This window comes from Nematostella vectensis, chromosome 7, assembly GCF_932526225.1.
Source record: "Nematostella vectensis chromosome 7, jaNemVect1.1, whole genome shotgun sequence".
NCBI classification, from domain to species: Eukaryota; Metazoa; Cnidaria; class Anthozoa; order Actiniaria; family Edwardsiidae; genus Nematostella; species Nematostella vectensis.
The window spans coordinates 10,339,806-10,583,598 of record NC_064040.1 but is presented as its reverse complement, the minus strand read 5'-3'; the positions used below and the strand labels follow the sequence as shown (position 1 = coordinate 10,583,598).

General features: G+C 41.1%; 25 protein-coding genes and 7 long non-coding RNA genes across 46 annotated transcripts in view; 15 read left to right on the top strand and 17 right to left on the bottom strand.

Annotated features, from left to right (window-relative positions):
• Nucleotides 1–1,059: 1,059 nt before the first annotated feature.
• LOC116602321 lies at nucleotides 1,060–6,826 on the bottom strand. 2 transcript variants are annotated; one of them, XM_032363720.2, is made up of 6 exons: nucleotides 6,538–6,826; nucleotides 5,313–5,935; nucleotides 4,738–4,875; nucleotides 3,872–3,982; nucleotides 2,975–3,504; nucleotides 1,060–1,933 (listed from the first exon to the last, which is right to left on the bottom strand). In XM_032363720.2, the coding sequence occupies exons 2-6, from the start codon at nucleotides 5,926–5,928 to the stop codon at nucleotides 1,742–1,744; spliced, it is 1,587 nt and encodes a 528-aa protein (XP_032219611.1). In that variant the 5' UTR covers nucleotides 5,929–5,935; nucleotides 6,538–6,826; the 3' UTR covers nucleotides 1,060–1,741. The 2 variants fall into 2 exon arrangements, with proteins under 2 accessions (XP_032219611.1, XP_032219610.1); XM_032363719.2 differs by having other exon boundaries at nucleotides 5,313–5,972; nucleotides 6,538–6,825.
• Nucleotides 6,827–7,405: 579 nt separating this feature from the next.
• Nucleotides 7,406–11,546, top strand: LOC5518910. 2 transcript variants are annotated; one of them, XM_001638781.3, is made up of 2 exons: nucleotides 7,406–7,542; nucleotides 8,935–11,546. In XM_001638781.3, the coding sequence occupies exon 2, from the start codon at nucleotides 8,936–8,938 to the stop codon at nucleotides 10,865–10,867; it is 1,932 nt and encodes a 643-aa protein (XP_001638831.2). In that variant the 5' UTR covers nucleotides 7,406–7,542; nucleotide 8,935; the 3' UTR covers nucleotides 10,868–11,546. The 2 variants fall into 2 exon arrangements, with proteins under 2 accessions (XP_001638831.2, XP_032219609.2); XM_032363718.2 differs by having other exon boundaries at nucleotides 7,426–7,542; nucleotides 9,105–11,546.
• On the bottom strand, nucleotides 11,211–14,013 carry LOC116602322 (cytochrome c oxidase assembly protein COX16 homolog, mitochondrial). The gene is made up of 4 exons (XM_032363723.2): nucleotides 13,871–14,013; nucleotides 12,930–13,010; nucleotides 12,548–12,619; nucleotides 11,211–12,246 (listed from the first exon to the last, which is right to left on the bottom strand). Exons 1-4 carry the CDS (start codon nucleotides 13,940–13,942, stop codon nucleotides 12,172–12,174), a joined length of 300 nt encoding a protein of 99 aa, XP_032219614.1. The 5' UTR covers nucleotides 13,943–14,013; the 3' UTR covers nucleotides 11,211–12,171.
• Nucleotides 14,014–14,187: 174 nt separating this feature from the next.
• On the top strand, nucleotides 14,188–26,297 carry LOC5518911 (28S ribosomal protein S5, mitochondrial). Of its 5 annotated transcripts, none has more exons than XM_048730589.1 (10): nucleotides 14,188–14,360; nucleotides 14,465–14,533; nucleotides 16,143–16,439; nucleotides 16,877–16,911; nucleotides 17,566–17,653; nucleotides 18,364–18,410; nucleotides 18,549–18,606; nucleotides 20,253–20,315; nucleotides 21,064–21,200; nucleotides 21,700–23,016. In XM_048730589.1, exons 1-10 carry the CDS (start codon nucleotides 14,219–14,221, stop codon nucleotides 21,769–21,771), a joined length of 1,008 nt encoding a protein of 335 aa, XP_048586546.1. In that variant the 5' UTR covers nucleotides 14,188–14,218; the 3' UTR covers nucleotides 21,772–23,016. The 5 variants fall into 5 exon arrangements, with proteins under 5 accessions (XP_048586546.1, XP_048586547.1, XP_048586545.1 ...); XM_048730590.1 differs by having other exon boundaries at nucleotides 14,189–14,360; nucleotides 21,371–21,786; XM_048730588.1 differs by lacking the exon at nucleotides 21,700–23,016 and adding an exon at nucleotides 25,962–26,297 and having other exon boundaries at nucleotides 14,190–14,360; nucleotides 20,253–20,303.
• Nucleotides 23,687–25,150, top strand: LOC116602323. The gene is made up of 2 exons (XR_007312326.1): nucleotides 23,687–24,274; nucleotides 24,333–25,150. It is a non-coding gene; the product is annotated as an uncharacterized LOC116602323 (long non-coding RNA).
• A 3-nt stretch (nucleotides 26,298–26,300) lies between the features above and the next one.
• LOC5518913 (DNA mismatch repair protein Mlh3) lies at nucleotides 26,301–34,963 on the bottom strand. 4 transcript variants are annotated; one of them, XM_032363716.2, is made up of 10 exons: nucleotides 32,677–34,963; nucleotides 32,201–32,265; nucleotides 31,686–31,863; nucleotides 30,650–30,733; nucleotides 30,060–30,331; nucleotides 29,444–29,467; nucleotides 28,728–28,806; nucleotides 27,287–27,386; nucleotides 26,999–27,044; nucleotides 26,301–26,439 (listed from the first exon to the last, which is right to left on the bottom strand). In XM_032363716.2, exons 1-10 carry the CDS (start codon nucleotides 34,961–34,963, stop codon nucleotides 26,368–26,370), a joined length of 3,207 nt encoding a protein of 1,068 aa, XP_032219607.2. In that variant the 3' UTR covers nucleotides 26,301–26,367. The 4 variants fall into 4 exon arrangements, 3 of the variants coding, with proteins under 3 accessions (XP_032219607.2, XP_032219608.2, XP_048586542.1); XM_032363717.2 differs by having other exon boundaries at nucleotides 26,301–26,436; XR_007312325.1 differs by lacking the exons at nucleotides 26,301–26,439; nucleotides 26,999–27,044; nucleotides 27,287–27,386 and having other exon boundaries at nucleotides 28,754–28,806; nucleotides 29,444–29,524.
• A 108-nt stretch (nucleotides 34,964–35,071) lies between these two features.
• LOC5518914 lies at nucleotides 35,072–38,765 on the top strand. Its single transcript, XR_004290378.2, has 4 exons — nucleotides 35,072–35,200; nucleotides 35,383–35,401; nucleotides 36,561–36,667; nucleotides 37,339–38,765. It is a non-coding gene; the product is annotated as an uncharacterized LOC5518914 (long non-coding RNA).
• Nucleotides 38,766–41,910: 3,145 nt separating this feature from the next.
• On the top strand, nucleotides 41,911–53,180 carry LOC5518962 (ribokinase). The gene is made up of 8 exons (XM_001638785.3): nucleotides 41,911–42,071; nucleotides 42,161–42,293; nucleotides 48,510–48,573; nucleotides 49,133–49,195; nucleotides 49,391–49,555; nucleotides 50,307–50,398; nucleotides 50,760–50,948; nucleotides 51,493–53,180. Exons 1-8 carry the CDS (start codon nucleotides 42,007–42,009, stop codon nucleotides 51,700–51,702), a joined length of 981 nt encoding a protein of 326 aa, XP_001638835.1. The 5' UTR covers nucleotides 41,911–42,006; the 3' UTR covers nucleotides 51,703–53,180.
• A 1,305-nt stretch (nucleotides 53,181–54,485) lies between these two features.
• Nucleotides 54,486–60,471, bottom strand: LOC5518915. Its single transcript, XM_048730584.1, has 6 exons — nucleotides 59,833–60,471; nucleotides 58,937–59,126; nucleotides 57,760–57,956; nucleotides 57,354–57,513; nucleotides 56,720–56,865; nucleotides 54,486–55,014 (listed from the first exon to the last, which is right to left on the bottom strand). Exons 1-6 carry the CDS (start codon nucleotides 60,342–60,344, stop codon nucleotides 54,897–54,899), a joined length of 1,323 nt encoding a protein of 440 aa, XP_048586541.1. The 5' UTR covers nucleotides 60,345–60,471; the 3' UTR covers nucleotides 54,486–54,896.
• Nucleotides 60,472–60,780: 309 nt separating this feature from the next.
• Nucleotides 60,781–62,534, bottom strand: LOC5518963. The gene has a single exon (XM_001638846.3). The coding sequence runs from the start codon at nucleotides 62,380–62,382 to the stop codon at nucleotides 61,321–61,323; it is 1,062 nt and encodes a 353-aa protein (XP_001638896.1). The 5' UTR covers nucleotides 62,383–62,534; the 3' UTR covers nucleotides 60,781–61,320.
• A 381-nt stretch (nucleotides 62,535–62,915) lies between these two features.
• Nucleotides 62,916–107,751, top strand: LOC5518917 (baculoviral IAP repeat-containing protein 6). Of its 3 annotated transcripts, none has more exons than XM_048730066.1 (48): nucleotides 62,916–63,114; nucleotides 63,959–64,152; nucleotides 64,405–64,647; nucleotides 65,486–65,736; nucleotides 66,776–66,821; nucleotides 69,307–69,389; nucleotides 71,260–71,333; nucleotides 71,409–71,461; nucleotides 71,865–71,960; nucleotides 74,570–74,891; nucleotides 75,400–76,533; nucleotides 77,036–77,264; nucleotides 78,544–79,125; nucleotides 79,839–79,958; nucleotides 80,292–80,558; nucleotides 80,715–80,926; nucleotides 81,144–81,409; nucleotides 81,837–82,175; nucleotides 82,951–83,208; nucleotides 83,479–84,128; nucleotides 84,782–84,999; nucleotides 85,388–85,650; nucleotides 86,785–87,015; nucleotides 87,356–87,515; nucleotides 87,885–88,111; nucleotides 88,515–88,691; nucleotides 89,218–89,849; nucleotides 90,227–90,633; nucleotides 90,774–91,610; nucleotides 91,978–92,175; nucleotides 92,510–92,710; nucleotides 93,247–93,374; nucleotides 93,753–93,889; nucleotides 94,337–94,468; nucleotides 95,075–95,266; nucleotides 95,883–96,056; nucleotides 96,786–98,479; nucleotides 99,398–99,641; nucleotides 100,854–101,010; nucleotides 101,443–101,614; nucleotides 101,937–102,132; nucleotides 102,574–102,881; nucleotides 103,128–103,351; nucleotides 103,961–104,122; nucleotides 105,341–105,418; nucleotides 105,611–105,799; nucleotides 106,479–106,698; nucleotides 107,098–107,751. In XM_048730066.1, the coding sequence occupies exons 1-47, from the start codon at nucleotides 62,940–62,942 to the stop codon at nucleotides 106,692–106,694; spliced, it is 13,548 nt and encodes a 4,515-aa protein (XP_048586023.1). In that variant the 5' UTR covers nucleotides 62,916–62,939; the 3' UTR covers nucleotides 106,695–106,698; nucleotides 107,098–107,751. The 3 variants fall into 3 exon arrangements, with proteins under 3 accessions (XP_048586023.1, XP_032219521.2, XP_048586024.1); XM_032363630.2 differs by having other exon boundaries at nucleotides 81,822–82,175; XM_048730067.1 differs by lacking the exons at nucleotides 101,443–101,614; nucleotides 101,937–102,132; nucleotides 102,574–102,881; ... (4 more) ...; nucleotides 106,479–106,698; nucleotides 107,098–107,751 and having other exon boundaries at nucleotides 81,822–82,175; nucleotides 99,398–99,645; nucleotides 100,854–100,964.
• Nucleotides 107,752–110,425: 2,674 nt separating this feature from the next.
• Nucleotides 110,426–112,224, bottom strand: LOC5518964 (B9 domain-containing protein 2). The gene is made up of 2 exons (XM_001638847.3): nucleotides 112,206–112,224; nucleotides 110,426–111,826 (listed from the first exon to the last, which is right to left on the bottom strand). The coding sequence occupies exon 2, from the start codon at nucleotides 111,821–111,823 to the stop codon at nucleotides 111,296–111,298; it is 528 nt and encodes a 175-aa protein (XP_001638897.1). The 5' UTR covers nucleotides 111,824–111,826; nucleotides 112,206–112,224; the 3' UTR covers nucleotides 110,426–111,295.
• LOC5518965 (tyrosyl-DNA phosphodiesterase 1) lies at nucleotides 111,957–136,974 on the top strand. Of its 2 annotated transcripts, XM_032363652.2 has the most exons (16): nucleotides 111,957–112,177; nucleotides 123,581–123,618; nucleotides 123,713–123,768; nucleotides 125,071–125,167; nucleotides 126,342–126,373; nucleotides 126,729–126,821; nucleotides 126,984–127,095; nucleotides 128,253–128,332; nucleotides 129,047–129,125; nucleotides 132,202–132,381; nucleotides 133,107–133,155; nucleotides 133,545–133,611; nucleotides 133,913–134,020; nucleotides 134,642–134,744; nucleotides 136,169–136,280; nucleotides 136,528–136,974. In XM_032363652.2, exons 1-16 carry the CDS (start codon nucleotides 112,066–112,068, stop codon nucleotides 136,599–136,601), a joined length of 1,392 nt encoding a protein of 463 aa, XP_032219543.2. In that variant the 5' UTR covers nucleotides 111,957–112,065; the 3' UTR covers nucleotides 136,602–136,974. The 2 variants fall into 2 exon arrangements, with proteins under 2 accessions (XP_032219543.2, XP_032219544.2); XM_032363653.2 differs by lacking the exons at nucleotides 123,581–123,618; nucleotides 123,713–123,768; nucleotides 125,071–125,167; ... (10 more) ...; nucleotides 136,169–136,280; nucleotides 136,528–136,974 and adding an exon at nucleotides 117,049–119,326 and having other exon boundaries at nucleotides 112,048–112,177.
• LOC125568434 (serine/threonine-protein kinase Nek7-like) lies at nucleotides 136,853–146,427 on the bottom strand. The gene is made up of 4 exons (XM_048730772.1): nucleotides 146,000–146,427; nucleotides 138,418–138,628; nucleotides 137,888–138,040; nucleotides 136,853–137,381 (listed from the first exon to the last, which is right to left on the bottom strand). The coding sequence occupies exons 1-4, from the start codon at nucleotides 146,425–146,427 to the stop codon at nucleotides 137,100–137,102; spliced, it is 1,074 nt and encodes a 357-aa protein (XP_048586729.1). The 3' UTR covers nucleotides 136,853–137,099.
• LOC125568433 lies at nucleotides 138,919–143,847 on the bottom strand. Its single transcript, XM_048730771.1, has 2 exons — nucleotides 139,091–143,847; nucleotides 138,919–139,019 (listed from the first exon to the last, which is right to left on the bottom strand). The coding sequence occupies exon 1, from the start codon at nucleotides 143,845–143,847 to the stop codon at nucleotides 139,396–139,398; it is 4,452 nt and encodes a 1,483-aa protein (XP_048586728.1). The 3' UTR covers nucleotides 138,919–139,019; nucleotides 139,091–139,395.
• Nucleotides 146,428–147,490: 1,063 nt separating the features above from the next.
• LOC125568304 lies at nucleotides 147,491–149,624 on the top strand. Its single transcript, XM_048730253.1, has 3 exons — nucleotides 147,491–148,103; nucleotides 148,332–148,861; nucleotides 149,202–149,624. The coding sequence occupies exons 1-3, from the start codon at nucleotides 147,491–147,493 to the stop codon at nucleotides 149,622–149,624; spliced, it is 1,566 nt and encodes a 521-aa protein (XP_048586210.1).
• Nucleotides 149,625–157,776: 8,152 nt separating this feature from the next.
• On the bottom strand, nucleotides 157,777–159,693 carry LOC125568435. 2 transcript variants are annotated; one of them, XR_007312365.1, is made up of 2 exons: nucleotides 158,820–159,038; nucleotides 157,777–158,352 (listed from the first exon to the last, which is right to left on the bottom strand). XR_007312365.1 is itself a non-coding variant. In XM_048730773.1 (2 exons), exons 1-2 carry the CDS (start codon nucleotides 159,276–159,278, stop codon nucleotides 158,170–158,172), a joined length of 411 nt encoding a protein of 136 aa, XP_048586730.1. In that variant the 5' UTR covers nucleotides 159,279–159,693; the 3' UTR covers nucleotides 157,777–158,169. The 2 variants fall into 2 exon arrangements, 1 of the variants encoding a protein (XP_048586730.1); XM_048730773.1 differs by lacking the exon at nucleotides 158,820–159,038 and adding an exon at nucleotides 159,051–159,693.
• A 3,903-nt stretch (nucleotides 159,694–163,596) lies between these two features.
• On the top strand, nucleotides 163,597–165,556 carry LOC116616791. The gene is made up of 4 exons (XM_048730248.1): nucleotides 163,597–163,648; nucleotides 163,775–164,058; nucleotides 164,177–164,656; nucleotides 164,702–165,556. Exons 2-4 carry the CDS (start codon nucleotides 163,945–163,947, stop codon nucleotides 165,554–165,556), a joined length of 1,449 nt encoding a protein of 482 aa, XP_048586205.1. The 5' UTR covers nucleotides 163,597–163,648; nucleotides 163,775–163,944.
• A 17,319-nt stretch (nucleotides 165,557–182,875) lies between these two features.
• Nucleotides 182,876–186,178, top strand: LOC125568436 (tyrosyl-DNA phosphodiesterase 1-like). Its single transcript, XM_048730774.1, has 5 exons — nucleotides 182,876–182,889; nucleotides 183,191–183,298; nucleotides 183,909–184,011; nucleotides 185,408–185,519; nucleotides 185,734–186,178. The coding sequence occupies exons 2-5, from the start codon at nucleotides 183,249–183,251 to the stop codon at nucleotides 185,805–185,807; spliced, it is 339 nt and encodes a 112-aa protein (XP_048586731.1). The 5' UTR covers nucleotides 182,876–182,889; nucleotides 183,191–183,248; the 3' UTR covers nucleotides 185,808–186,178.
• On the bottom strand, nucleotides 186,059–188,968 carry LOC5518966 (serine/threonine-protein kinase Nek7). Its single transcript, XM_032363660.2, has 4 exons — nucleotides 188,422–188,968; nucleotides 187,622–187,832; nucleotides 187,093–187,245; nucleotides 186,059–186,587 (listed from the first exon to the last, which is right to left on the bottom strand). The coding sequence occupies exons 1-4, from the start codon at nucleotides 188,847–188,849 to the stop codon at nucleotides 186,306–186,308; spliced, it is 1,074 nt and encodes a 357-aa protein (XP_032219551.1). The 5' UTR covers nucleotides 188,850–188,968; the 3' UTR covers nucleotides 186,059–186,305.
• Nucleotides 188,969–192,342: 3,374 nt separating this feature from the next.
• On the bottom strand, nucleotides 192,343–198,275 carry LOC5518919. Of its 2 annotated transcripts, XM_032363658.2 has the most exons (3): nucleotides 198,104–198,275; nucleotides 197,909–198,002; nucleotides 192,343–194,519 (listed from the first exon to the last, which is right to left on the bottom strand). In XM_032363658.2, the coding sequence occupies exon 3, from the start codon at nucleotides 194,486–194,488 to the stop codon at nucleotides 192,884–192,886; it is 1,605 nt and encodes a 534-aa protein (XP_032219549.2). In that variant the 5' UTR covers nucleotides 194,489–194,519; nucleotides 197,909–198,002; nucleotides 198,104–198,275; the 3' UTR covers nucleotides 192,343–192,883. The 2 variants fall into 2 exon arrangements, with proteins under 2 accessions (XP_032219549.2, XP_001638899.2); XM_001638849.3 differs by lacking the exon at nucleotides 197,909–198,002.
• On the top strand, nucleotides 197,164–198,586 carry LOC116602296. The gene is made up of 2 exons (XR_004290365.2): nucleotides 197,164–197,799; nucleotides 197,874–198,586. It is a non-coding gene; the product is annotated as an uncharacterized LOC116602296 (long non-coding RNA).
• Nucleotides 198,587–199,521: 935 nt separating this feature from the next.
• Nucleotides 199,522–200,855, bottom strand: LOC125556661 (TRAF-type zinc finger domain-containing protein 1-like). Its single transcript, XM_048730105.1, has one exon. It carries the CDS (start codon nucleotides 200,752–200,754, stop codon nucleotides 199,744–199,746), a length of 1,011 nt encoding a protein of 336 aa, XP_048586062.1. The 5' UTR covers nucleotides 200,755–200,855; the 3' UTR covers nucleotides 199,522–199,743.
• A 439-nt stretch (nucleotides 200,856–201,294) lies between these two features.
• LOC116602300 (apoptosis regulatory protein Siva) lies at nucleotides 201,295–202,795 on the bottom strand. Its single transcript, XM_032363674.2, has 3 exons — nucleotides 202,659–202,795; nucleotides 202,355–202,577; nucleotides 201,295–201,774 (listed from the first exon to the last, which is right to left on the bottom strand). Exons 1-3 carry the CDS (start codon nucleotides 202,762–202,764, stop codon nucleotides 201,723–201,725), a joined length of 381 nt encoding a protein of 126 aa, XP_032219565.2. The 5' UTR covers nucleotides 202,765–202,795; the 3' UTR covers nucleotides 201,295–201,722.
• A 147-nt stretch (nucleotides 202,796–202,942) lies between these two features.
• LOC5518920 (codanin-1) lies at nucleotides 202,943–224,428 on the top strand. The gene is made up of 35 exons (XM_001638789.3): nucleotides 202,943–203,052; nucleotides 203,311–203,753; nucleotides 203,989–204,587; nucleotides 204,879–204,959; nucleotides 205,230–205,314; nucleotides 205,816–205,870; nucleotides 205,961–206,029; nucleotides 206,553–206,665; nucleotides 207,226–207,315; nucleotides 207,768–207,843; nucleotides 208,117–208,190; nucleotides 208,602–208,709; nucleotides 208,879–208,930; nucleotides 209,117–209,188; nucleotides 209,285–209,431; nucleotides 209,919–210,085; nucleotides 210,691–210,760; nucleotides 211,322–211,411; nucleotides 211,965–212,019; nucleotides 212,769–212,822; nucleotides 213,305–213,378; nucleotides 214,068–214,141; nucleotides 215,063–215,195; nucleotides 215,896–215,975; nucleotides 216,359–216,422; nucleotides 216,873–216,951; nucleotides 217,528–217,718; nucleotides 219,215–219,263; nucleotides 219,414–219,475; nucleotides 220,452–220,512; nucleotides 221,589–221,675; nucleotides 222,572–222,651; nucleotides 222,737–222,850; nucleotides 223,338–223,395; nucleotides 223,490–224,428. The coding sequence occupies exons 1-35, from the start codon at nucleotides 202,966–202,968 to the stop codon at nucleotides 223,627–223,629; spliced, it is 3,933 nt and encodes a 1,310-aa protein (XP_001638839.3). The 5' UTR covers nucleotides 202,943–202,965; the 3' UTR covers nucleotides 223,630–224,428.
• On the bottom strand, nucleotides 207,341–208,693 carry LOC116602302. The gene is made up of 2 exons (XR_004290369.2): nucleotides 208,588–208,693; nucleotides 207,341–207,978 (listed from the first exon to the last, which is right to left on the bottom strand). It is a non-coding gene; the product is annotated as an uncharacterized LOC116602302 (long non-coding RNA).
• Nucleotides 222,148–223,534, bottom strand: LOC116602301. Its single transcript, XR_004290367.2, has 2 exons — nucleotides 223,450–223,534; nucleotides 222,148–222,891 (listed from the first exon to the last, which is right to left on the bottom strand). It is a non-coding gene; the product is annotated as an uncharacterized LOC116602301 (long non-coding RNA).
• A 572-nt stretch (nucleotides 224,429–225,000) lies between the features above and the next one.
• Nucleotides 225,001–231,294, top strand: LOC5518968 (neurocan core protein). Its single transcript, XM_048730106.1, has 6 exons — nucleotides 225,001–226,598; nucleotides 227,210–227,246; nucleotides 228,865–229,002; nucleotides 229,557–229,679; nucleotides 230,201–230,380; nucleotides 231,046–231,294. The coding sequence occupies exons 1-6, from the start codon at nucleotides 226,305–226,307 to the stop codon at nucleotides 231,267–231,269; spliced, it is 996 nt and encodes a 331-aa protein (XP_048586063.1). The 5' UTR covers nucleotides 225,001–226,304; the 3' UTR covers nucleotides 231,270–231,294.
• A 9-nt stretch (nucleotides 231,295–231,303) lies between these two features.
• Nucleotides 231,304–240,739, bottom strand: LOC125568267. The gene is made up of 2 exons (XR_007312215.1): nucleotides 240,263–240,739; nucleotides 231,304–231,950 (listed from the first exon to the last, which is right to left on the bottom strand). It is a non-coding gene; the product is annotated as an uncharacterized LOC125568267 (long non-coding RNA).
• Nucleotides 234,799–236,161, bottom strand: LOC125568266. Its single transcript, XM_048730107.1, has 2 exons — nucleotides 235,640–236,161; nucleotides 234,799–235,532 (listed from the first exon to the last, which is right to left on the bottom strand). The coding sequence occupies exons 1-2, from the start codon at nucleotides 235,753–235,755 to the stop codon at nucleotides 235,178–235,180; spliced, it is 471 nt and encodes a 156-aa protein (XP_048586064.1). The 5' UTR covers nucleotides 235,756–236,161; the 3' UTR covers nucleotides 234,799–235,177.
• Nucleotides 240,740–241,041: 302 nt separating the features above from the next.
• On the top strand, nucleotides 241,042–241,331 carry LOC125568348. Its single transcript, XR_007312271.1, has 2 exons — nucleotides 241,042–241,075; nucleotides 241,198–241,331. It is a non-coding gene; the product is annotated as an uncharacterized LOC125568348 (long non-coding RNA).
• A 387-nt stretch (nucleotides 241,332–241,718) lies between these two features.
• The window catches only part of LOC116612537 (neurocan core protein-like), a 5,608-nt gene continuing 3,533 nt past the window's right edge, over nucleotides 241,719–243,793 (top strand). Inside the window, exons 1-3 of the mRNA XM_048730247.1 lie at nucleotides 241,719–242,012; nucleotides 242,633–242,669; nucleotides 243,651–243,788. Of these exons, the coding sequence (XP_048586204.1) occupies nucleotides 241,719–242,012; nucleotides 242,633–242,669; nucleotides 243,651–243,788 (469 nt within the window). The remainder of the gene's footprint in view (nucleotides 242,013–242,632; nucleotides 242,670–243,650; nucleotides 243,789–243,793) is intronic.

Below are 243,793 nucleotides of genomic sequence, written 5' to 3'. Positions count from 1 at the left end.
TCCCCCATCTCGTCATGTCAGCGCCCCCATAAATATCGTGATGTTCCCTCTTGCCGTGTGCGACCCTCACGGCGAGCTACCACCCCCCCCCCCCCCACCCCCCCGTGAATAAGCCGATGGCTCAGTGTTGCTACAGGGCAGTGGTAAATCATCGTTATAAGCCCGAGTTTCTATACAATCAAGGTGAGCTCAAGTTTAGATGTCCGACTTAGCGTCAAAGTGAGCCCTACCATGTGGTCCAACAATCTCGCTCCGTCGCCGAACAAAGAACTTTTTCCACTGGCTAAAAAGATCGTAGGCTTTGGGAATATGCATTCTTATCTCAGTTTGTTAGCTACCGATAAAGCTTGTGTGGGAGGCAAAGTGAGGCAAAGTGTGTGTATTATTATTAAAGGATTGGTTCTCATTAGAGCACGTGCGCGACAATCGTGTAAGAGATCACTTGACTTTAATGCGCTTAAACGATTCTCACTTGCGCTGTGCTTGTATCTAAGTAACAAATAATCATCAGCACTCCCGCTGAGAGTGGTCCAGCCTCACGGTTTATTAGGTTTCCCTTGTTCCATACGTTTCCCTTGAGGAGCCATCTTTTCAAACTGCCCTATGCTAAACTAGTTGGGAATGTAATAAAGCAGTAGCCCCCTCCCCCTCTTAAGTCAGAGCACAGAGTCGCCCCAAGGGAAGATATGGGTTTTGATAGTCTGGATGACACGGAAGCCATTTAGTAGTAATAAAAAAAGGTAGGCACAGTACCCAATAAACTGATATTAACCCAACTAATATTAAACCAATAAACTAATATTAACCCAACTAATATTAAACCAATAAACTGATATTAAAAGCGCCAGGATTGATTATTTGAGGGCAATATTGAGTCATGATAAAGAGATTAACGTTTTCAAAAAAGCGATTACATGAAAACGCGACGACGATTGCAAGTTACAAAACGCTGGGACTGCAGCGTTTGGACAATGCGAAAGATGTGTGTGTGTGTGTATAGCCGACGCGCAAGTAAAGCGAGAAGAGACCATAGATGAAAAAGGTACGCTTTGCATCATCTTTTTTTTCAGTCTTTTATTTTGTAATTTATTGTAGAAAACACACAATTGGCAACAAAATATCGTGCGTAGAGGGACAGACAGGATCAACTTTATGGAAAACGAGCTATATTGAAGTTGACGGTCGCTATCGGTCTAAAAAGTTCATTCCAACGCGATTCTCGCGGCCGAAAGAGAGAGCACACACAAGCTTTTAAAAAGTTTTAGCGTCCTTTGTACTTCTTTACTTATCTAAACAACGTCTTCCCAGTCTTTCTTAACATTCTCGGGCACATAGAAATTCCCATTGTTATATTTTACAGACATTGCTATTAAGCACATAAAAAATGCGTTTCTGGTCGCTGCCCGCGTCCAGAATTTGTGCTGCGTGCAACTTTTCCCTGTAAAACCTCTAGACTCATGCGAGTTTCGACAATTAGAAAAGGCGAAAGACATCCAATCACGCCATACATTGAGAGTTGTGTTCGGGAAACCCTTTCACCGCTGCATCAAAAAGTGTCACAATAGTGACAATGATAGAAGGAATAATTTCTCTCCACGTGAAAAGCCTAATTTTGGGATTAGCTGATTAGAGGATAATAGAAATGAAAAAAACGCCTGCCTGCCAACATGTCCCGAGGCATCTTAACCAGAAACGAACGATTTGTTTTATGTGGCCTTTAAAGGTTTTATCATCCAATGATCTAACTAAAATATTTGTAGAGTACGTCAGAGGCACGTGTAAAGGTACCAGCTGGGTAGTGCACTGCGTCAAACCGCTTGTGTGGGAGGCCTGTGCCGTTTGGGTGCGCATTGCTCATCGGGAAGACATCAAGTATGTCGATACCGGCGTTGCACATGGCGTTTGTGGCATAGGCATTGTACAGAAGAACTCTCTGAGGTGAAAAATAACATATTTTTGTATTAAGATTTACCTAAGGGCTCGAGTGACTGATGTCGATGAGACTGAGTTCTAGATCCATTGTTTCTAGCGAGCTTGTAAAAAAAGAGAAGATACCAGACGATAACAATAGATAGCAAGTGCGTGTCCAGAGGGGTGGGGTGGGAAGGAGGTGGGGGGGGGGAGGGGGGCCAAGGGATCCTACCCCCACATTACTCATTGCAGACGTGGGTACCCGACGAATAATAGATTGAGTTGACTTCTTGAATTGTTAAGGTGATCAAGTTATGATTTTTTCTGTATTTGAAAAGAGAAAGCTTGGATCTAGATGGGTCTCTATTTATCGGGGCTCAGGAATGGCTCAGAATGCGAGAAAATTAATTGCCATTTTCAAGCAATTCTGAGGTCAGTGAATTACTGCGGCTGGACCTCACACTATACATTTTATCTGGACACGCCTCTGGGAATAATAACAACGGATGGCTTCCTGTATCACAGGGTGTCCAATTATGACATGCGATTGTAGGATAATATAATGAGCAGAGCAAAACGAAATGTGGTCTGGTCACCGCCGTAAGATTAGAATTTGAATTTCCCTTTTATCGTTGTTAATAAACATTAAAATATCATTTTCTTACCGCGGGGTAATACGAATGGGACTAGGAATTGTTCTTAATAGGGAAAAAGAAGTCTAACAATTCTTATAAAAAGGTCTTTACATTTAAGTGACAGGCGCGTACCAAGGATTGAGGTGGGGGGGGGGGGGGTGTGCAGTCATAGGTATCATATGGAAAAAGCATAGTATTTCAAGATTCCTTAACAAGAAATGGCCCACGTTTTGGCCGCCAAAGAGAGAGGGGGGGATGCGCAGGGGAAATGGTGCGCAGTCATAGGTATCATATGGAAAAATCATAGTATTTGAAGATTCCTCAATAAGAAATGACCCACGTTTTTGCCGCCAAAGAGAGGGGGAGGGGATGGCCGCGCGCACCCTGCGCACTCCCTTTGTATGCGCCTGCAGAGTCGTTGGCCTCACCTGATAGGTCAGGAAGCGGATGACTTTAGCGTGGATGGCTCCTTTACGGGGGTCACCATACCTCTCCCTGTTGATCGCAGTCGTCGTCTTCCATACCACCTGACCACGGAAACCCCTCCCCACCTCCCCTACCTCTCCCGTCTCCTCCCCCCTGAGTAACCCTATGACTCTGTCAATCATCTCCTGGTATTTGGTGAAGTTGATGTTCTGCACGTAGTGCAGACCGAGGTTAAGGACGAGTACGCTGTGGGGGTTATCCCGCATTTGAGTCGAGTTCAACACCAGGCTTATCTCGTGGAGAATTCGATCGATGCTAAAGTCGAGGTTATCGTTGAGGATTTTCCCGATTGTCTGATTGGCTCCTGGGAGGTTGTAGACCCAGTTATATGTACGGTTACAGTGCTTGAAGAGTTTAGTGCACAATGGGTGACGTAAGATGGACCGGTGGAAGAAATCCCCCACAGAGTCACCATAGATCCATAGTGTGCCTTTGCTCGCATCAAAGTCTTGACGCTGTCGCTCCAGGACACCTGTAATGACAACCAAGTATGTTGATAATTATGATGATGATTATTACGATGATGATGATGATGATAATTATAATGATGATGATGACGGTTATTGTGGTGGTGGTCTCGCTGCTGCTGATAATGATGGCGACGGTGGTGTTGATGATGATGATGATGATGATGATGATGATGATGACGATGATGATGATGATGATGTTGATGATGATGATGATGACGATGATGATGATGATGATGATGATGATGATGATGTTGATGATGATGATGATGATGATGACGATGATGATGATGATGACGGCGGTATTGGTGGTGGTTATGATGTTGCTATTGCTGCTTATGGTGATTCATTGTTCTATCAGGGCCAACTCACCATTAGTGTAGGGCTGCCACTTGAGCCTCATCCAGGCACCCTCCCCTTCCCAAAGAAACCGACACTTGATACTGCAGACGTGGTTAAGGAATTGGAAATGATATCCAAGCTCTAGAACAAACGAGAAGCCAACATAAATTACGTTTTGTGCCCTAGGGAAAATTTCTTTAAGCAATAAAAAGTTTGCATGATGAACGGTCCCATAAGACATTGCGCTTTCCCTGATTCACAAAAGATATTTGGGAAAAGGGGAAGGGGATGGGGGATACCTTAAAACAAACCAAGCGCACTTTTAAGAACGGAACAAGGGCTGAAGATCCCCCTCCCCCCTAAACTACCAAATTATTTGTTTCTTACCAAGGACGTTTTCTATTTGAATAAGGAAAAAAAAACGCTTCCAGTTCAGACGAATGACAACAAAGTGGCTGAAACTAAACCTGCTGGCTATACAGCATCATCTTCTAGGGTTGTTTGAATGTTTAGTTTGATTGAATGAGGCATTATTTTCAAGTGATTTAAAATGGAACTAGGGAAAAGCGCGAAACGACGTCGACTAAGAAAATGTCCTAAACAAGATATATTCTTGGTTCTACCACGCTACGACCCCTCAGTCGTTTTGTGGGCACAGCCTTTATCCCCCCCCCCCCCCCTCATGCAACAATTAGGGAAGCATTGCCCCCGGTTCTGCCGCTAGCATAAATAGCACCTATATACCATCTGCACGGGTAATACACTGTGCTAGCGTCCCGTCTTGGACCGACTGGTCCCAAGGTGTATGCTAGTGTGCTTTTAAAGTTTACTTATTATTAAAAAAAAAAAAGGATTTGCTGTTTTTCTGAACATCCAAGGGCTTTCCAGGCACTCACTGTCGATAAGAGGTTTCCCGCGTCCGACGGGCGGAATCTTGATCTTGAACGGTTTGGATCCCCACAGGGGGAGGAGTAGGAACGGTTTCTCGTACCCAGGCAGCGCGTCCAAAGGCTGGTACTTCCCTTGTGCATTACCTTGAAAGGCAAGACCACATTGAGAAGAAAGATATTTTCTAACGTTATGTATTGAATATATATATACGGAAATTGTGACAAGGTGAACACCTTTTGAAATAGGGGAGGGGGGGGGGAGGGTGGAGTTACATGAATCCAAGGGATCAAAGGTATCACGTGACTAAAACTTAGATTTTTAACTTGTGGTAATAGAATAAATTTTTCGTAGCCCGTTGTTGCATCATGGTTGTATAAGTAAATCCAAGTGGAAGTTTAGGGGCGTATATATATATATAACAATGGTACATATAACAATGGTATATATATATAACAATGGTACATTTTTTCTAACCGGTGCATTTGTTTTTTTGCTCATGTAATTGATACCCAAAGCAATGCGGGCTAGGACTCTCAGGGCAACCCTTCAAGCTAGGCAGTCTCTAGAAGGAGGATCTTACCTTTTATAAACCAATCTATAGGCGGGTCCTTATACCCATCACACAAGGTGTATTCCAGGACAGCCTGTACTGTGTAAATACCAGGAAGTTTGACCAGGAAAAGTATCTCATACGTCCCATTAAGGTGGTCTAATACCAAAGGCGACACAGAAGACGGGCCACGGATGTTCACTCTCCATGAATCACCGCCAAATAATTTCCTCACACCGTCTATATCGACCGTCTGTATAGCCAATCTGCTAAACTCTCCAGCGGGCCGTAAATCATACAAAGCCAAGTAGCTCTTTTTGACATCTGTTCTATTGCGCTGCGTCAAAGAATTCCAACCAGGTCTCCACGCCATTTCATTAACACAGGGCTCCTGGGCTCGTATCCAGTCTATTTTAGCACGAGTTTGAGCACACCATGACGTCATAAAGTCTGCAAACAGCGAGAGTTCTTCTACTGCGAAGGGGAATATCGGGTAGCGCGGGAACTCGGACGCGGTCTTTGCCTGGTGACTAACATAACTGTATACTATGTAGACGTAGAGTATCGTACACAGAAGAACAATAAACCCACAGTGTCTTTGTGATTGGCTGATAATGTGCGACCGCCATGCTGACTGGGTTCCCATTGGTTACCTGTGTATTAAGTATTCTCAATGTCCCCTCAGAATATCTAGAAAAAAGATGGCAAGCGTGACCGTGGCTAGACATTTTGTAGGGTTTGTGGTTCGCTCAGTTATTCGGGGGAGGGAGCAGAGGCCATTTCCTTTTGTAATTCCTTGTAAAATGGTTTAATTTACTAATTATATCCCAGTGATAAATTTTCACGCGCGCTCATTGGTCAATACGGATCACGTGCATATTTTCACAGGACAAATATCAGTCGATAACGTGGATAGGCATTGAGAAAAATCGAAATAACGACAATTGATAAGGTAAAGTGAGGCAAGGGAAATAAAGAAAAATAGTTTAAAGAGTTAACAGGGAGCTACAGCAACCAAGTTCGAATTAGCGGAGTTCTAATATGCATTTCGTGGAGTATTTCTCGTTATTAATAGCCACTCGATTAAGTCCAGCATTTAGAGTACACTAAGCTGATAAACTCAAATCCAATAGAATTCATTAAAAATCAGCGAGAGAAACAATAGAGAAGCAAAGAAGCAAACGAAAATCTTTTTAGTATATGTCCATTTGGTTCTTCTATTTGTATTTTCACGGAACTGGACGCTTTCCTTTACCTGCTCGACCACATGTACTGGTTGACGCTGCTTTGTTTGCAACAAAAATAAATTTGATTTATAGTTCTCCAAACGGTCCATTAGCCAATTACAGATTATCGACGTCTTCGGTGCGTTGGTGTATTTCCCTTTTTGTCAATCCTCGTCGGTTTTTGCACTTTTCTAGCTGCCAGATGTCAAACGGGAACTCGCCACTTGTATGGTCACGTATGACCACCGGTTTTTTACTGGTTGCTTGTTCGAGGCGTATGTCAACAGATCATTAAAGGTTCCTTAACTCTAATTAAATAACAAAGTCAGAGTTTTTTTTTACCAAAGGTCTTGCGTCATGTTGCCGTCTTTCCTTCTATGAAAACCATATTTTTTTTCTGCTTTTATTTGAAATAATGAAAATCACACATTGAAGAATACTGGAATAAAATTTTTTAAACAAGATTCAAGCATAAATGACCATTTAAAAAAAAAAAAGAAAAAAGGATAATGACCCCTCAAACATCCTTTTTTCCCCGGTAAAATAAATTTAATAAAAATTGATATCAATTTGCTAAATGTTTTTTTAATTATTATTAGCGATTGATAACATTTGATAATTGATACTCACTCGAAATTTTCCCGTTATCAATTGATATAATTTTTTATCAATTTTTTCGGCGCATTCCAGCTTATCAATTATCATCAATTAAATTATGGTATCAATTTCTATCAAATAATATCAATTTTTATCATTTAGACTGAGCCGAATTTTGATTATGAATATTTATCAATTTTTAAATATAAATTGATAATAATTTAGTAAATTGATATCAATTAAAATAAAATGATGCCAATTATCAATTCTTACGCCCGGGTACATAGCGTCTCAGCCCCCTCGCCCAGGTAACCCAGTCCCTCTCGTCCTTCACATCCAATAGTTTCCTTGTTGTTTCCACGAAACGAAAGTGTTACAAATTGTGACAAGCGCAAGCAAACACAACAGAAAAAGACGAATTTACGCAAGCATTTAAGGTATAAATTAATTGTGCATCCGCTGATATATCTTGATTTTTAATTGATTTTTCGATAAAAGCTGTCAAGAAGTTGTTGTATCTCGCTCTGGCCCTCTCTTTCTTTACTTCTTGTTGAGTAGTTGTGGGCGTAGATGTAGAAAAACACGCAAATTTATAAACGGAATATAAGTCTAATTCTGGAATTTTGATCTTACATAGAAATTTGACTTTTCGACCGAAACCAGCAGTCTTCATCAGTGACTTAGACACGCAAATTTGCTTTGTAGGTTTTGAATGATGGTTGTTTAGGGGCACAAGGGGTAAATTGTGATAAAACGATGTAGTGTTAGCAGGAAAATAGTCTCAGAGCTATCTTGTGGACGGTATTTGGCTTGATTCAAGTGGGTAACTCAGTGATTTAGACCAATTTGATAATTTATCAGTTTTACAGTATCAAGGCAGTGCATTGTTTAAATACACTCTTTTTTAATAAGAACGTCTTATTTTCAGTTGAGGCTGGGTCGTTCTTATTTTTGGGACATTTTTAGGCTAAATATATGTTCTTAACGATGTTCTTAAATTTTAGTGTATATAAGAATATAATATTCAATGTATTACTAGGAAGAGAATAACACTAATGATCAATAGCAATAATAATGTTATAACTATGAGCACAACTTGATTCTGCATTTTAGAACCCATCAGGACTAAAAAATATTTTTTTTCTGCTACCTGAGCCTCAGCATGTTCTTAGCATGTTCTTAAAATTTTATGAAATCTCAGGCTGGAGTTCTTATAAAAAGGTTCTTATAAAAAAAGAGTTTATCAGGCCAGTACCCAGGATTTTTCTTGGGGTGTGCGAAATCCGAAAAAAAAGTGGGCCTAATCTTTCTGTGGCTGCGGAAAGGGGGGGGGGGGGGGGATGGAATGAGTTCTCTAATAAAAATCTGACAACCCCAAAAAAACAAAAAGGAATTTTTTTTATATTTTTTATGCCTTTGCAGTATCTCCACGGGACGTTTATTGTCAGATTTGACTACATGCCAGAGTGATCTGGCTTATGCTTTATAGTTTTGTCTACAAATAGCATGTCTATTGAGAACCGAGAGCGGACCTTAGGCCATTGTGGGGGGTGCGTTTGTACCCCCTGCACCCCCCCCCCCTGGGTACGGGCCTGTTTATCAGCTACATTATATCATACTACGGAACAATCAATCAATGAACCAATCTTGGCAGCAATTTCACCCACTTTACTTCTTATATAAAAAAGAGTGTATCAGCACACATTTAGCTATATATCATACTATGGAACAATCATTCAATGAAACAATCAAACAATCTTGGCATCCATTTCACCCATTTTACTCCACAATTTATTGTTTCCTAAGATTGTGTTTTTTTTTCTTACAAGAATGGATAATACCTTTGATGAAAGATCTGAAGTATGGATTGAACCTTTCTCTGAATTACTCAACTGCCTTTTCCCCATGGAATGGGTGTTCGGGGACTGGTATTGGTGGTTGGCATACTCCAATGCAAGGCACTCTGACCCAGAATGCTTTTTTTTGTCAAATAATCTAGATGCTGGCAGCCGAGTCGAAGGTTTCTGCATTCCGCGATGCTTTGTTGCAGATTCAGAAGATTCCTTACTTGAAAACCTAGATAAGAAATCTTATTGGGAACCAGATCTGGATCACATGCGCATTACTGAAAATACTTTCAAAACTGAGTCAGGGAAAACTGCTCCAATATTCACTGTGAAGCACTTGCCTGAAGATCCAAGATATACTAGGCTGTTGCTAACACAAGAGTGGAAAGATGATAAACCGCACTACAAGGATGCCACATATCTTTGTCATTCCTATATTCTCCCACTCCCATATGAGGATAAACTTCTCTCAGATCATGATAGTAATGATATTCATGGTCCTGTCCGGAAGCTTCACAAACATGGGTTCCCAGGGTATGAAGAGGACTATGCAGCTGTTTTTAAGTATCCTACACCATGGCCTGAGCAAGCAATGGAGTGGCTTGAGCGTGTGCGCCCAAATGGATGGCCATCTCCTGAAATTGTGAAGGAGATTTTTGAGCAAGGCTGTCACCTTGCCCCCGTGGGTAGGGGAAAACATTTAACACAACCAGAGGATGCTTTACAATATATAAAGCACCCGGGGATAACGGAAGCTCAATCAAGTGCTATCGCAGCCACAGAGGGAGGAGCAAGGAAAGAAGATGGAAATCAAATGGACGAGAGAGAGTGGAGGCTGTCATTCTCAGTAGCAGAGAATATACTTGGACAGAATATATCCCCTTTGCAGCGGTACCTCATTGTGTTGATGAAAATGCTGAAGAAACATTACCTTCCTGATGTTATCTGCTCGTACCATTTGAAAAACCTGCTCTTTTGGGAATGTGAAAATATGGAGGAGATTTTTTGGAGAGAGAGCACCTCGGCCAAATGTCTACTGCATCTACTGGATCGCCTTGAGGAGTGTCTGAAACAAGGGCATCTTCCACAGTACATGATGCCAGAGAGCAATCTCTTCAAGGATGAAGACCCAGCAAGACTTGCTGAAGCAGCTTCTGTGGTAGCTGATCTTAGGAGAAACATTGTTTCAAGAACAGTGGGCTTCCTGAAGCGTATTGTCTCATTTGTGCAGCTTTCAAGTTTCTTTTACCAGGGTCTTGATCTGAGCAAGCTGTTGAAGCCCATGCAAGATAAGGGAATCAGTAGTGATGATATCAGGGAGCTGTTAAGATCGCTCTATGATCTTTTCATTGGGAAGTATAACAACATGATTTCAAGGTCAGGCAAGAATGAACAAGATGATGATGATACACAGAATGCAAAGAGGATTCCTTTCAATGCTTATCAGTCTGTTCTTGCAAGAACCTTGGTGAAGAAATGGCTCTTGGATCAACAAAGCTCACCAGAAGAAGAGTTCATTGCATTTGTAAGAAAAAGCACAAATGTGGATATCCTTGATAAAGATTTCATTCATGACACCACACAGTTTCTGTCCATAATGCAGCAAGAAGAAGAACCCACAGTTTATGTCCCATATTCAAGTTTTATGCAACACACTAAGGAAATGCAAGAGATCATTGCAATAAAATCACTTCAAGAAACACTGGAGCCAGTTAAGGATGTTTTGAGTCTAGTAAAAACCAGTGATTTAAAAGCAATGATTGACTCAATAGCTGAGAGTTTTCATGGGAAAATCGCAACCCTTTCCATGAGTGATCTTGAAAAAGCTGTCTTTGCGAAGATTGGTGAGCTTGCAGAAAAAAGAGCCAAGGCAGATGCTGACATTGCAAAACTCTTTAATAACCCAAAGCAGTAGATCTCAGTGGTGGAACCAGGAAAGGGGTTGTTAGGGCTACAATGTTGTGGCTTAATGCATTTTGAGAGTGAAATTATACCACCTTTGTACTGCAACCCCAACCCCACTGCCACTCTCAGATCCTGGATCTGTCCATGTATCTATGTGTTTTTCTCCTTTTCACCACCCTGGTATTGGGGTGTTTAGCTAAAATGCCATAGGGTATTTGAGAGAGCATTTACAATATTGTACACCAAAAATTCTAAGAGAAGAAATGTTTAACAAAAAATGTACCTACCCCTCCCTTCCCTTCCCCCCCACCCACCCTGGTCTACTCCCTGCCATTTAATACCCTAAGCCTGACTTTCTATCAACCGTCAAGGAACATGTTTTAATTGTTCTTGTTTTGATATCTCAAGTAGTCCAAAGTGACATAGGTTACACACTATGTAATAGTTTCTTAAAGCATGAAGGCTATTTTGTGCCCTCAGTTTATACAGTTTACATGGAATTATATAAATACAAACAGTACGTAGTATCTAAATGTCAAGACAATAATGTTTACTGGATTTAGTGAGACTTGTATTATTATACTTTTATTACAATGTAATTGGTAAAACTTCATAAAAACTAATAATTGGTAAAAATGAATGATAATGGATAAAGAATTATTACAATAAATAACCATTTTTTGTGAGTATAAGTTGCTACCAATATTTTATATCAATTATCTTTAAACATCTGTTAATCAATTATCTCCTTGATGTTCAACTCAGTCGAAAGTTTTTATACTAAGCTGTTTAGCTACTTTCAATTCTTCCGTCACGCTTCATATGTCACACCACCTTGTCCCTTTAGTGCACTGGATCTACACAGAAAGACTAAGTAAAATTAAACTACTGTAGGAACAAAATATCTATAAAACATGATTTTTGACTACTTTACACAACTTTCATTACGAAGGAATCTTTAAAAAAATCCCTGTATTGTTCATACATAGTTTAAATTGTATTAAAAATATTTTTATTTTCAAAGTTACTCTTTATTTCCATTTAATAACATTTTATACTGTACCTCAAGGTATTCAACTCAAGAAGTTCAAAATTATCGCTCCAAATGCCTTTTTCAGATACTAGCTCTTCATCATGTCACATACTTCTAGTACCTCAAGTGCCATTACTGTTTTATGGCTGTGTTACTTTGCCTGCAATCAGCTCTTCCTAAACACCAGCTCAGAAATAGGGCCAGAAAGCTGAATTACTATAGTACTTTATGTTGCCTGTCATCAAGGCCTGCAGCTATACATCCAAGAGTATAAGTTGTTGTTATTTGCTTTCCTCCCAGGGTCTTGGTCCCCGTTTGTTCTCCCACCGATCAATGTCAACCTCTTTGGCTATTTCCTAAAAGTAGAGTGATTTATTTAAATGTGTTTACACAATCTGTTTTAACGTATTTTACAGATCAAAGTGGTGCCATGAAAATTTTAAGCTATGATTCAATAAAAGTTACAAAGCACATGAAATATTTTGTTTGATTGCTGGTTTAACAGCAAAACATGTTGCTCAATACAAACACTTCCAAATTAATTGCTATGTTCTTTGAGTGGGTAAATGTACAAACATGTTTCAATGTTTGGTCAGGCCTTCATGAAGAAAGAAAGAGACAGACTGATGGACAGACGTACGGACGGAAGTCACTTACTGTGTAGGCATCTTCAAGAGTAATTTGCTTCTCTCGCTTTGGTAAAACCTTCAGTGCCTCCTCCTTTGTGAGCTGAGAAATGAAATCACAAGACTGTGTAACATCTGCATTTTTATCTTAAAATCTGTATAAAACATGCATTGTCTTGTGAATTTTTGCCAAACAGATCTAAGTTTGTTTATTCTTTTTCTAGATCTACCCAGCACGCTTTCAGTACTCGCTCAATTTTCTCTTCAAATCTAGAATCTTGGTGATAGTTAGACCTACACCTGCTTATCTGTAACCTCCCTCCCCCCACTTAGAAGAAGAATTACTTTATAATGCTATAGCACTATGTAAATAATTTGTGTATTTTTTTTGACAACAGACAATCTATTTTTACCTTTTGGAACTTTGTGTCTCTCCTTTTTATTTTGATATCTGTGAATTCCTTTAGCCCAAGAGATCCACCAACTACAAGAACCTAGGAAACACATGGTTTTAGAATGCACTGTATGCAAATGATTGCATTGTGGAGGGCACTTTGGAAAAGGGTTTAAAACATACAGAACTTAAACTTTTTTTTAATTCCAGCAATTTCTTTTAACCCCACTTTATCCCATTTGGTATTAGCCTGTGAAGCATGCAATTTTATCATTTTAAATCGAAAACCCAGTTTTTTAATCTCATAGCTTGGTCAAACATTTTTTTATCTTTCACCTTTTATTAAAATTTTTCCCATTTATTTATTCATTTTCTAACTAAATAACTATGTTGTATCGGGACTCTCCGCAATTAGCGGTAGCTATTTGAGGCAGGCAGAAATTCCCCCCAACACTCAAGTGCAGCCTAGCTTGATTATCTAGGGTACCCGCACCAAACAATTTGCCCCCATTATTGGTATGCAACATTAGTTTTTTTCTTTTTGTAAAATAAGTCTAAAAATAAAATTATAATATTATCTTATGTAAATGTAAGTTTTTTATATGTTAAAAAAACCTATGTTGAACTTAATTACTGCGTGCAAATAAAAATTCATTTTTTTTTTTTTGTTATTATCATAGGAACCTAATATGCTCAGTTTGTCATCAGAAAATCATTTGCATATCAATCTATTTCATGAAGAAATCATACAAGTCAGTTGGTTGTAAACACATGCTGAGCTCTGACAGGGCAAATGCGAGAAATATAAGTAAATACTAACTTAAGTAAGTATAAATGATGACTTTGTATGACTAAGCATTTTTAAAATTTGAGTTAACAAGCTTCTGTAACAGCAAAACTTTCTCCACTATAGCTGGAAAAAATATAATATAGCTCACCACAATACACATTATTACTAACCAGCATTGGCACGCCAAACCGAAGAAATCGTCGTTGTGTTCTGCTCAAAGAAGAAAGAAATCCTGCCGCCATTTTGAAATTTGACTTTTATGCCTTACCCTCCCTCCCCCCAAAAATAAGGAATACTACCACAGGAAACCTGTTCTTACCAAATCGTTATTATTTTTTAAGTATAACATTCCCTTTCTTGTTTCCTTTTTAATACTTATAGATAAGTACAGTTATTTTTGGCTGTAATATTGGACACAAAACAAATAAAATCTGCTGAATTTTAATTTTAATTCACCTACTTGAGTTTTCTGCATTTCTGCTGACAAGACTGATCGCGGATTCACATCCAAATTCAACATGGCCGCTGCATACATGCTTCTCCGAAGAGCGTGTTCTAGCAGTGGTTTTAGGCTGATTTCACCGTTGTATGCAGCTCAAGCGTCTGCAAAGGCGTCCAGTTTAGCTCCAAGTTTCACCGTGCTATCTTCTCTGACCAGAGGTATTCGACAATTGTTACTATTTGCTTTTCTACTGTGTGGACATAGATGTATTAACGTAACTTTTCCTTCTATTAGAAAACTAAACCAGCTCTTTTATTTTAAGCTATTGCCATACGTGGATCTGTTGCCGGACCCCAGCTGAACATTCAAAGAAATTTGGCAAGCAACAAAGGTAACAGACCTGTACCCAGGGGGGGTTCGCGGGGTACTTTCGCCCCCCCCCCCAACATTTGGTTCGCAGTAAACGTGCTATTTGTAGATAAAACTATAAGCAGAAGCAAATAGATAAAAAAAGGCATTCTAGATCACTCTGGTATGTCATAAATCCAAGTTAAACTTTTTTTGTAGCCAAATCCGATGATTCCCCCCCAAAAAATAGTCTACTTTTTCAGATTTTGCCCCCCTTCCCCAAGAACAATCCTTGGTATGGGCCTGGGTAACACTTTTTTGAAAACTTGGTTATCAGGCACTTAACCCATTGACTCCTGGCTATTTTTGAGCTGAATTTACAAAAAAAACAGACTAAAAACAGATACCTCTCCCCCTATTCTGAGTTTTATACAGCCGGTCAAAGTCAAACACAGCTGCACCTAGTCAGCAGTATCCAAGCTTTCCAACAGTGCTTTGCGGTCCCCACTTTTGATCCCTCGTCTAACTAACACAAGTTGATGGTTGCTTGTATTTTTTTATCAAAAATACAGCTATGAGCATATTAGGAGTGTCTCAGGACGTCATGAAGTGTATTGGGGCATAATTGAGTGCTTTGCTTATGGATATTTGCAAGCAAAGGTGGATTCATGGTGATTTTTTCTTGTTTGGCTTTGCCTGGATGAGAAAATAATTTTCTAATGAATCACCACAGCTCTCCTAAATGCTGTCTTTTCTGAAACCAAATTGATTCCAAAATTGTTTAGACTGCTATTCTGGGGCTGTATGACCTGGAATTGATTTGTTTGGCTTCGAGGTGAAAAGACTTATAAAAAACCATCTGACTTTGGGGAGAGGAGTGTTGACTGGCCCTCCCCTCGTTAATAATCCAGGGAAAAATTAACGAGGGGAGGGCCAGTCAACACTCCTCTAAGTGGTTTTACAAGCCTTCAAGGAGTGGACATTGTGTTTTAAGGCCATTGAAATAAACCTGGAAGATCAGAATAAAGCTATCTATTTGTGTCTTGAGCTGTGTTTGCTGATCTCTCTCCCTTGTGTGGTATTTTGAGCGTTTTATTGAGAGGGGTGATTCTGCTTTTCTTTCCTTGTTCGATTAGAAATTTGTCAAAGAACCTGTGCTATTATTTAGCTTAAGAGTAGTTGCCAACACCTTGGTTGGATGCATATCTTCAAGACCATTTATCCCTTAGACTGATGCCTGAGTATCTTCATCTTGTTGTGTTTATTTCGCATTTATGAATTTTTTGGATTGTGGGTACTTCTCAAAGCTGGTACAGACCGGTTGAGGGGTCAATGTGTTAAAGTACCTAATAGATTTCAGCCACTAGTCAACACCAATATACATATTCCAAAGAGAATCAGCCATTTCAGCTAACATGTGTGTGCACTTGACATGGAAACCTACCTTGACTACTGTCATGCAGCACCCGCTTCGTTTGGTGCAAGCTTAAAAAAGCCATGTACTACATTTTGGTAGTTGATGTATGTTTTTATTGTGATGCACCCCGCAAGCTTATATAATTTGAATGGCCTATTGGTTTTAAGAATTAAGAAAGTTGATAATTGAGTGAAATAAAGCCAGGTTTGATAATGTTACCTGATTACTTTTTCAGAGGAGTATGACAAACTCTGGGCTGCAGCGACAGGGGGGAGAGGAACAGGGCGTGGCAGGAAAAAGAAAGTCAAGAAAGGTGTCGACCCAGAAAAGCTCAAATTTGCCAGGGGTGGGACCCAGTGGGAGGGGTTCAACGCGCCTGTCATCCTTGAAGGGGACGTGGTAGAGAAAGGGCGACTTCCTGGTAAAGAGGATGACCAAGAGTTCAGGAGACCTGGCCAGTGGTTTGAAAGGGGATGGAGTGGAACGACATGGCCAGGAAGAAAAGCTGGTAACCCTCAGAGATCTGATCGAGGTACATTTTTTGTTCTTGTCTTTTGTATATACTGTAATACTGTTGGGATTGTTGTTGTGCATGTGTAGCTCATAGCTTTGCAATTAATGGTTTATCAAACCTTTAATGCCAAGTTTTGCTTTTTAGGTTTTTTTAAAATAGTCTAGTTAAAACTAGTGGAGTCTCAAGATTTTTTACCCCTTCTCACTCTCTCCCACGTGGAACACCAAATCTCCCAATTTTTATATACATTTTTCTATTATTCAATTTCCACTCATCAAACACGCATGTGAAATCTATATTATGTGGGAGAGCTTTCTGAACGGCAAACATGTGAGTGTTATTCTGTCTGGTTCTACATAACATGTACAGGCTGCAATATGAATGAGATCCACTACTTCCTGTGTGAATTGAGAAGTTGTAAAATAACATTGATTTTTGTTGGGTATATTTTTCAGAGGTTCTCAAGAATTTTGATTCAGTAGTGGTTGAGGTATGTCAAAAATGTATTATTGTTGATTCTACTTGTGTGGCACATGGTTTTGTAGATTATATATGAAACCAAACCCCCAAAAATGTTAACCATTCCACAAAGCAAATGGCTCAATCAAATTTCTATTTATCATCATTCTAATGGGAAAGGGGTGGTTAATAATGGTGGTTTATTACAGTATCTTGTGTCCAAAAAAGATCCATGACTCCTGATTAAAGATTTCAATAAATAGGGCCTGATTCTTAGGATATCTCACAATCTGATTACCACATCAAATATTTAAAAAAATGTTGTCATAAACAGCAAATGGGGATTGGCATATTGCAAATCTATGACCAAACGGACCTATGGATCAGGATTTAAGGACCAATTTATTTGTTCCAAATTCAGAAAAATATGTATTAAACATACAAACTATCAATTAAAGGTATTTAATATATGGTTTTTACATTGCTTGAATTTATTTGCCACCTTTGTTTTTGGACTTCCCTTTGCCAATTGCCTTTACACTGACAACCTTTTTTTAAAAAAGTGTATATATTCTATAATGCAATAGTAGGGCAAAAACCCTTCACTTCAAATATGTCATAGAGAATGTTTGTGCCTATAATTCTTCTTTCATACAAGTAACTTAAATTGATTGTTTGTCAACAGCTACGCCGGGTCAGTAATGTGACATCTGGTGGGAAAAAGAGATCCTTGCGGGCGCTTGTCGTAGTGGGTAACAGGAATGGTGCTGCAGGTATAATTCATAATATTGTTACTCAATTTTTTTTATTTGTACTTCATATCTTTAACTTGATAAAAATCTCTTCTTTGTTATTCACAACAGCAATGCTGTCAGACATTCTTAAGGACTTGACTTGTTCTTTTTTACCCCTTGTTTTGCATTTCCACATTCAAGGAAGTATGAATAATGACTTTTGTCGTTTTATAGTCCATTTTTATTTAATGCTCCATACTATTTTCATAGACAGGGTGGAGGATAGGTGGCAATTTTTCTCTTAGTGTAAACAACAAAAGTTAAGATCCAAGTTAGGCTCCACAAAGGTTAGGCTAAATTTTAGGCTACTGAAATCTTTGGATTTGTGTAAATAAGCCAACGGGCTGGGGAGGGGGAGTCTGGAAATGAATAAAATCAAGCTGCCCACAAATTTGCCAGATTTGGTAGAGGAGTTGTGTAGGGGTGTTTTCATGGTGTAAACTTGGGGCTGAGAAACCAACTGGGGGAGCCCAGGACCCAAAAGAAGCTGCTAGTTTGCCACCCATGTGATCTCTTAGCGCAAGTCCCCTATTGATAAATATTTAGGGAATACTGTAGCAAAGACTCAGTTCAACTTTGATTAAGTTACTTTCAACCACATAATTCCCAATTGATTTTTTATTAGTTATAATTGGCCCCAAAAAGGATGTTTCATTGCACTCAAAATTTTTTTAATAACCTTGTTCCAGGATTTGGGGTTGGCAAAGGAAGGACACCCATCAGTGCCATAAGAAAAGTAAGTAGCAAACAAGTAAGACCGTTTTAAATGCTTAAATTATTATAAGTATATTTTGATTCACTTTTTTTTCTTTATTTTCGAAAGTGCTACAACATCATACGGAATTGTAATGTCCTGACACTATTCTTATTGCAGGCAAGAAATAAGGCTGTTAATTATCTGTATTTTGTCGAGCGCTGTGACAACAGAACAAGTGAGTAAAAGGAGAGTCATTGTATGGCTATCAGCCGCTGGTGTTACTTGACCAAGTTACCTCAAAACACACAGCTAGATGGCTATGCAAAGTAGGCACATACTCGGGGACAAGCATGAAGGGGGACATTGATATATAATAATAATAAATAGATAAAACATATGGTAGTAGTTTAAACAGTGGTCCCCCGTGGTCAGCTTTCATGCCACTGGGTGGATTGATTTTGGAAATCAGACTAGATAATTTAGGGAAAGTTCATTTATTATCCCGAGAGGTGTGTGTGAGGAAACCCGGGGGAGAGGGGGTGCTCAATAAATTGCCGAGGTCTAAAGGGGGCGTCGAATGTGTTTGGATTTTTAAAGTGGGGTCTCTGATTTTTTGGGTGTTGTCTCTACTATATATTTTGACGTGTCAAATCAGACTTCTTGGTTCAACTTGTTTCGGTTTGGTGTCATTCACAGTCCAGACAAGAATATGTATTAAGCCACATTTTATCTATGCAATGCAAACCTGTATACACCCTAAATACATCTTTTTATGGTTTCCCCTATATAATATTATAAAGTGCTTATAGTCAATATCTAAAATATATACAAATCCGACTAGTGACAAACGGCTTAAAAAGTAACTGACTACCAACAAAACATGAAAAAAAACTAGTGACAAGCGACAAAAAAAATTTGCTGACTACCGACATTTTATTATTTCCGGTATTTTTACTTTTTACTTCCATCTTCTTCCATCGTCAATCTACTTAAATTTGGCCATTTCAGAATCTGCATTATGTATTTCCTGTTGCATCGATTATTCAGTCAATTATTAATCCATAACTAATGTATTATCAATAAGTTATTAATTACTAATCCATGAAATTTGGTACAAAGAGCAAATACTAGCTTAGATTCACCGACTACCGACAATGACCGATAATTCTTACCGAAAAATTATGGAAATCTTAGCTGACTACCGACATGCAGACCCCCCATCCAGACCCTGTTTTAATGCTATAAGCGCTCATTTTCCGTCATCAAAACCCTCGCTCATATCTGATTCGCTGTCTTCCTCGCTCTCTACCTTTTCTCTTTTCTCGTGCTGCGCTTTTCTTGGAAGGAGAAGATCGAAAAGCCTTTTTGCTTCTTTTACGTCATCTATAGCACCAACCATTATCAGGTTGCAACCTGGAGTTACTCACATCATTGAGAAATTGAGTACATCACTTTTCTTTTTCTAATGATGGTTTAATCCAATTCCTTCCCCTTCACTTTCTGTCAAAGCTTGCAGCTAATCTCTTGCTCAGGTCATTGCCATTCCTTCCTTTGCCCCTTCAATTTTCGGTTTTGGGGAGGGGAGGGGGGGCACCGAAAATATTGGAAAAGCATAAGGGGATTTCTTTGCAAATATTTTAATACTGTACACTTCTAAAGTGTACAGTGATGGCCAAAAGAATATGAAGTTGTTTAGTTATTTTATTCTTATTAAAAACTGTATCAACTCTTATTTAAAAGAAAAACAACATATATGTGAACAGCAGAAAAAGGAGGTCTAGACTTACATGTTTTAAAGCCTGGAAAGCACTGCTATATTATGTATGTCATTGAGGTTTATGCATTAATATATTTACATTTTGTTTACTTGTTTGTTTACAGTTTTCCATGATTTTGAAACACAATTCAAAAAGACGAAAATCATCTTCCAACGTAAGCCTCCAGGTGGGTCTTTTTTTTTCTGGGATTACTAACTAGATCATCTTTCAAGCATTTTCTCTGGGTGTTGGAACCTATGTATACTATAAGAGCACAGCACACGGGGGTATGTCTAGCTTTTTTCCTTAAAGGGATATGACCCAGTTGGGTGATTTACTGTAGATCCAAGAAGCAGGCAACCTGCAAGCAAATGTGCACATTTGACTGGATGCATATGGATTTCTAGCCTGCATTACATTATCTTCCTATTGTAAGAAGGTCGTTAGAGTAGGGAATAAATTACAGTATTTTCTACTTGGCCTTTGAAAAGAAAAATTTGGGTTTCCTGTAGTTGAGATGCAAATCCATACAAAAACTACACCTATAATCAGTCGACCAACTCCTTGTCTTGACAAAGAGCGAGATCTGCCCCCCCCCCCCCCCCCCCCGTGCCCTGCTATTCTCACTAGGGTTCCCTTATAGTCGCACCACCACCAATATTATGCTTTTAACCCCCAAGTAGGAGCACATATCAAAGTTCCCCAATCGTTTGCCTTCCAACCTACAATAGATATCTTTTGCATCATTTTTATGGCACAAGGGGTTAGGGTTTCATAATAGTCATCCCTTTTCTCCATAGCAATGAAAACCCCTATGTTTGCAGGTATTCTCCTCTTGCTACTGCCTTCTTCCATATGAATGTTCCTGAGGCTTTGTTAGCTGTTGAGCTATTTTTATAATAGTACTAATGCAAACATCTTGTCTTGTTTCTAAGGCTTTGGCCTGAGTTGTCATCGTGCAATCAAAGAGATAGCAGAACTCCTTGGTATTGATGATATGAGGTGTAAAGTACTTGGACCGACCACGCCCTTAAGCCTGGTGCAAGCTGTATTCCAAGGACTTACTAGCCAGGTAAGCCAGGGGTGCATAAGCCTGCACAACGTTATGGAACATGGGGAGTCAAGGGTAAAATGTTGAAACACACGTCATGTTTAATTGCAACAATTTTGTTACATACACAGTATAGTATGTTTTTAGAAAGCTCAATGAATGGGGAATAACATAATTCTGTTTCATTTTAGGTTCTCTAAAATGGTTAAGTTTTAGACAGGATTATATCATGCACTTGTTTTGAGCCAGTTTTATTCTTTCAAATTCCAAATGCAATCTTGCTGGCCACTAAATAGAGAGAGATGAAATACAAATATAGATGAGTTTCGCTTGTGCCTTTTAAAATGGCTGTGCGACATTAACACTAGAGCATATAGTAAAATGCTTCTCGTTCTCAGTCACATGCACAGGTAGAGGGAAAAAAATCTGCTTTAGAAATCGTTTTTAATGTCAATCAACCAGTTTTCATACAAATCTGTCAACACTACTTCTTTTGCTAAAATAAAGTCTTGGCTTACAGTGCAATCACCCCCTAACACTCAGCCTCATGTTGCCAAGTCAGGAATTCTGGTGCAAACATGTTTGCAAATAGGCTAAAAGAATTTGGCAAAGCGGAAGAAGACTCCTAAGATCACGAACACATTTACACCAAATATCCATTTTTGGTACTAACCAGAGGTATCAGCCAACCTTTAGCCTACCAGGCAAATGACCCACTGGAATATGCCCTGGACCACCCTAAGGGGGGGGGGGGATGGGTACCAGTGATTCTTTGGCGTTGTGTCCAATATATATTAGTTAACAGGCCCGTAGCCAGGATTTTGAGCGGGGTGGTTCGTTTTCCCATTTCAGCGGACCAAATTTCCGGTATACCTCTCCCCTCGCCTTGTTACATTAGGCAATTAAACTTGTATTTAAAATGTTATTAATATGGTGCTTTTTAACATATAACGATAATAATTAAGATAATAAAAAGATTTTTATAGTCATTTTAAAGATATATTGATGTGCACGGTATATCTCCAGCCAAACGTTTTATATTTTTATTTGTTCTGAGCGGGTTTGGGTTTTTAGGCCTCTAGGTAACACATCACCATAGGTCACAAAGATGGCCCGCTCAAAAGCTTATCAGGGACTCATTCTTAAACACCTAGTAAAGTGTTTTGAAAATGTTGGAGGGAAGGGTTTCACAAACACGGTTATGTACTAGACGACTCTGGACCCAACTTGTGTTTTAAATCTTTTACTGCCTCAGAAAATAAAGGCAAATTAATTTAATGATTCGAATTCGATAATACCTGAAAAATAAGACTCCAAGATTTTCAAGTGAAGCCTCGGAGTAAATCTGCTCATCAGATCCTCATGGCCTGTCACGCGCGTTGCGTTACAAACATAAATAAGGCGCTTATTAGCCTACGTGTAGCCGCTGACTCTTACGGCGGGTTTCAGCGCTTCAATGGATTTCTTGGAAGTATCGAGTATTTGAAGAAAGAATGATGGCGGATACAACAGAAATTTCAAAAGTTATCATCGATGAATGTACGTGTGGTGTGTGTCAGGAAGAGTTTAATGAAAAAACCCGAGTTCCCAAATTACTGCACTGCTCTCATACACTATGCAAAGCTTGTGTTTCAGCGCTACTTGGAGGAGGACGAGGAATGTACAGAGAAATGAATAGTAATTTATATGGAAGGGCAAATGATCACGATTCCTTTAAATGTCCGTTTTGCAATGCAAGGCAGGTTACCGAACAAGGAAACGTGGATAACCTTCCAAATAATTTGACAATTCTTAGGCTGTTGGATTTCACAGAAGGGAATCAGGCAGCAAAAGAGCTGAAGAAAATGGTTGAAAAATGCAAAGATAGAATCGAGCGCCTACATGATATGACCGAACTTAAATTCGAACGTGAAATGGGCAGTAAAATACGTACACTAAACGAACATTTCGATGACATAGCTAAACATCTAGAGGAGAAGAGAGCCGTGGCAATTCGACAAGTTGAAGCTGCCTTTGAAATAAAGAAAAGTTCAACCACGGCACTGACGATTTTACGCAAAGCGCGAAATTCTATTCGCTCCGCAGATGACGTTTTGAAAAGAAATGATGCGAAGGAAATTATAGATAGTAGATCCAAGCTAGTTACCGAACTGCGAGAGAACTGTTTAGAAGGGCGCTTAGAAGAAGGGAAACTATTGATGGTCGAGGAAACACACCATATAGAGTTTGTTGCTTCCCAAGACATATATAAGCAAAAACTAGGAGAAGTTGAAGTTAAATATCTTCTTCAGAATAAGCCACGGTTATTAGGTCGTACGAGTTTGTGTAAAGATGTTTTTTTTGTCATCTTTGTGTCTTTAGGACTTCTCTCACTTAATTTGATAGAATCAGAAATGAGTCCAAAGCAAAAACTACGGGCACTTCAAGACGTTTTTCTAGACACAGTAACAAAGAATTCCAGAGTGATACAACTACAAAATTATCTGCCAATGATATCCAAGGTAACACCAATATTTTTTGTGGTTATTGGTTGCTGTATTTGGTTTACATTTTGTGTACAGTTTGGCCTTGTAACGTAAGCAACAATAGCATGAGATAGCAAAACCGGAAGTTTTGTATTAAATTTTCACACAATGAAATTGTTGCACAGGGACTCTTAAGTTTATAACTGGCCAGACTTCTTCTTCTTATATTTTAAGATATAATTGCTATTTAATGATCATCCAATTGCCAGAAATCAGTGATGTCTATGTTATAGGTGTACCCAGGATAGGCACAATTGTGAATAGGTGTTTCCAGGATAGACACAATTGTGAATAGGTGTTTCCAGGATAGACACAACAGTGGATAGGTGTTTCCAGGATAGACACTATTATGGATAGGTGTTTCCAGGATAGACACTATTATGGATAGGTGTTTCCAGGATAGACACTATTATGGATAGGTGTTTCCAGGATAGACACAATTGTGGATAGGTGTTTCCAGGATAGACACAATTGTGGATAGGTGTTCTCAGGATAGACGCAATTGTGGATAGGTGTTACACAATTGTGAATATGGGTAGGTGTTCTCAGGATAGACACAATTGTGGATAGGTGTTACACAATTGTGAATATGGGTAGGTGTTCTCAGGATAGACACAATTGTGGATAGGTGTTTCCAGGATAGACACAATTGTGAATAGGTGTTTCCAGGATAAACACAACAGTGGATAGGTGTTTTCAGGATAGACACAATTGTGGATAGGTATTTCCAGGATAGACACAATTGTGGATAGGTGTTCTCAGGATAGACACAATTGTGAATAGGTGTTTTCAGGATAGACACAATTGTGGATAGGTATTTCCAGGATAGACACAATTGTGGATAGGTGTTCTCAGGATAGACACAATTGTGGATAGGTGTTTTCAGGATAGACACAATTGTGGATACAGGTAGGTGTTCCCAGGATAGACACAATTACTTAACATAATCAATTATGAGGTATGAAATACCATGAAATCCAATGGAAATGAACAAAATATCCATTGTTCATAATGTTTATTAATTTCTATTGTAAGTGCAAAGTAAAAAACAAGACCTCTGTATGTTATCATATTGTTTAGACCACAATTCTTTTTTGCCAAATGAGAGGGCCATATATAGTATCCAGATATGAAATCATGAATACAGTCAACACAGTTCTCTAGTATTTTAAAAAATGTTTTATATAAAAATAATAAAATTCAATGATAGACATATGGAGGTTTTATTTTAGAAAGAACAACAAGCTTATATTGAAATGAAGCACATGTTCTTACAAACTAAACAGAAGGAAGCTCATGATACTTTTTTTGGTAGCAGTCGAGAATTTTAATGTTTTTACTTTCATATTTTTATCTCTGTTGTAGAGGGCATAGATTAGCATAAAGACCAAATGTATGGCAAAGCTAGAACAAATAAACAAGCAATGAAACTCAGGATAAATGAAATGTGTTTGCATGTTATGCTATCCCTCCAAAATTCCTTAATCTTAAAATTGCTTTGACCAACAATGCTAGGGTAAATTTGCTGTTACCTACACCCAATGTGAGCCATATTCCTCCAAATAATTGTTTCCATTGTTCATGGAATATCTTATGCTATCATATTGTTATGTCAAAAATCAGAAAAGAAGCCATTTCGTTTCAGAGAAGATACCTTTAGGAGAGTGTTAGTGATTCATTAGAAAATTATCAAACAGGGAAAAAATCCCCATACATCCACCCCTTCTGCTTGCAAACATATTTAAGCACTGCATTTGTTTATGTTTCATTAGACTTGATGATGCCCAAAGGCACTTTCCCAATTTGCTTTTAGCTGTATTATTGATGAAAAATACAAGGCAAATGCCATCTTACGCTAGTTTCAGAGTAGAAAGATGGAACCAGTTTGGATACTTTTCCCTTTGAAGGGCTGTTAAAGTCAAAATAGGGGGAGGGTATCTGTTTTTAGACTTTTTTATTTTGTTAATTTTGCTAAAAAGTTTTTTTGGGAAAGTTAGAGTCTTGGCTAGACCTGAAAAAATGTAAAGAAAAAAATGTCTTACTTGCGGATTTCGACCAGTGTGGAGTGCTCCAGGGCCCTTGTTTGGTGGAACAAAGAAAAAAAAAAGGCTCAGGGCACGAAAATGCTTTAGAACACAGAGGAATGCATCTGACATCCACCTAACTTCTTTGCGAATTGGTGTAAAAAAGTAAATAGCCTAACCCCAAGAACCTAGAGAAAATTTTCTAGCTGTTAACGATTTTTGTACATTTTCAGGAGACACATCAAGAGCTGGCTGACAGAACAGGTCTTCATGTGGTGGAGCTGAGAGAGGAGTATGGAAGACGGCCCATAGTGGTAGCAAGTCCTTCTGACAAAGCCTCCAGAGAGGCCCTAAGGAAAAGGATCCACCTGGATGATTATGACCTTGATAAGATTTTTGATCCTCATAAGGGACTGCACAGACCAAAGAAGCGTTCGGAGCTTTTCTGAGGCACTAGCCTTATTGCATTCAGAATATACATTAATGAACCTTTCAATGGGTGTTTTAAATGTAGATGTGTTACTTATAAATATGAGAGCATGTGGACTAAATAAAAATATGCAAACGTACAATGATCATAAAACTTTTTATTGGTAATCTTAGACAGCAGAAGAGCCATGATAGACTTCTTCAACATTTCTATTGTTTCCCATATGTGGAAGAGATAGCTGATAGCTTAATCCTCTTTATATTGGGCTGGCCATCATCCTGCTGAGGAAAAGCCAAGGTGGTTTATTTACATAGTTTCTGTCTCATTCTAGCAAATTACCAAGTGAGCTTCCAAGTGTGACAAAGCATTTACATCAGCAGATTTAGGGGAGGCTTAGGGGAGTTATTGCTTGCAATAATTTAAGTTTGATATGAAAAAGGAAATTTTGTCTGTATAGGGATATTTTAATATTCCTTTACATTGTTTGTGATGAGATACTCTCTCCTGCACACATTTCCTACAATTGTTGCCTAATTATTCACCAGGTCTGTTTTATATGACAACAGGGTGGTAGCCAAAAATTATAAAAAATGACCAGTAGGGGCGTGGCTGTGTGGCCTGCTACGGCTTTGGAAAAAAAAAGTCAACACCCGTTTGTGAAGCTTGTATTGTACGCCTCTATGAAAATAACTTTTGTATTGTTCTGCTTATTTTTTGAGGGTCCTTTCGCCTGAAACGAGATTTGCACCAGGGAAGGAAAAAAATTGGCTCAGCAGTTTCAAGAAAACACCCAGAATTTGTTGTAAAGGCGTACACAACACTTCCCCTTCGGATACGTACCTTATTTGGCAATCGCTTGAGGTCAATCAAAGGTACAGTTGAAGGTCTGCAAGGAGAGGTAATATAAATGATAAGAGGAGACCTGAGAGTACCCAAACCAACTTCTTGATGAAGTTTAAGATAAATTCCAACAGAATATCGAGCAACTCCTGTATAAACTATCAAAATTTGAACAATGCAGTCAAACAGTACCGATTTATTTACAAATAGATCCAAAGCGATACCCTAATACTATGTAAAATCATGACAATTATTTTGGAAAAACAATACATGTAACGGAAGCCATACCTGCCATGCGCACACTGGAATGGGAGGTTGCAGCTGGCCAGGTCTTGGATAAGCTGCTCACATTCAGCCACTGCCAATGGCTCACCAAACTTGATTGCACCTAGGACAACAACGTCATTGAGTGGAAATGATTGCACCAAGGACATAAAACAACGTCATTGAGTGGATATGATTGTACCATGGACATAAAACAACGTCATTGAGTGGATATTATTGCACCTAGGACAACGTCATTGAGTGGATATTATTGCACCTAGGACAACAACGTCATTGAGTGGATATGGTTGTACCTAGGACAACAACTACATTGAGTGGATATGATTGCACCAAGGACATAAAACAACGTCATTGAGTGGATATGATTGTACCATGGACATAAAACAACGTCATTGAGTGGATATTATTGCACCTAGGACAACGTCATTGAGTGGATATTATTGCACCTAGGACAACAACGTCATTGAGTGGATATGATTGCACCTAGGACAACAACGTCATTGAGTGGATATGATTGCACCTAGGACAACAACGTCATTGAGTGGATATCATTGAACCCAGGACAACGTCATTGAGCGGATATGATGCACCTAGGACAACAACAACATTATATGGATAATATCAAGCGCGTACACAGCCCTCCCCCCTTGGCGACCAAAAAGAGGGTCATTTCTTATTAAGGAATCTCAAAATAATATGCTTTTTCCATATGATACCTATGATTGCAAAAAGTATCACAACCGAAAAAATGCTTTCACGATTAGCGCTAAATGTTTAACTGATTTGTAGAAAGCTTAGTGCTTCCAGGAATAAAGCCTATGAGTGAGAGGACAAAGCGGCGCAGATGGAAGATGATCATAGCCACAGATGACTGCAACATTGCAGTGACATGGGCACCGAAAGGGAGAAGAAAAGGGAACACCGAAAACAACCTGGAGACGGATACTGGAAAAAAAAGAGAAAAGCTACAGGTTGGCTATCGTGGAAGGTAGATAAGGACTACAGCAACTAACGGGGAAACGTGGAAGAGGTCTCATGCGCCACGAGGCGCTTTGAAGATAGGTAACAGGTAACATGCTTCCATTAAGCAAAAATAAGACAAGAACCATACTTTTACTTTAGCCACGCTCTACCGTGAAACTTGACGTGTTTTAAAGTCGCATATTGAAGAAAAAGAACGCATTGACGTGCTTGGTTAGAATCTCGTTTTTCTGCCTTCGCCATCTTCGTTACCGTCGTCCTTGCTAAAATATCCTAAGCGTACACCTGGGGTGCCCCGGTTCCCCTTGGTCGACAACAAGTATTGTCATTTTTTTATCGAAGATCTTTAAATACTATCCTTTTGTCCATTTAATACCTAACACTGTGCACCTCAGACCCCCCCTTCTTAGCCAATCCTGGGTATGCGCCTTAAAATAATGTCTATATGAGGAGGTGAACATACCGTGGCAGGCTTGAGAGCTGAGCACACGCAGTATGGTCTTTGGAATCCCTGGGGTTACCCCGCATGCACTCGTTAGATGCTGAAGAACACATGATTGTTTTAGTGTCATCGGCTCAAATGGGTTCCATAAGGGACTTGCGCTAAAAGATCACGTGACCTTTTGTGTGGCAAATTCAAACCAAAATAATAACAAAAATGACTGCACCCGTCTCGCCAAAGAACGACAAAAATCAAATGTTTAAATGAAAATAAACCCTTTCTGAAAAAAATTCTGGATTTATTCGTAGGCGCTAAATAAGTTGCTTTTGGTTGGAGTTATTTTGCCGCTAAAAGCCTGAACGAGCGCTAGTTTGCCACCTAAACAGACACGTGATCTCTTAGCGCAAGTCCCCTATTGGAAGTATTGTTGTGGAATGGTGTTTTGTTTTTGTGTTTGAATGTCATGTTTGCATGTTTGCTATCATCACTTGATAAACAGGCATGGTTTGCTATTGGTTGAAAGGGCTGATACACGACATGCAAGAACTGTTGTCACATGGTTTAGGACTAGCTTTTATTGGGCGAGTGGTTGTCACATGACCTGCAAGAGTGGTCTGCTATTGGGTAAAATGCTGTTATGCGCGTTTGCAATAGCAGCCTGAGCGCGCGCGAGTTTGCCACCCTAAAAGTCACGTGATATGTTAGTGTAACTCTACTATTGATCGAAATAGCAGTACCTGCAGCTGTTCTTGGATGAGGTCCTGTTAAAAAAGATGTTCAAATGTCACGTATTTTCTTTATCTTTCAAATTACACTCCCTGTAGATATACGCACTACGTCATCACTACCCTCTTTTAAAAACAAACTAACAGTCAGATATAGCCAGGCGCTCTAAATTACTTTTAATGCCGAAAATGCAGTTACATGGAAATCAGTTTGTCCTAAGCGCTGCCGCGCTAGAAGTAGTCTTTGGCAACCATCCTGTTGCTATTAGCAATTTAGAGTAGGGCTTTTCTCAAATTACTTTTTCTTCATGTTTACCTTCATTTTGTTGTTGCCGTTATTGCCAATTATTTTTTCTTTTATTGTAAAGGGTTACACTTGAGTTGGAGCCGTGCTCTGTTGTGTCAACCTCACCGCTATTTCAATATGTGTAATAGTGGTAGAAGCCTTATAAATAAATGAATAAATAAATAAATGAATAAATGAATAAATAAATAAATAAATAAATAAATAAATAAATAAATAAATAAATAAATAAATAAATAAATAAATAAATAAATAAATAAATAAATAAATAAATAAATAAATAAATAAATAAATAAATATTAGTAACCATCTTGAGTTTCAAACCTTTACAATGCTGGCTGCCACGGAAGGTCTCCGGTGCCGAAGCTCGGACGCCTCTCGTTCTACGAAAACAGCCGGTAACTCGTGCGCTATCACCCGGAAGGCACTCGGCTCTGACCCGATAACAAACCGAAGACCTGTGCGCTCCAATTCGCGACGAAAGCTCTTGATAAGTCGCAGCTCTTCCGGAGTAAAATCGACTTCTATTGGTGGCGAGACGGGTACAGATTTTACCCGGGGCTTGACTTCATCCGAGGGCGAGGTGGCAAAGAGATCTGAAACAAAGTAATAATGTGTCGTACTTTTGATGTAATCGATGTATGTTTAGAGCTAAAGAACAGGCTCCCACATACAAGAACTTGTTATTGCAAGAAAGACTTGGACTAGAATAAAACAACAGTGCCCCCTCCCCACCGTAGAACAACGAGTCTACGAGTCCTTTTATTTTACGCGCTAAAAAACCCAAAGCCTTTGAGGATCCTTCTGTTGTCTTAGCCTTTGAGGATCCTTCTGTTGTCTTAGCCTTTGAGGATCTCTCTGTTGTCTTAGCCTTTGAGGATCTCTCTGTGGTCTTAGCCATTTTGTATCTGTACCTTGTGTAAGTCTTTCAAGTCTGATTCTCTCGTGAGCTGCGTGTTGATCAATCAGTACAAGGAGTTCACCTGAGCCTGAAATATCTGAAACAATTAAAATCGTTTAGAACTTGTATACAACTACATATATACACACTGACGTAAAATTAAACTCCGTTATGGTACAGCCTAACTCTTGCCTTGGACGAAACTAACATATTAATAAATGGCTGAACGTTTTCCCAATCTTACGGATAATTATTTATGCCAGGGTTAATACAAATGCCACCCAGGAACGGTTGCCGTTCTTTATAAAGGGGGATGTCGTTCCTTTGAAGTATATATACCGTGAAACACTATTGGATTTTGTTTTTAAACTTCATTTAAATTTCATCATGTGAGATATCAGTGTGTCTGAGCAGGCCGAATGAGCACGCGCGGGCTTTGTTTCACTTCCGGTTCTGCGTTTTCTAAAAAAAAAGCTTTTTTTGTCAACAAGTTATTTCAAAACGCAATATTTTTTCTGTATTCCTTTTTTATAAAATTCTCCTTCGTATAGCCAAGCATGGATTTAGTGTTAATCTAACAGAAACCAAAATTATATCAAATAATCTGGATTTCAGGACCTTTAAAAAATCATAAAAAAACAATTACTCAATCACTTCTAAAACGCATGCTTGGCTTAATGCGCCCATCCCTCAAGATTCATAAAACCTATTTAATATTTGTTTTCCAGCAATTTTACTTGAAATATTTGCTTTTATCTGTATCTATGACGTCACATTATGATGTCGCTGGGTAACGTTATCATAATAGTCAGCACACTTGTGGTGGTCAACTTGGCAAATATCAGACCCTTATGACTTTCCACAAAGCTTTTATGCTTTATTCAATTTTCCTTAGCAACAGATGTCAGTACACCCTTAACACATTTTCGTGGTCACAACAGCAAGCGTCGACTGACAACAAGACAAATGAAAAGTTGGCAAACAACTGCCAACATGGTGTACCATACCGCATTGCTGGCTAATTATGGGCTCAATAACATATATTTTACCTGATTCATCAAAAGTGCTGTCTTCTGCATGAACCAAACAAGCAATGAACTTGTCATCAACTTGATTAATGACCTCCATCTTACAAAACATGTCTTTAGTCAGTTGGTGCGGGTGGGTTATGCAGTAAGCACGCACTCCATTGCGTCCTCCCACCAGCCAGTTCAGCTTCGACACGCCCTATAAGTCAAAACATCTGTTAGGAGAATAAGGATGTCTAGCTAACTGAAAGATGAAAGAACATTACGCCTTACTGACAGCATGTTTTTCAAGTCTTACAACTACTTAGTGCTTGAAAATGAAAGAACATTTTACACTGCCAAACACATTCCAGAATATTTTTTTTATTTCTGAGTATTCTTGCCAAACCAAACTAAAGGAGAAAACGATGTGTGCAAAAATGGGAATGAGTGTGCAAAAAAATGGGGATGAGTGTACAAAAAGGGGATGACTGTCTATGAGTCCAATACAGTTATGTAAATACAAAGTTTGATGATAAGTGTATCTTTAGACGTACCATTCCAGCAGGTGCACCAAAGACGGGATTTGTCCACTCAGTTAGCATCTTTGACACATCACCACCTTGCAAGCGGGAAAGGAAAAATAAGAAGTACCATTTGAGGTGAGAGACAAAAACAATAGTAGAGGAAAATTTAGTATTCTTACTCACTAGTGGTGACTGAGTAATGTCTGGAGGTTATATGATCTTTCTAGAAAGACTAAAATGAAATGATTTTTCATCAATGTATTATGCAAAGTATTACATGTGCAAATGAGAGACCTAGTATGGTACGCCCATTTCTTTTGACCTTTCCTCCATCCTCTACTCTTTTGCACCCTTTAAACAACTCCTAGAAGTACCAAGGGTCGTAGGATCATATTTTCTTTAATTTGGAACCCATATACTTACATGTTATTAAAATTTCAATTCATGAGTACCCCTCCAGTAAGCCCCTTCTTGCCACTCATTGTTTATAATGTTTAACTTTTTACCTTGGTCATTCTGGTTAGAAACCTGTTTACGATCCTCACGAGGAAGCCATGGGGTGCAGTTGAATGACAAGTGGGGAGCACCAAACAGTGGTGCCTTGGTCCTCAAGTCCTGTGCACCATCTTCACTTTCCAAGAGTCCTTTCTCAGGATCCTCAAAACATGTGTTTCCAGTTTTAAGGTTCACATATACTTTCTTTCCAAGCGCTGGGTCATACCTACACTCCCATTTTGCTGCTAGGGAACAATTTACTGCAATTTGACATTTGTCAGCTTTATCTATTATGTTGGTGGTCAAACAAGATTGGGGAGGCCTGGAGCTTTTGTGAATTCTTTCAAACTCTTGACTGGAAACAGAGAAGCTTGTGTCAACATTCAGCATTGTTGCCCTGTCTTCATGGAATGCGTCAAATGAATCTGCCTTATGGGCATAACAATTATTATCATTTGTGATCACATTATTCTTTGGACATTGAGAAGATTCATTTGGATGTTGCAGCGAATTGTCATGGGCAGCCTTTTTCAAAACAGACTCACTTTTCCCATTTTTTCCTTTTCTTTGGAGCTGATTACAGTCTTCAGGTACAGATGGTTCTGTTGATTTAGCAGATGACTTAAAGTTTCCAGATAACTGTGTACAGAATGCCTTACTTTCTGCAAGGTCACCCAAGCTTGTTCGATGCTCACTCTTTCGTTTCTTTGGGGTGCAACGTAGGGGACCTGTTGGAGTCTTCCTTGATGACTTCTTGTCTTGTGTTCTATGCATTCTGGGCTCCAGCATTATGGGATTTGGTGAAGTAAAGCAATTGGGAGACTCATTAGACGATATGTAAACATCTAATTGGTTAGTTCTCATATCAGGGGATTTCTTGGCATCAGATAGTTGTGCACCATCAACAGAACTTGCTTCTGTGGCAACATTCGCTTTGTCTGATATATCAAATGTGAGATTTTCAGTAAGCTCTGTTCCCTTTTTGTTGCCATTTCCACCAGAGTCATTAAATGAGGAGTCCCCATCACTGAGATTTACAGAAGGTCCCCTGGTAACCACAGAGGAATGGAGACTTCTTCCAACATTGTAAGTATCAATCTCTTTACCGTAACCTGGTCCAGCAAGACCAGATTGGTACTCGAAGCTACTAAGATCGACCAAGTTCTGGCTGTCATCACTTTGTGTGCTTTGTGATTCCTCATTGGTTCCATCATATAAAGAATTGGATGCTATAACCAATCCCTCTCTCATTAAGAAGCCTTCCACACAATTTTGCACAGATTTTAATACCCCATCCCAGTCCTGGAATTCCACCAATGTCTTAGATGGCTCAAGGATGACGTCATATACCATTAGGGGGCATGTTATATTGATGATGAAAATGGCATTCTTCTCTGAGCTTCTTTGGGGTGGTGACCTCATTGGTACATCATTTTCACTCATGTTACTAGGTAGTTGCTTTATAAAGCTTGACTTTGATAACATAGAGTTAAGAAGTTTGTGGATTTTTGTCTTTAATAGTAGCCTACTATTGATATACACAAACTGTAAGTTTTTGTTGTGGTGTGGCTCAATTCCTATATGACCTGACACCTTGAAATGCTTGTGCTCAGAGAAAACATCCTTCAAACTTCTGGCTTTCAAGTTACCAAAAAGCTGAGAGAATGTTGAGGTCACTGATAGGCATTTCCGGGTCTGTAGGCACTTTTGAAAAGTTGCATCATTAAATAAAATAAATGAGACTTCAGGGTGTATTAACGCAATACTAAGAAGCCTTTGGCGGACTCTCTCGAAGTCTAGAACACTAGATAGCAGTTTTCTCCTAACTGGTAGATTGGAAAAGATGTCGTGAATTGTGACAGTAGTACCTGTGTTAGAACGCGGAAAACAGGATTGCGTGACAGTTAAAGGTTTTCCACTGCGGAATAACTTACAGTACGTTTTGTACGACGAACTGTGCTTGGTGACAATTTCCAGGACGCCGCAAATATCTCGAATGCTTGCGAGGGCTTCACCACGGAAACCGTACGAACTCAACTTGCGCAAATCGCTAAGCGAGTGGCATTTACTCGTACAGTAGCGCTGACCCAAAATTTCTAAATTATCTTTAGTGATACCAGAGCCGTTATCACTGACTTGGACCCGGAATGAAGGAATATCTACGTGAACGTTGATACAAGATGCTCCCGCATCTAGAGCGTTAGTGACAAGCTCATCAATTGCTTGAGTCAGGGTAGAAATGGCGACCCCAGATCGCAAATGCGAGCGAATTCCCGTGTCCAGATGTCGAATCATCATCCATTTGCTGTCTATCGACACTTTGTTATCCGATGAGTGTTTCTAGTGTTTCTCATATTGGGAGATTCCAAGATTTGGTATAAACTTGTCTGAATCAAAACACCCGCCATCTTTGATATACCCATGATGCAAAGCGGTAAACATAGAGCCTGCGGTAGCATACAGCGGAACCGTCAACCGCCGCCATCTTGTAAAACTGCGGAAAACGTGCGGAAAAAAAGCAGACAAGAAATAAAAGTAAGATACTTGCAGCTTAATACAACAGATGTCCTTTTAGTAGTCATAAACTTCTTTTCTCCTAGCTTACTAGAGACACCAAGCGATGTACCCTTTAAGTTATGTTTATGAAAGCATTTCATACTTTTGCTACTTGAATGTTACGATGATGACTTATGCTATGTTTATTCGCTTCTTTACAGTGGCCAAGGCAAAAGCAAAGTAAGTGAGAAAAACGCATCAGTTGGCGCGATTGTATCAGCGCAACCTATAAAGGTTTCTCTTACCACATATCCAGTGTGTGTGTGTGTGTGTGTGTGTGGGGGGGGGGGGGGGGGGGGGGGGGGGGGGGTAGGAGGGTTTCAGGTAGCGGTGGATGTCTCAGACGAATCATGCAGGGTGTCCATACACTGACTGTGAAGAGTTGACAGTACCAAGGTCAGAGTACAAGGCTAAGAGTACAAAAACGCATTTAAAAACCAAAAAAATATCCGATATTCTAGGCCATGGATTTCTTGCTGAGAGTTTTCATCATAAGATGTGCTTTAGAACCAGCAAGGTTCTGAATCAGGGGCGTAGCCAGGGGGGTGGCCCAGGGGGCCCGGGCCCCCCCTTTTTATCTAAAATACAGGAGAAAATGCCTTTAAAGAGCTTTTTGGGCCCCCTCCTGTTAAAAATCCTGGCTACGCCGCTGTGAGTTTAATTGATAATTAAATGTTTGACACAGTTTGTTTGGTCTTGTGTTATGTGAAACCATAAAGTCCACACCTTTATGATTTATTCTTTCTTTGCCGAGCGCCAAATTGCTCTTTCACTGGAAATCTATGGGCTTCTACACCTTGTAGCTAGCTTCTACGACTTTTTGATTTACACACTATGAATGCAGGCTGTAGACAAAAAAAAACTGAACACTGTCGCCTCAATTAACAGAATGAAGACATGCAGCTTATACTAACTCTAAACATTTTGACCTGTTTATGTAAACACGGGCAAATAGGCCTGGATCTACACCTGTAGCACAAGCACATTTTTAAAATTATGAATAATCTTCCAAGCATGAATTGTGGTGCTGAAGCATTGCATGACAGATCCACAATGCCTTTAATACTCTTGACTCTCTCCAGTTACCCAGACCCTAATGAAATATCAGATATCCAAGAGGGGTGGGGATGGGGGAGGGGGGTAAAAATCAAATGGTTCCTTATTTTGAAAGTAGCTGGTGGATTATTGTGTTATTTAACATATCCATGATTAATTTATTTTTCATGTATAATATTTAATGTATCGTTTCCAGACTTGCTAACCCTACAGAAACCCCTTGGAACCATATGATTGCAAGTTACAGTGTTATATCTCCACCTGGGTTATTTTCTTCCAACAGAACTCTTATTGTACGTCTAGTGAGCATGGCTGGGACAGGCTATTTCTACACCATGACAAGAAATCGGCTGAAAGATAAGCTACAGCTGATGAAGTATGACCCTGTTGGTAAGTATAGCTGCAGGCTTGTCCCTAAAAAAGTTAAACGTTAGCTGAATATTTTACTTGATATTCCAGGCTCATATAACAGTAACTAATGATTTTTACTAGGTGCATGTGTGTGACCAGTTTTGGAGTTTAGTCACATGGCCTTAGCTAAATAGGTATTGCACAATTACACAGATTTCGACAGACTTGCCACATGTTTACTAGAAAAAAAAATACTATTTTCCCCGATATGCATCTAAATACACAGTGCATAGTAAAGGTATTAATCACATATTCTTATCTGGTTGCTTTTTTGTGACTAAATTTAATTTATCTGTTGCATTTTGAAAGATCACAAACTTTTGGTTACAAAACTGAGCACTGTACTTAACCAGCTCAATTTCCTTGCCAACTGGCAAAAACAAATTCCTTTGGGACAACACTTGTGCTAACATTGGGAATACCTTTGTATGCAAAAGAACTATGACAAGGTCAGGGCCATATGTAGGCAGGATTCATGCAAGGAATGGGGGCGAATATGATCAGATTTCTAGCTGAAAATAACAACTGAGGGGGTGCTGACCTGACAAAGCTTTTTTATTTTGTATTCCTAGTTTGAAATTTTTCATAATTTTTGCTAGCTGCCCTTATTTGGAGTTGTCCTAACATTTATCTTTTATCTTTCATTGCAGTTCGACAGCATGTTTTATTTACTGAGCAAAAGGTCAAAAAAGGAAAGAAGGGTTGACATATCATAAGGAGAATGAACTATATTTTTTTAAGTATGGAATGAGCTCAAGGAACAAGAACTTTGATCTAAAAGGAGAAGGATGGGATATGATATGACAAACTTAAGAAGTAAAATTTGCTGCAAGCCCCCAGGAAAGGGATAATATTGCAGAGACTCTGTCTATCAAGGAAGTGGACGCTTTACTGCCTTGACCTTAATTAGGGGAATCTACCCTGTTAACAGAGGCTTTTTCCTAGTGTTCCTCGGTTGTGCTTGTATTCACAGTTTTGGCTACTCGCGTTGAACAACGCAAAACACCTAAAAACGAATTTGCAAGGAAAGTGTTTTATTAATCCGTTGTATTGCGACCTGCGTTTTCAAAACACTATTTGTTTTTTTTTGTTCTGTCAGTAAAACCATTCCGAGCCAATCAGAGCCTCGCTTTGTGCACTTCCCTGGCTATCCTCTGGACAAAAAGATTGGCAAAAAATAATTTGACTGGCGGAACAGAAAATCCTAAAAGACAAAAACAAATCTATGCTTTGAAAATGCGGCGTCACAGTAAATACAAAGAGGAAGAAAATTTCTGCTAGCAGGGTAAGCGGAATCCCCTTAAAAAGTCGAATATGCTCATAAAAAATACTTACACCTTGTTGGATAGCAAAATGGGTGTGGGCAACGGCTATGGCAACGGCTGTGAGAAAAAGGCATGGTCACAGAGATATTATTAGCCTAAACCCTGAATACAGATTTTCTTAGGCTAAGTTCAAACGTCGTATTATCCATGAGCCGTATTCAATGCAAATGAAGAGGAAACAATCGACTCGATTCATTTGCAAGCATTTGCATTAAATACGGCTCACTGATAATACAAGGTTTGAACTTAGCCTTAGGCTTGCTAAAGAGTTACCGGTATTGCACCCGTTTTAGGAATAAGAATAGCAGAATTTTAGTAAAAGAAGGCCCTACAGAAGTGCCATCATTTGGAAAAGTTTGACTCCTTAAGTGAAAGGACAAGAGTTTGTGCAGTTTCAAAGTCAGGTCTAGATTTCCTAGTATGTTGTAAATATATTAATGTGGACCAGCCTAGATAGCATGCGAGTGCTAAGTCGGATGTTACAAGGATAATTTGAACAGTGCTAATTCTGATGTATAAAGTGTATATTTATACATGCTTTGTGGATAAGTAATGCACAGTTTTACAGTATTAAGTTCCTGTTTATTGTTGAAAACTTTGCTTGAGAGGGGGGGGGGGGGGGGGATAGACTTTATACTTGTTTTGTTGTGAGTATAAATTCCAGGGTACTTTTTTTGATAGTAGGTTTCTATGTTGTGTTTTGGGGGTCTGAAATTTTGGAATCTGTAGGACAAATAAATCACTACGCAGAATTGTTTTGTTGTTGGCCTCACCACTAGCACACTAAACGTAGAACTGATCACGCCACTTTTTATTGAAGGACATGGTTTAAATCTTTTTTTTTGTGTTTTTTTTCTCCCATGCTAAGGCAATGCTAAGCAATAGGGATTTGAAACAGGATCCAAAGGGCGTTGAGTTTTTTAAGCAGGATCATGGGAAAATGTCTGAACAGCCGAATCCCGGTCGCTGTTCGTTAAGGCCTCTCGCGTGTAATTTTTCAAAGAAGTCGTTCAAATGGAAACCCGTTTAGTAGCTCCTTTCAAAGCGTGCGATCGGTCTTCTTGTTTGCAAATTCTGAAATAAAAATGCGATATTGATAATCTGCGAGGCGCGTAGCACGTGGAAATGAAATCGCAGTTTTGGAGGTTTGGTAGAAAATCTAAAAAAAAAAATGTAGTTGCAAATCACTCCATTTTGCGTATATGAGGTCAGTGCCACTTGATGTCTTATATGACAAGCTGACCACCTAATCGATTACGCCTTTAGCATTAAGTAAATAGATAGGAATAGCCATAGGCTTATAAGAGGAACAAATGTTACTAGGGAAGAAGAGTTAAAGCACTAAATCTTCGTATGGAGGTGTGACTTGGTAACTTATTAAGGTTAGAGTATCTTTGCTATGGAAACGTCTGCATGAATTTTAGTCAACATAAATGTTAAAAAAAAATAAGGAACTCCTAAAAAGTCAATTTACCAACATAATATACCATTTCAAAATATTTTCTATTTACAAGTGTCATACAAGTAAAATTTGGTTGTTGTAAAACTCAGGAAACGAATCCCACCCTCTTGAAGAGCCGTAGCAGGGGTGGGGCATTGGGGGCATGTACCCCTCAATATTTGTAAAAATAATAAGGAAATGACCAGTAGGGGCGTGGCTGTGCCCCCCAATATATCTCTTAAGGGCTCTTATATTGTAGCCTGCGTAGCAAGCGGGGAAGATGAGAAATAGACTGGAAAGATGAGGAATAGGCTCCGTGCGCATTAGGAGAAGGATGGAGCGAGTGCGCGTGCCTTGTATAATAGATAATAAAAAATATGTCCCAAAGAAAAGTATTAAAAAGAAAGTAGTTAAATGTAGTAGTTAAAGAAAGGCACACTTACATGAGTCCTTGTTAGCACAGCTTTATTTCCTTTTGTATGTGTTTCCAGGCCCGTACCCAGGATTTTTCCCGGAGGGGGGGGGGGGGGTGCGCAATCTGGAAAAGTGGACCTATTTTTTCCGGGGGGGGGGGGGGAGTTCTCTGATAAAAATCTGACCACCCCTGAAAGAATAAAGAGGGATTTTTTTTATGCCTTTGCAGTATCTCCACGGGACGGGACGTCTATTGACGGATGTGGCTACATACCAGAGTGATCTAGCTTATGCTTTATAGTTTTTTTCTTCAAATAGCACGTCTATTGAGAACCGAAAGTGGCCTTCGGCCGTTGTGGTGGTGGGGGGGGGGGTGCGTTCGCACTCCCTGCACCCCCCTGGGTACGGGCCTGGTTTCGTCCCCTTGTAGGAAGACCCTCTACAATAACCTGAACTCCCCTCTGTGCGTATGGGGTTGCCATGCCCCTCATTTATCTCTGAAGGGTTTTTTTAGCCCCTGCTCTAGTAAAATCTGGTTCCTCGCTTGAAATCAATGTGCGACATGACAGTATCTTTTCTCAGAAAGTTTCCCCTGCGCCAATATCCATTGCATTCTAGTGTCTGGGGTAGGCGATTTTTTTTGTCTGCTCGAGATTTTTTCTCCTCAGGTTTGCACGAATTACCGTGCTTGCTGCACAAAGCGTTGTTTCCTTGCGCATCAATAAATGGCAGTCGTTTTTTTTCTAAATGGCCGTAAAAGATCCTAGGGCGAACGCGCGGGAAACATGTCATTGGCCTTTCAAAAAGGCGGTCTGCAAAATCATAGTAAACCCGAATAATTCCTGCAAGTTTACTTGGAATTTCATAACGTACATTAGGGCGACAAAAAAGTGAAAAATGATTGAAGAGGACTTCCAAATATGTAATATCCTAAAGAATTGACTGGGCGAGCTAGAGTAACGACAGTTTTCAAACCAAGATTGCTTTCACCTTCCCCATTACTTTTAACGTCTCTTTGCGACGCGATCATGAAACGCAGGCCTGGTGTCAAAATTGTAAACAAGATGGCGAAGTTTGTTTTGATCCTCGGTTTCAACCGCGCATCGCAAAGAGTTGTGGGAAGTGGGGAAGGTGAATTGATAAAAGATATATCGGGTTTTTTTTTGCTCCCTACCCCCACCCTCATCACTTTTTGCTGGTCCGTCCTAAGTTGAGGGAGCCTCTCCTCCCTGTCTAGAATCGCTCTACAAGCAGTTGTCATAATTTTGCGGTGGATGAAAAATAAATGGTGATAAATTGGGGATTAGACACTTGGTGATGAAGAGTGAATAGGGGGAACTACGACCGAACGCCACCGAATACAAATCATTAAGCCTTAAAGCAATAGATTTCATGTTCATGGATAGTAACTTTGTTTTTCAACACACTAACCTGAGTGCGATGATTATTAGGTTAGGTCAACTACGGATCACATGAATCTCAGTGACCTCTCTGCTAACAGTCACTTGCAATGGGGTGCCAAATAGTTTTGCACATTGAGACATGATTGTGACAGTTTTATGATAAAGAATACAGTATCGTTAAAAGGTTAGCGCATCTTAGTATAAAAATGTGGCGGAGGAACTGTTAAAAGGAATATTTTCACTTTCATACTTTGCGCAAAACGATCCTGAATACGAAAGGAAATTTGTTCATCAAACAAAACATTTTGAAAGCGTGTACTATTTTTCTTCATAGCTTGAAAACGGAAAAATAAAGATGAAAGCCTTATTGGCATTCGTCATTGTACACTTATATGAGTTGTAGAGTACAAAAGAGTAGAGTGCAATAGATCGCAAGATTTCCCTTATTTCTGTTTGCTATCTTCTTCTATATTAGATTATGCACGATGGCATTTAAGTGAAGAGGAAGTAGCGCGCATATCACGGTGTATTCTACATTATGTCCGCCTTATCTCTCCCGTAATACGGACCGCTAAAATGTGATTAGGGGTGGTCTGAGCCGGCGGCTGGTCAGCGGTAATTGCTTGGTCTCATTTCCGGTTGACGGGCGATCACGGGTGCGAGCGATCGAGGGGTTTCATTCGGACCATTTGCTAACACAAGTCTCCTCTAGCTGCTAGGCACTGCTAGCTGAATATGGCGGGACATAAAGGCCACTTCGACGTCGTTGTCGTTGGCTCTTGTATGACTGATTTAGTCAGGTAAGCGTTTCTATTCAACGTGATTCCGTTCCATAAAACAGTTGTGCAGCCCCGATCGTGAATCTCTCTCGGACCGTCTTCTGTTACAGCTACGTTCCGCGTCTTCCCAAAGCTGGCGAAACCATTCACGGATCAAAGTTTAGTATGGGCTTCGGCGGTAAAGGAGCCAACCAGTGTGTGATGGCTTCAAGGCTAGGGGCAAAGTCTGCAATGGTAGCTAAGGTGCGTTGTGTTTTCAAAGAGCAGCTTTACGCTTGTAGTGCTGAATACGTGAGACAGTTTGAAGTAATCCGTAGCTATTTTACTAGTTATCATAATCGTTTGAGCGGCTGCGAAACCCAGAGCCTAATCGCTGATTTCAAGCCGTCGAATCTGTCGGTGAAGTTCGCAGATTTCTAACCGGGAGAGGGCTAATTTAGTGCTTTTTCCGGTGACACGAAGGCACAGTAAAAAACAGCGATCCTATAAAACCCTATTGCAAATATTAGAACAGACTACACAAAGCAGCGAGGAAGCTTACCACGTTAGTTTAGCATTAGATTCTATAAAGAATTGTAATACATATCTCTAATTTCGAACTCGAGAATCTCCGCGGCGCACTTTCGCTGCTCGAGTGTGATTTCCACATAATTTCATGATTTAAGGACTATTGTCCTTTTGGACAATTTCAAGGCCCTCAGATGGAATCTTCGGGTAATTTTTGAGGTCAGTGAATCACTGACAGATCTCTCTAACAAAACTACATGGCCAAAATTCCGTCCCTCGGGCCGCGTTTATGAAATAACTGACAAGGCAGGTAAAAGCGCCCGAATATCCCCAAAAGAGCTGTCATTTAGTAAATAGTCCCTGATTGCTTTCAAACTCGCGCGTTCAACTACGAAAGGGAAAATGAAAACATTCGATTCCCGCGAACATCATTTGAGAGTTTATTTGTAGCGCGTTGCCGAATATATGTTTTTTCCCCGCGCAACAAAATCCTTGTGTAATTTTGACTTTGTGATTTGTAACTACTTTTGTTCTTTCTAAGCCCGCAGAGCTGTTTTGCTGTAAACAAGAGTTTAATTTATACATTTCGTTAGTCCAAACTTTGACTGCATGTCTAATTGTTTCTTAATTATTTGGTAAAATACCATGAATTATACAGATCATAGATAAGACCTAAGGATTTTATTCACTCCGCGCTGCCATTCATAAGTATATATACTACGTCCGTTTACCCCATAGTTTGGCGAGCGCCTTAGCTTTGTACATCCATTATACCATTAGTTCTCGACTGTTGATGGAAGTCACATTATAGGCAACATTCCATAAAATGTTGTTATTGACTTTAAACACCAAATAAACAACAGTTATTTGTGCAGGGTTTGGTAGCGTCTTGTATATATTGCCAGACGATTTCCTAATGTGTGAGAACGGAGACCAGCTGTAGTGAGATAGTCTGTCTGATAAATAGAGGCTGCAAGAAAGCCTATTGAAATATTCATTTTGGTATTACTACCGCTCAATTTTGCTTAAATCTGTTATCCCAGAAAATTACATGCCTACTATAGGTAATAATAACAGGCTTAAAAGAAATATTCTATCCGTCTGTCATTTAACTATACTTAGTGAAAAAATTTTCTTATTTGTACATTTTGTTGGTTTTCGTTAGTGCTTCATCTTTTGTACAGTATTTTGTTTATATCTAATGAACAGCTCTATGCATACATTATGATAAATGATTTTCAAAATACAACCCCGAGGCAAAATCATTGAAAAAAGAAAATAAAATCATTGTGGACCAATAAAAGCTTTTAAAAAAGTCTACCATTTTTGGCATGACCTTTCATATTTGTTGATCTTAATCTGTAAAAAGTGATTACCACTTTTGCACTACCAAAATTTGGGTGGTCATTAATATAGAAATTGTTTCTTACTCACTTTTTAATATTCATCGTCTAACTTAAAGTGCATAAGTAATATTATTGACTGGTGTGCTAAGGTTGTGGTAGCTTATACTATTAGACTATTTGTGATTGTCTTGTAGTAGAAGACGCTATTTAAGGTATCTCCCTCTGTGATTTTGCCCTTTAGGCGATTTTTTCTCTCCAGGTTGTATTGTGTTGTAGACTTTTTTTTTCCATTAACCCCTGAAGCTTCTGGTCATGGGTTCGATGACAGCTTAGAGTGTATTGTTCTTCAATTAAAAGATATTTGATTTTGCATGGACTATTAGTCAAAACCTCCACACAAGAGAGAAAAAAAAACTCTTTGATTTCTTCTGCAAAAGATAAAACTCTGTTTGATAGATTTTAAAAGAATTTTTTGTGATAATTTTGTTTTTAATTGCCTTCTAAAAAATGTACCATAATTACTTTATGATTGATATTCTTATTACAGCGAAATTTATAAAACATATTATGCTAGTGTTAGTGTTAAAGACTTACTATATTCCGGTATTTACCCATTGGCAAATTTTTAAATTTTTTTTAGAAAAAGCGTCTGCAAAAAAGTTATAAAGCTGTCAGATTTTGTACTTTTAGAATGATTGATAGAATGGTCATTTGTTGTCATTATTCAAGCTGTTGATTTCATCTTCCACTTAACTTCTGGGTCATATATTATGCTCTTTTAATACATACCAAAACAACCACAATGCAAAATAATATTTATTTCATCCTCTGTTGTACAAGATAATATATTTTGTAAAAAAAATATAGGACTGATATACCCTTTAAGTTTAATATTTCTTTGTTTATTATTTCATTTTGTTAATTTCCCTTTTGCTAATAATCGTTTTCAATTATACAAAAGAAATTGTTAAGACCATAGCTTTTCAAAACCAGGTAATTATGGAGCTAGAGTCAATGGAATTTCTAGAATAATGGGATAAATATTATTCATTGCTTATGTTTGCCCTTTGATTAAACTTGGAATGGACTAAGCTTTAAGCTAAATAGAAAAGGCTTCCACAATCCTTACAAAATTAAATAAAACTTGTATATGTATCTCTATATGTAAAAACCAATAGCCTTGTCCTTTTCTTCTGCAGGCTTAAAAGTGTGAACAATTCTATGTCTTTTTCTTTAATAGGCTATCAATATTGAAATCAATCAATGCACTCTCCTCGGTTCCCCAAGTCCTTGCTATGACCCACCTGATTAAATACTACTCCATCTTACATAGAACCAAAGGGAATTAAAACAATAGGATATCAAGAAGTCTTAAAAAGGATGCTTAGACACTGCATTTAGACTCCTGGCTATTTTTGAGCTGAATTTACAAAAAACAGACTGAAAACAGATACCTCCCCCCCTATTCTGAGTTTTATACAGCCCGTCAAAGTCAAACACAGCTGCACCTAGTCAGCGGTATCCAAGCTTTCCAACAGTGCTTTGCGGTCCCCACTTTTAATCCCTCGTCATTGTGCTGAAGCCAGCACAAGTTGATGGTTGCTTGTATTTTTCATCAAAAATACAGCTATGAGCATATTAGGAGAGTGTCTCAGGACATCATGAAGTCTTTTGGGGCATAATTGAGTGCTTTGCTTATGGATATTTGCAAGCAAAGGTGAATTCATGATGATTTTTTCTTGTTTGGCTTTGCCCGGATGAGAAAATAATTATCTAATGAATCACCACAGCTCTCCTAAATGCTGTCTTTTCTGAAACCAAATTGATTGCAAAATTGTTTACACTGCTATTCTGGGTCTGTATGACCTGGAATTGATTTGTTTGGCTTCGGGGTGAAAAGACTTATAAAAAACCATCTGACTTTGGGGAGAGGAGTGTTGACTGGCCCTCCCCTCGTGAATTTTCCCCTGGATCTCCCAGAATGCTTTTCAATACATAAAGACATCTTCATGGTTTTACAAGCCTTCAAAGAGTGGACATTGTGTTTTGAGTCCATGGAAATGAACCTGGAGGATCAGAATAAAGGTATCTATTTGTGTCTTAAGCTGTGTTTGCTGATCTCTCTCCCTTGTGTTGTATTTTGAGCGTTTTATTGAGAGGGGTAATTCTGCTTTTCTTTCCTTGTCCAGTTTAAAATTTGTCAAAGAACCTGTGCGATTATTTGGCTTAAGAGTTGTTGCCAACACCTTGGTTAGATGCATATCTTCAAGACCATTTATCCCTTAGACTGATGCCTGAGTATCTTCATCTTGTTGTGTTTAGTTTGCATTTATGAATTTTTTGGGTTGTGGGTACTTCCCAAAGCCGGTACAGGCCAGTTGAGGGGTCAATGTGTTAACATAAGTACTATATTCATATTTTGAGAAATAATTATGAAGTTTCCAGAATATTCTTTTCATATATTTGCAATTCTAATCAAGTTCTAATATGGCTAGTAGCCGTCTTTTAACCTAATTTTTCTTTAAAGTCAATGTTATTTTTCTGGTTTTAAGTAGTCATAGCAATTTGTTATTTCATTAGTATGTAAACTTCCATTAACATTAAGAGCTTTGTAGACTAGCCTGTAAATGCACCATTATGAGTGTGATTTGTCTTTATGTTTTGACAGTAATTGCAAAGATGTCAACCTACAGATTTTCTCAGATTCAAACATTTTTTCCCTTGCCTTCTTGTTTCCCATGACTCTAGATGATGCCTGTTTTTCATTTATTCTCAACATAGCATATGCAGACATTATTCTTGACGTATACAAAGCAAACGCTCAGCATGAGTGAGAAACCAAATAGAAAATAGTAAATAATTAACTTGGTATTTATTGTTTTCTTTGTGCAATGTTTATATTAATTATTGAATGTTTCTGATGTTTTAAATACCTAGGGTCTATAAAAAAAGCCTATTCTAAAATAGCCCACACAGCAAGGAATTGGAATCATGTTCAGTCATGTTTTTAAGGCCACACACCCCTCAATTAGTATTATTGTTTTACCATGTGTGATCCCAGTTGTTTTTGGAAGAATAATATTATTTTCCTAATGAGTGCCATTAATTTAATTATAGTCTAAATAGAGTTCTATTTTTGTCTTATAAAGCATTGCTTTTTGTAAGAATGCTGTCTTTGATGTTTAAGTTTTAGATTTATATCTAACATTGTCAATATTTTTTGTCTTAAAGGCATTAAATATAGGAATCATAAAGTCATAGACAGTGTGATGGATCAAATTACTCTTAATTTTTTAATGTGACTTGTTTGTACACAGGTAGCCCATTCTCACGGCGAGTGTAGGTTCAGTAGGTTTGTATAAGCGAAAAATTGGTTGAAATAAATATTCTGAAAATAAAAAAGTAGTTTTCCAGTCTCCATCTGTATATAAAATAGACAAGGTTGCAAACTCCGACAACCGCCAAATTCCAAAGTGCTCAACAAATCCACCAATCCTTTCGAAATCCAGATACTGTATTCTTGATAGCGACGCTCGATGGGCCGTTCGTGGATAAAAAGACTATACACGCCATGCCAAATTCTACCAGCCTGGGTAGGGTGCTTCGCATCGGTTTGACCTTGCCTTGTCAAGCGGCGCGATGGACGAAAAACCTGTTAGGGATTTGCTAAAAAAAATCATTCCAATCCCCCAAAAAATTAGATGAAAAAAAATATACATGTTATCTTATTGTAAGATATACGGTACCGAGGTTGTCCAATGCATTTATAGATAGAATTGATTGCAAACAAGGAAAGACAAATGAACAAGCAAATTAATAAATGGATGAATGATAGATAGACAGATTTTATTTCGGTATTTTCTATAAGTTGGGGTGGAAATTAGGTTTGGAAGGATGTTGGAAAAGACTAGGAGATACAAGGCAAGGTCAAACTGATGGGAAGCACCCTACCCCGGCTGGTAGAATTTGGCATGGCGTGTATTGTCTTTTTATCCACGAAAGGCCCATCGAGCATTGCTATCATGAATATTTTCAAATCGAAAAGAAAGATTCTAGCTGCTCAAACGCTGAAACGTGGACGAATAGATGATTAAAAGGTATGGTTGGAAAGATAAATATGTGTGCTATGATCCTGCGATGTTTATTTTTTCGTGCGAGTCTGGATTTCGAAAGGATCGGTGGATTTGTTGAGCACTTTGGAATTCGGCGGTTGTCGGAGTATGCAACCTTTCAAATCAGCATATTTATTTCAACGAGATTTGTTCGCTCATACAAACTCTGTAATAAACCTACACTTGCCTTGAGCCTGGGCTACCTGTGGTTTGTATAGTCAACTATAATGTCAAATACTGGCAAAGAATGGTTTCCTACAATACTGGAATACAAAAAACAGCTGAAACCAGCGCTCATTTTATAATACTCTTGTTAAATTATGTGGAGAATCAGCTTTGCTTCTTATATTTAAGAAACAACCCTGCTGTCTGCGTTCCTTCCATAACTACTGAAAGCTTTCCCATGTGGAATTAAACCACAAGAATAATAAACATCTTAAAAAGAAGAACATGATTTAATTGTGTATTTTAGATTTTTTTTTTTTTTATAACAGGTTGGAGATGACTCATTTGGACACAGTACTATAGAGAACTTCAAACAAAACAAAGTGAATGTTGGTAAGAACCATTCAAGATCCTGAGTTAGACTTGTCAAGCGACAGATGCCTGAAATTGCAGCAAAAACATAATATATGTTATAATATATGTAATAATATATTTATACAATTCATGAGCAAACTAAATCTGCTTGAAATTCAACCCATCCTACTAGAAATGACGAGAGCCTAAGAATATGTATGAATATATTTCAAAATGATAAGAGTTTCCAATATTCAAAATAAGACCAAAACAACAATGCCACACAAGTGGGACCCTACACAACAAGTGGAAGTCTTTAGATATGTAATTCATGTCAATTGTATATTCTTCTATGTGTAATAATTTAGCAGATCTATGTACAGGGAGTGTTAAGGTGTTCAAACGCCCTTATTCCCCTTCAAAAAATGATTCACATTTTGTACAGTACTCCCATAAATAAAGTAGTATAGTAGTATAGTATAGTAGTATAGTAGTATACAACATTTTCTTCTAGCCCTGTGAAGGAAGAAATTAAAGTCTTTGGGATTCTTTTTCTTTTTTTCTTTTTTTTTTTTCAAGTGATGTGTTTTTTTTCCAGATCATGTCACCTTAACCAAGAAAGCATTTACTGGTGTAGCTCCAATTTCAGTTAACAATGGAGGTAGAATTCATTTTGTGTATTATTTTGGTACCTTTTTAAATTCAGATATTTTATTGAATGCAAATAATATATTTAGTATAACATGGTAACATTTTAAAGCATGCATAACTATTTTTTATTTTAGAGTTGTGAAGCTTATAAAAGTAAATTTACAATTTGAAGATAGTGGTTAACAGTGATGTATTTGATTCAAAGGTGAAAATTCTATAACAATAGTAAGTGGAGCAAATGAGTACCTTGATGAAGATGATATCAAGCGAGCAAGATCCATGATTGTGTCGGCATCAGTCGTTGTTTGTCAACTAGAAATTCAACCAGATATTACTCAACTTGCTTTGGCTCTTGCAAGGAATGCTAATGGTAAGCATTGCATGTACTTTTATCCCAAGGAACTTAGGGGCACTATTGGTTTCTGAGGATTATTTTCTGTTATGTTATTATTTTTCAATAATACAAAAAAAAAAGAAATATTTTTTAAAGGTGTAATATGTCCCGTGACCACCAAGTATTCAACCTATTTCTTGTCTTTGAATAGTGCGTAGTCTATCATACCAATGTTACCAATCCAGTCCCTTGCTCTGTGCAGTCAAATTGCTTGATGGGACAGTGAAAACATGAAAGCCAATGATTGGTTTAGATAGTTGATTAACTACATGCTGTTCCCAAACAAGACAAGGATTTAGGGTTGAAATTAAAATGCAAAATCATTGAGAAAAAACAGTGCCTTTTGAAAAATCTATGATCAATTTTACAGACTCCACTAAAATTTGTTTTAATGGAAACACCACACAAGACTACTGACATAAACTGTGGCTTTTCAAAGAAACCAAAACCAAAACAAATAGTTTTTTTTATGATACAAGATGTTTGGTTGCAATGAAGAAAAACTGCTTGAAATTATGTTAGAATAATTAGTTTGGTCATCTTCCACACGGAAGTATCTTATTGGGGGGGGGGGGGGGGGCTCCCTTATGTTTTTGCTCACATCACTTACTACTGTTATGTATGCCTTAGCCCTTTGATAGCAGGAATGCATAATTCCTGATGCTTTTGATAGAACCAATATTGTTATTGTAATAGTAAACTAATTATTATCTTTGATATTCTGCAGTCACCACTGTATTCAATCCTGCCCCGGCGTCAGCGTGGCTAGACACTCAGTTCTACAGACTTAGTGATGTATTTTGTGCAAATGAGAGTGAGGTGAGTTACCCTATGAAATTCCTGGTGCTGGTATCATTTTTCGTCTGCAAACACTCAATACAGTACTGGAACCAAAAGTTGGGAGTAAGTACACAGCTGCTTTGTCTCCTATTATCTTTGTTCTACAAAGGAGTTCTTTTGTCTCTATTCTTTTCGTTCTTTGTGTCGAGGTGCGGATATTGTTCATTTGCCCAATCAAATTGCAGCTTTTATGATCTGCCTACTGACTCAAAGTTGGATGGTTTTTGTGTATTCGCAAACTGTCAAGGTCTTTTGCCTGTCAAATATGTATGTTACCGACACTGTAACTGGCCTACCAGTCTATTCAAAAGATGACGCTTATGTTCTCTTTCCCCTGTAGGCTGAACTATTAACTGGCCTGCCAGTCAAATCAATAGATGACGCTGAGAAAGCAGTGGTGATGTTGTTAGAGCGTGGAGCAGGAAGGGTGATCATCACTTTAGGTGCTAAAGGGTCTGTTATTGGATCCCAGCAAAACCCCATGCCTCTTCACATCCCGGTGACACCATCAGAAGCAGTGGATACAACGGTAAGATTTGAGTGATCTAGAGTTTATTAGGAGTAACAAGATGCCATCAAACAGGTGGATAGAGAGGTTAAATGATTGACAGACAGACTGACAGATTTGAAACAGAATGGTCATATATAGACAAATCTAGCGACACCAACATGACGTACAAAGACAAAGACAAGAGACATTTTATTGACACATAAAGAGACAGGCATATCAGCAATATATAGAGGTACTTTAAATGAATTTGATATATATTAACGGATTCCCATGTCTTTCAATACAAACTTGTAAGCTTAGGGGGGCCTGCATTAGATATTCTAGGCATTCTTTAGATAGTGGGCGTTTATTAGATTATTTTTGGTATATAGCGATAAAGCTAGACAAACAATACGCCTGCACAGAGAATATATCGGGATCTAGAGCGACGTATATGGGCACATCAGAGACATACAAAGACCAAGACAGACATTAAAGAGACATCCAGATGTAGACATTATAGATATATCAAGAGACACAATGCAGACATTTATAGAAAGAGTTTTTTTTCATTATATCCTAGGGAGCTGGAGATGCGTTTATTGGGGCATTGGCATTTTACCTGGCCAAGTTCAAAAACTTATCGTTCAAGGAAATGGTCATACGTGCTAGCGAAGTCGCCAGAATGACAGTTTTCAAAGAAGGAACCCAGACGAGTTTTCCGTTCAAAGAGACCATTCCCTCGTCATTTTTCGCCCAATCTTCCAGTGGAGACCGGAAAACCATTAGATGAAGGCAAACGCACAATAGGTTGCCTCAGGAATCATGAAGTCGATCGATTGAGGTTGTTCTCTAGAAGCATTAGCAAGACCGCATGAATTGGACTTGCTTTAAAAAAGGTAGACCCTCTATTTTCAAATCATAGTGAATTTTGGAATGTCGTATTCAATTTTAAATCTTATCCACTGAGAGCTAGAGATCGCTGAGCGATTGAAGACTTTCTGGATGAAAAGAAAAAGCGACTCACAACTTAATTATTTTTATCGAGAAACCAAAGACAGTCACCAAGTCAAATGTGATGTATTTATTTTAGGTAACGAATTGATGATGAAATCCAGAGTCGCACGCCATAAAAATGACAGAAACAAATATAAGCATCTATTTCGTTGCCGTGCTTAATTCGTCGCATTTCTCCTGAACATTAAAGGGGCAGTGTCATGGTCTATTATCATAATTATGTTATATTGACATGAGTACCAGAAACTATTCCTCGGCTTCAAGTTTCAGAAATTTGAGCAAATAAATGAGTTTTTAACTCCACATAACGACATTGAAAACATTTTAGCTTTCATATTATGTACTCTTTTTTGTGAATTTCAAAATGAGAGGTAGCCAGTGTAGCTGTCAGTTTTGTTGTTCCGAGCAAACAAAACTGCTCCAAGACCCAACAAAACCGCCACCTCACAGGATAGCTTGCCAGCATTACCATACTGCAGTAAGCCGTGTGAGGCCACGGTATCAGTTCTGGGTTCTGTTTTCACGAGGCCTGAGCTCACCCTCGGCCACGAGGACCATGGCACCTCCCCTTTAAAGTGTTTAATAGGGTTCCGGTATAACCTAAAATCATGCATTTTATGAGGCAGCGTGACAACACTGTACAAACTGCTCGTTTTATTCGTTTTATATTGTTATAATTTGTGAATTACGCTTCACAGTACACTTTAGATTGAAGCACTCACAAACCTTTTGTCAGCCTTGCTTTGCATGGGATGATATAGACACAACATTTTTTGCAAACAATTTAAAATCTCAATTTCTGTATTATTATAGCATAGCATATATAAATATATAAATATATATATATTCATTGGGTCACTCGACCATTATTGAATGACAGGAGGAAGACAGACGTATTCCAGGTGATTGGAATTTTGTGGAATTTAGGCGCGAGAGCGAGGCTTTGGTACGGTGACGTTTGTTAACATCTGCCTTTCAACTGTGTTCAACCCTGCCATAGCCTCGGTCTCGCGTTCAAATACAACAGGACCCCCATTCTCTGAAAAGCCGTCAATTGGCAGGTCCTCTGTAGTTGGAAGCATTTTCATGTACGGTTTATTATAAATAGTTGCTTTTACTGTGTTATTTTAGGTCTTATTATTGTATATTTGAATTGTCAGGTGGAATGAGCTTGTATATAAGTGTAGTAGGGATTTATGACATATTCTTGTGTGTACGGCTCTCATTAGTAAAATCGATTCGCTCAAGTGTGAATGACGCCTTGCTGAGCTTTCCTTTGCGAAGCTACGCTTTCTGTTTACTGTTTTTTGTGTGCTGGTTTTCATATTTTCCGTATATTCCAGGGTCAATACATTAGGGCTAAATGTTCAATTATCACCCGATTCCGGATCAAGGCATTCTAGTCCCTGGCATTCTAATCGGGATTCCTTTGTTAGGGCGGCAAGAGGGGTCTGTGCTCGAAAGCGTCCATTACGGCGGGAAAAACAAAAGAGCATATGGGAATGACCCTGAGAAAAAGGAATTTATTTGAGAAGACCAATTATCTAAGAACCAGCCCTGAGGGTTGCTTGTATACGGGGTGTTGGTATTAGACACTTATAAATGTGCGGAAAGGATTTGTACAAATATAATTGCATATCATGAATTCAAGGGGGTTTTTACTTTACTAATGTCATTATATTTACTACTCCCTCATAACAAACTAATTAAAAGCCACTGCTCCATGAACGATAAAAAATGTCGATCAACCACTCTATTTATACTGTTTACTTTAAAAATACAACTATCTATTGTGTAGTTCCAGAAAATATCCATAATCTCCCCATTGAGGGGGTTCAGAGGCATGACCCTCCCCCCACCCCTCTGGAATTTCCATTTTGGGTGCCCCCTTCCCCCTCCTCCCCACCCCTCCGGATTTTCCAGATATAGTTCTCGGTACCCCCCACCCCCCTCTGAAAAATTTGATTTCACAAAAATGTGACGCAAATCCATGACGGACTTGATCAGAAAAGCGTTACGAATAATTAACCCGTCTTATTAAGTGAAAAAAGCCCCTCAAAAGATTCAGTCAGTTTTTTTATTTGATTTACAAAATAATAATAATAATAAAATGTGTGCATTTGTATAGCACTTATTTGTATAGCTCTAAGCGCTTTACATGCTAGGATATCTTTTCCTCAATAACAGACGATCATAAGTGTGTGTTAGTAATGTAAGTTTGCGTCCTCAGCGGTTCTTTTATGTTCCTCCGGTTCAGATTAGTGGTGTAGTATTGGAGAGACGGCACCTACGGTTTAAACGTCCTTATCCGAGAAGACGCCGAATATCCAACTGTTTATTGCAGATTTTACTGTCTAATAGTCTAACAAAGAATACATCGGCCTTTATTATTTACAGACGGGGGGACTCAGATTATTCGGTTCTGAAGACTCGCGTTTCTCACGAACAAGACCCTCCGGATTTTTAGCTCCGGACGATTACCTCCCCCCCCCCCCCCCAACACACACACACACCTCCTGGAAATTCCTGGGCGTTTGCCCCCCCCCCCCCCCCCCCCCCCCACTTCACCCGGAAATTCCAATCCCCTCAATGAGGGGGGGATGGATATTTTCTGGAAATACACATTTGCAAGAAACTTTGAACTTCAATGCTTGCTAACACTATCTGATTGATAGCTTCTCAGTTACTCACTTGAATTTGCTGGTGGAAATGGATTCTTTGTGTGACTTGGAGTTGAGTAGGGGTATGTAAAATGTTTTCATTCGCGCCCAATTTTAAACTAGTTCCTTACTAAATACAGATAGTTGGATAGTAGCAGGTACGGAAAAGAGGGTTCGTTTTGTTTCTTGCAGTCCTGGCGAATCCGTTCGGTTTATACAGGTGCAGATGAGAGGGTCCATTTCGTTAGCCCCTAATCCCCAGTTCCACCGGTCAGCGTATTCAAGTTCATGCAGGTCTGTTTGTACAGTGCTATGTGCGAATGAGAGGGTCAGTTTCGTTAGCCCGTAGTCCTGGTGAATCCGGTCGGTATTCATAGGGCGGATCGACCGCTTCACGAACTCTCAACTCGCGTTCAACCTCAGGTGATCTAGAAAGAGGAAAGGCAAAAAATTTGAGGGACACCATGAATACGTTGCAATTGAGTAAAACGCGGGGGAAATTTTTTAATACGAAAACATAATCACGATTATTATACCACAGAAATACCAGACTAGCCTCCTCCGCAGGCATCTCAAAGAAAGAAAAAGAAAAAAAAAAAGGATTGGTAAGTGACAAACCGGAAACGCTACTTCTCCTTAGTCTCCTCCTCCACAATTTCGCCACAGGTAACCCATTCTTTCCGTCCTTTTCATTATGAGTTGCCTCATAATACCAGAATGTGAACTTTAGAAGCACACTAGCATACACACATTGGCACCAGTCGGGCCAAGACGGGACGCTAGCACAGTCTATTACCCGTGCAGTTCGGCAACCATGGACAGCTGTTTCGTCCTTATTAGGACTCGTCAGCATGGCATAGCCGGTTTGCCTCAGTTAAACTTCATCGGCAAAAAAAACTGCAGGGCGACTTCGACTCGAACGAAGTGCTTTAAACCACAGCTTAGATCCATGTGGGATCTAGAGCTGCGACCGGGCTAGCGTGATGCCAATTGTGCGGATCACGCATGCGACCTTTGCTAGTCTAAAACTCCGTCGGATAGCCAAACTATCCTTGCGAGTATGTATACATAAATGTGAACTTTAGAAGCACACTAGCATACACACATTGGCACCAGTCGGGCCAAGACGGGACGCTAGCACAGTCTATTACCCGTGCAGTTCGGCAACCATGGACAGCTGTTTCGTCCTTATTAGGACTCGTCAGCATGGCATAGCCGGTTTGCCTCAGTTAAACTTCATCGGCAAAAAAAACTGCAGGGCGACTTCGACTCGAACGAAGTGCTTTAAACCACAGCTTAGATCCATGTGGGATCTAGAGCTGCGACCGGGCTAGCGTGATGCCAATTGTGCGGATCACGCATGCGACCTTTGCTAGTCTAAAACTCCGTCGGATAGCCAAACTATCCTTGCGAGTATGTATACATAAATGTGAACTTTAGAAGCACACTAGCATACACACATTGGCACCAGTCGGGCCAAGACGGGACGCTAGCACAGTCTATTACCCGTGCAGTTCGGCAACCATGGACAGCTGTTTCGTCCTTATTAGGACTCGTCAGCATGGCATAGCCGGTTTGCCTCAGTTAAACTTCATCGGCAAAAAAAACTGCAGGGCGACTTCGACTCGAACGAAGTGCTTTAAACCACAGCTTAGATCCATGTGGGATCTAGAGCTGCGACCGGGCTAGCGTGATGCCAATTGTGCGGATCACGCATGCGACCTTTGCTAGTCTAAAACTCCGTCGGATAGCCAAACTATCCTTGCGAGTATGTATACATAAATGTGAACTTTAGAAGCACACTAGCATACACACATTGGCACCAGTCGGGCCAAGACGGGACGCTAGCACAGTCTATTCTAAAGTTCACATAATACCAGACATTGTTTTAAATAGTGATGAGTCGGACCAGTCCCCCCTTCTTCCTTTATCCAAGTTAACATATTTGTCGGATAAGCATAATGGGGGAAGGGGGGCTGCGCGCGCATCCAGCGCCCTCCCCCCCCCCTATTTACGCGCCAGGGCCTTCAGAGCAGAGTCGGGTGTCATTTATAAGATACCCTTGATGCAACAAAAAGCCAATTGGATTCTGACCTCTTTTCGTTAGGGTGTGTACAAAAAGTTCAATCTTACCCAAAGTTGTAGAAAAATATAGCTGGAACCATGAGGCCTAGCGCGCCAAGGGCATACCAAGTGGACACGTGACCAACCGGATGCCACTTGAAAGGTGAAGAGTCAAACAGAGTCCAGAAGATAAAGCCGAGTGGAGTTACGAGAGACTGGGAACGAAAAAGAACCCATAATGTAAGCGCTGTGTTTAAACACGAGGTTCTGCTATAACAGGAAAAGCTCCTCCATCCCCCGGGCTCGATTTTGCAATTATAATCAGAATACTGCCACACTAGCAGTCACAAATTATAATTCTTCTGCAAAATTGCTTGGAAGGCCTACCAAGAAGTTGCCAAAAGATTCTCGACAAAGGCTTTAAAAATTTGCCGTCATGTTTATATCGGTAAAGTCTGTGTTACGCGCGTCGTACACAGAGAAATCAGAGCCCGCAAAACTACCTTGCCCAAGGAGACAAAAACAACAAACAAATATACACACAAACAATGCTAGAATTCCTCTAGGGGGGGGGGGGGGGGGGGGAGAGGTTCTCCAACCCCAAAACTCTTAAGTCGACCGAGAATACCATGGAAACGATATCTGCATAGACAAAAATTACCCAGACCCTTGTTTAGAAGCTAGGTCATGTGATTTGACTTACCGTTACAATAGCCAATAAGGTGGCTCCTTCTGCGTAACGTAACAAAAACCCGCCGCCGATATACGAGATCGTGTACGTGACGACGAAAACTGTTCCTCTGGTCCCAGGCACGCCGTTACAGCCCGCGCCGCCGAAAAAACATCGGAAACCAAAGCTCCAACTGGACAGAGAAGATACGGACACGCAATTTGTGAAACAGGGGGACGGGATGGAAGTGTTAGAGTAGAGAGATGGGTAGGAAGGGTTTGAGAGATATATGTTTTATATATACTGTACGGGTGAAACACATCGCTCCATGCTCAGCATCCCAGTGGTCACTGCAAGCGTGGTATAGTTTTTTAACAATCGAAGAAGAGCGCAGCATCGTCGAGCACGGAAATAACTCAAATCCAGTCCATGCACTTACTTTTTCCAAAACTGACTGATGCTGTTGGCAAAGCCATAGCTAGGTATGATGTCCACCCAGAAGAGTGCTAGCACGCAGAGTAGCTGGTACACCGACTCCCAAAACAAGAAGTACACGATGTTGATTCCCTTCCGCGACATAATGTTCTGCATTTTCAGTCCTTTCTCCTCGATGACATTCATCGCCGCGGCAGGTACCTGGGGATGGAAGGGTGGGGTTTGCTGGTTCATATTCTAAATAGCAATGAAAAGGATGAGAGAAGCTACTCTCCTTTCCAGACAATATGTTTTAGACAAAGCGTTTTGCGTGACATAGGTCAGAGCGTTTTGTGTGAAATGGGTCAGAGCGCTTTGCGTGACAAAGGTCAGAGCGCTTTGCGTGACATAGGTCATAGCGCTTCGCGTGACATAGGTCAGAGCGCCTTGCGTGACATAGGTCATAGCGCTTCGCGTGACATAGGTCAGAGCGCCTTGCGTGTCATAGATCAGGACGTTTTGCGTGACATAGGTTAGAGCGCTTCGCGTGACATAGGTCAGAGCGCTAGGCGCGGATCCAGGATCTCCTCCCTTGATCTTTTGTTGCACCCCCTTTCCCAGTTTCCGCTCCGCACATAACACTAACGCCCATGGGTCCTTGCCCCCCTCTTTTTGTGCCTCGCTTTCCGTGTAGTTTCGTATGTACCCTACGCTCATGGATCTCCTAGGATGCTCTTTGCTTTCCATGACTATGATACTTATAAAAAAATCTTATGCTTTTGTTTAATACACTGGGTGTCAGAAGTTCCTGCGCTGTCGGGCAATCAAAAGCTCGACGAACGAGTGACCCGAAGAATCGAGCGATGGCTTGTTGCGGCCTAAAAAAAGGTGCATGGGCATGTCACTCGCGACAGGCCTCTGGCACCCAGGGTTAAAGCCGAATTGTCACCAGTTTACTTCCGGAGGTCCGACGGAAACCTCAACCATTAAAAGACAAAAGAATCTTTTAGAATCCGAGATATTTAACACGCCATCCGCTCTAAATTATCAATCACATCCTCAAAGAAACTTCCAATAGACACACTGCTTTCAATATTTTGAAATATTTTTCGCGTTTTCCGTTAAAAACCATCGGATATTGTTAGGTAATCGACCGAAAGTAAACTGGTGACAATGCGGCTTTAATAGAGTATCTCACTTACGAATCCGAGCATAAAACAGATCGGCCATAGGACGCCCGCTAGGCCGCTCGCCCCCTCTCCAGCCCCCTTGGGACTGGGGTCGAGCTGCTTCGGGAAAATGGAGGGCAAGAGACAGATGAACAGAGCCAAGAGAACCAGCATTCCGCAAACAAACTTGAGTATCGTGGGCTTCTTTCTCAACACGAAAAACCTGCAAGCCAAAAGTGATAACTTTTAAGCGCCATGTCATCTAACGTGTAGAGAGGGCGAATAGGCACTTTGTCTTAGAATCGGGGTCCTTCCGGGTCTATGTTGGGGGAGGGGTGGGGGGGTGAAGGGTCTGCAAGTCGGTAGTCAGTTAAATTAGGATTATGGGTCGGAAAATCTAAGTTTGTATTCGCTTTAGTACCAGATTTCATTAGATTAAACATTATTGATAATTGATAAGTAATAATAAGTTGATGCAACAGGAAATGCTGAAATGGCTGGACTAATGTAGATTGATAATGAAAGTAAATAACTAAAATACGGACAGCCACAAAATACCGGTAAATCGTTTGTCGCTAGTCTTTTCCTAGCTTTTTTTTTCATGTTTTGTCGGTAGTCGGTTACTTCATAGGCCGTTTGTCGCTCGTCGGTTAACCCCATCCAGACCCTTAATAGAAACGCTCGGAATATGCACTCAACTGTATGCCTTTCAGCACATACGAAAGGGCCTGATGAATGACTAAACAAACTAAACTGTAGCTCTAAGATTGCAAAATTGAAGCACGGAGGGCAAATGGCAAATGAATGAACACTCAATTTTTAAGGGCTATAGTCATTGTATAGGCCTTAACCAAACAATATAGAATCGAACGGTGAAAGGCAAGGGTGAACTGTACATATACACAGGCGCGCAACTAAGGCGCTCATACCTTAGAACAATGGTCAGGGGGATGATGAAGTTCCCTAGAATAGCTTGTAGGTAAGGTGCAGTACGACTTGGTGGACTCGCAAACACCACCAAAGAACCATTCAACGCATCGCACAGACCCACACCAAACAAAATGGTATGCGGGAACATCCGCTCTGTTTCGCCTATCATCCCAGGTTTAGCGAATCTCATCACCAAAATTGCGATCCCGAAAATCACCACAAAGCACATGCTAGCGAAAGATACAACGAAATACGCGTCCATCTCTCCGGTTGTATCAGTTGCATGCAGTGTTGTGTGATTTCCGCTAGGTGTACTGAACTCCTTGGTTGCTACTAGCCACAAAGGGAGAGAAACGTTCTGCCCAACTTGACCTGCTACTGCTAGGAAGGCAAACAGAATGTTCGCCCAGTACAGGGGGACCTCGCACAGCCCGAAATTAAAACGCTTCTTGTTGATATATTGGATAGGGGCGTCATAATCGTAGTCTTTCGGATCCATTACTATGGCCATACCCGATTCTCCTTGTTTACTTGCGATAAGGTATTCTCAGAGCTAGGTTTATATCGGTAAGAGGTTTGTATCGGTATAGAAGGCTAACATACTGTGTTATTTCGGGGAAATTTCCTGTACGGTCTCATGATGCATCACGAGGTACCTCACGTCACGCAAGAGATAAATAAATGTCACGCTGACCGCACGAACTTTTATTTACAGATCAATAAGTATCGAAGAGTGCGCGTGAGATTTCCAATTCTGAAGTAATAGCAAATTAAATGGAGCGTTTCCTGGCTTAATCATCGCACCGTCGCAGGGCAGCGATAACTATCACAGAGCCGAAGTCGGCTAAAATCGTGAAGTTTGCCTCATTTATCCCGAGATGTCAAACTATGTCAGTATTTATTCCGGTTGCAACACAGGCTAGGTCACAATAAATAAAATATTTAAATAAATGTCAACAAATTTATTTTATTTATTAGGTTTTTCACATTTTTCAGGAAAAACATGATCGAACGATAACTAAGCTCAACATCCAATAAAAACACTGAATCCGAACGATAACGTTTTTTTTCAATATTTGAGACATTTTTTTGTAACATTGATGAGCCAACAGGAAACCAGAGTTTCTTATTAAATTTTGCAAAGTTCCTCAGAGAACATTAAACGTGTGCTTCCCAGTTAGACAAAGAAATCATTTCAGACACTTATACTGTAAACATGGTTTGGTATGATGTTATTCATTGACAGAATTCATTGTTCACAATGTCACTCATTATATGTCTTATATCACATGACTTGGGTAAAGAGGAATGAGGGTGCGTTAAAACATGTGCACGTGATAGCCTGTGTAGCGGCTAGGCCGTGAAAGCTGTAGCTGAACAAGGGCTGTAGGACAGTAAGTCCTTTACTACACATGTCTGTCACTATAACAATGTCTCCATACACCATAAGTTATCCTAGTTCACCAAGCAAAGTGACGAGGGTGTGCTCAAAACACAGAATGTCCCAGCGCTAGCTTGTGCTGACCAAGGGCTGTAGGACTGGTGAAGAACTTCCCGCACCTGACACACGCCCAGTGCAGGAGCTCCTCTGAATGCTGTTCTAGAGAAACTCGAGACTTGAAGCTCTTGAAACAGACCCCACACGTGTAGAGTGACCGCGCGTACCTTGCGGGATCTCGAACTCTTCCGTTGCTAATGGAATAAATACTTCGGAAAAACTCCGTGCGCTTTTTTTGCCAGAATCTGAAGCTGATCACGCCGCATACATATGAGTGGGGTTTGCTGTAAGGTTGAATTTCGCGCCCTATGATATTCGACTCTAGTTTCAGCAATCTCGGAGTGCGATATGGGTGAAAGCGAACATTGCTTCGGAAACTCTTTTTAGGGAACTTGGAAACATGGGACTCTTGTCGGTAATGCAGTATCTTGTCTGACGGCTTGTCTGGGTTGTAAAGACTGAGTTGCCTGTTATTGTTATCACTGCTTGAACTATTTGTGCGAGGACGGTGTGAGATTTCCATGTTTACGTCAACACCTCTCTCAACTCTATATTCCACCGCTATGTTCCGCTCCTCGTAGGCGACGACACGTTCTCTCTTGAATTTACTCCATCTCTCTTTGCTTGGGGACCTCGAGGTCGACTTTGAGCGTCTCGACGGGCTGTTGTATGGAGCAGGGCTTCGCCGAGGATTTGCCGGGCTAGCATTTCTCGAAATTTTAGCCAAACTTGCTGAACCGTAAAGCATCGCTGGGTAGTCGATGATGTTTTCAATTCTTTCCTTTCTTCTCGTCTTTATTAGCTTGCATTTCCCAGTCTTTTCGAGCTCTTTAAACACCCATAATCGCCTGTTATTAAGCGTGTACCACTCCCATTTTTCCTGATACCAAACTACCTCAATCTTAGGAATGTCTTCAAGTAATATTTCACCGTTGACTAGTTGCGCCAATGTTTCTGTCAAGGGTAACCCATTGTCGAACATTCGACCAACTATATTTGTAGTAAAACGGATTTCAGAAGGCTTCAAAAGCACAAAATAGGACAAAGGCATATTTCAAGCTTCTCTCTGAGCTAACAGTAGCGAGTAGTATAGGAGTCGAGAGCAGTCGGAAGCGCTAGATAAACATTGAAGGGAATTACGTTCCAACCAAAACAACTGACACTTTGCACCACGAGCTCGCAGGACTACGCGCTTGAAGTGTCAGACGCCTGGGAAACCACGTGCAAAATGTCACACAATACGTGTTTATATATTCGTCACTCGTCACACAATCACTCTTTTAATCGCTTTTCGTGGTCTATAAAATAGAAGGAGAAAATTCGCCTCTAATTAAACTTTCTCAAATTTACAGGAACCGATCTGGACACTATTTTAATATTTTTTTCAGCAATTAGGCCAGATATTTTTTTTGCGATTTTTCCTTTAGTTCTCAGTTTGTATTCTACATTTTGAATTATTGTGTAGACTTAAAAATTTAGTGTCTAATTGTGTTTCGAGTGTAACTTGTCTATAAGTCGAAACGAGCGGTATGTTGATTATGGGTTCCCTGTGTCGTCGGATAACCTGCGGGGCCTTGTACCCACCGCTAATACCACGATGAAGGTAAGATGGCCGCCGAGGAGTGGTTCCTGCAGGAAGAAGGTTGTCTGCAATTTAATGGACGTCCAACGTCAATATCCTACACTCCAACGTCCCACTGCTTTGTCGCTACACTAGAGGATGGATCTGTCGAGGTCTTGGATGTCAGTTCGGGCCGTACTTTAAAACGCACGTCACTTGAAGGTTAGTCACTCACATCTCGTTTTATTCAAATGTTAGGATGAATTGCATGGTGAAATGGGTTTTAATCGATTCAATTTTGCTCAAGTGGGCCGTTGAATGATAAATGTGAAAGAGCTAAAGTCAGTGATTGAATGAGAATCGTTGTTGTTTTCTTGATGAACTTGGCGTTTGCCCTTGGGCGAGAGTCAGATGGTTGATGATGTGATGAAGCAATCATAATAATTGTAGCTGGCTTCAAATTCTACCCTTCCTGCCGCTGAAATACCAAAATTTAATTTTATTGACGAGGGTCTTGCGCAATGTTTACCAAGGGCTGGCAGGATGATTATTGCAACATTTGGGTTTCCGAGCGCCATTTGCCATTTGCCATTAGATATTTTATTTTAATCTGAAGTAATGTTATGCAACAGTTTATCTTAGACCTTGTTTTCCTCATTCATGATAGGATGTTATCTTGTTGTTATTTTCTCATTTGAGTGATTTGCTGAAGCTACAGCCTTGCATCCAGTGGTTTAATTATTAAACTATCTACATCTGTACTTTACTACTAGCTGTATTCAGATATTTTAATAGCTCATAAGAAAAGCACCCATCCCCTTGTGAAAATTATTATTATTATTATTATTGTTATTATTATTACTATTACTTTTATTATTATTATTATAAAAGTATTTACCTGGAAGAGTGCTTCAAGTGTACACCACTTTTTTTATTTCAGATTATACCAATTTTACCCATTTTTCCCAATTTTCCGTTTATTTATCTTAAAGACGAATTAAGTGCAATGCAACATTCTACCTTTGTAACCCTAAAAAGTGATACATATTTTCCTCCATTGTGACAGGAAATGCTTATCAGGAGACAGGAATTCTTGAATGTCGTTTCTGCACTGGAGTTGAGAAACTTCTAGTGACCGATGGGAAGACTGTTGGACTTCGTAAGGACCTGAATGGAGTTTTACTCTTGGACAGTATACTACAGGCACCGGTTGCTGAAGACTCAGAGTCTCCCGTCTTACTAGAACTGTCCCTTTCAGATGTAAGTACATACAGTACAGCTAGTCAACTATGTCGTTATCTACTCATTACTGAATTGCTGTAGCCCTCTTCTCCCTTAAGATTGTGTATAGAGCAATCCTCAAATTCATAGAAAAACAGTCTGTGTTGAACAGCATTGTACTGGGGTAGAAGAAATTGTGGGGGCATTTTAGCTATGGAAAAACTAGCATTGGCACTTTTGTCTACCATCGTACCATGCTACAAATTATCTAAAATGAATTCTTTTTATCAGGCAAAAAATCTATATTCCGGGATAGAAGTATGTATCCCGTCTGCTGTTCCACCTGTTCTGGATGTGATGGAGAAATTGAAACAGCAGCTCAAGTCAGAATTGGAAAAGTATCAGTCCAGTGCCCAACACTTACCTCAGAAGACTAAAGAGGATTTTCCTGTGAAGCCCTTACCAGTGAAACAACATGGTGCTCCCAGTGATGCAACCTCAGCTTCATCTGATGACTCTGACAAGACTACAAAGGTACTTAGGCCTGGCTAAACATTCAAACATGTTAGTCAAACATTGAAATCAAACTCTTGCATGAGTATGTTTTGCGAGGTGGCTTAACACAAAAATGTTTTCATAAAACATGAGCGTGCAGACTTTTTTCCATTATGATTACGCTAGAGATCAAAGTCGCACCATGAGATTTTTGAGCTGTGATTGGATAAAAGCATGAAACACATGCAATGTTTTGTGTGACAAGTGGCTATACAATAAAACATGTACAGTATGTTCAACACAAATGTTTTGATTTCGTTCAAACATCTAGACATGTTGTGGAAGCCAATTGATTGCCATGTTTTGTGGCTCATCGGCTAAATATACAAACATTTGCATCAAGCGCAATGTTTGACAAACATGTTTGAATGTTTAGCCAGGCCTTTCGAGCACCAACTTTCTGGTGAGCACTGGCCTTGCAATACTGATGCTGTTTGAACACCATGTTTGAATGTTATCAACATTTTCTAGTGAAGTGGCTGATATTAATTCTGTTTGTACCGAACCTTACAGGTCAAATGCAAGTAGTACTGGTCCTAGTAATGGTGCTGTTTGTACTACATGTTTGGAATTGCTGTGATGTAGTTTGCTAACATTTCCTTATTCTCCTTTTCTTTGGGATTTAGCTACAACATCACATAATAAAAGAGAGAACTACATATACTGCATTTGAAACAAAATATCCTTATTTTGCAATTCCTTTGTTATGAAAGGACTTTTACTTTGTATAGCTACAGTAAAAAAATGAAAGAAAAAATAATGTAAACTTGGTAGTTTGGAAGCAGAGGTACTGACTTCTTGTGCTCTTTCTCTTCAGTGGATAACATGTAAGATCTCACTGGCTGCTGGTGCCCTTCTGTGCGCCTTTGATGGCATGGTAGTGCACCTGCACAAAAGCTACAAGACCAGTGCAGCTTTGCCGATAGCATCAGCCATGCTAGCAAGGGTCATGTCTTTAACAGGCACCTCTGTGCTTGAGAAGAAGGGCCAACCAGTCTACAAACAGTTGATGTTTGTGGAGGCATCTCGCAGGCAGACCTTCTCTTCCTGGCCGCATCTGGATTATAAGTATGTAAAAGTTTTCAAAGCACTCAAGTACGTGGTCTTGATCTGGAACCAGAATTCTATAATATGACTCATCAAAAACTTGAATATCTTCTCTACATTTAATACGATCCCTAGAAAATGAGTTTTAATATGCAGTTGGAAAATGATTGCACAGTCTAGCCATGTCAGTATCAGTAGCGAAAGGCTTAATTTTCAATTTCAGGGCTACCGGAATTATGCGCTCATGTTTACAACCCCGCATAATCCTGCATTATTTGGAAAAAATTCGCAAAACATATAAATTATGTATAATGTTTTCATTTCCTAGGAATTTCTTACTTCATTTCAGTGGCAAAAATTCCCCGAAAAACCTCAGAAGTTCCTCGTAGAACGAAAGTTTTCACTTGGTCGTGCATTTACCAGAGGATAATGCACATTTTTTTACTTGAAACATGACCCACTGCAGTGGAACCCACTGCTTTTCTGTTAGAAAGTTAGCGTAATTGTTAATAGACAAATACAATATTTTTCAGCATAATAAATAAGCAGAAATAAATAAAAAAGTTCGGCGATCTCATTGTGGACATTGACTCAGGGAGAACAATCATAAATTGCTTATGTAGAAGCCAGTAAAAGTCATTCCAGATGAAAAATATCTTAAACTGTATCATTATCTGTTTTGGTAGATGATAAGCTCAAAAACTTGACAGAAAAAACGCTCTTTTCCCAATTTCTTGTTGTCTGCCATGTTGGACTTCACACGCCCCAGTCCCCAGTACCATTAGAAAATAAAAAGGTTAAACAATGAGAAAAACGTTTTCTGAGTGAGATTTAATCTTTAAGCTACTTTTTTCAAGGTTTAAATTCTCTCCTCCTAGAATGTTTTTTGAAAACATTACGCAATCTGTATAATTCCCGATTTCTAGAGCATAATTTGCAAAAAAAAATCCCACATTATTTCCAGAAAATCCCCGCATCATACCAGTAGCCCTGCAATTTTATAGTTCCCCGCTAAAAACACAACAAAATAAAAAATGACACTTTTTTGTCTGTGTTTAAGGTGGGCATATCCAGAGGCCATGGCCCAAGCAGGGTTTTACCACCAGGTTAGTATAGCTTACATTATAATGTACTACATAATTCTACCACCATGTTAGTATAGCTTACATTATAATGTACTGCATAATTCTACCACTAGGTTAGTATAGCTTACATTATAATGTACTGCATAATTCTACCACTAGGTTAGTATAGCTTACATTATAATGTACTACATAATTCTACCACCAGGTTAGTATAGCTTACATTATAATGTACTACATAATTCTACCACCAGGTTAGTATAGCTTACATTATAATGTACTACATAATTCTACCACCAGGTTAGTATAGCTTACATTATAATGTACTACACAATTTTACCACCAGGTTAGTATAGCTTACATTATAATGTACTACACAATTCTACCACCAGGTTAGTATAGCTTACATTATAATTTACTGCATAATTCTACCACCAGGTTAGTATAGCTTACATTATATTGTACTACATAATTCTACCACCAGGTTAGTATAGCTTACATTATAATTTACTGCATAATTCTACCACCAGGTTAGTATAGCTTACATTATATTGTACTGCATAATTCTACCACCAGGTTAGTATAGCTTACATTATAATTTACTGCATAATTCTACCACCAGGTTAGTATAGCTTACATTATATTGTACTACATAATTCTACCACCAGGTTAGTATAGCTTACATTATAATGTACTGCATAATTCTACCACCAGGTTAGTGAAGTTTACATTATATTGTACTGCATAATTCTACCACCATGTTACTATAGTTTATATTATAATGTTCTGCATAATTCTACCACCAGGTTAGTATAGCTTACATTATAATGTACTGCATAATTCTACCACCAGGTTAGTATAGCTCACATTATAATTTACTGCATAATTCTACCACCAGGTTAGTATAGCTTACATTATAATGTACTGCATAATTCTACCACCAGGTTAGTATAGCTTACATTATAATTTACTGCATAATTCTACCACCAGGTTAGTATAGCTTACATTATAATGTACTACATAATTCTACCACCAGGTTAGTATAGCTTACATTATAATTTACTGCATAATTCTACCACCAGGTTGGCATAGCTTACATTATAATGTACTGCATAATTCTACCACCAGGTTAGCATAGCTTACATTATAATGTACTGCATAATTCTACCTCCAGGTTAGTGAAGCTTACATTATAATGTACTACATAATTTTACCACCAGGTTAGTATAGCTTACATTAATAATGTACTACATAATTCTACCACCAGGTTAGTATAGCTCACATTATAATGTACTGCATAATTCTTCCACCAGGTTATTATAGTTTTCATTATAATGTACTGCATAATTCTACCACCAGGTTAGTATAGCTTACATTATAATGTACTGCATAATTCTACCACCAGGTTAGTGAAGCTTACATTATAATGTACTACATAATTTTACCACCAGGTTAGTATAGCTCACATTATAATGTACTGCATAATTCTTCCACCAGGTTATTATAGTTTTCATTATAATGTACTGCATAATTCTACCACCAGGTTAGTATAGCTTACATTATAATGTACTGCATAATTCTACCACCATGTTAGTATAGTTTATGTTATAATATTCTGCATAATTCTACCACCAGGTTAGTATAGCTTACATTATAATGTACTGCATAATTCTACCACCAGGTTAGTATAGCTCACATTATAATGTACTGCATAATTCTACCACCAGGTTAGTGAAGCTTACATTATAATGTACTACATAATTTTACCACCAGGTTAGTATAGCTTACATTATAATGTACTACATAATTCTACCACCAGGTTAGTATAGCTCACATTATAATGTACTGCATAATTCTTCCACCAGGTTATTATAGTTTTCATTATAATGTACTGCATAATTCTACCACCAGGTTAGTGAAGCTTACATTATAATGTACTACATAATTTTACCACCAGGTTAGTATAGCTTACATTATAATGTACTACATAATTCTACCACCAGGTTAGTATAGCTCACATTATAATGTACTGCATAATTCTTCCACCAGGTTATTATAGTTTTCATTATAATGTACTGCATAATTCTACCACCAGGTTAGTATAGCTTACATTATAATGTACTGCATAATTCTACCACCATGTTAATATAGTTTATGTTATAATATTCTGCATAATTCTACCACCAGGATATTATGCCTGGTGCACACTAGTGACATAACGACATAGGTGTGTGCACTCATGTGTTCATATGTTCAAGTGTGAATGGTTCGACATAAAGACATAAGCCCAACATAACGACATGGACATAACAACATAAGAAAGAAAAAACATTTTTTTCTCTAATGTCATTATGTCCATGTCGTTGGGCTTAAAAAAGTGCATATGCCTATGTTGTTCTGTCGTTATGTCACTAGTATGCACCAGGCATAATAGCTTTTATTATGTTGTACGGTGCCTCTGCTCCCTTTGCTAGATTTGACATTCATAATCCTATTCTTCTCTCACTAGCCAAGCTGCACAGGAGATGACAGGGCTATGTGTTTCACATGCAGTGTGTGTCTTGTGTGCTGGGAACCTACGGATGAGCCTTGGTAAGTCTTGTCCAAGTGTGATGGTAATAAACACTGTATGATGGGGATAATGAATGGAATGATGGTAATAGTGATATTGATGTTGATGACAAGCTGGGAGTATATGGTGACAGTGAATGTGAATAATAATGGTGTTGATGGTGATGAGAGTCTTGTCACGATGTGTATAGATATTTTAGCTACTTAATCTGTAATTGTCCCCACTACTTTGAGGGGGGGGGTATTGCTTTATCAAATCAGTCTTGATTGTAGGGGATGGGGTGATGAGCACTGGTTTAAATTTACATGTTGATAATGGTGATGGTGATAATGATGATGGGGATAATGTTTGTGATGGTGATAATAATTATGGTGATAATGGTGGTGCTAGTGATGATGGTAAGGTGATGGTGATTAAGGTGATGGTGATTAAGGTGATGGTGATGGTGATATTAATGATGGTGGTGATTATGATAATGATGATTATGGTGATTATGATGATAGTGATGGTGATGATGTACTGAGAGTCTTACCATGTGTTTTGTGATTATGATGATGGTGGTAGTGATGATGTTCTGACAGTCTTGTTCCAGTATGAATCTATCTAATGTATCAGTGGTGGATCTAGGGTTTAGAAAGGGGGGTTGACCATTTTGACAGTCTGTCACGATAATTGTTTTAGATTTTAAGGAATATATATAATGTTACAAATTCTTCTACAAATTTCAAGAATGTGTAGTTCCAGAAAAGATTTATACCCCCCCCCCCAATTAAGGGGATTGGAATTTCTGAGGGGTTGGGGGATTGAAACGCCCAGGAATTTCCAGAGGGGTGGGGGGGAGGGAGTAAAATGCCCTACAGTTACTGTATTTATTTTTTTCCAGTATTAAATTCAACCAACTGCTATAAACAGGGCTTCTGGAATTACGCGCTTGTGCGGAAGCGCGTAATTTGGCTTTTTCCGCGTAATCCACAAATTTCCGCGTAATCCCGCGTAATTTGGCTAAATTTTGAAAGACAAAACATTTAATTGCACAGCTGATGTGTTCTTTTAGGGTTGTTACCTCTATTTCTCATGAAAAAAGAGAGATATTTTTCATAAGAGTGCGATATTTCGAACTGAATTCCTGAAAACAAAGAAAATGACTAGGCATTCTTTGCTAAACCGCGAAGGCCTAGGACTAATAATAAAATACTTTTTTTAATTGGCTGGTGGCTAGGAGCCAATGAAAACTCGCCTAAGATATTTTCACGCAAAAAATTAACCTTTTTCAAGTTATTTCGTGCTTTCCTTCGGTACAAAATGTTGTTTGGGTCTAACAGTTGATATTCCGTGTATTTTAGCGCGTAATTCAGTAAAGATTCCCGCAAAATTTAGATTTTTAAAGAAAAATGTATTGCAAAATCCCGCATAATTTAGCACGTAATGATTGATTTTCCGCATAATTTAGCCAAGAATCCTGCGTAATTTTGTTTTTTTTTTCTGCGTAATTCCAGAAACCCTGTATAAAATTCTTATGCTTTTGCTATCCCTTAGGGGTCTCACGGGGCTCACAGTGATTTTAGAGCCACACCCAATATGCTATCTTTTAGGGTTAAAAAAAAGTTGTTGAAAAGTGCTATCCCTTTATGTTTTTCTGGTTTTAGGCTTTTCTGTTCTGCCACTCAGACCCTTCTGATTTATACTTCATGCCCTGGTCTGGCTTTCTGTCGTGAATATTTTCTGGTTCATCGCGATACATCGAATACTGCTATAACAATTGGCAATGATTTATATGTTTAAATGCTTTGTTTTTCGCCCAACAAGGGGGGTGTCATGTCACCCCCGTCACCGCCCCTGGATCCGCCACTGTGTATCACATGCAAAATCTGTAATTGTTTTGTGTCGCAGGTCTGAGCATGAAAGACACTCAGCTGAATGCCCCTACGTGAAAGGAGAACGGACCGAAAATGTACCCATGTCAGGTACAGTGCGATCAATAGGTGCAATCCTTATACAGTACAGTGCATATATATTTATTGCTCTTTTAATTTCCTCAGTGAGTCTAGCGACAACCCCAGCAAAGTCCCACAGTAAAGACAACATTGGCAAGGTACTGAAAGCTCATCCCTAGAAATGTTTGTGTGAAGATTTTTCCCCCCAATGTCAAAGAAGGTTGCTATGCTGTTGTAATTGCTTGAGTATGTGTTTGCTGTTTTAACATTACTTTAAGTATGTTAAGACTCCATTTAGAATATTACCAGCCAATTGGGGTATGAGTGCTGCACAATGTTGGTGTGAGCATTCCTTTATTTAGGGGATGAGTGTTTGATGAAACAAACACAGCTTTTCATTATAAGTTCCTGAGCATACACAAAGTGGTTATAAGTTTGTAAATATCCAGGCATGAGTGTTCTCCATATCAGGCAATAAGTGATTTGCAAAGATGGTGTGTGGACAAATGACATTAAAATTTAAGGTGTGTTTTCACATAATCTGTTTGTTTGTTTGTTCAGATAACCTGTGTTGGAGAAAGCTCCTGCCCATGTCTGATTGTGACATGTACTGACAATGGCCATGTTGTAGTTTGGGATCTGTCAGACCAACTCAAGGTATGCCATCTAGTTACCCAAGGGGGTAGGTATACTATCCAGGTGCTGTAGCCCAGGGGGTATACTATTTAGGGGCTGTAAACCAGGGGGGTATACTATACAGGTGCTATAGCCCAGGGGGTATACTATTCAGGGGCTGTGGCCCAGGGGGTATACTATACAGGTGCTGTAGCCCAGGGGGTATACTATTCAGGGGCTGTAGCCCAGGGGGTATACTATACAGGTGCTGTAGCCCAGGGGGTATACTATTCAGGGGCTGTTGCCCAGGGGGTACACTATACAGGCGCTGTAGCCCAGGGGGTATACTATTCAGGGGCTGTAGCCCAGGGGGTATACTATTCAGGGGCTGTAGCCCAGGGGGTATACTATTCAGGGGCTGTAGCCCAGGGGGTATACTATTCAGGGGCTGTAGCCCAGGGGGTATACTATCCAGGTGCTGTAGCCCAGGGGGGTATACTATCCAGGTGCTGTAGCCCAGGGGGTATACTATACAGGTGCTGTAGCCCAGGGGGGTATACTATACAGGTGCTGTAGCCCAGGGGGGTATACTATACAGGGGCTGTAGCCCAGGGGGGTATACTATCCAGGTGCTGTAGCCCAGGGGGTATACTATACAGGTGCTGTAGCTCAGGGGGGTATACTATACAGGGGCTGTAGCCCAGGGGGTATACTATACAGGTGCTGTAGCCCAGGGGGGTATACTATTCAGGGGCTGTAGCCCAGGGGGTATACTATACAGGCGCTGTAGCCCAGGGGGTATACTATACAGGTGCTGTAGCCCAGGGGGTATACTATTCAGGGGCTGTAGCCCAGGGGGTATACTATTCAGGGGCTGTAGCCCAGGGGGTATACTATTCAGGGGCTGTAGCCCAGGGGGTATACTATCCAGGTGCTGTAGCCCAGGGGGGTATACTATCCAGGTGCTGTAGCCCAGGGGGTATACTATACAGGTGCTGTAGCCCAGGGGGGTATACTATACAGGGGCTGTAGCCCAGGGGGTATACTATCCAGGTGCTGTAGCCCAGGGGGTATACTATACAGGTGCTGTAGCCCAGGGGGTATACTATACAGGTGCTGTAGCCCAGGGGGGTATACTATACAGGGGCTGTAGCCCAGGGGGTATACTATACAGGTGCTGTAGCCCAGGGGGGTATACTATTCAGGGGCTGTAGCCCAGGGGGTATACTATACAGGTGCTGTAGCCCAGGGGGTATACTATTCAGGGGCTGTAGCCCAGGGGGTATACTATTCAGGGGCTGTAGCCCAGGGGGTATACTATTCAGGGGCTGTAGCCCAGGGGGTATACTATACAGGTGCTGTAGCCCAGGGGGTATACTATTTAGGGGCTGTAGCCCAGGGGGTATACTATACAGGTGCTGTAGCCCAGGGGGTATACTATTTAGGGGCTGTAGCCCAGGGGGTATACTATTCAGGTGCTGTAGCCCAGGGGGTATACTATTCAGGGGCTGTAGCCCAGGGGGTATACTATTTAGGGGATGTAACCCAGGGGGTATACTATCCAGGTGCTGTACCCAGGGGGTATACTATCCAGGTGCTGTAGCCCAGGGGGTATACTATCCAGGTGCTGTAGCCCAGGGGGGTATACTATTCAGGGGCTGTAGCCCAGGGGGGTATACTATCCAGGTGCTGTAGCCCAGGGGGGTATACTATTCAGGGGCTGTAGCCCAGGGGGTATACTATACAGGTGCTGTAGCCCAGGGGGTATACTATTCTGGGGCTGTAGCCCAGGGGGTATACTATTCTGGGGCTGTAGCCCAGGGGGTATACTATACAGGCGCTGTAGCCCAGGGGGTATACTATACAGGCGCTGTAGCCCAGGGGGTATACTATTCAGGGGCTGTAGCCCAGGGGGTATACTATTCAGGGGCTGTAGCCCAGGGGGTATACTATACAGGTGCTGTAGCCCAGGGGGTATACTATTCAGGGGCTGTAGCCCAGGGGGTATACTATACAGGTGCTGTAGCCCAGGGGGTATACTATTCAGGGGCTGTTGCCCAGGGGGTACACTATACAGGCGCTGTAGCCCAGGGGGTATACTATTCAGGGGCTATAGCCCAGGGGGTATACTATTCAGGGGCTGTAGCCTAGGGGGTATACTATTCAGGGGCTGTAGCCCAGGGGGGTATACTATACAGGGGCTGTAGCCCAGGGGGTATACTATACAGGCGCTGTAGCCCAGGGGGTATACTATTCAGGGGCTGTAGCCCAGGGGGGTATACTATACAGGTGCTGTAGCCCAGGGGGTATACTATCTAGGGGCTGTAGCCCAGGGGGTATACTATCTAGGGGCTGTAGCCCAGGGGGTATACTATCTAGGGGCTGTAGCCCAGGGGGGTATACTATACAGGTGCTGTAGCCCAGGGGGTATACTATACAGGTGCTGTAGCCCAGGGGGGTATACTATACAGGCGCTGTAGCCCAGGGGGTATACTATACAGGTGCTGTAGCCCAGGGGGTACACTATCTGCTGGTGTAATAATGTTTCTAAATTGGATACTGTAAATCCAATCTTTCCTTGTATTGTTAAGCTATCTTACTACTTAACTTATTGTTAAGCTTACAACTGACTTTCTTCCTTTGTTCCCTAGCCATATTCACAGTTTATTGTCAACAAAACTCCAGTGGTTGAAAAGGAGAAAGAAATAGAAATCACTGTTCCAGCTCCAATACAAGCATGGCCCAAAACAGAACAGAACAAAGCGTCTGAAACAATTCTACCCACTTTGCTGAATGAACAGTGGAATAGCCATACCACTGAGCTTGTAGATGCAGTGATATCTGGCATGGAAAGATCTCAGGCACCTGCTCCTGTCATTGTTGAATCGGCTGAAGGGGAGGGGCATTATGTGGAAGAATCTAGGGAAGGCGTGGTTGAGGAACCATCAGACTCAGGCAGGGAGATTCAAGAAGGTAATCTGATGTGTGCTACAGTGGAACCTTGGTTTTTATGCCTTTCGAGAAAGAAAACATATTGTCTGAAATCGAGTTATCATTGCACAGCGCTTCTGTTGAATCAACTGAAAATATATGATAGATAGATGGGTTAATTATAAACTATTCCAAGATACTATTATTTGTTGACACAATGTACCCTTATTAGATACTATGCAATCCAACTGAGTTCAGGGTTCAAAATAGTGTCTGGCTGCTGGCGATAGCCGGCTGTTTTCTGGTCTTTGCTGGCTCTTTTTTTCTGTATTCCCATCTCATATTTTGAGTATGTAGGCCACTGTAGGCTTTTTATTTCCCACCAAAGCTGGCAAAATCTAGCAGATTTAAAAAATTATTTTGAACCCTGAAGTTAACCCAAACTCCTGATAAATCCAACTAATTTTGATTTTTCATGGAGGTTTAACAAATCACAATTAAATTTCTTTAATTTATATATATATATATAATATATTTGTTATCTTTGCAGTTGAAATGGAATTTTCTGAAGTTATCCACCCAGCAAAAGAAATAACATCCCTCACATTAGTATGCCAGCCAAACCAGGATCACCAACACTTCAAGTGCTTACACAATACTGGGCATAGGCCAGTCGTAATAGCTGGTGTCACGCCTAAGCACAATCCAAAACAAGCAGAGAATATACCTTACATAGCTATATTCGATGCCTCTGCAGAGACAGATTCTAGGAGTAACTATAAAGGTGATTCAAAACTCAAGTCAGATGCAAAGTCGAGTCCTACTCTCGGCAGCCATGATGACCTGTATAGTATTCTCAGCTCTGAGGATGAGTTGGACCAGGAGATAATGCCAGCTCTGCCTGATGTTATCCAGTCTTCAACCCTAAAGAAACTTGCTGCAGCAATAATAGGGGAAAAGGAAGAGGACACTGTTGAAGTGAAAAATGGGAATATTATTCAGACTGTGCAATTACCAGACAAGCTAAGAACATCAAATTATAACAAAATAGTAGAAATGCTACCATCCTCTGATGGCTGTCACTTGTTGGTTGTTGTCCATGTTTTCGAAATGAAGGGTCAATGGACTGAAGAACATGGCTCCTCCAAATGTTCAAATGTTGACGACAGTACAGAACAGAGAACAGAGGAAAAATGGACTAATTGTTCTTGTATACCTGGCGAGACATTAAGTTGTCTTCTTCTTCTTTACAAACTTGAATGGTCCAGTGATGGCCATATAAGGATGTCCAGTCCCTTAGCTATTAAAGAACTGCAAGCTATGGAGTCTTTACAGAATGTGATTGCCCTTCCTGTGGAAAATAGCGAAACTATACCCCATCTATTCCCAATTTATGCTACATCTGAAAGCTCTACAGACGTCAGCGTAAATGTGCGGTTTGCAGGCATAGCTAAAGATGGTGGGATTATTATAATCAGTGGACAAAGTTTAGATGTTCTGACACGGTTTAGTCCAGAAGGGGAGAGATTTAATAGTTTTGTATACTGCCCTGGTATTGACTGTTTATGTTGTTCTACTGTTCATGGATCGCTCAGATTTCTTAGTTTAATGCATAAGGAGGATGTTGTTGACGGTGAGGCTACTGGTAGCCACGCATCAGCATCTACACCTGAATCTTCGCTAGGTAAGTGAAAGCATATTCTCCCTTTGATCTAACAATAAACTCTCCTACATGACTGACTTGTCCGTGACTGATTTGCCCTCCCTGTAATTCAGCACCCTCTTTCTTGCCCTCTATCAAAATACAGTGTCTCATTCTGCATGGTGTTCTATACTTTTTCCCCCTTTATTTCTGGATCTGTCTTTTTTTAATCCAAAGACTAATTTCAAATAGAACCTTGCATACTACTGTATTTATTTTTAATGCAAGCTCTGAGTAAGATTTTGAAAATCATCATTTGAAAATTGATTGTGTTTCACATGAAATTTACTAAGGAATTCACCTACAGTGTATTTCACATTCCAAAGTATCAAATAACGGGGCTCTAAATTAGAGGTGCCTAAAATTTTCAGAATTTTGAAATTGTTATTTGTTTGCAGACTAGCATCCAGGTGGGCTTAAACTGTCAAATTTCAAAATTGTAGGGACTGACAAACTCATCATCTCCTTATCTGTTTTACTTCAGAGTCACTCGGATTACGAGATAACATAACGGCAGAGGCTCTTTCATCCCTGCTAAAGATGACAGAATTTGAGAACTTAGTTCCACGCTTTACTGCGATAGTGCCACCTTGCTGGTCCGAGGTGCAGCAAGAACAGCAGCAGAGACGACACCCACAACACCTACACCAACAGTCACTTGGTGATGCCACCTTACACACACGCACCTGGAAACTGCAGCCAGAAGCAAGGAGGTACTAAGACAACTTTCGGTGTTGGAACATTTCTCTGAGGGCCGTTCCTAGGAAAACTTCCAGACGCCATAAATCCACCAAACATTGGTGAAATGGAATGATTTTAGGCATGACGTCATTGTTTATGAATCTTTAAATTTTGATGACGTCAGGCGATGACGTCATCACATGATGTCACTACAGAAAAATTCTATAATCTTAGCTTTTAAAGTATCTGCAATGATAAACAAGCTTTAAAACATTATTCAGGAGGGTGCCTACAAAGTAACTTATTTAAATAATTTCTTTAATTTTTAAGATATCGGAAAATCAATACATAGTTTTGTAGACGGCAACAAGGTGAATATTCTTTGCCTAAAAAATTGTGATGAGTTCACTCTTCTCAAAGATTATAGAATTGGAAACGCAAACCAGAAGTAGAATTATCTATGCAAGGACAATTGAGTATTGCGATAAAGCCTGGTCACAAATGCGAAAGAATTTTGTTATCAAAATATTGACTATTCTCTCGCTTTTTAACAGTGAAATATGCATTGAAACAACTCTTTTTTTGCTCAAATCAGCACCCAGGTCGCTAAGTAGGTGCTCTAGGTGAAAAATCATGCTCGTCTATTTTTTGTTTACAGCATTTGCTGTTTTATTTTGTTTTTCTGGCCAGTTTCGGCGTTTGTTTTCAAAGCTAGGAATGTCGCACGTGCGGAAATTGTTTTCCTGCCATTCAATTTTCCCGCCTAAAAGTGTGAAGTTCCTGGATGATCACGTGCGCACGCCTAGCAACCGAATTGCTAAGTAACAAGATATGTCCCAACACTCTTAAAGCTGTTGAGATTTCTTTGAAGAAGTGTGTTGATGATACTCTCTTTTGCTTTTATTGTCATTATTTTGATGGATCTCAATTTACTTCTACCAAATGCTGAAAAGTTATATATAAATCGTATGATTATCCATTAACGGACATTAATGCATGGGCCTGGCATCACTGGTGTTTTTGACCTTTATTATTTCAAATAACTAGTACTTAAAGCACCTTGATATTCACCATTTGCACTGACAAGTATTTTTTAATATGTGTATATTGAAACTTGGAGTCTTTTGTAGTACAAGTACAGTGTCTGAAACATGCAAAGGAACTTGTGAGGAAAAAATTCAGTATAATCATATGACTGTCAATTATTCCCTTTGAACAAACTGACAATTTGACTTGGCAACACAGAGTGTCATATCCTAGATTAATTGCTTGTGTTCTGTTTATTGACATGGACTTTGCTTGTCTTACCAGCAACATGACAGGAGAGCAAGTGTTTGAAATTCTTCTTCCAAAGCAGTGCCATGTTGGACATGTGGACATCAAATTCTCCTTCCAATCATCATCATCATCATCTTGTAATGGCATGCAGGTTTACCTCCTTAAACCATGGTCCTTGAAGTCTTGGCAACAGGATTACACTTCTGAATCAACTACTAACATTACCCCAGATGGCAAGGCAGCTCTTCTCGCCACAGCACGCGAGAGAGGAAACATCCTTTGCGGGCCTGTCGAACTAGAGTCTGGCTCAAGCTCTCGTGTTGTCTTAACTTGTCCTGAGCTTGTTAAGTCTCGACATCGCATTCTTCTCCTGGTTTTTGAGTCCACAGAGCCACAGGTTCACCTAGATGATATTTCGGTGACTGTTCGTAGGTTCAAACACAAGCCAGCCCATTTGAAGCAGTATGGAGTGTTACTGGAGGATCCTGGTTTCCATCACAAATTACTGGAGATAATTTGTGGCTATCGTGCATCTATTTGTGTTGAGACAGCAGAGATAAGAAGATTAGCACTAGACCTTTTGTGCTGGACGGCAGGAATTTGTGTTTACACAAGGTAAAACGCTGTATTTGGAGCCAATGTATGTGACACTACCGTTGTAGTTTTATTTGAACATCGAAATATTATCTCGATGCTTGTGCAATAGAATGCAACATTTTTTTAATGTTGGATGGATTGTTTTTAAACAGTGATTGAAGTCTGTTCGGTTTAGCTACTTAAATGGTCATTGTCGGGAACTAAATAAAAAATAAATAACTTACCCTTCCTTGAATGACATCTGCATGTATAGGATCAGGATCATCTTCTGTGGTGCCATTTTCGCCTTCAAAATACAAGCTGCAAATATAACTTACTTGCCACGCTTGAATGAATCTCCGTGTTTGTACCGCGTTATTCATTCTTTCTACCTTTCTGTTTTTTTTTCTACTTGAGAAATGGAAGAATAGTACAGGGTCCCTATTGCCATTTGACCTTCTTTACTGCGGAAATCTAGAATCATTTCTACAGGTGCCATGAGACAATGCTTTGTTATCCCTATTTTGTTCGTACGAAGCATACACTTCTTCGCTTGTCCGAACTTTCACGGGTTGTTTACGATTTGTTGGACTTTCACCCTGTAAAACGCACGTGGCTTATCAGCGCCGAAAGAATGAATTTTCTATGACCCAATCTTTTGCTAGTTAAATTCGTACTAGCTGGCTGGTAGCCTTTGCTCCCTATGCTCATTTTTAAATATTTGTTCTTTAATATAACATTTTTTTTTTCAGGAGGGATAGTTTGACTAAGCAGGTCCAGGCAAACCTTCATGATCTAATCTCATCTTGTTTCTTGGGCTCTGGCCGCACTATGGCACACAAGTGCTGTTTGCTGTTATTGCTTTGTGCAAGGTACTATAGCAAATTTTACATTTCCCTAACTATTAATGAGACTTCAATTGTGCACAATGAAGTTGGAACATCAGCCCCTGCGCAAACAAGCTGGTACGATTTTGATTCCCTGTTAGCAGAGGTCCCTGAGCTGCTGAGAAATTATTAGAAGAGCAATCCCTCCAGTGCTTGATCAATTCCGTGTCACACATATCTCATGGCAGAAACCCAGAACTTTTGAATCAGTGCCATTGACTCCCCTAGGGTGTTGTTTGTAATCAACATTATTCTGGCAAGTTTTCTAACGACACATCATATCCAGGCTTTATTGTATGTTTTCTTTGTTCTCCTTAGACAAGCTCATTGGTCAAGCATGCAGACCTACTCTAACTCAGAAACATCATTCAAATCCTCCCTTCTTCGTGTCATCCTCCAAATCCTTCCTGACTTGACAAGTGCTGTGTCCGCTGGCTCCCTTCAGTGGCTCTTCTGTCTTCTGACGGGATATGCTGCACAGGCCGATATTACCAAGACCAGCCAGGTTTGCCAGGAATTGTTGACTGGACTTTCAACGCGCTTTGTGTCTCTGGTGAACCCTTTACACAGTGTTCTTCATGCCAGGTAAGCTTTTTTTTTTCTGGTATCATATGGAATTTAAGCTTTCCACAAAATTACCAGTACCAAATCACTTAAAATCACATAAATTTTTTTTTGATTAGCTACTGAGGTATAACGCATCATTGGGCTTGAACTCATTGCTCTTTGTCTTCTTATCAGGCATGAGCTGTATGGGTCACCCCTTGACCCTGACCTGTTTGACCTGGCAGCACCCCCTCCAGCCGAGCCGCCGGCACCACCCTCAACATCGCCCTTCCGCGTCATAACTACCAGTACCCAGATACTGGCTGGAGGAGGAGGTATGCGCCAACAAGATGAATCTTCAGTGGCAGCCAAAAATAACGGCTCTTCAACAACTTCAAACAGTGCAGGTAGAGATAATCGATGTGTGACGATGATGTTGCTTCGTTAGAATATCAATTCTTATTTGCCATACCTAGAAAATGTTCTTAGGAGCAAGCTTCATCCAGTATTTTTAGACAGCCGAATCATAAGGCAACCCTTCACTAGGCAACCATCTTAAGATGTTAGGCCACTGGTTGAGTGATTTTTGCTTGTGAAAACCAACAATTTGCTGTGAAAATACAGGTTTGCAGGATCTAGAAGCCCCAATGACTAATCCTCACTACATGGGATTACTGATAGCCAACCATGGCTTACTGGAGGTGGAGCCATTGCACTATGCCTGTAGCTCTACCAGTGATGGTGCACGTGTTGAAAGGGTGGAGACACCCCCAATCATACCTGCAGTCCCGGGGAGCCTGTCGACGTCAACTGCACAGTCAGCAGCAGCTGTTCACCCACTTGATTTTAAATCCTCCTCATCTCAGAATCCTGATATGGATCTGCTAGCGGTAAGAGGAATGACTTAGTATTTCGAAACCTGTTTAGATTAATCTAAAATACGGGTGGTAGTACTTCTTCATTTCTCCTCAGGGGCCAGTGGGCCAGGGGCCACCATCCTCCTTTTGCGATCATTCTTTTCTTGCCATTCTTTTTATCCTCCAATTTCCCATTTGTGCCATCATTTCATCCTCTCATTTTCCCTCTGTGCCATCCTTGACACCACCATAGACCATCCTTTTTACCTCCATCCCCCATTGGTTATCCTTTTCACCCCAATCTCCCCTTATGCCATCGTTTTTACCTCCATCTCCCCTTATGCCATCGTTTTCACCACCATCTCCCCTTATGCCATATTTTTCACCCCTATCTCCCCTTATGCCATCGTTTTCATCCCCCAATCTCCCCTTATCACCTTAACAGCAACACTATCAACAGCTTGCCAAACTTCAGAAGCACAAAAAAGAGCTGGAGAAGCACAAACAAGAATTGGAGGAGCTAGCAGTATGGTCCCTTATCCCTAAGGTTCTGAACAAGTTTGAGATCACCCCAGATACCAAGCTTATCGCTCTCAACCAAGATCCATATACAGAGAGTTCCTCGCCCTGGGGTGCCCCATATGTTGCACCATTTATGGGCGTAGGACAAAACCCATCCCCAGCCCACCTTCCTGGAGATTCTGTTAACTTGTCCATGGAGAAGAAGCTAGCCAATAGAAGAGCAGCTGCAAACAAGGGGTCACTGTCTCCAGCGCAGGTTCACTGTCACCTGAGCCAGGTACCATATCTTCATCAGCTAGCCTTATGATAGTCTTGTATTATGTGGGTGGTAGAATTCACTGTCAACTGAGCCAGGTACCATATCTTCATCAGCTAGCCTTATGATGGTCTTGTATTATGTGGGTGGTAGAATTCACTGTCAACTGAGCCAGGTACCATATCTTCATCAGCTAGCCTTATGATGGTCTTGTATTATGTGGGTGGTAGAATTCACTGTCAACTGAGCCAGGTACCATATCTTCATCAGCTAGCCTTATGATGGTCTTGTATTATGTGGGCGATAGAATTCACGGTCACCTGAGCCAGGTACCATATCTTCTTCAGCTAGCCTTATGATGGTCTTGTATTATGTGGGTGGTAGAATTCACTGTCAACTGAGCCAGGTACCATATCTTCATCAGCTAGCCTTATGATGGTCTTGTATTATGTGGGTGGTAGAATTAACTGTCAACTGAGCCAGGTACCATATCTTCATCAGCTAGCCTTATGATGGTCTTGTATTATGTGGGTGGTAGAATTCACTGTCAACTGATTGTAGGTATTTCTGAGGCCTGTTGCCGTGGTGGTGTTGGTGGGGGGTGGTCAGACCCTACTGATAAGTCTGAGACCCACGCGAGGCTACAAGGCTGTTGCCATAAACTATGTATGAAGACTTTTGACAGATATTCGTATGTGGAATACTAGGAGTAATCCTCTGGGAAGGGTGAATTGGCCTCTTTTAGCTCATGAAAATAAACAGTTATTTAGCAAATCAATGTTTTTTATCTCCTAAGCTTCCAACACAGCAAGTCTTGATTATAGAGAGACTTCATTCAGGAGCAAGGCACCACGTTATCTTGGACTTTGGCAGCGTGGTCGAGTTAACGGACATCATTGTGCCCCAATGCACAGATCTTTCCTCCTTGTCAATCGATGTGTGGACAGAGGGAGAAGAAATGGATGCGCAGAGGATTGCTATTGTCTCTGACATTGGCTCATGTGACTGTGTGCTGAAGGACCTTCTGCCTTCTCCTGTCTGTCAGTACTTAAAGGTAAGTGATCAAATATAGCCCATGTCACTGAAAGGCCGAACTTGCTGTGTTCTCAGCACTCGCTGCCTCCCCCTCCTGTATGTCAGTACTTTAAGGTAAGTATTTAAGGTCAGTATTTAAGCAAATATATAAAGGTTTTGCTTTCTGAAAGAGGGACTTGCTCTGTACTCAGCGACTTGCTGCCTTTCTAAATTTTCCATAAATAACTACAATACTTTCCCTGATCATTATTATCCTTACAATGGATTATCCTTACAACTTATTTTCTAGCTAACTGTTGTGGGTAGACCAAGAAGCAATGCCAAAGTCAAGATGAAAATTGGTGAGTTCTACGGAAGGCCAGTCACACCCAGGCAATCAGATGTGCTCGGTGAACCTAAAGGCCAACGTTTAGAGCTTCTCAGCAATCTGTACGAGGAAGTCTACTGTCACTATAGCCTCGCATGTCATCATCTCACTACCCTACTGCAAGATGTGGTCGAGCCAACTAAAGTGCAAAAGGTGTACCAGCAGTGCAGAAATTTGCAGCTGCAGTTGAACTTTATACAGAAGGCTGTAGACCGAGTTAGGGGTACCACGCCCAGAGATGACACAGACTCCTTTGACAAGCTACGGGTGATCTGTACACACTTGGCTGACACCCTAGTGGCACTCACTGCTATAAGACCTCCAGATAAGGGATTCCTAGTCACCACAACACCTCCAAACATCAACTATCAAAGGTTGCCAGTCCTGTTGCCAGAGGTGTGCGAGGTACTTTTCAGGAACCTTTGCATCCATGCTAACCCTACCCTTCGGTTAAGGGTGGCAGCACTGCTGCTGCATGCATCCGGAGAGCAGTCTTGGTGGGGAAGTTTTATTGCTAAGATCATGATGGAGTTCTTCTCAACTTCGCAACAGAGTGTCTTTCCTCAGGAAAAGTGAGTTTTATTCAATAATTTGTGAGTAAATGCTGTATATGATATTGTTGCAATTTGCTGGGGTCTCCATCACAATGCTAGGGTCACAGAGTACAGCTGGATGCTGATGAAGTCAGTTTCGGCAGTTTGTGTAAATCGTGCACTTAACAGTGAGGAATCTATCACAACTAGATGTCTTGTGTTTCATTCCTAGGGTGTTCTTGATGTTAGCAGTCTTGGTTTTTTATTCCCAGGGTGGTCGTGGTACTAGCAGTCTTGTGTTTTATTCCTAGGGTGTTCATAGTACTAGCAGTCTCGTGTTTATTGCTAGGGTGTTTGTGGTACTAGCAGTCTTGTGTTTATTGCTAGGGTGTTCGTTGTACTAGCAGTTTCGTGTTTATTGCTAGGGTGTTCATATTACTAGCAGTCTTGTGTTTATTGCTAGGGTGTTCGTGGTACTAGCAGTCTTGTGTTTATTGCTAGGGTGTTCGTTGTACTAGCAGTTTCGTGTTTATTGCTAGGGTGTTCATATCACTAGCAGTCTTGTGTTTATTGCTAGGGTGTTCGTGGTACTAGCAGTCTTGTGTTTATTGCTAGGGTGTTCACAGTACTAGCAGTCTTGTGTTTATTGCTAGGGTGTTCATAGTACTAGCAGTCTCGTGTTTTATTCCTAGGGTGTTCATGGTACTAGCAGTCTTGGCTCAGCACTCTCCTGACGTCACCAGCACGGTAGAAAGTCTGCTGACGCTCCTTGACAACGTCCTGTCCAAATCTGGATCACGCAAGATGTCTGGGATTGATACACGCTATGTCGACTTCTCTTTGGTTGGCTGGATTCTGCTGCTATTTGCTCATGTACTCGACACGTGCAACGGGGGCAATGGAAGCTCTGGTGGGTTTAATAGGAGTTTGCAACAGTTTGGTTTGAATCCTGGGGTCGATACAAAATCTCAGCAATAATTACACATGATTCCCAGATAATGTTAATCTCGCCGCAGTATGTTAGAGTAACACAGCATTTTATAGACTGGTTATCTCTTTAAAACAGCTACACTTTTATAATCTGTGCAGTTTTTTTTTCAGGATTCAAAGCTTTAAAAAAATCGCTAAAATAATGTGTTTAGAAGTGCGGTAAAAATATTACTTTTTATAAACAAATTGTGGCGAATAAGCTTGCAACGTTAAGGTAACAAAAGGACAGACTTTTCCATTGCTGTTATGGAAAACGAACAGACTTTACCATTGCAGGGAATCAAAAGACTTTGCTTATTTGTTTGTAGACTCATCTGGCCGAAGCTCAGACAAGTGGGACTTCATTATGCCACCCCCTTCCATTCAGACCACACCCCAGACCTCATCCCTGACGGGGTACCGCCAGCAGCGACACAAGCTCCGCCGTCAGATTGTGCTCCACGAGAAGCAGCTTCAAGAGCTCCAGAAGCAGCAGAAGAAAGTGATGGAGGTTGAGGGGATGCAGCCTTCAGATGTGCATCACTTCCAACAGGCCTACCTCAAGTCCAAGTTTACTTCACAGGCACTTAAGGTAAATACCTTCATTAGTTAGGCATCATGTTCAAGTTTACTTCACAGGCACTTAAGGTAAAAACCTACATTTCACAGGCACTTTAGGTAAAAACCTACATTAGTTAGGCATCATGTCCAAGTTTACTTCACAGGCACTTAAGGTAAAAACCTACATTTCACAGGGACTTAAGGTAAAAACCTACATTTCACGGGGACTTAAGGTAAATACCTTCATTAGTTAGACATCATGTCCAAGTTTACTTCACAGGCACTTAAGGTAAAAACCTACATTTCACAGGGACTTAAGGTAAAAACCTACATTTCACAGGGACTTAAGGTAAAAACCTACATTTCACAGGGACTTAAGGTAAAAACCTACATTTCACGGGGACTTAAGGTAAATACCTTCATTAGTTAGGCATCATGTTCAAGTTTACTTCACAGGTGATGTTCCTACTACCCTAATTTTCCACTTCCTGTTTCATTTTCTTCTTTATTAATTAATCTGCCTCATTCCCTGTGTGTCAAAAGGCCGTTTACAAACCATTTTTACCGTTTTTGATCGCACGAGAGTAAGGTGGTTTTCAGACAAGATGGAATGTCTGTAGGTGATCTTTGGTCTACCGGGATTTCTCCTTTCTGATGATGGCCACCTTAAAGCTACCTTTGGGATGCTTTGCTGGTCCATTCTTAAAACATGCTTTAGCCATCTACTGCGGACAGAGCAAAAAAATGGCATGAAATTTTCCAATTCTCAATATATAAGCTCAAGATTGCACATACAAGGAGTTTCTCTGACCAAAAGCTTAATTCCAAATTTTAAAGAAATTTAGAAGATATGAAATTTAGATATTAGCGAGCAAAGTTGGCTTAATTTCTGATCAGAGCCCGACTTCTCCCTAAAAACGAGGAGAATTCATACTTTGAACAAATGAAAATTGCACTTCAAGCCTCATATCCCGAAGACGAATCCATTAGTAAAAAATACTTTTTGATGTGTTGGTTTACATAACATAAGAAACCTCTATGCAAAAATTCAAGCTTACAGAAGTTAACCAGACCTTATTTTGGGAAAACTTGCCATTTTTTTGCTTTGTCTCTACTGCGCCAACATCTGATTTCATCTACCACACGTTCTTCTTGTACTCCCTAGCATATCAAAGATCTTGTGAAACTTAGGCGTCAGGAATCTGAACCTTCGTCAAGCAAGGACAAGTGTAGCACGTCCAAGTCTGGAAACAGTGGCGCCACCGATAGCACCCCTGCTACTGTTCAGATTGTGTTGCCTCACAGTGTCACCGTCCCCACCCTAAAGAAGATGATGCAGTTGCTGATAAACCTTGACTCGCTGTGCTCTGTCGGGTTCTTCCTCACTATGTGCAAGGTACGTCAGTGGATGATGGTCATGTATTTGTAGCACTTTACCCGGTCAATCTTTTGAAAATCAAACCCCAATTAGTTTAACGAAGTTAAAATTACAAAAAAACGCTCATAATCGGTTCGCATTCGGTAAAACCATGTGACTACCTCCAAAAACTTGAAGGTTACCAATGTGCATGCTCAATAATATTCGATAGCAGCTATAGGCAGAGGTTTCTTCTGCGGGTGCAAACAAACGAGAACACGAAAGAACAGAGACGCGACACGAATAGGTGAACTAATTGAAACAAACAGGAAGAAAGCTCTGCTAGCAATAAGTTTGGGTTGATTTGGGTTGATTTCAGGTGATTTCCCATCTTGCACGCATAAGTCAGCCTCCTGTGGTGATCACAGATGTGTTGGACACTGAAGAAGTGGAGACTGTGCTGCTGTGTTGTGTTACTGGCTGGGGAGGGCCATGGGTGCGACATTCTCTCATCACCTTACTTGAAGATCTTATGCATGGTAAGCTATCACTGGACAACCCTTTACCCTACTTAACCTACAATCCTACTTAATGATCGATGGGTCATGCGCTGTTACCGGACCGGATAGGGTATTGATGCAACACGCCCTGAATACCCTACTGGAAGACATGTAGATGGGTGAGTGATACTGGCTATAGTGGAAAGCTATGAGTGCGATATTTTCTGCTTGTCCTACTGGAAGACGCCAGGCATGGTGAGTGTTATACCTGGACAGCACACTCATCTACAAATAGTGGGTATTTTTGGTGTGTGTTTTGGTAGGCCATTGTCACATGAAACTCGGGCATTCTCTCTTGCTGCATAGGCCACTTAATCGACCATATATGACATCTTTTTTTTTTGACAGGTGGATCGGTGATCCAAGAAACTGCAGATCATACGAAAGAAATTGAAGCCCAGCATAAGGCCAGCGATACCGAGCAGGACAATAGCGAGCTGGTGATTGAGCAGGACACCATGGATACCAAGATCCAGGAGCAGGCGGCTGTCCAGGAAGAGTGGACCATGGAGGTCGTGCCAGGCGAGGAACTGAAGTGGCTTGGCGAGAATGAGTTCTTTGACACCCCACAACAGGTAAGAACTGATCCATCTAGGGGCTTCAATGCTTCAGCATATATGAAAAGTAGGTGTGTGTTTTCTAAATTTCTCTCCTATTAATTGTCTCTTAGTGCAATTAGAATTAAACGATTTTATTGTTCTCAATTTTTCAATCTAATCACATGTTAGAAGCTTAGTTATGAATGCTCTGTCTGAAAACATTTGTTTTTTAGTAAAATACTATATTTATTAGATATATTTACCCCCTTGCCTCCGCTCCGGTAACCGCTTGGGGTACCAGTTATTCCACTGTTACATATATTTTAATTATTGATTTTATGCAACTACCCTCGCAGCCAAGATAAGTGGCCTCTTAATAGGTCGGCCACATGATTGATGGAAATTCCAGTAAAGTTATCTCCTAACTTTGTTTTGGCAGACACAAGGCGAGACAGTGACAACCCTGTTTAAGTTCCCGCCCAAGCCTGTGCCAGCTAACGCCACTCCTCTAGACCCCCCTCCTGTCTCGCCACTACTCAAGCTGTCTTCTGCCATTGATGCCAGGCTGGAACTTGGCGTAGAGATGGAGGCTGAGTCAGACCTCAAGACGTTGCAGGTCAGGATTGTAGATTCTATGCTATACTCATCTGATCACTTACTCACCAGCTTACTTGTGGAGTCCAATGTTAATCCAGAGTCTTCCTGTTCGCATATAAAGAAGCCAGCTGACAAGCTGAGTAAAGGGAAGATCATGTTCATAGCCACGAAGGAATTTTTTATCTTTATTTAGCTAAATAAATGCCGCAAAGACGAGTTACAGAAAGTTGTGCCGGAGTCAAGGGAAGCAGGGAAATCCTTCTGCTCAATTCCATAATCTTTTTCTATATTACAATAGCTGTGACTCAAATCCAAGGAGCCATAGGTTCCTTTCAGTTCACTTTCAGTTCTTGGTTTGGAGGATTTTTTTAGCCAACTAATGCATCGTTATTTTGTAATTATTTATTTTTCGTTAGTATCTAAGTGACTCTAGATACACAATAAAGATGATCTCTGATTGACAACGATTTAGCAAATAAGATACTCACTCACAAGTGAAGTGATGTACTACAGTTATGCAAACCCTCATATATGTTTCCTTGTAGATCACCCAAGCAGACGCGATCTTGAAAGGCATGAGTACTCAACCCCAAGCCCCCAAACCCTACAAGATCCCCAAAACAAAGACAACACCCTCACTCTCCAGTGTCGCCACCATGTTCTCCACCTGCTTCGATAAGCTCTTCCACAGATGCAGGGACACCAACATCGACTTAAGCTCCCTGCTTGAAGTGTGGCTCAGACTAAGCAACTGCCTTTCCCGCAACACTACGCTGACTCCATCACTGTCAGTCACATTGAGTGACACCTCGGTAGCAGACCTGCTTTACTCCTTGGTAAGGCAAGGAACCACACTGCAGACGCTGTATCTAGCATTCGAAGTGTTAAGAGAGCTACTGGAGAAAACAAGCTCTGGAGAAGACTCTGATGCACCACTACTGGCAAACATTATCTCTAATCCTGACCTCCTAAAAGTTCTAAAAAACACCTTCCTTGAAAGTTCACCCAGGGATTATGGAGCGGCTGTCGGTGTTGGGACGTCGGGAACGGGTATAAAGCAGGTCGAGGTCTTTCTGTCTTCGCTGGCAACATCTGTGGATAAGCAGCAAGATATTGTTTTGTCATCCAAGCTGCATAACCTGCTGCTGAATATCCTTTGTGATCTTGCCGCCGAGAAGTAAGTCTTGATTTTTGGTGATCTATCTTTTCTCTGATAAGTTAAGAGATTATTATTGGAGATTAGGATTGTGTCTCTGAGGATGGGTAAGAGTTAGGTGAGCTTTGTAGGAGGTCGAGTGGCTTACCTTAATAGAGAATTCTCGCCGTCTTATGATTTATATACCTATTTAAATGAACTCTGAGGTCAAACAAAAACACCAATGCCATTCGTCATTTGTACAGCAACATGTTTGGAAATAGGTTTACATTGTTTTATTCCTTTGAATATTCATTTAGAAAGCGGGTTGTAAGGGGGGGGGCTAGACAAGTGTGACGTTTTGTATGCATTTGAGTTGATTACTTTCTTGCTTACAATAACCATATGTGCCCTTGCAGGATTGAGTCAAGTGGGAAGCCTGTACAGCTGAAACCAATCCTCAGAGTCCTTATCAAGCACCCCCCTCCTTGCACCCAATATCTTGACCACACCCTACTACTGCGTCTAGTGAACCTGGCCATGCAGCTATCTCTACAACACCTCCAGCAGTGCGAGGACATCACCCTGACTGCCTCCAACCACTACCATGAGACACCCCGCCTCACCATGACAAGCACCTCACAGTTCCTGGAGGGTAAAAGCGTCAGTGGGCCTTGGATAGTGCACAGCACATGGCTTACCAAGCTCCTCAGTCTGGCTATCATGTTGATAAGGCTGCCACGCACAGAGGTTGATGGTAAGGATGAGGGGTCACAAAAGGACTTGTCCAGTCTTCGGCAAGATCAACAGGGGCCTTCAGGACAAGGTACGTACTATCGTGAGCTAGTTTTTTTTTGACAAATCTGTTTAAAAAGCTCATAATGGGAAAGGCAGGAGCAGGAAGGAGTGATGTACCAATGTATCGATGGATGTTGATTTATCATTGGTTCCCTGTATCTTTTGCAGATGAGTCAAGGCTAAAGGGTGCTGACCAGGAAGGGATCCACGTGCTCGAGGTGGCATCCGACAGCTTGTACAAGACGCTGCAGGCACTGGCCAAAGCCGTCGAGGATGAAACCCAAGACAATGAAGGATCTTCCCTCACGCAGAAAGACAAGGGTGCATCTTCTCCTTCAACCCCAGATACGTCAGGTGAGGAAACTTCTCCATCGTCTGGTGACGCTGAGAGTGATGGCACCCTAGAGAAGGAAGAGTTTCCGGGACATGATAGCCAAGGCAAGGGCGAGAAGGAGGATGCAAATGACGTTGAAGTACAGTGGAATGATGGTAGTGGTCAGAAAAGCACAGACCGCCAAGAGAAGCCAATCGCAGGTGGTAAAACTAAGCCATCTCCAAGTGGCTCTATCAAGACAGATCTCCCCAAGAGTGAACTACCTGAGATCATCATCAAGGACGAAAAGATATGTCTCAATCTTCTATGCTGCCTTAACCTCAGTAACTCCAATAACATCGGCGTCCTTTTGACCGGTGCCAGCATGGTCAACACCAAGTCAGACACTGATGAGGTGATTGTGTCTGGAGATCCGGTATCAGTGGAGGATGGTATCCTTCAAATCGCGTCTGTCATCCAGAGTCAATTAAGTGACAAAAATCCACTGATAACCACCGTTATTCGATTCCTTGGCGGCGAACTGAGTGAAGGTAGGGAGGGTGGGGAAACTAAGCTGAGAGAGGGAAGAAGCAGAGCGCCGGAACCGATTGTTGAGTTGTCTGAGCCTTTTCTCTGGTTCCTGTTCACGTTGCTGAAAACTGAGGAGCAAGTTGCAGCTTTTAATGAAAGAGGTACGTAGTGCCAGTAGTTCAAGTATATTGATTGCACAAATATTGGTACAACAGATATAATTCGGCATGTTTATCACTCAAGAAACCACTTTAAGTCCTATACTTTAAATCAGTTGCACATATCTCATCAGATGGAACACCCTATTTATACTGTATTACATTGCACTTTCACCCAACCAAGGTGATACTACTAATTAATGTTGGTCTTGTGTCCGTGTGGTTTCGAGGTCCCTAACCAGCCTACTTGCCAGCCACATGGTGGACATAAACCACATATCTTATATAGATGGAGCGCCCTATTTATAATGTATTCCATTGCATTTTCACCCAATCAATGTGATCCTACTAATCGATGCTTGTCCTACAGGTGGCTTTGAGGTCCTGTTTTCAAACCTTCTGGCGAGCCATACAGTTGAGCTCAACCAGGACGTGCAAGAGCTGATACCAGTAATGCGCCAGCTGGCCAAACGCACTGATGCCGGCAGTAACAGCTCGGCTAAACCACTACTTGCTGCTATCTGGGAGGCGGAGAAAGACAAGGGGCTGGTTAATTACGCCCCCTTTGGTAAGTACAGGCCCTTTTAATCATTTACATTTTAAAATGCAATTATCCACAAATCAAAATGATTTGGTGCGCACGAAACTGAAAGCCTCAGGCTTGCCTGTTCATGTTTTCTCAAACTTGCCTTTGCTCTTTTTGAGGTACTACCCATCAGCTGGCCCTTTCCTTTTTTACAACACTATATTCCTTGTACCATTCCTAGCCAGCTTCGCATTTCGCCTGTGTTCTAACATCTTTGAATCAGTCTTTGCCAGCTTTTCTTTCCAGCCGTGTGCCAATGCCTTTGAGCAAGGCTTCTCCTTCAGCTTTGGTGCTTACACATTTGTCCACATTTTAGGTACCATCAGCTGCTCTCGTCCTACTTCTCATGCACCGGATGCCTTACTCAAGGCCACAGCCCCTCATAGGAGGGCGAGGTCGGCCGCATGGTCCTACCACTTCTATCCCGGGGAGCTTTGGTGCGATCTCAATATTCATCTACCAACGCCAGTACTGATGCACGAGGTTCACATACAGCCGCATACTGCAGGACTGACAAGTAAGATAATTTTTAGTATTTTTTTAGTATTCAAACCTTTTCGTTTTTTGCTAGTATTAATTATCAACATTTTCTGCACTTGCCCTTTGCTTGAGGTGACCTCAAAGTTTGTCGCATTTTTTGAACTCAGATAGTTTATCGAGGAACGTTATAATCGAGTTCTGAACGACTATTAGGCTAGTATCACAGTTTAGAATTTCAAGTATTCTTGAATTAAATTTGATTTATACTTAGGACGTTTTGAGCTGACTATATAAGAATTGCAGCCATTTGAGCTCAACATTAACTCAACAATCCGCCGTCAGGAGAGAGGAAAGCTGATCTGAACAATCTAAAATAAAGTTTTATATTGTTCTTGTTCATCTGCTTGTTCTATTGGCAGAATCATATCAGTCCCGACGCTGTCCACGGGAACTCCACGAGCAAACTAAATGTGCAAATTATGGCAAAGCCCATGACGAGGAATTAACGAACCCTACTACTCTGTGTTAATCGATATCATGATGTGACTGATCTCATTTTTCTCCCCACCACAGCATGCCCGTCATATGTTGCCTTGGACTATAGCGTGGACGGTGCTGTCATGGTGCCCGCAAGCAAGCCAGTCATGACCAGCGGTCTCAGTGTGATAAAACTGCAGTTCCAACAACCTCAAGTAGCCCAGGTGAGGAATCATCGCCCATCACTCTTTTCTCAGAATGTGTCACAGTGTCTTGTCTCTGAATGTGTCAATCTGACTTGTCTCAGAACGTGTCACTGGGCCTTGCCTTAGAATGTGTCAAGGTGTCTTTTCTCGGAATGTGTCAATGTGTCTTGTTTCAGAATGTGTCAATATGTCTTGACTCAGAATGTGTCAATGTGTCTTGTTTCAGAACGTGTCACTGGGCCTTGCCTTAGAATGTGTCAAGGTGTCTTGTCTCGGAATGTGTCAATGTGTCATGGATTAGAATGTGTCAATATGTCTTGTCTCAGAATGTGTCACTAGGTCTTGTCTCAGAGTGTGTCAATGTGTCCTAGAATATGTCCCCTCTTCTTTTCTCAGAATGTGTGCGTGCGGTGTAGAAGGCCCAGGGACTCAGAGACGCTGGGTCTATCCCAAATCAAGGTGTGGGGCTCCACTCTGTATGGCCCTCCTGATGACGGCTCCCTCACAGGGGATCCACTAGAGCAGATGACATGGTGAGCCTGGCTGGAATGATGGCTTACTATCGACTTCATATTTGAACGATATATGAATCTGTTCACCATCATGTTCTTTCATGAAGTACAATTACATTGGAATTATGTACTCAACAAAACTTGCGCGTAACCTCGCTTTCTGATTGGTAGTTAGCAATGGTGAATCAGAGGACATACCACGGGATTCACACAATCCTTGCAGGTTCACTTGAAGCGAAAGAGGCGAAAAACCTTGATTTAAATGCGAGAAATTTAGTTCTCAACCTTTTCTAGTTAATAGGCGCTACGCGTCTCATGACTCCACAACATTTTGATCATGCCGTAAAGTGATCATTAGAGTACATACCATGGAAAACTATTGGAAATTTGCTAAATTGACTATATTATATGTCCCATGTTCATCATGCGATACATTAACATTGACTATATATACGCATTTATTATCAGCTTAAATTGGGTGCGTCTGCTTCACCACTGCTTGCGGCACACTTCACCTGCTGCCATGGCAACCCTGACGTCATTGTCTCAGCTGCGGGAAGTGTTCTCTGTTTGTATTGACATGCTGTCATCCAGCAAGAGGTGCAGTAAACACTTTTCTTGGCTCTTAATCCTTCTCTTACAACTCTCTTTGCTATCCTCTTTATATTAAAACTGTAACGACGAGCTCTGCTGATATTTTTATCGTTTGCCAAGGTAAAATGAAGTTAATATTCTAACATTCTAAGAAAAAACACCATGATTTAAATAAAGACAGTGGCACATAGTGAGAAAAGACAGTGACACATTCTTAAAGGCACAGTGGCAATAAAAGAAAAGATACCATGAAACTTTATAAGAAAAGACAGTGACAAATTCTTAAAAAAGACAGTGACACATTCTAAGAAAGTCAGTGACACATACCAAGAAAAGACAGTAGCACATAGAAAAACAGTGACAGATTCTGAAGAGAGGGTGAAACATCCTAAGAAAGGAAACAGTGACATATTCAAAGCGAAAAAACAGTGACGCATTCTAAGAAAAGACAATGACACATTAAGACACATTAACACATTAAGAAGGTCTGTATCCAATCCTTCCAAAACATGTGTCTGGATCTTAACTCTGAAACATCTCATTTATGTTTTGATATATGGAAAATGTTTTGAAAGATGTTTTTTCTTACGATCTGTCTTCTTTTTCTTGTAGTGACCTCTTCACAGGATGCCAGGAAGCCGTGCTTCTCCGACTTGCGCTCCACTGTAGTAGCCTTGACGAACTGCTGCTGACCAGTCTGCTCGCTGACCCGGAACAGGCATCACGTGGCTGGCACGTGTCATCCTCTTCAGTACAGCTCATCTATGAGCTTGGCTGTATCAGCGACGGGACTGCACCAAAACGGTAACGAAAACTCTACTTTTTTTTTAGATAGTAAATCAGGAATTATTTTCTCCTTGTTGGAATATTATTAGATTTCAAGAAACCAACTATTGCTCATTGTCTTACACATCATAAAGGCTGGTTCTTACTAGGACGCAAGCGTAAGCGTAAACGAAAGCGCAGTACAAGTGAGAATCTGTCAAACACAAGCGCAAGCGCAAGAAAATCAAGTAGTTGCGTTCTGTTGCGCTTGCGTTCAAATGAGAACCAACCTGGTATAGTGACCAACCTTAAAGGTTGGTTCTCACTAGGACGCAAGCACAAACGGAAGCACAAAACAAATCAGAATCGGTCAAACACAAGCGCAAGCGCAAGAAAATCAAGCAGTTGGGTTCTCTTGCGCTTCCACTTGCGCTTATGCTCTAGTGAGAATCGGAAAACTTCGTGCGTTCCGCTTGCGCTTACGTCCAAGTGAGAACCAACCTTAAGGTTTCATTTTCTGGTTAGTGATCTCTGATAAGTGTTACCATTAAACAAGAACTTGAGATCGTCCATGAATCACCCCTATCCCTCATCATCGGATGAAACATGAACTTTTGTAAAAATACTTTTACTTTCATGTGCTTTGTTCTTTTAGAATGAAGATTTTCGCCGATTGGATACGGTCACTCACCTCCAACTCGGACCTACCCAGCACCACTACGCATGCGCTTACCGGCCAGATCCAGGCCCTTGCGGCCGTGCTTTATTTAGCTGCCGAATCACAGCAGAGTGACGTTGTCATGTCAGAGATTAGGGAGACCCATTTCCGGTATGTAGAAGGATTTATCTCGGATACATGTCCCCCCCCCCCCACCCCTCTTGCGATGGAATTTGTTCTGCTTCTATGTATAAAGAAAAGTTTTACTCTGAATATCTCAAAATAAGATTTAAAGATCCGCCTTTGAAAATTGCTATCAAAATGTTTTTTTTATCTTTTCAACAATGTTTTGGTTTTTAAGCAATAGCTTTAGCCAATTAGCTCTTATTTAATAGTTATAATGTAAGAGCATTGAGCCTGTAGAATGCTCCTAAGACATTTTTTTTTAATATTACCAAGCTTCTTTTTCTTTTTTACCATGTAACACATACTGTTAGTAATAGTGTTAACTATTATTTTCTTATTGTTTTGATACCAAAGCCAAATCATATGGTAGGCAGGCATCTCTCCTTATTTAGCTACAAGTTTAAAAGAAGTTTAAAAAAAGATTTTTTCTTTTATGAGTGGGTAAGACAAAAACCCTAGATTTGCGATGATGAAGTTGTGTGATCCCCTTGAAATTAATGTTTGGTCTTTTCACCTTCCTCATTTCTTCCCACAACTCTTTGCGACGCGTGCGTTAAACGAAGTTCAGACGTAAAAATTGTTAACAAAATAACAAAGTTTGTTTTCATCCTCGCAAAGACTTGTGAAAAGTACTGAAAAAGGTGAATTATTTGATTCGGAGCATGCTGCACTTGTTGCTTTTGTTATGCTTACAATTGGTCGTCTATATTTCAGCGCACTTTTTACATGGTCCCAGTTTGTATCAAGACAAGAAACCCTGAAGCAAGCCATCGATTACCTCATTGGCTCCCTGTGCCACGTCTGCCCTGTCTATTTCCAACTATTGCTGGAGCTAACTGGAGCCCAGGCTCTCGTAGACATAGCACGACAACAGGGATACCATGATGACAGCTCTTACTTACCGTTTGTCACCAGCGATGACTGCATGGGCACCCTGTCCCGCGCCAGCAATACACCAATCACTAGTCAGCTGCTGCTAGAATCCGGTCTCCTGAGTGTCATCCACAATGCTCTCAATCACTTGTCAAACACGTTGCTAGGTAACAGTAACAGCGATTCTGCTGTGATTTATCTGTCCCTGAGGAATCTGGCGAAGGTGTTGTCGTTCCTGGCCCAGTGTGCGGAGGAGCCAATCATCAAAGACTGGTTTGGACAGAGTGGTCACGCTTTCTGGAAGCCACTACTGTTGGTTTTAGGTTCTGGTAGACTTTTCGGTCCTGCGGCTGCCATGAGTCATGCGTCGACCACTTCATCAACACAACATCGGATGGCCATCGAGTCAGCCGCAATCAGGTTTTTCTGCAAGTGCATCACTATGCATCCCAGCAACCAGCAATTGTTTGCGCAGCTTCTGTGCAATGTCATGGAGACACCCTGTTGCTTTCCTGGCGAAAGCAGCACTACTGGGGCCCAACTAAGGGGCGACACCAAAGGGCTTGGCCTCAGCGGTTTCTTGCGTCGGCTTATCCTAGAGGCCTTCCTGCAGGATGAAGCCATTGATGTATGTGTGCACTCAGAAGCGGCCATCACATCGCTTCCACCAACTCCATTCTCTCACGGGTGCGAATGGCATCCCAGGTTCGGTGCCGGCCACAATGTGATGATCGTTCGAGCCAAGTTAACCTCTAAGGTGGCTGATCTGGACGACCAGGCTCCGCCCATCGCCTCACAGTCCAAGCCAAGTGATGGTGACAGTGGAGTTGAAGACGACTCTAGTAAGACTGGGGAACTAGACGACTTTGCCCAGTTTGGCGACTCGGACCTCCTTGAGGGGTTAAGCATTGCGGCGTGCATGAACGTCAAATCGAAACGTGGAAAGGCATCTTCTGCTCTGAAGAGGCTTTCAAGCAAGAAACTAGAGGGTAGTCTGCTCAAGCCCTACCCGTCCATCCCCATGTGTCGTCATCATGTGTTGCTAGGCAACAGCACGATACCCGGCGAGCTTAGCCTATCGCAGCTCGTTCATGCGCTGATGCAGCGAGGCTTACCGCCGGGTACCGGCTGCTTGGAACTCTCCCGAAAGAGCTGTGGCGCCCTGACGGCGCACATGGCGGATGACAAGTTAGTTGACACTGATCCACTGCCTTCCGCTCTGCACATCTTCGCCTCGTATCGTGGCCTTGCTATCTTATCATCGCGATTGTCATGTGCGGTGGTTATGCCGCAACCGACAGCTTCGATTGGCGGAGCACAGCCGCATAATCAGCCGGTAGCGCTGCCATTGGCTTTTTCGCTGCCTCTGTTTTCGTTGTCTCGGTCGGTGCTCAGTAAGATCCCGGGCCATTCATTGGCGGCATTTGGACTGTTTATTTGTCTCCCTGGTTACGCTGACGTGTTGCTGCAGGACAGATCGCGGGCGCAGTGTCTCCTTAGGCTGCTACTCGGCGCAGAGGATGATGGGAACGGTGGTAAGCCTGCTTTACGTCATCTTCTAGGCTTTTTTGCCTTACAGTATCTAGGAAACACAATCTTTACCTTATTTTATTTGTACTTTGTTTAAAATCTAGTTTAGGAACTCTCGCTATTTGTGGGGTGTACGTTGTAGCATGATGAGAATTGACTGTAATGAGATGTGCTTACAATCAAGAGTAGACTGTTTAGCAGGGTGTCCGTAGAGCGAGGGTTGACTATAGCAGCGTAAAGCAATGTTTGGCTGCACCGGGGTGTCTGTAAAGAGAGGGTTGACTATAGTGGGGTGTCAATGAAGCGATAATTAAATGTAGCAGGAAAGGGAGAGCTGATTTTAGTAGGATGTCCGTAAAGCGAGAATTGACTGTATCGGGTGTCCGTAAAGCGAGAATTGACTCTATCGGGTGTTCGTAAAGCGAGAATTGACTGTATCGGGTGTTCGTAAAGTGAGAATTGACTCTATCGGGGTGTTCGTAAAGCGAGAATTGACTCTATCGGGGTGTTCGTAAAGTGAGAATTGACTGTATCGGGGTGTCCGTAAAGCGAGAATTGACTCTATCGGGGTGTTCGAAAAGCGAGAATCGACTGTATCGGGGTGTCCGTAAAGTAAGAAGTTAACGGTATCGGGGTGTCCGTAAAGCGATGGTTGACTCCAGCTGGATGTCCGTAAAGCGATGGTTGACTCCAGCTGGATGTCCGTAAAGCGATGGTTGACTCCAGCTGGATGTCCGTAAAGCGATGGTTGACTCCAGCTGGATGTCCGTAAAGTGAGGGTTGACTCCAGCTGGATGTCCGTAAAGTGAGGGTTTATTGTAGAGGGGTCTGCATAAATCAAGAGGCTGTTCAGAGGGACGTCTGTAAGGTTGGAGTTTTCTTTTCCGGGTCGACCGTAATACTCAAGTAACCGTTTCTTGCAGGATCCGTGCTCTCCTCACAAACAGCGTGCTCTCTGCCGACCCTGCCATTTCAAATCCTACGCCTGCTGTATCACTCATCACCGCTGTCTGGCATGACCGGGGTCGCGCTGAGGGAGGCTTCGTTGCATCAAGGCGCTGTGGATTTGGTGTTGGTGTGTCTGGGTGTGTTGAGTCACCACGAGCCGCGAACCCTCGGACAGACGGACAGGCTTGCAATACAGACCGTCGCCGCGCTCACGGGAAAGTAGGTCGTGTTTGTATACACATATTTCACAAACGGTTGTCAGTGCAAATGGCGAATGGCAAATGGCTTATGGGTACTAATTATTCGTAAAATCAAAGGTGTTAAATAAAGTCCTGCAATGTCAGAGCCAAGCATTAGTAACCGTTAATGGATAATTGTTTCGATTTATCCATATTCTTCGAGACGCATGGTTACTTTCGGTCGCAGAACTGCCATTTGCCAATCGTCATTTGCCATGTGCACTGACAACCTTTATTGAAATAGGTGTATACACCTATTTCAAAATACCCTATTACATTTAATTCTCGCGACATCTTATTTTCGCGATTTCGCTATTTTCGTAAAAGTTACTTTATTTGTTAGGTTTTTGTACAATAACATCAAGCAAAACAATTGGAATTAAAATGTGCTTTCATTTTAAATACTTTAACAAACTGTCACAGAAACATGCGTGGGCTAAGTCTAGTTCCACATAAATCTATGAATACAGTTCAGAATTGTGCATCTCAACCCGTTACGCTACTATATGTACATTAGAGGACTAAGTAGACAAGGTCTAGCCATAAAGCTTATGAAACGGTTGATATTTAATTCAAAGGCTTTTTGTGTACTCACTTAATTTTCGCGCATCGCAGTTTTGGCGACACTTAATTTTCGCGTCACTTTTTTATGCAAATTGTTTATAATGTGTAATAAGGTAGGTTGTCAGCGCATATGGCAATTGCTAAATGGCAGTGCTACCATCCAAAATACAAAGGAACTCCTCGTATTTCTACTGAAAGCAGGAGAATGTGAATAATTTGTGCGATTAGTTTACTTACTCTTTACTCTTTGGGGTAAATATACCTACAGGCCAAGATTGGTCTTAAAGCTGCCATTTGCCATTCTCCATTCAACGCACCATCAACGTTTATTGAAATAGGTGTATGTGTAGAAGTGTTGTTGGTGATGTTTACCAGTGGCGGTTGATGTCGACTTTTCATGCGCTTTTGATCATCTTGTCATGGAGAGTGTGCTACTAAAGATATTTATTGTTTTTATGGTAATGGATGTTATCAATTTTTATTTAATTAGCCAGCTTTTTGTATGTAAGAAAAAAAAGTTTTCTAGCCCCAAAATTTTTGTGTTTTTCTAAAAGACGAACGTCGTCAGCTTCGACAGGCGTCAAGATGTTTGACAAGCATTCTGATTGTTTTATTTGTCACCGTTTAGTCTGCTGCGTGGCTCAGATCAGAACTCTGGTGGCGAGAAGCAGTACTGGGCCAAAGGGACGGGGTTCGGCACGGGCTCAACAACCTCCGACTGGGACGTAGAGAATGCTATGAAGAAACAGCAGGCAGAGGAGGCGCATGTCACCTGCATGTTACAGGTGGGTCAGCGGTGATGTCATTCGCAGATAGTACTTCATGTAGCCATATGTTTAGGATTTTGGTTGGGGTCAGTGTGTGGGATACACTTAAATGATGGCTACATGAAGTACCAACCCCATTTGCACCATGTGTGTGTATTAGAAACCGGCCAAGTCAAGGACAAACTGCATGTGGGTGTTGTATTTCTCTAATAACGGTGAAGTGTGGACGTTGTAGGGCCCGTAGCTCGTATAGTTTTCTTATAAAAGATCTCGAATTGCTGCCGCTGTGTTTGTTTTGGGTTGTACCCATTTCAGGTCACATGACAAAAGCGAGCGAATTAGCTGATTGTGTCTATACTATTAAGATATGATGTCTTTATTGATAAATAATTTTTTCGAATTAAGCCGGTTTAAGTTCTTTGAACTTAACTTTTCCCGCTCTCTGTTCAGGTTCTAGCGGCATTCATCCGCCCATCCGGGGCGCAGAAGATGGAAAGTCTTGCAGAGCTTGATTACAGTCCGGAGTATCCCGGATCAGATGGGATCCCTGTCTCAGTGGCTGATCTACTATCTCGATCTTGCCTGATACCCACGCTGGCATCATATCTACGCAACGACTCCGGTAAAGCCAGAGCTAAGGGGGGAGGGGGGGGGGGGAGGAAGGTGGTACTAAACCATGCTGGTATTGCCGTTTATGCTGGGGAAAGCGTTGCCTTGTTTGTTTATTTGAGCTCACTTAAACGCAAGTTTCGACCTTCCACCTTAGACATTAAAAATCTCGCAAATACGAGTTCCCATTGAAACGTAGTGTCTGTGTCACGTACAAGGCCTCATGTCGATTATGCCGTGTTATTTTACCCTTGTTCAATAGTTCTAGACGAGTTAGCGTCATGTGTAAGGACTAAATATTAATGATGCCTTGTTCTTTTACCCTTACTCAATAGTTCTAGACATGGCGCGTCACGTGCCTCTTTACCAGGCCGTGTTGGAGGTCCTACGAGCGTTAGCCACGTGTCCAAGCCTTCTGAGCCTTCTCACACCTGGTGGCAGCGGTGACATACAACAGGATGATAGCACTTGCTTGGCTTCCCTCATCAGCAAGATGAAGCAGTGTGTGGACACTTACTCGCGAACACTAAGGTACACCCGGTCGCCAGTGCTGAAAAACGCAAGACTAGTTCCAGTACCGCGCGGTTAAACCAGCCTTTTTGTTATAAAATGGCGGCTTTTTACCGGCGAACTGTCACATTTTGGCGAATGCTAAGAAAACTAGCGCAAAGCTAAGGGTATAATTTTCTTTATAACTTCCTCATTATCAAACAAATCTGTCATCTTTTGTACAGTATGGTTTTAATGCTGTACAGTAAGTCAAAACAGCGACCGAAGTCAGCCTTTCGTACCTTTACTCGAACGATTCAACACTGAGATTTTGTTTGTTTTCGCCAGAACACGCGCATGCGCACACGTTATACAGCACTGCCCACCCGCTCTATTATTTCTATTTCTATTTTTGGAGCCTGGATTTTGGCACAGCACATGCCATCTGATGGACTTCTCAAATTGTGTTCCCCTACCAAACAGATCGACTTCTCGCGCCACCAAGCGAATTAAGCGAGACAAGAAGCGAGAAAAACGTGACAAACCACCTCGCAGCCCTGGTGCCGAGCCCCCAAAGGGTGACGCGCAGGATAATAAGGACGATGCAGATGCCGAGGGACTGGCACTACTCATCCCTGATATCCAGGCCACCGCTCAACTAATCCAGGACGTCATTGCGCATGACATTGAGAGCCACGAGCCCACGGCTGGCAAGGCATCAGCGGTAGATGATGGTGCGTCGCTAAGCAACGAGGAGCAATACCTGGCGGCCATGAAACCGCTTCAGTTCGGTAAGTTTTTTTAGATGTGGCCCGGACGTTTGCTTATATAAAACAAGAGGGTGGATTGAAATTAGGCCCAGCTGGAAATAAACGCTATCCCCTACACTCCCGCGAAGACTAAAAATAAAATTAGCACCAAAGGCTGTAAAATGGGGAATTACTGTATGTCGTATCTACACAAGCTGTTTTGCCGTTTCATTATGCAATAAATCTGTGGCATTCCTAATCATTTCACTCGTTTAATTAAATATGTAGACACGTGTGAGATTGTCCCGGAGGATGGCAGCAAGCTCGAGTTTGTTGTTGGCTACCATTTCGCTTCCGCACTGCGGTCGGCCGTGTCCAGCGGTGATCCCGGTAGCCCTGCACGCGCACGACGACTCGCGCAGGAGATCTCATCCCTCTCCACGTCTCTACCGCTGTCCAGTAGTTCAAGCGTGTTTGTCAGATGCGATGAGGACCGCTTGGATGTGATGAAGGTAGGGGAAGAATTATTACTGTAGGGGGTGGGGTCGGTTGTTTCTTTGCGTGTGATATGATTATCAATCTCTAAGTTGTCGCTTCTGAAAGTTTTAAAACAATGGAATGCCTCTGTTAATGTTTTCTAAAAGTATAGCGATGTTTAAAAAATATATCGATTAAAACTGGGATTTAAGAAGTGGAGCTGATCGCTCCGAGAGAGATCGTTCATAGAGTTTGGACTGTGTGATGTTTCGTATGCCTGGAAAAGACTTAAAGGGTCATCACACCTTATATTTTACATGTGCCATAGATTACTCAAAGGTTTGAGTTTTATTTCGGAAATTTCGAAAACAATCAAAAGCATGCGGAACAAACATCCAATTTTGCAAATTAATGCAATATTTTGTTTGGAACGCATTAATTGCATGGAAATGGATTGAAAATACTTTCAAGTTTCGGTGCATTTTGTAATTTTTACTAAACCCTTGAAATTGCAGTAAACCAACGAGATCCAACGCAAATAATCCATGTTACAGAAAACTGGTTCTTCTGCTATATACGAAGTGGTGGATAAGATCTATGAGTTCGTGGAATGTACTTGTATTTGTGGTCCTTCTTTCCTTTAGGTTCTTATAACTGGTCCAGCTGAGACGCCATACGCTAACGGCTGCTTCGAGTTCGACGTGTACTTCCCACAGAACTACCCTGAGGCGCCCATGCAGATCAACTTCGAGACCACAGGCCACCACACGGTCCGCTTTAACCCTAACCTGTACAATGATGGCAAGGTCGGTATAGCCAGGGTATTACATGTTATCACGCATGCACTTGTACACTTGTTTGTCCGTAGTATGGGGTTTTACAATGTCGGTATAGCAGGGTATTACATGTTATCACGCATGCACTTGTACACTTTTTTGTCCGTAGTATGGGGTTTTACAAGGTCGGTATAGCCGGGGTATTACATGTTGTTTTACAAGGTCGGTATAGCCGGGGTATTACATGTTATCACGTATCCACTTGTACACTTGTTTGTCCGTAGTATGGGGTTTTACAAGGTCGGTATAGCCGGGGTATTACATGTTATCACGCATGCACTTGTACACTTGTTTGTCCGTAGTATGGGCTTTTACAAGGTCGGTATAGCAGGGTATTACATGTTATCACGTATCCACTTGTATACTTGATTGTCCGTAGTATGGGGTTTTACAAGGTCGGTATAGCCAGGGTATTACATACTATCATCTATGCACTTGTACACTTGTTTGTCCGTAGTATGGGGTTTTACAAGGTCGGTATAGCCGGGTTATTACATGTTATCACCTATGCACTTGTTTGTCCGTAGTATGGGCTTTTACAAGGTCGGTATAGCCAAGGTATTACATACTATCATCTATGCACTTGTACACTTGTTTGTCCGTAGTATGGGGTTTTACAAGGTCGGTATAGCCGGGTTATTACATGTTATCACCTATGCACTTGTACACTTGTTTGTCCGTAGTATGGGCTTTTACAAGGTCGGTATAGCCAAGGTATTACATACTATCATCTATGCACTTGTACACTTGTTTGTCCGTAGTATGGGGTTTTACAAGGTCGGTATAGCCGGGGTATTACATGTTATCACCTATGCACTTGTAGACTTGTTTGTCCGTAGTATGGGCTTTTACAAGGTCGGTATAGCCGGGTTATTACATACTATCATCTATGCACTTGTACACTTGTTTGTCCGTAGTATGGCGGTTTACAAGGTAGGTATAGCCAGGGTATTACATGTTATCACGTATGCACTTGTACACTTGTTTGTAGTATGGGGATTAACAACTGGTTCACTAGCTTGTCCGTGGTATGGGGTTTCACAAGGTCGGTATAGCGAGGGTATTACTCCACCAACGCACTGGTGCACTGGCTTCCCTTGTTACTATGAATGTATTATCTGGTTAACTAGCTAGAGAGACTTTCTTAGACGGATTCTAACACTCGTGTCTTCGCTTGTCTTTCGTTAGGTGTGCTTGAGCATCCTGAACACATGGCATGGAAGACCAGAGGAAAAGTGGAACGCGCAGACTTCAAGCTTCCTTCAGGTTTGCACTAGTGTGCTCAGTAGAGTCATTTTCTCACAGTATAGGCTTTCATATGATCGCTCACCGTCGCAGCTTCGCACACGGGCGCAGCTATATTGACCGTACGATCGCAAACGATCGTTCCCATATCCAGATATTATCATATTATACACTAACATAGCTAGCTTTCTTATCATTTCCAAATTCCTATAGGTCCTTGTGTCAACGCAATCGCTCATCCTCGTGGCCGAGCCTTACTTCAACGAGCCTGGGTATGAGCGATCACGTGGTACCCCGTCTGGGCAGCAGAACTCTCAAGAGTACAACGCTAACATCAGGCAGGCATGCGTGCGCTGGGCCATGCTAGAGCAGTTGCGCAAGCCATCCGCCTGCTTCAAGGAGGTGCGTTTTTAATTCAGTATTTCTTCTTTACCACGTGACGCGCACTACCGTGGCCCTCTTTGAGTAAAACCAATATAGGACTTTTTCTGATTAACACGGACTTAAATAGCCCTACAGCGAGGCAAGGGAATGCTTGAACGCACATCAGAGCACGATGTTAATTAAAACTCTGATTCTCGCTTGCTAATTGGCTAATTTTCTCAAGACTTTATATTGGTGACCATGGTAGTCGCAGTGTAGCTTACCATAATGATTGGGTTTTTCTTTTTCTGTCATTAGGGGGCGCTTATTTCATTTCGGCGGAAAATACCAGCTTCTGAATCGATTGAAAACAAAACTTTATATATGATGAACTGAAACGAAAGTAAATAAGATGACTTTCATTTTAAACTTCATAAAACACTTTCGTCAATCCAAAGTGCTGAAGGGATTCATGCGTCGGTTGGTTTACAAGCATTTTTTATTCTTTCTACAATGGATAATGGTTTGTTCAACTAAAAAGCCCAGGATAACGAGAAATTATTAGCTGTTTTTCGTGCCTTTAAAGAAACGAGAGAAGACCTTCAGGCGACCAATTAATCTTTGATTGTAGAGTTTGTTTGTTTCTTCGTTTTTACTTTTTGGATTGGCTGTTATCTATAATGTTGATACTGAAAATCATCTTAACTACTGATACCAGGTAATCCAAAGCCATTTCTACCTGAAGAAAGACGAGATTCTTCAGCAGTGTGAGAAATGGATTAAGGAGGTGGAGGCGCTTACTCTGAAGAACTCTGGAGGCCGTGCCGTCACGCACCACTTCCACTCCCTGAAGCAACACACAGCTCAGCTGAAACTAGAGCTGGAGAAACTACAGCCTCCACAACCACATCACAGTGATGAGGATAGTGAGTAGAAAGGTAAGAGAAGATGCAACAACCATATATCATGCTCACTGCGAAATAGGACGAACTACCTAAGAGAAAATGGTTCGCTAAATGGGCAAACAACCCCCTCCCCCGCGCTCTCAAAATCCTAGCTATGGGCCTATCTTTGCACTTCCTAATTGAGGCTAAGCAATGAACGAAATTCACTAAACTTTAATTTTGTGAGTGCACTGAATTTTCACCCTTTTGACAATACAGTGTATTTTAAGGGTAGGTTTAGGGTAAGTGAAAAGTGGGACTGTATCAAAAAGAATGTAAAAATATTTTTTTTTTATAATAATATTGGGAGCACGCCAACTTAACCGGCTGGGTTTCCAAAGCATTTATTTATTTACCATAAGTTCTTACACATCCTACTTTGGTCTGTTTTAGGTCTACTCGAACGGAGAGCCATTGATCAAGGCTTGGTTAAATCAAGACTAGAGTGGAAATATTCTTTGTAATCTTGCCAAACATTTACAACCCAATGGGGCAGACTTTGCTTGCGTCCTGACATTCATTGATTTTGAAAGGCTATGAATTGAAATGTTATTTTCAGGGATTTCAGAAACACATAATGAATGGGGCAGGGTATTTGGGTGCAATGGCCCTAGGTGTATATTGGGCTAAGATGTATAATACCTCAAGTGCTGTATCATTATTAGTGACTAGTTATTGCTATTTCAATATTTTTCATAACATTTCTGATACTGTACAGCATTCATAAAGTACGAAAACCTGTGTTTGACAACACAATGTACATTCCAATTTGCTTCAGACAGAATTAAAATTATTTAAGAAAAAAATCTTACTTTAGTGATTTGAAGTTTGATGTTTTCATAGATTTGTTATAAGCTTGTCAAAGGTGTTTTTTGAGCCGTTTTCATACTACCTCGTTGTATCCACAAGAAGAGTAAACTCTTTAGCTGATACCATTTCAAAGCATACCCCCTGCTTTGGCTAACCTGGTTCATTATGTATTAACGAATTGTAAAACATAAGATAAATGATTGTAAATAAAATTACAATGATACAATTAGCAAAAAAGTCAATTGGTTATTTCTTGATCCGGTTTGTTTTAGAATTTTTCGAGAAGAGATAATTCTTAAACATTTGTGTCTAGACTTCTGGCAATAACCAATAATTTCTTATCAAATTAACAGATTCTCTCTTAAATATTTGTATCCAACCATCCAGCGTGATATGAACAGCCAAATAACATACCTGTCAACCCCAGAAAGTCTCAAGGCTTAAGAATTTTTGGGGGGAAGGGGTATAATATTTATTTTTTGGTGGGAGGGGTATAATATTTATTTTTTGGTGGGAGGGGTATAATATTTATTTTTTGGTGGGAGGGGTATAATATTTATTTTTTTGGTGGGAGGGGTGGGGTATAGCGTCACATGGAGCTCGGAAGCCTGCTATCGAGTAGCCATCAGGCAGACTTTTGCTAGTCCGAAAGCTATCGCGCTTAATATAGATCTCGCATTCGTGTTCAATAAATGGCGCTACACAAGGAATTACTATTTTACATTACTGATAAAAAATAGGTCTGTAGTCATAATGTAGCTAAAATGTCGTTATAGAAGGATTTCTCTAAAGCGATAAAAATCGCTTAAAAAGCGGGAGATTTGGTGGTAAACGCGGGAGAAGGGGTCCAAAATCTTGAGACTCCCGCCTAATGCGGGAGGGTTGACAGGTATGAAATAATAGGTCAGGTTTCTTATATAAATTCCAAATAGAACAAGGGAAAACAGCAGGATTTCGTATGATTGCTCCTAAAAAAAAAGCTCAAAATACCGCACAAGGAAATGAGATCAGCAAACACAACTCAAACAACAAACAGACCCTTTTATTCTGATTTCCAGGTCCATTTTCATTGCCTCAAAACACGATGTTCACTCCTTGATTCTAGAACTCATGGCATATTTTGCCACCATTACAAAAAAAGGCATATGGGATATTTCCAGAGTTATTTGGCGTTAGATGACTACTTAATATCCCAGCAGTTAGATGGTATATTCACCCCAAAGGTAATTGAATCAATTTAAGGTCAAACAGTCCCGGAATAGCAGGGAAATCAATAGACGGTGATCAGGGTGGTAAAGAGGGGTAAGGATCACGTTTCGCGAACCGAAAAATGGCCTTTTCACATTTCACGTTTACAAAAACCGTAACATTGTGTCCGAAAATACATGTATTTACTGCATAAGACAATACATATCCATTTTGGAAAAGTCACATGATTCTCCGTTCAACACTCAAAAAGTTGAGCTAAATTTCGATTCACGGGGAGAGTTAAATCACGTTTCATGGACGTCGAAATTGACGATTTCACTTTTCTCGACAGTGAAAAATGGCCAGATCTCGTTTTACGAAAATACCCTTTACCACCCTGGGTGATTCATTAGAAAATTATTTTCTTGTCTTGTCAAAGCCAGACATTATGCTCCAATAGACTTTGGATGCACAAGGACACTCTTCTAATAAGGTTTTAGCTGTTCTTTGTTTTACATAAAAACAAGCCAAAATTTGGGTTGTTTTTGGTAAATTCTGCTAAAAAAATAAACAGGGGTCTAATCCAATGCTAAGGAAAGGGTCATTATTTAACGGGGGGCTGCTATGTTTGGGGGGAGGGCTGCTATTTTTTAGGCATCAATTTGGGGGAGGGCCTCGATTTTTTAACAGATATTCATCTTATCAATTTCTGATCCTCCTAAAAGTCTGGATTTTCAAAAGTTTTCTGGGGAAAAACCCAGACCCTCTACAAAATAGATAAATTAATGTGATGCACCTGCTATTTGCACTTTCATGACTTTCCTTTGGCTGGAAATCATCAAATTGAAAATCATTATCCCCTAAAGTGTGGCCTATACTATTTTCATCTTTTGCAGTTTTGGTTTTATTATCAATGGATTTCTGTCATGTCAAAGTCCACCCCCCTCTGTGCTAACTTTTAAGATTGGTGTTATGGAAACAATACTTAAATAGGATTTCAGTTTGGAAGAACTAATGATGCTGTTTTCTACTTAAGTTATTATTAGCATTTCATATATTTGAAAATGGCAAAATTGTTACGGGGGAGCATGCCCCCAGACCCCCTATACAATATTATTCACACCCCTGAAAAAAAGGGCTGAAAATCAACTTTTCTATGGGCATGTCTAAGTCATTCCCTCACCCCACACAATTTTAGTTCTTTTTTGTTCTGGGGAGGGCCCTAATTTTTGGTCACCTTTTTGGGGGAGGGTCACCATTTTTGCCTTTTTTGAACCAGAAAAATATTCAAATTAGCAGCCTCCCCCCCCCCCCCCCCCCCCCCTCTAAATGTTGACCTTTCCCTAAGTGTAATGTAAATTTACAAAATAACCATTGATCTGATTTTGAGGATTTTCTCTTAGAAAGTAAAAATAATGCATCCTCTAAGCTTGTATAATATTTTTAAATTTGATTTCTAAGAGAAGTCAATTCAATGTTAACTGAGGAAGCAAGGATTCTATTAATAAGAGAATAGAGAACTACATGTGAAAACCACACTAAAAATATAAGAGAAACCAAGATAAGCTTTTTGGCCTGGACACTTAAGGCCAATCACTCATTCAGTGTATAACCTTGAAAACAGTCTATATAAACAAGGTGCAGAGACCTTAGACTTTGTGCTGGGCTGTAAAAGGGGAAATGCATGACCCCCCGCCAATATTTTTTAAAATCCATAATTTCATTATCTTACTAATTTTTTATTTTGTGAAGAATGTTTAGACAATGGGTCCACCAAAACATTCATGATAATCCTACTGAATGCCTGACTTTTAGGTTACACATTCCCCCAGCAATCTTGCCTAGTGCATACCTCGGGTGAAACCTGGCGCAGCTGTGTTTGGTCTGTTTCAGCCTAGTTTGCAATGATTTTACCTGCATCAAAGTGGCTATAGCTAGAAATGTTCTAGAGTTGGGGTAGGCCTTAGTTATTCACACAGATTCTTTGTAGTAGTGGGACTCTACTAAACTACTAACTCTACTAATGGTTACTATATTGCCATGGTAAAACCAAATCTGTTACAATCCAGCTGTATTTTCAATCCACATACATATATTGTTTTTGCTGGTTGTAATTTAACATTTAATACAGAAATTTCTCCAGGCATAATTAATCAATGACAATCAATAATTTTAAATCAATATCGAACAAAGAAAATTGCTTGATTAGTATTGATTTATAATGAGCCAATCAATGACTACTAATGAAAGTAACACAAGTATTGTCAGCTAATCACATCAATAGGAGACTTATGCTAAGAGATGATGTGAGAAGTCACAGGGTTTTTTTTATTTTGGCTTGAATTACCCAAAAGGTCATATGATCTATTAGTGCATGTCCGTAGTGCATAATGTTCTTGATTCATGTTGATTGGTAGACTATTGTTGCATAGTGAACATTGCTTATTAATGAAACAGAGCCACAGCTACATTTGTTATTGATAGGCTATTAGTTTTCAATATCGATTTCGTTGATTGATTTGGTTCAGATTGTTAATCGACTTGATCGATTAATTATGCCAGGAAAAAAAGGACAATATTTCTTAAAGTTTTTTTAACACTCTATACCGAACTTATCGAAGTTTCTCGTCACAATTCCTAGTTGTAAATGAACGGTGCCCATCGCCTCTGTCTTCAGTCTATATCTATCACTTCCGCTGTAAATCACATCGGACGATTTCAACTGAGGCGCTCCGCCAACGAAAAAAGTTCTCAACTGTTCTCTCCAGCTTCCAGTCGGTCTCCAGGTTACACAGTCAATTTTATGGCTCCCAGGCGAAGTTGGTACATGGCAGTACCCATAACCATAAATTTCATTTCTTCCGTAAGCATCCTGGTGCCAAACTTGAAAGTGGAACTTTGGCCATCCTTTTAGCCCCTTTGTGGCAAAATGTAGATCTATCGGATGCCCCCATTTCGCTTCCTCCTCATTTTGAGGATTATCAACTTGAGTTTGCCCTTCTTTTAAGCCGGCAATGAGCTTCCAGGATCCCTCTACATGTACAGACCATTTACAGTATAAGTTGTGTGACGGAAAACCACTAGCTCCGATGACTTCTCCAATAACATGAAGCTCCGCCATTTTCTGTTTACAATATGAAACGAAAAAATACCGCCAAAAGCGTCACTCAATGCGCATGCGTATTGTAATGTCACTAGGGAGGGGAGGGTGGCGAAATTGGGATTGATGTAGAGGGGAGGGGGGAGAGAGAGAGAGGAAGGGAAACTGGGTCCAAACAAGAAAAAAAAATGGCGGCTTTTTTGACCTAAGCATAAAAACAAATTCTTGCTCAGCTCTTTACTTAGGTTTTCTAAATACAAAAGATGAGTGAAGGGAAAAGAAAACGCTCAGAAGACGAGAAACCCTTGTGTAAATATGGGAGCAAATGCTACCGGAAAAACCCAGTTCACATGGAAGAATACAGACACCTCTCCGGTAAGTAAGGGGTAAGTTACTTACTTACTTTTTTATTATATAATTTAACTGTATGACGCCCTCCGTTCAAGTTGGGTTGACAGCTATACTACATTCCGTAGCATTGTGAGAGTAGATATCATATACTCTATGACCAAGTAAAATAACCTGATACCATAATGAACAATGCTATAATTAGAGCTTTGCAAAAATGTATACTTATTCCCTACGTTAGTAGTTGGGTAATATTGCTCGGGTAACAGCCCATATTATTGCTGGGAACAATGTGGCAAGTTTGTGCTAGAGGGGTCAGGGGTGTAGCCAGGGAGAAGACCAGGGGCTTGGCCCCTCCTTTCTGTTCCAATAAAGCTCTTACATCTTAGTTATTACGTCTCCGTTGAAAACGAAGAAATCACTTCGCTCCCATCCCCACAAGGAAAAAATCCTGGCTACGCCCCTGCATGTCTTACCTCACTGATTCCTTGCTTGTGCATGTATTGCCTCCCCCGTACCTTGCTTGTGCATGTCTTGCCTCTCCCATACCTTGCTTGTTCATGTCTTGCCTCTCCCATACCTAGCTTGTGCATGTCTTGCCTCCCCCGTACCTTGCTAGTTCATGTCTTGCCTCTCCCATACCTTGCTTGTGCATGTCTTGCCTCTCCCATACCTTGCTTGTGCATGTCTTGCCTCTCCCATACCTTGCTTGTTCATGTCTTGCCTCTCCCATACCTTACTTGTGCATGTCTGGCCTCTCCCATACCTTGCTTGTTCATGTCTTGCCTCTCCCATACCTTACTTGTGCATGTCTTGCCTCTCCCATACCTTGCTTGTTCATGTCTTGCCTCTCCCATACCTTACTTGTGCATGTCTGGCCTCTCCCATACCTTGCTTGTTCATGTCTTGCCTCTCCCATACCTTGCTTGTGCATGTCTTGCCTCTCCCATACCTTGCTTGTTCATGTCTTGCCTCTCCCGTACCTAGCTTGTGCATGTCTTGCCTCTCCCATACCTAGCTTGTGCATGTCTTGCCTCCCCCGTACCTTGCTTGTGCATGTCTTGCCTCTCCCGTACCTTGCTTGTGCATGTCTTGCCTCTCCCGTACCTTGCTTGTTCATGTCTTGCCTCCCCCGTACCTTGCTTGTTCATGTCTTACCTCTCCCATACCTTGCTTGTTCATGTCTTGCCTCTCCCATACCTTGCTTGTTCATGTCTTGCCTCTCCCATACCTAGCTTGTGCATGTCTTGCCTCCCCCGTACCTTGCTTGTTCATGTCTTGCCTCTCCCATACCTTGCTTGTACATGTCTTGCCTCTCCCGTACCTTGCTTGTGCATGTCTTGCCTCTCCCATACCTTGCTTGTGCATGTCTTGCCTCTCCCATACCTTGCTTGTGCATGTCTTGCCTCTGCCATACCTTGCTTGTGCATGTATTGCCTCTCCCATACCTTGCTTGTGCATGTCTTGCCTCTCCCATACCTTGCTTGTACATGTCTTGCCTCTCCCGTACCTTGCTTGTTCATGTCTTGCCTCCCCCGTACCTTGCTTGTTCATGTCTTACCTCTCCCATACCTTGCTTGTTCATGTCTTGCCTCTCCCGTACCTTGCTTGTGCATGTCTTGCCTCTCCCATACCTTACTTGTGCATGTCTTGCCTCTCCCGTACCTTGCTTGTGCATGTCTTGCCTCTCCCGTACCTTGCTTGTTCATGTCTTGCCTCTCCCATACCTTGCTTGTGCATGTCTTGCCTCTCCAATACCTTGCTTGTTCATGTCTTGCCTCTCCGATACCTTACTTGTGCATGTCTTGCCTCTCCCATACCTTGCTTGTGCATGTCTTGCCTCTCCTGTACCTTGCTTGTGCATGTCTTGCCTCTCCCGTACCTTGCTTGTGCATGTCTTGCCTCTCCCGTACCTTGCTTGTGCATGTCTTGCCTCTGCCATACCAGGTCACTACATCTACTATTATTAAAATCTAAATATAAAACAATATCATTAGCTTTCCCAACTGAAATCTTATTTAACACATCTTTTCATACCACAAATCTGAAAACTTGTTAGGGGGAACTTTGACATGAATTGAAATTCTGTGATGGAAGTTAATAAAACCAAAACTGCAAAAGTAAAAGAACCACACTTTAGGAGATAACGATTTTCATCGCCAGCCAAACAAAAGTCATGAAATTGCAAGAAGGTGCATTATTCATTTATCTATTATTTAGGGGGTCTGGGGTTCTCATGAAATTCCAGATTTTTAGAAGGATTGGAAATAAATCAGAATACCTGTTTAAAAAATAAGGCCCTCCCCTAAACCCTGTATCAGAATTTGAGGCCCTCCCCCAAATTGACACCCAAATCGCAACCCTCCCCCAAAACATAGCAGCCCTCCCTAAGTTGAATAATGACCCTTACCTTAGCAAAGGTGGAGCATTTTTTTGTCATTTAAGGTTGGTGCTCCCTAATTGGGGGCTATTTTTTTCCCCAAAACACATACGTCTTGTAGAACTACCCAGATGCAGTGCATTTTAATGATATATGCGTATGCGTCATCAAAGTTGTTAAAAATTGCTGTAAAGTGTAATCGTTTCATGTGATATATATATTATTTGCTTGTGCATGTATTGCCTCCCCCGTACCTTGCTTGTGCATGTCTTGCCTCTCCCATACCTTGCTTGTTCATGTCTTGCCTCTCCCATACCTAGCTTGTGCATGTCTTGCCTCCCCCGTACCTTGCTAGTTCATGTCTTGCCTCTCCCATACCTTGCTTGTGCATGTCTTGCCTCTCCCATACCTTGCTTGTGCATGTCTTGCCTCTCCCATACCTTGCTTGTTCATGTCTTGCCTCTCCCATACCTTACTTGTGCATGTCTGGCCTCTCCCATACCTTGCTTGTTCATGTCTTGCCTCTCCCATACCTTACTTGTGCATGTCTTGCCTCTCCCATACCTTGCTTGTTCATGTCTTGCCTCTCCCATACCTTACTTGTGCATGTCTGGCCTCTCCCATACCTTGCTTGTTCATGTCTTGCCTCTCCCATACCTTGCTTGTGCATGTCTTGCCTCTCCCATACCTTGCTTGTTCATGTCTTGCCTCTCCCGTACCTAGCTTGTGCATGTCTTGCCTCTCCCATACCTAGCTTGTGCATGTCTTGCCTCCCCCGTACCTTGCTTGTGCATGTCTTGCCTCTCCCGTACCTTGCTTGTGCATGTCTTGCCTCTCCCGTACCTTGCTTGTTCATGTCTTGCCTCCCCCGTACCTTGCTTGTTCATGTCTTACCTCTCCCATACCTTGCTTGTTCATGTCTTGCCTCTCCCATACCTTGCTTGTTCATGTCTTGCCTCTCCCATACCTAGCTTGTGCATGTCTTGCCTCCCCCGTACCTTGCTTGTTCATGTCTTGCCTCTCCCATACCTTGCTTGTACATGTCTTGCCTCTCCCGTACCTTGCTTGTGCATGTCTTGCCTCTCCCATACCTTGCTTGTGCATGTCTTGCCTCTCCCATACCTTGCTTGTGCATGTCTTGCCTCTGCCATACCTTGCTTGTGCATGTATTGCCTCTCCCATACCTTGCTTGTGCATGTCTTGCCTCTCCCATACCTTGCTTGTACATGTCTTGCCTCTCCCGTACCTTGCTTGTTCATGTCTTGCCTCCCCCGTACCTTGCTTGTTCATGTCTTACCTCTCCCATACCTTGCTTGTTCATGTCTTGCCTCTCCCGTACCTTGCTTGTGCATGTCTTGCCTCTCCCATACCTTACTTGTGCATGTCTTGCCTCTCCCGTACCTTGCTTGTGCATGTCTTGCCTCTCCCGTACCTTGCTTGTTCATGTCTTGCCTCTCCCATACCTTGCTTGTGCATGTCTTGCCTCTCCAATACCTTGCTTGTTCATGTCTTGCCTCTCCGATACCTTACTTGTGCATGTCTTGCCTCTCCCATACCTTGCTTGTGCATGTCTTGCCTCTCCTGTACCTTGCTTGTGCATGTCTTGCCTCTCCCGTACCTTGCTTGTGCATGTCTTGCCTCTCCCGTACCTTGCTTGTGCATGTCTTGCCTCTGCCATACCAGGTCACTACATCTACTATTATTAAAATCTAAATATAAAACAATATCATTAGCTTTCCCAACTGAAATCTTATTTAACACATCTTTTCATACCACAAATCTGAAAACTTGTTAGGGGGAACTTTGACATGAATTGAAATTCTGTGATGGAAGTTAATAAAACCAAAACTGCAAAAGTAAAAGAACCACACTTTAGGAGATAACGATTTTCATCGCCAGCCAAACAAAAGTCATGAAATTGCAAGAAGGTGCATTATTCATTTATCTATTATTTAGGGGGTCTGGGGTTCTCATGAAATTCCAGATTTTTAGAAGGATTGGAAATAAATCAGAATACCTGTTTAAAAAATAAGGCCCTCCCCTAAACCCTGTATCAGAATTTGAGGCCCTCCCCCAAATTGACACCCAAATCGCAACCCTCCCCCAAAACATAGCAGCCCTCCCTAAGTTGAATAATGACCCTTACCTTAGCAAAGGTGGAGCATTTTTTTGTCATTTAAGGTTGGTGCTCCCTAATTGGGGGCTATTTTTTTCCCCAAAACACATACGTCTTGTAGAACTACCCAGATGCAGTGCATTTTAATGATATATGCGTATGCGTCATCAAAGTTGTTAAAAATTGCTGTAAAGTGTAATCGTTTCATGTGATATAATTATTGACATTGCTACATTTTTATGGAAGAATACTAGCATAAAGTAACAACTCCATATATTCTCTCTATTAATGATCAATTAGCCGTCAGTTCAAATTACTCATTGACAGAGCTTGGGCTCCCTTTGATTTTAAGAGTCACTTTTTGTACCATTGCCGTCATAGTTGCTTAAATTCCCTACTTAGGCTTGCTACGGCTGTGGCAAAAGAATGCAGGATCCAAAAGAAGGAACCCATCGTTAAAAGAGAAGTGGGTCTAGGAGCTAGGTGGGAGCACGAAAAAACTGGTTAGCTTCGTAAACAATTTCAGGATTCCTGTGCCTACTATAGAGGAGTGTTGCCTGGAACTAAGAAACTCAACAAAGTGTCTTTCACTTTTATTCATTTCCGTGTGGTTACTCTATAGCAAAAAGTCATTTTTTTGTCACTTGTTAAAATGTCGTCAGACACATTTTTTGAGACGATAAAGAAACAGGGAAAGTATATGTGGAAAAACCCTTACCTCAGCGACGTGGAGTTTGTGTGTACTAGCGCCGGAGTGCAGGAAGTTATCATTCCTGCACATCGATACGCACTAGCGGTTGGAAGCCCCGTGTTTAAAACTAACTTTGAAGACAGATGGAGTGCTGAAAAGCTAAAATTAACTGATTCCTCCAAGTTGCTGATCCCAATAGCCAATTATACTGCCGAGGGCTTTAGTGAAATGCTGCGGTACGTTTACTACGGCGAAGTTGAACTAAGCGAAAGTAACGTCATGGAAATCATGTACCTTTCAGAACAATACGATTTGCCTGGATTGCAAGTAAACTGTTCTCAATATCTGAATGAAATGCTTCAAGCAAACGATGTTCTTCATTGCCTTTTGGATGCTTTAGAAAAAGGCGATGAAAAGTTACAGCGCCAATGTTGGGAAGTTATTTGCAAGAAAACAGCAGATGTCGTGGCGTCTGATTCGTTTTTAAATGTTACGCAACAGCTGTTGTATGACATCCTACGAAGAAATGACCTGAGGATAAGAGAATTGGCTTTATTTAAAGCTGTTGATCGCTGGGCAGAACACCAGGCCGGTAGACAAGGCTTACTTATAGAGGCCGATAAAGTAGGCCATCTGAAGAGACGTGTACTTGGAGACCAAGCAATAAGACTGATACGATTTCCACTGATTCCCCAACAGCAGTTTATTGATGAAGTTTTAACAAGAGATGTTCTTCTCAAAGACGAAATTCTTGATATTTGCAAACATTTTTCTTCACCAGGAAGTTCTAAGTTATTCTCCTCAGTAAGGCGTTCCCCATCCAGGTCTACATGCAAGAGATTTAAATATTTTGGAATAGTTATGAATGGAAGGAGTGAAGAGCATTCCCTCTGCTTCAGAGTGAACACTAAGATCGATCTGACAGCAGTCAAGCTGTTTGGTGGCCATTTAAACACGTACACAGTAAATCTGGTTATTGAAAAAGATGGTGTACCTCTCTATCAGCAGGAAACTCGTGAATTTTTAAGTGAATGGTTTGAGGCAGTTGATTCAGAAGGTTACTATGGGTTAAATGTTGAGTTCGACAACCCAGTTTCCATACACCCAAATGAAAACTACACTATTAAGACTATTATACCTACCTGCCCACATACTTATTGTGGTTTGAATGGGGAGCCATCCATAAGATGTGGGGATGTAGAATTTACATTCACAAATTCTCCTAGCTCAAGATTAACAAGGGTGGACAGGGGACAATTCTGTGAGTTTATATTTTTTGTTTAACTCAAGGAAATGATATACTTCCTCAATAATCAATATGTTATGATATCTGTCAAGCTACAGTATCTCTTATTTGGTAAGCTGTCTTTGCCTAAAATCCAAAAACATGCAACATTCTTTCATTCTTTTAGAGAGCAAACAAACCTATGTTAAAATTGTTCAATTTTAGATTTCAATTTAAAAAAGCATTCAAGACCAGAATTCAGCCAATTACTGTATATTTTTACCCATGAGCCATTACGGGTTATGGCACATGGCTTCTTGAGTGTATACTTATTTGAAATAGATGTATATAATACTGTGTTTTAAAAGGCTATTTTTATCTTTAACAATGTCCCTGCCTCATGGAAACCACAGGAATCCTCAACAGAACTTCAGGGACTAGTTTGACTGTAAACATTATACTTCTTAGCAAAGATACAGTATTAATGTCAGGACTGTATATTAATGGAACTAGTTTAAAATTGCATATTTAGAATATGTGTTGTGAGCTCACAACCATGCACATTATGTGATTATGTTCACTGCAGATACCGCGCTACACATCAGTGCTAAGATAATGCACATTAGAGTAAATTTGAAGAGTGTAATGTAACATTTGATTTACATAGATCTATTATGGATCTTTATACTCCTTTATACACCTTAGCAAGTATGTATAAGGTAATGTGTGATGAACATTTATGATTAAATCAGTTGTTACTCCTAGAGCATTTTGAGTTGGTCCTCTTGTGTAACTACTATGGCAACTTTTAAATCAACACAAGGTTGAAAAAGTTGAACGCCTCTGTAGTTGCGCTGGCGTTTCAAGCGTTAGCCCTTTGTGGGAGCAAATGAAACTGAATTGGATGGGGGGTGGTATTTATAGTATAGTGTGCAAATAATAGAAGGAGACCGGCGCAGTGCACACTGGCCAACAAAAAAAAAAGTAGGAAATTAGAGCAGGGCACGCTAAAGAAATCCTAATTATCTATGCAAAGGACAGTTTTTTTTATACCTAGGTGGCCTTCACAACCAAGAGAGAAAATGAATGTTACTAGGGCAACTTCAATAAACCTGACATGTTATCATATTTTCTAAATCTCTAGACAAAAAAAACACATAAGAAAAATGTTAAATCTGAATTGGTTTTATTTACGTTTTGATTTATCCTTGTGTATGTTAGGAAACCTGGTGTTTAACTACCATGTAACATAATCAAGACTCTTCAAACCAAGTGTACAGTACAAGAAAACATTGACCAAAAAAAATGAATATGCATATATTCAGACTTCAATCACTAGTTAATTTATTGAAACCTTGGCTTTTGTTCGCATTTTTTTATCTTTGTCTTTATCACTTTGCATTTCATATCACCATAACCACCACCCTACAAAAGGGGGGTTGGGGAGAGTGCACTGATGATATCATGATAATGTTTGATAATATTTCAATAAATGACCCACTTTTTGTAGGCCAAGGGAGGTGGCAGCGCCCCCAACCCACACCTCTGTAGATGCACACCTTTATATATATATATATATATATATATATATATATATATATATATATATATATATAAAATGATGGTTGAAGGCTTTCATAGAAAGTGCTCAATACTCGAAAGTAGAGCGGTGTATAGTGTTGGTTTGAGAAAAAATACAAACTACATAGGTTTCCCTACAGGTCTGTTTCGTGGTTGCCCACTCATCAGGGGATGTGGGCAACCACGAAACAGACCTGTAGGGAAACCTATGTAGTTTGTATTTTTTCTCTGAAAGCACTGCTATCGTCGAGTGCTTTCTGGTAAGGTGGCGCGGTCTGGTCAAAGGAGGCTTGGTCTGAAGATAGGGCAGATAGGCGTCTGTTGATACATACAAACTAGAGCCAGCTACCTACAAGAATCTCCTAGAAAAAGAAATAAACAAGTCCTACAAAAAAGCACCCTCCGAAACAACGCAATCTGTCCACAAGAAAAACAAAGAGATCGCTACAAAACTGGATTTAGACGATAGAATGGACACCACAGCCAACAAGCAAGCCTTCATAACTCTCAAAGACCATAAGCCGAACTTCGCTAACAAACCTACCTGCAGACTCATCAACCCCACAAAACCCGAAATCGGAAAAATCAGCAAAAAGATCCTCAACCGTATCAATAGCGTAATTGCAAAGAAACGAAACTTCAACCAATGGAAAAGCACTAAAGCCGTCATTGACTGGTTCAAGGCTGCCGAAAACAAACACCAACTCAGCTTCATCTGTTTTGACATTGTAGAATTCTACCCATCTATCAGCCAAGACCTACTATCAAGAGCACTCGACTTCGCCTCCAACTATGACGAAATCACCCCTGATGAAAAAGAGATCATAACCCACTCCAAGAGCTCCTTCCTGGTCCACAACCAAACACCCTGGCAGAAGAAAGGCAACACGATATTTGATGTTACGATGGGGAGCTTCGATGGCGCAGAAACCTGTGAACTTGTAGGCAACTTCCTTCTCTCCCAACTTCAGGACCTCAATATGAACGTAGGACTCTACCGCGACGACGGACTAGCCATCACCAACGCCACACCCAGAGCCACCGAAAACCCAAAAAAGGAACTATGCCGCATCTTCAACAACAACGGACTCCGAATCACCATTGAGGCAAACAAACAAGTTGTCAATTTCCTATACGTCACCCTTGACCTAAAACGTAATGCACACCAGCCTTATACAAAGCCGAACTCCTCGCTACAATATGTCCACCGTGAGAGCAACCACCCGCCCTCCATCACCAAGAACATCCCTGCTGGTATCAACAGACGCCTATCTGCCCTATCTTCAGACCAAGCCTCCTTTGACCAGACCGCGCCACCTTACCAGAAAGCACTCGACGATAGCGGATACAACTACACGCTACGCTACGAACCCAACACCGTAACCAACCATAAAACCCGCAAACGCAACAACATCCTATGGTACAACCCGCCCTTCAGCAAGAACACCAGCACCAACATCGGCCACAGATTCCTCACCCTGATAGACAAGCACTTCCCGAAAGACAACCACCTCCGTAAAATCTTCAACAGAAACACCATCAAAATCAGTTACAGCTGCATGAACAACACCAAACAGATCATCGACAACCACAACAAGCGCATCATCACCGCATCGTCGGCTACCGAGATCACCAGCTCCGCCCCTACCACTACCAACAACAAGACATGCAACTGCCGACAGAAAGACACCTGCCCTCTAGACGGAAACTGCCTACAGACATCTGTTATCTACCAAGCTACCGTAACTCGAAAAGACAACAACACCTCGGAAACATACGTCGGGCTCACTGAAAACAGCTTCAAGACCAGGTACAGAAACCACACCGCATCATTCCGACACGCCAAACACAGAAACTCCACCGAACTCAGCAAACACGTCTGGACTCTCAAGGACAACATGATTAAGTACTTTATTTCATGGCGCGTTCTTTCTTCCCACCCCGCCTACAACAGTACCACTAAGCGTTGCAGCCTCTGCCTCAAGGAAAAGCTGACGATCATCTGCCAACCCAAACTATCAACTCTAAATAAACGCAATGAACTCGTGTCCTTGTGCCGCCACAGAAACAAAGCCCTGCTACGAAACAATTAGAACTGTTAATCCCGTCACCGTTAAATTTTCGCGCTATCAATTTTTCACACGTTCCGCACTGTTAGTTTTCGCCCCGCATATTTAATGTAACTCGCTATTGTTCCTCTTACCGCCTTAGCTAAAACTATCAGTCTATTATTATGTAAATTTCAATGTTAATAGTATATATACGATGGTAGGAATATTCTCATTAAATCCCCTGATGAGTGGGCAACCACGAAACAGACCTGTAGGGAAACCTATGTAGTTTGTATTTTTCTCAAACTAACACTATATATATATATATATATATATATATATATATATATATATATATATATATTTATTTATTTATTTTTATATTTATTTTTATAAGCAATTTGGCAGTGCTTTCACTAAAAAAGGCCTTTCTTTTCAGAAAGTGGTAGTGAGGATGGTACAGGCCGGTCTCCCCTCAAAAAGCATAAGACAGGCCCAGGATCAGATGTGGGGGGAGTAGAAAACCATTTGTCTTTCTACTTGACCAAAGTCAGAGGAATCCCTGCAAAGTACAATTCTTCTGACATGGCTGTTGGAATCAAAGGTACAGATATGTGCATGCTTTGGCTTGTTAAGGCTCCAGGGGTCAATAGTAATAAAATTATTCAATAGTAATAAAAGTACTCTCAATTTGTGGTCAATTTTTTGGTACAGTATGTTAAAAATAACTTTGATGCATAAGAGTTTAAAAAATTATTGCAGCTAAAAGGTAGCACTCATGTGTGGTCCAAGCAATTTCTTAGCCTAAAAATAAACACATTTCAACTAAATTCATGTCAAGCTGTTATTAGGATGTGATGATCCGCTAGCATCAGAACCCCTATGGTATAGCAGAAGTGAAAATTTTTTAAACACCCCCTAAGGGATAGCAGTTAGTAAAATGTTACACCCTTTAAGGGAAGGATGGTCACCCCTGTCTACATCCCCCCTTGGGATTAATTTTGCTGATTCCCAACATACAGTTGCCTGGGTTTGTTGTTCCACACAACTGGCTCATCTCAGTTTAATCAAACAATGATAATAAAAATGCCTTGTCATCTTTACAAGATAACTAAACCTGAATAACTTGAGCTTCCTGCTAACTCAAACTATTTTTCATTTACATTTGTAAGATTTTGACTGATTGGGAAGTCTCATCATGGTTATTTATTATCTTTTAGTTAGTTCCACTACACATATTTGGATAACTAAGCTTTGTTCATGATTTAAGTTTTTATGAGCAGCCCATATAAATTTCCAATCTACCCTGTTAACTTGAACGTCCCTCTAATTAGCAGGGTTTTATTGTAAATTGTGACAACGATTTTTTTTACCTACTCCTATCAGATATTTTATCAATGGACGACTTACAAGAATCTGCACAGGTACAGAGCATTTCAAATCACTATAATTTTATCGTCATTATTATAACTATCATTAGCAGCAGGGCCTACTAGCTCATTGCATTTTGTATTTCAGTTTAATTACATGATTGATGTTCCTTGGATGATGGACCAGTACCCTATGAGCAAAAGGTGGGTCACTGCAAGGGCCAAGATTGAAGTGACTGTGTACATATATGGGAAGTTTGGAGGGGGTGGAATATGAGTGGTAGGGTAGATGAGTATGCGATGGGTCGGGGTGGGGTTCTTAAGTGTGTGAGGGGAACCGAGGAGTTGGCCTGAATGTGTGAGTGTGTGATATGTCAGAGGAGGGGGGGGGTTGTTGAGTGTGGGGTGTGTGTGATATGTTAGGGGTGTTGTTGAGTGTGGGGTGTGTGTGATATGTTAGGGGTGTTGTTGAGTGTGGGGTGTGTGTGATATGTTAGGGGGGGTTGTTGAGTGTGGGGTGTGTGTGATATGTTAGGGGGGGTTGTTGAGTGTGGGGTGTGTGTGATATGTTAGGGGGGGTTGTTGAGTGTGGGGTGTGTGTGATATGTCAGGGGTGTTGTTGAGTGTGGGGTGTGTGTGATATGTTAGGGGGGGTTGTTGAGTGTGGGGTGTGTGTGATATGTCAGGGGTGTTGTTGAGTGTGGGGTGTGTGTGATATGTCAGGGGTGTTGTTGAGTGTGGGGTGTGTGTGATATGTTAGGGGGGGTTGTTGAGTGTGGGGTGTGTGTGATATGTTAGGGGGGTTGTTGAGTGTGGGGTGTGTGTGATATGTTAGGGGGGGTTGTTGAGTGTGGGGAGTGGGTGAGGGGTAGGGAGCAGCTTGGTGTGTGAGTGTGATGGGTCAGGGGGGTGAGTATGTGAGGGAGAGGGGGTTTGAGTGTATGTTGCAATAGGGGACATGCGCTAAGAGATCACATCAGACCTTTCTGGGTGGCAAATTCAAAATAAAATAGTCAAACAAAAAAATCAGACATGACTTTGTCACACCAGAGAACAATGAAAAAAAGATCTTTAAATGAAATTAAATCCTTTCTGAAAAAAAAAAGACTTTTTTTGTAAGCACTAAATAAGTTGCTTTTTGTTTCTGTTATTTTGCTGCTAAAAGCCTGAGAGCACGCTAGTCTGCCACCCAAACAGTCACGTCATCTCTTAGTGCAAGTCCCCTATTCCAATTGATTACCAGGCCTGAATTGCAACTTAAATGAGGCCTGCAACAGGGGACTCTATAGTGTGTTGGGGATTTTCCCAAGTTCATGCCTTGATCTCTTGTTTTTCCAGTCTTCTTTGATAAAGACACTGAGCCTGAGGTCCCTTTTCTTCATCCCTTATTGTGCTGACTTTCCTCTCCCACCTCTCTCTTGTCCTGCTATTGCTACTCCTCTATTTTTTCTCCTCTTCACCTCCCCCACCCTTTCCTTAAAATCATATATTTTTTCCACACCCCAGATCTAAGCCCCTGTTGGTTGTCCACGGTAGCCAAGGGGCGGCCAAAACTCAGATGCAAAATGAGGCTGCACCATTCCCCAACATCAAGTTTGTGCAGGTTTGTGACCCAGCTTCACAATCTACCCACCATCCACCTCCTGGAAGTTAAGGGAGAAGCAAAGTGCTTCTCTAAGCTTTATTCCGTGGATTTGGATGAGTTATTGCGGCTACAAAGAGTGTGTGCGTTCATTTGCCTTAGACTCAACTACATTGTATCTGCACACTTGTAATTTATCAACCTTCTAAAGTATGCAAATATATTATCAGTGTAGAAGCCTGCTGCACCGCTTTCCTTCCCCCTCCATCATCATCATGGGGAAACAACCCTCAAGAATCGAGCTTTTAAAATATAGTAAACATCAGCATATAAGAACCTAGATCAGGCTGAATAGGTTCTTATAAAACGGAGTACCTTTTGGCAAATCAGGTTGTTAAGGTTCTTAATTGGTTTATTTTGAATTACACCAGAAAATACCCTTCACTAGCCAGAGTGCTTGCTGACTATGACAATCTTTGCTGAATGCAACATATAAATCCATGTTGTATTTACACTTTGAAATGCAGAGAACATTTATCAAATTATCTTTTCTCTCTTGCTATCAACCATAAATCATGTTTGAAAATTGTCTTTACATGTTATCTATTCTCAATTTTGACAATCAACATTTGAGTGATCTTTTATGAGAACCTATTCTTTCCCACTAGTCTGATTTTGTTCTTATAAAAAGGGTACTCAAAATGCCAAATTTCAGCTTGTAAGTGTTTACTATATTGGAAATATTGGAAATAATTTCTTTGCCTGGTTCTGATCAGAACGATTTTCTACTCTATTTTTTTTAAGTTTAAAAACTAATAATTGTACCAACTCAAAGATTTGATGTATTGCCATCACCGGTCCTCAACACAACCTAAAAGAGAGAAAGGTTCTGATCGATGCAAACACCTATTCAAAAAATGCAACCCGCACTGACTCGTCGTTAGTACATAAATGTCTAAGTCCTGGTCTCTCAAAACCATAAGTGTGTACAGACACAGAAAAATAATGATGCAACTTAACTATGGATTTGTTTTTGTATTATATTTGCCATTCATGATGCATTGCAGGTTATAAAAGGAAAATTATCCACTCTTACCACAGCAAGATGATGCTGTCAGTTACGACAAATAAATAGATTATCCGGATTCCACCTTATATGTATGAAGACATACTCAAACTATTTTCACTTTTTCAGGCTCGTCTAGAGGCGTATGGAACTCACCACAGGTTTGTTACTGATGATGAATATCTACCCTTTCCTCAGCAAAATGATGTTGCTGCTTCTCTCCACTAGATGATGGGCTTCTACGTTTCCGCAGCAAAATGATACTGCTCTCTACATTTAATTCTAGCCATTTATCATTTCCACAGCAAAATGATACTGCTCTCTACATTTAATTCTAGCCATTTATCATTTCCACAGCAAAATGATACTGCTACCCTTCACTAACTTCTTGGCATCTACCCTTTCCACAGCAAAATGATACTGCTACCCTTCACTAACTTCTTGGCATCTACCCTTTCCACAGCAAAATGATACTGCTTTCCTTCACTAACTTCTTGGCATCTACCCTTTCCATAGCAAAATGATGCTAATTCTCTACACGAATGGTATGAGGGTCGTCATAACAACCGCTAATCTGATAGAGCAGGACTGGGACCAAAAAACGCAAGGGTCGGTAATATCTTGTTTGAGATTATTATCTTAGGAAACCTTATTGCTCAACTCAGATTTCAACTCATGATTTTCACCATATACCAAGCTGGGCACGATGCTGGTACTTGAGGAATGCCATATTGCCTATTGCTCTTGTTGAGCAATTTCTTATCATTTCAGTGTTTGGATGAGTCCACTGTTTCCTAAGCTATCCAGTGATGCAGGCTCGAGTTCTGCTGGTCGAACAGCTAATGTTAGTCAGAGGTTGACAAACTTCAAGAAAGATTTACTGGTAATGTAAAGAGGACGGAGTCTAAATAGATTGCTTTCATTGAGAACGAATGGGGAGTGAGGGGTGTAGACTGGCCTTAGACTCTGACTCAGATAGAAAGTACGGACTTTCAAGATAGAAGGACCTTATCTTCTTATGTCACTCTCCCCCCTTGCCCTGCAGCACGACATAAGCCTCTGTCAGTAAAAAGTCAATAAGTAACCACGACGATTCATTTCCCCTTTACCTTAACCTCTACATTACTTTTTACCTTAACATTTACCATCACCTTTACCTCCACCTTCTCCTTAACCATCACTTTTACCTCCACCTTCTCCTTTACCATCACCTTTACCTCCTTCTTCCCCTTTACCATCACCTTTACCTCCACCTTCTCCTTTACCTTCACTTTTCCCTTCACCTTCACCTTCACCTTTACCTCCACCTTCTCCTTTACCATCACCTTTCCCTTCACCTTCACCTTTACCTTCATCTTTTATACCTTCATCTTTTCCTTTTTTACATTTACCTCCACCTCCACCTTCTCCCTCACCTTCACCTTCATCTTTAATTTAACCTTTACCTTCACCTTCTTCCCTTCATCTTTTTTACCTTAACCTTTACCTTCACTTTTACCTTCACCTTCAGCTTTACCTTTACCTTCACCTTTTTTACCTTCACCTTAACTTCCACCTCCTCCTTAACCACCACTTCCCTTTCACCTTTTCCTTTCCCTTCACCTTCACCTTTACTTTTACCTTCACATTCAACTTCACCCTAATCTAAACCTTTACCTTTACTCGTGCGACTTGCGCTATCGTCGTCAAGACAAAGAAAATCACAGTTTTAATTGAGCCTAACGTCGCAACTAGGAGGGACTTTGACATGTTCTGAGTCACACTAAAGCTATTATTTGCCTCGTTGGCTGGCTAATGAAGTTCATGTCAATCGGATAATACCCTTAATTGGCCCATGTCCCAAGTGTCAAGGTGTCCACGTAGCGCTCGTTTCACTGTAATAGATACCATGGTGATAATTTTCATCGTGTAATTCTCACGTTGGCCATTAGTGTATTTTGGTAGAGGGAACTAAAAACTGAAATGAAATTGAATCACAGACTGTCTTCTCTCGCTCATCTGCCCGGTCCATGTTTTATTGTATTTTTTATTATTCTTCAGGAGTACCTTTGTGCCTATAGCGGTACGGGACTTGATGACTGGAAGAGACACGTCCGACAACACGACATGTCATCTGCAAGGTGAGATAGGTTCTCCCCTTGCTTTCCATCAACAAACCTGGGCTAATTGTGACCCAACACAACAAGAAACCTGACAGGGGAAGTGTAAATTAATACATTGGAATAGCTAATCGTAGAGCGCAGATGCGTAGATACAACGTGGTCAAGTAGACGGCATAGGAAACAACATAGGAAACCACACAACTCATGTCTGACCACGGAACACAGCTTAGAAATTGTTAGTTTTGTAGAGGAAGGAGATTTTTGTAGCAACAACGAGAACCACCAACTCATGTAGAACCGGGAAACAAACCCGGAACCCAGTGGTGGGAAGCACAGGCACTACGGCGCGACGCGCTGCCAACTGCGCCACCGAGGCTGAAGTTGCAGTTTTTAGTGTTTGAAGTACCCCATTCCAAGCCTCGCTCAAACTTACCAATGTCAACCCCAACATCGTGCGCAAGAAGCACAGGATTACTGTCCCAGAAATTTTACATCTGTCTGTCATTCTAGAGCTTTTTCAAAGAAACTTATCCCCTGCAAGTGGTGTTTAGCAACACCATGTCATCCATCGTTTTTTTATAGAGTGAGATTGATAGCATCAGTACCTGGGCTGAGTAACACAGGATTACTGTCCCAGAAATGCCACATCTGTCTTGCCATACTAGAGCTTTTTTAAAGAAACTTATCCCCTGCAAGTGGTGTTTAGCAATACCATGTCATCCTTTTTTTCAGAGTGAGATTGATAGCATCAGTACCTGGGCGACACGCTGGACTCAACAAGAACAAATGGGGTCATCTCAAGTTACGCAAGGTACGAGCGACTGAATGAGCGCCCCAAAAAGTGCTAACAGGGTTGTGGCCAGCCTTTGTAGAGGGGCACAACTACTGTTGATATCGAGTCTGTTTTCCTTTTTTTTTTTGTTGAAGTTCACTTCAAATACATGTCGTTTTAACGAGTTTGTTACTGCTGAATATGCTGATTACATTTAATAAATTGTATTTTATTGTAGTGCTTACTTGTACCTCTGACTCACCTGTATATACTGCGAAAGGTTGAATTGATCTGATTATTATTATTATTATTATTATTATTATTATTATTATTATTATTATTATTATTATTATTATTATTATTATTATTATTATTATTATTATTATTATTATTTTTTTTTTATTAATATTATATAGGTTTGATCTAAAGGAGTGTCGAGTGCATAGGGAATCTTAAAAGAATGCTCCACCTCATTAAGCGGACAACTTCTTAATAACGAGCACTTATCAAAGTCTTATTATTCTTCTGTCAAACTCTATTGATAAGAACTCCATATAGTCCGGCGGATATGTGCAGATTTTACCTTGAATTGCGCACTTTTTGCTTAAGTTACCAATTTCAGCATAGTGATTTAGTGATAGTGGTAGTTTTTAATACCCCTTACAAGGCTTTAATTTCTGATTAATAATGAATATTGATATAGCCGCCATTTAAACCGGAAGTAAACTAACTTTTTCGAAAAAAAAAATAATAAAATCGAACATTTTAATAACGTTTACGTATAGACGAATAAAATATAATTCAAATAATGCAGCTAAACCAATGAATTCTGAAAGTAACCGCAAATGTTTCATTTTTGTAACTTTTACGGCGACAGCGACATTGAACCGGAAGTAGTCAAGAGTAAATACAGGCACGCTTGTTTCACTTTGCGCCATTTAACAAAAAAAACTTGTTTCAGGGGTAGTTTAGGGGAATCTTCACAAAATAGGCTATGGAGCCAAAAGAAAAGAAAGAAGACAAAAGCAACTGCTTATATGACAAGCCCAGTGGGGATGCCAAGTACCCCGGGAGCGGGCCGCTCCACCAATTGGCTTCAACGTCTGTAAACGACCGCATACATGAACATGTGCAAGTGCTACAAAATGAACAGTTTCTAACGGTAGGAACGGTTAATCTGGTTGCCTCGGTTAGGCGCTTATCACTATCCTTGCCTTTCTTCCTTCAGAGCCAAAGGCGTATCTCGCTAAATAAATACTGTTAGAATTTCTAGCTGGATCAAAAGAAAAGAAAGAAGACAAAAGCAACTGCTTATGTGACAAGCCCAGTGGGGATACCAAGTACCCCGGGAGCGGGCCGCTCCACCAATTGACTTCAACATCTGTAAACGACCGCATACATGAATATGTGCAAGTGCTACAAGATGAACAGTTTCTAACGGTAGGAACCGTTAATCTGGTTGCCTCGGGTGCGCGCCTTTCTTCCTTAATTTACAGAGTCAAAGGAGTATCTCGCCAAATAAATACTGGTAGAATTTCTAGCTGGATCAAAAAAAAAAAAAAGAAAGAATAGACAAAAACAATTGCTTATGTGACAAAGCCCTATCCGGAAGTGAATTTCACGCGTCGATACATTCTTTTTTTCTTTATGAGAACCTATTTTATAAGAACGTCCAGCCTGAGATTTCAACAAATTTTAAGAATATGCTAGGAACATACCGAGGCTCAGAAAGCAGAAAAAAATTTCTTTTTAAGTCCTGATGCGTTCTAAAATGCAGAATCAAGATGAAAATATAAAGAAGAATTGACAAAGTCTATCAACTCTGAAAGGTTATATGGACTTTAAGAACATCGTTAAGAAAATATTCAGCCTTAAAATGTCCCAAAAATAAGAACCGCCCATCCTCAACTGAAAATTAGACGTTCTTATAAAAAAAAGAGTGTACTCACTATTTTTATTTTTGAAAGTCGTCAAATGATGTAAAGGACAGACGCGTATCGATATTGTATCCTGTTGTGCGGGTAGGGGGAAATATAGTACTTTGCTGTATTTTCCGAAGCCACAGATGCTTTTCGACAGTTCGCCTTCAGGCCAGTTGAGATAATGTTTGGCAACACTTGAGCGCTTTCCACTGCTTTTATACGACCAAACAAGTAGAGAGAATCGGAAGTAGACAAGGCTAGAATGCAGCTCTTCGTGAAGAAAGGAACAGCATTTGATGTCATTCTACCGACCAAGGCAGCTATCATACAACACACTAAGAAAGCCGCCTTTCAAGCAGGCCATTGTTAGGGAGATCGAGTCTATAGACTACTTCCGGTTAAAGGTGGCTATCACCTTTAAAGTTCCAAAAATGACAAATTTGCGTTATCTTTCGAAATCTTGGGTTTAAATACATTCTTTGACTTTCATTTTAGTCGTTTAGTGGAAAAAATTATGAAAATGTGCAAGTTTATTTATTTTTTAGAAAGGGGTAGTTTACTTCCGGTTCAAAATGGCGGTCAAATCAATATTCCTTATTAATAAAAAATTAAAGCCGATCTGAGCTTTGCTCCATAGCCTATCTTGTAAAAGGTATTAAAAACTATCACTACGCTCAAATTGGTAACTTTAGCAAAAAGTGCGCAATTCAAACACATATCCGCCGGACTAATAAACGAAGCCTCCAAACTGTAATCTCTTTTCCGTTTTTTATCACACGCTTAAGTGTCCAGAGTGGCGAGGTAATTGTAAGGAAAGAAATGACTGTATTCTGTTTCTTATTCATTTATTTGCTATGATATTTCGTTGCCTAGAATAACCACACTTGTTTTTCTAAGGGTGAAAGTTTGCGACTAAACAGTTGCATTTTCTGGTAGATTTTTCTAGTACGTAAAAGGAATATAATTCGGACGCAAACCAGCGGCTAATAAACATCTGGAAATGACTTGCGTAACACAACACTTGCACTGATGCGCTCGCTGCAGAACATTGAGCACCTGAGCCTTCCTGCAAAAGATGTTTGTACCTGAGGTTTAGTTTTGTGCGACTTGACATGTATGTGCAACAAAAATCCCCAAACTAATCGCACACGAAGGCCTTGAAAAATGACAAACTTTGGCCCCTGATTTCACAGATTCTCCAAGAACATGGTCCACCTTCTTCTGACGTCACAACTAACTGGCCTGTGATAGGTCAGTTTTCAAGCATCGGTTCGCTGGGCCCTGACAAGAATAAGTGGCTTTGTGGCGAGTGGTTACAAAGCTTAGCTGCGACTTGTGGAAGGACGTTTGGCTCAAATGCCCCATTGAAGTTGGTAAGAAGACAATCATGTAATGGTGAAGATTGTTCGATTGAATGATTGATTGCTCACTAAAGTACCTAGTTACAACTAATCACCAAATATATTTAAAAAAACATCCAAACAAGGTCCCTCACAAGAACGTTAAAGCACACGTGTTCGCAAACAAAAAGTGAACGTATGCTGTTGTATGTTCTCTACACCGCACACATGCGACGTAAAAAATGTCACGAACTATAGCCCTGTTACAGTAACCAAGTCCGCTGATGACAAAGTCTTCTGATGTTTAACCTCTGCTTGTCCTCGCTGCCTTACTACCAAGCTGACATACTTCCCCCCCCCTGCCTTACTACCAAGCTTACATACTCCCCCCCTGCCTTACTACCAAGCTGACATACTTCTCTCCCTCCCTGCCTCCGTACTCGGGTTATGTACAAGGCTTGTCCTCGCTGCCTTACTACCAAGCTGACGTACTTTCCCCCCCCTGCCTTACTACCAAGCTTACATACTCCCCCCCTGCCTTACTACCAAGCTGACATACTTCTCTCCCTCCCTGCCTCCGTACTCGGGTTATGTACAAGGCTTGTCCTCGCTGCCTTACTACCAAGCTGACATACTTCTCCCCCCCCCGCCTTACTACCAAGCTGATATACTGCTCCCCCTCCCCCTGCCTCCGTACTAAGGTTATGTACAATGCTTGTCCTCTCTGCCTCAGCAGCTAACGTACCTTGCCCCACTAGGTATTCCCGACAGTTGATAATGTCCGCACAAGTCTTGAAGGCTATCCAGGCAAGTAGCTGTCTCTACTTACGTTAATGCCCCTCTTTGTGTGTATGAGATACACCAAACGCAATTTTTTTTTGTTAATGGTTGACGTTACAGTTAGTTACTGGTTGACGCAGAAGAGGGGGTGTCGTCACCTTCCCCACCCTCTTCGCCCTTCTTTCACCAAATAACGTCGTTTCCCTATTAAAACATCGCCGCTTTTTACACATATTTGCGTTATATCTATGTCTATACATCCCTTACCCCCTATAACATCTCTTGCGCTTCCACTACCCTCGGCAAATCTTGGCTGTGGCTCTATAGCTTATTAGAGGTCTGCCCACTCTCTTAGTGTAGAAAAATATACTCGGGAGTGTGGAGAATTTAATAGTAAGCCTTATGGTTTATTTCAGCGGGAGGTTCCATTCCTTACAGTCACAAGACGGCGGAAAAACAACCCTACTTACCGTCCTTCTTTTGGTGAGAGGATGATGATTGTGATGACAGTTAATGGTGAGGGTAGTGGTGTTGATGATGATGATGGTTGTGATGGTGGAAGTGGTGATGCTGATATTGATGGCGATGATAATGATTGTAGTAGTAAGTATGATAGTGTTCCTGGTGATAAGAATGGTAGTTGGTGATGATGGTGGTGATGATGATTATGGTGATGAAGATGATGATAATGATGAAGATGATGGTTATGACGGTTATAGCGTTGTTGGTTATACATGTAGAGATAATGAATCTGTTAACTATTCTGACTAAATATCGCTTGTAGCTCGTGGAAGGCGACAAGCCGTGGAAGAAGCCGCGCCTCTCCTCACATCAAGACTTACATGCGCACGTCGCCAGATCACAGCAGGCTGGCATGGTTCATGGTCACCAGGTATGGCGCACCAAAACCGCGGTGTATCTACCGTGAAAGCAGAGATTTTCTTTCTCTTTCTTGTTAAACCCGCATGGTCACCAGTTTACTTCCGGAGGTCCGACGGAAACCATTGACGGATTTCTAGTTATCTCTTGGTGTAGAATGGAAGGTGGAAGTAGAAGGCTGTTGATGACCAAGGACACCTCCGGGATCCAAAAACTGCCCTCATTAACGAGTTGTCCTCATGAGGACATTTATGGAGCCTTCTTTCATTGGGGCGTCATTATGTCCTTATAAGGCAGGTTAAGATGAACAGAAAACGTACGGAGCTTTCTTTTATCGACTGCAAGTAATAACGAGATATCCTTATTAGGCAGGTTGAGATCGGACCTTTCTTTTATCGAGGCCAGGTGCGGATCCAGACCTATTTAATCGTTTTTTTTTTATGTCAAAATATTTAGAGTTAGTACGTTGCGTATGAGATGCATGTCTTCTGAGGCGACAGTGTTCAGCCCATTTTTTCGTAAACAGGTTAGAATTATTACTTGGTCCTCGCTTGTCCTTATAACAAGGTGTCCTTATTGTAGGGTATCACTGTATACCGATGTATACCAAATTTCCCGTTACTCTTTGTTCCAGTTCGAACTTGTCCAAGGCGGCATGGGGGGTGCTAGAGAAGGGCGGTTCCCAGCTCATGATCCGCTCGTACGAGATCGGCGTGCTCTTCCTCCCAGCCGATCAGGTAACCGACCGAGAAGCAATCGATCAATGTCGGGATATACTCGGGGTATACTCGGGGGTGTTAGAGAAGGGCGGTTCCAAGCTCATTATCCGCTCGTGCGAGATCGGCGTGCTCTTCCTCCAGCCGATCAGGTAACCGACCGAGAAGCAATCGATCAATGTCGGGATATACTCGGGGTATACTCGGGGGTGCTAGAGAAGGGCGGTCCCCAGCTCATGATCCGCTCGCACGAGATCGGCGTGCTCTTCCTCCCAGCCGATCAGGTAACCGACCGAGAAGCAATTGATCAATGTCGGGGTATACTCGGGGGTGTTAGAGAAGGGCGGTTCCAAGCTCATGATCCGCTCGTACGAGATCGGCGTGCTCTTCCTCCCAGCCGATCAGGTAACCGACCGAGAAGCAATCGATCAATGTCGGGATATACTCGGGGTATATTCGGGGGTGCTAGAGGAGGGCGGTTCCAAGCTCATGATCCGCTCGTACGAGATCGGCGTGCTCTTCCTCCCAGCCGATCAGGTAACCGACCGAGAAGCAATCGATCAATGTCGGGATATACTCGGGGTATACTCGGGGGTGTTAGAGAAGGGCGGTTCCAAGCTCATGATCCGCTCGTACGAGATCGGCGTGCTCTTACTCCCAGCCGATCAGGTATCCGATCCAGGCCCGTACCCAGGGGGGGGGGGGGGGGGGGGGGGGTGCAGGGGGTGAGAACGCACCCCCCAACACACACACACACCCACAACGGCAGAAGGTCCACTTTCGGTTCTTAATAGACGTGCTATTTCTAGACAAAACTAAAGCAAAAGCAACATCACTGGGATGTAGTCAAATCCGACAATAAACGTCCCCTGTAGATACTTCAAACAAAGCCATAAAGGCAAAGGCATAAAAAATCCCTTTTTGTTTTTTCGGGGGTGTTGAGAATTTTATCAGAGAACTAGCACCCCCGCACCCCCGGAAAAGTTAAATTGCTGTGTGATTTAAATTTTAGTAGCAAATTAAATCCACTTGAATCACTGTGAAATTCAATCCATTCTACAATAAAACCAGCTCCATTCCATCACTGCCACGAAATAGTCTATGAATGATAACATTTTCCAAGATGATAAGATATTTCGATATCCAAAGAAACAGTGCCACACATATAGGTTTCAGAGTCTTTTCAGTATGGTGAATGCGAAAGCTTGAATCTTTTATATAAGAAGCTCGAAGACTATCGCTTGGTCAAATATCTACAACCTCTTTTGTTTCAAAATTAAACATCTATGTCTCGTTTAGAAAAAGCGCGAAGTCAATCCAACCAAATAATCAAACCGTCCCCAAAGTTATTCCTAGACGATATAGGGATTTAAAAGTCTTGGCAGACGCGATACTACCTATTTGACTATTACTGATTCACGATAGCTTTTTATTTAATATTCCAGGATGACAACAAGACGTTCTTTGGTATTGCTGGACAGAACCGCTTGTCAGACGAACCTTGCACACACGTGCACGTGCCCTTTGATCTTCCGCCCTCTCCGTACAGTGACGACGGTAGGTCTCAACCTCAATCGCCTTAGTATAAAGCTTATTTATGATATTGGAAGGGGAAGAAGTTTATAAAACAATGACGGCTCAAAGCTTAAAAAATAAAAATAAAATACCTACAACCTTTTAAAAAGTCGCCCTGTTGTGAGAGTGTTTTGTATAACGCCCGTTAGCTAAAGAGGGTTGAGTGATGTGTGGGAAGGAAAAAGGACGGATATACCACACCCAACAAATGATGTTGATTTATTTTCAGAGAAACCTTGGATGTGGGATGTACGATACCTCGATAAACCGGACACAAATGGCAATATCTGGTCACCTTCCTGATCCTACTTGGCCTATGCCACCTCGATAAACCGGGCACTTATGACAATGTCTGGACCCAAGTTGGTCTATTCTTCCTGGATATTCCAGACACTAATGGCAATGTCTGATGACCCTCCCGATTCTACTTGCCTATGCCACCTGGATATACCGAAATCTTATGGCAAAAGTTACCCTTCCACACCAGCTGCTAGCTGCCTTGATGAACTTGTTACCTTAGGTGGTATTATAATGGTGTATAAAAGAATCAATTATTTGTTGTTGTTTTCATTTACTGAAAGATTTTCGGTTAAAATGTCCATTGAATGAAAGATTCCCGGTTAAAATGTTCATTTACTGAACTATTTCCGGTATTAAAATGTTCTTAGCCCTCACAGCATAGTTAACATAGCTGTCTCGGTGTTGCACATTTCTCTCCTTAAAAACAACTCAAAACAAGATGAAAAATTCTGGATCAAATGACATCAGGTTCGTGTGCGCGATCGCCATTTGATTTGTAATTCATAATGACGTAATATTTTCTCCCGCGTAAGTCTGGACGAGCGCTTCCATCTTCGCATTGGAGCGAGCCTGCAAGTCCTCCAGCGTCGGTCGCGCATGCGCTTCGCTATGTAAGCAGTCTCTTACAGTGAGCAGCATGTCCTCAGAGTACCCCCCCTCGAGTGATGTAGGGATCTTTCCTTCCATGATGTTAGCCATGGCGCCAAACATGTCTGTTCCCTCATTGGCGTACGCAGGCTCCCGTGCGGCCATCTCGTACAACAGGCAACCCAAGATCCAAACCTAGATGATTGCAACTGGTTAGTAAGAATAGACGCAGGCGCTACCATACATTTCTTGGCTCGCACTGTAACGCAAGCCAAAATGAACTACCTGACTTTAAGTGTATGACCAGTATGTTGCCTTGTTTATGGACGGTGTATATTTATACTTTCTTTTCAAAGCACAGTTTCCAAAAGTAAAATAAAGCTTATTTAAAATGTTTCTTAAAAACGTTTTACATGTTTCTTTTAGTTTCAATGCAAAACAAACAAACACAAAATTACTAAAGCTATACCTTCTTTACAAGCTTAATCAACACAAGGTTGAAAAAGTATAATGGTACGCCTCTGTAAAACAGAGTAGTTGCGCTGACGTTTCAAGCGTTAGCCTTAACTAACGCTTACGCCCCCAAATCAATTACTTCTCCCTTTAACAGAGTATACCCTTAGCACAATTTTTTTTAGGACTTTTTTTGGTTTTCAGTGTACACTCCGGCTCTCTTCATACCCCTAAAGCGTCAGACTTGCCTGGTTTTTCACTGTTATTTCCTCGCCCTTGAGGGTCTCTGGAGAGGTGTACACTCCGGTCACTCCCGAGTCCCCAACTGCCGCACCCTGCATCATGTCCTGACCGGGGGAGGGTAGGTACAACAGGCCGCTATCAAGCTTAAGAACGCCCTCCTGTCAATCATGCATCGTGGTTAGTTTGCTACTCTTTATCTAGATATACATATTTCAAAAAACGTTGTTCAAAAGCGCTCAGCCGTACGCGCCCATACCGTGACGTGGTATGGATAATAGGTTTCTCAGAATTTTTATTTTATTTTCAGGATTTTATTAAATAGACTGTTGTTCTGCTATTCTGACAGCGCTTAACGAGTTTGCGCCGGTAGTGAAGAATAGCATAGTCTAAAACAACATATATTTACCATACTACCTCGCAGTATGGGCGCGTGCGGCAGAGCGATCTTGGACAATCTTTTTTTGAAATAGCTGTATATGCCTACATGATTCAACGCAACGAATGAAATCGTGTTTGAGGCCTAGTTTCTGTATACCTGTGTAAATGCAACGCGCTCGGGTTTGAGGCCTGTGTAGGACATTCCCTGATCGTGGAGATACTTTAGTACTGAGCACAACTCGTGGAATGCTTTCCAGATGAGAAACTCCGGGATTCTTTTGTTATCACGGCGTAGTTTATCGAGGATGTCAGGCAGTGCAAATGGCGGGTATTCAAACACCACAATTTGAGTGCCGCTCTGAGCAAACCTGGGGAAATTTAGGATTTCTGGAATTAATCCCATTTGTGTATGTTCCAGAATCCATACTTGTTCATTTGGTCTTTTTACAGACTTCTTTTTAAATGATGCAGTGTAGTCCATGTTGACAAAAAACATTGAGCAGCATAATTAAAGGCGTGTTTATACTTGACCAGGAAAAGTGGAATATACTTCGTCTTCGAATACTTGAAAACCCACAAGAAAACATCTAAACTGACATAGTCTTTCGTTAACAGAGTATTGTTGGAATTCAGATAGGTCAGATAGATGAGATGCTTCTGGATATGAACACAACTTTTAGTTTCCACTTGTCGATATTCACGGGTAAAGTTCTACACGAGTTTCAACTTCAAAATTATCACGAATTACCACGAGATTCGCTGAAATAAACAAATACTGAAGATGAAAATTATGGCAATTTCCGCTAATTATACAAACGCATGATACTTACACGGGTGCGGAATCCATCCAAAAACAAATCCATACAATATTCATTAGATTCAGGTCAAAAACTCCAATAAAAAACTCCAGGAAATTCTCGACGAACTGAAAACGTTTTGCACGAGGCTATGCGACCGCGCAAAGCTCGGAACCAGGCCTCTAACACAGGGAGCCCGGATAATGGCGACAACATCCCGCCCCCCATGAACTCCTGCGGAGGAGGTTCATAACTATAAACGTATTGTCATAACGCTAATGTCCGTTCTATATTACACTATCTACGTCTGTCCCTTGAGTCTCCAATCGGATCCGTATCTAGACATCCTCATCCTCGGCTTCCAGCAGACACAACTTGGTTACCGGGCGCTTGTAGGTCGTCCCTTTACCGCGCACCTCTGCACTCCTTACCAATCCATCCACGCCAGGAAACACATTAATCACGCGCGCAAGAGGCCAGTTGTTTCGTCCAACGTTGTCGTCCGCAACGAGCACTATATCTCCGACGTGTAGGTTTCGCTGTTTCCTGTTCCACTTGCTTCGAACTTGCAAGGAAGGAATGTACTCTTTCAACCAGCGACGCCAGTAGTGGTTAGCAAGTAATTGCGCTTGTCTCCACCGCTTCCGACTGTACTTATCTGCCCGTTCATCCGTATCCGTAGGAAGATTCATCGTAGGTCGCACGTTCAGAAAGTGATTGGGCGTAAGAGGATCCTCATCATCAGGATTCTCTGGATTCCGGGTTAGCGGTCTTGAATTCGCGATACGTTCTGCCTCAGTAAACACGGTGGTCAGCACTTCATCGTTGAGGGGGTTCTTCCCCGGGATCGCCTTCAGACTTCGCTTGACGACTCTCACCATCCTCTCCCACACGCCTGACATGTGGGTGGCTCCAGGTGGATTAAAGATCCACTTGCATCCTTTCGCAGAACACTCACGTCCGATCTTGTCATGATCCATTCCTTCCAGATGTTCACGTATCTCCCGATCAGCTCCCACAAAATTGGACCCGTTCTCCGACCACAGTTCCACAACATGGCCCCTGCGATTCAGGAACCTCATCAGAGCGAGTATGAAATCATCCGTCTCTAGCGACTTAGCTAACTCGAGATGAACTGCTCGGGAGTTCATGCAAACAAAGATAGCTCCCCAGCGCTTCTCAGTCACTCTTCCTCTTCCCCGCTTAACATATAACGGTCCAAAATAGTCAATACCTGTATACGTAAAGGGTGGCTCGTAAGGGATCATCCGAATTCTAGGTAGATCTCCCATCTCTTGCTTCAAAGTAGTTCTTCTTTGCTTGCGACAATGAATGCATCTTCCAAGAACAGCCTTGATGGCCACTCTCGCTTTCACAATCCAAAACTGCTCTCTCAGCAGGGATAGTACTTGTTCCACGCCACAATGACCGTTGCTTTCGTGTAGGTGGCGGATCAAGATAGTAGTGATATGACTCTGTTTCGGCAATATCATGGGATTCTTGGCATCATCACTCATCGGTGCCATCGAGATCCTTCCTCCAACTCTCATAACTTCATCGCCTTTCATGACCGGCTTAAGCTTCAAGATAGCACTAGCAACATTCACCTCCTTTCCTGCCTTCAGAGCCTTCACTTCTTCAGGGAAACTTTCCCGCTGTACTAGTACAGCTATTCGTCGCTTGGCGCGTTCTATGTCGTCTGGACTTAGCTTGTTCTCTGACTCTCCAGGTGTCTTTTCAGTAGGCTTTGCATGCTTTCTTGTCTTCAACCACTCCACAAACTTCATTACCCACGCAACCTTTCGAATGGTCTTCATCCAATCAGAAGTGTCGGTTAGAAGCTTTTCCAGGCCATCTCCTGGCTCCAGGTCAGTGAAGAACACTTCTTTCTTTATCTCCAGACTTTCTTCAGACAGGGCATCAAATTTATTATCTGGCCATTGATCTTCTGACTCTCTCAAGAAACTCGGACCATTAAGCCATCGCTCATCCCGGAGAAACTCATCTATGGTTAGACCTCGACTTACTTCGTCGGAAGGATTTAGTTTTCCCGGACAGTGTCGCCATTGGTCAGGATTAGTCGCTTCGCGAATCTCTGTAACCCTGTTGGCTACATACGTCTGGAATCTGCGGGTTTCATTATTGATATAGTTGAGTGTTATCATCGAATCAGTCCAAAACACGACTCTGTCAGGCTTCAGGTCCAGTTCTCGGCGAACTGCTTGGTCCACCCGTGTTGCCAGTAGGGCTCCTTGTAGCTCCAGCCTTGGGATGGTTGAGCCTTTAATAGGTGCATTCCTTGACTTTCCGGCGACGAAAGCACACTCCACCATTCCGTCCGGGTACTCGATTCGTAAGTAGCTTACTGACCCGTATCCTGCCTCCGAGGCATCACTAAAGTGATGGAGTTGTAGTCCAACACCTTCATGGTCTGGCCTGCTGAAGTAGCATCGGGGGATAGACAAATCTTCAAGCCGTACAAGTTCCCTTTTCCATGTCTGCCACTGACGCAGAATGTCTCCACTGAGCGGCTCGTCCCATGGTGCCTTCCGCCTCCATAGGGCTTGCATGATCTGCTTGCCACGCATTATCACTGGTGCAGCAAAGTTCAAAGGGTCAAAGACAGAGCTGATTGTCGATAGTACTCCTCTCATAGTATCAGCCTTCTCAGTGTTGCTCACCTTGAACCCGAAGGTGTCTGTCTCCACGTTCCATCTAACTCCAAGTGCCCGCTCGACTGGGAGTTCATCAAGATCTAAATCAAGCGTTGGTGCTGCCCTCTTCTCGATAGGCACTTCAGCAAGGACCTCCCTACTGTTACTCATAAACTTTGTGAGGTTGAACCCTCCTCTACCACAAAGTTCGGTTAACTCGTTCGCAAGCGTGACTGCACTCGCACTCGTGTCTACGCTTTTTAGTACATCATCCACATAAAAATTATGCAGGACAGTTTCGATGGTGGTATCTCCAAAGTCACCAGCATTGTCAGTTGTAGTTTTCTTGAGTGTCCAGTTGGCTGCACAAGGCGAGTCGGTTGCCCCAAAGACATGCACGTTCATGGCATATTCTTCTGGAGGGTCATCAGAGCTTTTGTCCCACCAAAGAAATCGCAGAGAATCTTGGTCTTCTTCTCTAACTCCGACCTGAAGGAACATCCCTTCTATATCAGCTACCATTGCAACATTGTCCTCCCTGAACCGTAGGAGCACCCCAGTCAGGCTGTTTGTACAATCAGGTCCATGTAACAAGTACTTATTCAACGAAGTACCTTGGTACTCTGATGCAGCATCAAAAATTATCCTCAGCTTACCAGGTTTGTTGATATTCGTCACTGCAAAATGAGGTAAGTACCAAGTTCTCGGTCCAGTCTCTTGTGCTTCTTCTGGGCTGAGTTTGCGTGCATGCCCTTTAGTGATATACTTCTCCATGGCTGCTCGATACTTCTCCTCCAATCCAGGCTCTCGTGAAAACTTACGCTTCAGACTATTCAGTCTTTTGTCGGCTTCATTCCGGTTATTAGGTAGGGTCACATCATCATCCCGCCACAGGAGGCCTGTTTCATAGTGACCATCACGCTTAGTAATGGTCTTCTCCAACTTATCGATAGCCTTCCTGTCTTCCCTGGACAGATGGTGCGATATAAAACTTGGGGATCCCTTGTCCGTCCCAACACTCTTTGTACCGAAACTCTCCAAGTCCCAGAACCGCTCAATCTGATGCTGAAGTTCTTTCTTATAATCAGCAAAGTTCAGGTTTACTTCCTTGCATGAGGTCTCCCCTTGAAGGGTTCCTGTAATTACCCATCCAAGAGGACCTCTCAAAGCCTTCAAATCACTGGCTTTCGTCGCAGGTCTACGCACTTCAAACACCTCATGCGCATAGCCAACGTCCTTTCCTATCAGAACCGAAACCTTAGGCATGTCTACCGAGGGAATCTCAATATCCCTCAGATGCGGGTGTGCCTCTCTGTCAATATCTTTAGGAAGACACTTTTCGTTGACATTGAATTTCTTCGTTACCAAACCCTCAGTTACGGGAATTCTATCCCCTTCACCACTTGCGTGTTGCAGTTCAAACTCCACAACCTCTATCTGTTCCTTACTACTTCCCATCATGGTGGTGATGGATATTTCCTCAGTATGACCTTTAAGTTCGAGTTTCGCTGAAACCTCCGAGCTTATCATAGTTCCTCTTGAGCCATTATCCAGTAGCCCATACGTTGTCAGAGAGTTCCCATTTGGGGCAATCAATTTAACTGGTACAACATGTAGTAACACCGTTTTTGTGGCTCTTTCAGAAAATGTTGCGTATTGCTCGGTTTGCCTGTGTGGCTCCCCACCCCGGGTGCCCTGAGCATGGTCTCTTCTAGGGGGTCCCTCGGTCGTCCCCTCCCCTGCGCTCGAGTTAAGTTCTTTGGGAGGGTCATCTTTAGCTCTAGGGGGGTTATGTAACAAGGTGTGGTGTTTTCGCTCACTTTTGCAGTTACAAAAAGTGGTTGTATGGCATCTGTCCCTCATATGTCCTGGCCTAAGGCATATATGACACAATCTCTTTTCCTTTACCAGTCGCCAACGGCCGGGTAAGTCCCTTCCCTTGAAATTTGCACAGTCTGAAAGCCTATGTTCTCCTTGACAGCAAGGACAGGTCTTAATTGGGGCTTGTTTACCCATAGTAGTTTCAAGGGGTGAGCCTTCCATGTCTGTTTTAAAGACAGAAGTCTGTTTCTGGTAGTTCTTGCCTTTCCCACCCTGCTCGGGTCTTTTATCACCACCACCCTTGTTCTCACTCATGCTTAGGTTAACAAAACCTGGGTCATTCTTTATGGCTGCTTGCCTCTTCACATAATCTGCCAAATCTGAAATCTTAGGGATACCCCCTTTTCTCTTATCTTGTAGGATACATCACCCCATTTATTTACTAAATACTGGGGAAGCCTTCTAACTATCTGTTTCATGTTTGAGATGGTACTGGCTTCAATAGCATATTCCCCAACAAGTTTCTTTGAGGCTGATTCAAGTTGCTCTGCAAAATCCCTCAGTCCCTTATAATCATGATTGTTCAATCTTGGGCCTCTGGTAAAATTGTCAATACAAGAAGCAGCGACGGTCGCTGGCTGCCCATATCGGTCTTCCAAAATATCAACTATCACTGAATAGCTGCAACCGGAAACCCTTTCCACAACTTCAAAAGCCTCCCCCGAGAGGAACTTCGGTAGGAATTCAACCTTTTGTGAATCACTTAAAATTTCATCTTCTAAATTATCTCTCAATCTCTTCCTAAAATTAGGAAAGTCACTTGGATTCCCAGAGAACTTAACAGGTTGCATGGCTTGGAGCATGGTCAGCTTTAACATGATATCAGTACTGTTCACGGGAAGAAAACCAAACGGGGTTTTCCTATAACTACTAGGGGGGGCTTCTTGGTCATTAATCTGGGGTTTTCTCTCAGGAATGGGGTCTTTAGGATGGGAAGGGCCCTCCATTAGCTTAGGTGTGTCTGGTCTAGGATTATCAGGAATGGGGTCACATTGCTCGGTCCATTTCATTAGCTTTTCCTCTTGAGACATGGGTGGCATGACCCCTACATCCCCTTTATACTCTTCTGACACACAACTATCAGACTCACTCCCTCTCTCTTCTAATAACTCAGCTTCCTTTTCTGCGATTTGAACCTGGAACTTGAGCTTACATGCTCTCGCTTTCTGTTCATATTCCAATTCTATTTTCTTACGTTCCAGATCCATTCGATGCTGAGCTATCTCTTCTTCTTGTTGCAAAAGAAGCTTTTTCATTTCTATTTTCTCTCTTAATTTCCTAGACCTACTAGACAGCCTTGACTTAGTTGAGTTTGACTTTCCTTTCTTCAAACGTTCATTTGCCAATTTGGTAATAGTTTCACACTCATTACGAGTTTCTTCAAATTTCTCTTTCACTCTGTTGAATTCATCGGTTGCCAATTCTTCCAAAATGTACGACTGATAGCAGTCCTCATAGTTATTCAAAGCCGACTGTAATTCATTCAAGGCTGTCTGTATTTCATTGGCTCTAGAGGGATCATCAAGACAAGTTTTGAGCTCTTTCATGTGAATACTCACGCGCCCTAGGTAGCCTCCTAGGGACCTTTTCTTGCTTTCTATTCGTTCGACTTCACTACTAGCTTCGTTTTCACTCATGTTTCCAAGATAATAATCCTCAGTGTTCATTTACTCTTCCGTCGAATGATGTTGGAATTCAGATAGGTCAGATAGATGAGATGCTTCTGGATATGAACACAACTTTTAGTTTCCACTTGTCGATATTCACGGGTAAAGTTCTACACGAGTTTCAACTTCAAAATTATCACGAATTACCACGAGATTCGCTGAAATAAACAAATACTGAAGATGAAAATTATGGCAATTTCCGCTAATTATACAAACGCATGATACTTACACGGGTGCGGAATCCATCCAAAAACAAATCCATACAATATTCATTAGATTCAGGTCAAAAACTCCAATAAAAAACTCCAGGAAATTCTCGACGAACTGAAAACGTTTTGCACGAGGCTATGCGACCGCGCAAAGCTCGGAACCAGGCCTCTAACACAGGGAGCCCGGATAATGGCGACAACAAGTATCAGATCAATCGTGGGTGGTTATTTTGAAGTCTTGCAAATAGGCGGTTGCATTCATGAATGTTGCATTAATAATTGGATGATTGGCGTCCTTTAAGGAAGGCCAATCACGCCGCCATTTTATGCTCCCGAAGAGCCACACAAAGCATCCAATTGAAGCGAGTTACCAATATATTATTGTCAACAACACACAAGACTTCATTCGTAGACATTTATTTTGAAGTTTCCTTGCGAATAAACCGCTGTATTTTTAACGATAAGCAATAACAAAGGAGTAGGTGGTCGACATTCTTTAATATTGCAGTCATAAATTTTGCCGGTACTTACTTGATATAGTATGACATGAGGTTAGGGTGCGCGACGCCGATCCATTGCTCCACCGCGGCATTCACCTCCTCGCTCGCCAAACACTCCGGCACACACTTCAACAAAACGTCCGACATGTCAAGCAAACACTTAGCGGGGTACACGCAGTAATTCCTGTGGTCACCATCAAGGTCGTTACGATTCACGAAAAAGTCATCCACAGCGAGCTGATTAGACAGCATGTTGATCATGGGCTTCGGCAACGGAAGCTCTGCAATGCGCCCGAGGTACTTCAGTCCCACTGATTGGAGGATCATTGTGCGCGCGCTTTGTTGAAGAGACGAAGGCCCATCTGCTGCGGCCTCGCTCCCACCTCCTTTACTTGGGTCTAGGATGTCAAGGCGAAGTTGCTGATTGATGTCTGTCTGAGAGCGCGTTCGTTTTGCCATTCTTTGCTCGGTACTTGCAGCGCGCAGAGAGATGGAAGTTGATAGTTCGAAGGTGGAGTTCGAAAATGATTATGGGGTCTGATTATGACGTAGATAATGAGGTCATTAATTGCGTGAAGCGCAGAATATAGGATATTTCCTTCTAAAAAAAAACACGAAAAAATTGAAAGAAGATAATTAACAGAAACGTTTTTTATCAGAATGGGATGCCTGTGTGCATGCGAAACCCCAACCGAAATGAATCCTACAAATATTTCACCCGTTTACGGTCAACTCACCACCAACATAAACTCTTCATTTACTTTTTTAAACTATTTAAAACGACCAGGCTATTTCTAGACGCAGCATTCAAAACAAATTCGAGGAGCTATCCAGATTAATAAATAAACTGAATGTGCATATAATGTTCGTAAGTGAAACAAAGATAGATTCTTCCTATACGAACAACTGTTTCGCACTTCCCGGTTATTCTATCCACCGTAATGACCGAAAGAAGGGCGGAGGGGGGGTGGTGATGGCAATTGTCTCAGCTTGTCTGACATACAAGCGGCTTAATATTACGAAAAAATATAAAACTATCGAACCTATAGCCATACAGACGAAAATAAAATCGGAGACGGTAACAATGCTTTGCCCCTATCGCCCTCCGAAGCCACTCACTGGTAACTATCAAATCCTTTTAGAAAATGAACTAAGTGATATTTGTAGCTGGGCTAGCTTACAAAGCAACAATGTTACCCTAGTTGGTGACCTCAACCTTAATAGACTCAGACCAGACAAACCGGAGGGGAAATTGCTTCTCGATCTAGAAACCGAGCAGGGTTTTCTTTGCACTATTACAAAGCCAACAAGAATTTAAATGCGTGCCAACAAACTTACACTGTCTTTGATTGATGTACTCCTTGTCAACAAGCCAGAGACAATAAAACAAAGTGCTAACTACTATCCATCGCTCAGTGACCACGCGCTTGTTTATGGGCTCTTGAATGACCGAGTTAACCCTAACAAACCTAAAGTTATCTCTTTCAGAAGTTATAAATACTGTGACTGTGATGACTTCAAAATGCAGTTGAATGTTGCGCCCTGGCACGTTGGCGATATCTTTGACGATGTTGACGACAAGGTCTATTTCTGGAGTTCCCTCTTCCAAAGCATCACAGAAAAGGATGCTCCAATGAAGCGAATGAAAGTGCGTGATAAAGACGTCCCTTTCATGACGTCCGAATGGGAGCAGGCCATTCGAGCCAAACGCAAGGCAACATCTAAATTCTTAAAAAACAAAACCCCTGAGAACTGGGAAAACAAGAGAGCAGCCCGCAATGAGGCCACTCGACAAAGAAGAATAGCCATAAAGCACTACTGGAGGAAACAATGTGAGCATCTTAAAGAGAAACCTAGGGAATTTTTCAAAACGTTCAAACCTTTTCTCAGCTCTAAAAATACGACTCGAGACAATGAAATTCATCTCAACGATGTCGATGGAACACTTGTTAAAGACCAAAGTCGCGTAGCTGAGATACTGGTAGGTTACTTTTCTACCATTGCAGACGGTATCGGTGGCGACAAGGCTAAATTGTCTTCACCTGACGATTTCATGGATCATCCCAGCACAATACGCATCTTGGATGTGTGTTCTAACACCACTCCTTGCCGTGAGCTGCGACCTGTCACGGAAGGCCAGGTTTAAACCTAGAAAAGCAGCTGGGTGTGATGCCATTCCCCCTAAACTTCTAAAAATAGGTGAAACGGAGCTTGCTAAACCTCTTACTTCTCTTTTTAATTCATGCATCAAGTCAAAGGTGTGGCCTGGCTCATGGAAGCTCGGTGATTGGACCCCGGTATTTAAGAAAGACGAGAAATATTCAAAGGAGAACTTAGACCCATTGCTGTTTTGCCTTGTGTAGATAAGGTCTTTGAAAAGCTTATATGCTCACAAGTTGCAGAGGGTTTTGAAAGACACTTTTTCACTAACTCCTCGGCATACAAAAAATCACACAGCTGTGAGACGACCCTAATCAATCTAATAGAAGGCTGGAAAAAAGCAAGGGATAATAAACTGTCAGTTAGCATCCTTTCAACAGATATGTCTAAAGCCTTTGATTCACTTCATCCACCACTGCTTCTGAGTAAGCTTAAAGCTTACGGCTTCCAAGAGAACTTGATAGCACTACTGGGTAGCTACCTTTCTGAAAGGAATAACCGGGTACGCCTAGGCCGCCATGTCAGCTCATACAAGAATATCAATCGGGGATGTCCACAGAGTTCTGCTCTAGGTCCACTATTATGGAACATTTTCCAGAACGACCTATGCTATCACATTGATGGAAGTTTATCCATGTATGCTGATGATCATCAGATTTATCACACTGGAAGCGATCTTAGCACCGTGATTTCAGATCTCAGAGTAAGTGCAGACCATGCACTCAGTGGTACGGTTCAAACCTCCTAGCCGGCAATCTAAAAAAAGTATCAGGTTTTACATCTTACTGGTAATCGCCGAAAAAACGCCGACGCTAACGCAGCTTTTTATGTGCACGGTGAAATAATAAATGACACTAATGAACTCAAACTACTAGGTGTCACGATTGACGACCAGTTAAATTTTAGCACCCATATCAATGAAATCTGTAAGAGCCAGTCAAAGAGCTGGTGTTCTAATGCGCCTCAGGAATCTTATCCCCACCAACGCCAAACTACAACTATTTAAATCGGCAGTTCTGCCTCACCTCACCTACTGTCACCTTGTGTGGCACTTTTGCCGATCAAGTGACAAGCGCAAGCTCGAAAGGGTACAAGAAAGAGGACTCAGGGCTGTTTTCAAAGACAAAAGCTCTAGTTACGCTAACCTCCTCGAACGGGCTAAGCTACCTACCCTCTTAAACAGACGGCTGCAGGACATTGTTATACTAATGTACAAGGTGCACAATAACTTGTGCCCTCCTAATATCTGCGGCATTTTTAACAGATACAGTGCCAACTATAATCTAAGGCAAGCAGATTTCTCCCTTCCAAGGTACAACACCACTGCTTATGGAAAGCACTCTTTAAGGTACCTTGGTCCAAAGCTTTGGGGGAAACTGTCGGTCACTATAAGATCGTCACCGAGTTTAAATACTTTTAAACGCAAAATAAGAGAAATCGACATTTCCCTCCTAATTGATGATGGGACAAAATGCTGCTCTTTGTGCAAACATTAATAACTATTTTAAAATTCTACATTTATACGAATATTTTTTACTTTTTATTTCTTATTATTTTTTTTATTCTATCTTATATTAATTTAATTAGTTATAAAGTAGTAGTAGTATCAATATATACAGATATATATATAAATTAAATAAAAAAGCCCAAACTGTCGCGATCTCGTACCAGAACAATGAATACAATACACAAAAACTGGAAATCGATTTTCAGATATATATATATATATATATATATATATATATATAAAATGATGGTTGAAGGCTTTCATAGAAAGTGCTCAATACTCGGAAGTAGAGCGGTGTATAGTGTTGGTTTGAGAAAAATACAAACTACATAGGTTTCCCTACAGGTCTGTTTCGTGGTTGCCCACTCATCAGGGGATTTAATGAGAATATTCCTACCATCGTATATATACTATTAACATTGAAATTTACATAATAATAGACTGATAGTTTTAGCTAAGGCGGTAAGAGGAACAATAGCGAGTTACATAAATATGCGGGGCGAAAACTAACAGTGCGGGACGTGTGAAAAATTGATAGCGCGAAAATTTAACGGTGACGGGATTAACAGTTCTAATTGTTTCGTAGCAGGGCTTTGTTTCTGTGGCGGCACGAGGACACGAGTTCATTGCGTTTATTTAGAGTTGATAGTTTGGGTTGGCAGATGATCGTCAGCTTTTCCTTGAGGCAGAGGTTGCAACGCTTAGTGGTACTGTTGTAGGCGGAGTGGGAAGAAAGAATGCGCCATGAAATAAAGTACTCAATCATGTTGTCCTTGAGAGTCCAGACGTGTTTGCTGAGTTCGGTGGAGTTTCTGTGTTTGGCGTGTCGGAATGATGCGGTGTGGTTTCTGTACTTGGTCTTGAAGCTGTTTTCAGTGAGCCCGACGTATGTTTCCGAGGTGTTGTTGTCTTTTCGAGTTACGGTAGCTTGGTAGATAACAGATGTCTGTAGGCAGTTTCCGTCTAGAGGGCAGGTGTCTTTCTGTCGGCAGTTGCATGTCTTGTTGTTGGTAGTGGTAGGGGCGGAGTTGGCGATCTCTAGATCCCACATGGATCTAAGCTGTGGTTTAAAGCACTTCGCTCGAGTCGAAGTCGCCCTGCAGTTTTTTTGCCGATGAAGTTTAACTGAGGCAAACGTGCTATGCCATGCTGACGAGTCCTAATAAGGACGAAACAGCTGTCCATGGTTGCCGAACTGCACGGGTAATAGACTGTGCTAGCGTCCCGTCTTGGCCCGACTGGTGCCAATGTGTGTATGCTAGTGTGCTTTTAAAGTCCACATTTATGTATACATACTCGCAAGGATAGTTTGGCTATCCGACGGAGTTTTAGACTAGCAAAGGTCGCATGCGTGATCCGCACAATTGGCATCACGCTAGCCCGGTCGCAGCTCTAGATCCCACATGGATCTGAGCTGAGGTTTAAAGCACTTCGCTCGAGTCGAAGTCGCCCTGCAGTTTTTTTGCCGATGAAGTTTAACTGAGGCAAACGTGCTATGCCATGCTGACGAGTCCTAATAAGGACGAAACAGCTGTCCATGGTTGCCGAACTGCACGGGTAATAGACTGTGCTAGCGTCCCGTCTTGGCCCGACTGGTGCCAATGTGTGTATGCTAGTGTGCTTTTAAAGTCCACATTTATGTATACATACTCGCAAGGATAGTTTGGCTATCCGTCGGAGTTTTAGACTAGCAAAGGTCGCATGCGTGATCCGCACAATTGGCATCACGCTAGCCCGGTCGCAGCTCTAGATCCCACATGGATCTGAGCTGTGGTTTAAAGCACTTCGCTCGAGTCGAAGTCGCCCTGCAGTTTTTTTGCCGATGAAGTTTAACTGAGGCAAACGTGCTATGCCATGCTGACGAGTCCTAATAAGGACGAAACAGCTGTCCATGGTTGCCGAACTGCACGGGTAATAGACTGTGCTAGCGTCCCGTCTTGGCCCGACTGGTGCCAATGTGTGTATGCTAGTGTGCTTTTAAAGTCCACATTTATGTATACATACTCGCAAGGATAGTTTGGCTATCCGACGGAGTTTTAGACTAGCAAAGGTCGCATGCGTGATCCGCACAATTGGCATCACGCTAGCCCGGTCACAGCTCTAGATCCCACATGGATCTGAGCTGTGGTTTAAAGCACTTCGCTCGAGTCGAAGTCGCCCTGCAGTTTTTTTGCCGATGAAGTTTAACTGAGGCAAACGTGCTATGCCATGCTGACGAGTCCTAATAAGGACGAAACAGCTGTCCATGGTTGCCGAACTGCACGGGTAATAGACTGTGCTAGCGTCCCGTCTTGGCCCGACTGGTGCCAATGTGTGTATGCTAGTGTGCTTTTAAAGTCCACATTTATGTATACATACTCGCAAGGATAGTTTGGCTATCCGACGGAGTTTTAGACTAGCAAAGGTCGCATGCGTGATCCGCACAATTGGCATCACGCTAGCCCGGTCGCAGCTCTAGATCCCACATGGATCTGAGCTGTGGTTTAAAGCACTTCGCTCGAGTCGAAGTCGCCCTGCAGTTGTTTTGCCGATGAAGTTTAACTGAGGCAAACGTGCTATGCCATGCTGACGAGTCCTAATAAGGACGAAACAGCTGTCCATGGTTGCCGAACTGCACGGGTAATAGACTGTGCTAGCGTCCCGTCTTGGCCCGACTGGTGCCAATGTGTGTATGCTAGTGTGCTTTTAAAGTCCACATTTATGTATACATGCTCGCAAGGATAGTTTGGCTATCCGACGGAGTTTTAGACTAGCAAAGGTCGCATGCGTGATCCGCACAATTGGCATCACGCTAGCCCGGTCGCAGCTCTAGATCCCACATGGATCTGAGCTGTGGTTTAAAGCACTTCGCTCGAGTCGAAGTCGCCCTGCAGTTTTTTTGCCGATGAAGTTTAACTGAGGCAAACGTGCTATGCCATGCTGACGAGTCCTAATAAGGACGAAACAGCTGTCCATGGTTGCCGAACTGCACGGGTAATAGACTGTGCTAGCGTCCCGTCTTGGCCCGACTGGTGCCAATGTGTGTATGCTAGTGTGCTTTTAAAGTCCACATTTATGTATACATGCTCGCAAGGATAGTTTGGCTATCCGACTAAGTTTTAGACTAGCAAAGGTCGCATGCGTGATCCGCACAATTGGCATCACGCTAGCCCGGTCGCAGCTCTAGATCCCACATGGATCTGAGCTGTGGTTTAAAGCACTTCGCTCGAGTCGAAGTCGCCCTGCAGTTTTTTTGCCGATGAAGTTTAACTGAGGCAAACGTGCTATGCCATGCTGACGAGTCCTAATAAGGACGAAACAGCTGTCCATGGTTGCCGAACTGCACGGGTAATAGACTGTGCTAGCGTCCCGTCTTGGCCCGACTGGTGCCAATGTGTGTATGCTAGTGTGCTTTTAAAGTCCACATTTATGTATACATACTCGCAAGGATAGTTTGGCTATCCGACGGAGTTTTAGACTAGCAAAGGTCGCATGCGTGATCCGCACAATTGGCATCACGCTAGCCCGGTCGCAGCTCTAGATCCCACATGGATCTGAGCTGTGGTTTAAAGCACTTCGCTCGAGTCGAAGTCGCCCTGCAGTTTTTTTGCCGATGAAGTTTAACTGAGGCAAACGTGCTATGCCATGCTGACGAGTCCTAATAAGGACGAAACAGCTGTCCATGGTTGCCGAACTGCACGGGTAATAGACTGTGCTAGCGTCCCGTCTTGGCCCGACTGGTGCCAATGTGTGTATGCTAGTGTGCTTTTAAAGTCCACATTTATGTATACATACTCGCAAGGATAGTTTGGCTATCCGACGGAGTTTTAGACTAGCAAAGGTCGCATGCGTGATCCGCACAATTGGCATCACGCTAGCCCGGTCGCAGCCCTAGATCCCACATGGATCTGAGCTGTGGTTTAAAGCACTTCGCTCGAGTCGAAGTCCTCCTGCAGTTGTTTTGCCGATGAAGTTTAACTGAGGCAAACGTGCTATGCCATGCTGACGAGTCCTAATAAGGACGAAACAGCTGTCCATGGTTGCCGAACTGCACGGGTAATAGACTGTGCTAGCGTCCCGTCTTGGCCCGACTGGTGCCAATGTGTGTATGCTAGTGTGCTTTTAAAGTCCACATTTATGTATACATGCTCGCAAGGATAGTTTGGCTATCCGACGGAGTTTTAGACTAGCAAAGGTCGCATGCGTGATCCGCACAATTGGCATCACGCTAGCCCGGTCGCAGCTCTAGATCCCACATGGATCTGAGCTGTGGTTTAAAGCACTTCGCTCGAGTCGAAGTCGCCCTGCAGTTTTTTTGACGATGAAGTTTAACTGAGGCAAACGTGCTATGCCATGCTGACGAGTCCTAATAAGGGCGAAACAGCTGTCCATGGTTGCCGAACTGCACGGGTAATAGACTGTGCTAGCGTCCCGTCTTGGCCCGACTGGTGCCAATGTGTGTATGCTAGTGTGCTTTTAAAGTCCACATTTATGTATACATACTCGCAAGGATAGTTTGGCTATCCGACGGAGTTTTAGACTAGCAAAGGTCGCATGCGTGATCCGCACAATTGGCATCACGCTAGCCCGGTCGCAGCTCTAGATCCCACATGGATCTGAGCTGTGGTTTAAAGCACTTCGCTCGAGTCGAAGTCGCCCTGCAGTTGTTTTGCCGATGAAGTTTAACTGAGGCAAACGTGCTATGCCATGCTGACGAGTCCTAATAAGGACGAAACAGCTGTCCATGGTTGCCGAACTGCACGGGTAATAGACTGTGCTAGCGTCCCGTCTTGGCCCGACTGGTGCCAATGTGTGTATGCTAGTGTGCTTTTAAAGTCCACATTTATGTATACATACTCGCAAGGATAGTTTGGCTATCCGACGGAGTTTTAGACTAGCAAAGGTCGCATGCGTGATCCGCACAATTGGCATCACGCTAGCCCGGTCACAGCTCTAGATCCCACATGGATCTGAGCTGTGGTTTAAAGCACTTCGCTCGAGTCGAAGTCGCCCTGCAGTTTTTTTGCCGATGAAGTTTAACTGAGGCAAACGTGCTATGCCATGCTGACGAGTCCTAATAAGGACGAAACAGCTGTCCATGGTTGCCGAACTGCACGGGTAATAGACTGTGCTAGCGTCCCGTCTTGGCCCGACTGGTGCCAATGTGTGTATGCTAGTGTGCTTTTAAAGTCCACATTTATGTATACATACTCGCAAGGATAGTTTGGCTATCCGACGGAGTTTTAGACTAGCAAAGGTCGCATGCGTGATCCGCACAATTGGCATCACGCTAGCCCGGTCGCAGCTCTAGATCCCACATGGATCTGAGCTGTGGTTTAAAGCACTTCGCTCGAGTCGAAGTCGCCCTGCAGTTGTTTTGCCGATGAAGTTTAACTGAGGCAAACGTGCTATGCCATGCTGACGAGTCCTAATAAGGACGAAACAGCTGTCCATGGTTGCCGAACTGCACGGGTAATAGACTGTGCTAGCGTCCCGTCTTGGCCCGACTGGTGCCAATGTGTGTATGCTAGTGTGCTTTTAAAGTCCACATTTATGTATACATGCTCGCAAGGATAGTTTGGCTATCCGACGGAGTTTTAGACTAGCAAAGGTCGCATGCGTGATCCGCACAATTGGCATCACGCTAGCCCGGTCGCAGCTCTAGATCCCACATGGATCTGAGCTGTGGTTTAAAGCACTTCGCTCGAGTCGAAGTCGCCCTGCAGTTTTTTTGCCGATGAAGTTTAACTGAGGCAAACGTGCTATGCCATGCTGACGAGTCCTAATAAGGACGAAACAGCTGTCCATGGTTGCCGAACTGCACGGGTAATAGACTGTGCTAGCGTCCCGTCTTGGCCCGACTGGTGCCAATGTGTGTATGCTAGTGTGCTTTTAAAGTCCACATTTATGTATACATACTCGCAAGGATAGTTTGGCTATCCGACGGAGTTTTAGACTAGCAAAGGTCGCATGCGTGATCCGCACAATTGGCATCACGCTAGCCCGGTCGCAGCTCTAGATCCCACATGGATCTGAGCTGTGGTTTAAAGCACTTCGCTCGAGTCGAAGTCGCCCTGCAGTTTTTTTGCCGATGAAGTTTAACTGAGGCAAACGTGCTATGCCATCATGACGAGTCCTAATAAGGACGAAACAGCTGTCCATGGTTGCCGAACTGCACGGGTAATAGACTGTGCTAGCGTCCCGTCTTGGCCCGACTGGTGCCAATGTGTGTATGCTAGTGTGCTTTTAAAGTCCACATTTATGTATACATACTCGCAAGGATAGTTTGGCTATCCGACGGAGTTTTAGACTAGCAAAGGTCGCATGCGTGATCCGCACAATTGGCATCACGCTAGCCCGGTCGCAGCTCTAGATCCCACATGGATCTGAGCTGTGGTTTAAAGCACTTCGCTCGAGTCGAAGTCGCCCTGCAGTTTTTTTGCCGATGAAGTTTAACTGAGGCAAACGTGCTATGCCATGCTGACGAGTCCTAATAAGGACGAAACAGCTGTCCATGGTTGCCGAACTGCACGGGTAATAGACTGTGCTAGCGTCCCGTCTTGGCCCGACTGGTGCCAATGTGTGTATGCTAGTGTGCTTTTAAAGTCCACATTTATGTATACATACTCGCAAGGATAGTTTGGCTATCCGACGGAGTTTTAGACTAGCAAAGGTCGCATGCGTGATCCGCACAATTGGCATCACGCTAGCCCGGTCGCAGCCCTAGATCTTACATGGATCTGAGCTGTGGTTTAAAGCACTTCGCTCGAGTCGAAGTCGCCCTGCAGTTGTTTTGCCGATGAAGTTTAACTGAGGCAAACGTGCTATGCCATGCTGACGAGTCCTAATAAGGACGAAACAGCTGTCCATGGTTGCCGAACTGCACGGGTAATAGACTGTGCTAGCGTCCCGTCTTGGCCCGACTGGTGCCAATGTGTGTATGCTAGTGTGCTTTTAAAGTCCACATTTATGTATACATGCTCGCAAGGATAGTTTGGCTATCCGACTAAGTTTTAGACTAGCAAAGGTCGCATGCGTGATCCGCACAATTGGCATCACGCTAGCCCGGTCGCAGCTCTAGATCCCACATGGATCTGAGCTGTGGTTTAAAGCACTTCGCTCGAGTCGAAGTCGCCCTGCAGTTTTTTTGCCGATGAAGTTTAACTGAGGCAAACGTGCTATGCCATGCTGACGAGTCCTAATAAGGACGAAACAGCTGTCCATGGTTGCCGAACTGCACGGGTAATAGACTGTGCTAGCGTCCCGTCTTGGCCCGACTGGTGCCAATGTGTGTATGCTAGTGTGCTTTTAAAGTCCACATTTATGTATACATACTCGCAAGGATAGTTTGGCTATCCGACGGAGTTTTAGACTAGCAAAGGTCGCATGCGTGATCCGCACAATTGGCATCACGCTAGCCCGGTCGCAGCTCTAGATCCCACATGGATCTGAGCTGTGGTTTAAAGCACTTCGCTCGAGTCGAAGTCGCCCTGCAGTTTTTTTGCCGATGAAGTTTAACTGAGGCAAACGTGCTATGCCATGCTGACGAGTCCTAATAAGGACGAAACAGCTGTCCATGGTTGCCGAACTGCACGGGTAATAGACTGTGCTAGCGTCCCGTCTTGGCCCGACTGGTGCCAATGTGTGTATGCTAGTATGCTTTTAAGTATTGCTCCGTGTAAGAACTACGGTGAATCGATAGGTCCTGCGGCAATAGGGGTTCGTTATCTTTTTAACTAATCTAATTAATATTGCTATGCTTATTGGTTCAAGACGCTCTGCCCGCCAAATTTGAACTTTGGAGTCACATTTCTCTGAAATAAGTGCTCTTGCACTCATATTTATTAGGGGGCTTAGGTTCGAAGTAAGAAAGCTTTCAACCTTTGCATTTTTGTTAAAATCGTATGTTCGGAGCATGGAGAAATCCCTTTCGGATATCTGCTAATAACTTTTTATACTTCACTTATTACAATTTTGCGCTTTGTCTCTTGCCAAAGCAAACATTCCGCTGGCTAAACGTGTGAAAATACGGTCTCACATTTCCAAAAGCCTGTTAGTGTGGTAGAATTTAGCTTTCCAAAGAAAGCCACTTTTTCTTTCAAAGAATTTTGACAAAGATTTTCATGTTAAGATTGACAACTAAAACGATTCACGCATTTAAATAAAGTTACCAATTTTGCTTTATTCGATCCTCAATACAACTATTATCGCATACAAGCCACAGCAATAAAGTTTACTGGAATTCACAGTAGTAGCAGTCCTCTAATTATTATTTTATCGACACAGACAGAACGCACAATATTTTCTTAAAACAAGCCGCAAGCAAGGTTTGTTCCATAAGCTCATTGATGAATTCGAGAGTGTCCAGCTTATAATCGGGGTCTCCGTCTTCGATACATAGTAGGCCATGAGGACTCACGGAAAATTTCTGCGAAGAAATTGTAATTCTTCTGGCTCCAGACGGGCTGCATTTATATTCACTATTTCTTTCAGCTTTTTGCATCCGCATAAGCATTCCACTGCTCTTACTGACAATTGCGGGTTATTGCTGATATTTATATTTTACAATTTTCTAAAAAAAATATCTTCGCTTCACCAAACGCCGTATCTTCTACTTCAATGCATCGTTCTATGTCCTTTAGTTCTATGTCCCTTAGTTTAGTTGATGCTTTCATGAGTCGTACAGCATCAACTGATGACGGCAAAATTTGCCCTAGTGCAGAGGTTTCCTCAATGTCCTGTAAAAAAAGTACACACAAACTTAAGATTCCTTCTCAACTTCATTTCTTGAATATCAGAACTTATAAAAAATACAAGGCAACTACAGTCAACTTCCTCAGAAGCAGACACGTCAGGAACTAAAAACAGTGTTACAAGGGCTGTCAGCTAATGAAAATTAAGAAAGACATTGTTGCTTACAATTCTTTCACTTAGACGGGAGTTTGCTGTACATCAATTTCAGGGTGTCAAACCCCAGGATGTTTCGCTACATTCAAGGAATACATTCGGGCTTGTTGGTATTTACATTTCACCCAGCTTATAAATCAGGCTCACATAACTTATATTTACATATTCACATCGTAAACTCAAATGACAACTTCCCGTAATAAAACTCTTTTAGTAAAATAGAACGAGTAAAATATTTCGTTCCCTTCTGAACCAATTATTTGTCTCTCAAGTACTTATTGACCTATGAAAATTTTACCTGGAATGGTTCTAACGCGGCTTCAGCGGCGGCGCTGGTCTCAGAGGTTTCCGGTTGGAAAAAAACGATGGAACTTGAGGCAGTTTCATCTCTACAGCTCTGCAATTTTGATTTTCGAAATAAATAACAAATTGAAAAGGAGGATCAAGACTGGTCAAGACAGTACAGAAACAGCAGAATCTATACGGCAAGCGACAGAACATTGACTTTGAGAAAGATCATTTTCCTTACCTCGTGTGAAGTTTTCATGCGTTTGTTTCCAAGCTCCATATCGACTCGCTGTCGACAGTACATACAAATGCTTCTAGACAAGCCCTTTTTGCCTTTGTCATCTAGCTCCAAGAAAACTTTCTCTACTCTGTTCGCCTTTCTCAGGGACCTCTGTTCCACATCTGAAGGCTTACTGCCACACCAAGCCTCGTGGTTTGGGCAGCAACATGCCTGCCTTTTGAACACCATGACAAGCTTTTCTAACTTCTCGGACAAAGTTTGCAAGCAAACAGAACTCAGAAGCGTTTCTTTAAAGTATATACAATAGATTTTCAAACTATTTTCAAGAGATAATGAATAGCGAGAGACTTGTCTTAATATATCGAGGAGGAAGCATGTAGAATTCAAAATGGCGACGTGAGCGCTAGGTCGGAAATCTAACTTCCGAACATACGATTCGGACAAAACTCGGGGATAAGTTGTAACAATGCAACCTTTGTTTTATTCTTAATTTAAATGTTTGTCAATCAATGGATAAGATACCGAAAACACCCGAAGATGTATTTTAGCCAATCAGAGGGCAGGATTTTACTGAAGTTTTATAGCTACTTCTGCGCATGCGTTGCCGCAGGGTACCGTAGTTCTTACACGAACCATTACTTAAAGTCCACAATCGAATAACCTAATGCTCGAGCTTTTGAGCGCCTAAAAAATGTCAATTTTTTAGGCTAAAATATCTCCAATGGTCCTATCAACACATAATAGCCACTCATACCAGATGAATGAAGGGTGATTGGACTTTCAAAATCTGCAAAAAAATTTCTGGGCACTTCTATTGTCGCCCTGTGACGTCATCGCGAATATGAAGTACTCGGCACAGGGGACCTGAGTCATTCTTTTTTGTAATTTGCTCCTTATGGTCGGAAACAACTGTTAAATGTTTCTTTTTCCTTAACCACCAAATGCATGTACTACATAAATAAAATAATATGATTTACAACATGATCTGGAAATATTTGAGAAGTGCTTGTGATAAAATGATGCGTAAAATGACGAATTTGGGACACAGGGATCCCGAGATGATTTTTTCAGCATACGCGTTGCGAGAAGTTTCAAGCATCGGGAAATGATTGAAATAATCAATCAGATTATTTCTCCTGTTTCAGTCCTAATTCTACTAATTTTCACAGAACGATTATTTACACAGGGTACCCTCGTTTTGATTTGCTTAACGGAGGGAAAAAGAATTGTCACTTTTTACATACACCGCCCACAAAACTTGTGTTTTTGTATTTTTAGATGGCAATAAACACATTGCTTTTGTTTCAGTGGTAATTTGAGTAATGTTTACTTAACAATTATGATTCAGCTGCGGGGAGTCAATCTGTTGTTTCCAAAGCGTCTTCACACTTGGTGTTGATTCGTGCGATGTAAATGGCAACCGATTTAACTTGCTCTTTTGTGGCGTTTTGCCAAACTTCTTGCGGTCGTTCCTCTAAAGACCTAGGGTGTAAAAGAGTTCTTGCCATTGCTATCATGTAAGAGGGATGTCGGTGCGATATAAGAACCGAGTCGGCGCTGATTTTATCAAGAACTGGGAACTTTGAGGCTAGTGAAACACAGAAAACCATTTGCCCAAAACACCGCGACGCCCTTGGGATTCAGTGGAAACCGGGGGTGAAATGCCAGCATCCTTTACACGGAGGTCGCATGCATGGAAAATGCGACAGAGCATCAAGGTATCAAGGGAAGTGTGGCAGTTCTGGAATGTTCTTGTTCCTGTCGGCTCAGGTAAGCATTGCGATGGTCAATAATCCAAAGTCATCTTTGGATTTCGGTGTCATTTCTAAAACAGGTTATGTTTTTTTTTCAAAAGCTATATGCAAGAAGTGCCGTGTTGCACATAGCTCGGAAGTCAATACACAGATCGCCCAAAGACAAAGTGGGGTAAGTACGGGAAAGAAACGATGTTCTCTATTTGATAGGGGGGGGGGGGGGGGGTCTGTCGCCTTGTCTCTAGAGACTAAAAGTGCTTCACCCAAACTCCAAGCAATATGTACATATTTTGGCGAAAAAAAAATTATTACCCAGCTGTCCCTAAATAGCGCGCGGGTTGTTATCTCGCTCAATCAATCCGTAATACAAGCACAAGTGTCTTCCGATAAAAAGAGGTCTCATTTTACGGCACCAGGATATCTCAGCGAACATAACACTTGTATTTACACAAGCCGCGCGCGCTGAAAAAACAAATATGAACAAACAAAGACCAAACCATGATAAACATCGCGTCATAGTTTTTTTTCGACTTTCTTTGCGAAAATCTTTGAAAAAATATGTTGCGATCTTTTGCCTTCCGATGGTCCAACGACAATTTAGCGCACTTTATAAAAAGTAATTGCACATCAGTTATAATGGTAAGAAACGCTCTCATGTTTTCGCAATCAATCAGGCATTCAACTTTTGTTGTGTCACACAACCACACATTGCAAGGGCAGTAGGAACAGGGTTTGTTTGGTTAAAAATTTTGATTATAAACCACGAAATCCCCTCTAGTTTGGCTAAAATGAGCTTTGTTTGCGACGCGCTCTCCGTGTTTGATTACAAAATCCGGTCAAGTTACATATGTACGTAATCTGAGCTACTACCCCGTGGCGCGCGAACTGAATTATTTATTATAATTCTTTGTTTATTATCAGTTTACTTCCGGTCGATTACTTAACAATCTCCGATGATTTTTAACGGAAGCTTGAGTAATGTTTTCTTTGTTCGTTTGTTTTCAGTCTGAACTAGTAATTGAACCGCCACTAGTGCCACAGGCCAGCCCATTTGCCTCCTCTACTAGAGAGATATCTTCTGTAAGTAACTGCGCCAATACGATGAAAATAATGACAAAATGCTTTTGGTATAATTGCGGTTTTTTTAGTTTTGTTTTGTTTTTCAGTCTGAACTAGCAATTGAACTGCAAGAGGCCAGCACATTTGCTTCCTCTACTAGAGAGATATCTTCTGTGAGTAACTGCGCCAAAACAATGAAAATAATGACAAAATTCGTTTGTTATAATTGCGTTTTGTTGTTGTTGTTCTTCAGTCTGTACTAGCAATTGAACCGCAACAGGCCAGCTCATCTGCGTCATCCGTAGAAGCACTTTCTCCTGTAAGTAACTCTGTGTAGCTCATGACGGGTGCAGTGCAGTATTACAGTTCCTTGCGTTTACTTATTCTCTTGTTGTTATTTTTTCTTAACAGCGTTGCTTAGAAGGTGAAACTAGTGAGAGTGACAATGTGTCCATCGGGTCATCTTCCGCTGGCCCAGAAAACACCTCGGCGGAGTGGGACCAAACACCCAAGATGCAGTACAAGCTTCACTCCCTCAACACATTCCTGAGGAGCGTGACAGGTGGAGCTGTCGGCCCTATTCGGCTCAGCTGAGATCTGACGTGGACGCGCTGCCTGAGCGCTCTAAACGGTACTGTCGTGGCAAGAGTACTGAGGCTGTCGTAGCAGTGCTTGATATTATTGCTCCTGGACAGAGCGACAAGCTATTCCAGTTAATTCAGAAGCATGCACGCTCAAGAAGTGGAAGCAGAAAAGAGCAATCTTTATTGTCAACCTTAGTTTCCCTGTACGAAGAGGCTGACTCATGGTACACTAGAAAACAGATCCTCTCCATGTTTGTCCAGCTTTACACTAAGTCTGAACTACTTCAACTTGTACCTGGGTTGACAATATGGCGAATGGACGAAGCAAGGAAGCCCGCTTCAGTTACCGGTCCTGGACAATTCGTTGAAACTCCGCCCATACACCCCACGCGAATGGACCCAGTGAAAGTGTACCACTTTCTTGATTTTATTTCAAGTCCACTTTTCCTGTAGGATGTCAGGATGACACATAAACACTAAAGCTTTCAAGTGGAGAGCAGCTTGAAATCCCGAGTGTTGTTAGGACGGTGATTGCATCAAGAATAATAAAACTTTGTACCACTAGGACGTACAACACTTTACAATATTCTACAGGTCAGTTATTAATTTATCTGTCCGTCTGTCTGTCTGCAAGTCTTCTTGCCTGTCTCATTATTTGTCGATCTGTCTGTCCGTCCATCTGTCCGTTCGTCTTTTAGTTTGTGTTAATGTACCATGTACAATTTTTGTTTTCATTATCTAGGTGTGTGCTGCCTCGCAAAAAAAGTCATTGGCAGGAGTGGATTCAACGACTGCCGATGGCGTGACAGCCTTTGATACATTAGAATCAGTCACCACTTCACTTCTTCAGTTTGGTGAGTCATATAATAGTATCTAGCTAGTTTCACACATAGGATTTTTCATCCCTTTTGTGTTTTGAACAATATTTTATTCTTTTAGGATTCGCAGCGACCAGAGCCAAGGAGATCAAGGCTGTTCTTCGTGCTTCAAAAATCTACCTGAAGAGTGACTTCAAAGTGCACGTGGTCTCTAACAGCCCCTGCGGAGATCACTTCCGGACATCCGCTCTCAGCGCCCCCGAGAAGGAATTCACTGCAGATTGCACGCATGAGCATGGCCTTCTCTGTGAGCGCTGCAAAGCTTTAAAGAGCGTTCTGTCGGAGCTGGATATCTTTATCACTACAAAGTTTACTCAGCTACAGTACGTAGTTTTAATGCTGTTGCATGTGGCCAAACATTTAGACTGCTAAGACTTTTTCATACATGCAAACAAAAATGTACTATGACACAGTCAGATAATATGTAATGCCACTCTGTTCCGCTTCAGGGGGACCGGCAATTCAGAGGCGCTTGAAGAATTATATCACGACTTCAACAATGATGTTGCTATGATAGAGGACTGGAAAGCGCACATTCTGAGAGCGGTTCACCAGGACTCTGCAAAAAACATCATTCTCGTTGTTGGATACCCAGGTGCTGCTCATCATAGATTGGGCGATGAAGTTCCTGCCACGTAGCTTCCGAGAGACTCAAAAAGACTGGTATGGCAAGAAGGGCAAGTCATGGCACGTGACGGTCGCAGTAACAAGGGGCGAGGACGGTGAATTGCAGGTGAGCCAAAATTGGTTATTAAGTAGTATGTAACAGTTACACAAATAGATGTCTTTACTTTATGACATAATTTGTTCTACTCTTGTCAAAAAAAAATATTCTGTATTGTTTTTCTCAGACAAAAACATATGTCCACGTGTTTGATCAGTGTACCCAAAACTGGTTTGCGGTACATTCCATTATTGAGAACACCCTCACCACCATCCGGCGCACGAGCCCAGAAATCACCGAGGCATTTATAAGATCTGACAACGCTGGATGCTACCATAGCGGCTTTCTGGCGGTCTCAATTCCAAGCATCAGTCAGCGCACCGAAATTGTTATTTGCCGATACGATTTCAGCAAACCACAGTCCGGCAAAGATGTTTGTGATCGTCGGATTGCCGCTATGAAAGCCCACATGAGAAGATACGTGAATGAGGGCAATGACATCCAGTCAGCCAGTGACATCAAGGCTGCCCTTGAGACGTTTGGAGGAGTGAAAGGCTGTTATGTCGCTGTCGTTGCTGTGGACGAGACCCAGCAAACTACGACGAAGCACGGATTGAAGGGCATTCAAAGCTTCCATAACTTCCGCTTCGAAAGCTCTGAGATGACTGTATGGAAGGCATACGAGATTGGCCCTGGAAGACACTTCACTTAGTCTCAGATGTCAAAGATGGGGTCACCTCAAGGAAGGACACAGCTACAAATTCTTGAAGACTTTGGTGACCCAGAGCATGATTTTGGTATCTTCCGTAAAAAAACACCTGCCCATGTAGCTTCCGAGACTACCCACGAGGAGGAGGAGATAGAAGACAACGATGAAGATGAGGACAAAGATGAAGATGAGGACGAGGAAGCTGAAGGCGGGGACCGAACTGCCTTTTTTTCCTGTCCAGAGAAGGGATGTACTAAGCAGTTCCTCACTCATCGCAGTCTTCTGAGCCATCTCGATTCCGGCAAGCATCACCTTCGACTCGAACGAGAATCATCGTATGACAACATAAAGAGAAAGTGGGCAAAGGCATGCCAAGATGTGGTATCAGCAGCTAGAGAGCTAACCATAGAAAGATCACTCGACCTGCAACTAGCCAGCGGCCAGCCAACAGTAAAAAGAGGATGGGCTTTAAAGAGGTCCAAGAAAGCAGTACGCTTCACTGAAAAAGTAAAGCGTTACCTGACCGGCGTTTGTCTTGAGGGCGAGCAAACAGGAAAGAAAGCAGACCCAAGTGAAGTAGCGACAAGACTAAAAAGTTTGAGAAGCGATGGAAGAAAGAAGTTCGCAAGTGAAGAGTGGTTGACAACGCAACAAATCACAAGCTACTTTTCAAGACTGACTATCCTTAATCGTTCCGGCGAGCTACGCCAGCAAGCGCTTCCGGAGGAGCCTTGGGAAGAAGAACTCAAAGCTATTTGTCACTTTTGTCAGCTCGAAACGCTGTTGTTTATTGTTAGTTTGACACGAATTGTTGAGAGGAAGGTGGAGAACAACATAAATAGTAACAGTGCAACCTAAAAACATTGTTTATTTCTAGCCTACTTGTAGGCTTTGATAGTTTTTCCGGCACGAAAACCCCGAAAACACCAAGTTCGCATACCATGGCCCCCATCTTGGATAACGCGATCCGCAGGGGGAGTGGGAGAAAAAATGCGCGGCGAATTTTTTATATACTTTCTGAAGTTCTGTAATGGCGCCCTTTATGAAGTAGTTTTTTTGTTTTGCTGGACTCATCTTCATCATTATCAGTCAGATCTGTTGTATCATCCTCGCTTTGGTCTCTGACCCGTTCTTTCTGTGATGCTTTATTTTTGTTTGCAGCAGTCTTTCTTGGACGTCGCTGGCGTAGAGTTTTACGACTGAAATAGGTCAGGTATTCCTTCCGGAGTATCTTCATCACCCTGATTGCTCTGCTTGGCAATGCATCATATCCGAGTTCCTGAAATATTCTGCCCTCAACCAGAGAGGTTGACAACCGCCAAGCATGCTTTTTTGCATACTTCCTTTTCTGAAGGATCATTTTTTAGTAAAGTGGTATCATATGGGTCAGTTTCCAATAGTATCCTCACATCCATTCTGCTTGAGCATGGCTCTTGACGCATTATTTTCAGGGACTGCAAGACCACTGAGGGTGCTGGCTTTGGCACCTTGATAGCCAGGGTGATGTCAATGTTGATCTTTATTTCCTTCTCCGTCCTATATATCAATTGGAACATGGTGGCTGGACCATGTTTTCTGTGTCCACTGAACTGGGGCCGGTTACAGCCCCCATGTTCCCAGTACTTGGGAAGGAGCAGTTTTTCCATCACCTCATCAGCTATCTTTCTAAACACATCCTGTACTTTTTCTGGGTCAAGAATGCGTTGGTACAACTTCGAATATGAACATAATGGGCAGATACTTTGTAAGCTGAATGGCCGATTGTGATCAGTGCAAAACAGCGAGATACAATCTTCCCATTTCTTGGAAGCCTTAGAATAACCATAGAAAAATCCGGAATCTGTCGTCGGCCTGAAATCAACCATCGATTGTTTTGACAATTCCTCCATCTCTATCAAATAATCAAACTCATCAGTTGCCAAAACTTGTAAACCTTCGTAATGGCTTCCAGAGTTTAGGATTTGTCCCTTAAAACGAGCGTCAAGAGCTGCGACCTTCTTGGCGAATTGACTAGCAATATATTCCATGTCTTTCCGTAGATTTATCACCTCCTGGTCACTCAAATTCACACTAAATTTCCGGTCCAGCTCATCCAGGTAATGATTCAGTTGGGAGCGGCATCTGGCATTCTTTAGAACTTTATCTGTCTGCTCTTGGGTACTGCCATGCTTGGATGCTAACTCTGCGTCTAAACTGCAACACGTAGACATTATTGACACCAGAGCCGATTCACTGAAAAGCTGCAAAATAACAACCATTTTGGGGGAGTGTTCATTAATATCCTGAGAGGGGAGGGGGGCTTCAAAAATTTTTAAAAACCTGGCTGTGAAAAATAAATGGCCCTCTACGAGGAGGGCTCTCAAATCCTGGATGTTGTTAAAGGGAGGTGGGGGGGGGGGGGGGGGAGTGGGATAGGACCAAAAAGATAAACATATATATATTTTCCTGACTGTTGGGTATTTAGCCACTGCAAAATATTTTATTGAAATTTGATGTTTAATTGAGATTTGTAAAAACAAATGGGGAAACGGGAAATTCGAAATCGCTCGTTGCGAACACCAGAAAAACCCGAAAACTTCTATAACCAAAATATATCTCGCAGAGCCAAAGATCAACCCTTCCTCTTCAATGATAATGTGAGTGTGTCACAAAGATATGGCAGAACTATGAAAACAGGGCTGAATACAAAGGTTTCTCGTATGCCTTCTAGGGTCTTTATGCCGAGGTTAAGCCCTCAACTTTTTGGTTTGGATCGGGTATTCGTACCAAGACGTAGGGGCCTAAAGTGGTGTGGTAGTGGGGTTGGTGTGATCATATGGTATGGTGATGTTGGAGGGTGATGGTGAAGGATGGCTAGTAAGATAGTGTAGAGTGGAGATGGTAGTAATGTATTAACGGTGAAAAGGTGGATTGGTTCGACTAGTAGGTGGTGGAGGGTGGTGAAAAGATAAAGTGGGACTATAGAATAGGTTGTGGTAGCGTGTGGTGGGCAGGCGAAAAAGAAAAAAATAATAATAATATGGTGTGGGGTGGAGATTGCTAATGGCTGTGTTGGTGGGAAAAAACCGGCACGGTGTATAGGCGAGAGCGGCGGCGAGGGGGATGTGGAGCAGATAAGGCCCACAACTCAGTGTGATGGGTATATGTGTTTTAAAATGGCGGTGGTGCGGAGGACGATCTAAAATCTGCGAGGCCACGGTGCAAATGTGGGTGATGATGTATTGTTATGATGTTAGGTGATCGTAAGGTGTTGGTTTGTGGGTAGGTAGGGTGGGTTGTAGGGTGTGGTCGTTTGTAGTTGGGTTTTGTGCTGTGGGGTAAATGTTTGTATGGTTGGGGAGGGGGCTGTATGTAGGTGTTTGTAAGGGGGGGAAAATTGGTTGTGGGGTAGTGTCTGGTGTAGGGTGTGGCTGGTTGGTGTGTTGTGGGTTGGTTGGTATAGTCGTAGGATGCTATGGTGTGTATGTGGTAGGCTATGTGTGGAGGGGTAGATGTGTGTGTGGTGGGAGGGGGGTTGGAAAGTATGTAGGTTGTGGTGTTGGGGGGAGCGTTGGTTGTAGGACTAGTGGCTGCTGTAGGGTGTGGTTGGTTTGGTGTGTTGTAGGGTGAGTAGTGTTGTGGCCATCGGGGGGGGGGGGGGAAGGGGTGTGTGGTTTTTGTGTTGGCAGGGGTCTGGCTTGTGTAGGGTGTGTTAGGTGTGTATATTTTAGGTGAGAGTGTAGGAAAGTGTGAGGGGGGGGAGGAAGTGTATGTGTAGGTGTGTGGGGCTTAGGTGGGTGTTGGTGTTGTGTTGGGGTTTTGAATAATCGTGGTGGGTTGTATGATGACGTGGTATGGGTGAAGTGGGTATGGGGCTGTTTGTGGGGTGAGGGATGAGGGGGTGCTTGTTGTGGGGTAGGTGGGTGGTTGGGTGCGGGTGATGTGGGTAGGGGGGTGCTTGGGTGGTAAGCTAGGTTTGAGAGGGGAGAGAAAGGGGGTTGTGACATGTATAGAGCTGGGTGGTAGTAGTGGGTAGGTATGTTGTGTGGTAAGGATAGAGTAAGATTTAATTTGTGAGAGGGATGTGGGTATGTATGTGTTTGTACTATGTGTAGGAGGGAAGGTGGTTGTAGGCGGGGTGGTTGTGTGTTTTTTGGGTGTGTGGTGTTGGGGTAGTGGGGTAGTGTGGGGGTCTGTATGTCTAGGGGTGGTGGTAGTGGCATGTTGGGGTGTAGTTGAGGTGTGTAGGTGGGGTAATGGGTGTGGGGTATAGGGGAGGAGTGTGCTAGTGGTGTGAGGTGGGTGTGGGAGGGTGTGGGTAGTGGAGGGTTTGGGGGGTGAGGTGTGTTAGTGTGGGAGTAGGTGGGGAGTGTGGCGGTGTGGTGGGGGGGGGGGGGGTCGGGGCGTGGAGGTGTGGGAGGGGGTACGTCTTGGGATCACAGATTGTGATACAGCACTTTCCCCGTATGGTACATAACTTTTTGGTTTGGATCGGGTATTCGTACCAAGACGTAGGGGCCTAAAGTGGTGTGGTAGTGAGGTGGGTGTAATCGTATGGTATGGTGATGTTGGATGGTGATGGTGAGGGATGGCTAGTAAGGTAATGTGGAGTGGAGATGGTAGTGATGTAATTACGGTGGGGAGGTGGATAGGTAAGACTAGTAGGTGGTGGAGGGTGGTTGAAAGATAAAGTGGGACTTTTTGGTTTGGATCAGGTATTCGTACCAAGACGTAGGGGCCTAAAGTGGTGTGGTAGTGAGGTGGGTGTAATCGTATGGTATGGTGATGTTGGAGGGTGATGGTGAGGGATGGCTAGTAAGGTAATGTGGAGTGGAGATGGTAGTAATGTAATTACGGTAGGGAGGTGGATAGGTTAGACTAGTAGGTGGTGGAGGGTGGTGGAAAGATAAAGTGGGACTATAGAATAGGTTGTGGTAGTGTGTGGTGGGTAGGTGAAAAAGAAAAAATTAGTAATAATATGGTGTGGTATGGAGATGGCTAATGGCTGTGTTGGTGGGGGAAAAAATTGGTATGGTGTGTAGGTAAGAGTGGTGGTGAGGGAGATGTGGAGTAGGTGTAGTTGTGGGAACTATTAGGTATGAAATAGTATATCATGATCGTTACTATGACAATATGGAGTATGAATATAATGCCTAAATGATGTAAAAAATAAACAGGAAATATGTCCAAAAGGTGTCGAAAGATCCACCAAAAATAATAGAATAGTTTACGTTACAGCGGAAGTAATTGTAAAATAAATTGTAGCGCAGAAATATTATAAGAAATAATATAATGAGACTAAAGAAAACAAAGAAAACTGACTTTTTGGTTTGGATCGGGTATTCGTACCAAGACGTAGGTGCCTAAAGTGGTGTGGTAGTGAGGTGGGTGTAATCGTATGGTATGGTGATGTTGGAGGGTGATGGTGAGGGATGGCTAGTAAGGTGATGTGGAGTGGAGATGGTGGTAATGTAATTACGGTGGGGAGGTGGATAGGTAAGACTAGTAGGTGGTGGAGGGTGGTGGAAAGATAGAGTGGGACTATAGAATAGGTTGTGGTATTGTGTGGTGGGTAGGTAAAAAAGAAAAAATTAGTAATAATATGGTGTGGTATGGAGATGGCTAATGGCTGTGTTGGTGGGGGAAAAAATTGGTATGGTGTATAGGTAAGAGTGGTGGTGAGGGAGATGTGGAGTAGGTGTAGTTGTGGGGACTATTAGGTATGAAATAGTGTATCATGATAGTTACTATGACAATATGGAGTATGAGTATAATGCCTAAATGATGTAAAAAATGAACAGGAAATATGTACAAAAGGTGTCAAAAAATTCACCAAAAATAATAGAATAGTTTCTGTTACAGCGAAAGTAATTGTAAAATAAATTGTAGCGCAGAAATATAATAAGAAATAATATAATGAGACTAAAGAAAACAAAGAAAACTAACTTTAATGGGTTAAGAATAGAACGGAAGTGACGTAGCAATAATGCATATACGGTAAGTTAATTATGCGACCAAATTTAGAACGAACTAACGCTTTGACACAAGCCGATGCGTTACCATGAAATAGATAAGTACACGTGAATGATGCGAATTTGCACGGAAAATATGTGTATTGATGGAGTTACATGAAAGACAAAGGGTTCTAACAGCGATGGCAAAAGGTTAGAGTGTAGAATGATGCCGCACGTGTAATAGGAACGGAGATAATTGCTTGTTAAAACTAGAGTTACCTAGTGCCTGACCCGATGAGTGAACTGTTAGTAAAGCAATTCACAAAGCAGAAACTAGCTTGGAGTGGTGTATAAGAACAAAATAATTCTCCAGAAAAGAATGTAAAACAGATCTAACAGATCTCCCCCATTCATAATGAGGTCGTATGTGTTATAGGAACGGAGATAATTGTTTGCTAAAACTCGAGTGGCATCGTGCCTGATACGATGAATAAATTGTAAGTGAAGCAATTAACAAAGCGGAAACCAGCTTAAAAATGTGTATCGGAACAAAATCATTCTACAGAAAAGAATGTAAATAAAAACTTAAATGATTGTAATAAACGGAGAAGTTATTGTGTAAGGTTATGTTCGGGTGGTTAAGATTATGGGTTATGAGACTACGGGTTAAGGTTGTTATGAGAGATGGGGTTGATAATAAAACGACATGAGAGTTATGAATGAAGGGTTTTTTTGTTTAGTAGAGAGGGTGGTTAGTGAATATGGTATTATGTGGAGATTAAAACAGTTAAAATCGGAAGCTTGTTGCTAGTGTTGTGTAGCGGATGTGAAGGGGTGATGGCGGCTTAATAAAATCTGATAAAGGGGGATAATGTGAGTGTGAACAGAATGATAAGCAGGGATATTGTGAAAAGACTGTGTAGTGTTTATGGGAAAGTGTGTTGTGTGTAGGGTGGGAAAGTAATGTGTAGGATAAGAGAAAGAAAAGTGTTTGGATTGTAGGGGGGAAAATGGTGAGCGGTAATGGGGAGGGTGAGGTATGTGTGGAGGTATGTATCTAATGAAGTGTGTAAATGGTATGACTGACAGGCGAAATTAAACAACAACAGAGACCGAATGAGTGTTGCGAAAACGCCGAGAAAAGATAAAAAATTCTGTAGCGGTGAAAGGGTGTATTGCGGACAATGGAAATTGATGCTAGTAAAACGGCGAGAAGAAGATAAGTAGGGGCGCGGGAGGCGACAAAGGAAGCGCGGTGAGAGTGGAGATGACGCTGAAACGTTAACAAGACAGGAAGGATAGTTTTCCCCAGATGAAGCGATAATCGGTGGTAAGAGATAAGGGGAAAAGGCAAAGGCACGAAGAAAACAACCGGCATGTATACGCAAAATGGACATAACAAAATAAACCAATAAGACAAAAGTGTGTAGGTTTTTTTTTTTTTTTTTTTTTTTTTTTTTTTTTTTTTTTTGGTTTGGATCGGGTATTCGTACCAAGACGTAGGGGCCTAAAGTGGTGTGGTAGTGAGGTGGGTGTAATCGTATGGTATGGTGATGTTGGATGGTGATGGTGAGGGATGGCTAGTAAGGTAATGTGGAGTGGAGATGGTAGTAATGTAATTACGGTGGAAAGGTGGATAGGTTAGACTAGTAGGTGGTGGAGGGTGGTTGAAAGATAAAGTGGGACTTTAGAATAGGTTGTGGTAGTGTGTGGTGGGTAGGTGAAAAAGCAAAAAAATAATAATAATAATATGGTGTGGTATGGAGATGACTAATGGCTGTGTTGGTGGGGGAAAATTGGTACGGTGTATAGGTAAGAGTGGTGGTGAGGGAGATGTGGAGTAGGTGTAGTTGTGGGAACTATTAGGTATGAAATAGTATATCATGACCGTTACTATGACAATATGGAGTATGTGTATAATGCCTAAATGATGTAAAAAATGAACAGGAAATATGTCCAAAAGGTGTCGAAAATCCACCAAAAATAATAGAATAGTTTCTATAACAGCGAAAGTAATTGTAAAATAAATTGTAGCGCAGAAATATTATAAGAAATAATATAATGAGACTAAAGAAAACAAAGAAAACTAACTTTTATGGGTTAAGAATAGAACGGAAGTGACGTAGCACTTATGCATATTCGGTAAGTTAATTATGCGACCAAATTTAGAACGAACGAACGCTTTGACACAAGCCGATGCGTTACTTTTTGGTTTGGATCGGGTATTCGTACCAAGACGTAGGGGCCTAAAGTAGTGTGGTAGTGAGGTGGGTGTAATCGTATGGTATGGTGATGCTGGAGGGTGATGGTGAGGGATGGCTAGTAAGGTGATGTGGAGTGGAGATGGTAGTGAGATAATTACGGTGGGGAGGTGGATAGGTTGGACTAGTAGGTGGTGGAGGGTGGTGGAAAGATAAAGTGGGACTATAGAATAGGTTGTGGTAGTGTGTGGTGGGTAGGTGAAAAAGAAAAAATTAGTACTAATATGGTGTGGTATGGAGATGGCTAATGGCTGTGTTGGTGGGGGAAAAAATGGTATGGTGTATAGGTAAGAGTGGTGGTGAGGGAGATGTGGAGTAGGTGTAGTTGTGGGAACTATTAGGTATGAAACAGTATATCATGATCGTTACTATGACGATATGGAGTATGAATATAATGCCTAAATGATGTAAAAAATGAACAGGAAATATGTCCAAAAGGTGTCGAAAAATCCACCAAAAATGATAGAATAGTTTCTGTTACAGCGAAGGTAATTGTAAAATAAATTGTAGCGCAGAAATATTATAAGAAATAATATAATGAGAGTTCTACATTTCGCAGAGCTCTTCGAAATGACCTACACACTTTTGTCTTATTGGTTTATTTTGTTATGTCCATTTTGCATATACATGCCGGTTGTTTTCTTCGTGCCTTTGCCTTTTCCCCTTATCTCTTACCACCGATTATCGCTTCATCTGGGGAAAACTATCCTTCCTGTCTTGTTAACGTTTCAGCGTCATCTCCACTCTCACCGCGCCCCCTTTGTCGCCTCCCGCGCCCCTACTTCATCTTCTTCTCGCCGTTTTACTAGCATCAATTTCCATTGTCCGCAATACACCCTTTCACCGCTACAGTATTTTTTATCTTTTCTCGGCGTTTTCGCAACACTCATTCGGTCTCTGTTGTTGTTTAATTTCGCCTGTCAGTCATACCATTTACACACTTCATTAGATACATACCTCCACACATACCTCACCCTCCCCATTACCGCTCACCATTTCCTCCCTACAATCCAAACACTTTTCTTTCTCTTATCCTACACATTACTTTCCCACCCTACACACAACACACTTTCCCATAAACACTACACAGTCTTTTCACAATATCCCTGCTTATCATTCTGTTCACACTCACATTATCCCCCTTTATCAGATTTTATTAATGCCGCCATCACCTCTTCACATCCGCTACACAACACTAGCAACAAGCTTCCGATTTTAACTGTTTTAATCTCCACATAATACCATATTTACTAACCACCTTCTCCACTAAACAAAAAAAACCCTTTATTCATAACTCTCATGTCGTTTTATTATTAACCCCATCTCTTATAACAACCTTAACCCGTAGTCTCATAACCCATAATCTCAACCACCCGAACATAACCTTACACAATAACTTCTCCGTTTATTACAATCATTTAAGATTTGTTTTACATTCTTTTCTGTAGAGTGATTTTGTTCCGATACACAACTTTAAGCTAGTTTCCGCTTTGTTAATTGCTTCACTAACAATTTATTCATCGAATCAGGCACGAGGCCACCCGAGTTTTAGCAAACAATTATCTCCGTTCCTATAACACATACGACCTCATTATGAATGGGGAAGATCTGTTAGATCTGTTTTACATTCTTTTCTGGACAATGATTTTGTTCTTGTGCACAACTCCAAGCTGGTTTCTGCTTTGTGAATTGCTTTACTAACAGTTCACTCATCGGGTCAGGCACGAGGTCACTCGAGTTTAAACAAGCAATTATCTCCGTACCTATAAGACGTACGACCTCATTTAACACTCTAACCTTTTGCCATCGCTGTTAGAATCCTTTGTCTTTCATGTTACTCCATCAATACACATATTTTCCGAGCAAATTCGCATCATTTACGTGAACTTATCTATTTCATGGTAACGCATCGGCTTGTGTCAAAGCGTTCGTTCGTTCTAAAATTGGTCGCACAATTAACTTACCGGATATGCATAAGTGCTACGTCACTTCCGTTCTATTCTTAACCCATAAAAGTTAGTTTTCTTTGTTTTCTTTAGTCTTATAATATTATTTCTTATAATATTTCTGCGCTACAATTTATTTTACAATTACTTTCGCTGTAATAGAAACTATTCTATTATTTTTGGTTTTTTTGTACACTTTTTGGACATATTTCCTGTTAATTTTTTACATCATTTAGGCATTAGATTCATACTCTATATTGTCATAGTAATGGTCATGATATACTTTTTCATACCTAGTAGTTCCCACAAATACATCTACTCCACATCTCCCTCACCACCACTCTTACCTATACACCGTACCAATTTTCCCCCACCAACACAGCCATTAGCCATCTCCATACCACACCATATTATTATTATTATTTTTTGGCTTTTTAACCTACCCACCACACACTACCACAACCTATTCTAAAGTCCCACTTTATCTTTCAACCACCCTCCACCACCTACTAGTCTAACCTACCCACCTCCCCACCGTAATTACATTACTACCATCTCCACTCCACATTACTTCACTAGCCATCCCTCACCATCACCATCCAACATCACCATACCATACGATTACACCCACCTCACTACCACACCACTTTAGGCCCCTACGTCTTGGTACGAATACCCGATCCAAACCAAAAAGTTATGTACCATACGGGGAAAGTGCTGTATCACAATCTGTGAACCCAAGACGTACCCCCTCCCACACCTCCACGCCCCGAGCCCCCCACACCACACCGCCACACTCCCCACCTACTCCCACACTAACACACCTCACCCCCCAAACCCTCCACTACCCACACCCTCCCACAACCACCTCACACCACTAGCACACTCCTCCCCTATACCCCACACCCCTTACCCCACCTACACACCTCAACTACACCCCAACATTTCACTACCACCACCCCTAGGCATACAGACCCCCACACTACCCCACTCCCCCAACACCACACGCCCAAAAAACACACAACCACCCCGCCTACAACCACCTTCCCTCCTACACATAGTACATACACATACATACCCACATCCCTCTCACAAATTAAATCTTACTCTATCCTTACCACACAACATACCTACCCACTTCTACCACCCAGCTCTATACATGTCACAACCCCCTTTCTCTCTCCCCTCAAACCTAGCTTACCACCCAAGCACCCCCCTACCCACATCACCCGCACCCAACCACCCACCTACCCCACAACAAGCACCCCCTCATCCCTCACCCCACAAACAGCCCCATACCCACTTCACCCATACCACGTCATCATACAACTCACCACGATTATTCAAAACCCCAACACAACACCAACACCCACCTAAGCCCCACACACCTACACATACACTTCCTCCCCCCCCTCACACTTTCCTACACTCTCACCTAAAATATACACACCTAACACACCCTACACAAGCCAGACCCCTGCCAACACAAAAACCACACACCCCTTCCCCCCCCCCCCCATGGCCACAACACTACTCACCCTACAACACACCAAACCAACCACACCCTACAGCAGCCACTAGTCCTACAACCAACGCTCCCCCCAACACCACAACCTACATACAGTCCAACCCCCCTCCCACCACACACACATCTACCCCTCCACACATAGCCTACCACATACACACCATAGCATCCTACAACTATACCAACCAACCCACAACACACCAACCAGCCACACCCTACACCAGACACTACCCCACAACCAATTTCCCCCCCCTTACAAACACCTACATACAGCCCCCTCCCCAACCATACAAACATTTACCCCACAGCACAAAACCCAACTACAAACGACCACACCCTATGACCCACCCTACCTACCCACAAACCAACACCTTGCGATCACCTAACATCATAACGATACATCATCACCCACATTTGCACCGTGGCCCCGCAGATTTTAAATCGTCCTCCGCACCACCGCCATTTTAAAACACATAGACCCATCACGCTGAGTTGTGGGCCTTATCTGCTCCACATCCCCCTCGCCGCCGCTCTCGCCTATACACCGTGCCGGTTTTTTCCCACCAACACAGCCATTAGCCATCTCCACACCACACCATATTATTATTATTTTTTCTTTTTCGCCTGCCCACCACACACTACCACAACCTATTCTATAGTCCCACTTTATCTTTTCACCACCCTCCACCACCTACTAGTCGAACCAATCCACCTTTTCACCGTAATTACATTACTACCATCTCCACTCTACACTATCTTACTAGCCATCCTTCACCATCACCCTCCAACATCACCATACCATATGATCACACCAACCTCACTACCACACCACTTTAGGCCCCTACGTCTTGGTACGAATACCCGATCCAAACCAAAAAGTTTCTGTGTCCACTGAACTGGGGCCGGTTACAGCCCCCATGTTCCCAGTACTTGGGAAGGAGCAGTTTTTCCATCACCTCATCAGCTATCTTTCTAAACACATCCTGTACTTTTTCTGGGTCAAGAATGCGTTGGTACAACTTCGAATATGAACATAATGGGCAGATACTTTGTAAGCTGAATGGCCGATTGTGATCAGTGCAAAACAGCGAGATACAATCTTCCCATTTCTTGGAAGCCTTAGAATAACCATAGAAAAATCCGGAATCTGTCGTCGGCCTGAAATCAACCATCGATTGTTTTGACAATTCCTCCATCTCTATCAAATAATCAAACTCATCAGTTGCCAAAACTTGTAAACCTTCGTAATGGCTTCCAGAGTTTAGGATTTGTCCCTTAAAACGAGCGTCAAGAGCTGCGACCTTCTTGGCGAATTGACTAGCAATATATTCCATGTCTTTCCGTAGATTTATCACCTCCTGGTCACTCAAATTCACACTAAATTTCCGGTCCAGCTCATCCAGGTAATGATTCAGTTGGGAGCGGCATCTGGCATTCTTTAGAACTTTATCTGTCTGCTCTTGGGTACTGCCATGCTTGGATGCTAACTCTGCGTCTAAACTGCAACACGTAGACATTATTGACACCAGAGCCGATTCACTGAAAAGCTGCAAAATAACAACCATTTTGGGGGAGTGTTCATTAATATCCTGAGAGGGGAGGGGGGCTTCAAAAATTTTTAAAAACCTGGCTGTGAAAAATAAATGGCCCTCTACGAGGAGGGCTCTCAAATCCTGGATGTTGTTAAAGGGAGGTGGGGGGGGGGGGGGGGGGGGGAGTGGGATAGGACCAAAAAGATAAACATATATATATTTTCCTGACTGTTGGGTATTTAGCCACTGCAAAATATTTTATTGAAATTTGATGTTTAATTGAGATTTGTAAAAACAAATGGGGAAACGGGAAATTCGAAATCGCTCGTTGCGAACACCAGAAAAACCCGAAAACTTCTATAACCAAAATATATCTCGCAGAGCCAAAGATCAACCCTTCCTCTTCAATGATAATGTGAGTGTGTCACAAAGATATGGCAGAACTATGAAAACAGGGCTGAATACAAAGGTTTCTCGTATGCCTTCTAGGGTCTTTATGCCGAGGTTAAGCCCTCAACTCTTACCACTCGTGTCAAATTCCGGAGACGAAAAGTAGGATAAAGAAGTGCTGAATCTCTCTTTGCACAAGTCGAGGGGATAAATACGGCTTTACGAAGTATTGGGTTCAAGAGAGAGAAGATAAGTTAGCCATGACACTAAGCTACACTTAGCAACCGAGAGAACAGAAACTACAACCGACAAATCCGAATTTAGCTTACCGTTTGTGCTTGTTATTGACAGTAAATGCCAATAAAGGAATGATGAAGATCGATATTGATCATTTAAGCGATGGTAGGTATATGGTTCTATAAGCCCAAAGCCAGTGAAAGTGAGCTCCGCAAAACACCCAACACCCAAACAGGAAACAGGAAATTCTACTAGCGAAAGTGAAAGTCAGATTGGCGGGGACTCCCCTTATTAACTCATTGACTCCTGGCTATTTTTGAGCTGAATTTACAAAATCAGACTGAAAACAGATACCTCCCCCCCCTATTTTGAGTTTTATACAGCCCGTCAAAGTCAAACACAGCTGCACCTAGTCAGCGGTATCCAAGCTTTCCAACAGTGCTTTGCGGTCCCCACTTTTAATCTCTCGTCGTTGTGCTGAAGCCAGCACAAGTTGATGGTTGCTTGTATTTTTCATCAAAAATACAGCTATGAACATATTAGGAGAGTGTCTCAGGACATCATGAAGTCTATTGGGGCATAATTGAGTGCTTTGCTTATGGATTCATGATGATATTTTTTCTTGTTTGGCTTTGCCTGGATGAGAAAATAATTTTCTAATGAATCACCACAGCTCTCCTAAATGCTGTCTTTTCTGAAACCAAATTGATTCCAAAATTGTTTACACTGCTATTCTGGGTCTGTATGACCTGGAATTGATTTGTTTGGCTTCGGGGTTAAAAAACCATCTGACTTTAGGGAGAGAAGTGTTGACTGGCCCTCCCCTCGTGAATTTTTCCCTGGATCTCCCAGAATGCTTTCCAATCCGTAAAGGCATCTAAGTGGTTTTACAAGCCTTCAAGGAGTGGACATTGTGTTTTTTAAGGCCATGGAAATGAACCTGGAGGATCAGAATAAAGGTATCTATTTGTGTCTTGAGCTGTGTTTGCTGATCTCTCTCCCTTGTGTTGTATTTTGAGCGTTTTATTGAGAGGGGTGATTCTGCCTTTCTTTCCTTGTTCGATTTGAAATTTGTCAAAGAACCTGTGCTATTATTTGGCTTAAGAGTAGTTGCCAACACCTTGGTTGGATGCATATCTTCAAGACCATTTATCCCTTAGACTGATGCCTGAGTATCTTCATCTTGTTGTGTTTAGTTTGCATTTATGAATTTTTTGGGTTGTGGGTACTTCCCAAAGCCGGTACAGGCCGGTTGAGGGGTCAATGTGTTAATATTCATGTTAGTACCAGGCTTTCTCAAGAATAAAATATTCAGGTATCTTACAAAAACAAAAAAGGAAAAGGAGGTTATGAGCTATGAGCTTTATGGGACTCAGATTCTTGTTTATTACTAAGCAATCACGTGGCATTGGGAATAATACAATTATCTTGCCAGCAATTTGCTGCACATCAACCAAACTTGGGTCTAATAATGTATAACGGTAGATGGACAAGTCACAGATCGCGTGACCGTGGGAAAATTACGAATATCTCACCTGCTGCTCATCAACCAAAAATAAATTGAATTAACTTCAAAATATGCTGACTTTATCTGTTGAATAAATGGTTCACTTTCTAGTATAGAGCTTTTTTAATAAATATCTTTATTATCATCGCTATATGTTAAAAAGTACCCTATTAATAACATTTTAAATACAAGATTAAATTTATTTGAAGTATATATTGTCTAATGTAATAAGGCGAGGCGAGGGGTATACCGGAAATTTGTTCCGCTCAAATGGAAAAACGAACCACCCCACTCAAAATCCTGGCTACGGGCCTGTTTAATAAGTCCAATGGACAGCAGGATCGGATCTGGACGACAGGATCAAAAAATGTCACGCATGCGCAGTTGTCAAAGCGCGACTAGCGAATTCGAGAATGGCGGATTTCACGATTGTTGGCCGGAATTTGGCTAATTTTTTGCTGATAAAAAGCAAATTAAAACATAACGAACTAATATTTCCTATGTGATTTAACTAAGAAACGCCTTGGAAGGATTCTAAAGGCAATCTGCTACCGATTCGCTAAACATTTTCCGGATTTTCTGCTATCAATGAGAAGAATGACAGCAACATGGCGCGAAAACAAGCATGAAGACATTGTTTCGTAAAGAGAATAATCAAGATCAGCTTAACTGTTCCTATGAGATCACTCTGAAAATAGTTCAACTTCATTATAACTTCATTACTGACTAGCTACTACGGCTATGGACTTTTTGGCTCACCTGTTGGTATCAGATTTTGAAGTGAACAGCGGGTGAGATTTCCGTAACCAGCCGAGGTACTGTTGTAGTAAGCAATTTCACAAATTGTCTGTATCGTTATTATTATTAAAATCGCTGACTTTATAAAACCTCTAAGGTCGCCAAAGATATTGACCAGCTTATCTTGTGAAATGAAGATTCGGAAATTTTTGCGAACGCAGCTTCTAACTGTTCTTTTCAGAAGAGTTGTCTCCCTCCCTCTACTAAACTATTAGTACTTATTGAATAGGAAAAAAAAGGTTACTGATATGTATATTCAACTTCGGTTGAAGCTAGTTACTTACACAGTAATTCATGTCATTTTTTAAATTAATGTTTAGATGTTATAACTATTATTGTTGGGATGATAAAACTCTTTTATTAAATTTTATTGTTGTTACTGTTAGCTGTTTTTCTGACCCAGGTTCTTGGTGCTTGTGTATTGGTTGGTAAAGTTTAGCTATATCAAGGTCTACAGTTCAATTAAATGTTCATTATCACATTTTATTCTAGGTATGATTACTGTTTTGGCCTCTCTCCCTAGGACCAATGCTTTATGTGGTTGTGGTGGTGATACCCCAAGATTTTGGTTTTGGAGGGATCATTGCAGAAATAACCCTAAATACCTAAATGGATGTGTCTCATACCCTTTAAAGATGTCAATAGAAAACAGAGCAAAACACTATTATATGAACTCTTTACAATTTACTCATTTTTTAAAAGCATCTATCAACAAACAGGAACACCCAAATGATAATAAACCTGATAATTTGACCCAAAAGGCAAAAAAAACAACCCAAAAGATAACACACATTCCCTGAGTTGTTAATTATATTTATAATAGTTCAATCTCAAAAGATTTGTGGAGACCAAAATCCTAAATGGAGTAGCTCCACCCCTCCCCCCAAGTGAACTTGCAAATCCCTATGTCCAGAAGCTTGGTGGCCATATGATCTTTGGGGTCATTGAGTGTGTAAGTTGCATGGAAAGCTGCCAAATCAAACTTCTGGTTCAGTGGAAAAATGTAAATACATGAATAATGTTGCTTAAAATTAACTAAAAAAGCTGGAAAGTTCTTAGTCGAGCAAAGCTTATGACATACAACGTTTAAATGAGAATACAGTAGCATTGTGTAATGAATATACCAGATTGTTCTCCCCTGCAACTTTTCTAATCCTTTAGGTAATGTTGAGGAACAATTTACAACCATACTGCTTTTTTGATCTATCGCTGTTTTGTTATGTTAAGCAAATAACAACACCTTCCTACCATCAACCCCTTGCCAGACAAGAGGGCATTATCTGTGAGGAGAGCTTTCAATTATTACTAGTCCCCCTGGCCCTCCTAATATGATCTGACTGTAGTAAACCATGCTAGCAGAGGCCCTTTTCTCTGTATTTCGCTGGGCTGGCGTACGCGGGGTATAAACCAATTAAAAATCTGCTTATACCCCTGGTTATTTTTCTAAAAAAAAATGCTTTTATGAGTAAAGATAACCTTTTATTCATACCAGACTGCAAAATGTTTTACTATTGAGTAATTGAAGGAAAAAATAATAGTTGTTGTGGAAACCTTTTCTCACAGAGTGGCATTATTTCAATGGCTGTTACACTCTGTATTTATTTCATAGAACAATACTAGACATTTCTTGCATATATTGTTATTTCTCTAGGTTGTTTTTTTAAAACAAATAGTATAAGTACAATATTACAAATTTTTTGTTACTGGTTGACGCAGAAGAAGGGGGGTCGTCACCTCCCCCACCCTCTTCGCCCTTCTTTCACCAAATAACGTCGTTTCCCTATTAAAACATCGCCGCTTTTTACACATATTTGCGTTATATCTATGTCTATACATCCCTTTCCCCCTATAACATCTCTTGCGCTTCCACTACCCTCGGCAAATCTTGGCTGTGGCCTTATAGCTTATTAGAGGTCTGCCCACTCTCTTAGTGTAGAGAAATCTACTCGGGAGTGTGGAGAATTTAATAAGAAGCCTTATGGTTTATTTCAGCGGGAGGTTCCATTCCTTACAGTCACAAGACGGCGGAAAAACAACCCTAGTACTTACCGTCCTTCTTTTGGTGAGAGGATGATAATTGTGATGATAGTTAATGGTGAGGGTAGTGGTGTTGATGATGATGATGGTTGTGATGGTGGAAGTGGTGATGCTGATATTGATGGCCATAATAATTATTGTAGTAGTAAGGATGATAGTGTTCCTGGTGATAAGAATGGTAGTTGGTGATGATGGGGGTAATGATGATTATGGTGATGAAGATGATGATAATGATAAAGATGATGGTTATGACGGTTATAGCGTTGTTGGTTATACATGTTGAGATAATTAATCTGTTAACTATGCTGACTAAATATCGCTTGTAGCTCGTGGAACGCGACAAGCCGTGGTAGAAGCCGCGCCTCTCCTCACATCAAGACTTACATGCGCACGTCGCCAGATCACAGCAGGCTGGCATGGTTCATGGTCACCAGGTATGGCGCACCAAAACCGCGGTGTATCTACCGTGAAAGCAGAGATTTTCTTTCTCTTTCTTGTTAAACCCGCATTGTCACCAGTTTACTTCCGGAGGTCCGACGGAAACGATTGACGGATTTCTAGTTATCTCTTGGTGTAGAATGGAAGGTGGAAGTAGAAGGCTGTTGATGACCAAGGACACCTCCGGGATCCAAAAACTGCCCTCATTAACGAGTTGTCCTCATGAGGACATTTATGGAGCCTTCTTTCATTGGGGGTCATTATGTCCTTATAAGGCAGGTTAAGATGAACAGAACACGTACGGAGCTTTCTTTTATGGACTGCAAGTAATAACGAGATATCCTTATTAGGCAGGTTGAGATCGGACCTTTCTTTTATCGAGGCCAGGTGCGGATCCAGACCTATTTAAACGTTTTTTTTTATGTCAAAATGTTTAGAGTTAGTACGATGCGTATGAGATGCATGTCTTCTGAGGCTACAGTGTTCAGCCCATTTTTTCGTAGAATTATTACTTGGTCCTCGCTTGTCCTTATAACAAGGTGTCCTTATTGTAGGGTATCACTGTATACCGATGTATACCAAATTTCCCGTTACTCTTTGTTCCAGTTCGAACTTGTCCAAGGCGGCATGGGGGGTGCTAGAGAAGGGCGGTTCCCAGCTCATGATCCGCTCGTACGAGATCGGCGTGCTCTTCCTCCCAGCCGATCAGGTAACCGACCGAGAAGCAATCGATCAATGTCGGGATATACTCGGGGGTGTTAGAGAAGGGCGGTTCCAAGCTCATGATCCGCTCGCACGAGATCGGCGTGCTCTTACTCCCAGCCGATCAGGTAACCGACCGAGAAGCAATCGATCAATGTCGGGATATACTCGGGGTATACTCGGGGGTGTTAGAGAAGGGCGGTTCCCAGCTCATGATCCGCTCGCACGAGATCGGCGTGCTCTTCCTCCCAGCCGATCAGGTAACCGACCGAGAAGCAATTGATCAATGTCGGGATATACTCGGGGTATACTCGGGGGTGCTAGAGAAGGGCGGTTCCCAGCTCATGATCCGCTCGTACGAGATCGGCGTGCTCTTACTCCCAGCCGATCAGGTAACCGACCGAGAAGCAATCGATCAATGTCGGGATATACTCGGGGTATACTTGGGGGTGTTAGGGAAGGGCGGTTCCAAGCTCATTATCCGCTCGTACGAGATCGGCGTGCTCTTCCTCCCAGCCAATCAGGTAACCGACCGAGAAGCAATCGATCAATGTCGGGATATACTCGGGGTATATTCGGGGGTGCTAGAGGAGGGCGGTTCCAAGCTCATGATCCGCTCGTACGAGATCGGCGTGCTCTTACTCCCAGCCGATCAGGTATCCGATCTAGGCCCGTACCCAGGGGGGGGGGGGGGTGTGCAGAGGGTGAGAACGCACCCCCCAACACACACACACAACGGCAGAAGGTCCACTTTCGGTTCTTAATAGACGTGCTATTTCTAGACAAAACTAAAGCAAAAGCAACATCACTGGGATGTAGTCAAATCCGACAATAAACGTCCCCTGGAGATACTTCAAACAAAGGCATAAAAAATCCCTTTTTGTTTTTTCGGGGGTGTTGAGAATTTTATCAGAGAACTAGCACCCCCGCACCCCCGGAAAAATTAAATTGCTGTGTGATTTAAATTTTAGTAGCAAATTAATCCACTTGAATCACTGTGAAATTCAATCCATTCTACAATAAAACCAGCTCCATTCCATCACTGCCACGAAATAGTCTATGAATGATAACATTTTCCAAGATGATAAGATATTTCGATATCCAAAGAAACAGTGCCACACATATAGGTTTCAGAGTCTTTTCAGTATGGTGAATGCGAAAGCTTGAATCTTTTATATAAAAAGCTCGAAGACTATCGCTTGGTCTAATATCTACAACCTCTTTTGTTTAAGAATTAAACATCTATGTCTCGTTTAGAAAAAGCGCGAAGTCAATCCAACCAAATAATCAAACCGTCCCCAAAGCTATTCCTAGACGATATAGGGATTTAAAAGTCTTGGCAGACGCGATGCTACGTATTTGACTATTACTGATTCACGATAGCTTTTTATTTAATATTCCAGGATGACAACAAGACGTTCTTTGGTATTGCCGGACAGAACCGCTTGTCAGACGAACCTTGCACACACGTGCACGTGCCCTTTGATCTTCCGCCCTCTCCGTACAGTGACGACGGTAGGTCTCGATATTCGAAGGGAAAGAAGTTTATAAAACAATGACGGCTCAAAGCTTAAAAAATAAAAACAAAATACCTACAACCTTTTAAAAAGTCGCCCTGTTGTGAGAGTGTTTTGTATTACGCCCGTTAGCTAAAGAGGGTTGAGTAATGTGTGGGAAGGAAAAAGGACGGATATACCACGGCCAACAAATGATGTTGATTCATTTTCAGAGAAACCTTGGATGTGGGATGTACGATACCTCGATAAACCGGACACAAATGGCAATATCTGGTCACCTTCCTGATCCTACTTGGCCTATGCCACCTCGATAAACCGGGCACTAATGACAATGTCTGGACCCAAGTTGGTCTATTCTACCTGGATATTCCAGACACTAATGGCAATTTCTGATGACCCTCCCGATTCTACTTGCCTATGCCACCTGGATATACCGAAATCTTATGGCAAAAGTTACCCTTCCACACCAGCTGCCAGCTACCTTGATGAACTTGTTACCTTAGGTGGTATTATAATGGTGTATAAAAGAATCAATTATTTGTTGTTGTTATCATTTACTGAAAGATTTCCGGTTAAAATGTCCATTGAATGAAAGATTCCCGGTTAAAATGTTCATTTACTGAAATATTCCCGGTATTAAAATGTTCTTAGCCCTCACAGCATAGTTAACATAGCTGTCTCGGTGTTGCACATTTCTCTCCTTAAAAACGATTCAAAAAAAGATAAAAAATTCTGGATCAAATGACATCAGGTTCGTGTGCGCGATCGCCATTTGACTTGGAATTCATAATGACGTAATATTTTCTCCCGCGTAAGTCTGGACGAGCGCTTCCATCTTCGCATTGGAGCGAGCCTGCAAGTCCTCCAGCGTCGGTCGCGCATGCGCTTCGCTATGTAAGCAGTCTCTTACAGTGAGCAGCATGTCCTCAGAGTACCCCCCCTCGAGTGATGTAGGGATCTTTCCTTCCATGATGTTAGCCATGGCGCCAAACATGTCTGTTCCCTCATTGGCGTACGCAGGCTCCCGTGCGGCCATCTCGTACAACAGGCAACCCAAGATCCAAACCTAGATGATTGCAACTGGTTAGTAAGAATAGACGCAGGCGCTACCATACAGTTCTTGGCTCGCACTGTAACGCAAGCCAAAAGGAACTACCTGACTTTAAGTGTATGACCAGTATGTTGCCTTGTTTATGAACGGTGTATATTTATACTTTCTTTTCAAAGCACAGTTTCCAAAAGTAAAATAAAGCTTATTTAAAATGTTTCTTCAAAACGTTTACATGTTTCTTTTAGTTTCAATGCAAAACAAACAAACACAAAATTACTAAAGCTATACCTTCTTTACAAGCTTAATCAACACAAGGTTGAAAAAGTATAATGGTACGCCTCTGTGAAACAGAGTAGTTGCGCTGACGTTTCAAGCGTTAGCCTTAACTAACGCTTACGCCCCCAAATCAATTACATATCCCTTTAACAGACTATACCCTTAGCACAATTTCTTTTAGGACTTTTTTTGGTTTTCAGTGTACACTCCGGCTCTCTTCATACCCCTAAAGCGTCAGACTTGCCTGGTTTTTCACTGTTATTTCCTCGCCCTTGAGGGTCTCTGGAGAGGTGTACACTCCGGTCACTCCCGAGTCCCCAACTGCCGCACCCTGCATCATGTCCTGACCGGGGGAGGGTAGGTACAACAGGCCGCTATCAAGCTTAAGAACGCCCTCCTGTCAATCATGCATCGTGGTTAGTTTGCTACTCTTTATCTACATATACATATTTCAAAAAAACGTTGTTCAAAAGCGCTCAGCCGTACGCGCCCATACCGTGACGTGGTATGGGTAATAGGTTTCTCAGAATTTTTATTTTATTTTCAGGATTTTATTAAATAGACTCGTTCTGCTATTCTGACCGCGCTTAACGAGTTTGCGCCGGTAGTGAAGAATGGCATAGTCTAAAACAACATATATTTACCATACTACCCCGCAGTATGGGCGCGTGCGGCAGAGCGATCTTGGACAATCTTTTTTTGAAATAGCTGTATATGCCTACATGATTCAACGCGACGAATGAAATCGTGTTTGAGGCCTAGTTTCTGTATACCTGTGTAAATGCAACGCGCTCGGGTTTGAGGCCTGTGTAGGACATTCCCTGATCGTGGAGATACTTCAGTACTGAGCACAACTCGTGGAATGCTTTCCAGATGAGAAACTCCGGGATTCTTTTGTTATCACGGCGTAGTTTATCGAGGATGTCAGGCAGTGCAAATGGCGGGTATTCAAACACCACAATTTGAGTGCCGCTCTGAGCAAACCTGGGGAAATTTAGAATTTTTGGAATTAATCCCATTTGTGTATGTTCTAGAATCCATACTTGTTCATTTGGTCTTTTTACAGACTTCTTTTTAAATGATGCAGTGTAGTTCATGTTGACAAAAAACATTGAGCAGCATAATTAAAGGCGTGTTTATACTTGACCAGGAAAAGTGGAAAATACTTCGTCTTCGAATACTTGAGATCCCACAAGAAAACATCTAAACTGACATAGTCTATCGTTAACAGAGTATCAGATCAATCGTGGGTGGTTATTTTGAAGTCTTGCAAATAGGAGGTTGCATTCAAAAAAGGTTGCATTAATAATTGGATGATTGGCGTCCTTTAAGGAAGGCCAATCACGCCGCCATTTTATGCTCCCGAAGAGTCACACAAAGCATCCAATTGAAGCGAGTTACCAATATATTATCGTCAATATTATTGTCAACAACACACAAGACTTCATGCGTAGACATTTATTTTGAAGTTTCCTTGCGAATAAATCGCTGTATTTTTAACGATAAGCAATAACAAAGGAGTAGGTGATCGACATTCTTTAATATTGCAGTCATAAATTTTGCCGGTACTTACTTAATATAGTATGACATGAGGTTAGGGTGCGCGACGCCGGTCCATTGCTCCACCGCGGCATTCACCTCCTCGCTCGCCAAACACTCCGGCACACACTTCAACAAAACGTCCGACATGTCAAGCAAACACTTAGCGGGGTACACGCAGTAATTCCTGTGGTCACCATCAAGGTCGTTACGATTCACGAAAAAGTCATCCACAGCGAGCTGATTAGACAGCATGTTGATCATGGGCTTCGGCAACGGAAGCTCTGCAATGCGCCCGAGGTACTTCAGCCCCACTGATTGGAGGATCATTGTGCGCGCGCTTTGTTGAAGAGACGAAGGCCCATCTGCTGCGGCCTCGCTCCCACCTGCTTTACTTGGGTCTAGGATGTCAAAGCGAAGTTGCTGGTTGATGTCTGTCTGAGAGCGCGTTCGTTTTGCCATTCTTTGCTCGGTACTTGCAGCGCGCAGAGAGATGGAAGTTGGTAGTTCGAAGGTGGAGTTCGAAAATGATTATGGGGTCTGATTATGACGTAGATAATGAGGTCATTAATTGCGTGAAGCGCAGAATATAGGATATTTCCTTCTAAAAAAACACGAAAGAATTGAAAGGAGATAATTAACAGAACGTTTTTTATCAGAATGGGATGCCTGTGTGCATGCGAATTCGAGCTCGGAGCTCCAGCTGCACTTTGACCCACAATTCGGCGCCAACGCCCCAACCGAAATGAATCCAACAAATATTTCACCCGTTTACGGTCAACTCACAACCAACACAAACTCTTCATTTACTTTTTTAAACTATTTAAAACGACCAGGCTATTTCTAGACGCAGCATTCAAAACAAATTCGAGGAGCTATCCAGATTAATAAAAAAACTGAATGTGCATATAATGTTCGTAAGTGAAACAAAGATATATTCTTCCTATACGAACAACTGTTTCGCACTTCCCGGTTATTCTATCCACCGTAATGACCGAAAGAAGGGCGGAGGGGGAGGGGGAGGGGGGGGGGGGTGGTGATGGCAATTGTCTCAGCTTGTCTGACATACAAGCGGCTTAATATTACGAAAAAATATAAAACTATCGAACCTATAGCCATACAGACGAAAATAAAATCGGAGACGGTAACAATGCTTTGCCCCTATCGCCTTCCGAAGCCACTCACTGGTAACTATCAAATCCTTTTAGAAAATTAACTAAGTGATATTTGTAGCTGGGCTAGCTTACAAAGCAACAATGTCATCCTAGTAGGTGACCTCAACCTTAATAGACTCAGACCAGACAAACCGGAGGGGAAATTGCTTCTCGACAAGAACTTAAATGCGTGCCAACAAACTTACACTGTCTTTGATTGATGTACTCATTGTCAACAAGCCAGAGACAATAAAACACAGTGGTAACTACTATCCATCGCTCAGTGACCACACGCTTGTTTATGGGATCTTGAATGACCGAGTTAACCCTAACAAACCTAAAGTTATCTCTTTCAGAAGTTATAAATTCTTTGACTGTGATGACTTCAAAATGCAGTTGAATGTTTGAATGTTGCGCCCTGGCACGTTGGCAATATCTATGACGACGTTGACGACAAGGTCTATTTCTGGAGTTCCCTCTTCTAAAGCATCACAGAAAAGGCTGCTCCAATGAAGCGAATGAAAGTGCGTGATAAAGACGTCCCTTTCATGACGTCCGAATGGAAGCAGACTATTCGAGCCAAACGCAAGGCAACATCTAAATTCTTAAAAAACAAAACCCCTGAGAACTGGGAAAATAAAAGGGCAGCCCGTAATGAGGCCACCCGACAAAGAAGAATAGCCATAAAGCACTACTGGAGGAAACAATGTGAGCATCTTAAAGAGAAACCTAGGGAGTTTTTCAAAACGTTCAAACCTTTACTCAGCTCTAAAAATACGACTTGAGACAATGAAATTCATCTCAACGATGTCGATAGAACACTTGTTAAAGACCAAAGTCGCGTAGCTGAGATACTGGTAGATTACTTTTCCACCATTGCAGACGGTATCGGTGGCGACAAGGCTAAATTGTCTTCACCTGACGATTTCATGGATCATCCCAGCACAATACGCATCTTGGATGTGTGTTCTAACACCACTCCTTGCCGTGAGCTGCGACCTGTCACGGAAGGCCAGGTTTAAACCTAGAAAAGCAGCTGGGTGTGATGACATTCCCCCTAAACTTCTAAAAATAGGTGAAACGGAGCTTGCTAAACCTCTTACTTCTCTTTTTAATTCATGCATCAAGTCAAAGGTGTGGCCTGGCTCATGGAAGCTCGGTGATTGGACCCCGGTATTTAAGAAAGACGAGAAATATTCAAAGGAGAACTATAGACCCATTACTGTTTTGCCTTGTGTAGATAAGGTCTTTGAAAAGCTTATATGCTCACAAGTTGCAGAGGGTTTTGAAAGACACTTTTTCACTAACTCCTCGGCATACAGAAAATCACACAGCTGTGAGACGACCCTAATCAATCTAATAGAAGGCTGGAAAAAAGCAAGGGATAATAAACTGTCAGTTAGCATCCTTTCAACAGATATGTATAAAGCCTTTGATTCACTTCATCCACCACTGCTTCTGAGTAAGCTTAAAGCTTACGGCTTCCAAGAGAACTTGATAGCACTACTGGGTAGCTACCTTTCTGAAAGGAATAACCGGGTGCGCCTAGGCCGCCATGTCAGCTCATACAAGAATATCAATCGGGGATGTCCACAGGGTTCTGCTCTAGGTCCACTATTATGGAATATTTTCCAGAACGACCTATGCTATCACATTGATGGAATTTTATCCATGTTTGCTAATGATCATCAGATTTATCACACTGGAAGATATCTTAGCACCGTGATTTCAGATCTCAGAGTGAGTGCAGACCATGCTACTCAGTGGTACGATTCAAACCTCCTAGCCGGCAAACTAAAAAAAGTATCAGGTTTTACATCTTACTGGTAATCGCCGAAAAAACTCCGACGCTAACGCAGCTCTTTATGTGCATGGTGGAATAATAAATGACACTAATGAACTCAAACTACTAGGTGTCACGATTGACTACCAGTTAAATTTTAGCACCCATATCAATGAAATTTGTAAAAGAGCCAGTCAAAGAGCTGGTGTTCTAATGCGCCTCAGGAATCTTATCCCCACCAACGCCAAACTACAACTATTTAAATCGACAGTTCTGCCTCACCTCACCTACTGTCACCTTGTGTGGCACTTTTGCCGATCAAGTGACAAGCGCAAGCTCGAAAGGGTACAAGAAAGAGGACTTAGGGCTGTTTTCAAAGACAAAAGCTCTAGTTACGCTAACCTCCTTGAACGGGCTAAGCTACCTACCCTCTTAAACAGACGGCTGCAGGACATTGCTATACTAATGTACAAGGTGCACAATAACTTGTGCCCTCCTAATATCTTTTTAATAGACACATTGCCAAAAGGCAAGCAGATTTCTCCCTTCCAAGGTACAACACCACTACTTATGGAAAGCACTCTTTAAGGTACCTTGGGCCAAAGCTTTGGGGGAAACTGTCGGTCACTATAAGATCGTCACCGAGTTTAAATACTTTTAAACGCAAAATAAGAGAAATCGACATTTCCCTCCTAATTTACGATGGGACAAAATGCTGCTCTTTGTGCAAAAATTAATAACTATTTTAAAATTCTACATTTATACGAATATTTTTTACTTTTTTTACATGACAGAGACTTCATTTATACTTATTCTACTTGACATGTAATTTACCATATATTTTACATGTAATTGAACATAATAGTTAAATCCTTGGGTAGTCGGAATGTATTTCATATGTATGTATGTAAGCTGTATTTATACAATATTAGGTAAAGTGACCTGTTTACGTGGTAAATGGTATTGTTATGTTTCTGATATCGGATGGCTCGGATGCAAGAAGATTTCACTCGAGATGTAACACAACAACTGAGGTTTACTAGGACGCCATCTTGGCTGGTTTACATGGGTCTATGCTAATTATTACACAGGGATACCATAACATATTATAACACAGGGATACCATAACAGGTAAACTTAATTTGTAACTGAATACTACTTAGTCTGTATTTATCTAGTAAAATACATATTTTAATTGGATTTAAAAATCAATCAAATTACAACTATCGGTTAAGGTACATGTTAAGTTGTATACTTGATATATACTCCAAAGCTATTTAACCTGTATTTCTTGGGTTAAATACATATTAAATTTATCAAATCATGAGCATCAGTTAAGCTACATACTAAGTAGTATACTTGATATGTACTCCAAAACTACTTAACCTGTATTTATTTTAGTTGAATACATATTCATTTCATCAAATCATGAGCGTCAGTTGAGCTACATGTTAAGTAGCATACTTGATAGCAGTAATGTGATCTCTAAGCGCAAGTCCCCTATTCACATAGCAACACATATATCTGAGGGATTCATGGTTGTCTGATGTCCCTCGTCTCTATGTTTTTTTGCTGGCAACTTCCACCAAATGCGACAAGAGTTTGTTGAGGGCCAGCTTTGCTCTGTTCGTTTTCTCCGAGCTAGGCAATGTACAGACCTCACCACCACTAAAGACATTCTCACCCACCCTTCCCTGAGCCATGTTGCTTTTAAACACTTGACACAGATGTAAAACGGTGCCTGCTAGGTCGATAGTTGATAAACCAAGCTCGGAGTCCTTTAGCACAAGTTCCAGAATGGCCATTTTGATCTCAATGGATGCCACATACTGTTTTGCTCCATAATATTCCCCAGATCCAGGTTTGGGCAGATCGGACATCAAACCAACATCTTGTAATTGATACTGCTCGCGTTTCATTACCACAGGGTCAAAAGTAACATCAAGGTCTTCAAATACTTTCTGAAGTTCTGTAATGGCGCCCTTTATGAAGTAGTTTTTTGTTTTGCTGGACTCATCTTCATCATTATCAGTCAGATCTGTTGTGTCATCCTCGATTTGGTTTCTGACCTGTTCTTTCTGTGATGCTTTATTTTTCTTTGCAGCAGTCTTTCTTGGACGTCGCTGGCGTACAGTTTTACGACTGAAATAGGTCAGGTATTCCTTCCGGAGTATCTTCATCACCCTGATTGCTCTGCTTGGCAATGCATCATATCCGAGTTCCTGAAATATTCTGCCCTCAACCAGAGAGGTTGACAACCGCCAAGCATGCTTTTTGGCATACTTCCTTTTCTGAAGCATCATTTTTGAGTAAAGTGGTATCATATGGACTCCTGGGTCAGTTCCCAATAGTATCCTCACATCCATTCTGCTTGAGCATGGCTCTTGACGCATGATTTTCAGGGACTGCAAGACCACTGAGGGTGTTGGCTTTGGCACCTTGATAGCCAGGGTGATGTCAATGTTGATCTTTATTTCCTTCTCCGTCCTATATATCAATTGGAACATGGTAGCTGGACCATGTTTTCTGTGTCCACTGAACCGGGGCCGGTTAAAGCCCCCATGTTCCCAGTACTTGGGAAGGAGCAGTTCTTCCATCACCTCATCAGCTATCTTTCTAAACACATCCTGTACTTTTTCTGGGTCAAGAATGCGTTGGTACAACTTCGAATTATTAGAACATAATGGGCAGATACTTTGTAAGCGTAATGGCTGATTGTGATCAGTGCAAAACAGCGAGATACAATCTTTCCATCTATTGGAAGCCTTAGAATAACCATAGAAAAATCCGGAATCTGTCGTCGGCCTGAAATCAACCATCGATTGTTTTGACAATTCCTCTATCTCTATCATATAATCAAACTCATCAGGTGCCGAAACTTGTAAACCTTCGTAATGGCTTCCAGAGTTTAGGATTTCTCCCTTGAAACGAGCATCATGACATGCGACCTTCTTGGCGAATTGACTAGCAATATATTCCATGTCTTTCCGTATATTTATCACCTCCTGGTCTCTCAAATCCACACTAAATTTCCGGTCCAGCTCATCCAGGTAATGATTCAGATGGGAGCGGCATCTGGCATTCTTTAGAACTTTATCTGTCTGCTCTTGGATACTGTCATGCTTGGATGCTAACTCTGCGTCTAAACTGCAACACGTAGCCATTTATTGACACCAGAGCCGATTCACTGAAATGCTGCAAAATAACAACCATTTTTGGGGAGTGTTCATTAATATCCTGAAAGGGGAGGGGGAGCTTCAAAAATTTTTAATCACCTGGCTGTGAAAAATAAATGGCCCTCTACGAGGAGGGCTCTCAAATCCTGGGTGTTGTTAAAGGGAGGGGGGGGGGGGAGTGGGAAGATAAGAAAAAAAACATATATATATTTTCCTGACTGTTGGGTATTTAGCCACTGCAAACTATTTTATTGAAATCAATGTTTAATTGAAATTTGTAAAAACAAATGGGGAAACGGGAAACGGGAAATTCGAAATCGCTCATTGCGAACCCCATAAAAAACCTGAAAACACCTATAACCAAAAAATTATCTTGCAGAGCCAAAGATCAACCCCTTATCAGGCGCCAAACGTTTCAAAATTAATTTTCGCACTATAGTATCAATTTGACAATCAAGTTATGCCAAACTATCCGTGCAACTATTAAATAATCATTGCAAGTATACAAATTCTCAAGAGTATGCAAAAAACTTTGCTAGTAAGTAAAGATTCCGTGAGTTTACAAATTCCATGCAAGTATAAAAGCCATGCAAGTATAAAAAATCCATGCAAGTATACAAAATCCATGCAAGTATAAAAGAAAATCCATGCAAGTATACAAAATCCATGCAAGTATAAAAAAATCAATGCAAGTATACAAAATCCATGCAAGTATACAAAATCCATGCAAGTATAAAAAAATCCATGCAAGTATAAAAAAAACCATGCAAGTATAAAAAATCCATGCAAGTATACAAAATCCATGCAAGTATAAAAAAATCCATGCAAGTATAAAAAAATCCATGCAAGTATACAAAATCCATGCAAGTATAAAAAAACATGCAAGTATACAAAATCCATGCAAGTATACTGTAGTGTTTGTCGGTATAGGATTGCCGAGAAACAAGACGATTCTTCTAAGAACTCTGAACTTTTTAATAGACCGAAGCCATATTGAACCGAACACAAGTATACTTATAACGAAATAACACAGGGAGCCCAACATTACATCTCCCTTTCTGGGTGTCTACCTAATGTAAGACAGAATGTCCTTGACAATGTCAATGTAAAATGTAAGTAACACTGGTAACTTAGGCTTATGTTATCAAATACATTGCCTCATAACAATCAAACAGAACTGCAGTGTTTATATTCAGTCTTTCAACCTAGCCGGTGTTTTAACCACCCGGCCACTACGGGTAGTGGTTACTGGATCTGGTGCTTGCACTTCCGGTGTTGTTGTTCTAGCCGCAGGCTCTGGAGTGTTCTCCTGTGATGACTCGGTTGGTGTTTTGGGGTCAGGTTTTGGCAGCTGATAGCTTCTTGGTTCATTGGTTTTCCCAATCACTGTTCCTTCCTGTTTCCGGTCCGGAATCCAAACCTTATCTCCACACTGAAGAGGTGGTAGAGGGAGAACACCATGACGTCTGTCATAGTTTTGTTTCTGTCTCTAAGCTCCATCTTTGGCTCTTAGATGCTCATAGTCCACATAGTCTGGGGCACGCTGGTCCTGAGTGATGGGGATATTCGTACGCAGCTTTCTCGACATCAGCAATTCAGCCGGACTATAGCCTTGTTTTTTAAATGGGGTCGTTCTACAGGCCAACATACCCTTGTAGGGATCTTTAGACTTGCTTAACAGACTTTTCACTGTCCCTACTGCACGTTCAACCCTCCCCATTAGACTGAGAGTATAAGGGGCTGCTGAGAATATTAGTGAATCCGTATTCCATCGAAAAGGTTTCAAACTCTTTTGCTGAAAACTGGGGGCCACCGTCTGACACTAGAGTTTCAGGAATCCCATGTCGACTGAATAGAGACTTAAGGTGGCCGATAACAGCTGGAGCAGTTGTACACGTAAGTTTCTCTACTTCTACAAAGCGAGAGAAATAGTCTACTACTAGCAGATGTTTATTGTTCTTCAGCTGGAACAGGTCCATGGCGATGTGCCATGGTAATTTGGGTAAGTTAGACACGATCATAGGTTCTGCTTTGTTACTCTTGTGTTTGCAACAGATCCCACAGTTCTGTACAATCCATGATCGATTTGTAAATCGTCGCTTGGCTGTTCTAAATAATCGTAGAAGTGTTTCAAAGTCAGAAACTTGTTATTTAGGCTAAAAATCGAGAAAATGGGAGACAGCCATGCAGCTAGTTTTTTTTCCTCCTTTACCGGAAGCCGTGCAAGTAGACACAGCGTTTTTTTTATACTTGCATGGATTGTTTTATTCTTGCATGGATTTTGTATACTTGCATAAGTTTTTTTTAAACTTGCATGGATTTTTTTATACTTGCATGGATTTTGAATACTTGCATGGATTTTGTATACTTGCATGGATTTTTTATACTTGCATGTTTTTTTTATACTTGCATGGATTTTGTATACTTGCATGGATTTTTTTATACTTGCATGGATTTTGTATACTTGCATGGATTTTTTTATACTTGCATGGATTTTCAACTTGCATGGATTTTTTTATACTTGCATGGATTTTGTATACTTGCATGGCTTTTTTCATACTTGCATGAAATTTGTAAACTCACGGTAGCCTACTTGTAGGCTTTGATAGTTTTTCCGGCACGAAAACCCCACGGCCGCCATCTTGGATAACGCGCTCCGCAGGGGGAGGGGGAGAATGGCGGCCATGGTATGCGTATGGTATAACTTCGTGTTTTCGGGGTTTTCGTGCCGGAAAAACTATCAAAACCTACAAGTAGGCTAACTCACGGAATCTTTATGTAGTGTTTTCTTAACGACGATGGAAGTAGATTCCTGCACACTGACACAAGCCAACACGACACGGCCATATTGGATATCAACAACCTCTTTATTACCTCAAAACGAGGCAGGTACCACAGGGTACCCAAAATGGCTAACACTACACTTTACTTACTAGCAAAGTTTTTTGCATACTCTTGTGAATTTGTATACTTGCAATGATTATTTAATAGTTGCACGGATAGTTTGGCATAACTTGATTTGCAAATTGATACTATAGTGCGAAAATGAATTTTGAAACGTTTGGCGCCTGATGACCCCTCCTCTTCAACGACAATGTGAGTGCGTCACAAAGCGATGGCAGAACGATGAAAACAGGGCTGGATACAAAGGTTTGATGTTTAATTGAGATTTGTAAAAACAAATGGGGAAACGGGAAATTCGAAATCGCTCGTTGCGAACACCAGAAAAACCCGAAAACACCTATAACCGAAATATATCTCGCAGAGCCAAAGATCAATCCCTCCTCTTCAATGACAATGTGAGTGTGTCACAAAGATATGGCAGAACTATGAAAACAGGGCTGAATACAAAGGTTTCTCGTATGCCTTCTAGGGTCCTTATGCCGAGGTTAAGCCCTCAACTCTTACCACTTGTGTCAAATTCCGGAGACGAAAAGTAGGATAAAGAAGTGCTGAATCTCTCTTTGCACAAGTCGAGGGGATAAATACGGCTTTACGAAGTCTTGGGTTCAAGAGAGAGAAGATAAGTTAGCCATGACACTAAGCTACATTTAGCAACCGAGAGATCGGAAACTACAACCGACAAATCCGAATTTAGCTTACCGTTTGTGCTTGTTATTGACAGTAAATGCCAATAAAGGAATGGTGAAGATCGATATTGATCAAAGCGATGGTAGGTATATGGTTCTATAAGCCCAAAGCCAGTGAATGTGAGCTCCGCAAAACACCCAACACCCAAACAGGAAACAGGAAATTCTACTAGCGAAAGTGAAAGTCAGATTGGCGGGGACTCCCCTTATTTATATTCATGTAGTACCAGGCTTTCTCAAGAATAAAATACACAGGTATCTTACAAAAACAAAAACAAAAAAGTAAAAGGAGGTTATGAGCTATGAGCTTTATGGGACTCAGATTCTTGTTTATTACTAAGCAATCACGTGACATTGGGAATAATACAATTATCTTGCCAGCAATTTGCTGCACATCAACCAAACTTGGGTCTAATAATGTATAACGGTAGATGGACAAGTCACAGATCGCGTGACCGTGGGAAAATTACGAATATCTCACCTGCTGCTCATCAACCAAAAATAAATTGAATTAACTCCAAAATATGCTGACTTTATCTGTTGAATAAATGTTTCACTTTCTAGTATAGACCTTTTTAATAAATATCTTTATTATCATCGCTATATGTTAAAAAGTACCCTATTAATAACATTTTAAATACAAGATTAAATTTATTTGAAGTATATATTGCCTAATGTAATAAGGCGATGAGAGGGGTATACCGGAAATTTGGTCCGCTCAAATGGAAAAACGAACCACCCCACTCAAAATTCTGGCTACGGGCCTGTTTAATAATTCCAATGGACAGCAGGATCGGATCTAGACATTTTCGAAGGGAAGGAGAGGGGGCACTGGTATGTTTAACAGGTAGCGGAGGAAAATTCGTGGATTTATGTTATTGATACAATTTTAAGGGAGATGTTTATACCGTTAAACATTACTTGACCCACGTTTGGTTGATGAGCTGCAAACCGCTGGCAAGATATTTGTATTATATATATATATATATATATATATATATACCCTGATGAGTGGGCAACCACGAAACAGACCTGTAGGGAAACCTATGTAGTTTGTATTTTTCTCAAACCAACACTATATATCTATATATATATATATATATATATTGAATTATATATTGAATTATATATTGAATATATATATATATATATATATATATATATATATATATATATATATATATATATATATATATATATATATATATATATATATATATATATATATATATATATATAGGTTTGTAGGAAAAAAAACACGCGAACTACCGTTTTATCATTCTCGGGGACCCAGGCATCGGGAAGGTCAGCGGAGGCGAGCTCGGCGGAGAGGGAAGGGGGAGAAGTTAATTTAAAAATTACGGTGCTATTCAAAATTTTGTTTGGATTTGTTCTGGCAATTCACACATTGCATTTTGAGGACAACTAATATCAAATATACAGCTCTCTTTATTTCATGTTGAAATTGGCTATGTACTTTAATCTAATCAAATACAACTTCAATCTATGACATTGTTGTTTTCTTTTTTAATATTTGATTTTCCTTTTAATTGCATGAAGACAAATCAGGTCATTTTTTGCGAATTTAAGGCCAACCTTTTAGAATACACCTATTACCTAATAACAAAAGTAAATCTTCCTGTATTTGTAGAGCTACATATTATAAAACATTGATCTTTGCATATTTCTCCACATTATATCAAATGGATCTGCACTTCTGTTCATAATGTCTATTCCAAACCCAGGATTCCACCGCCTGTGCACAAACCAATCATCATCAAAGAATTCTGCCAAAGTTGCATGTCTAGGAAAGGCGCGGCCATAGAATGGGGTGCTGTCCCACACATTGGGTGCTGCCATGGTAACATCATCACTGTCAGACTGCTGGGAGTCATCTGAATTACTCTGGCGCAGACAGGCATCTTGATGCTCAATGAGCCGATCAGCGGGGCAGAGCTCTCCACATACCTCACATGGCAATGCACATACAGGACTTGGGGATCTAGACCTCACTTTACCACCCTCAGCACTGTCAGTAACATCTACATTATTATCAGTCAAAACTTCTTCCTCTTCTTCTTCTTCAGTCAAGTCAACAATATTATTAGATAGCTCCCCGGTATTGTCTGCATCTTCGGTTAAATCAATGATTTCTGGAGGTAGTTGCACTTCTGGGTTTGCACATGATTCTTGGTGATATAGCAGATCCGCTGAGCGTACCAGTTTTTCGCAAAACTCGCACGGAAGCAACACATCATCTTGGCTCTGGTTCGGTGTAGAGTTCTCGATACAGCAATGATTTTGCTGGTCTCTCAGCAGGACAAATTTGTTGCAGGACGCACATTTCTCAGTCCTGGAACCACAGAAGTCTTCGTGTTCCTCCAGTTCGTTTCTATTCATCGAAAGTTCACAAAAAGCGCAGCAAATCTTCCGTTTCGAGCAATGCGATTCGTGCTCGGTAAGTTTAGCTTTTGATTCCACTACGTCCCCACACAATTCGCAAGAGATTTCTTTGTGATACTCATCTATGTGTTCCTTGCTGCTAGATTTTGGGTAGAATTCGCCACAAATCGGGCATATCTCTGTGTTTCTCGTACAGTGCGCAATATGCATCACAAAATTCACCCCCGGTACTTGTTTCTTGCATCGATCACAGGTCTCCATTTCTCAATAATTCGCTGTCATAGTATTTCGTCGAAGAGATATTTAGGCTGCGCTGCTCAGGCCGTGTCTCGTTTATATACCTTTTTCTGCCTAATTTCAAATTCTTATGTAATGGTTCTATTTTTTACTGCAGGGAAAATCCTTCGAATCATCCAGAATGTTCTTTCACTTTCGAATGTTTACCTTTTTGCTAGTTCCAGTCGAGCGCGGTCGATTTTTGGCACACAGGAGTACCAAATAAAAGCATTATTCTGGTTTATAATGCGAGAACATTCAGTATAAAAGTTCGGACGACGCAATTACAAGTATGGATGATGCAAATTAAGAATCTGGCAGTTAAAAAGACTACACTTTATTAAATTTTGGGGGTAAAATTGATGAAAACGTGCTTCGCTGCACTCAGACAGTCCAGAACGTTCCACGAATGCTAAGTTCATAATTCTAGCAAATTCTATGTGTTTACGACAATAATAAGAGATCGCTTAAGCAAATTTACAGCTCATGATACCTCGTTTTTTTCCACAATACTTCCAAAACACAGATGGCTTTAAGGTTTATTATTTCCAATGACGTTTTTGTACAATATTTCTACAAACCAGTGTGTTAACTATGTACAATGCAAACAGAAAGAGTTCAATACACCAAAAACTGGAATTTCGACTCTGCCATCCCATTTGGCAGAGTCGAATTCTAGTTTTTGGTGTATTGTATTCATTCTTCTGGTTCACGAACACGACTATTTGGGCTTTTTGTATTTATTTGCAAACAGAAAGAGGATATTACAAATATCATAGTTTCCACTCAATACTCCACCCAATACAAGACACAGCAAATTTGTGTTGTTATTTATAGAATATAAAGATTTCCGATCTTTTACTTCTTGTTCTTCTTGCTTCACAATATATATCACAACATATATAAGATTATTTACAGAAAGGGGAAGAATATTGTTATGTTTTCTTTCCTGACTAGCTCTTCCAGCAACCAAGGCAGCACAGCACATCTCCCATATCGCCATAACTAAAAAAAAAAAAAAAATTGAAGTAGAGACATTAATACATCACAATATGTCATTTGTTCAGATTACAAACAATTTTTGGATGAGGGTTTAGTGATATCCAGAATAATCAATGTCAAAAGAAGTGGAATTAGGAGAGGCTGAAGACACATACTTTCTCTAAAAGAAAATTTATTCCTAATTTGCACAAAGGCCACCACTTCTCACAATTGGATCTTCGCGCCCTCGCATAGCTTTCAAGATTTTAGAAAAAAAGGTAATTATGTGGCGGGGTATTTCGAAGTTTCCCTGCTTACCAATCCCCCCCCCCCCCCCCCCCACCAACGTCAGCATACACAAAGAATGTTGTCTGAGTATATGGGATGTCTTACATTTTAAGCATTATTTAGTATTAGATGGCTTTTATCTGTCTGTCTTGTACTTCAGTAATACTGTTGTCTTTTCACATCTATTCCCCCCCCCCCCCCCCCCCCCCACCTAAACACACAATTACATCCCTCGCTCGTCTATTCACCCACCGAGGCTTATTTGGTATGAATTGTTTGTGTTTATCCTTTTAGCTTTATAATGTTCCATACTTACTTGACTATTGAACAATTCCTACAGAATTCAGCTCCACACGCGAAGCATGTTCCATGACAGGCCGCGCAGACCCCCTTCTCACAAAACGAGCATGTGACCATTGCTTCTCTCCTTAACTGCTTGCACTGGTGACATTTGAACTCCTTTGCAGGCTCTGCATTCAAAACGTAACCATTCTTTTGTACTTCCTCTGCTCCTTTGAGTAGTAAATCTTTAGTTCTTGCTGTAGAAAGGACAAATACATTTTGCAAATTTAAAGATCAATCTTCTAAACGAACTGCAAATTCAAAGTTTAATGTCGCACCGTAAACTTTTTCCATGTAAACGTCTTTTTCTACGTGCATTGGAGTAACGTGTGTTTTCATCAGCTGTGCTGAGTTGTTATAGAATGGGAATGACCTCTTTGGCATAGTTGAACTGCGAAGGACAGAAGCAATCGAAGACTTTATCAAACGATGATCGTTTCTTGAGTCTGTCCGTCTTGTAATAGATGATTATAAATTCATGATACCATGGCCTGATTTGCTCCTTTTTCCCGCCAAAGTTTGTTTGTTGTTATTGCTCATGCGCACGCGAGGGAAGGCGCTGATATTATCGTATGATAGTTGCAAATGGCCGCCGCTCTCTTGGCGAAACTTTTGGACGGGGCGATTTTGATAGATGATTTTGCTCAAAACTTCATAACAACAGTAAATACTGTAAGTATGATCTAGAACTATTGTTTGATTGGGTTCAAATCAGAAATTATAGGTATTGAGCTATGTAATCCTTTGAAATAGCATTTAGTATTTTGATATGTACTAATTATCATCGAGCTGTCATCTGCCGAAAACGTCTATAACAAATTGAAACAACAACAAATGAACAAAAATTACTTATGCTTCTTTTATTTCAATATAAAGAAACATGTATTTAATTCCAGTATGGTAGATTGAAAATAAAGTGATTGTTTTTAGGATACCCAATCATCCATCACATCCGGTTATGGAACAACCCTGGCTGAATTTGTCCCCTTTTTCTTGGATTACCTCCGTGAAAGCACAAGCCATCACTTAGCCTCAAGACAGAGTGCCCTCACACCCAAGAAACTACCCGTCAGAAAAGCAGACAGATGCAATACCCCACAAGATACTCCCCAGAGGAGCTCCTCAAGAGGACTAACATTTCAGTCACATAAGACACCGTCTCCAAACCCTGCCTCTCTTTCTTCACATAGTCGGAGAGAGAGGCATCAGGGAAAGGGATCACCTATGTCGTCTCCTGCAATGCGACCGAGGTCACCTATGGTTACACCTGGTAGTCATAGCAACCATGATGCAGGAATTGGTGGGAAATCTAAACCAAATCTGGACAATTTTGAGGAGTTCCCGCCTATGGGTCTACCATCTACACCCAAAAAGTAAGCAAAATGCAAGCAAAATGGCAAGCTATCAGAAGCATGTAATCACAATGATTTTTTAAAATAAATTATTTATTAAAATTTTTTATAGGTGGGTTGAAGTAAGCAAGCACAAAATTGCATTGTCATAAAATTCTCAGCTCATCTGTATTTTGTGATGCCATGCTTTTGTAATATTTTTTTTTAAAATGGCATTCATTTTTGTGTTTTTTTTTTTTTTTTTTTTTTTTTGCAGCAAGAAGGGTACTTCCCGACGTATTGCTCCTACACCAGTAAAAGGCAGTAAAAGCTCTCTGTCACTTTTACAATCAGAAGTATACATGGTATCCCCAATAGAACCTGACTCGCCTCTTAGTCCAGCCTCACTTCAGGAGGAGAGAAACATGCTCAAGTCAATTAAATCCAAACAGCAGCGTAAAGGAGCTTCTCCTTGGGGAAACCGGAACAGTCCTAGCCCCCACAGGACTCCGCCCTATGCTAGTCTGGGTGACTTTATCGTTAGCCCCAAATCAACTTCTGTTAGGAAGTCTCCTATCACAGAGAATGACAAAAAAGAAGGCAATGCTGCAACAACTCTTCCACAATCCCCACTTGCAATTGCTGATACAAGTGTTTCTGGACAAAATGTTTCTGATGGGAATAGAAACTCAAAGAATTGTTCTGATAATGATATATCAATGGTTGGTGGAGATGAAAAATTGGAATTAAAACACAACAAATCATCTGAGAACTCTTCAAATGCAGCACATGTGCAAGTTTCTGCAGAACTATCTAAAGTAACAGACAAACCTAAACTTACTATTTTGGCTGTGTTATATGTCAGTCTGATACAAGGTATGTTATTTGACCAACTTTCTTATTTTAACCCATAATTTCCCTTGAAACAGTAAGAACGATTTTTGAGAGTTAGCGTAAACATGCTCTTGTTTTTATAATGTTAACAAAAAAAAAATTATTAACGTATTTCTGTGCAAATAATAATAATAATCAACATAATTTTCTAAAGTCAGTTCTTATTTAAACAGGGTATAAACAAAAAAAATGTTTGGCTTAAAGCTTCTAAAAACTTTTACTTATAAATTTATATAACAGCACATATTACAAAAGGTGTTTTGTCTGTTCCAGGAAGTCTTGTCCCAAATCTCACATCTGAGTTATATTTTGTGACTCAGCTACTAACTACAAGGGTGTGCTCCCAAACTCCAGGTGGGATATTTTTAAGTGGTCTTGGCATAGCTGTTGCATTTAGTAAATGTGCGAAAAATAAAGCAGAGAGTCTAGGCAGAGAGTCTAAGCCTAAGTGCTTAGCTGATTTTGTTCAATATAGACTTTTCAAATCAAGGTTATAGCTTTCTCAAAGTTCAACACATCTCAACCACTCAAATTACTTTTTCCTTATATTTACATTAATTGTCATTCTGTTCTTTTTTTGTTCTTTACTTCTCAAAGCATGAAATATTTTGTTTTGTTTCTTAGATTCTGTTGAGGCAGAGGTGAATATCCTCTACTCCTTGCACAATTGTGTCCAATTTTCGGTCTTTGTTTTAGAAAAGCTACAAAGGTAAGTGTTTGTGAAAGCCTTGATAGATGGGTAGCCTGTGGTTACCGAACCTTGATGGACGGGTAGCCTGTGGTTACTGAGTTACCTCATTGTAGTTTTATTAAGCCGGATAATTTAATGTTGATTCATAAGAGCCTGGATATATGGTTTTCCTGTGGTTGCTTTGCAGATACTGGCCCTTGATTGTGTATGAATGCCTAGATAGTTGGGCTTCCTGTTAAGGCTCTGTTGGATTTTGGTGTATGTCATAAATATGTGGCAAACTTTAAGCAGCTGGGTGTTTTGTGGTGAATCTGTTATTAGAAATGTATAATATCAATAAATAGAGTATTTGAAATATTCTGGAAATATTTCAATACATCCTTGAAATATTCTTGATGTATGGATGCTAGGGTATAGTATTTTTTCCCTTTACTTGTTGTGTATCAATAAGCTGAGCTGACCCTACTAATGAGCTGAGCTGATTAAACAATGACTACAGTTATCATGTTACTTCCTCAGAATTATTTCTCTTCTGGATAAAGGAACATTACGGTTATTAGCAGAAAATACTAGAGTGAGTCATTTATCAGAACATTTCAAAATATACCATTTTTATTTATTCTTTTTCAGCGAATTGTTTTATAGGTCATTATTTTCCTTTCAGATTGCTGAATTTTCACCTGATTTCCATAACTGGTTAGTCAAGCAGCATGAAACACATTCACATACTAAGGTATGCTCTGTTTTTGTGGGTAACACAATATCTATTGTATACAATATCTACTCCGTTTGCCAAAGATAGAGTAGGAGAAAAAGTCTTGGAAACCAAGACTTTTTCTCCGGTTGTCACAGTATCTCCTGGCTCTCTCAGCGAGTTCAATGTGGTATGCAGGTGTTGGTCTCAGATTTTAAATTTCTCAACCACAGATTCTTGACATATATTGCAGTTTGATTTCTAATTTCCAATCCCTGATCTCACAATTTTGCATTAACCATTTGTAACCTCTCAAGAAAAAAAGTTATGAGGTTGAGCTTTTCAGTGCGTTTCCTGATGAGCTCTCTGAAAGAATGCCAGCATCAATATTTACAATTTGGCAAAATAAATGGGCTGCATAGAGTAAGCAGATGTACAAACTCTTGGGGGATTTCCAAAGAAAAATGTGTTTGTCAACAATATTTGTTGGTTCACAATTTTCAATTTGCATATACGGTTGTCAACAATTCATTGATGGATTTCAATTGCTTTTACTAAACAGGCTGTAGATGTATCCACCTCCTCCCCTATCGGAGGAGTACCGTTCAGTGCGGACAGAGACAACAGAACTAACTTTCCATCAGACAGGGCATTCCAGAATTTCAGGAAACAAAGGTGTGTATGCCATATTTAAAAACATTATTATAACTGAATTTTCGGAAAAATTTCAAATTTATTTAATAGTTTAGTTGGGTGTTTCTTGTTACTGTGTGTTTCATATGAACTATGTAAAGATGGGGTTTCTTGTAGTTACAGTATGTCCCATATGAATGACATGACAGAAAAACCTGGAAAATGCACAATTCCAGATAGAGAAGACACAATTTCTTCACTGGCTAAAGGTTCCTTGTAATACAGACTGATCTTAAAAACAAAAATAACCTGAGGCCAAAGTGCACATAACCAGATTTTGGCTTTTTTTGATAATTTTTCCTTGATCATCATTGCCCTGTGTATAAGCTCAGGGACGAAAAGCTCAAATTTCAATGACACTTCACAAAAAGTTGCATCAATTTAAACAAAACTCGCACTTGATATTTTGTTTGCTATAAGTTACTAATAACTCCACCTTATTCGATGTAAAATGGGCTTTTTTGAAGCGTCACGTCATGTTTTTCCGTCATGTCTATATGAACTAAAAAAGGGTTGCTTTTTGTTATTTTGTTGTGTTTTAGAGATGCATTCTATGAGTTGGTGAGAGAATGGGAAGACTCACATGGCAAGCCAGGCTGGAACATGGAAGATAATATGGGAAATAAAATAAGGTATGAGAAGAAGAAGATGTTTGTCAGGAAATTTTCATGGTTTAATGGTGATAAATAGGGTGAGGGTAGTTTTTTGATGGTGATGGCGATGATGGTGGTAGTAATGGTTACATACTGATAGTTACTGTATGGTATGATGATCATGATAATGATGATAATGATAATGATGATGCTGGTGATGGTGATAATGGTGATGATGATTAAAGTGGTGGTGTTGTCAACGATGATTGTGATCATTACAGTGATGATGGTGATGATCGTTATTATGATGATGATATGATGCTGAATGCAGTGATGATGGTTGTGGTTGATGGTTATGATTATTATGGTAATGACATTTGCTGTGAGGATTTTATTGTGATGATGGTGGTGATTACAGTAAAAAGATGATATTACTGTGATGGTGGCTTCACTAAGCCTGCTCTGACTTGGATGAACTACTTCCTCTTCAGATTACTTGTCCATCAAAGGTCAGATCAAGCTAATTATGTTCCATTTGCAAGGCTCTTCCAGTCTCAGCTATTACAGGTGACAGTGTACATACAGAGAACATAATTGCAACGTTTTCAACTGCACAACCATGGTGACTGCGTCCAATATCTTTCTGCAAACCTTGATTTTGCCTCAGTCAGCCACGCTGACCTTGGTATTCCTATAACTGAACTGCAGCAAAAACCCAAAGTTACAGTGCATTGGGATAACCAGGCTATTCTTAGGGGGCACAGATATTTAGTGGAAAACAGGAAGAAGACCACTTTTGCCAGCCAGAAGGTCAAGAATAATTGTTTATCTTGCTTTCAGATGTGCAAAGGCGAGTCTACCCATGATCCTATGCTGGCAAACCTTCGCAGGACAAACCCTGACAAATTCCAGAGGTAAAAAGCTAGGCTTATATGAAAACTAACGACTTAGCCAAAGCCGAACCATGAGCAAGTATAAAATAAAAAAGTGAATTCCTGATCTGAGGGTGTATGCATCCCATTGGAAAAATCATCCTTTCTAATGAAGAATTAACAAATCTTGCACTCTCCACTTATCTTTCCTCAGAAAATCCTGGCAGGTTCTAGTACTTAGACTTTCAAGACCAATGAGGACAAATTTTGAGAATTTTCAGATATTGTATGATTGCTTTACTCTGGATTCTTATTTCCACTTTCTGAAATAAAAACCCCCCTGCTAAATTGCCATGTCTATCTAACATTGCTAGTAATATATATTTCAAATACTTTTTATTTACCTTCCTGCCTTTGTTTTGATCCTATTTTTGCTTACCCTGTATTTTGCAGGTTGCAGGAGCGATTTGTCACCCCTCTCTCCCTGGGGGGGCCATGTCCACCACCGACATTCACAGAAGTACAAGAGTTCTTCAAGGGTTTCATCCTATGTGCAGAAAGGTGTGATGATGGCATTCGATTGTCTTCTTGATTCAGTTTCTTTATAGTTTAATTTTTGATGTGATAATTGACTATAGCAATCTAATCTGTCAATGATAGTACAATAGGTGGTGCGTTTGTTTGTATGTATGTGAAATGATGACAATGATATTGTAATTGTTGCTTTTAGTCATTCTTTTAGTCGCCATCTTATGGATCACCTGATACTCAAGATTACAGAGGTATGGTATGGATGTATCGACCTTCACAACTGTTGCAAAAGTTTCAAAAGAGCACTTGTTTCAACAGTTCCCTTTTATTTTGAAACTTGATTTACCTGCATTGATAACCTGCTATCAACAGGTAGCTTGGCCATGCTATTCCACATTAATTCAATGTTGCTAATCATTATTTCTTTCATTTGTCAGTTAAATGAAACAGTTTTCCCACTGAATGACCCCAAGGAGGAAGCTTGTGCTGAGGGATCACTACAACACAAGGTGAGCCATTACACATGACAGTCTTAAGGTTCACAACTAAGAATCAATGATCATGCAGTTTTGATCTCTTTTAAGTTACTTTTGCTTCCGTTACAGGACATCAGGCAAGGGTTTGGTACTTGCCTGGAAAATCTGCGCATACTGGCCAAGTTTCTGGGTTTCCTGGTCTTTGAGCCATACCATGGTGCCGCTAGCAGCACCCATGAGTCACAGATTGCCATGGCTGTCAAAATGAGGGATAAGGTACAGTTTAGTATTCTAATAAAGAAACCTTACAGTATAAAACCGCTGACATACATATTGACAGAGGTTGCCATTAGTGCAATTCAGACAGTATAGACACATATTTTGCCTTTGTATTTTCAAGCTTCTGGCCAGGAGGAGAGGGGTTTCTTCTATTTATTTAGTGGATCCTCTATATTAGGGCAGATTATAATACTTATCCTGGTTGTACAATGGAACCTGGATATAACGTTGTACAATGGAACCCGGAAAGAACGCAATGCAATTATTTTACCTAATAATTGAGAGTATCATTATGTCAAGAGTATCATTGATTATATCAAGTATCACAATATTAAGGTCCCACTGTACTTAATTTCCTTTCATTTAAGTTGACCTTTCAGTCTAGTGGGGTGGTCCTTCTGTACCCCTCTGGGTGAGCTATTCAACCTGTTGTTGCATTGTTAAAGGTGTATGCTGTGTGTATCATTTGTCTTTGTGTTCCCAGGTCCCCCAGCCGTTTGATGTCCTACAGTGTATACAAACAGCTTACAAGCAGAACAGACTTGTGGTGACCCTCCCCTGGGTAGTGGAGTTCCTTAGTATGATGGATCCAGTAGCACCACACACACAATACTATGGAAGCACTTTAAGGATTCTTTTCCAGGTCTACAGGTAGTTCTTAAACTCTTAGGGAAAGATCAATACATGAAGATGGACTGATGCTCAGTCGGACAGGGATACAGCGGACAGTCAGATTAGTAAACAGACTAACAGATGGCGGACAGACAGATAGACAATTAAACAGATGAGTAGAAAGACAGATAGACAATTAAACAGATGAGTAGAAAGACAGATAGACAAGCACATACAGGCGTTTACCCAGGATTGGCTGAGGGGGGGGGGGGGGGTGCGCAGCCATAGGTATCATATTATAAAAGCATAGTATTTGAAGATTCTCTAATAAGGAATGACCCATTTTTTGGCCGCCAGGGGGGGGGGGGGTGCGTGCGCCCTGCACAACCCCTGTGTATACGCCTGCACATATGCAAACAAGAAGAAAAATAAACAACAGACAGGCTGCTGGTGCTTTAAGGGGTAGCTTGGGGTAGCTCTTTATTGAATTAAGACACAGACAGGCTGGCAGATTTTGATTGTACATATATTACTATTTATAGCTTGTCTGCCTGCAAATCCATGTATTCAGCATTGCTCCAATGGCTCAATTCACTCTGAATCAAGGGAACAATGTTCTTAGTAATGTATTGTTACATGTACAGGCATTCACAAGAGGTCTCTGCAAAGCACAGTCATTTGCTGATCAGTGTCTGCTTAGGGTGGCTATTTGAGGTATGCAGTATATTAAGTCTTAGCTCTGTGATACCCTGTTTGTTTTTGTTGAGTCTTGTCTTGCACAAAGAGCAGCACTTTCCGAACCTGGCCACAACAGTGATAATGTGCCACCTATGAACATAACGGAAAAACCTGGAAAACGCGCAATTCCAGATAGAGAGAGAAGACACAATTTCTTATAATGGCTATAGGTTCCTTGAATTACGGACTGATTTTCAAAACACAAATAACGTGAGGCCGAAGTGCACATAACCAGATTTTGGCTTTTAAAGGTAATTTTTCCTTGATCATCATGCCCTGTGTATCAGTTCAGGGACGAAAAGCTCAAATTTAAATGACACTTTACAAAAAGTCGCATCAATTTAAAAAAAGTCGCGCTTGATATTTTGTTTGCTATAAGTTACTAAGTACTCAGAGAAATTCTCCGCCTTATTCGATGTGAAATGGGCTTATTTGAAGCGTCACGTCATGTTTTTTCCGTCATGTCCCACCTATGACTCTTGTAAATAATGATTACCTATCCATATTTTTTTTTATTTCTAATGTGTATTCGTACAGGTTTTGCCTGTGGAATCACTTTTTTTCAAGTCTCTGACCAGCGAACCACTGGAGCAAGAACCTGTATCAACAGAAAGAAACATGAATCTTGTAAGTTTAAATCTTTGATACTTAGAGAAGAGGCTGCCGGGAAGAAAAATTACAGCTTCTGTATACACCTATGAAACGATGCCACTGCAAATGGCGATTGGTAAATGGAAAATGGCAGCTCTAATATTGCCTGGTACTTACTAATTGTTTGCAATGTAATTAATAATATATATCATATGATCTATCCTCATTTTCATGTTTTACTCAGGGTATTTTGTTAATAGAACTACAATTTCCATTATCCATTTTCACTGGCAATAGTTTTTAAAATAGATTGATTCACCTTTTTCAATTATGGTTGTATTGTCAGAATCCACCCATGTGTCGTAACCCATGTAACCCACATGGGTCAGGATCTCTTCGGAAACCATGCAGGAGTTAAGGGACAATCAATTATGAATATACTAAAGTTCATTAACCTGCACTTCTCCAATCATATTTATTTACTTATTTGAAATACAGGCAACCCAAGTTACTATGGGTTTTCTAGTGTGACCTTATTGAAAATAGTTGTGTATAATATCTTCCACTTTTGTGTATCTTTTTTTAACAGGACTCAGCTGAACTTGTTGAGCAGCAGATGATTTACTCCTGGTATCCATTCCTTGGTAGGTCGCACTAGTTATACTAAATATTATAAGCCATAGGCTATTTGTGTGTGTGCGTGCGTGCGTGCGTGTGTCTGATTCGTCATACTATTACTATACTGTTTCTGACAATGCTATAGAAAAGTTTGTCAGTGGATTGGACAACCTTCCCTTTCCCCAACACCTTTTATGCCGCCCGCGTGAGTTCATGGCATGTTAACTTTTTAAAGATTGTCAATCACCCACTCCTTTGTTATTTTTTATCATTGATAAAATAAAACGGTTTTTTCGCAAGGAAACTTCAAAATAACTATCTACGAATGAAGTCTGAATCGAAGGGTACTATCGTTTTCTGTTTTGGCAAAGAAATCGAAACAACGCTTTTAAATAATGTCGGTCGACCACTCCTTTGTTATTGTTTAATATACAACAGTTTATTTGCAAGATTTTATTTCATTTTCAAAATAACAATCTACGAATGAAGTCTGATGTGTTATTGACGATATTTGATTAAAAATATCTTGCTTACTCGCTTGAATTAGCCGATGGAAACGGATGATTGTGTGACTCGGCATTTAGCGGGAGCGTAGAATGGGGGCGGGATTGGGCTTCTGTAACGCATCATTTTAATGTATGTTTCCTCGGTAGACAACAGTGGCAGTTATTAGTGAGTTATTTGTATTTGAATCAGCTCTTTTCTGTTTATATTCATTCAGTCTTTCATTCTTTCAGTCTTTCTTTCTTTCTTTTTTTCTTCCATTCTTTATCAGGGGAGATGAAGACTGTTCTTACCGACTCCTGTATGGGGCTGTCTTCCAAGTCAGGTGTGTGCAGACGATCAAATTGATGTTCGCGCATTACACTATATTAGATAAGAAGTTTAAATTCCTTTATTTTTCAAAGCGTATAATGTTTTAAAAATGTTTTAGGGAAAAGGCGGGGATCGTTATTACGATAAAATTCATGTTAAGATGTCAGAATAACTTGTACCCGAGCTTGTTAGCTTGTTAGCACACAAGGCACAATGGGAGGGGTAGCGAGTGGTAACCCTTCCCATGATCCTATGCGTGAGCATGGATCCTTCCCATGATTCATAGCGTACAGCGCTACGCGATAGCTCAGTGGCATGGGCCTCGTTTCTCAAGCCAGCTCAACCCAGGTCAGCTTTATTAAAAAGGTGTAAAAACCTGGCTCTCTACATGGAAGACTGTGAATCTCTCGTCTTCCAGATAGCATGCAAGTACAAGAATAGCGTGGAAGTTTGTATGGTATCAATTATATGGTTTGTTTCTTTTTGTCATCACAGGACCTGTGAAAAAGATTACCCCTGTGTCTACTGAACCGCCCACAAAGATTTCGTCTGAGAGGCGACAGCTACTGGTACGACAAATGTCGCAAATCATTGTCTTTTCTGCAAAAAGCGCATAGTTAATGAACCATCTAAGCCATCAGTGAAGTTTTCTCTAAGTGCATACTGCAAGGAATTGGTTGATAAAAGTGTTATGATTGAGTATTTCCAAGAAAAAAAAATGATAGATAGATATAGATAGTCTTTATTTGAACACGGGACAATTCATCAGCTACTGTATAAATATTTGAATACTAATAAGATATAATAATTACAATTACATTTCTAAAAATTAAAGCTGCTTTCCGTGAATGCCGTGTATTACAGAGAATCGTTGACTGTGCGTTTAAATGTTCCTATAGACCCAATGCTCCTTAGACATGTGGGGAGATTATTACACAGTATGGCCCCACTACAGCTAAATCTTTTTTTGAAGTAGTTGGTACGTTGTAAGGGGACATTGAGTCTATATTTTCTGAATTCCTAAGGTCATATGTAGAGACACGATTTGGAAATTTTGATTTTAGATATTCAGAAGGTAGCCCGTGAAGATATTTAAAGACCATGATAGCCTTATGAATTTGTTGCTGACGACTAAGATTTTTCCATCATTAGATTGTATGGAATGGATTTTGGGGTGGTCGCTAAGCCCCGAATTTGTCAGTAAGGATTGACCTACATATCATTTTATTCTTTTTTACATGTTATTTTTCTTTTGCAGAGTCAGTTGGAGGAAAACTTTTTTCGCATTCAGCCCGAGTCTTTGAAGCGCACATCTGATTTTGTGATTGAACGGTGAGGAAAGAATCTCTCCACGCCACCGCCACCCCCTCCCCTCTATTCTCTCCAATAACCATCTATGGCACTTTTATCTTGCCAGTCATAGAATTTGCCTATATCCTTTCGACATAATATAAATGTGATTTCTAGTGGCTAAACTATGGAGACCATTTGTGTTACACTTCAAAATTTCTTAACATCAAAACGTGGCTGAGCGTTTCCTAAGCTAGAAGCTTCGCCTATTGTCTCGCATTTCATTAAACTGTATTGAGGGACGTAAAAGAACCACTTTGGACGCCGGGCATGGTACCATATATTCATTGACAGTGCTTACACACATGCTCGCACTCATTTATAGCGCTGGAACCAAAAGTATGGACAATTTTAATGTATTCGCATATTTTCAAGGCCTTCCACAAATGACCAACGACACCGACGAGTATCGGCTCACTCTTTCAAGATTTTGCTCGAAGAAGATGCGAAGCATCAAATAACAAACAAGCGAGTCTTCAAGCATTTTCCATGTTGTAATGCTTTTATTTGATACTCGTGAGATTTTTCTTCCCATCTCGAAACAAAACGTAGCCCTACAGTAAGTGTGAGTTTTCCAAGACAGATAGAAACTTACATTGAAATGAATCTGTCTCGCTAAGGTCACGCACGAACTAAAATACAAATACGATTGTAGAGAATATACTGCTGTTGTTTTGGTTTATATGAGGTCTACAAAATATACGTACAAGTTCGCTTGTACAGCATTTATTCACGAGAATCGCTGAACATTCATCGCGGTTATTGGTGGAGGGCCTTGAAAGTATGCGAATACATTAGAACTGTCCATACTTTTGGTTCCAGCGAGCAGTCCATATCTACACGCTGACGAGTAGAGTCAATCACATGTGAAGCGCGTTTGGTCATGTGTTTTTCTCTCTTCAGTTTCTGCTCCAACATTCTTGTGCACATCAAAAGTGCTGTGGTGCCTACTGCTCTTCAGAGTGGCGCGAAACAGGTAGAAAGCTACCTGGCCTCCACAGGCTTCCCACAGGACGTAAACTCCGATCAGGCCAAGGTAGAGTCTATTGTTCAGAGCACGTGTTTGAGTCACGGTGTATCCACCAATTGTGCTTTTAACAGAATGTGCGTACTTTTTATCGAGCTCAGTTACAAGTGGACCGTATGTAGATATGGCAGATGTGCTCGTAATTTTATTGGGCTGCTTTGAGCTCACGTGACGCCACGGGACACAGTGGAGGAAAACGGCATAAATAGACAGAGCAAAAAAATGGCATGAAATTGTCCAATTCTCAACATATAAGCTCAAGATTCCTCATACAAGGAGTTCCTTTGACCAAAAGCTTAATTCCAAATTTTAAAGAAATTTAGAAGATATGAAATTTAGATATTAGCGAGAGCACAGTTGGCTTAATTTCTGATCAGAGCCCGACTTCTCCCTAAAAACGAGGAGAATTCATACTTTGAACATTTGAAAATTGCACTTCAAGCCTCATATCTCGAAGACGAATCCATTAGAAAAAAACACTTTTTGATATGTTGGTTTGCATAACATAAGGAACCTCTATGCAAAAATTCAAGCTTACCAAAGTTAACCAGACCTTATTTTGGGAAAACTTGCCATTTTTTTCCTCTGGCATAAATACATAAACACAGCGTGTTAACAATAACTTTGCTGCTAAACAAATGCTCTCACCGGCATGTCATGTCACTCGCCTAGTAATGCCATGCCAATGACGTTTTACTTGCGATAACAGGAGAAATGTCGACCCCAAGTGCTACGTCTCATTCACACGGTGACCAGCGATGCTGTTCAGCAGGCTCTTAAGTCACTGGAGTGAGTATCAACGGAAATGGGAAAATAACCGCGCGCTGATTGCTCGAAAGCAGTGCAATTTTTTCTCTAACTCAGAAAGGTAATTCAGTGCAGCAAAAATGCAATGCAGTCCAAAATATTGATACTGCGCAGTATTACCCTACGGGCTCGTGCGATAACGGACTTTTGAAATTACTCGTTCAAGTTATTTTCGAAATGAACCTGAAACGATTTTTCACAGGTATCGTGCTTGGTTCCAAGCCCTTCACCGTTGGTAACCGTGCCTACATATTTGTCATCGTAAAAAGAATTTACGAAAAAATGGAGCCCCACGTCATTTAGACTCCGATTCTGACTCGTTGATACGGCCTTAAACCATTTTCATTAATAACGCGTCCTTTCAGGAGCCGAAGCAGAACTTGTCAGAACGCATTTGAGATTCTCTGTCCAGACGACACAAATCCTAAGGTAGGAAGTAAGCGTTTTTTTTTTTTTTTAAGAAAGGATTCTATCGTGGATGGTAGTAAAAGAAAGGATTCTATCGTGGATGGTAGTAAAAGAAAGGATTCTATCGTGGATGGTAGTAAAAGAAAGGATTCTATCGTGGATGGTAGTAAAAGAAAGGATTCTATCGTGGATGGTAGTAAAAGAAAGGATTCTATCGTGGATGGTAGTAAAAGAAAGGATTCTATCGTGGATGGTAGTAAAAGAAAGGATTCTATCGTGGATGGTAGTAAAAGAAAGGATTCTATCGTGGATAGTAGTAAAAGAAAGGATTCTGTCGTGTATGGTAGTAAAAGAAAGGATGTCTTGGATGGTAGTAAAAGAGAGGATTCGGTCGTGGATGGTAGTAAAAAGAAGGATTCTATCGTGGATGGTAGTGGAGTCTCAGCATCCGACTGTGATACTTTCTTTCAGGTTCTATTGACTGCTGCTAGACTTTCCTGGCGTCACATCGAAGAGAAGTCCGCAGATTGGATTCGAATTTCCCTCCCAAGTAAGTGAACATGGGTCAACATCTTTCAGTAATTCTTCGCGTTTATATATCAATTTTTGGATGACCTTCAAACCTGCTCGGTCAATCTCTTGAAGGTCTGGGTCTAAGGACATTATAAGATTAGTAAGAAAAATATTTGAACAAGCGAGCAAGTGTTTTCTGGAGATCACGGTGGGGGCAAACTTAAGCTCTTCTAAATATGGGCATCAATGCCCATATAAGGCAATACATACGAAGGACACTATCTGTGGGGAATATGTTTGATATTTTCATTTAATTCCTCAGAGACTTTTTTCTAATAATTTCTTATATGTTTTTTTCTTTAATTCCTAAAATACTTATTATTATTATTTTTTCATTTTTAATCAATTGAAATTTACAGGGCCGGATCTAGCTTTTTTCTATACGGACGTTTGGCCACGTGACAAGGGATGGAGGGGGGGGGGTATTTTTATCTGATAAAATTGGCTCTCTGGCAGCCCAAGATGGGGTTAAGCCTCATAAGCCCACCTCCTAGATCCGCTACTGATTTACCAATCTCTACAGACTCTTTTTTGTTTCATGTCTTGATCTTAGATGTTGTTGAAAAAGAGTTATTTGCGCACTTCGACAAGTTCACCAATGCTGTCATCCACGCCAAATCCAAGGAGGAGCTCTTCAATGAAGCCTTCAAGCAAAAGAAGGACCCGCCTCCCCCTGCGGCCCCATTAGATAACAACAATGAATCGCAAGCTGACAATGGGTTGTCAGTTATACGGAAGTTGCAGGTAGACATAATTTAAAAATTCCGACTGACTCTAGCATTTATTGTCTTACAAACATTTCATGTAAGATTACTTGACCCTAGAAGACTGATTAATGTATAGTCGAAGCTCTCTGAGCGACCGCTATCGTAAACGACCAGCTCCGATAGCGACCGCGATCACGAATTACCAATTGAATTTCCACACAAACTCTGTAATTCTAAGCTCTCGTAAGCGACGAACTTATCGGTGCGACCAGCTCCGTTAACGACCACAATTTCAAACCACCAACTGAGATTTGTTTTATTTTTAAGCTCTAGTAAGCGACGACAATGATTTTTGGCTTTACAACATCAGTCAACACCTGATAAACATCATATCCAATGCATGCTGAAATCACATATACAGCGGTAATGTTGTAATGTTTCACAAAAGCTGCCTTTCCAGTGGGCAACCATTAAATAATTTCATAATAACAATTTTCTAACGTTGATTTCAACCATGGGATTGACATTCTTTGTCTCCAGAAAAAATGCAAGGAATCTCTAGTCCATAGCCAGCTCTACCATTTATCCTTTTAGTCGTCCCCTTTTTTGTTGCACGCTTTAGAAATCAGCTAACAAAAGACGCCATGCGTTTGTAGAAGCCGGCCAAAGATATTCGCATTGACGAAAAGCTTAAAACGAGCATAACGAGCTACTTTGCTTATAATTGATTGCTATGATATAAAACAACTGATAAGTTAAATACCTCGTTTTGCGAACATTTTGCCAACATGCTTCCATGTATTTATGAGTCAGTTATTTAAAGTTTGTTTTGTTTAAAGTTACAGTTATTAGTGATTGTATAAATATTCGGAAAAAAGAAAAATGAATCTGTAGAAATATGGTTGCGTGCCGTTGAAATGCACCTTCTTTGTAGATGTTTTGAGCCAAATTTCTCATTTAAATCAAGCAATAAACCAAAATATTACAGCGTTGTTATTATCACGATAACTTAGATTCCATTTTAATTAAACTCCCGTAAGCGACCAACACCTATTGTTCAAGTTTTTGGCGCCCAGTGATCGCTTATGAAAGCAAGCTCTCGTAAGAGACCAGCTCCGTTAACGAACACAATTTTCAGTTCTCAAGGTGGTCGCTTACGAGAGCTTCAACTGTTCATACTGTCGTTTTTAACCAGATACTGCTTCTAAAGGGGTAGTGTCATGTGTTTTCCGTGGACCACGATTTACTCAGCAATGTGCCATTAGAGAAGAGACGGATTCTAGCCTTAATAATCTCCCACATTCAATCTTTAAGGTTCTCTTATTTTAACATAATTCTTTAAGGTTCCTCTTGGTTATCCCAGGATATTTTAACGTAAATCTTAAAGGTTATCTTGGTTACCCCATGATAAGATTAAAAGAGCTCATTTATCCTTAACTTAAAACTCATTGTGCAAACTACTGCGCAACTGATAAAATAGCCCTTAAAATTATGGATTCCTTATTTGTAAAGTTGTCTTCCAATGTTTTTTAGAAAACCCTTGCAGAACAGACACGTCACGTGACTACGCATTGTTCTGAAGGTAAGCCTGTCTTTCCCTTGACGAGTCACGGTCTAAGGGATAAAACACGTGATCATGTGATTCTATGGCTAAAACATCTCACATGCGATTCAAATGCTAAAACATCTCGTCATGTGATTCAAGGGCTAAAACGTGTGTTTATCTTTCTAGATAATAGGACAGAAGTAGAATGGTGCCTAAAGGAGGCCAGCGACCATGTAACGAAACACAAGGTTTGAACAAGTTATACAATCGCTCTGTAATTAAAACGTTACAATAGCTTAGGTTTTGTAGGTCTGTCAGTTGTCATTTTCATTGATTTCCACATTGGTGCTAGTTTGGGCTCGATACGTAGTTCCCTACATAGTTGGTTTATAGAAAATCGTTTCCATTTCTGAAGCTTTGGCTGTATTTTCTCTAAGCTGCTGGTTTTATTATAAAGCTCTAATTCAGTAATTATCTATGTCGATACTTCTACCCTGAACATCGTCGGCGAAGTATCACTTCATTTGTGAAGCTAAGGATGCGCTATGCCCTTAGTTGCAAGCTCTCCAGTTTGGTATTCGTTAAAGCCGCATTGTCACCAGTTTACTTCCGGAGGTCCGACGGAAACCTCAACCGTTAAAAGACAAAAGAGTCTATTAGAATCCGAGATAATTAACAGGCCATCCGCTCTAAATTATCAATCACATCCTAAAAGAAACTTCCAATAGACACACCGCTTTCAATATTTTGAAATATTTTTCGCGTTTTCCGTTAAAAATAATCGGATATTGTTAGGTAATCGATCGGAAGTAAACTGGTGACAATGCGGCTTTAAGTCTCGATACTTAGGTCCCCGTACTTCAATGTCTTGTAAAAGAAAATATAACTTTATTCGTTAAGCTAAGGCTGTGCTCTGGCTGATGGTATTTCTCCGAGAATAATAGCATGACACTCTCTAAAGGGGCAGCGTCATGGTACTGCGCATGTCTGGAGTCAGTGTTTATTGTAGGCTTTTAATTGTATACAAACAGTCGAACAAGCTTTATTGACAGTTTGTGGTCATTTCTTTTGAATTTAAGTCACCCACATGTACCAAAGGCTCATAAGTCAATGGAATAGGATTTGATCGAAATTCATTGTGTCCGGGCCGGAGAGCTATTTCAAAGCTCTTACCACGACACTGCCCCTTTAATCAATCACGTTTTAAATATTACCTCTATGCAGCTATCAGAGAGTGAACTTCTTCAACTCGGGCAGGTGACGGTGGAGCTGGCCTTCATGATAGGTGAGCAAAGTCTTGTTGCATAGCTCTCAATAGTTTTTGTTGTGTATGCACAATTTATAACTAGAAGACTACAGACAATTACATAGCTATAATACTCTTTGTTGTGTACGCAAAAGAATAAATAGAAAGACTACATATAAAGCTGTAGAAAAAATAGATGGTCTTCGTAGGCCTGATGTAGACAAGCTATAAATCAACACGAGGTTGAAAAAGTATGGTGAACACCTCTGTGAAACAGAGTAGTTGCTCTTCGTCGGAGCAACGACGTTCAAAACGTCAGCGAAACTACTCTGTTGTGTACGGAGTCAGCTATGTGCTGATTACGATTTTGGAGATCAACTTAAACTTTATTATCTGCTGCGAGAACGAAACGAAAGTTATCAGCTTAGAAATAGGTATGAGAATTTGATGTGAAGAGAGGCGTGAAACACGATAGGGGAGGAGGTTAGATAGGGGGTTGGCTAACACCGAAATAAAGATTAGTGCGTGTGTGTGTGTAAGTAAACTCTCTAGCGTTACAGTGGTTCTGAGTATTCTGGAAACTGCGGGACGAAGGTCTCAGACGCAAAATGGCTTTTTTGACGGCCATCAATCGAATTTCCGAAATTAGACCTGATCGTCCAAATAACAGGATATTGGCCAATAAAGCGTCGAATGTAAATAACTGCATTTCTTGCTGGATTGTATTCAAAAGAAGATATGAGATAAAAGAAGATATGTTAGCTCAAATAAATAGTCCTTCCGCGATCAAGATGATCGCTAGGATCGACGCAGAGGAATTCTTATTACAAGTTGCAGAAACATGAAGTTGGAAAAAACCTTAAAGAGCACTTGTCAGCCACACGATTCTTTTTGTTTTTTCTTCAATATCGAAAGAGAAATATTTGATGAAATCTCGAAATAACCTTTTTTGTTAACTTAATAGCTTCATTCGCCAAAAACAATCGAAAATGTCTCAATAGATTCCCCAAATCCGCCGATGTAAATAGATGCTTTCTCTTACTTGGTAGCTGCTGGGATAACAAAATGGGGGCTGGCAAAGACTCTTTAAGTTTGTGTTTGTTTGTTCTGTACAGTATGCCGGTCAGCAGATGGTCTAGACATGCTTGGCCCTGACACAATGATAACGGAGCATCTTCTGGGGCTGTGGACGCGGTTAAAAGGTAAATGGAACTACCTGAGTGTTTCATGGGTAGCCTGCAATGCAGGCATTAACTTGGTGTTTTTATAGCCGCCATCTTGGATTTTGAGCAAAAATGAAAAACTCCTTCCCCGCCCCATCCCCCCGTTCCTCATTTTTGCTCAAAATCCAAGATGGCGGCTACAAATAGCTCGAGGCCGGTTTTTCGCTATAAAAACACCGGTCAAACGCCTGCATTGTAGGATAATGGGCCAGGGTTTTACAAAACAATAAACCAGAGAGAGAAGAGCCGAATGCCTAAACTGACATATTAAAAGAGTAGAATTTCGATCATTTCTGTGGCCCAAGGATAACTTCTTACGGAGAGCCGTAGCACAGCTGATGATCCCTGATGATGAGTGTTTAAACCTAACAATGGCCCAGTAGTGCTTGCGCTATTGTATATACAATGTTTGGGAGGTGCTGCGCTGTAGTTCGTCGACATTTCATTTTTGGTGTGATCAGCCGAGCGAAGCAGCGACAGCAACTCCGATCGATATTCACAAAGTGGCATTTTTGGTGTGATCAGCCGAGCGAAGCAGCGGCAGCAACTCCGATCGATATTCACAAAGTGGATTTAGTGAGGGCTCCAGGAAATCTAAATAGTTATTAAGCAATGCTGATCGATATTGGCAAAGGGGTTTTAGTAAGGGCCTGCAGGAACTCTAAATAGATATGAGTACATAGATAGACCGGACTCTATTTTTTGTCTATATATTTTTTCCTTTGTTAACTCTAACAACCGAATTTGAACAACTCGATTCAGCTGTACAGAAGGCTGTAATGCCTTCAGCTCTCACGCAATCCCGACCGCTATACTTTGCTATATGTGGGTAAATAAACGCTGATGCTCTTGTAAAAAAAATATCTTTCCAACAGCACTTGGATTTTCCGCCAAACTTGGTCAACTCCTTTCTACTGCGCATGTCCAACTCATCTTAGCATTTCCAAACATTGAGGTAAGTCCAGGGATACACAAAGTGCGCTAACAGACCTCTAATATGCAGTAGTTCTAGACTTTAAACTTCTTTGTTTGATTGACAGGTTACGTGGTCTGCGGTTGCTAAGTTACTAATGATTATTATGAGTCGCGAGCTCGTCTTACCTTGCTCGGTTGAGGACAGTTTTCTAGGTCTTCTAGACGCCTTCAAAGATCAGGTATCGAGATGTTAAAGAATGTCCATCAGCCTTTCCTTTTTCTGTTTACATTTAAGAAAAAAACAGAATATTCGCAAAATACTTTAAAGTAGTCATCCACAATTGAAGTCTGATTCTTGAGTAACAATTTTGTTGAAACTATGTCTCATTCACTTGTCGATCAGCCTTTTCTTTTTTAATGTTTACATTTTAGAATACAACAGAACATTCGCCCAAAAAATCTCATTCACTTGTTGTAGAATGGTAGAATGTTTTATGTGACTCGGCATTAAGCGGGAGCGTGGCGGTGTGGTTGGCTTTTTCAAACCCTGTTCAATTAGCAACAACATAGCTGGCCCAACATGGCAGTTGCCGTTTGCACACAATTTATTTGGTTCTGCTAAGAAGTTCGCCAATATTTCCCTAGTGTTCAGCAAAGCATGGCGACGCCAGCCATGCTTTGTGATGTTGTTGCTGTCGTACAATCTTTCTCAATTGCTACTTTTAGGACGAATCCGTTGTCATCGCTAAGGGTGCTGCCAAGATGGTTCTCTCACACAAAACAGGTACAACACTTGTATCAGCTACGATTTACTTTGATTAAAGACTATTTCACAAACCTGTTAAAGTACCGTTGACACGTGGTGTTAATTGCTATAGAATTCTCTTCGGGAGTGGACTTTGCCGCCCTTTTGGCTGTTCTCAAGAAACGCTTCTCCACTCACGATGACGTCATGACATGTGTCAATCGTTGCTTGGAGATATCTTCTGAGTCAATAATCTCGCTGCCAGATAAGTGACGTCACACATCACGTCAAGATACTTCAATCAATGCTACGAGATGTCTTAACAATTCAGCATCCTACCCGCAAATAAGTGACGTCATATCCGTCGATTTAGTCACGACGTGGTAGATGCCAATCATCTTGTTGTTAGACTAATTCTATGGTCAGCGCCTTCAAAACGCTATGACGTCATGACTATGAGGCTGTCAATCGATCATCTTGTCTGGGAAGAGAAATTAGAATAATTATTTGGGTATATAGATTCTACATTCAAGTCTAGGTCCCATGTGTCAAATTATAAGAATATCGCTAAAATCTTACTGGTATCGATGGTTTGTAGAACTTTATTGAAATAAAGAATATTGTTACTTTTAAAGAAGTGAAGCAACCCTTCCCCCCTCCGCATGAGCTAACTACTAAACATCAAGTTCTATTGAAACGCAACTAAGCATATAGCAAGTCATTCTTCTGCAATAGCCTTTAGTTATTTTTAATTTGTTAGTATTTTAGCTATTTCATCGTCACATTGACTCTCGATCATATTAGGACCAGTTATTTGCTAGCTGTAGCATAGGACATTTATGAAAACTTTCTCTCTTTTTCCGCGCGACTTGGTCACCAATAGAGAGTATCTGAGAACTACCATCGCTTGAGTTTGTTGCTCGGGTATTCTGAATCCCTATGCAAAAACTATACATGTTGTTTGCTGTTACTTAGAGATTTACACATGGGTAGCAACAAAGTGCTGATGGTACTTGTTCTCTTTTTATTAAAACGGATATTTACAATATAAAAAAATAGAAAGCTAAAGTTACGACTGCTGTGATATTTATTACATTATGTCTATTATAGCTATACACAAAATAGGATAAATATCACGATCAGCTATTCCTGGACGACAGAAAAACATGACATGACGCTTCAACTAAGCTCATTTCACATCTAATAAGGCGGAAAATTCGCCTATATACTTAGTGAGTAATATCAAACAAAATATCAAATGCGACTTTTTTTTTTAATTGATGCGACATTTTGCAATGTGTCATTGAAATTTGAGCTTTTCGTCCCTGTGCCTATACATAGCCCAAGGATAATCGAGGAAACAATATCTTAAAAAGTCATAATCTGGGTATATGCATTTCGGCCTCACGTTATTGAAAATTAGTCCCAAATACAAGGAACCGATGGCCATTGTTAGAAATTATGCCTTCTTTCTTTATCTCGAATTGCGCATTTTCCCGGTTTTTCCGTCATGTCCTATTCCTCATGAAAACACTTTCCTGCCTTTTGATTGACAGCTGTAAGCAAAAAAAAATGTATGCAGTAGGTTATTATTATTATTATTATTATTATTATTATTATTATTATTATTATTATTATTATTATTATTATTATTAGTCAAGAAGACGGGAAAAATGAAGTTGGTTTTGTATTAGCCACACCTACCGTAGGTGTACCCTGATAAAAGGTTCTCTTTGGCATGAATTGTAATCTTGACGTTTGTCAAAGAAGGGTCTGATTAAATATAAACATAGATAAACCGAGGAAGTCCGTAGCTAATGGGCCTTGTAGAGTTAAACATTTTCTTTCTGCAAATAAAAGAGGAATTGCATAAAGAGGAGACCATTAGTTAGGGGCTTATTAGCCCTGAACAACACTGCAGCGGTGATATACTGAGGATATTTGCATCTAATGGGCCTTGTAGAGTGTTTTTTTCTCCTTTCTTTCAGGGGGGCTGGCCCTCGAGGCTAAAACTCAATGTTTAAAGGGCAGGGAACATTTAAGCATAGGGGATGGGGGAAATTCTCCTGGCCACTCCCCCAGCTACGCCTCTGACCTTATGATATCATAGTGTTTTACAGCTAGACCAAGTCTTACAATCGTAGCCATCTTAAAGAATGTCGATCACCCACTCATTTGTTATTGTTTATCATAGAAAATACAACGTTTTATTCGTAAGGAAACTTTAGAATAACAATCTACAAATGAAGTCTCATATTTTATTGACGATATTTGATTGAAAATATATTGGTTACTTGTTTGAATTAGCCGATGGAAATGGATGTTTTGTGTGACCCGCCATTGAGCGGGTGTATAAAATGGCGGCGTGATTGGCCTTCTTTAAAGTTTTGCATTCAAAGCATAGGGGATGGGGGGAATTCTCCCGGCCACTCCCCCGGCTACGCGCCTGACCTTATGATGTCATGGTGTTTTACAGCTAGACCTAGTTTTACAATCGTAGCTATATTAAAGTTTTGCGAAGAAGGCCATTAATGGTAGTACTATTTGATTGACATGAACTTCAACAGCTAAACAGCGGGGCGAATGTGGCAAGGAAATGCTTCAGTGCTCATCAGAACACGACAGGAGAATCCTAGCTATAAAGCTCGTTAATCTAAGGTATTTTTCTGGTTTGCTAATTGGCTAACTTCCTTAAAACTTTGTCTTTTGGCCGCGGTAGAACGAAGTTGAAAAGAAACAGGAAATGTTTAAGAGCACAATGATTCCGCACCAAACAGCTCTTACTGCTAAGTTTAAGTTGTGTACCTTAATAAAAGCTGACACTTGAGAACGAAAATTATAATTTACTTTAAGGAAGACATGCCATCGAAACCAAACTCAAACAATCCTATTAAGAACAAGCTGGCGTCTTTAACGACACGATATTCCACACATTTTCGGTCGCTGAAATGTTAGTCGTCGCTTCCCATGTATTTTTTCTCAGTGCTGCCTTTGCATTACACTCGATCACGATTCAAAACCATATTGGTCCTGGAATCCCGTATCAGTCCCTCGCTGTAGATTGGTTAGCATGTATTATTGCTTGCGAAGAAGACTCAGAATGCGTCTCTTATAACTACCTTCCTGCCTCCAACGGTGGGAATTCTTGTGAGCTCAGCCATTGCGGCATTGAACACTTCGAGAGTGAGGAAGGTCTGGTATTTTCACCTGGTGCTGTGTTTCACCAGATTCGACAATACAAGGTAGTGTGAGCTGTTGTTTATAGACGGTTTAGATATGCTTGATTCTTTTTTGAAATCACCTTATTGTAAACATGTTTTTCCCCTATAAAAATATTTATTCTAAAATAAAAACTTCGCCCAAACATTGATTTTTCGAGATTTTTTTTCACCAATATATTTCCTTCAAAAGTTTTAAAAGAACCGAAACCCTTATTTCAATTATCTCTTTAAGAAGATGGGTCAAATATGGGTCAAATGAAATGAAATAAAATCACGACGTATATCTCTAACCAAGTCAATCCTAAAAGAAATCACATAAGATAATACATTAACTTTATTAGAATCTGTAAAATTGATCGGGCAAGCAAAATGTTTTTGTGTAAATTTATCGAAAAGCGCATTTGATGTTTCTATGGTAACAAGCCAGTGTTTACAACAGGGCAGGATGCTTTGCCATCTTAACCTGACGTTCTGGTTATACATTTTTATTCTACGGTTCCGGCCACGGTTCACGTCTAATAGGCCCTTTACTGTGAATATTTGTTCTGCTTTAAGTATATTATGGAGCAATGTGCTTTAAAGATTAGTTGAAATAATGTGTATGTGTGTGTGTTTTTACTATCTTTTATTAGGATTCACGGCATTGCCATAAGCCAAAGAACACGGAGGGTGAGTTACCAAAAATTATTTTTGATAGTGATAATGCTGACAATGATGATAATGATGTCAATGATGATGATGATAATGATATCAACGATGTTGATAATATCAACGACGATGATTATGATATTAACGATGATGATAATGATATAAACAATGATGATAATGATATCAACGATGATAATGATATCAACGATGATGATAATGATATCAACGATGATAATGATATCAACGATGTTGATGATATTAACGATGATGATGTAATATATGAAAAACGAGTGCGAGGGTTTCATCAGGGATTCCAAACACCGAGAGAGATGAAAGCACGATGCCGTCTTTTATCGTGTCGAGGTGTTTGGAATCCCTGTTGAAATACGAAGCACGAGTTTTTTATGGCTTCTAAAAAGTGTTCAACAAAGACTGTCACTATGGAATCGCAATTTTGCCCTTATTGTAAAAAGCGGCATGAACGGAACGCAAAACTGCTTTTCAAACTATTGACCAAACAATGCCGAGAATTTGTGTCCAATCAAAACCTGCTATTTCTCAAGGGAAATACAATTAGAACATTTTGTTGTTTATGCGACGCAAGATTATTTATTCGGCAACAGAAGCTTGAGCTATGGGCGAAGGTTTAGCGGCCAACTGTTTCTGTTCTCTCAAGTGCGGAGAGGACGAAAAGACATTGGTTAAAGCCAGCATCCCAAAGTCTACAATGTACATTAGTACAGATTAGCAAGTCAATATCCGGAGTTTGGAGGAGTGTAATAAAGTAGACCAAGGCTTAATTTCGATTTTACACTCTGCATCATTCATTTTTAAATTGTAAGGTTAACATAATTGTATACGAAAAAAGTAGGACTACCTGCTGTTTCCTAGGCCTGATTTGGTTTCCTTGATTTACCAATTGCCCAATTGTGTGTTTAAAATTATGATAAATGAAGTTGTCATTGATGTTATTGTTTTATATGGGTCACACGCATATGGATGTTGATATCCAATGAAAACCCAGATGAACATCGCTAGTGGTTTGTATCACATATCCAAATCACTAGTGATGTTCATCTGGGTTTTCATTGGGTATCAAGACCCATGCATGTGACCCATATCCTCTCCACTCATTGGCTAATGCATAAATGAGTTTGAGAAATTGATATCAACGATGATGATAATGAAATCAACGATGAGGATAATGATATCAACGATGATAATGATATCAACAATGATGATAATGATATCAACGATGATTATAATGATATCAACGATGATGATAATGATATTAACGATGATGATATCGATATCAACGATGACGATAACGATATCAACGATGATGATAATGAAGAACTTCCCCCCTTTTGAATCTGTTGTCATTTTAAAGCCCCCATCATCACATCCCATCTCGTCTTTGTTTCTTGTCCTCCAAAATTGCCCATTTTTCCTCCATCATATTGTGCCGTAATTGTGCCGTAGCAGACCACGAAATATTGGGGGGCCACAATACAGGAACATTAAGAAAATATTTGAGGGCACGGCCACGCCCCAACTGGTCATTTTCTTATTACGTTTTAAATATTGGGGGGCATGTGCCCGCAGTGCCCCACCCTCTACTACGATTTATATCTTGCAGATGCAGTTGACTTGAAGTGCAAATCGGGCAATTTTCCCTGCGGCACAAATGCACGTTGTGTGACGTCATTTGACGTAACACATGCTGCTTGTGAGTGCAAAGTTGGTTTTCAAGGGAATCCACAAACAGGGTGTCAGGGTAAGGGAATTTTAATAGGAAAGAAAAACAGAAAAAATTATAGTTTGGAAAAGGGTAGTCAACTGGATAGTACCATAGGCCAGATAGTACCTTTTATCTTTGCACTTGCTACGCGCGCTGTATATCACCATTCAAAACACGATTTAAGCAATTAAAGCCTGATTGAACTAACATGTAACAGATTACTTATAATCAATAAATGATAGGGGTGTTTTGTAGCTGCTTAGCTAAAGCGTTCCAAAATGGAAAGGCTGACAAAGGATATTAATCCCTACATTTTGGTCTGTTCCGCAGAAGAAATTATTATTATTATGCGGTAAACAACGTTATAGAATATACGCTAGTCAATATATTTTGCGATGAGAGGAATTCTGTAACAGCTTGTCCGTTTTTTCCTGATTCCATGGGTTATTTTAGGTATTTCAATCACTGGATTATTTTTTCGCTTAAAGGTTAGGTAGTTAAATCACTGAATTGTTTTTTTTTTTTAATTTTCTCCTTCGCATGGCTGGGCAATCAAATATTCCGTTAAAACATCTTTATGTGCTGTGTAGATATCGACGAATGCACAGAGCGCCGTAATCCATGCCGTGCAGGAACTACATGCAAAAACACCATCGGCTCCTTCACCTGTGAATGTCCAACCGGTCGCTATGACAACGGGGAAATTTGCTCTCGTAAGTATCACGTGGAGTAAAAGATTCCTAGAAAACCACTCCTTTCTTTTTGTTCAAATTGTATATTAATAACACATCATGTGAAGAAATCGGGAAATAGCAATTACACCATTGAATTTATAACCAGATATTATACTTGATTCGCGATTTTTTTTTAGAATTTTTAAGAAGTTCTTGTTCTCGGATTCTCAGGCCCTCTCTCCATCTCGGAATTTTCTCGGATTTACCATTCGCCACCCCTCTAATTGGCTTCAGCTCTAATATATGGTGCAAATCGTATCATGTAGTGTTGGAGAAAAGGGAAATACGAAATGGCGCGAAATGAGGCTCTTCTGTCTAAGGGAAGAGCCGGATGAAGTGAAGTGGGGGGGAGTAAATACATACTAAGAAATACTAATTATTGCTATACTCGGTTGCCGTGATGCAGCTATAAAAAAAGGAGTGAAAAGGAGGGGACTTGTATAAGACATGACAAACATGAAATCCATTTATTAATTTTTATATCTCTATAACTTTAAAAGGTTGCCTTGAAGGTTGGGAAATCTACCAAGCTAACCACTCCTGCTTTAAGTTTGTGAGTGAGAAGCGACCATGGACGGATGCAAGCCGTTATTGCCAAAACATTGGAGGAAATTTGACCTCGATACACAGTGCAGAAGAGAACGTCTTTGTTTCTGGTTTAGGGAGGAGGAGAAAGGGAGGTATGCGGTAGAGATATGTAGGACGGAGTTAAGGGAGGAAAGTTTTGATGAGTGGCGGACGGGTGGACGGAGGCGGTTGGAGTGATGCGAGAGAGAGGAAGGTGAAGAAGGGACAAGAGAGACGGATGTCGTTGGGTGTTGAAGAATGGACAAATAAACGGAAGGACAAATGCGAGTGGGTGTGAGGGGAGCAGGGGCGGCGGAGTGGTCCCATAAGTGGGAGAGGGGGGGGGGGGCGAAAGTTGGGGTGGGGAAGTCGTTAGTTGTTTCAGGGGAGGGGTTTGTGGTGGTTTAAATTCTGAAGCGCTATTTATAAAAACGCGGGGATAACCTATGTTTTTATGCACTGGATTTTCATCAGATCAATAAATTTGTTGTCGGTTGCAAATGTACCGCTTGAAACCCGTTGGTTTAAAAAATTGTTCATATATAAAGAAACATCCGCTCAGAAAAGTGTGTGTGTGTGGGGGGGGGGGGGGGGGGGGTGGGGGGCGCTGCAGTGACTGAGACGGGGGTTGCAAAAGTCGACCGTAACTATTTGAAGGATGGAGCGATAGAGAGAAGCAATTGAGGCGTTTATAGGTCTTCTATCGGATGTAGTGTAGAGAGAAAACGTGGCTGGCGTGGCTCTCACTATAATTTACAGAACTCCGACCTTCTTTTAGGAAACGCCTACTGGATCGGCCTCAACGATCTCAAGAACGAAAAGGCGTTTGTGTGGAGTGATGGAACATCGGTAGACTTCACACAATGGGCTTTTAACAAACCAAGTGACAATGGCAAAGATAAGGATTGTACTTACCTTTTAAATCAGTCCAAGACTTGGATCGACTTTTCCTGTGCCAACAGTTACCCCTTTGTGTGCCGATACCCCTTAGAGCCGGCATGAATTAAACCTTATCTTGCATTTAAAATATCATGAGTCTGAGTGATTATGTTTATTTAGACAGCCTTATTGGTCGATATAAATCATCTTGTCTCTGGTGTTCCTACTAGTTTATCCGGGGCCCGTAGACGAACCGCGCGGAAGCGTGGAATCTGGGACGTCACAACTATTACAAGCCACAGGAAACCCGATCAGTATGCTAGGGACATTACATTCCGACCAATCACACAGTCAGGACCACGACACCATCCCCAGCATTCCTTTTGCACTCAAATCCGACGAATATCGCTCCATAGTAGAGTATACTGCAAGATTCATGAGTGGGCCCACCATATGTTAGAGAGAAAGCTGCTGTATATACCTAACCAACACGGAGCTCACCTTAATTGTTTGAATGAATATAGTTAAAATTGCTCCCGAGCTTCGTGGTGTTGTTGATTGAGTAGTTCGTAATCTGTCTTTTGTCTGCTGTTGCCTAGGACTACTGACTATTGGCTGGATTACCTCGTTGTTCTATTGGCTGGATTACCTCGTTGTTCTATTGGCTGGATTACCTTGTTGTTCTATTGTATTTTCGTTCTATTGTTTTGCTTCCCATTGGTGCATCAACCAATGCGGTGAAAGCTTCTGATAGCTTCTACATTACCCTTACGAGCGGGCTTCTACACTTCTGAGCAAAATCAACTGAAATTGAAAGCGTAAACAAAAGCTACTTTTAACAGTTTCATCCTTAACTTGTCAATCTGATTAGTTGTGATCAGAATGGTGTAGGCGAGGTCATCGCTTGTTTCTGAATCATGTATAGGAAACCGAATAAAGAAAGTATCCATATTTATAATATCCACATTTACAAATCCACATTTAAGATATCCACATTTAAAATGTTCATCATACACAATTGTTCTGTAAAATATACTGATGCAGTCAATGGTAAAACATAAGCATTCCCAGCAAAAATAAAAGCACGCTAGGAAAGATTAGGAACTTAATCCATCTGACCTGTAAACTAGTACCCTGTTCTGCATGATCTTGAGAAAATATTGGTTGTTTATCTTACCCAGGGAGGTTAGCGGGATGGAAATTAAACTGTGTATTACTAACGCAATCCCTGGTTCTTAAGCTCCGAAGTCTAGCAAACTCCATAAAGTTCAGTTTTCGATCCAAAGATTTAGAGAGTAAGATGTTTGTAAGATGTTTTCACTTCATATCATATCCCCCCCCCCCCCCCCCACACACACACACACACACAACATCTGCACACACATAAACTAATAGAGGTGCGCGATAAATAAGTCGAGTCTACGAAACGGGAAGTTGAATTGAAATAGGGACTCCCCAAAATATGTCTAGAGAACAAGCAAAATGCAGTCCCGTACCCGGGGGGAGGGGGGAGGGGGGATGCAGGGGGTGCGAACGCATACCCCCACAACGGCCGAAGGTCCACTTTCGGCACAGGTAGCCCAGGCAATGGTTGCTTGTCGTAGCTCGGAATTCGGCTGTTCTGAGATCGGTCGAGTAAAGCGTTTTTTTTTTTGTGAAATGTTGTCAATAAAATTGCCTTAGAACTTAGAACATGCCTTGTTGTTGTAAAATTCACGTGTAATAAACGATTTGGGGGGGGTTTTCTCAACGGAATCTATGATTTCTCTCCCCTTACTAAAGAAAGATACAAGGTTGGAGGCGCCATTTTCGGTAGCACTCAAATACCGTCGAAATTCGAGAGGAAACAACAACAAACTAAATATTTTTATCTTGCAGACCTATGCCAGGGTACACTTACATTCGATATGTGGCAAAACATCCGAGCTAAACTATATTCCCTGGCCGCTAGCCGTATTTTAAAACGAGAAAGTAGCCACAATTATCCTTGACCGATGCCGTTGGACAATTAGTTACGCTTGACCGCGCTGGGAAGGTGAGCAAACTATATTACCCTCCCCGCCAGGTGGGAAAATGTCGCACTCGGCCGGTCTGGGAACTAGGGCAAACTATTTTACCCTCCCTACCCAAGAGAGCAAACTTCGCGCTCTGCCATTGTTAGGCCATCCAATCCGAACGCGAGTTGACCAAGACTCTCAAGTGGAAAACCCGCGATGCTGTCAACGGCGCATTACTAACTGTAGTAGATAGGGATTTCACACTTTTTCACGATCTCAAATTCAGTATTATCAGTTTGTGGAGCGAGATTGTCCGGAATTCAACATAAACAGGTAAGTTTTAAGGTGACAGCATTTTTTATTTTAAAATCTGAAGTATAAACTCGGCCAAGACGAACAACAGAGAAGGCAAAGAGACGGACTCAGATTGCAATCCTTCGGATTTTGTTTGTAGGTAGCACACTCGAATCTTTTGAAGACTTTCTTCACAAATGGAAAGCGCGATGTGAATCTCAAAATCGCTGTAGGATATCACTAGGTAAGTAATCTGTTATCGTTTATTTCAGTCTAATTTATTTGAGTTGCCCTACTGAGAAGCTAAATGTGTGAATTCAAAATGTGTGAATTGTTGTTTGAAAATTCTCCCGTTCTACAAAACGGTGCTATGCCAGCAGAGCTAAACAGGAAGGTTTTTATTTATTTCCAATAAAACAAAATCTCTATATGCCAGACCATTACAGTTACTATCATAACTTTTCCTAAAAATAGTTATTGCCGAAGTTGGCAACTTCTTCATTGCGAACCTACTTCAGCATGCTTTAAGTTCGAGAAATTACCAACATTTAATAATCTAGTTTTCACATCACGAAAAGGTTTTTAAGAGTACTGAATTAAAGTAGAAGTCATCTTTTGTTGGAAAACTTCACAACTGTGACCTAACACGATGTGCGGTTCTAATATGAAATAGTACTCAAAGCGCAACACAAGTGAGAATCGGTAAAGCGCAAGAAAATCAAGCAGATGCGCTTCGTCTTGCGCTTGCATTACAGTGAGAATCAGGAAATTACTTGCTCTGCGCTTGCGCTTACCCCAAGTGAAAAACAACCTTTAGTCTATTCTCTCATTGCCCGGAATATGATATATGTGTCAAAGGAAAAAAATAGAATGATTCTCTATTAAAAATATATAAATCATAATTATTATGAAATTTCACGGGAGGTGGTTGAATGCTTTTCTATACCATATATTTAACTGGGACATTATCCGACGGGTATTTAACCTTCCTGATCACAGCTGTGTGCACCTTTGATGCTTGAGCAGCTTGTTTGATAGGTATAACTTAAACAGCAGGACAGCAGCAGCAGCAGGTTAAATACCTGTCAGATAATGGGTGTTTAATTTCTATAAATGAAACTGATCTAGTGATTTTGTTGTATGAACATCAAAGCTAGCTAGAGTTATCTTGGCACTGTGCACGATTGCGTCTTTTAGGTCTTTATTAGAATATAGAAACTATGATAAGAATGCATTGCACCTGGTGCTATTGCATTGTGATTCCTTTAGCTATTTAGTAATTACTTGATTATACATTGTATTTCAGTTTACGTTCGTTTATCGTCTATCAAAATACCCCTATTGTAAAGATTGTCACGAAAACCGCGGAATACCGGAAGTCCTCTCCCAAGAAATACGAGACCAATTGTTATAAAAATGCCGTGGCTATGCAATGTTTTATAGCGAGAAAAAAGTATAAAACTAATTTGGAAATCCAGAAATCATATTTTCGATATTTCAGATGTCTCTATCGACTCTCGGCATTTCAGTCGCATGAAAAAACATGACATTTTAAAAACTGATGGGGGTGATGGGCACTATGGGTGTGGTCAACAGCAATTTTTGCCACTAAGAGATAGCAAATCGGGTGTTGTCAGAGGGGTTTTTATCCGGAAGAGATAGCAGAGTCGGAAAAACCATTAAACTTCCCCTAAGGAATAGCAGTATTTACACAATAAGAGAATAGCAGAATTGGGAATATCATGTAAGGAATAGTATTTGGTTGAAACTACTATTCAGGTCGTTTCTCAGTACACTCCAGGGCGGCGACATGATCTCCTCTGCATTTGAATTTAGATGTTCCCACTCATTTACAAACTCGGCTGCTTGCCCTTCGTCTAAAAACTGTTTTTTTCTAAGGCAAGGGTACCCTTGCTCCCGAACATAATTAATCATCCTTTTCACACACTTTACGCCGAAGACTTCGTCAACGGCTCTTTTTACTACGACCTTTCTTGCAGGCGCTATGTTTTCCTTGTTTTCTTCTGTATAGTGGTCAATAATATCGTTTAATTGTGCAAAGCTCTTTTTGCTCTTCTCATAATTTAGCATGACCCTTCAATAGAAATATAGATATCAAAATGTGAATATAAATATTCAAAAGTGCTTGCACAGGTTCGCACCAAGTAACTGAAATACGAGTTTGAAAAGAATCACTCTTACCATGTTTTCGCTCCAGTAAATCCCTTCACGACTTCAGCCTTTTTGGAAGTAGCGCTTAACCTTTCATCGTTTTCATTAGATCGTTTAAGGCCGCCAAGAGGATTAAGTTTAGACATTTTTTGATAACAGACAAGCTCAGGTATCGATCAGCTGGTGGGGTTTTCCCGCCCAACGGATGTTTTGGTCAATTTCGGCAGAGCGCGAAGTTTGCTCTTTTGGGTAGGGAGGGTAAAATAGTTTGCCCTAGTTCCCAGACCGGCCGAGCGCGACATTTTCCCACCTGGCAGGGAGGGTAATATAGTTTGCTCTCCTACCCAGCGCGGTCAAGCGTAACTAATTGTCCAACGGCATCGGTCAAGGATAATTGTGGCTACTTTCTCGTTTTAAAATACGGCTAGCGGCCAGGGAAAATAGTTTAGCTCGGATGTTTTGCCACATATCGAATGTAAGTGTACCCTGGCATAGGTCTGCGAGATAAAAATATTTCGTTTGTTGTTTTTTCCTCTCGAATTTCGACGGTATTTGAGTGCTACCGAAAATGGCGCCTCCAACTTTGCATCTTTCTTTAGTAGGTAGAGAGAAATCATAAATTCCGTTGAGAACCCCCCCCCCCCCCCCAAATCGTTTATTACACGTGAATTTGACAACAACAAGGCATGTTCTAAGTTCTAAGCCAATGTTATTGACAACATTTCACACAAAAAAACGCTTTACTCGACCGATCTCAGAACAGCCGAATTCCGATCTACGACAAGCAACCATTGCCTTGGCTACCTGTGCTTTCGGTTGTAGACAAAACTATAAAGCATAAGCTAGATAACCCTGGTACGTAGCCAAATCCGACAATAAAAGTCCCGTGAAGATACTGCCAAGGCATAAAAAAATCCCTCTTTGTTCTTTCGGGGGTAGTCAGATTTTTATTAGAGAACTCATTTCACTCGTCGTCGCTTTAATCGTCCCCTCTCAGAACAGCCGAATTCCGAGCTACGAACAAGCAACCATTGCTTGGGCTACCTGTGATTACATTTGTCACCTACGCGCGCGCACCAGAGTGAAGTTAGTTCCTTATTCGCAGTTCCTTTTTCGTCTGTTTCCTTATTCGCTCAGTTCCTTATACAAATCCGGGGGGGGGGGGGGGGGGGGGGGTACTTACATGATACCTTTTAATTCGAGTTGAAACAGTATTTAGGCATAACAGTTTATTCAGAACAAGTCCAAGAGCATTTTCGTCGGGTAAATTTGGATGCTTTAACGTGCTCGCTGCTAAGCGAAGCTGTGAACATGAGACTCTATCTGCTACAAAAGGTCAAATTACGCTATGCGTGCAATCGCTTTCACAAATGAATCTAGCAAAAGAGAGGAAATCTACCTCTCATCTGATAAATGTATTTATATCTTGGGCTTTCTTTCCAAACGCATTAATATATTTAGAGGAGAAATATTCACGCTTTACGTGACTACGTACGTATGTAGAAGGAATTTGACCTTGCTAACAAAACCACAATTTGACAGATAGTGCTTGTTGTCAATTAACACCTTGGCTACTAGATATGGCTCTGACAAAACAAATAGATTATTGCAGTGACACGAATAGGGAACTTTTCCTTATTCAAGTTAGTTTTCGCGAATAAGGAAATGGAATCTCCCAACGTCCGATTTCGTTTTACGACTTTATCCGAATAAGGAATAGACTATGAAGAGGATTGTCAGTGTTTGCTCATCATTTCTCAATAAAGGAAAGGAAATTTCATAACTCCCGATTTCGCTTTAACGACTCCTTTCGAAAGAGTTCTCGAAAAAGGAAATGGTATTCCATAACGCCTGATTTCGTTTTAACTACTTATCCGAATAAGCAATAGACTAAAGAGAGGGTTCTTTAGTATTTTCTAAACATTTCTCGAAAAAGGAAATGGTATTTCATAACGCCTGATTTCTTTTTAAATATCTATTCGAATAAGGAATCTACTTTAAAGAGGATTGTTAGTATTTTCTCACAATTTGTTTAGAGGAGTATATTCGCGCTTTACTTGACTACGTACGTATGTCGTGTGAATTTGACCTTGCTAACAAAACCACAATTTGACAGATAGTGCTTGTTGTCAATTAACACCTTGGCTACTACATAAGGCTCTGACAAAACAAATAGATTAGTGCAGTGACACGAATAGGGAACTGCTCCTTATTCAAGTTAGTTTTCGCGAATAAGGAAATGGAATCTCCCAACGTCCGATTTCGTTTTACGACTTTATCCGAATAAGGAATAGACTATGAAGAGGGTTCTCAGTGTTTGCTCATCATTTCTCAATAAAGGACATGAAATTTCATAACTCCCGATTCGCTTTTACGACTCCTTTCCAAAGAGTTCCCGAAAAAGGAAATGGTATTTCATAACTCCCTATCTCGTTTTAACTACTTATCCGAATAAGGAAATGACTAAAAAGAGGGTCGTTTGTGTTTTCTAAACGTTTCTCGAATAAGGAAATGGTATTTCATAACGCCTGATTTCGTTTTAACTACTTATCCGAATAAGGAATAAACTATGAAGAGGATTGTCAGTGTTTGCTCATCATTTCTCAATAAAGGAAAGGAAATTTCATAACTACCGATTTCGCTTTAACTACTCCTTTCGAAAGAGTTCTCGAAAAAGGAAATGGTATTTCATAACTCCCTACCTCGTTTTAACTACTTATCCGAATAAGGAATAGACTAAATCCTCTTCATAGTTTATTCCTTATTCGGATAAGTAGTTAAAACGAAATCAGGCGTTATGAAATACCATTTCCTTATTCGAGAAATGTTTAGAAAACACAAACGACCCTCATTTTAGTCTATTCCTTATTCGGATAAGTAGTTAAAACGAGATAGGGAGTTATGAAATACCATTTCCTTTCTCGGGAACTCTTTGGAAAGGAGTCGTAAAAGCGAATCGGGAGTTATGAAATTTCATGTCCTTTATTGAGAAATGATGAGCAAACACTGACAACCCTCTTCATAGTCTATTCCTTATTCGGATAAAGTCGTAAAACGAAATCGGACGTTGGGAGATTCCATTTCTTTATTCGCGAAAACTAACTTGAATAAGGAGCAGTTCCCTATTCGTGTCACTGCACTAATCTATTTGTTTTGTCAGAGCCTTATGTAGTAGCCAAGGTGTTAATTGACAACAAGCACTATCTGTCAAATTGTGGTTTTGTTAGCAAGGTCAAATTCACACGACATACGTACGTAGTCAAGTAAAGCGCGAATATACTCCTCTAAACAAATTGTGAGAAAATACTAACAATCCTCTTTAAAGTAGATTCCTTATTCGAATAGATATTTAAAAAGAAATCAGGCGTTATGAAATACCATTTCCTTTTTCGAAAAATGTTTAGAAAATACTAAAGAACCCTCTCTTTAGTCTATTGCTTATTCGGATAAGTAGGTAAAACGAAATCAGGCGTTATGAAATACCATTTCCTTATTCGAGAAATGTTTAGAAAATATAAAAAACCCGCTTTTTAGTCTATTCCTTATTCGGATAAGTAGTTAAAACTAGATCGGGAGTTATGGAATACCATTTCCTTTTTCGAGAACTCTTTCGAAAGGAGTAGTTAAAGCGAAATCGGTAGTTATGAAATTTCCTTTCCTTTATTGAGAAATGATGAGCAAACACTGACAATCCTCTTCATAGTTTATTCCTTATTCGGATAAGTAGTTAAAACGAAATCAGGCGTTATGAAATACCATTTCCTTATTCGAGAAATGTTTAGAAAACACAAACGACCCTCTTTTTAGTCTATTCCTTATTCGGATAAGTAGTTAAAACGAGATAGGGAGTTATGAAATACCATTTCCTTTTTCGAGAACTCTTTAGAAAGGAGTCGTAAAAGCGAATCGGGAGTTATGAAATTTCCTTTCCTTTATTGAGAAATGATGAACAAACACTGACAATCCTCTCTTTAGTCTATTCCTTATTCGGATAAAGTCGTAAAACGAAATCGGACGTTGGGAGATTCCATTTCCTTATTCGCGAAAACTAACTTGAATAAGGAACAGTTCCCTATTCGTGTCACTGCACTAATCTATTTGTTTTGTCAGAGCCATATCTAGTAGCCAAGGTGTTAATTGACAACAAGCACTATCTGTCAAATTGTGGTTTTGTTAGCAAGGTCAAATTCCTTCTACACGCGTACGTAGTCACGTAAAGCGTGAATATTTTTCCTCTAAATATATTAATGCGTTTGGAAAGAAAGCCCAAGATATAAATACATTTATCAGATGAGAGGTAGATTTCCTCTCTTTTGCTAGATTCATTTGTGAAAGCGATTGCACGCATAGCGTAATTTGACCTTTTGTAGCAGATAGAGTATCATGTTCACAGCTCCGCTTAGCAGCGAGCACGTTAAAGCATCCAAATTTACCCGACGGAAAATGCTCTTGGACTTGTTCTGAATAAACTGTTATGCCTAAATAAGGTTTCAACTCGAATTAAAAGGTGTCATGTAAGTACCCCCCCGGATTTGAATAAGGAACTGAGCAAATAAGGAAACAGACGAAAAAGGAACTGCAAATAAGGAACTAACTTCACTCTGGTGCGCGCGCTTAACAAATACTCCGGTCGTTAAATCATGATTCACTTACCAGCTCTAGCAAGAAGAAGTTCAAACTCAGTTTGAAGAGACTTGTCTGATATGTTAAGCAGCTTCTTGTGTCCATGAATATCCTCGTTACAGTCTTTGAGAAGAACGCACTTTGAATTGCTCGAGCAATCGACACTAGGGCCACAAGGACCACCCACGCAAACAGCGTAACCACAGGTAGTTATGATCAAGAAAAATATCAAGCATCATCTGATTTACAATTTTATGCTTGCCTGATTTTATAAGAAGCAGCTTCATGTGATCTCTTTGTGTTGCCCTAAAGCCTTTTGTGGCTAACGGAGGTGTTACTGTAACAGGATGCCGCTCTGAGGGAGTGTGACAATTCTTCCAGCTTATGCCCTTATGTCAACGAAGCATGTTTGCTTGTGGTATTTGTGTTTTATTCTTCGATTGGTGTTTCCTATCTAGAATTACGCTTTCACAACATAGGCGAGCCAGCTGAGAAGAGATATCTCCTACTTACGGGTGATGTCCTGCTGTGAGAGACATGATAATGTCCATTATCGCATACGCATATACATATCCCATATTAATTTTTAAAATAATTTTGGCATCATTAATATGTTTCTTTTTATAGAATGAAGAACATAAAAAAAAGAAACAATCTAGAATAAAAACTGCAAGCCGACTAGTTGAACTATTCTTTATATCGGGTTTCCTTTGGAAATTCACGCATTCGCATCTGGTAGACCGCTGATCAGTTGTTGTCATCTGAAACCAGACTCGTACTTGACCTTTGCATTGAAATTAATCTCATAAATCGGCCTTTTCCCCAGAAACCTCTTGGCAGAAGGTCAGAACTGACGTGTTTGAATATCTTTTACTTCAATTGAGCGTAATGAAACAGGCGTTCTGAACTGAAGTCTGTACAAAATAGCAAATATTTTTCATTGTAATGTCTTTATTGACTTCCAGTAACTTCCAAGGATGAACCAAGACAATTATACAGCATCTGAGATTAGTATACAGTAAGGGTAGAGTTTATTATCTGTGATTTGTCTCCTGTACAAACAGGTATGTGTATCTAATAAAGACGTCTGTCAAGAAAATCGCGTTATTTGAGCTCGACAGGGGGGGTTGCGTTCGGCTTCATTATAATTCGGGAATTTGATTCCCCCATTTTTTTATTTGCTGAATCGAAAGAAATAACACCAATGTTTGCTTGAAGTGCAAAATCTCTGCGAAAGAGAACCAGGGGCTAACTTTAAACAAATTTTGAGCGATTTTGAAATGTCTTATTTGGCACTCCTCAGTTGAATCTAAGGGACTGGTGCACTTAAGTTGTGTACCTTAATAAAAGCTGACACTTGAGAACGAAAATTATAATTTACTTTAAGGAAGACATGCTATCGAAACCTAAATCAAACAATCCTATTAAGAACAAGCTGGCGTCTTTAACGACAAGTTCGATGTTCCAAACATTTTCGGTCGCTAAAATGTTAGTCGTCGCTTTCCATGTATTTTTTCTCAGTGCTGCCTTTGCATTACACTCGATCACGATTCAAAACCATATTGGTCCTGGAATCCCGTATCAGTCCCTCGCTGTAGATTGGTTAGCATGTATTATTGCTTGCGAAGAAGACTCAGAATGCGTCTCTTATAACTACCTTCCTGCCTCCAACGGTGGGAATTCTTGTGAGCTCAGCCCTTGCGGCATTGAACACTTCGAGAGTGAGAAAGGTCTGGTATTTTCACCTGCTGCTGTGTTTCACCAGATTCGTCAATACAAGGTAGTGTGAGCTGTTGTTTATAGACGGTTTAGATATGCTTGATTCTTTTTTGAAATCACCTTATTGTAAACATGTTTTTCCCCTATAAAAATATTTATTCTAAAATAAAAACTTCGCCCAAACATTGATTTTTCGAGATTTTTTTCACCAATATATTTCCTTCAAAAGCTTTTAAAGAACCGAAACCCTTATTTCAATTATCTCTTTAAGAAGATGTGTCAAATATGGGTCAAATGAAATGAAATAAAATCACGACGTATATCTCTAACCTTGTCAATCCTAAAAGAAATCACATAAGATAATACATTTACTTTATTAGAATCTGTAAAATTGATCGGGCAAGCAAAACGTTTTTGAATTTATCGAAAAGCGCATTTGATGTTTCTATGGTAACAAGCCAGTGTTTACACAATGCAGGATGCTTTGCCATCTTAACCTGACGTTCTGGTTATACATTTTTATTCTACAGTTCCGGCCACGGTTCACGTCTAATAGGCCCTTAACTGTGAATATTTGTTCTGCTTTATGTATATTATGGAGCAATGTGCTTTAAAGATTGAAGTTTAAATTAAAAGTTGAAATAATGTGTATGTGTGTGTGTGTTTACTATCTTTTATTAGGATTCACGGCATTGCCATAAGCCAAAGAACACGGAGGGTGAGTTACCAAAAATTGTTTTTAATAGTGATAATGCTGACAATGATGATGATGATAATGATATCAACGATGATGATAATGATATCAACGATGATGATAATGATATCAACGATGATGATAATGATATCAACGATGATGATAATGATATCAACGATAATGATAATGATATCAACGATGATGATAATGATATCAACGATGATGATAATGATATCAACGATGATGATAATGATATCAACGATGATGATAATGATATCAACAAAGATGATAATGATATCAACGACGATGATAATGATATCAACGACGATGATAATGATATCAACGACGATGATAATGATATCAACGACGATGATAAGGATATCAACGACGATGATAATGATATCAACGACGATGATAATGATATCAACGACGATGATAATGATATCAACGACGATGATAATGATATCAACGACGATGATAATGATATCAACGACGATGATAATGATATCAACGACGATGATAATGATATCAACGACGATGATAATGATATCAACGACGATGATAATGATATCAACGATGATGATAATGATATCAACGATGATGATAATGATATCAACGATGATAATAATATCAACGATGATGATAATGATATCAACGATGATGATAATGAAGAACATTCCCCCCCCCCTCTTGAATCTGTTGTCATTTTAAAGCCCCCATCATCGCATCGCATCGCATCTCGTCTTTGTTTCTTGTCTTCCACTTTTCCTCCATCCTATTTTAACTGTGCCGTAGCAGACCTCGAAATATTGGGGGGCACAATACAGCAACATTAAGAAAATATTTGAGGGTACGGCCACGCCCCAACTGGTCATTTTCTTATTACTTTTTAAATATTTGGGGGCATGTGCCCCCAGTGCCCCACCCTCTACTACGGACTTAAGCCTCCGGTTTAAGCCTCCGGTTTAAGCCTCCGGTTTTAAGCCTCCGATTTATATTTTGCAGATGCAGTTGACTTGAAGTGCAAATTGCGCAATTTTCCCTGCTGCACAAATGCACATTGTGTGACGTCATTTGACCTAACACATGCTGCTTGTGAGTGCAACGTTGGTTTTCAAGGGAATCCACAAACAGGGTGTCAGGGTAAG

Coding starts and splice junctions, on each gene's coding strand:
- LOC5518966 (XM_032363660.2), bottom strand. CDS start 188,849: ATGGCAAAACGAACGCGCTCTCAGACAGACATCAACCAGCAACTTCGC. Junction 187,246..187,621: donor AGCGCGTTGCATTTACACAG/GTATACAGAAAC, acceptor CATGATTGACAG/GAGGGCGTTCTTAAGCTTGA. Junction 186,588..187,092: donor AAATAACAGTGAAAAACCAG/GCAAGTCTGACG, acceptor GCAATCATCTAG/GTTTGGATCTTGGGTTGCCT.
- LOC116602322 (XM_032363723.2), bottom strand. CDS start 13,942: ATGGCGGCAGGATTTCTTTCTTCTTTGAGCAGAACACAACGACGATTT. Junction 13,011..13,870: donor GGTTTGGCGTGCCAATGCTG/GTTAGTAATAAT, acceptor TGTGTTTCCTAG/GTTCTTGTAGTTGGTGGATC. Junction 12,620..12,929: donor GAGACACAAAGTTCCAAAAG/GTAAAAATAGAT, acceptor TTCATTTCTCAG/CTCACAAAGGAGGAGGCACT.
- LOC116602321 (XM_032363720.2), bottom strand. CDS start 5,928: ATGGGAACCCAGTCAGCATGGCGGTCGCACATTATCAGCCAATCACAA. Junction 4,876..5,312: donor TATAGATTGGTTTATAAAAG/GTAAGATCCTCC, acceptor TTGCCTTTCAAG/GTAATGCACAAGGGAAGTAC. Junction 1,934..2,974: donor TCCGCTTCCTGACCTATCAG/GTGAGGCCAACG, acceptor TTTTCACCTCAG/AGAGTTCTTCTGTACAATGC.
- LOC125568436 (XM_048730774.1), top strand. CDS start 183,249: ATGCGCACGTCGCCAGATCACAGCAGGCTGGCATGGTTCATGGTCACC. Junction 184,012..185,407: donor TCTTCCTCCCAGCCGATCAG/GTAACCGACCGA, acceptor TTAATATTCCAG/GATGACAACAAGACGTTCTT. Junction 185,520..185,733: donor CTCTCCGTACAGTGACGACG/GTAGGTCTCGAT, acceptor ATTCATTTTCAG/AGAAACCTTGGATGTGGGAT.
- LOC5518913 (XM_032363716.2), bottom strand. CDS start 34,963: ATGATGATTCGACATCTGGACACGGGAATTCGCTCGCATTTGCGATCT. Junction 30,734..31,685: donor CAGCACTTTTGATGAATCAG/GTAAAATATATG, acceptor TAATTGTTTCAG/ATATTTCAGGCTCAGGTGAA. Junction 27,387..28,727: donor CAGCTCTCAAGCCTGCCACG/GTATGTTCACCT, acceptor TTGTTGTCCTAG/GTGCAATCAAGTTTGGTGAG.
- LOC5518910 (XM_001638781.3), top strand. CDS start 8,936: ATGGATAATACCTTTGATGAAAGATCTGAAGTATGGATTGAACCTTTC.
- LOC5518968 (XM_048730106.1), top strand. CDS start 226,305: ATGTTAGTCGTCGCTTCCCATGTATTTTTTCTCAGTGCTGCCTTTGCA. Junction 226,599..227,209: donor ACCAGATTCGACAATACAAG/GTAGTGTGAGCT, acceptor ATCTTTTATTAG/GATTCACGGCATTGCCATAA. Junction 229,003..229,556: donor TCCACAAACAGGGTGTCAGG/GTAAGGGAATTT, acceptor TGTGCTGTGTAG/ATATCGACGAATGCACAGAG.
- LOC5518911 (XM_048730586.1), top strand. CDS start 22,673: ATGATGGCGGATACAACAGAAATTTCAAAAGTTATCATCGATGAATGT. Junction 23,681..25,961: donor ATCTGCCAATGATATCCAAG/GTAACACCAATA, acceptor GTACATTTTCAG/GAGACACATCAAGAGCTGGC.
- LOC5518964 (XM_001638847.3), bottom strand. CDS start 111,823: ATGGCGGAGCTTCATGTTATTGGAGAAGTCATCGGAGCTAGTGGTTTT.
- LOC5518965 (XM_032363652.2), top strand. CDS start 112,066: ATGAGTGAAGGGAAAAGAAAACGCTCAGAAGACGAGAAACCCTTGTGT. Junction 133,612..133,912: donor TACTTACCGTCCTTCTTTTG/GTGAGAGGATGA, acceptor TATCGCTTGTAG/CTCGTGGAAGGCGACAAGCC. Junction 134,745..136,168: donor TCTTCCTCCCAGCCGATCAG/GTAACCGACCGA, acceptor TTAATATTCCAG/GATGACAACAAGACGTTCTT.
- LOC125556661 (XM_048730105.1), bottom strand. CDS start 200,754: ATGGAGACCTGTGATCGATGCAAGAAACAAGTACCGGGGGTGAATTTT.
- LOC5518915 (XM_048730584.1), bottom strand. CDS start 60,344: ATGGCCATAGTAATGGATCCGAAAGACTACGATTATGACGCCCCTATC. Junction 59,127..59,832: donor CCCCTGACCATTGTTCTAAG/GTATGAGCGCCT, acceptor TTTGGCTTGCAG/GTTTTTCGTGTTGAGAAAGA. Junction 56,866..57,353: donor CCTTATTGGCTATTGTAACG/GTAAGTCAAATC, acceptor TTTCGTTCCCAG/TCTCTCGTAACTCCACTCGG.
- LOC5518963 (XM_001638846.3), bottom strand. CDS start 62,382: ATGCCTTTGTCCTATTTTGTGCTTTTGAAGCCTTCTGAAATCCGTTTT.
- LOC5518962 (XM_001638785.3), top strand. CDS start 42,007: ATGGCGGGACATAAAGGCCACTTCGACGTCGTTGTCGTTGGCTCTTGT. Junction 42,072..42,160: donor TGTATGACTGATTTAGTCAG/GTAAGCGTTTCT, acceptor CTTCTGTTACAG/CTACGTTCCGCGTCTTCCCA. Junction 50,949..51,492: donor CAGAAGCAGTGGATACAACG/GTAAGATTTGAG, acceptor ATTATATCCTAG/GGAGCTGGAGATGCGTTTAT.
- LOC116616791 (XM_048730248.1), top strand. CDS start 163,945: ATGAAGTTCCTGCCACGTAGCTTCCGAGAGACTCAAAAAGACTGGTAT. Junction 164,059..164,176: donor GCGAGGACGGTGAATTGCAG/GTGAGCCAAAAT, acceptor TGTTTTTCTCAG/ACAAAAACATATGTCCACGT. Junction 164,657..164,701: donor TCGAAAGCTCTGAGATGACT/GTATGGAAGGCA, acceptor CACTTCACTTAG/TCTCAGATGTCAAAGATGGG.
- LOC125568434 (XM_048730772.1), bottom strand. CDS start 146,427: ATGGCAAAACGAACGCGCTCTCAGACAGACATCAATCAGCAACTTCGC. Junction 138,629..145,999: donor CTCATGTCATACTATATCAA/GTAAGTACCGGC, acceptor AAATTTCCCCAG/GTTTGCTCAGAGCGGCACTC. Junction 137,382..137,887: donor AAATAACAGTGAAAAACCAG/GCAAGTCTGACG, acceptor GCAATCATCTAG/GTTTGGATCTTGGGTTGCCT.
- LOC116602300 (XM_032363674.2), bottom strand. CDS start 202,764: ATGCCAAAGAGGTCATTCCCATTCTATAACAACTCAGCACAGCTGATG. Junction 202,578..202,658: donor TTACATGGAAAAAGTTTACG/GTGCGACATTAA, acceptor TCCTTTCTACAG/CAAGAACTAAAGATTTACTA. Junction 201,775..202,354: donor AGGAATTGTTCAATAGTCAA/GTAAGTATGGAA, acceptor TTTTTTTTTTAG/TTATGGCGATATGGGAGATG.
- LOC125568435 (XM_048730773.1), bottom strand. CDS start 159,278: ATGGTGTTCAAAAGGCAGGCATGTTGCTGCCCAAACCACGAGGCTTGG. Junction 158,353..159,050: donor GCATGAAAACTTCACACGAG/GTAAGGAAAATG, acceptor CTTTTTTTACAG/GACATTGAGGAAACCTCTGC.
- LOC5518917 (XM_032363630.2), top strand. CDS start 62,940: ATGGCCGCCGAGGAGTGGTTCCTGCAGGAAGAAGGTTGTCTGCAATTT. Junction 64,153..64,404: donor TAGAACTGTCCCTTTCAGAT/GTAAGTACATAC, acceptor TCTTTTTATCAG/GCAAAAAATCTATATTCCGG. Junction 87,016..87,355: donor TCTTCCTCACTATGTGCAAG/GTACGTCAGTGG, acceptor GGTTGATTTCAG/GTGATTTCCCATCTTGCACG.
- LOC5518919 (XM_032363658.2), bottom strand. CDS start 194,488: ATGGCTACGTGTTGCAGTTTAGACGCAGAGTTAGCATCCAAGCATGAC.
- LOC125568433 (XM_048730771.1), bottom strand. CDS start 143,847: ATGAGTGAGAACAAGGGTGGTGGTGATAAAAGACCCGAGCAGGGTGGG.
- LOC125568304 (XM_048730253.1), top strand. CDS start 147,491: ATGCAGTTGAATGTTGCGCCCTGGCACGTTGGCGATATCTTTGACGAT. Junction 148,104..148,331: donor GCTGCGACCTGTCACGGAAG/GCCAGGTTTAAA, acceptor TGCCTTGTGTAG/ATAAGGTCTTTGAAAAGCTT. Junction 148,862..149,201: donor ACCATGCACTCAGTGGTACG/GTTCAAACCTCC, acceptor TCAAGTGACAAG/CGCAAGCTCGAAAGGGTACA.
- LOC125568266 (XM_048730107.1), bottom strand. CDS start 235,755: ATGTCTAAACTTAATCCTCTTGGCGGCCTTAAACGATCTAATGAAAAC. Junction 235,533..235,639: donor TTTACTGGAGCGAAAACATG/GTAAGAGTGATT, acceptor TTTCTATTGAAG/GGTCATGCTAAATTATGAGA.
- LOC5518920 (XM_001638789.3), top strand. CDS start 202,966: ATGGCCGCCGCTCTCTTGGCGAAACTTTTGGACGGGGCGATTTTGATA. Junction 212,020..212,768: donor CTCCTGGTATCCATTCCTTG/GTAGGTCGCACT, acceptor ATTCTTTATCAG/GGGAGATGAAGACTGTTCTT. Junction 223,396..223,489: donor GGTTCTCTCACACAAAACAG/GTACAACACTTG, acceptor TAATTGCTATAG/AATTCTCTTCGGGAGTGGAC.